Source organism: Schistocerca nitens, chromosome 5 (assembly GCF_023898315.1).
Source record: "Schistocerca nitens isolate TAMUIC-IGC-003100 chromosome 5, iqSchNite1.1, whole genome shotgun sequence".
NCBI classification, from domain to species: domain Eukaryota; kingdom Metazoa; phylum Arthropoda; class Insecta; order Orthoptera; family Acrididae; genus Schistocerca; species Schistocerca nitens.
Window position 1 is genome coordinate 846,501,809 of NC_064618.1, and position 254,916 is coordinate 846,756,724.

The 254,916-nt window shown below is 39.8% G+C and overlaps 2 protein-coding genes across 4 annotated transcripts in view; both read left to right on the forward strand.

The window, feature by feature from the left end:
• The window catches only part of LOC126260900 (FAS-associated factor 2), a 118,966-nt gene extending 90,462 nt beyond the window's left edge, over positions 1–28,504 (forward strand). The window contains exons 6-8 of the mRNA XM_049958354.1: positions 4,446–4,617; positions 13,171–13,314; positions 27,570–28,504. Coding sequence (XP_049814311.1) covers positions 4,446–4,617; positions 13,171–13,314; positions 27,570–27,749 — 496 coding nt within the window. The 3' untranslated portion in view covers positions 27,750–28,504. The remainder of the gene's footprint in view (positions 1–4,445; positions 4,618–13,170; positions 13,315–27,569) is intronic.
• Positions 28,505–115,225: 86,721 nt separating this feature from the next.
• Positions 115,226–239,568, forward strand: LOC126259511 (zinc finger protein 271-like). 3 transcript variants are annotated; one of them, XM_049956364.1, is made up of 4 exons: positions 115,226–115,476; positions 148,066–148,278; positions 154,258–154,580; positions 236,003–239,568. In XM_049956364.1, exons 1-4 carry the CDS (start codon positions 115,336–115,338, stop codon positions 237,516–237,518), a joined length of 2,193 nt encoding a protein of 730 aa, XP_049812321.1. In that variant the 5' UTR covers positions 115,226–115,335; the 3' UTR covers positions 237,519–239,568. The 3 variants fall into 3 exon arrangements, with proteins under 3 accessions (XP_049812321.1, XP_049812323.1, XP_049812322.1); XM_049956366.1 differs by lacking the exon at positions 115,226–115,476 and adding an exon at positions 117,115–117,163; XM_049956365.1 differs by lacking the exon at positions 115,226–115,476 and adding an exon at positions 137,009–137,124.
• The last annotated feature ends 15,348 nt before the right edge of the window (positions 239,569–254,916 follow it).

The window sequence follows — 254,916 nt, forward strand, 5'->3', positions numbered from 1 at the left end:
AATGCTGTCAGTTTTCTTTGAATTTGAAGGATTAGTTCATAATGAATTCATGCCACAGGGATAAACTGTTAATCGATGCTACTATGGGGACATGTTATGATGCCTGCAAGAAAAAACGAGAAGGAAATGGCATGAGGTTCGTGGCTCCTGCTTCACTATAATGCACCCACACATTCATCATTATCGATGCTTGACTACTGCACAAAATACGAAATCACTGTGATGCCTCATCCTCCTTACTCTCCAGACCTGGCCCCTGTGGACATTTTTTTTTATTTTCAAAGTTGTGGATCCCGTTGAAAGGACACAAATTTGCAATGATAGACAAGATAAAAGAGAATCCACAGCCAGCACTTCGTGCAATCCACAGAGAGGTGTACCGAGACTGCTTCCAGAAGTGGAAACAGCATTGGAATTGGTGTATCGATTGTGGAGGAGAGTATTTTGAAGGTAAATATAGAAAAATTTTATGGGCAAAGTTCTGGAATTTTTTGAACAGACCTCATATTTCACTTTTACTCATGTGAATCTTTTTATTGTACTTCTAAATGAAAGGATGACTAAATAATGAGACTTACATGAATTAATACTGCACAGTGATAGTCTCATATTGGTAGTGATAACAGCAACAATTGCATAAGAGCGTAAGAGAACGAGAGTGTAAGAGGGCAAGAGATCTTTCCACACTACTACATGGCTTTATATAGTACTTTAACATTATTGTCTTGTTTATTTTTTGTCTTGGTAATAGGTATAAAGTTCATGCATCACTACATATCTAGATGCTTGTACAAATAAAATTAAATATTATTTGACTCAATCATCCTAGATGTTGTCATTTAATTAGTATTACCATTTATATGGGGGTAAATTCTTTTAAATCTGACTGTGACACCACAAGAGCATATGACATAAGACTTCATGTAAACGTGTTTCTGGTGGTAAAACTTAGAATGTGTGTTTCACTATTTATTCAATATTATTGGTACAATTTTGTGTATTATGTATGTACTGAAAGTGTGATCTGCTATGTAGACTAGGGCCTATGTTGAAAGATGATCAGGTGCCATATTGAGTTACATGTTCCATGAACTGAATTGCAATATATAAATTATGTAGTTCAGTTGTTGCACCACATTAAAGATCTTTAAAAAAGATATATTTTTTTCTATGATAAGTTGTGCAAAAGTGTTAGGACATGTCATGTCTGTAATAAACTGCTACTGCAGTGGAGATCGTTGGAAGTAAGTATTTTTACTTGACGTCGTATCTAGAGCCGTCCCTTTTCCTTTCCCTTCAACCCTTCCGCCAGAAGAAGGAGTCACTGGCTCAAAAAGCTTGCACATTTCCTTAATTTATATATGTTTTTTCTCCTGCAATCGCTTTTTGAGTAGATTTTTTATCTACACAATAACATTATAATATCAACAATTGATTATTTTAGTTGGTCTCATTTTTTGGGTGTCTGTATTCTCGTCCACCTGTTTCATTTGGTTTCTATTTTCGTCTACAAAATTCAATATCTCCTGTTTTATATTGTTTCCCTATTTTATCTCTCATAGCTACCCCTTCATTTTCTATTGCATTCCTTTCCCCTGTTTGTCAATTGTTGCCTAATGCTCCCTCTGAAACTCTCAACAACCTCTGGTTCCTTCAATTTATCAAGGTCCCATACTTTTAATTTCCTATCTTTTTGCAATTTCCTCAGTTGTAATCTACAGTTCATAAACAATAAATTATGGCCAGATTCTACATGTGCTGTGAAAGCATTGTACAGTTTAAAATGTGGTTTCAAAATCTTTGTTCTATATAATCAGTCCCCAGTTCTCTTCCACACTTACAATCTTCTTTCAGGATTCTTAAACAGTTATTAAATTATGCTAGCAAAATTCTACCAGGTGGCTTCCTTTTTCATTCCTTTCCCCCACCCAGTGTTCTTTTACAATTTTTCTTTCTCTTCTTTTTCTTTCTACTGAAGTCCCGTCACAATCACAATTAAATTTTCATTTCCTGTAATAATCTGAATAATTTCCTTTATTTCATCATACATTTTTTCAATCTCCTCTTCATCTGCAGATCTAGTTTGCATATAAACTTGTGCTACTATGCTATGTGTTGACACAATGGTGTGTGTTGACGTTCTGTCGTCTTGGCTATGATAATTTGTTTACTGTGCTGTTCATAGTAGCTTACGTGCATTCCTGTTTCTTACTCATTATTAGATCTACTGCTGCATTACCCCTGTTTGATTTTGTATTTATAACCCTTTACTCACCTGATCACATGTTCTGTTCTGCTACCTCTGTAACATAACAGATGCTGAGGATGCAAGCACGAGTGCTCATTTTAAATGTGTGTGCCTGTCAGATGGGATGATTATAGTCCAGCCCATTAGGCAGAACTTAAGCACAGCTCCAGGCTGCCAGATAAATGGCAAGGGGTGAGAGACACAGTGAATTTCCCTGCTGCCTAAATACCTCACATCCACATGCTTTGAATGGAAGGGGTGTTGTGGCAAGAATGCTTGCTGAAATGAAATATGTCTATGAAAATATCTTGAATATTTAGCATCATAGAATCCAGTAACACTATATTAATTCCAAAGCTACCAAACTGAGCCCTGCTGGGCACGTTCCTTGCTGTTGAAACTGTATCCCAGACCGTATTTCACATTTGACGGGCCATTCAGTTGTCTTGGATACACTACTGGCCATTAAAATTGCTACACCACGAAGATGACGTTCTACAGACGCGAAATTTAACCGACAGGAAGAAGATGCTGTGATATGCAAATGATTAGTTTTTCAGAGCATTCACACAAGGTTGGCGCCGGTGGTGACACTTACAACGTGCTGACATGAGGAAAGTTTCCAACCTATTTCTCATACACAAACAGCAGTTGACCGGCGTTGCCTGGTGAAACGTTGTTGTGATGCCTCGTGTAAGGAGGTAAAATGCGTACCATCACGTTTCCGACTTTGATAAAGGTCGGATTGTAGCCTATCGCGATTGCGGTTTATCGTATGACAACATTGCTGCTCGCGTTGGTCAAGATCCAATGACTGTTAGCAGAATATGGAATCGGTGGGTTCAGGAGGGTAATACGCTGTGCTGGATCCCAACAGCCTCGTATCACTAGCACTTGAGATGACAGGCATCTTATCCGCATGGCTGTAACAGATCGTGCAGCCACATCTTGATCCCTGAGTCAACAAGTGGGTACGTTTGCAAGACAACAACCATCTGCACGAACAGTTCAACGACGTTTGCAGCCACATGGACTATCAGCTCGGAGACCATGGCTGCGGTTACCCTTGACGCTGTATCACAGACAGGAGCGCCTGCGATGGTGTACTCAACGACGAACCTGGGTGCACGAATGGCAAAACGTCATTTTTTTGGATAAAACCAGGTTCTGTTTACAGCATCACGATGGTCGCATCCGTGTTTGGCGACATCGCAGTGAACGCACATTGGAAGCGTGTATTCGTCATCGCCAGACTGGTGTATCACCCAGCGTGATGTTATCGGGTGCCACTGGTTACACGTCCGCGTCACCTCTTGTTCGCATTGATGGCACTTTGAACAGTGGACGTTACATTTCAGATGTGTTACGACCCGTGGCTCTACCCTTCATCCGGTCCCTGCAAAACCTACATTTCAGCAGGATAATGCATGACAGCATGTTGTAAGTCCTGTACGGGCCTCTCTGGATACAGAAAATGTTCAACTGCTGCCCTGGCCAGCACATTCTCCAGATCTCTCACCAATTGAAAACGTCTTGTCAATGGTAGCCGAGCAACTGGCTCGTCACAATACACCAGTCACTGCTCTTGATAAACTGTGGTATCGTGTTGAAGCTGCATGGGCAGCTGTACCTGTACATGTCATCCGAGCTCTGACTCAATGCCCAGGGGTATCAAGTCCGTTATTACGGCCAGAGGTGGTTGTTCTGGGTACTGATTTCTCAGGATCTATGCACCCAAATAACGTGAAAATGTAATTACATGTCAGTTCTAGTATAATATACCAATGAATACCCGTTTATCATCTGCATTTCTTCTTGGTGTAGCAATTTTAATGGCCAGTGGTATATTTTAAACATTAACAGTACAAAGGTAGGTGGTGATTGCTAATGGAGTCTGCTTGTACCAAGTCATTCTGGAAGGAATGTGCATTTTTACAGGTGAGTGAAATTCTTACAGCTGCAACTAATCAGCCCATAGCTTTTTAAAAAATACTCCTTGCATAATATCAAATCTCCTTTCCAGACTTGTTTAGTCATTTCTACTCTTAGTTTGATGTTTAAAATAACTTTCTGTGCATTTGTGTTTTGATTTTGGAATTCTTGGGTTTAATTATGAACTTAGTTGAAGTAGTATATGCAGAGCAGATAATTTTTTACCTGGACTGGGTCACTATATCAGTGTAACTTTACTTTTAAGGGTGGAGCGCAACTTCAATCAGACTCTGAGGCAGCAGCAGGACCAGGCATACTTGGAATCTCTGCGTGCAGATGAGGAGAAAGAGCGAAGGCGCTGTCAGGAACGTGAGAGATTGGCTGATGAAGAACGAAGCAGGCGAGAACAGGAACAGGCAGAACGTAATCGGCTAGAGGTGATAACAGTTTTCCAATTTCTCACTAACCCTGAAATGGCAAACAGTGAAACAAGCACTGATGTGCAGAAGTTTAGTACACTGTAATTAATTAGTTAACAACATGCCAAAGCTCCATACAAAGAGCCAAATTGCAATTGGTCGGTGATCTAGCTAAGGAAATAAGGAAGTAATTAACTGTGTCAAAAGTGAAAACTCTCATTGTGTTGATAATATCTCAATTAAATTACTCTGTTCTTTGCATATATGCAGTGTACTGGAACATATATGGAATAAGTCATTGTTGTTCAATATCACTGCTTACCTCTTCCTCGGAGTTACTGAGAAAGGTTCTGTATGCAAAAACAGTAACACAGACATCTTAAAATATGTCTCTCCATACAATGTTTCATTTTTTAATTCACAAAACATAATATAGAAAATTTAAATGACTAAATATTGCCACCTAATATACTTTGACACTTGTCCAAAGCATTTCATTGTGCAGATATCAGTATTCTCCTACAGAAGCTCAAATATTATAATATCAGAGACTTTGCTGGTAACTGGTTTTCATCTTATATAACTAAAAACAAGCAGAGTGTCGCGTCAAGAAACTGAGGGAGTGTACTCAGTGAAACAGCATCTTCGATCACGATGAGGAATAATCACTGTAGGTGTACACCGGGGATCAATGTTGGGCTGCTTTTTTATCGTTATATGTAAATGGTCTGCCATTGTACATCCGAGAAGATGAAATTGTTTCCTTTGCTGTCAGTGTAAGTATAAGGGGCAATCAAAAAGTTTCTGTGTAACGGCATTGCTGCAGCATATATGCAACCCAGCATGACTCCGATGTTGGTATATAGCCATCTACACGTAGGTAAGGGGTCAGTATGGTATTTGAATGGAAACATTTTGATTGTTACTTATATTACAATCAAGCCGAATGAAGGAACTTCAACTCTTGAACAAGTAAATAAACTTTCGTTGAAAATTATTGACTCTTTCACTAGACTTAGGTAAAACACAATACATGCAATTCTGTAATGCACAAGGCAATACTTGGTATGAGAGAAAATCAATAAATACAACAAAGTATTCTAAATTCATAAGTGTTTGTATTGATCATAATGTGAACAGGAAGCTGTATCCTTTGGTCAGCTAGAGTAGAATACACACTCACATACATCTACATTTACACTCTGCAAACCGCCCTGAGGTGCACGGCAGAGGATACATCCCATTGTACCAGCTGTTAGGGTCTCTTCCCGTTCCATTCGCGTATGGAGCACAGAAAGATGATTGTTTGAATGCCTCTATGCGTGCAGTAATTATTCTAATCTCATCCTCACAATCCTGATGTGAGCGATAAATGGGGGGTTGTAGTATATGTGCATACGCATGCCTATGCCCCTACATTGTGCTAGCTATATTAACACTGCCAATACCGTTTCTTGGCAGGTGGACTGTTTGTGGTGGGGTAGTGTTGGATGGGGAGTAGAGGGAGAGGGAGGCAGAGAGAGGGGTCGAGGTCGAGGGATGGACGGCCAATGCTCGGAGTGAGTCAGCCAGTTGCCAGCTAGGAATGCGGGAGGGAGGTTCGCCACATATATGAGCTGACATGATTGTAGCAGTCACGGCACACATTGAAGGCAACTGGGGGATGTGAATTGTGAGGGTATGACAGGACGGAGGAAAGGGAAACTGTTGGGTGAAGGATGCAAGGAGAGTGGGTTTACTGAGATTGAGGCCCGGCTGATTGTGGGAGCAGAGTACTTATTGTAAGGATAACATCCATCTGTGTAGTTCAGAGAAGCTGGTGGTGGAGATAATCATCAAAATGGCTCAGGATGTGAAGCAGCCATTGAAATTGAGCATGTTGTGCCACTGGGTGGTCAATTTTGTTCTTGACAAAATTTTGGCAATGTCCATTCATTCTGGTGGACAGATATTTTATAGTCATATTGATATAAAAGACTGTGAAGTTGTTTGCACCCGAGTTGTTATACGACAAGGCTGCTTCCACAGGTGGCCCAGTGTCTGACAGGGTAGGATAAGTCTCTTGACAGGACTGGAACAGGAGGTGCTGGGTGGGTGAATAGGGCTGGTCTTGGATATAGGTCTTCCACGGGAATATGATCCCTGTGGCAAGTGGTTGGGAATGGGAGTGGCATAGGGATGGTCTAGTATGTTGTGTATATTCTGTATACAAAGGAAGATTACTCATTGGGTTTCTCATTCAGGAATCTCATTTGAATGTTTGTTGTTTGTGAGATCACATTATGCCTCATAAAAGGAGGAGAAATATCTACATGAATGAATGTGTTGGAATTTGAGAGTAGCTGGATCATGGCATATACAAGGTATGATAATAAAGTAATATGAATTTTTAGTTGTGCTGGCTTTGTACATCAGATTTTCATTTTTTTTTTTTTATTTTGTTACTACACAAGTTCCTGAAGTATGTTTGCATTATCAGCAGTTTTGCAGATTTAGTCTGTTGTTGACAGCCCTAAAGGTTATACATGCTTTTGAGTGCTCAGCAAATTTTTATGTTAAAAAAAGATAGATAAATAAAATTCCATTATATTTTGTTTGAGAAATGGAATAAAGTGCAGTACTGCAGTCAAAATGTTGATTGTGGCTTTTGGCGAATCTACTATGAGTTTGTGAGTGACATAAACATTTCAAAGAGGGTTGAGAAGACATTGAAGACGACAACTGTTCTGTGCACCCTAGCACATCAGCTACAAACAACACTGTGGAAGAAGTAAAGGAAGTGATTCTGAAAATTGCTGAATCACCATCAGAGATGTTGCCGGTATGTCGGCATTCCTTTGGCTCATGTCAAGAAGCTTTTTCGGATGTTTCGGATATGAAACCTCCAGCAGCAAAGTTTGTTCTAAAATTATTAAATTTCAATTAAAAACGATGTTGTGTAGACATTAATCCGGAATTGCTGAATGAAGTCGACAACGACCAGAACTTCTAAAGAATGTTATAACAGGTGATCAAACATGGATATACGGGTATGATGTTGAAGCTGAGGCCCAATTGTCCTAGTGAAACCTGCCAGAAGATCCAAGACGGAAAAAAGTTAAAGTTTGATCACGTGTGAAGGTTCTCCCCACTGTTTTCTTCGATTACAAAGGGTTAGTGCATCACGAGTTCCTCGGTCGTATGGTCAATGAGGAATACTACCTAGATGTTATGCGCCATTCACATGAAGCATGCCAAGGAAAATGACCAGCAAAACCACTCGTAGAAATTGGATCACAATAATGCTCCTACTCTCACCTCAAAGCTTGTTTGTGTTTTTTGGCAGCAAACAAAACTGTTATGTTGCCTCAGCCACCATATTCACCAAACATGGCCCTCTGTGAATTGTTTCTTTTTCTGAAGCTGAAGAGAAGCATGAAAGGATTTTGTTTTGCCACCATTGATGAGACAAAATCAGAACCACTGAAGAAGCTGAACACCATAGCAAAAAGTGAATTTCAGAAGTGATTCCAAGATTGGAAAAAGCGCTGACACAGTGTATCATTTCTGAAGGGGATTGCTTTGGAGGGTACAGAGTTGATGTTGATGAATAAATAAAGGTTCCTTAAGGAAAAACCACACAACTAGTGTTCAAGAGGACAGACATATGGTTCACTCAGCTGTGCAGGGTTTTACAGCTGTGTTGCATACCTAAAATCAGGAATGGGCTTATGTGCAGCAAGATGAGTATCCACGGGGGCAGTGTAATGGCTTGTGGAGTGCCACAGACTGTCGACACACAGCAACCACTGTTGCAGCATCCCTTAAAAAGCAACAGACAAAGCAACATCTGCATCTATATCTATATCTATACTCCACAGGCCACCTTGCAGTATGTGATGGAGGGTACTTTGTGTATCATTGTCACTTTGTCCCATAATGTAAATACTTTATTTGGCTATGAAAATAAATACTTAGCTTTGCTTTCGATATTTGAATATTAGGTGTATTTCTTCACTGCAGATAGCTCCACTTGAAAACTGGATTCACCGTATTGTCAACTAATTTGCATTTTGTTAATGAAGTCTAGTGAAATAATGTTGCCAAAACACTTGATTTGCTTTACAACTTATTTATTCATGTCACAAATGACATCATGCTGAGCTTGGCAAAATCTTGATTAATACTGTGCTTTGGCTGTTGGCACCATTCCTTGTATACTGTACATTAATGGGTGTTTGAGAATAAGAATTGTTTAATGTGGTAATTTCATAATTTACAGTTAACAGTTTTTCAAAAAAAGTTACAGAAATTGGATTTATAAATAATGACAATTGTCTCGTGCCACTCACACGCCATTCGCCTAAAGGGATCAGCAATGCCTGAGACACTGAGGCACGACAGTGTTGCATACGTAAAAGGCATTGCCTCCATGTACTGGGCTGATCACAACAGGGATGTCAGACGGCAGGGCAAGTTCCACCAGAAGTCCTCCTTGCCAGGGACCTATTTCCTCCACCATGTCACATGTGTGGAACTGAGTCGGCACGCATTCGTCTGTGCCCAGGCTATATAGGGCAGCGCAAGCCAACACTTAGGTAGTTCGTTCCGCTGGAGCTCTGGACCAATTCATGCACTGCTTCTTAGCAGTCCTTCAGTCAGAGCCTGGTCAGAAGCCACCGCAGCGGGACCTATGACTTTCCAGTGATATATCAAGACCAACTATGCTGAACGCTCAACCTCCAATGTTAGGGATTATCAGTGGCATAGTCTTTACGTCCCACTACGTTTTTTTGCTGTGTTCCAGGCATATGCCTGTTAGCGTCTGAGAAGTAGTATTATTTTTTATTGAGAAGAGCTTTCCTTTGTTATTACAGCTCTCTACTGTGGTTGTAATAAACCCTTGTTCTTGTTTACCTGTGTCTTGTTATTTCTTGCCAAGCATCCCCCTATGGGAGGTATAGCTTTTCAGAATAATAAAAAAGTTGTATTAAAACATGCTTCCACAGTGATACTAGATTTATAAAATGTAATAACTTTTTAATAACAGATTGGATTTTGTTGCTAATGTATTTTCTCTTTCTATGTGTATTGCTGAATAATAACAACAATTATAATTCTTTGGGCAGTTTTTATAACTGTTAGGTTTAGTATTGTGTACAATCATTGAGCATGATTTTGAATAGAAGCTGTATGTCGTGACCATTTCATCGTAAATCGTCATAACTGTGCTCCAAGTACCATTATTTTATAAATTTAGTCAGTTAATAACATCACAATATGTGCTCATCAAGATTTGGTACATTGTGTATACATTGCAAGATGGTATTGAATGGTTCAGTTGGTCAGTAATCATGGTTTTTCATTAAGAGTCGACCTATTCTGTTACTTTACACCCCTTTCCATATCCAGTTGCGAATAATTTGTGGGAATAACAGTTGCCAGTAAGTCTCAGTGTGGGATCAAATCTCCAATGAGACATGCATAGAAGTATTTGTCGACTCTTTATGAATGCATGCTCTCTGAACTGTAACAGTAGACCATACTGTGATGCAGAATGCCTCCCTTACAGTGTCTGCCACTGGAGTTGGTTGATAATCTCTGTGACGCTTTCGTGCTTAAGTAAATAAACCTGTAACGAAATGTCTGCTCTTCTTTGGATCTTCTCGATTTCCTCCATCAGTCCTATCTGTTATGATTGGATCCATCAACACCAATGAGCAATACTCGAACGAGTGTTTTGTAAGCTATTTCCTTTGTTGAGGGACCACATTTCCTCAGGATTCATCCAATAAATGTCAGTCTTGCATCTGCCTTACTCACAATTAATTTACTGTGTTATTTCCATTTCAAATCGCTCCGTATGCACACTCCTAGATATTTTGGAAGTAACTGCTTCCAGTGATTGTTCTGCAGTCATGTAGCCATACAATTAAGTATCTTTCTGTCTATATTCACAATATGTTATATTTGTTCACGTGAGAGTCAGTTGTGACTCCGTCCTCCAAGTGCTGATCCTTTGCGAGCCTGCCTTCATTTCACTACAATTTTATATCATCAAGGCTTCTCTGTGTAGAACAGCATGATCTGCAAGCAGCCTCATAGAATTTCTGACATTATCTATTAGGTCATTTATATATATTGTGAAAATATTGGTCCTGTAACATTCCCCTGGGGCACACCCAAAGTTGCTTTTGTGTTTCTGAAGACATCTCTCCACTCAGAATGATGTGCTGTGTTCTGTTTCCTAGAGACTCTTCAGTCTAATCACACAGTTGGTTTGATATTATGTACATTCGTGTTTTGTTCATTAGGTGGCAGTGCTGAACTGTATTGCTTGCCTTTCGGAAGTCAAGGAACACAGAATCTACCTGGGTGCCTATCTCTACACTGGACACAGTTGTGACAACACATCGTGTTTTCAGACGTGTCCCAGTTCAGTGTTCAGTATCATGTCAGAGGTATCTATGTAGCTGAGGAGGATTGTCATTGATTGCTATACTGCATTCATCTTTTGTCATATGGTCCCGGCATCTGGTGTAATGGTATGGGGTGGCATTAGGTACACAGCAACGTCACTTGTATTTCACATAACAACTTGGGTATCAAGAGAAACAACTTGGGTATCAAGCATTATGTTTCTGGTGTGTTAAGATCGGTAGCTGTGCCCTATCTTTGAAGTTTCGCAGTGTTCTCTTTCAACAAGATAACACAAGATTGCATGTTGTCATGACCTATCTCAATACAAAGATAGTTCAACTGTTGCTCAGGCCAGCACTTCCTCCAGATCTCTCCCCCATGCAGTAAGAAAAATTTGGTTGTTTAGTATCCTTTCTGGTCGTACAATTTTAGTGACTATCAATGTAGCTTGAGTTCAGTTTCATATTTTCCATTACAATGCCACCAAAGTGCCATATTTGAACTTTTTATTCGTGTTACCTGATTGCCACATAACAAATTTACATATCTTTCTTTGTCTGTAACACACTTCCAGTCATTAAATTTGGCCTACTCTGAATATTTTACATTTTATTTTGGAACAGTTAAACCATATTGCTTTCAATAAAGCTGTACTACATCTTTCTTCACAACGCAAATCATCCCCAGTAACAAACATTTTTTACCATCACCACTGTCTGTTCTGGAAGGAGAATGTTTTTCGTGCATGAAACAGTAAATTTTGAGTCACTATTGAAACTATAAATATCACAAAGAATTTTGTGTTACAGCTCAGTGCTTAAGCTTCATCTTCTACAAGAGTTCACTTCTTGCTGAAAGATTCAGTAAAACTACTATGAGTGACTTAATTCATTGTGTTCACAATAAAAATAACAACAGAACACAACCAATCCATAGATCGTGGAATGCAAGTTATATGAATTTGCTACCATCACAGTGATTGCTCTCAGAACTGTCATTGAACATTTTTATTGATCACAGGCTCCACACGTGTTGGAGACTAGCTCCAGTCCAGAACATGTTTATAGTTTGATGATTTATATACCAGCTTGTGTGGTATGGTGAAATGCTGCATTTTCCAGACAAGTGTGCGGAAACTGTTGGAGACTGACAGCACGAAATATTTCTTACTGTCATTCAATTGTAACATTATTTTTTAACTATCATTAAGCCTTATTAAAAGTATGGACTTGGAAAGTCAGAAGATGTGATTTGATATTGCTTCAATCATATTTTCCAATTAGGCCATACATTTTTTTGTAGGCAACTGGTACTCCGGTCCAGAACATGTTTATAGTTTGATGATTTATATACCAGCTTGTGTAGCATGGTGAATGAACTAGGATAGGAAATTGATGGAAAAAGTAGTCTTTTGAAATACCACACAAATCTGTAGATAAATAATATGATAAATGAGAAGTATAGATGCTGAAACATGATGCGTTTCTGAATGAAGGCATAAGAAACCACAGTGCCTTGTGAAATGCATTAAGTTCATCATACTAGTTGACAGAACTAATATGGTTTTAAGTTCAATAAAATGAGTGTGAGAAACTATCAGATTCTACAAGGTACTTTGTTTCATATTCTGTACTAGCTCTGTTGAATACAAAAGTTTTCTGGGATTGACTGGGGAGGGGAAGTGGCTTGCAGGTTCACATTTACTAGCAATGGACATTTAATTCATTGACTTGTTGGTATGATAATTTTTCCATTTGTTCGTCCATCATCAGTTAAGTAATTTTATACTTATTTAACATTTTCATATGGACATATATAATAATATTTCTTCAAATGAAATGTGATTGATGGTTTATTTACAAGATATGTCAGACTCTTATTATCTGTGCATATTTCATGAGAGTATTGATGTAGCTGCATACATTGCTGTAATGTATTATTTTATTTAGTCACACTAAATTGGACCGCTTGTTAAATTTCATTGTCTTGATTGTGACACTGAAATTTTTTGTGGCATTTTGTCTTGGTTTCTCCATTACAAAATTTAAAAATATCCATAATATTTGATTGTCTAATTCTAATTTATGTCATCTTACACTGTGTGAAATAAAGCTATTACATGATGCGCTGTAATTTAATGTTACTGTAACAGGAAGAATCATTTTTTTATAGGAAATCCGAAGGCAGAAGGTAGAATTCATGAACAGGATACCAGATGAACCAGAAAAGAATCACCCAGATGCCGTCCATATTGTTATAAAGCTTCCAGATGGGACTCGCCTTGAACGACGGTTTCTGCGGAGTCACACATTGGATGTAAGGATCTTAAGTTGTTTGAATATTGACTATAAAAGCAAATTTTGCAGATCATCTATTTGTTGCTATTGATGTGAGGCCATGCAACTGAATGTTTAAAGAATTCAGTCAGTGACTGATTGAAACAAAAATGTCTCTGAAATAAAGTATTAGCCACGTGACGGTGAACTGTACTGACACATTATTTTTCTCCATAATTCACCTACTTGGTGTAGTGCAATGCCTAGAATTAATCCTTCAGTCTACAGCAGCATGTTCACTTTTATGAAACTTCTTGCTAAATTAAATCAGATGAAATCTGTGTGCTGGACTAGGGCTGAATCCATGTACGCAGTCATTAAAGAATATCTGTGATTTTCAGTAACTGCAAGTGCTCTCATCCGTCATCAGAAACCATAAGAAAAGTGTCAATGCCTTGTCATTTTGCTGTCCATTTCCAACTTGCACAGAAATTTACAAAAAATGGAAAGTAAGGTTGAACAATTGGAGTTAAGTATCTGTGGCATATTAAAGCTAGGACTTCTTGGGAAATCAGTGCTGTAATAACAGGAATATCCTGTACTTTTTGATCTTCAGAATTCACACTAAGTTTAAACAGCAGGAAGAGGAATGAAAGAGAGAATTGACTCCTAAACTGTTATCATCAGTCATAGAACAAAACAACCATATAGCGGAGATGCTGAGTTGCAATTAGGCACAAATAAAGACTATCGAACAAAGCTTTTGGCCAGGCAGGCCTTCATCAGACAAAATGCACGCGCACGCACACTCTCTCTCTCTCTCTCTCTCTCTCTCTCTCTCTCTCTCTCTCTCTCATATACACACACTCTCTCTCTCTCTCTCTCTCTCTCTCTCTCTCTCATATACACACACACACACACGAACGACCAAAGTCTATGACTGGCCTTGGAGATAACTTATTACAGCAATATTGCATTAAGTAGACAGTGAACCTGAAACTATTTAAAGGCATTAATTTACTTAATTTCAAAGACATAATTAAGTTGTCTGTTATTTATGTGACAAGAAGCTAAACATGGTTGCACACAAGGGCTTACAGGTTCATCTACATCCACATGCATACTCTGCAAGCCACCATATGGTGCCTGACAAGGGTACCTCTTACCAGTACTAGTAATTTTCTTTCCTGTTCCACTCTCCAGTAGAGCAAGGGAAAAAGACTATCTGTGTGCCTCTATATGAGCTCAAATTTCTCTTATCATCATATTCCTTACACGGAATGTACGTGGGTGATGGTAGAGTCATATTGCATTCGGCCTCAAATGCCAGTTCCTTTCAGGGATTTTGATACGAGTTCACAAAGCATTTCTGTGATACTTGCATGCTGATGAAACCTACCGGACCAGTACTCGAGAACGAATCACTTTAGTGTACTGTATGCCATCTTCTTTATAGACAAGCTGCATTTTCCCAAAGTTATCCCAATAATGCAAAGTCAACCATTCATCTTACCTGCTACCAATCTGATGTGCTCATTCCATTTCATATTGCTTTGCAATATTATGCATAAGTATGTATTTGATGTGACTGTGTCAGGCAGCAGACCACTGACGCTGTATTCGAACATTATAGGATTGTTTTCCCCTGCTCATCCACATTAACTTACGTTTTTCTACATTTAGAGCCAGCTGCCATTCATCAAACCAACCAGAAATTCTAAGGCATCTTGTATCCTTCTGCAATCATTCATCTTAGACACCTTCCCATACACCACACCATCATCAGCAAATAGCCAGAAATTTATGCTCATGCTGTGTGTTAGACCTATGTATATAGAGATTCAAAGTAGTCCTATCTTACTTCCCTGGGGCATTCCTCATATACCCTTGTCTCTGATGAACACTCACTGTCGAGGAAAACATGCTGGGTTTTATTATTTATGAATTCTTTGGGCCGCCCGCAAATCTGGGAACCTACTCCATATACTCATACGTTCGTTAACAATATGCAATAGGGAATCATGTCAAATGCTTTCTAAAAGTCTGGGAATTTGGAATCTGCCTGTCGCCCTTCATCCATGGTTCTCTCTTATATAATGTGAAAAATGGCAAGTTTCATGTTTTTCTGGCCATAACCTGAATCGACAGATACGCATGGTTATGATATAATATTTGAAAACATTGGATTAAGCACAGTTTTAAAAAATTGATATAACTACTTTATTGATAAAATTAATGCCAACAGACAAGAAACAATTGTGTCGGTTCATTATTGCTAAAAAATATGTTTTGCGGACATTGTTCCGCATCTAATTCTCTCACATGTTGAAATCTGCTGAGAGTGTGCTCTGATGGTGTAGTGTCAAATGGTTCTGCCTCATTATATTGGAGATTACTATGTACTTGATTGTATGATATTTCATCTTTTAACATGGCAATTTCATGGTGCAAACTGTTAACTTTACGATTCAGTGCATTGCTACATGAGTTCAGCTCATTAACAGCACGGTTTATAGATTGAAATTGTTTAGACTAAATGAAAGTAGAAGGCAGTGTTTCTTCAGATTTAGTATCAGTATTAATTTCTAAAATTTCTACTCTGTTTGAAAGGTCATCAAGTTTTTCTGTAAGTGATGGAATTTGAGCAGTATTGTTGGTGTCATTTTTGTCAATCTGTTTCTGCAGTTTCTTTGTACATTTGCTAAGTTTGCATATGTCAGATTTGACTACGGTAGAATCAGTATTGAGCTCTAATTGTTAAAGTTAATATGTCTTCGTGGTGTTTTTCATGTTGTTGACTCAAACGAGTTTCTACTTGTGTTTTATGCTCTGTAAAATCGTTTTGTAACTGTATGTTTGTTTATTGTACGGTTTTAAGATCACCAAAAACTTTACTGTAGAAATTGTCTCTGTATTTTTCTATGTGAGCTATTACATTTGTGCTGATTTCATGTTGCTTGTGAACGAGAGTTTTACATATCTGTTCGATCTTTTTGTTTTGTTGGTTAATAGTCTCGTTTTGCACTTGGACTGCAAGTGTAACTTGCTCTTGAAATCAATTACATGCTTCTATGTGCTGATTGAGACATTCATTAAGTTGCGTTTCTTGTTGTTCAAAACATTCGTTAATTTGTTATTCTATACAGAGTGTCAGTTCTTCTTGTTTTTGTGAGACTTTAGTAACTTCGTCACTGAGTTTTTGAGTCTGCTGGTTCATTGCATCACAGATTTCAGTGAAACATTAGTCTTATTTCTGCTGTGACTTATTATTGCTATCCATGATTTCTTTAAACATTGTCATAATAGCATTATTCGATAATTGACCATCCATGATTATAAAGTATTTTGCGTAAACTGTTCAACAGTGTCAGCATTTTACATGTCTGTTGAGGTTGTATGGGATCTGCAGTTTATAGTCAGTGTCATGTAAACAATCAGTCTGTGTTATTTTCATACAGTACTTTTTGCATGTAATGTACATCTTCTAAGAGCATAACCTTTGTTGTTGGAAGTAGATGCAGAGTGTCTTAACACAGTGGCTGTTTGAAATAGGTAACCATTTTGTACATGCACAGGGGTGTCACGGACTGCTCCTCCTCGATTTTCTTCGTACTGAACAGAATTTGAACTCAGTGCCTCAATATAAGTTCCCCGAACCACTGTATCACACTAATTGACAGTTGCAATGATTGTCTTCAAAGGTTTCTGAGTGCTGTTAAGTATAAAACATTTTGAATATTTAAACAAAGCCACCCTGCAGCTGAGAGTGTAGCTTTCTAGAATTGTAAGCACGTAGCCAGTGATTTGACTGTCACTAGCTACAATGTTTATCTTTTCTCTCTAATTTTATTGGACACTCATATTTATTATTGGATTGAAATCTCAACTTACAAATATTGATTTTATTAAATAAATGTACCATGTTTTTATTTTTAATTACTACTCACATGGAAATGTGGATGTTCACAATGAACTAAAACTTGATATAAAAATCTGAAACGTCAACTAAAAATTACTATACTATTTTATTTTTAGAGCTGTGAACAGTATTGTTGATACATATAATTTTTTCATTTAACAATAATACATTTCAAATTGTTGTTTATACTCATAATTTTATGTGAGTAATGATTGAAATAATACATTGGAAAATCTGGGATGGAATATAACAATATTGTGTAAAGGATAGTCGCTACTCACCATGTAGCGGAGATGCTGATTTGCAGATAGGCAGTTGACCTCGACAGCCAGAGACTGTGGTCGTGTGTGTGTGTGTGTGTGTGTGTGTGTGTGTGTGTGTGTGTGTGTGTGTGTGTGTGTGTGTGTGTGTGTGTGTTTTTCCGATGAAGGCTTTGTTGACTGAAAGAGCTCACTTTCTGACTATGCCTGTCTGTGACTCAGCATCTCCGCTATATGGTAAGTGGCAACTATTCTTTTCTTTGCACAGTATTGAAAATAATGCACATTATTTTTATTTTTAAAAATTTGATTCAATATTTGTTAATTAACATTTCAATTTGATAATAAATATGGAATTCAAATTTTAAAAAAAAGTTTCTTTTTGTGAGAATGAAGCCAATGACTCCCGGATTACAACACTCGATAGCTATCCATTCAGCTACTAAATGCTCTGTTAAAAAGCTCTAAATGAATAAGAATAAGAATCTTTATTAGCCGTTCAGTATTTTCTTATACAGTGGGCTTCGTCAATAAGTTCAATTACAGTATAAAGATGGTTATATTCTCATAACATTGTATATATAAATCATATGAATGTTAGTGTAGTACAATAGCAAACATTTGGAATTTTATAAAGTGTTAATTTCACAATAAAAATGAAAACATTATACAAATTTATATTAAGCGGGGAGTATTCATGTTGATGACACTATGTCATTAACATATACATGTTGATAACACTATGTCATTATCCTAAGATATTGATAACAAATACAGAGCATTCGAAATGGGTCTATGCCTATATGCCTATGCCTATGCCTATATGTTTTGTACTTAACAGATGTAAATAAAACAAAGGTGAGATTTAAATTCTGGGTGAAAGGTTGAAATAGTTACCATCAGTGAAAGTAAAGAAGCATTACAGGACCTTTTTATGCAATTCCAATATTGTGTTCTTGTAAGGATCAGCAACTGCATTTACTTTTAATTTATTTAGGTTTCTGTCACAGTTGCATATAATTGTTTTTATTGGTGTCAAGTTGTGAACCCTAGTTTAAAAGAACAAAAATTTTTGTGCATAAATTCAAACTGTTCAAACATCAATTTTTCTGGCTCCTGTATCTTCCATTTATGTATTTCTCATTCCTCAAGTATGTCCAATATCATTCCTTTAACAGAGGAATTTCCAAATTAAACTTACAAGGGACCTTCACCAATTTCCTTGCAGCAACAGATAAAGCGATTGAGCACATTGAAGCATTTGTAATTAAGTTTGGTAAATAACATATAAATGTACATATGAACTATGTCAACTTTACTGTTACATGAATGTGTAAGTATCACAATGAATGCCATATGATCCTTTAGCTGCTACTTGTAAAATTTTCATAGTATTTTCAATAATGCCTGCTGCTTGATTTTTGCTTCACAAATGATAGGCAAAAGCAGTCTTGTTGGTCTAAGTAGGTACATATCAGACTGAACAACAAGACTGCTTTTGGCCATCATTTGGGAAGCACAAAACACATAGCAGGTGGTACTGAAAATACTATGAAAATTTCACTTGTAGCACCTAAAGGAATGAAATTACATGTACTTGAGGAATGGGAAACATATAAATGGAAGATAAGGGAGTGGGCCAAATTTATGAATGAATAGCCCAAATTCAATAATTTCTTTTTAAAAGTGAAATATGATCCATTACAGCAATGGCCATGCAGATTAATATTTTATAAAATAATTTGACATCTGAGACCTTTCTCAATACAATATCTCAGTATTTTGTTTTAAATTTATAGAACTCACATGAATAATAATAAACAGCTAAAGACACCTGTCAAATTTTGAATGTGGCATTGGAATTATATTACAGTCAAATTGCACCTAATATATGAAAAAATCTTATGAATGTTTCATTGAAATTATATATAGCCAAACATTAGAGAAATAGATATTTCATAATTGATCTACTGTTATGTTGCTATGGCTGCCAGTCTTTCTAAGCCCATTACCCAAGAATGCAGTAAGATATTAGCTAACCCCTCACCTCCCCCTACTATCAGCATCATTGTCTAACTAAGCTTTAGAATGAAAAAGAATTTTCTTTGAAAATTTTAACTTTTGAAATGTTGAAAGATAAATGATATTTAGTATTGTAGGTGTTTTATTAATCCAAAGACTAATGAGACAGTGAGACACTTTGTACTGCTAATTGCTGCTAATAATAATAATAATAACAGTTATAATAAGAAATCACTGTCACTAATAACATAGATACAACAACACAACACTGCCATTAAACTGGAGTGCCTTTATGCAGCAGAATTTTTAGTCCTCAACAAGAAGGGAGAAACTGAAGAACTGGAGAAAAAGAAAAGGAAGGTACTATGGAAAATATTCAGTTGAAGAAAGGTTGGGAGTGTGTTAATGAGAAGAGGTAATGAAGAAACCCACACTAAAAGTGAAAAACTGTCATATGCTCTCAGGAAAAGTAGGATTTCATTTTATGGCCTCCTGACTCAAATGAACCCAGAAAGACTGACTGAAAAATATTTGACCATTTCAGCATAAATCAAAAAATATGAATCATTTGGTTCAGGGAAGTGAAACAGGACTTAGTTGAAATTAACATTACATAAGGAGAAATTCTTGACAGAGTTAGGAAGTTCTGGGGGTTTCAGGTAAAAGTCAGAAAGTGCATCACGGTATGGATAGATGAAAGAAGAGAAGAATGCATTGAGAGAATGAAGAAATTCTGGAAGACAGAAAAATCAGCAGAAAAGACAGAATCATGAAGTTTCTCCACGTGGTCCACAGATATGTGAAATCAAAGAAAGAAAGGAGAAGACTAAGTAGGTACTACAGCATTGTAGTAGCCATTACATAGTTACTGTTTTAACAATGTAGGAAACAGTAGATTGCTACTTGCTGTAAAGGTAACACACTAAGTTGCAGGCAGCACAACTAAAAAGATGCTTACACATAAGCTTTCAGCCTCAGCCTTCATCGGAAAAAGAGAAGTACTCACCATTCATTCACACAAGTAAGCACACCTCATGCGCACACGACTGCCAGATCCATCAGCTTGGGCCAGAATGCATTGTGGCCCGAGGTGGCAGAGTTGGCAGTCATGTGTGCGTGAGATGTGGCTACTTGTGGGAATGAATGCTGCGGTTTTCCCTTTTTCTGATGAAGGCTGAGGCTGGAAGCTTATGTGTAAGCATCTTTTTAACTGTGCTGTCTGCAACTGAGTGCGTTATCTTTACATTGTAAGTAGTAGTTTTATCTTCTACTACATTATTGATACTCCTACCTGTCGTTTCCATTGTTTGACAGTAACTGTTTTGTTGCACTGTCATTTAGTTCGTTTATTGTTGCAAAGTGAGTAATAAAACAATTTTTGGTCTATTGTGGGAACTACTTGCAACTCAGAGAAGAGATCTTCATGATATATGCAACATATATGTGTCAATTTTATCATCATGTATCCATGGTACAAAGTAGGTATGTAGTGTGTGGACTATGTGAGGAGGTCCATACATTCGTTTCACAAACTGTAACCACCACATCTGTCAGTGCTAGTATTTGAAATAAAAAATGTAATTACTGGTAATGACAGTTTGGTAATCACTCCCCTACTCTCCTACAAAATAATGAAAGCAGTAATGATCATTTAAAAATAATTTAGTTTTGTGGCCGAAAAATAATTGTACCTTTCTGTTTTACCCTTCATTTTATCCCTTGGTGAGGGAGGGAGGGAGGTTGGGAACCACTGGCCTAATAAAAGACATTTTGTAGAAATTGAGTCAGAAACTTTCTCAAGATTAATCAACCACATCCAGTGGGGTAGTGTCTATCATTGTTTAATTTTATTCCAAGTAATCCCATGTGCTACATTTGCTTCTAAAACCAGCTTGTTCCTTTACTTCATTCAAATCAATTGTTTCGTGTATGGTGTGCGATCATTTTAGTGAATACATTGTACATTATGGAAACTGATAGGTCTGACAGTTCTTTATGTCTTGCCTATGATCTTTATTGTGAAATAGAACAGTTACAGCATAGTTCACATTTGTGAAGTTGCCTTCCTCTACAGATGTTCTCCAAATAATTTTAAAAGTTCTATTTGTATTACTTTGCATTCAGTTTTAGTACTTTCTGTTGAAACATCCTCATCTGCTGTCCCATTGCCTTTCTTCATTCCTTGAACAGCATCATATATCTCATCTGTTGTTATTTCCAGAATGTCATTATTTTCATATGTGCAAGTACACGTGCTGTATTTACTTGCACTCCAATTTAGTCATTCATTGAAGAGTACAGTTATTTCTTGGTGAGTGATTGGATATGGAGAACAGTAATCTTTGGAATATAGAGCCAACAATATGAATGTTGTCTACTCTTTTGAAACCATTGAGATAATGTGAAGTCATCCTGACTTATACAGCAGTGTCCCATATTTCATCCTTTCATGTGGTAAGATAGATACTGCCGATGTTATTCAATCTGTATATTGAGCAAGCAGTAAAGGAAACAAAAGAAAAATTCGGAGTAGGTATTAAAATTCATGGAGAAGAAGTAAAAACTTTGAGGTTCGCCAATGACATTGTAATTCTGTCAGAGACAGCAAAAGACTTGGAATAGCAGTTGAACGGAATGGACAGTGTCTTGAAAGGAGGATATAAGATGAACATCAACAAAAGCAAAACGAGGATAATGGAATGTAGTCAAATTAAATCGGGTGATGCTGAGGGGATTAGATTAGGAAATGAGACACTTAAAGTAGTAAAGGAGTTTTGCTATTTGGGGAGCAAAATAACTGATGATGGTCGAAGTAGAGAGGATATAAAATGTAGACTGGCAATGGCAAGGAAATCGTTTCTGAAGAAGAGAAATTTGTTAACATCGAGTATAGGTTTAAGTGTCAGGAAGTCGTTTCTGAAAGTATTTGTATGGAGTGTAGCCATGTATGGATGTGAAACATGGACGATAACCAGTTTGGACAAGAAGAGAATAGAAGCCTTCGAAATGTGGTGCTACAGAAGAATGCTGAAGATAACGTGGGTAGATCACGTTAACTAATGAAGAGGTATTGAATAGGATTGGGGAGAAGAGAAGTTTGTGGCACAACTTGACTAGAAAAAGGGATCGGTTGGTAGGACAAGTTTTGAGGCATCAAGGGATCACAAATTTAGCATTGGAGGGCAGCGTGGAGGGTAAAAATCGTAGAGGGAGACCAAGAGATGAATACACTAAGCAGATTCAGAAGGATGTAGGTAGCAGTAGGTACTGGGAGATGAAGAAGCTTGCACAGGATAGAGTAGCATGGAGAGCTGCGTCAGACCAGTCTCAGGACTGAAGACCACAACAACAACAACATGTGGTGTCATTCTGGAAATATTTATACTGACAGAATTCTGGCCTGTTGTGATGTTTTTTTAAAAAAGTATGTGCTATAACCATATTTAATTCAATCTATTACTTCATGTTTCAGAATTGTACACATATAATATGTGTTACATGGCATACTTTTTTGTGCTGTGTGTGATTTTCAGTCCATCGTCTCTATAGAAGAATAGGAAGAGCTGAAAGAAGAACATTTTTGTGTAATGGTGAAGAAACAAACAGTCTTGGTTGCAGGGATATAATTATTATTTATTTACAAGTGACACATCTCACCTAATTCAAGCATCTTCAGATTGCCTGAATATTAGAATGTGTTAGGTACGTGGGATACAGAGCATGCAGAATGTCCCACCAAAAAATTGCCCTTGCCAAATATTCAGAAGCATTGCACAGTGTCGTTGTTGAGGCATGTGGCATAGTCCAATGAATCCAAAACAGAATCAGACCTACTTAGCTCTGCCACCATGCAAACAATGGGAGGCGTAGTTGCTCATATCTGACCTATACATATAGCTACTACACCGCTGACGTGTTTGCTTGGTGACAGATCTATTTAGGCCTGATCCTGTTTTGCATTCAGTTGACTATGTCGCATGCCTCGCAAAGGACACCATGCAAACTTCCCAAATATTTGACGAGGGAAATTATTGGGCGGACATTCTGTATGCTCTGCATCCCATGCATCTAACACTATATAATATTCAGCCCAACTGATTGTGCCTGAATCAGGCGAAATGCATCATTTGTAAATATATAATAATTACATCCCTGAACCAAAACTGTTTGTTTCTTCATTGTATATTACTGGTTGCTGTACCATTCCTGGCATGTACTGGGAAAAATATTTTTGTGTGATGTGCTACTGAGACTTAAGAGTGGGGTTGAGTATTCATTAGGGGAATTCAGTCACACAATAAATTCTGTTTAAAATCAAATTTGATTCAGACATCTACATCTACATCGATACTCTGCAAATCACACTTAAGGATACAGGATACTTATAAATGGTGGAAAAAATGAATTTTTTTATGACTTTATTAAATTCTATAGTCTTTCCTGATTACATTGATATATACGTTATAGGGGTTCAAATGAAAAATGATCTATATATACCAAATTTTAAAGTTACGGTGATGTATACCGCCACACCTTATTTATTTCTGTTACAGAAACCAGTATTATTTCTAAAAGAATTGTGAACTTTCTGTTCCAGTGATTATACGTATGATACATTGTATATGTTGGTAACAGTTCATGTTTCTAGTGACTGTAAATGATTATCTTTGCTAGTATTTACTTTTGTTTCACTGAAGCAGTTTGTTCATGTGTTACTGAATGTTTGTTGCCCAATTGCAAAATATATTTGTGGAGGTACATATACTTTAGTGTGCAATAAATACGAAATATGCCACACATCAAGAAATTCAATAAAGGAAATTCTGTGGTAACCAGTTCACAAACAAAGCAAGCCACACTGTTGAAAGTAACCTATGTATCAGTTCTTCAGGGAAGAACCTCCCACATGGCACGCCTCCTGGCGATTCATATTTTTGTGTTAACAATGATGCTGTTTGTAGCGGATTTTTTGTTGTTGATGTGGGCATCTTATCTTCTTTGATAAGTGGCAAAATGTAAACAGTGTGATGGTGTAGGCTGTCTGGAAATAACTGAACAACAAACTAGCAGGAAGGGTTTAGCGTCAAAATTAGTTGTTCTGTGTGGATCATGCAATAAATCTACCTCGAAAATGACTTCAAACATTGTGCATAATTTACATGATGTGAATTTGAAACTAGTGTATGCAATGCGTGCAATAGGAAAAGGAAAAAAGGCTGCTCAGATGCTTTGTGGTTTGATGGACCTTCCTCCTCCTCCTCCTCCTCCTCCTCCCAGTAGGTTCAGCAAGTACATAAAAATACTTTTAGGTGCCTTGATGGTTGTATCTAAAGCATCTATGAAACGTGCAGTAAATATTAGTGGAACCAGGGACATTGCTGTTGCACTTGGTGGGATATGGCAACGTCGAGGACATCATTCCTGGAATGGTGAAGTGCTACTTCTCTGGAGAATAGAAAAGTTGTTGATGTTGAGTGCTTATCTAGGTACTATCACACCTGCCATGGTAACACTGAGGAACATATTGAACATCAGTTTTCTAAGAATTATGATGGTTACAGTGGAGGAATAGAGTGTGATGGAGCTCTAAAAATATTTCAGAGATCGGTGCCTATTTATAACGTTAGATTTACGAAGTACCTAGGCGATGGGGACTCTAAAGATTTCAATAAAATTAATGAGTTCAATGTTTATGGTGATACCTTGCCAACAAAAGTGGTGTGTTGTGGACATGTGAAAAAGAGGATGGGTACTGCATTGAGAAAGCTACGAAGAGAAATGAAAGTAAAGTTGCTATCTGATGGAAAATCTCTTTGTGGCTGAGACAGATTGACAGAAGCAGAAATAGACCTTCTTCAGAGTTATTATGGATTGGCCATTAGACAAACTGCACCTCTAAATGATGTTACAGCAATGAGAAAGTCTGTCTGGGCCAACTACTTTCATGAGTTGTGTACAGATAACCACCCTGTTCATGGACTTTGCCCTAAAGGAGCAGATCCTTGGTGTGGTTACCAAAAAGAAAAAGATAGTGGTCAAATATACCATCATAAGCATTCTCTTCCTGAGCCTGTTATGAATTAAATAAAACCAATTTATAGAGGCCTGAGTGACCCTGTTTTGCTTAGTAAATTTCTTCATGGTGGCACTCAGAATACAAATAAAAGTTTCAACCATTGCATATGGGAAAGATTACCCAAGAATGTTTTTGTAGGACTAAATACATTAAAAGTTGGTGTACTTGATGCAGTGATATGTTTCAGTGATGGAGTGATAGGAAGACTGGAAGTCCTGAGAAATTTAAGCATAAAATGTGGCTCTAATATGGAAGATAAATTGCTTGCGTGTGACAGACAAAGGGTGCACGAAGCTGAAAGATTTGCTGTTCAAGTTACCAAAGAGGCATGAAGTGCTAAAAGGAATTCCAAGAGGAAGCTAGAAGATGAAGAAATGGTGCAGGATGAAGACTATGATTCAGGAATGTTCTGAGGCACAGTTTAATTGGACTCATACCTTCATTCGCAGTTTCCCGGAAGTTGTATTTTTTAGGTACAAATATTTCCTAAAGTTTATGAAGCATCTCCCTGATTTTTTTCTGTATCTTGCAATAACTACTACTAATTATTGCAGAATCAACTAAATTATATAAAAAATAACATTTTTATTAGGAAAAAATTATAAAAATTAAAATGTAAGATGTGATTTTTTTATCCTTGAAATGTACGTAATAGGTGGAATTAAATAGGTCTAGTACCTCAGCCATCATGTCATGCATATCTGGTAAAAATTTGGTCTCCTTAAAATGTATAACACTGGATTAAATGGTACCTCAATTTGGGGAAGCATTTTGGAAAAAAATTGCATCAATTTCTTTGTAATTTTTTGAATAACACTAAGCAGGTTCAAAAATATTCAAAATACTTCTAGTTTGTTTAGAAAGTGTGCTGCATTGCATGATATCAACAAAAAAATCTGTAAAACATATACATTATAAACAGTGCCTGAAAGAAACAGCTGTTGATTTTTACATAATATTGGGCCAGAAAAGTACCCTGTATCCTTAAGTGCCTGGCAGAAGGTTCATTGAACCACCTTTACAATAATTTTCTGTTGTTCCAATCTCAAGCAGCATGAAGAAAAAATGAACACCTATATCCTTCTGTGCGAGCTCTCATTTTCCTTATTTTATTTTGATGATTGTTTCTCTCAATGTAGGTCGGTGTCAACAAAATATTTTCGCATTCAGAGGAGAAAGTGAGTGATTGAAATTTTGTGAGGAGATCCCACTGGAATGAAAAACAACTTTGTTTTAGTGATGTCCACTCCAAATCCTGTATAATGTCAGTGACACTCTCTCTTCTGTTTCACGATAATGCAAAATGTGCTGCTTTTCTTTGAACTTTTTGAATGTACTCCCTTAATCCTATCTGGTAAGGATCCCAGATCACACAGCAGTACTCCAAAAGAGGACGGACATCAAAACAACTGCTACTGAAGAAAATATGTGTCAGAGCTGATTGAAGAGGATACTGCATACTGCACCATTGAAAGCTCTATAAATGTCACAAATGATATTTACCTCCAATGCTGTGAATATCAACTGTAAGAAAGAATAAAACAACACCCTTTTTTATATTATATATTGGTGTCTCTGGCATGTGTACATTGCTTAACAAGACGCAGCCCTTACATTTTATGACAACAAGATAAACGGTTGAGTTACACTAATGGGGTAGGAGGAGTAGTGGTACTATAAACCAAACTATGCGGTGTTTTCGAATAACTTAGAGAGAATTACAGATATTTTATGTTAATGCCAAAAAGACGTAAGTGTTGATACACACATTGTGCAAGTGCAAAGCAGTTTTTCCTCTTTTGTATGTGCCTCTCAGCTGCTCAGTCCCTCTCTTCTATGTTCAGTACCAATGTACTTGCTTTCAAAAATTATATTTTGTCCTGGAGTGTTTTCGTTAATCCATAACTTTATACTCAGAGTATTTACACATCTGTGCTATAATCTAATACTTTCCTTGAATTGCTACAATTTTGTAATATTCAAAGTCCGTATATTTATTTTTCACCTTTTTGTTTCAGGCTGTTTTCTATTATATATTTTGTCACCCATCATCACCAGTGAGTTTTGAAGTGGCAACAAATTTTCCAAAGCGTGTCCTACAATGCTCTCCTGGAGCAGAGGGAACAGCAAAGCAGACACTGGCAGAAGCTGGCCTCATTCGGAGAGAAGTGCTGTTTGTTTATGATTTGGATGCATAAATGTGATAATTTTTTACATTATACCCAGACAACCAGTTTCCTAGTGTCACCTTTTCTTCCACTGTCTACTTCCCATTTTAAGTCTGGCAAGCTAATTAAAGATTTAACAAAATACTGCTGCCCTAGCCCCCATAAACAAACATGAATGTTTTTCACTTCGTATGGTAAGGGAACAGAGTCATAATTTTGCAGTATGTAAGACACAAAATTGGATGAAAATTGCATGCATTACACAGCATGTACTTTTGGAGTGTCAACACATGTTATCTCTCTGTTTCAAGTGAGCAAGTATTTCCCATTCCTCACCTTTTTTATAAGCTGCTGTAATTGGAAATGCACATTCTCACATCAGTGAATCATTTGCATTATACTGACGTGTAAAGCACTTATAACCCACAGAGGCAAGTAAGGGTGACGTAACTGGTGAAGTCTCTTTGAGTTAACCACTCTTTATCACATTGAAAGCTGGTTCAGCAAAATTATTTATGAACAGAATGACTTTGGCAGGTCCACTGTTAAGTATTTTCTACTTTGCAAAGTATTTATTTTAAACTCTCAGTTTTGCATTTCTCTCTGTTATTTCATATATATTTTTTATGTTAATATAATATTGTACATTTTGTTGACAAGAAGTGTGTATAGTTACATATCATCTTATCTGTTCACCTTGTGTTTATGTAAGTCTATTTGTATCTTTTTTGTTGAGTGTAGTAAATATAAGGATGTAAACATATTATTTCATACTCTGTTAAAATTGTGTCATTCTGCTCAGATGAATTTCTATTTTAAATAAAACAATTGTGCAACTAAACAATTTTATTGAAGTTACTTTGGAATTACAGACAATTATTTGAAAAACTTGAGGAATGTTTTGCAACATAACTATTACAATCAATTTAAATGTAAAATAGTGGTTCAATTTTTGTAATTGTGAAATACTAATTTGTGGGTTTCTCATCAAATGGATTATACAACATACTGAAGGAAGGTGCACCTATAACAAGCATTAAATTTGGTATTAGGAAGGGTACTAATGACCCAGACACCATGCGCATAAGAGAAAGGAAATGTATATAAAAAATTTGTGTTTGGCACAGAGACCTCATTGGGACCAATGACAGTTTCTTATTCTTATGATGCTGCATGTACTTTAATGTTTCTTGTTCAGATGCTTCTACAGAAAAGTTTTTAATCCAGCTTTTAAAAGTAGCCATATTCTGTGTGTTTCATGTAAATGAATAACCTGAAATATAATGTAGTCATGAACATATTTGATTTAGAGTTGGTATTGCCAATAGAATTATATCCAAATCAGGTGACTGCTTATAAGTTGTATGTTGCATCATTTTGGCAATTAAGGCCCTTGGCGACTGAGTTCTACATCTGTGAACATACTCCACAAGCCACCGTATGATGCACGTTGGATGGTACCATGTACCACTGCCACACTTATATGGCCACCTGTCAAAAGCGTGAATAATCACCTTTTACAGCATGGACCAGTGTGAGGCATGCAAAAGAGTGTCAATCAGGTTCTGGAAGGTATCGATGCAGATTCGGAGCCATGCTGTTTCTGTGCCTTGGTAGATGCACTAGGTGCCTCAGTTGAGGACCCATGGTGCGAATGGCCTGATCGAGGTGGTCCCACTGATTCTTGATTGGGTTTAAATTCAGGGAGGATGGTAAACTCATCGTGGTGCTCTTCGAACCACGGACATACACTGGCCCCTAAGGATAGATGTAGCCTTGTGCTGATCCATTATGCCTTCCAACTGATGAGATAACCCAGGGAATGCCACGAACACATTACCCAGCCCATAACACGCTCGTGTCAGTCCTTTCAACAATTGTTGCAGGGTGTTTGCTATCAGATGTTTCACACTGTACACACCAACAGCCTGATGGAGCATAAAATATGATTCATCTGAAAAGCCGACTAGTCACCACTTGGTGGATGTCCAGTTATGGTATTGGCATCCAAATTCCAGCCTTCATCATCAATGATCAGCACTTGACACGGATGCGTAAACCAGGCAGCTGCTGCGGAGACCCATATGCAGCAATATTCACTGAACGGTCATTGAGGAGACATGTTGGTAGCCCCTTGTTTGTCTGGGCAGTCAGTTGCTCAACAGTTGCACGTTTGTGTGCCTGTACACATCTCCACAGACGTCATTTGCCCCTGTCATCTTTGGCCTTTGGTGTATCACAATTGACTCGGCATCAGTTTTGGATAGCACTATTTCGCCACATGCACTACACTTTAACAACGGTGACACATGAACAATTTAAAAACTTAACCACTTTGGAAATGCTTCCACCCTTCGCCTGAAAGCCAGTCATTTTCTTTTTGACATGAGATAAATCGCTCTGTTTCCATATTATGACAACCACTGCATTGCTTTCCACATTCCCCTGCCTCCTCCCCCCCCCTCCCCAACATGCTTTATATACACCCCTCTACTAGTGCTGCCATCTGTGAGTGGTTATCGCACATAGCTGTCGAATGTAGGAGGTGGTCACATTAATGTGACTGGACTGTATAGTTATTTCCTTTCCTGTTCCACTCTCAAATAGAGTGAGGGAAAAATGGCAGATTATAAGCCTCCATATGAGCTCTAATTTGTCTCGTCTTATCTTTGTGGTCCTTACACGAAATGCACGTTGGCAGCAGTTAGCCACAAATGCCGGTTCTCTAAATTTCCTCAGTTGTGTGTCACAAAAAGAGCATTGTCTTCCTCCAGGGATTCCCATTTGAGATCACGAAGAACTCTATAGAACTCTTATAAAGTGTGCAGATTGAACCTAACGGCAACAAATCCAGCAGTCCACCTCTGAATTGCTTCCTTGCTCTCCTTTAATCTGATCTGGTGGGAATCCAGAACTCTTGAGCATTACTCAAAAATGAATCACACTAGTGTACTATACACTGTCTCCTTTATAGATGAGCTACACTTCCCCAAAATTTGCTTTATTCTCCCAATAAAGCAAAGTCAACCACTCACATTCCCTATTACCAATCTGATGTGATCATTCCATTTCAAATCACTTTGAAAAGTTATGCCTGGATATTTAATTGATGTGACTGTGGCTAGCATCACATTACCTTTTTTTAGAGCAAGCTGTCATTCATCACACAAACTAGAAATTGTGTCTACTGTAGTTACTCGAATCTAAGACGCACTTTTTTTTCTGGTTTTTGTAATCCAAAAAACCGCCTGCGGCTTAGAATCGAGTGCAAAGTAAGCGGAAATTCTGATAAATGTTGGTAGGTGCTGCCACAACTAACTTCTGCCATCGAATATATGTAGCGCTACACAGGCATGCTTTGCAGGCACAAAGATAAATACTGGCGCCAAAACCTCTGCATCAGTAAATAAATTTAAAAAAAGGTGGAAGACGAGCTTTTTTCTCCGCCCCGAGTTTCGACCACTGCATTTTCATACATTATCCAACGAAGTAAATACAAATTCCATGTTGTTCATCTTCGAATGTAGCAGCATTTCCATATACTACGAAAATCCAACTGGCAAGACTGTTTGGGATGTTTGTCAATATGGCCAACTCTACATTCTGAATTTTTTCCTACCTGTGAGAAGAGGTGGTTGCTAATAGGAACTTTTATGAATTGTGAATCACATGCAGTATTCTCTCACCATAAGAATAATATGAGTATAAACATTTTTCCATGTATTCTTTCGTGTTTGCTGCTATCTCATTTAAATTCTGTCTGTGTAATAAACTACGAAACTAGAGTGAGACAACAGCAAATGCAGAAGAATATACATATCATGCCATGTTTATATTCATATTATTCTTATGCCTAATAGTGATACAGTCAGAAATGAAGCACGGCAATTGAGTAGATTTTTAAATCTAAGATGACTCTAATTTCTATGCAGAATGTAATGTACTAAAGAGGCGTCTGCAAAGATTTTCAAACGGAGAAAAATTTTCGCTGAGCTCTCATTCAGAACATCTATCATACGCAGTCTATTACCTGGTTCTTGTTGATCATTGTCAAAGAAAGCAGCAGTGTAAGTAACAACAAATAGCAGTCTCTTGCCATTGTTTCGCTAATGAGAGGATTCCTCTCTCTCTCTCTCTCTCTCTCTCTCTCTCTCTCTCTCTCTCTCTCTCTCTCTCTTTTTAATTGTAAGCGGCAATAGCACGCACAAAAGCAAGCCATGATGCGAGCGGCGACAATGCATTTTCAGCTTAGAGTGACGTAAACACCTATAACAAAGAGAACGGCACTTATCAGATCAAAGAAAAATAAGCAATCAATTCAAACCAGACCAAGCATGTGGAAAAGGAAGGGTACCGGTATAAATACGGACGGAGCACCTGACGCATAGCAATGGCTACCAGGTAAAGCTTAACTGCTAAGCTTACGACTCGAACCAAACTGCTGTAGCTGTATCGTCATTCATTCAACCTAAATTGTGTGTCATATTAAAATGAACAAACTTTGTTTTGATTTGGAGGTGCGGCCTAAAACTTTTCTCTCCCCTTGAATTTCAACTCTCAAATTTCAGGTGCGGCTTAAATTCAGGAATTTTTTTTTTCCTTGATTTTGACTCTCATTTTTCAGATGCTACTTAGATTCGAGTGCGGCTTAGATTCGAGTAAATACGGTAAGTTATCTCGTGTCATCCTACTGTCACTCAACGATAACACCTTCCTGCTGTACACCACAGCATCATCAGCAAACAGCTGTAAATTGCTGTTCACTGTGTCCATCACATGATTTACTTATACAGAAAATAAGAGTATTCCTGTCACACATCCCCAGGGCACTCTTGACAGTAGCCTTGTTTCTGATGAATAATTGCCTTGGCATGTAGTTGCACTTGCCTTACAAATTTTTGCATGAAATTCGTTTCATATCTACTGTCCAGGTCAAAAATGTTGATGGACTGTAAAATATCATATTAAACAAACCGTGAATAGTGTGAAATAGTTTACGTAGCAGGCATATTACAAAACAGAGAGAGACTGAGATCTTTTGCGTGAAGAACTATATCTGAGAATACTTTGAGGAAGGTGGGTTGCACATAGTCTTGAATACTGTTCAAAGCAAATGCAGAAGCAAATTTGTCAGCAAAGTCTGGACCATTTTGAGAAGAACCTATCATATTATATGCATTTTTCTATTTCTGTGAAAAAGACCTGGCTCTCCTGTAAATACTCAAAATACTTGGTCCCATGCAAAAGAAGCCAAAGTCAATTTTACTTCTTGAAGTGTGTTGGGCTCCTCCTTTCTTTTGTGCAATAACAAACCAACATGCCAAAGTGCCTAAGTTCACTAGATTTATTTGCAATATATAAATGTAACCTTATAGCTGATCACTGTTGCCTAACTAATATTACCTTCAGAATAAACAGGGGTAAACTGAAGGGACTTCTGTCCTGGTTATAAAATGTTGTGCCTTCTGGTTTCCTTCTTCATAGTTTTTAAAGTAAACGTAGAATCCTGAGGTAAATGTTTTTCTCTGTTTCTCCCTAGGAAAATATTAAAGTCTCATAACTGATGTATTCACGACTGGAAAATAAAATGTGGATACTTTAAATGCATATATACTAACACAATGTAATGGCTTAGATGTAAGCCATTGTAATATGCATTGTTATGTCAAAATGTTTATGTGAATTCTATGTGTATATTGAGCCATATGTAAAAGATGAACTTAAAACACTAACAGAAAGGGGAAAAACCTCAAGGACTAAAAACAATTCTCACTCCAAAGTGAACGACAAAATAGATGGTGGTATCCAAATGCGTGTGCAATACTGCAACGAATCAGTTATGGTAATGTCATGCTACGCAACGTCTGATATATTAATCAGCAAACTACAATTGTGCAAGCATCACCTACCTCACTGAAAATGTTGATACGATGGAGAAGATCCTTCCCAAGCCGTGTCAAAGGTGAATTATCTGCTGCAGCATCGGTTCTTGGAGAGTAAATGCACATGCACCGCACTCATAATGGAAGACCATGCTGCAGCAAATTATTCAACAGATAGTACTGCACTCAGTGTGAAAGTGACACTTAAAGTCGGAGAGGAAGTGCAAACAGCCGTACATAATAATCCGTGGAGCATTAATGGCTCTTGCACAGCCACAAGCATATTTTGTGCTCATGCACACAGAGACTGGCATCATGTAAATACTTAATGAACTATCATTCCATATGTAAGTTATGTATTTCCTATAAGATAATGTGTAAGCAAGACAAGCTGACATCTCCAACCCAAAATACAAAGAAAAATATGCCGACAAATAAAGGTCATTGTACTCCTTTTGGCAAAATTCAAATTTAAGCTGTACGAGTGTATACAAAACACTGTGCGCCTCCATTGCATGTGTGGGGGCAATTGTACAGGTACATAAGGAAAAGCCCCAAAAAGCTACGACAAAAATTTAAAACCAGTTGATAATAATCATTATCGTGGCCGCTGTAAGCGCCGTAAAAGATATAATTTGCTGCGCCGCAAGGCTAATGACAAATGATAAAAACTCCATTCAATTATTTTTTTTTCAGTTATTACATAGACATTGTGTTGTATTAATAATAATCCTATGAAAATATGAAGTCTGAGAGTTTGTTTTTGTGCAAAACCACAAAAGTTTTCTTTTCTTACGCGCTTTATTCCAATGTCATGTCAACATAGCTGCCTGCATCAGAAGAAGAAGTCTGATTAAGAATTAATATTGTACACACGGCCAAGAATGAGAAATACTTATGGAGGAAGAAGACGAATATAAACAAGGATACCAGATTTGATGTAAGTTTACCACACCACTGGCTCACAATTTACGAGATTTGTGAATTGAAAATAAAAGACAATTTATTCTCTGCAAAATTCACAAAAATCAAATATGTCAATAGAATAATTAATTTGTTTAATATATATAAATTTGCACACCATCTTCCTGCCCACATTAGGCAAAAACTCGTTACCATCCTGGAACACATCATCGAATACTTTCTATCTGTACTGGACTCAATAGATTCAATATATGAAAAGAGACCAGTACAACAGAAGTCTGTTAACACACCGATAGCAACACAGAGATTTAAGGACCAATAAGTAAACAACGGATTCGTAGTACCACATGGATGGCAGCCTTACCCCTCACAGACCTATGGTAATGGTAACAGTAATCACAATGGAAATGAAGAAAGCCATAAATACAAAGGTGGATATAAAAGAAATAGGCAAAAATTTAGTAAAAACAATTACAGTGGGCGAGTAGCATATGGCCAGCCTGTACAATATGTACAGACACAATATACTGGCAATAATCAGCTGATCGCTTGGCAGACGCAAAATAATAACAGACAACTGAATAACCCTCAGACAGCGGAATTCGGTCAGCAGAGTAACATACATATGCTGAATAACACGCAGAGACAAAGAGAATTTCAGTCGAGAGCCTCTCACGACAATAATTGGTGTATCCAAACACCAAGGGTCAACATAGTGGAAGTTACACCTAACCTAGAGATCGATGCCACCGCGACGCCGGAAAACTTGAATCAGTCACGGTAGGCCCCAGCTCTGAGACCTTGGAGGGGAGTGGGGGCACGAGCTTGATCGAGACTTGCTTTATCAGATATGATCATGGTAATGATATGAGAGATGATCTGTATCAAGGTAATGAGGGTATGCAGAAAAACTTGACAGAGAGCAAGGTACAAGCTACTATAAAAGCCAAAATATTTGTCCTTGATGTACCCATTGTGCTTGGCACAGGGGCTTTGATTAATTTGATGTCACAGCGATTCTTTCAAGAATTCAAGAAACGTGGACATATACCTACATTGCCAGTGCAAAATTGCATGGTACAAACTGCCACTGGCCAGAAATCGAAAGGAGTCAAGATACTAGCTTTAATTCCCATACAATTAGGACAGTTTTCTGTATGATGGAAGTTTTTGATAGTGGAGAAATTAATATTGGTTGTTTAATAGATATGGATAAATTTAGGACATACCATGTGCATATTGATGTAGGGAAAGGCCAATGTAATTTCACTGTAAATAATCAATTATTTGTAATAAACCAGATCAGGGGAAGTATTAATAGATGTAAAACTGAAGTTACTCACGACCTTGAAGTTCAATTGGTAAAACCCATAGTTATGTTTGTCAGCACATACAGTAACAAATAGTCATCAGCAGATGAAATAAACGTCGACACAATAAGCACAAAGGTAAGTGAATCAAAGTGCTTGTCTAAAGAACAGCAAGCGGAACTTAGGGAACTGATATTTGCTTATGTACATGTATTTGAAAATAGACCAGGTATTATTAAGGATTTCGTATACAAAATGGAAGTGTATCCTCACAAAACTTTTTGTTCTTCCTCATACCCTATACCATGCACAAAGAGGGAAGCAGTAAGAAAAGAGGTTAATAGGATGCTTGAATGAAATGTAACACAACCATCATTTTCCCTCATTGTACTCCTATCTTGGCTGTGAGTAAGCCAGATGGCAAGGTGCACTTGGTCCTTGCCGCATGTAACATTAATAAGATAATTGTATCAGTTCGAACACTTCCAGATAATTTAGAGAAACAGCGTGTGAAATTCCACAATGCTAAATTTCTTACTTTAATCAACCTCCAGTGTTCATATTGGCAAATAAAACTACATGAAAAAAGTAGGAAGTATACCAGTTTCATATGTGGGGCAGGAGCTTTGAATTTCGAGTATTGCTGTTTGCTTTGAAAGTAAGTTTTTGTTAACTTGTAAGTTGCTACACCGACGGATAGCCACGTGGTGTATGTATCTTCAAGAATTCTACTTTGAAATAGTATACATAAAAGGAAATCAAAACATAATAGCTGATGCTCTTTCCCGACTACCACAAGACTTAGAGGAATTCAATGATCTTTTAAAGCAGGAAGGTGAAATAAAAGCTATGTTGATAGAGGAGAAAACATTCTGACCGTACTATGTCCACATGTGTAAACATATGGAGCAATTACAGCAGGAAGACACACGCTGGAATGAGATAAGAGCAAAACTTATGCATAACAGTGATGAAAAATTAAAAAGGTTTTTTACTATTCACAAAGGTGTTGTGATACACAGGAACCCTCCCGAACTAGAAAATTGGCGCATGTGTTTGCCAGAGGAATATGTGAATGATTTAATCTTGTACACACAGAATACTTGGGGCCATTATGACACTGCTAAATGCACTGATAAAATAGCTAAATATTGGTATTTCCCCAACCTTAGACAAAGAGTACTACAGGTGGTAAGAAAGTGTATTGTTTGCTAGAAAGCAAACCATTTTAACATCTCCAAACAGATAGAACTGCATCCCATTGTGGCTAAGAAACCTCTAGAAAAGGTATCATTAGATGTGACTAGACCCTATCCCAGAGGTAAAATGGGAGTAAAATTTATAGTAGGACTGTAGGGTATTTCACTAAGTACATAAAATTGTATGCTATACAGAAAGTTACAGCCAGTCCAATTATAAGATGAATTAAAGAGGATTATTTTGCAAGAGTGGGAAAACCAGAAGTCATATTAACAGATAATGCCTCATATTTTGTGGGATGTAAATGGAAAGAGTTTGTAGAATCCAACCCACTCAAACACATTTTGGTATCCAAATTTCATCTCGAAGTGTCTCCCATAGAGAGGATGTTTAAGGAATTCAACATGTTTGTGAGGACCTATATACCTCATAAACATACCAAGTGGATTGACTATGTCACTCCTTTCTTACAAGTTGTTAACAACCTTCCCCACATATCAATTGGATTTACATCAAATGAGCTGATGTTCAATTGCAAACAGGTAGACGAATGGAAAAAATCTTTACCCAAGATACCAATAGTGGAATTATCACTGGATGATAAAATACGACAGGCAGTAATCAACCTTGAACTCTGGGCTAAATGTAGGAAATGAATTTATCACAGAAAGCTGAAACATACAACACAGTTTTGCATAGGACAAAAGGTGTTATTTTGAACACATCCAAATCGACAAAAATTGGAAAACTGAACTATAAGTGGCAATTACTATACACCAGACCACTCATAATTACCAAAATCCACTACCCGGGAGCATACAGATTGGCACACGCAAATGAGGGTAAAGACAAGAGCCTTTACCCACACAAAGACTTGAGAACGTTTATATATTGAAGAAGGGCTGTATACCCTCTAAGTTGTACATATGTATAACAGTATTAAATGTAGGATGCTGGAAAATCACATTCCAGAATTTATGTTGTTAGTTGATAAGGAAAATTTTTGTTTAGATTTTTTCTTATATGTCAAATGTATAAATGATGAGGTAAGTAGGTGTAACAACGAAGAATTTTACTTTTATGTGTCTAGAGATGACGATACTTTAATCACAACGCTTCTCCTTGTGCATAACCCAGTTGTAAATGAATAAACAAACTTGTGAAACACACAGTAGTGTGCACTGCAATACACAACTCACTGTGACATCATTAGTAACAGAGTGACACAGTGCTTGCACTTTGGGGAGAAAACTAGTCAAGAAACTGCAAGCGTATGCGTGCCAGACAGACACAGCTGAAAGTGTTGGAGCACCCAAAACAAACAAACCCTATGAGCCACAGCTTGCAGTAGCTTTTCTAGAGCCCATTGCATAAATGGGGGCATAGAAAATTAAGGGAGAGTCTATACTACAATACGACTATCGACACAATACACACAAACAAAGATAAGCTAAGGGATTATATATGCAGAAAGGGAATCCTAAACTACGAGATATTTACTGAAGTTACGCTACTATGTACATTATATATATATATATTTACAAATATAAGCATTGAAAGTACACACACTAATTATAATTATGTGATCAGAAAACCTTTGCTGCAGGTAAATAAGTGAGTACAATATGAGTAGCAACTGAAATAAGAGGTTGCATCATGCCTGTAACACACCTTATCTTTCAGATTTACAAAGTAAGTAGAGGTGCACACATGACATTAAATGAGTTTGTAGTAGCGCGACTACACACAGAAGTAAATGAATACGTGGTTGAACAAATGAAAGAGGTGTTAGTGACCATTGAGCCACTGTACACTTATCTATGAAAATTTAGTTTTAATTAGTATTAAGTTTTTTCTTCCAGAGAACGATGCATCAACACGTCCTAGAAGTGAAGAAAGATAAATGCTTGTCGAGTGTTAGGTGCCATATAAACACAAGAAAGGGGCCGCACTGCAAGTAAAAATAGTGTAAGTTTATGATATGTATGAATGTGATAATGTGAAAATATGTGTAGAAGAATACAGTTGTAGTAAACTGCATATCACGATGCTGAACTAAGGTGGAGCACTACCAAATAATCAAGAGGTCGAAACCTAACTACTGTGAGTGTCGACTACTCATGAAAGCGTCAAACACCTGATTTACAACGAACTTTTTTTGCACGTTTGTTACTTATGTAAACACTATTTTACCCTCATTGTACATGACATATAGTATTGATGATACAACTCTGTATACCTCGGCACATGAAATGGTTGTTCTTTATGTGATGAACGTAGCAAGTAAATATTGAGATACACTTTAAACACTGAATAAGTATTAGATACGATTGGTATCATCAGGTTTGCTTTATGTTTATAAACAACAAACTATTTTTGTTCTGGGAATCACAATTAAGTTTAGTAAAGAGGTGTAACCGAGCACATAAATGCCTTTCCGTGAAGTTTCCTCAACCCTGTAGTGTGTAGATCCTTCCTGGAGAATGCCAGAGAGGCGAGGCCACACAGTTATTTAAGCAGTACGTAGAATCTGTTGTAATGACTATTGTTTACTTATTTAATTCTTTGAACTTGATAAATATGCTCCGGTAGGAACCCACTGTAAATTTAAATGATATGTATGTCAATTTATACCATAAAGGAAAAACGAATTTATTATTGTATGAATGTTATGTAATGAATGTAAAATCAAATGAGAGCAAAAAGTGTACTCATATAATTTGAATTGAACAATGTAACAAAATTATAATTTAACAAAATGTTCTAAACAAAATGACAATCGGACTGTAAGGTATATAAGCAATGATAATGGCATGTCAGCAAATGAATAGGATAAGTCTTTTTTTTTTTTGTGCAAAAACATACGAAACCTGCTTAAAAAGTGTTAAGTGTGTGTGTGCATGATGAACTAAAAAAAAAGTCAATAATTCATAAAAACATGAATTTTCTGTGCTTGACAACATCATAAAAACATGGATTTTCTGTGCTCAACAACATCATAAAAACATGAATTTTCTGTGCTTGACAACGTTGTAGAAGCGACAAGAAACTGACCTTGCCAGCGGATATCGGATGTATGGCTGGTATCCCCACTGAATAAGTGTGAGTTAAGTGGTAAAATACTTTCCTCAGGCCACTGATATGGAAACCAGTTGTCACCGCATTGAAGATTTCACAAAGGAGCATGCCACTGAACACGAGCTTCACGAATTTGTGCAGTAAAGACTTTGTATTGAACACATGAACCCAAGCAGGAATGGTAGTGGATGTTGAGCTGCATGTGCGTGCTTCGCAAGCTAAACACTGGGCAGGTAATGATTGACAATAATGGGGCTATTTGCTTACAGCAAGCACTTTTGCTAGGAAGGAGAGCTTATGTAGGTATGTGTTAAGGGAGCTGACATACCTACATAAATTGGTAATAATAGAGGATAACTCAAATGGCTGAAAAATAAAGGCTATGCCCATATCAGCCAGGGTTATCAACCCATAAAAAGAAATAAACTCAGACACTGTGCACCTCCATATGATGTGCAGAGTTGGGGGCAATTATAATGTAACATATTATTATTATTTCTTTCTTTTCTTTTCTCCCTCATTCTTTTCTTTATAAATAATAATTTTGTACCATAGATGACACTGAGATAAAAACAAAAGAGGTAAAGAGATACCGAGTTAATATTGTTTCGCTGAGATGATATTTTGTTTAAAAATTTGTATTCCAATTGTACATTAAAAAGTGTTATCAAGATAACAGAGTTTATTCATATTTTCACAGCAATGATACCCATCTGTTCATCTCTCCGGGACACGCTGAGAATCCTGCATCAAGAGGATCGAAGCTAACAAGAAGAATTCGCGTGACCAGAGGAGGGGTGATCCGGAACCATTATTGTCATTCCAATCTCCATGCACAATAGCAGTAACAAGGAAAGGATGTACGTAAATTTACAAATGTTAAATGCTCTATGTATGTATTGAATATTGAAAGTCTGTTTATATTAGAGCCAGTTAAAGTTCACTCAGGATAGGTGTACCTTCCAATTTTTTTCAGTCATTCTTTCAAAATTTTCCTTTTAATTATTTAATCAGCAAATTTTTATTCAGTTTCCAATATAGATATAGCATTTTAGTCCCCCTGCCCCTATTCAGTAAGCATCAAGGAAGATGCTAATGCTACCTGTTTGAATTTTCAGGTATGTGTCAGGGACAGGATAGTTAGCTGATAAGTATCATCAGGAGGCTATGCTGGGGTGGGGGACAAAAAAGGAAAGGAGAGAAGTAGAGAAGACGGAATGACTGCAGGATCCTACAACTTCAATGTTTGAACTTATAACTTCAGTTGTGTCAAAACCAAGGAACATTGAACAACCACTCACATTAACTCTTCCTATTGCTTACTATCACCAATCTGGTTCTGTGCTACCTCACTGTTTGCTTTGATTTCACTTTCATTATTGGTTGTGTTGCTTAAATTCACAACATTGTCTACTACATGTTTCTGATTTTCTAATGGCACACTAACTTGCTTACTGTTATTCACTATCTTGATAAACAAACACAGTTCTAAACACTTTGAATGAAAATTTCAGTCCTCACATTAAAAGTCTATCCTCTACATAGAATTTCTAGCACACAGAAGAAAGAATAAATAATTAAAGTGCTTATCTCAGTTGTCCTCAACGATGTAGTTTCTTGCCACAAATATCTGTGCCCACTTTTTAGTTATCTCTTTAATCTTCATTTCTGCATTTACATGTATGGTCCATTTCCATTCCCCATGCTTTCTTTTAAATTTTCAATTGTAGCAGCGTCCATTATTGCATAAATCAACCGGAAACTCAAAATTCTGTCAGCAAAACCTCATTAGTAGTGCAGCTGTAATCCCAGGATCCTCTACCACAATTGAAATATAACAGGGCATGGCAGTTAATCAGTAAACTCTCATCTTCATTTCTTGGCAATCTCCGATGCTGCAGTAGCTGTAAAATAATTTTGCCAGTATCTGCTTCATCAAAATTTGCTGCAACTTGCTGAGTTCTTGACAGTGTAGCTATTGATTTAGTAGTGCTAAGCGAGATTTCAAGAAATTCAGGTTGATGTGATGTCCTCTTTCAAAATCACATGTTGCATAATAGTCTGACAAAACTGGCTCACAAATTGTTGGATGTGAGGTCCGCCAGTTATGCAAAACACCGTTTTTCTCTCTCCTCTCTTCCGCATAACTGGCAAACCTCACATTCAACAATTTCAACTGCAAACACGGCCAATACAAGGAGCTGCAAATCAAAATGCTGGCTCACAAAAACTGTCAGAAAACTTGACACCCCCATGTCTAATTGGCCACTTCTTATGCACATTTGTAACAGTTACTGCCTACATCATATATTATTAGAAACAGGAAAATTATGGATTACTATCAAAATCTTGCTAATGTACTCAGACTGTGGTCATTCAGTTACACTTTAATTTGTTCCTTTCACATTGCAGCTTAAAGTTTTATGTGGTTTTTAGCTTTTTGTATTGAAATTTGTAAATGATGTTCACTAACAATGTTTTTTTTTAAAAAGTTGCTAATATAATGGAGATTATCGGTTGGAAAATGTTCCTGTCATTTCTGTGAGGTTATTAAAACAAACGTAACACTAATTTCAGTCCTTACAAAAATAATCCTGCAATTATACAACGAAAATTGTTGATGTTTTATGTTCAAGACTGAATTAGTAACAGTCGAACCAGCACAGTGATATATGTACATTTGCTAAAGTCGGAATGAAATTAACGACAGAATATGAATAGATATAATAAACTGATTTCTAACTGTCCAAATAATTGAAATAAGTTCGTTACAAAATTTATATAAATCTGTAACTGTGGCAGCCTGACATCTGAGGTCAACACTTCATGTCATACTTATTGTAACAATCATGTATTGCTATGTTTCAACACATGAAAAATTGTGTAAAGACTTTAATGTTAGGTATCGGGTAATGGTCAATTATGTCAAGTTTAAGACTCTGTAATCACTCCAGATATGCCAAGTACCATATTTCTTAAGGACAAGTTTAATGGGTGATGGCAACTCACCACTCCTTATGTATATTTGAAACAGTTACCGCCTACATCATACATTACTAGACACAGGAAATTTATGGATTACAATCAAAATCTTGCTAATGTACTCAAACTGTTGAGGAGTGGACAATTCCTTCTTTTAATAGTTCCTCTACGGTGCCCTTTGTTGCATATACACTCCTGGAAATTGAAATAAGAACACCGTGAATTCATTGTCCCAGGAAGGGGAAACTTTATTGACACATTCCTGGGGTCAGATACATCACATGATCACACTGACAGAACCACAGGCATATAGACACAGGCAACAGAGCATGCACAATGTCGGCACTAGTACAGTGTATATCCACCTTTCGCAGCAATGCAGGCTGCTATTCTCCCATGGAGACGATCGTAGATATGCTGGATGTAGTCCTGTGGAACGGCTTGCCATGCCATTTCCACCTGGTGCCTCAGTTGGACCAGCGTTTGTGCTGGACGTGCAGACCGCGTGAGACGACGCTTCATCCAGTCCCAAACATGCTCAATGGGGGACAGATCCGGAGATCTTGCTGGCCAGGGTAGTTGACTTACACCTTCTAGAGCACGTTGGGTGGCACGGGATACATGCGGACGTGCATTGTCCTGTTGGAACAGCAAGTTCCCTTGCCGGTCTAGGAATGGTAGAACGATGGGTTCGATGACGGTTTGGATGTACCGTGCACTATTCAGTGTCCCCTCGACGATCACCAGTGGTGTACGGCCAGTGTAGGAGATCGCTCCCCACACCATGATGCCGGGTGTTGGCCCTGTGTGCCTCGGTCGTATGCAGTCCTGATTGTGGCGCTCACCTGCACGGCGCCAAACACGCATACGACCATCATTGGCACCAAGGCAGAAGCGACTCTCATCGCTGAAGACGACACGTCTCCATTCGTCCCTCCATTCACGCCTGTCGCGACACCACTTGAGGCGGGCTGCACGATGTTGGGGCGTGAGCGGAAGACGGCCTAATGGTGTGCGGGACCGTAGCCCAGCTTCATGGAGACGGTTGCGAATGGTCCTCGCCGATACCCCAGGAGCAACAGTGTCCCTAATTTGCTGGGAAGTGGCGGTGTGGTCCCCTACGGCACTGCGTAGGATCCTACGGTCTTGGCGTGCACCCGTGCGTCGCTGCGGTCCGGTCCCAGGTCGACGGGCACGTGCACCTTCCGCCGACCACTGGCGACAACATCGATGTACTGTGGAGACCTCACGCCCCATGTGTTGAGCAATTCGGCGGTACGTCCATCCGGCCTCCCGCATGCCCACTATACGCCCTCGCTCAAAGTCCGTCAACTGCACATACGGTTCACGTCCACGCTGTCGCGGCATGCTACCAGTGTTAAAGACTGCGATGGAGCTCCGTATGCCACGGCAAACTGGCTGACACTGACGGCGGCGGTGCACAAATGCTGCGCAGCTAGCGCCATTCGACGGCCAACACCGCGGTTCCTGGTGTGTCCGCTGTGCCGTGTGTGTGATCATTGCTTGTACAGCCCTCTCGCAGTGTCCGGAGCAAGTATGGTGGGTCTGACACACCGGTGTCAATGTGTTCTTTTTTCCATTTCCAGGAGTGTAGTTTGTGTGGAGCTAGGCGAAGCAGTCGACACTGAACAGGTGGACGTGAAGTTGTGATGACCTGGTGTACAGATCCATTATAGATAACACTGTAACAGGGGCATAGGGATCTACTACATCTACATCTACATTTATACTCCGCAAGCCACCCAGCGGTGTGTGGCGGAGGGCACTTTACGTGCCACTGTCATTACCTCCCTTTCCTGTTCCAGTCGCATACGGTTCGTGGGAAGAACGACTGCCGGAAAGCCTCTTTGCGCACTCGAATCTCTCTAATTTTACATTCATGATCTCCTCAGGAGGTATAAGTAGGGGGAAGCAATATATTCGATACCTCATCCAGAAACGCAAGCTCTCGTAACCTGGACAGAAAGCTACACCGCGATGCAGAGCGCCTCTCTTGCTGAGTCTGCCATTCGAGTTTACTAAACATCTCCGTAACACAATCACGCTTACCAAATAACCCTGTGCGAAAAGCGCCACTCTTCTTTGGATCTTCTCTATCTCCTCTGTCAACCCGACCTGGTACGGATTCCACACTGATGAGCAATACTCAAGTATAGGTCGAACGAGTGTTTTGTAAGCCACCTCCTTTGTTGATGGACTACATTTTCTAAGGACTCTCCCAATGAACCTCAGTCTGGCACCCGCCTTACCAACAATTAATTTTATATGATCTTTCCACTTCAAATTGTTCCGTACGCATACTCCCAGATATTTTACAGAAGTAACTGCTATCAGTGTTTGTTATGCTATCATATAATCATACAATAAAGGATCCTTCTTTCTATGTATTCGCAATACATTACATGAGCATGATGTATCAGTTGTGGCAGCAGGTTCACACACAAAATTTGGTAGTGTCACCTCACTAACCTCGAGTAAGATATCCAGTGAGCTGACTGAGTCAGTCTGTGAAGTGCACTATGGCTCTGTTGGGAGAGAGAGTGATGACACTGCCTCATAGGGTGAACTTGAAGTAGGTGGGGGCAGATGACATTGATGTAAATTGGTGAGATTGCACTGTGCATCCTGTAGTGCAATGGTGGCTGTAGCAACACAGCGATGAAGTCATCATTTTTGTCATGCTTATGGATGTTGGAGATGTGTTTGTTAAAATACTGAGTCTGAAATGATTCAGTCTCATTGAGGAGAGTGAGGCACTGGGAGAAGTGTCTGTGAGGATAAATGGTGAGAGGGCTAGCCAATACTGATACGGATCCTCAGCTGGCCGAGGGGAGTTTGTCGCTGATGATGTTGACAACGGCTCGAATGCTATCCTACCGAAGTAAAAAACCTTCAGCCAGTTCTGGTAGCAGCCAGTAGTGTCAAATGAAGTCTGCACCGAGGACGGGTTCTGCATCATCGGCAATAAGGAAGGCCTGTGGGAGTTGATGATAGCTGAGTCATATGCAGCAATTGTAGCACTGTTCACTGGATAAACTGAATGTGCAACACGCCTACTGTGAGGGGATGTGCCAATCGAGGGTACAGTTCTGACATTAGTGCCTTCATCAAAAAGTGGGTAGTTTTGTCATGTGAGGTCAGACACACAGATGCAAGAACTGGAAGATGGTGGCCACGGTGCTTGTATGTCACAAAAGTTCTGTGCATAGGGTTGGCTTGACTGATGAGACTGACCCAGTGTGCCTACTGTCTGCCACTGTCGAAATTTGGGTGGACAACAGTTGCATGCTGCTTCTCCAAACTGAGAGTGAAATGAGCAGTAGTGTGGGATGAGGCTGGAGTGGCAGGTGGGCTGTGTTGCCAGGTGGCCAGGGCTGTGTGCAACATGCTGAAGGTCACTGTCCCTCGTGGCAGCTGGCACTGGTAACCTGGATGCAGTCGGGTGGACCTCGGCAGTGTCTAGGTGGGTCGTGTTGCGAGGTGGCTGTGAATTAACCACTTGTGCTTTCTTGGCTGGATAACTGATGCTTTGTCAGTGCTGGCTGACAGTGTGTCCTCTATCTACAAGCCACGGTTTCACATTGAGGGGTTCCTGTTTATGCAAAATCATTGGATCCACAAAGTCCGCAGAGTCCTATTAGGCATTACATTTGTATCCACCAGGGTTAGGAAGCAGTGTCATAGCTGTGAAAGAGCACCATCACTAGTGTCTTCCTTGTAAATAACCTGTCTGAGCTGTTGTTTTACTGTCTGCAACAGACGATGGAGCAGCAGTGGCTCAGCCAAATCGTACTATTCGCTGTGGGTGGCATGAAAAACAAGTCACTAATCAAATCTGCCTGTTTACCGAGGTGACTCAGGAGAGTGAAAGATTTAACACTGTCATCTATTATTCCCTGTGTGGCCTTGGTGCACTCACTGACAGCTAACCACACGATCGCACGATCAGCACAGAACGGTAAAAGCTTGAATGTTGAACAAAAAGTAGACGATTAGTCTCAAGGTTGTAGGCACAGTGTAGGCTGGAGTGCAAGTGGAGCCAGTGTACCAAAACCAGCACAGTAGGCACAACAGCAGTGTCATTAGCTAAAGGTTCACTTGGCTGTGCCAATTGTTGCAACATGGGCAATGGAATTGTGGACATACGCGATGCAGTGGACGTGACGTACATGGGTGAGGAAAATTAATTAGAGTGTCACACAGTCTGTTACACAGAAAACACTGAAAAAATTGTGGACAATGTACACAGTGGACAAAACCTCTGTCTGATCCTGTTGTTCAGGCAGAAGTATAGACACTTGTGATGTGGTAGGCAAGACATTGTCAAGTGCGATAAATGGATCGGAATGTTAAGTGGTCCAAGTGTTGGGAAATGCCTAATTTGTCAGGGGTGTGGAAGATACACTGTGCACACTTGACAAAGTGTGAGATTGATGCCACTGTTCATGCAGGAGGTCAACATCGTTCATTGTCAGCCCATGACACTGTCATCACATCATCGATTTTAGGCACGTTCTGATGAGATGCACTCAGTTGCATGGTTTTGCAGCACAGACACATAACACAAAGTAGTGGGAAGTTGCTGTTCTGTTCATGGTAACTACAGGACTCCAGAATCTGAAAATGGGTGCATTGTTACTGTGTAGTTACCAGAGTGGTTGTATGGCCAGAAAATGCAGCCAGACATGCTCATCATTAGTCTCCTACGTGCTTCGTAGCCAAAGTGGTGGGTAAGAAACTTAATTAATACACATATGACTGGTATAGATGATGATTTTCATAGAGCATAAAAGCATACACAAAATGTGATTGGCATGTTACAAATCGTAGAGCAGACTGTTAAACTAAAGAAAGTCCACACTATACACTGCTGTCAGGAACCAGAGAGGTATTTTTCCCTCATGGCAGCCGTACTATTAGTCAAGTCCCCACAACCTCCTCCTCTGTGATGGCTCTATTCACATCTCTGTCCACATTAAACACAGCAACCACCAACGCTAACTACATTTCAACAGCTGCCAGATAGTGCTGTGTCTTTTGCATTTATCACTCAGAACAGGGTGGTTGCGAGTTTGAATGGCCTGGAGGCAACCCCAGTACCAGTGGTGAGATAAACATAGAAGCACACCTCTGAAGAGAACATTGTTTTTTTCTTAAGACCATGTGGGTCACACATTTTAGAAGGACCCTGTGTTGAACTGCTTGTTGTGTTATTCATTTCAGACACTGACACTGGCAGCTACTGAACACCTGTTTTAAAATGTAATACAAAATGGTGTCATCTCTTTCTATAGACAGGTGATGGTTGCACTGTTTTGAACACAGTGGACTGTGAAATTGGCATATTTGTTAGATGCAGAAGATTGGCCATGTGCCTCCAAATTGTGTGTTGTAAAAGGTTTTCTCAAAAGGGCTTTGTCTCCTCAAATGCTTGAAATGAATGCATGCATGCTTTCACCAAAGTACAGGTAGCAGGCATTGTGTGGTAGTCACCTGAAATGTTGTATGCTGTTCGTTAATTGCCATATAAAGGTCAAGTGCCAGAGAGGTGATCCATCTTGCAATGCTTTCAGAAGGTATTGTTAGCTCTGCTTGAGGCTGACCACCCATGTAAGGTTAAGTAATACAGGGTCACAGAGCATTAGGGTGGCTGTTTCCCTTTTTGTCTTTAACCAACAGCCTGATTATATCAGAACATGAGTATCAGTGACTATCAGTAAAATTGGAAAACACATCTGTATTTGTTATATACTGTTATCTAATAGTTCAAGATAACTTGAGTTTTATTAGAGATGAGACGTACTAAACTTATAGTGATTGGTATCTGAGCTGTTACTGTAACAGTTGCAACTGTTAATCTCAAAAAGATCTTGCAGTTAGTGCTGAGATCAACAAGCAGCATCTTGTCCAACAGCTAAGTAAGCCCCACTGAGCTGGAGGGGCAGTGAACAGAGAGCCAACAAGAAAGCAAGACTGCAAAGTGAGAAGACAGGCAGCTATTGTGTACTGATTGACACACAGTAGCACTTGCTGTCCTCCCCCCCCCCTTTTTCTCTCTCTCTCTCTCTCTCTCTCTCTCTCTCTCTGTCAGTCTGTCCAGTTTCTAGGACAGTATGCTGCTGCGGGCTATCTTGGTGACTTCCGATAATGTTCCGTGTGGAAGTGGGGGTTATGGCTAGCTGGAGAGGCAGATAATTTAAGAAGACATAGTCACAAGCAGAGGCATGTGTAAATGGCTCTGTGGACTCTAAATTTTGGTAAATGTCATTCTAGATTGCTTCCTTTCGGTGTCATTGAAGCAGTATTTGGACAGCGTTGTTCTAGGGAAATTTTGGTGCAATCACAAAGTTGAGTTTAGTAGTGGTGGTTCTGGTCTGCATACCTTGTTAATGCATATAGTAGGAGGTTTTGTCCTAGAACAGAGTATTACATTTGGTCCTTTTTGTTAATTGCATCAGAAAACAGTGTGGTGGAGTATGAGAAAAGGGTGGAAGAGTTGCTTAATAAGGCGGGTGTCATACAGATGAGCAATGTGAACATGGATATGCATGCCTGTGAGTTGTCTGTAACTGGAAAACTGAGAAGGAAACAAGCACTGTTGCTTCTCATTAGTTGTTTCGTGAAGTTATTTGATCTGCTGTTGCCTATCCTTCAGAGAGTGGGGGAGTTGTTGGTAGAACCTGTCTAACAGACAGAAAAGCCACTGTGATTTCTAGTTGAAACTCAGGGCCAAGTAAGCTTATTTCAGATGGAAGTTAGGGAACTGTCAGAGTTATTGTACCCAGTCACCAAAGAGCAGTTAAGTCGGCAGATAGAGGTGATTGTATGAGGAATTATTTAGGTCAACTTCATAAAAACTTTTGTGATCATTTTCTGTGGGATAGGGTTATTCATAAACTAATAAACAGATATTATTCATCAGTACAAGGGGAGAATTAATCCTTTTCCCATTATCTAACTGAAATTTTAACAAGCGTTAAAGCCCTGTGGATAAAGGTACACGAAATAGATTTTTCAGAATGTAATAGGAGCATCAAAATCAGGGGATCAGTCTATGTTAATATTTTTACTGCATCCTGAGTTTTAATGTATTAGAGAAGGTGAGTTTGCAAATTGAAAGTATTTGATCGGGTGATATCAGGTGAAGCTGTGAAGGTCTGGATCCGGGGATAGAACATAGGAATTTTCACACTGAGAAACAGGGGTCCGAACCCATAACATGTTACCACTGTAACAAGTCTGTCCATTTTGTGAGGCAGTGTAAAGAAAGAAAGAAAGAAAGGTAAAGTGACATAATGATTAGGTGGTGTGAAGTAGTCCACAGCGCAACTGTGTGACAGTGCCTACTTGTGACTGCCTACTGTTTGTTGGTATGCACGTCACTGAGAAACCAGTGCGCACATTAAGAGATTTTGGAAGTGCTGTGTAATTATGGATAGAAGATGATACAAGCAATACAAGGTAGTATGCTAATTGCCCATGTCAGTCCCTAGGAATCAGTCTTGTCAAATGTCAGGAGTCAGGTTTGTCACGTCTACAATTTAAGAGAACTTTACAAATGAAGATTCATATTCAAGGATTTACTTAGCAGATTCAGATTTTAGTGACCGATGTTTTAGCCATGCTGGTAATCCTAGGGTGTGATTTTGTGCAGAAGGTAGAAATGGTGTTAGACTGGAGGGTTGGGTTGTAAGTTTGCTTCTAAGTTCCACCTTGGTTGGTGTTTGCCTCTTGCCAACATCAAGCACAAGGGAGGATTATCAGTATTGTGGATGGAACAGCTGAGGAAACTGAGGAAATCTTACTGAAACATCTGTTGGCAAGGATGTCACCAGGATTTTGTCAAGGGAGATCCAATTTGCTAAAGACTACTGGTTTTTATTTATTCGGAAAATTTCCATAAAGAATAATAAATCCTTTTATTTGAAAATGATCCATGAGTTTTCATGAAGTGAAGATACAAACTTGTTATTTATGATGTAACAGTACATGTATTTAGTAAAGCTAATCTGCCACCCAGTACTGGTACGAGGAAAGATGAATTTGTTGTATGGTTCAATGTTAGTGGGCCCAGGGAACAAGATGTGCCACAGCAGATCTGGCTAGGTGACTGATACAGGCCAGCCAGGTACAAAGACGAGCACTTATCACTGGAAATGGGTAAACCTCAAAGCTAGGAAACTGTATGGCTGTTGTTCGCATGGCCTTAGTGAAGAAGACATTGCCCCAAAAATAGTGGAGTGTCATGCTATATGAAAGATGGCTTGTTACAGCTCTTTGCAAGTCTATAAAAATTTACAATCAAATATTAATGCAAATCTGAGCTAATCAGCGATCTCAGGAAAATGAGGCACGTCCAATAATGCAACAATAATTTCAATATCTTTAAAACAAAAAATGTTAATAATTTACAGTGACTAAATATTTTCACAATGAACCTCAGAATTAACAACTTTTGAGTATTTCATGTTATTTTAATGTATGATATCTCAGATAAGAGCATTGCACTATAGCTATCATTGCTGAAAGGTGCATATCTGTATCTATCTTAGTTCTTGATTTATTATGCTTTTATATCTTTTCGTTATGCAAATGTTGTTAGAACATCAAATTCCCATATTCCCCACAATAACACAGTGCAAATGAATGCAACTTGAATACCTCACATTTTGCCTAACTTGTGTATTTATTTAATAAACAGACAGTTTTATTTTGGCAATAACTTTATTTAAATGTTGGTTGCAACTGCTGTTGGAAGACTGTGCTAATTTAAAAGTGATCAGTCACATGTGTTAGTAAACAGCACCATTGAAAAGAGAACCAAAAGATGCTTCTGTCAAAAGGTATAAATAATTGTTTAAAAATATTAAATGACAATCTCTTCTCATTTACCATGAGCACACTTGCATAAGAATACTGGCTTATTTATTTATGAACCAACTGTTAATTTTCTGTATTGACACAGATGGAAGGAGCTCCTTCCAACTGTTATTTTTATTTATTGTTAATGATCTGAGTGTAATCAAATGTTTATGACATTTTGTTATTTAAGCAAACAGTAGCAGAATACTATGGGAGTCTAGCGGAGACTGGGACTTCATGAGTGAAGTGCTCAAAGGAGTGATTCTGAAACTTGATGTCGAGCACTGGAAGGAGGCAGCCCTGCCTATTGTAATGTGCACGATTCAGTCATATAGGTGATTGATTCTGGGCAATGAACAACCACTAAAATATTCTAACTTCCAAAAGGACATTGGATGAATTTGCCCAAGAGCAGGACTCGTAATTTTTTCCACTTGTATTATGATATTATGGATCTGAGGGTAAAAAGAGTATGAGTTACTATTCTTTGTATCACATGTGATAATCTGTAAATCATCATGTTGAAGTTTGAACTGTTTTGAGATTGTGAATATTGCATGTATTGTGATTACAAAATTGACTTATTTTTCACATGTATTTGATGACTATTTAGTTTGGGAATTTTGCTGCCATTCTTGTAATGCTCTCAATGCAACTTTATTGCATTTGATAAGGGTATTCATTGTCTGTATTTTAACTGAATATCATAGGACCACTTCACATTTATTTGAGATGTCCTTTCTTGAATAAACATTATTCAACATAATTCTCTGTCATCTAGATCAGTTACAGTCATTAGAGTAGAATCTTTGTTATTAAATTATTCATTTAACTATTATTTTGCATTTCTGTACATTTTATTAACTTTCAATTCTAGCCAATTCATAGGCTATTTGACTGCAGGATCACAGCTACTAGTTTTTATTTGCAGTGAATTAGCTGCAGGACATGTCAGCCCTATGACTGCATCAAGCTACTCTTTTTAAACAGTACTGTGCATATCCCAAGTACCGAAAGTGTGAGTAACCACAGGTAAAGATGCAAGTGGTTTGCTCATATGAATTGCTGTTTAGAAGAGCAACTCAGCAGCAGTAACCATTAGGTGTCTTCACAAGGAGTGCCATATTTTGGCAGTCTCCCTTCACCCTCCAAGGTTGTTTTATACTCTTTTCTTTCAGTCTGGATCTCAGACAAGGAAGTGATCAAGAGTGCATTAGCACTAATTTTTTGAGACACCATGATTATTACTGACAGGGCTTTTGGAATAAAGAGATCTCTTTTTGACAGAGAACCTGAATAATTTTTGATTGCAGAACTGCAAAGTATCTGGAATTATTCAAACTTACACTTGCCCAAAATTTTCCTCATTTAGGTATGCATCTGCTACTTCTTGTGATGTAAGAAAGATCATTTTCTGCTTTAAAGAATGTCCTGGCCATCAAATGCATGACCTAAATGAGGAGGAGCTGAATTTTTATATCATCCTGATTTTAGTGATGGGAGTATTCAAAGAGATGACTGGTTTGCCTTCTATGCACCTCTTTTCATTTAAGCAGTGGGACTGCATATTTAAGTGAATTGAGATCTGTCAGGAAAGAAAGGTATCTAGAAGTATCTGGCTGTGGCCTGTACTAAGAGACCAACCCCAGTCCTCAATTGAAAATGGGAAACCACATAGAACCATTTTCAAGGTTGCTCGCAGATAGATTCAAACCACCTTGCCTCCCAAATTCGGATTGCTAGCTTAGTGACTACCCCAAAGTAGTGATGAATTTGGAAAAACTGGTTGTTGTTTACCATTTTAAAATAAAATAAAATGCATCACAACAAAAGACTGAATTCTGATGTTACATATTTTTTTCCTTTAATTGTGGATGTTTCATCATTCGATAGTGCGCGAATATATGCATACTTTAAGATTTAATTGTGCATTGAACTGTTGGCATCAGTTATTGTAGTATTACAAGATTTTGGATGAAAGAGTGAGGGAGGGTTGCAGAGCATAGTTGGCTCAGATGAATTCAAGCAGCTTGCTGAAAATATCTTATAGAAATGAACGAACTATAGATTGTACTCTCATCACATAACTCTTCCGCTTTCCTCAAATCCCTCCCCAACATTCCACATTGGGTGGTTTTCATAACTGACAACTATCTGGGTGACCAGATTGGCAAATATTTTGCCATTTGGACTACTAATGGCAGAATGTTGAGCAATTTTTTCAGTGAAATGCACCCACCTCCATTCAGGCAATATTTTTGTTGATCAGCATGATTTTTGGGTGACATAGACAAATCCAGGTACATTTTTATACACTGATTTTAATTTAATGGTATTTGTAATGATATTTATTGCTCCACCGTCTTTCAAAATACTGAAGCATTGGAACCAGCCTCCAATAATGACTTCAGTGCTAACATTAAACTCCTATAGACAGCTATTAAAGCAGCACATACATATTGTGGCGTCAATAGTTCGTATCGACCACGAAACTTAATATCTGTGAACTCTAAGTGCTCTGTCGAGCCTCCATCTTAACTTTACTTTAGTCAATTCTTTGTTATACTTCATTCTGTATGCACACAGTGTCAAGTGTAAATATATACGAGCTACAACATATATGGGAATTAAGTTTTCTATGTCCCGGTTACCGATCCCGTTCCCATAGTGGTGACCATGCAGTTCATTCACGTTAGGCATCTTCCGCACCAGTGTTCATGCAACAGGTTATATGCACTAAGCAATGACTATGCCAAACAATGCCTTGTTCGAAGATGTGGAAGCACAACTCCGCTCACCGAGTTTCGTCGTTTCTTCGCCAGTGGCGTATTCATCATTTACACACAGTGATTCGCGTTCTCAACCTACACTGTGTGCTAACGTCATTAGTTTTCAATGGTTGACAACTACGCCGTTAGAGCAAACAATTGACTCAGGCTTCATGTCACCAGATTATGCCCACCTGGCAGTGAAATGTGAACTGAACAATATTTCGAATTGTGTCTCTTCAAATCGAGTGTTTCAAGAACAAAGTGATCTCCATTCAAACACGTGTTTAGCCACCCACCGGCACGCTACATCAGTTCCTGTCAGGCTGTGTGCAACGCCGCCATTACTATAAACCATACCAGATCTGTTCCGCACATGTGGTGTTCCAGTTGTGTCTAATTTACATGCACAATTCAGTGTTTTGCTTAACATGGACCCCCTACCTCGCCTCAGTGGCCTGCTACATGCACTACAGGCATGATATGCATCAGATTGTTTCCACGCAGGTGGCGTTCTCAACCTCCCCCTTGCCCCCCACCCCCCCTCCCGCACTTGCGGGGATCCCCGAGTCCGGTTGCTCAACCACCTGCCACACCCACAGCACCGCCTGCGTCTGCCACGCTGGTCTCTCGCCCTGTTCCGGAAACGGGTCGTTTCCATCCAGCACTCGTCCTTCACGGTCCAGTTTCCGGGCCCCCCTTATGTGTCATCCATCCGCCCATTTCCACAGTACCATCTGTGCCTGCCACGCCGTGTTTTCATGACACACAGTCAAATATGCAAGCTGCTGCTACTACAGATTCGCTCGCCTGGTGTAAATGTGGGCATACCGCACTGGCCTCTGACTTAATCTCAGTTCAGCCGCTACCCCAGAAGACACTGAAGCCGCCGTTGTCAACCCCTCCTGGCCACCTGCCAAAGCTACTGCCCTTATAAAAGGACAACCTGGCATTGTGATTTGCGTTTGTCGAGCATCTGTTCGAGTTACATCATGTGTCTGACGACAACTCAAAGTTTTTCTGCATCGTCACACACCTCCACGACCATTCGGATTTGATTTGTGACCTGCTCCTTTAGCCGCCGCCTGCACCAAAATATGAGTTTGCAAAGAAGACTATAATGGAACGACTTGCCAGCTTGCCACAAGAGTTAATAATCAAGATTCTCTACAAGGAGCACCTGGGGGAACGCACCCCCTCACAACTCTGGCACTGCCTTCAATTGCTCGTGAACAAGCATACCATCACTGACGCCATGCTATGTGCTGTGTGGTCTGGCATACTACCTGCCAATCTACAGATCCATCTGTCGCCACACTCGTTCGAGTCCATCAGCTCCCGCCTACGCATTGCTGACCAGTTGTATTCACTGCTGTGGCAACATCAGCCGGTTCATTCCACACTGTCCTTCGGCACAGCCACCCCCGCATACTGACTTTTGGCCGGCAGAGGCAAGGCTCACTCCGCTGTCACCTCATCTACTTCTCTCCGCTGTCCGAGCACTCCAGGATCACCCACACACCTTACGTACCGGTCTATTTACCGGAACAAATCATCGAGGACAAGCCGCCCCCACTGTCGCAGTCTCCAACTCCTGCTCAACATGCTCACCCTTTCTGCTGGTACCACAAAGTGTTCGGCGACAATGCCAAGAAGTTCAGGTTGCCATGCCAACAACCAAATGTTGGCCACAGGAACTAAGAGACGCCGAGCCCTGCGGGGAACCTTTACAGGCGTTCTCTTACATTACACTCTGTTCACTCATCCACCCGGCCGAGTGGTCCTCTCTATGTGACTGACATTTCATCAGGTCTAGTTTTTCTGGTCAACACTGGTGCTGACGTGTCAATTATACCTACTTCAATGGCTCCACCTGCTTCTTCACAGACGAAGTTACTTCTACGAGCTGTCAATGCATTGACGATACCTAACTCAGGCTCAGTAGAGGTTACGGTGAGCCCATCTCCTTCTCTACATTTTCCGTGGACGTTCCAACATCGATGAAATGATCCTCAGTATGGATTTTTTGTCTTATTACGAACATCGTACAGAGTTCAGTGCTCCACCATCCTAAGAACACTCACATACTGTGCACCGCACCTATGTCCAATGCTCTGTTTCCACCACAACATACGATATGATACGCGAGTGCTCCACCCTCACGAACAACATTGTGACCTGTGTTACTGACCTACTGTCAGAACACGACTCGGCGACGCAACTCCGCCTGGACAACGCATCGCATCCAATTACAGCAAGCTCATCGTGGCTCGTACGTCGCTTCTGCAACTGCAGTTCATGGCGCCACCACCTACACAAGATTGCTCAGCCGAGCCTAGCTCAAACTCTCAACAGGTTAATCCACAAACGTTACTTGCGTGTGACGTTTCAACCCCCCCACCCCCACCCCCTCCCCCCCCCCCCCCCCCCCCCCCCCCCGTCGCGCTCTCCTCATCCAGTGCTGTGTGTTTCAAACAGTGCTGCTAATGACAGTCGCGCGCGCGCGCGTTGCGACCACCCCCACCTCTCGGACAGCTACCACGTGTGTTGATAAACATTCCCCCTTTCTCACTCACTGGCCACATGACACAGTGGCCATTGTAGTGCCATGTGCGATGCCAGCGCTGCTCTCACCCGCGCCGGTTGTCCAGTGCAAGGTTAACAGCGGTCAGTCACCACCCGTTCCCCTACGCGTGGCACTGCACGCGCACCCACCCCCTCCACACAAGTGCACACTGTGCTCCCGTAAGAAACATGCGACTTTCATGCTACCTTTCCCCACTCGCACTAATGGCTACACCTCGTCACACCCTACTAGTCCAAAGACTCGGCACAAGGACGTTAACCAATCTCATGTGCAGTTCTCAGTTTCTTCCGTCACTGATGGAACAACACACAAGATAGTTACCATTGCCAGCCCTCCTATTAGGCATAAGGTCTGACGCCTCAACCCTATCAAGTTGTGCACGGCCCGGCAGCAGATTAATGAACTTTTGGTGGCAGATGTTCTGCAACATTCAGACAGCAACTGGTCTTCACCAATCCACCTCGTTCCCAAACAAGACAGATCTTTTCGAATATGTGGTGATTACAGACGGTTAAACACTCGTACCGTCATGGACAATTACCCAGTGCCGAACATCAATGACTTCACTGGTATGTTATTAGGCGCCACAATTTTCAGTATTATTGACTGTAAACACGCCTACCACCAGATTCCCATGGTGCCGGAAGACATTCCTGAGACTGCTATTATCACGCCTCTCAGTTTATTCCAATACCACTTCATGCTGTTCAGCCTAAAGAACGCAGCACAAATGTAGCAACGTTTCATTGACTCTATCTTGCTTTCCTTATCTGGAAAACAGTCTCGTTTTCAGCAGCTCAGTAGAGGAACACAAAAATCATATGTCTATGGTCCTCCAGACCTTGAACTCCAACGGTGTCAAGGTGAACAAAGACAAGTTTCAGGTGCACCAGGCGTCAGTCTCCTTACCTAGGTTGCACCGTCTCCGCTGACGGAATACAGCCTCCCAAATCTCGTGTGCAGGCTATCACGTCTCTGCTGCCCTGGCTACTTACAAAGAGCTACGCCATTTCCTTGGCACCATCAATTACTATCATCACCATCTGCCTTCCACCGCCGCTGTTCAGGCACCCCTGACAGACGCACTATCAGGCAAGCAAACTTCCGGTATCAAACCCGTCTCTTGGACTGCTCCGATGCTAGAGGCCTTCAAGGCTCTGAAGACTTCTTTAGCTCACACTGTGACACTCGCCCACCCCGACCCCTTGCCCTAGTTATTCATCACTACGGACGCCAGCAACATCGCGGTGGGGGCAGTGTTGCAACAACACAAGGGTGACACAGTTTCTCCCCATCATTTCTTCTCCAAGAACTATCTACGGCTCAGAAAATATTCCGCATCCTTGCTGTTTACAAGACAATCAAACATTTCTGGCCCGACGTCGAGGGACGTTTGTTTTTTGTCCTCACCGATGACAAACCACTGGCAGAAGTGTTCTGCAACCCACCTGAGGACCCATCCCCTCAATGTTACCGCTACTTTGACCTTGTTTCTCAATTCACAATGGATGTCCATTACATCAAGGGTGCAGATAATGTCATTGCGGATTTCTTCTCGCGGATCAGTGCTGTTTCCCGCATCGTTGATATTTCCGATCTGGCCTCCCTCCAAGCTTCTGATGAAGAGTCTCAGGCCCTCCTACAAGACCCACAAACGTCACTTGTTTTCACAAAGGCTAAATTTCCTGGCGTTTCCTACGAGGTGTGGTGTGATTCTTTGACCGGCACCCTACACCCTTTGCTCCCACCTGAGCTGCGCAGACAGGCTTTCGATGCCCTGCATAACCTAGCGCACCCGGGCGTTCAACCCAGCACACGTCTTGTGTCACAACGTTTTGTTTGGAAGAATATCAAATGGGAGTGTAAAACCTGGGCACGCAGCTGCATCGCTTGCCAGCACAACAAGATCATCCGCCACACCTCCCGGTCTCTGGGCAAGTTCGACATTCCCGGAGGACAATTCCGTCACGTACATATTGATCTGATTGGGCCTCTTCCTCCTTTGGAGGGCCATAGATATATATTATCAACTATTGACTGTTTGTCTCGTTGGGTCAAGGTTGTAGCCAAGGCTTTCATTGGCTCGTGGATTGCTCGTTTCGGGTGCCCGACCACTATCACCACCGATCAGGGTCGACAGTTCGAGTCCTCCCTTTTCACAATCCCCTGCAATATCTGCAGTATTAAAAAAATACACACTACTGCCTATCACCCACAAAGCAATGGGTTGGTGGAAAGATGGCACTGCGCCCTCAAGATGGCCCTGCGAAGCCATGATTGTCTCTGGTCGGAAGCTCTCCTGTGGGTGCTACTTGGTCTACGCTTGACCTATAAACCTAACCTACAGGGGACTATATCCGAATTTGTTTTTGGTGAGAATCCAGTCCTACTGGGGGAACTTATTCTTCCCCAGGTTAGCGAGGATCTTCCCCCCTTGCCAGATTTCATTAGCCAGATGCGCACGCATTTTCAAAAAATGTGTAGCACCCGCCCATCAGTCACTCAGCATCCGAGATTTATGTTCCCACCACACTCTCCGACTTCACCCACATCATGCTTCATGATGATGCGGTTAGGCAGCCTCTTCCACCTCCTTATCTTGGCCCCTACAAGGTCCTGTGGCAGGGGACGTAATTTTGATATAATGATTAAAGACCGCACACAGACAGTTTCTCTGCATCGCTTGAAACCGGATTTTGTTGACCCTGATGGTCTCATACTGTTGCGGTCGGACTCTGCAGACGTCTGGTATCCTTAGTTATGTTCATCTTCTTCCACCATATGTATTTTTCATTCTTGGCCGTGTGTGCAATATTAATTCTTCTGATGCAGGCAGCTATGTTGACATGACACTGAGGTAATGCATGGAAGAAAAGAAAACTTTCATGGTTTTGCACAAAAATGAACTCTCAGACTTCATATTTTCAAAGGATTATTATTCAGACAACACATTGTATCACAAGAAACACATCTTCCTGCCACGAGGACTAAAGATAGAGTCTATGTAGTAACTGACAAAAAAAATTTAATGGAGTTTTTGTCATTTGTCATTCGCCTTCTGGCGTAACAAATTACATCCTTTCCGGTGCTTACAGCAGCCGCGGTAATGATTATTATAATTGGTTTTAAATTTTTGTCGTAGCTTGTTGGGGCTTTTCCTTATGTACATATACAATTGCCTCCACATTGTGCGGTGACATACAATGGAGGTGCACAGTGTTTTGTATACACTCATTCAGCTTAAATTTAAATTTTGCCGAGAGGGGTACAATGACCTATATTTGTCGGCGTATTTTTCTTTGTATTTTGGGTTGGAGATGTCAGCTTGTCTTGCTTACACATTATCTTACAGGAAATACATAACTTACATACAGAATGATAGTTCATCAAGTATTTACGTGAGAGCACTGCTAGAGCGGTTACTTGTCCTTTTGGCAACATTGCCAGTCTCTGTGCACATGCACACAAAATATGTTTGTTGGCTGTGCAAGAGCCGTTAATGCTCCACGCATTATTGTGTATGGCCGTTCGCGCTTCCACTCCCACTTTAGTGTCACTTTCACACTGAGTGCTGTACTATCCATCGAATAATTTGTTGTGACGTGGTCTTCCATTGAGAGTGCGGTGCATGTGCATTTACTCTCCAATATCTGATGCTGCAGCAGATAATTCACCTTTGATACGGCTTGGGAAGGATCTTCTCTGTTGTATCCACATTTTCAGTGGTGTGAATACTGCACATCAACATCCGATGTCAAGGTAAGTGATGCTTGCACAATTGTAGTTTGCTGATTAATTTATCAGATATTGCATAGCATGACGTTACCATAATTGATTCATTGCACTATTGCACACATGTTTGGATACCACATCTATTTCGTCATTCACTTTGGCATGAGAATTGTTTTTAGTCCTTGAGGTTTTTTCTCTTTCTGTTATTTTTTCAAGTTCATCTTTTACATATGGCTCGATATACACATAAAATTCACATAAACATTTTGACATAACTATGCACATTACAATGGCTTACATCTAAGGCTGACATTTCACCCATTATTTGTATCAAATGTAGAAAATTCTTAAATACTAAAACATTACAAATTCCTTTGTACATAAATACAAGTAACTTATTTACATTCCATTACATTGTGTTACTATATATGTATTTAATTCATGTACATTTTATTTTCCAGTCATGCATTCATCAGTTATGAGAGTTTAATATTTTTCTAGGGAGAAACAGAGAAAAACATTTACATCAGGATTCTACATTATGTGTTGCTGGCTTATCTACACTTTAACGCCACATCCTGCATTGGGGAGGGAATAAGGAATACTATTCTACTGGTTTATGGATTACTAAGGAAATGCTATTCATCCTTTCTTAAATCACTTATCAGGGAACTCCCTTTTCATGGAACTGAAACGTATTAACGAGTCATGTACTATATACCATTGTGTTACTTATAATTGTTTACGTGTAGCTTTGTGTTTGTAACACAAAAGTTTTTGCGTTATGTCATGCTTATCTCTTTACGATTATGTGTAAATGTCGTCGTTTATATTCACACGTGATGCGATATCAATTGACTAGTTTTATTTGAGGTCACATGTCTTCGTGTTTATGTGCACTTTCTAGTCAGTAGGTACAGGTAAATGTTTTGTAGTTGCACTGCGACGATATATATTCTTATTCTTCATTTGCTTGATGACCAAAATATACACATAGACATACTAATAACTAAATCAATTCTTTGGGGCACAGCCTGTTTTTTCATTTGGTACCTATAACACTCGTCGTAAATCTCTTCTTCTGCACCACGTCAATGCACTGGTCGCTGCAATATAAAAAACTTATAACTAATTTAAAAACTAATTGTGTTTCGTACCTCATAGGCCACACGTATACTCGGTCATTACCTTCGTTCGCAGACGTTTTTCATATTTCATTCTTATTTGTTTATATATTTATTTACTTGCATTTGTATTCCTTTTATTCATTTACCCTGCAAAGAAAGTTACTTTGACATCTCTTACAGTACCTTATCCTTTTGTCAGATAACACGTCCTGTATGTTTCGTTGTAATGATTTCTTTAATTCTAGTTACAATGTATATATTTTAGTATTAATGCAATTTCGCATGTTGATATAAATGTAATATTATATTCTTTCATTCCCTGATAGTAAACATAGTTGTTACGTGTTATTATTTATTTTGAAATTTTGCTTTATACTCGTGCAGCTTTGCGTTTCTATTTGGTTGCACTGTTGAGTTAGCCTGTTGTGCTTGCACAAGGTCAATGTCTCTTCCCTAGTACTGATGTAAGTACGTATTGTTGAGCACACACAGCTGAGTCATATGCTGCACCAGTTTGTATTTCACTTTGTGTGAAGCTGTGTTATTACACTTTCTTCTAGTCAAATGTTTGTCTTTGCTTACAAAACAAGAAAATTACTTAAGTCCATACATATTTCATTCAAAAAATACACATAGTAATTTTTTTTTACTTATAAAACTGTGACATTACTTATAAATATTCTCCAATGTGAACAAAATGGCCAACGCCTCACACTCGTAGATGGAGTACTTAAGTTCGGCACCAGTTAACCAACGAAACGTGTAAGCCAATGGCTGCCTCTGCTCTTCGAACTCCTGGAGGAGAACAGCTGAAATACCAGTATTAGATGCATCAGTTTTGACAATAAACCTTTTATTACAGTCTGGTACTCTGAGAACCGGAGGATTGGATATGGCTGCCTTAATGTGCTCGAACGCAGCCTCCTGGCTGGGTCCCCATTCAAAACGCATGCCCTTCCGGCGCATTTCGTTCAAGGGTGTCGCCAGCTGAGCAAAATTTGGGACAAAATGCCTAAAATAGTTTGACATAACTCTGCACTTATCAGTAAGCGGAGGCAAAGCCCGTAAGGCCTTAGTTTGCTCTTGGTCAATGCGAATACTCTGACCCGACACTATGTGACCTAAGAAGGACACCTGCTACCTGGCTAATGTCATCTTACTAGGTTTAACAGTCAACCCCCTGTAATCTCAAAAGAACTTGCTGGATATGGTCCAAATGGTCTTGAAACGCACAGCTATAGATAACTAAGTCATCCAAATAATTATACACACTGACTAACTTCCAGTCGCCAAGGCTATTATCCAGCAAACAAGTGAGAACAGCTGCACCGGTCGCTATAACAAAGGGAACTCTGTTAAACTCAAACAAATTCCAATCAGTACAAATTGCGGTAACATGTGTACACTCTTCAGCTAATGGAATCTGATAATAGTCTTGGTTCAAATCAAGAACAGTAATCCAATTAGCGCCGGCATTCCAAGTGAAAGAATTATACAGATCAGGCAGGGGCACCGGTTTGAGGACAACCATAGCGTTCAAACGACGGTAGTCAACCACAGTGAAATGCCCTGCTAAACCTGCATGACAGGACAGGTAGTTGGAATTGTGGAAAGGTGCCACAATGAGTGGCTGTCAGTTCCACTCTAACACATATAACTTTATTTATATTACAGTACAAATTCTTGAACTTAGTTATCGGGTGAATACGCCACACTATCTTATGCCTTAAGGGCACAACCACTTTAATTTTAAAAACATGGCTAAAAGCCATGAACTCAAAATTCAGACCAAAAAAGAATATTTAGAAGGCAGAAGACCTCACGTTAAGTTCTATAATTTGGCTGAAGGCCCAAAAAGCAACAACCTTAATTTAAAGACAGCTGAAGGTCGATGATTCAAGACAAAAGGTAAAATTAAATTAAAAAAAAAAAAAAAAAACACAAGGCAGAAGGCCTTATCTTCAATTAGGCTGAAGGTCCCAAACAGTCTGATTCTCGAAAGACAAAGATCCTTAATTAAAAATGGCTGAAGGCCCCATGATTTAAAACTCAAGGTAAAATAAATTTAAACAACAAAGCCTTATCTTAAATTAGCCATTAACAACAATCTAACAAACAATCTAACACTTGACAAGCAAGGAACTTTAATTTTAAAACGGTTGAAGGCCCATGACTTAAAACACAACTAAAATAATTTTTAGTAGGCAGAAGGCCCAAGGCTTTACCTTTAAACAATGTTTTAATAAGGCTGAAGGCCCAAACAATCTAACACTTGAAAAGCAAGGAACTTTAATTTTAAAGTAGCTGAAGGCCCATGACTTAAAACACCACTAAAAACAATTCAACTTTAATTCAAAACCATCGGCTATGAGCCATATAAATACACACAACAGAAAATAAGAAAAGGCAGTACAGCTAACGGCCCTCAGAAGTTTCGGGGGTCGGCCAGCACTTGAAATACTAACGTTCACTTAGGTGAGACAGGCAGTCGGTCTAACCATTCTTGATCTGACAACAACCCAACCAACAGACAGTCAACGGACCCACCAACAAGGTATCTTGCGCTCCACTTGACCAGCACACAACCGGGAGTTCAATGCAAAATGTAAAAAGGCATGGATGACCACAACCAAGAATACATTAAGCTGTCAAACTATACACCATGCTGGACAGCGACAACATGGGGGAAAAAGGACATTGGCAGGGCCTGTAACCGGAATGTTAATGGCCACAAGGCAGAAAATTCCACTGGTGCACTTCAATTGCAAATAATCAAATACAGTTAGACTCCACCAGATGGTGGCTAAACCTTCACTATCTCAAACACACAAGTTGTTGCTCGTGGGAATGTCCCAACAGCCAACAACAAAACCCAGATGGCACAATGTGAACAGTCTTGATTTGCTGATAAATTAAATCCAAACTCAACTTTCGTGTCCAGGGTCGGTGAGCCACAGACCTTGTAGCAATGGGAACAGCCCCACACACTCCAGCACTGCGTAGGGACCGCCAGCGGACCCGACCAAACTATACCCAGCTGAGATTTCCTCGCTGCTCCATGCCAATTGACCAACTGCCCACACACAGCACAGCTGGAAACTATAAACACCAGACCAAAGGTAGTACAAGGTGTGAATATCTATACACACTGCTGCTGCCTCTCACGGAGAGGGTGAACAACAGCATAATAGCAATAACCACGGGAAATCAAACACAGAATAGGAACCAAGGTTTAAACCAACACAACATGAGCCTAACATGGTTCACACAGGTCTGAAATTGCACCCTTGATTCTCAGGAACAAGGAATATGGGGGACGCATAAGCGGATGTAGAAGGTCTAATCACTCCTTGTTGGAGCATTAGCGATATTTTAGCCTTGAGTATCTTCACCTTAGGGGGTGAGAGGTGATATGGAGGCTGCCTGACCAGAATATCATCGGATAGATGGATATGATAATTAAGAACATTAGTAACCCCCAAGTTATCACTAAGAACCTGTGGAAAGCTGTGTAACAAATCCTGTAATTGAGAAGCCTGATGCGGCGAGAGATGGGTAAGATCAAACTCATTAGCCACCACCTCAATGGCCAATGCACCAACATTTTGATGCACAATACATTTAGCACACTCACAGAAACCAAACTTCTCTACAGAAGTGAACTTAAAGAAAAAGCTGTGCCCAGAATAATCCAAGACTATCCCAAACTTACTGATGAAATCACACCCCAAAATTAGATCAACCAGCAGTTCCTTAACCAAAGCTAATGACATAGGTCAGGAAAAATCCCCTACCAATATATTCCCTTGGACCCAACCATGCAGAGGCAACACTTGGCCATTGGCCACCCGACATCTCTACACCGGAGAAGGGACCGACCAAAGTTTCGTAAGATGTCCAAATTCCAAAAACCACTCGAAGCTCAATAATGAAAAGGAGCTACCAGAATCCAAAAGAGCACAAATCGGTTTGCCACCTACTCCAAACAAACATAAGACAAGGGTGGTGATGAGGGAGCAACAATATAGCTATGCCGGGGTCTAAAGGCTCGATCCCGAGGTTGCTGCCCAGCCCGCCATCATTTACTGGCTCTGGGTGCGAGAGACTGAATGCAAGAGCGCACCAAATGAGCCGTACTGCCACACCTGAAACAGTGCCAGGATTCCCTTCTAATGACTCCAGCAGATGTAGAGACTTGGGGGCGAGCACCGACGACCTGCCCCTTAACCTCGTGACATACATCGTTTCCAAGTGGCAATGCCGATACTGCTACAACCACGTCACGGAGCTCTTCCCAGGTTGAAAGCTGCTTATGGAAGACAAAACGCGACTTATCCGCCATGCGCATTCCCCTAAGAACACCAATTCTTGATCAGGCAAATCAATTAACAAGGCCAAGGAGGCCGTCTGAACTCTATCAACATACTGATGTAACTGCTCCTTATCGCACTGCACTTCCCAAATGTAACAACACTCAAGATGTTTTCGAACTCAGGTGGTCAACCTGTGCATAATCACGAGCTCCCTCAATTGCTGTAAGGAGAACCCTTCAGCCATGGCTTGCGAGAGGAGGTTCTGCAACTCACCTCTAGCCAGCGGGTACAACAGTGACAAAATTACTTGGTGTGGAACGCGAAAGGTAGCCACGTGTTGTTCAAGGCGAACCATCAACCATAACAATTTCTCAACCTGTTCAAGTCACTCCACAACTAATTCAGTAATATCTCAGAAGAAATAGCCAGAGGATTTGGCAACTTGGTAAATATTGCGTCTAACTTGACAGAGGATGTAACCTTCAATCTTCTTCCCATCCAACTCTAAACACATAAACTTAAACTGTAATGTGCTAACCAAAGCTCCCAATTCAACTGTTAGTTTTTTATGACGATCTTCCAAGGCTAACATGCCCAAATCCACTATCCTATTAGTTAAATGCATTAACTGCGCTCGCACCCTGTCCAGCTGGCTGTCACTAGGTTGGGTTCCTTCCAAAACAAAAATAGTGTTCTCAAGGCCTCTAACAGTCTTAAACAAAAATTCAATGGCCCCTCCTGTCTCACCCACCACCGCCAGCATGACGTCAACAGGATGAAGAACGGCGGTGCGCAAACGGGCCACTAAATCCGGAACACTGCCCTCAATAGGTTGGCGCCTTATTGCCAATTCATAAACAAGATGGCCTTCCTGAGCAGGCCAATCCGGGGACACTGTCTGACCGCCATTAGAATACACCTGAAACAATCAACAACCAAAACAATATGGTGCCACAGAACAGAAAGAAGGGTGAGGCTGACAGTAACTGGAATGGCAAGCACAAACGTAACCACGCTCTGCTACCAGTGAAATGCCTGGGCTAGCAGGACAGAGCTGATTAGGTTGTGGAAAGGGGCCAAAATAAATTGCTGTCAGTTGCACTCAACAAACAAACTTTATTCATCAACACACAATATTACAACAAGGATGCAACAGACTCAAAACTTTAATCGTCCTCCCATGATTAACTTTAGATCGGCTAAAGGTCACACTCAAAATCCTAGACATAAGGCCTAAGCAAGAAATTGAAATACAAGGTTCTTCTGGAGGTTTCACCCAAGAATATTTTCTAAATATTCAATCTAAACAGGCTAAAGGCCTTAGCAATTTAATTTTAATGGAGCTTGGCTGGAGGCCGCATTAAGAAGAGTTTCAATCAAAAGGCAGAAAGCCTTATCTTGAAACAGTTCATTCAAAATTCAACTGAAGACCCCATACAAAAGCATAACAATCTTATGCCTTAAGGGCAAGACAAGAACATTAATTTAAGAGATATTGATACTTGGCTGAAGCCCACTCATCAACCAAATAACTAAAACCCAAACAGGGAAATTATACTTTAACACACAAGGAACGGCACTCAGAAGTTTCCAAGGGTCAGCCTGGGATTGTAACAGTAATGCCCGTTTAGGTGAGACAGGCCACCTGTCCAACAACTTCTTAATCTGAAGGCAACCCAACCAACATACAGCCGACCAACCAATCAACAAAATCAGTTCCACTCCACGCAACAAGCAAAATGACCACAAGATTTCAATACAACACACACAGAATATTGGCACCCACAATGACCAACAACACCTCAGCTGTCTAACTACACGCCACGCTGGGCAGCAACAACACAACAAGGAAAATACACTGCCGAAAATTATGTCAATGATCGGGGCAGGTAACCGGAACGTCAATGGCCACAAGGCAGAAGATACCGCTGGTTAACTTCGATAACAGGGAATAAATTAAGTTGAGTTAAACTCCACAGGAAGACGGCAGGAATCTTAACCGACTTGAAAACACACATGTTGTTGCTCGTGGGAATGTCCCAAAAGCGACAACCGGGATCAAATGAAGAAATGTAAACAGATGAGGCTCGATAGTAGGTTAAGTGAGGACTCAACTTTCATGTCCGAGATCAGTGGGCGACGAACTTCGTAGCACTTGCAAGCAGCACCTCACACTCCGACCTCGCATGCACACCTCCAGTCGCCCCAGCCAGAGTATGTGCGACAGAGACTTCCTTGCTGCTCCAAGCCAACCGACCGACTGGTCACACACCAACCAGCTGGAAACTATATCCACCACACCAAAGATAGTACAGCAGTACTAGTATTGATACACACTGCTGCTGCCACTGATGAAGAGGACAGCAACATTATCATGATAACAGCAGGAGAAATAAAACCACAGGACTACAACGAAGGTTTAACCCGAGACAAGCATGACTCGAGCCAGCCACGGCTCAGTATGAGTCTTGTACCTCAGTACCACACTGTCTCATGTCATCCAAAAAACGTTAGAACGTGGCGACCTGAGTGATAGGACCCGAAGAAAATGGGAATTTCAAGACAGAAACAGAAAGAAGATATTAGGTGTTGCCATATCAACCAGGCCTAACAAGATACAAGAACTGTTTCCAGTAATCGTATTGAGTCCAATAAACCAATAGAAGAAAGTTGCAAGTGCAACACAGTAAAAGATGTGAGAAAGTAGTAGTGGTGAAAACTGGAGAGAAGACAACAACTTTTCAACTAAGAAGATTGGGTGTGGAGAGTAAGCAGTCTTCACACACGTACATCACGCCAACACTGACGAAGTAACCAGCCACCGATGCCAACTGCACCAGCTGCTGTTCACCAGTGCTGATTCCACATACGCTCACCAATGCTGACGCTGAAACCGACATTCGACGCCGCCAGTGCCAGTGCTGTTCACTGGCGCTTATTATGCATCCACTCACCGACACTGCTAGAATACTACACCAAGTGAGTGTGAAATATAAACTTTATTACTCTAGTGTTACAAAATACTTTGGGGTGAACTTTTACAGTGTAATTGGTATAATTGAAATTAGTATTAAATGCTCACAAGAGCTAAAGTCTATAGAAGCATGGACAGTATACAACAAGTTGGGGAAATATTAGAACCAGCCATGGCCATGACAGTGAATTGGGGCATACGAGGCTGGATTGAGGTAGCAAATTTAATTAAAGCACTAAGTCTTAAATTAGACATAATAATAAACTCAATGAATTCTAAATTAGATACTCAAAATGAAATTCTAAAAAGTTGAGTGTCAAATATAGGTTTGTCGAACATCACAGTAGACGCTCAAAGCAAAGAGTCTAGTAATCGATGCAAAGGCATGATTGCTTTGGAAACTGAATTTGACACCAAATGTAATAATAAAGAGCCTGATCTGAATGAAAAATTAGAATCTTGTGAAAATGTATATAATGTTAAATTTAATTCTGTAAGACAGGAAATGAATGCTTTGGAAGAGAGCACAGACCAGCCTAAAGAATTAATGTCAATTATTCAATAGAAAATTCCAGGTGTTAGTACACAGTCGATTATTCAATCAAAAATGCTGGGGGTTAATACATGAGTTGTTAATGCACGAGCTGTCAGTTCACAAGTAGTTACTGTAGGACAGAATTTCAAAGAAAAAGTAGCCAACTTTGACATAATAAATGTAAGTAGTTTGGCAGAACCATTTGAACTAATTATCGATCGAAAAGTTGCCGTGAGGATAATCTCTGGAAATGTTTTGACTGTTGCTTTTTCCAAAGTTAATGATAATAGCAATGTTATAGATGACTTGTGTGAAGAATTCAAACTTGTCCATGACAGAGTAGAAAATAGGATAACTTAATGTAATGTTGTGTTTCCTAGTAAAATGGTAATTGTTTTGCTGTGGGGAGACTTTCACACAAAATTTAATGAGAAGTATTGGTCCGTAAGTAATCGAGTGAGGTTAATGTCAGATCCATGGGATCCGGTCAGAGTCACATCTGTCCCACAGGGACGTTAACGTTCAATGTTAATGGGCAGAGTGACGACCGTCGGGTCCTTGTTGTTTTCGGTATTGCTTCAAACTTAGTTTTCCTTAACCAAATTCCCTTCAATTCTTCAACAGTTCTGCAATCTATTTCTGAATTCTTAAACTATCCTATAATTTTAGTACGTAGGAAACCGGATGTGACTACAAGATTGAGACAAATTTAAGAGAATCACGGATGAACAGTGATCTCTAGACATGAAGTGAAACGAATAGAATGTTAGTTAGTAGAAAGTAGAATATGATGGTACCATTGAAACCGAGTGATGTTGAGACAACATAAACTGAATAGAGGATTTTATGTGTGTATAAAAGTACAGTATAAACTGTATGACTAAACAGCTATGTTATCGTAGTGTATAATTTTCTATTTTTGTAGAATATTTTATACCTCTTGTGAGATGTAATGTAAATGGGAGGGTTTGTATCACTTTTGGAAGGGGTCGGTAGTGTAAGTACAAGCATGTCTAACACTAAACACACACCACACCTTTCAGACACTCCTCGCAGACAAGTGTAACTGATTCTTCATCATCTGCCATTACATGGGTGTGGCTAAGATTTTTCTTTGCGGGCTTCAAAGGTGAAGGTGAGAATGTCCATTCTTTAGGAGACGTTTAACATCATACCTCCTCCGGCTTCTCACTCAAGTACTGGTGAAGCAGGAATCCTTGGGAAGGGGGGTGGGAAGGGTTTTCCTGTCTTTGGGGATATCTTCTTTCACTTCTTGTATCTTAGGAACCAGTTCTACTTTTTCCTTTATTACTTCTCATTTGAGTACCAGTCTATCTTTCCCTCTTTCCATATGCATATACTTCTATCGCTGAAGTCCTTCTTATTTTCCGTGGTTTCCAATAACCCTCAACATATTTGATATAAGTAGGCCAAAGAATCAGGATACACACACACACATCTACATAGTACATACATGCAAAGATACACTTAAACACAAACAAGAGAATTACAAATTAGAAACCTGAAGTGAGGTCAGAACCGCCAAGGGCTGTAGGGGAAGAAAAGATATATGTACATCTGAGTAGATGCTCATATTACATTGTTGATATGTGATGGTTCTGCATCGTGGTTTGTTTGTGTTTTTTTTTTTTTTTTTTTTTGGTCGCACTCTCAAATATGTATTTACATATTTACATGTATATAAATACAGGAGAATAACAATCAACTCATGCACCAGAGAGACAGGAGCAGAAGAATGGGTACAATAATTATAAAACAGTGATAAGCTAAATTGGAGTTAATTGTGATAGTCATTTGTGTAGTAAGAACTGATCCACACATGTAAGCATAGCATCTACTGAGGGTCGGTAAATACAGGTAGACACAGCATCTACTATGTGCAGGCATGATATCTGTTTATATAGTAGGAGTAAGGACTGAAAGAGGTCTCTAGGGCATTAAATGGAGTATTGGAAAGTGGAGTTGAGATGTAAAGTAGATTTGTAATTTTACCAGAGAATGTTTAAGAATAGTATACATAACGATGTATGCTAGGGCAATGAACCAGGAGGCCCTTTCAAGAAGGATACGGAGGGTGCACTCGACATTTATTGGATGAGAAAAAGGGTGGATAGGCAGACCAATGAATGGCTGATCTATACTGCATGGACAGGGGCACCAAGAAGAGGATTGACCTGTACCATAGGAGGATAGGAATAAGGAAGGGGTGTACCTACCAAAACGGAAGGAGAAAGGGTGCTCCTAGGATTAACCCACATAAGATATAGGTACTGTTCCTATAGGGGAAAAGAGCGGCATCATGACAAAAGTCACACATTTAAAGTGATGAGTCTGGTAGGTTTGAATTCTATGCAGCACTAGGATTTTTACGTTTTAGATTTACAAGTGTCGGAAGAAGAGAACACTTTTATTCTACCTCCTCCAGATTACAATAAGTAATGAATAAGTACATACTTAGGAAAAGTAGTATGGGAAGTAAGAACAAAGCAGTAGAGTATTCATGAGTTATGTACACCTGGAATTTACGACTGGAAGAGGAATGGAAAACAAAAATTAGGTACTCATGAAATTTTTGGAGATTGAAAAGAGCTAACTCCAACATGGATTGAAAGGTTCCGTTTTTATAATTTAGTAAAATATGCAAAGTTATTAGTAGAAAGAGATGTACTGTTAAAAGATGAAGAATTACTTTGTGCTATATTATTGTACATAATGAATGTGTATAAAATATCACGTGTTCGAGCTAAGGGGAGGAATATTTAGTGTCTCAAGAATTTAAAGTGTAAATTCTAGAAACACTCGGCCTTCCGCCATATCGAACATCTGATATTTTAAGTACAAGTGTGGGAGAGTGAGAATGTTTCTACTGATCCACCTTTTTCTATGTGCAGTTTGGAAGTTTGTTATCAGAAGACTGTAAGAGGGGCGAGTCACTGATGATGACAAGTGTTTGCCACCAGTGCCACAGAAGTCATGATGAAAACTCAAGGAATAATTATGTAGTATTCTTTGATGTGTTAGTGAAAGTGATTACTGTAAAAAAAGAGAAGAAAACTGTTTTGGTTGGCAGGAGAGCCAACACCGTGTTACTAGAAGGAGGCCAAAAGGCACGCGTTTTAGCTCACGCAGGCTGGCGTGAGGTCTGGAACAGGACAAGGAAATTAGAATTTAGAAAAACGGACGTAGCTGGTGGAATACTTAACTTTAATCCGTTAATGAAGAACGTCGGTCTTGACGGTACATGAATCAATATCAATAGTAACTGATAATGGCGCCTTGCTAGGTCATAGCAAATGACGTAGCTGAAGGCTATGCTAAACTATCGTCTCGGCAAATGAGAGCGTATTTTGTCAGTGAACCAGCGCTAGCAAAGTCCGTTGTACAACTGGGGTGAGTGCTAGGAAGTCTCTCTAGACCTGCCGTGTGGCGGCGCTCGGTCTGCAATCACTGATAGTGGCGACACGCGGGTTCCGACGTATACTAACGGACCGCGGCCGATTTAAAGGCTACCACCTAGCAAGTGTGGTGTCTGGCGGTGACACCACATTCCTCCCCCGCAAATCGGCGTACGGTGGTGGCATAAGGCTTCCGCCCGCCGTGGGAAGGACCCCATGTTGACGTATGCGACGAGATGGGGAGCCGAACAACAGGCGAGGCTGTGCCACCCGCACCCTGCCATTCGGACCGCGGGGAGCTAGGAAACGCCTGAAAACCTGCTCTAGGGTGCACGCCAACATGTGGTGTATGCGCCCGCAGAGAGACAGGAGGGGCCGAAGGGTCGACCTCCATCGGGCCGGGGCACCCGACGGAGCGGACAAAAGTTCCATGTCGGAGGACAACTGGTCCCGGGAAGCGATCGGCGGCGCGTGACCCAGGGAGGCGCCCGGCAGCTGCAGCGAAGCATCCACTGCGGGCGTCGCCGGCGGGAGAACAGGTGGCGGCGGCGGTGGCGGCGTCGCGTTGCCATGGGGCAAATTGGAAGGCAGTGTCAGTAACATCTGGGGCTGAGGCGAACCAGTAGATGGGTCCCCAGGGCGCTGACCGGACGGCACCGTCGCTGAAAGCAGACGGCGAGCGGCAGATCCTATGCGATGACAGAGGCGCAGCTGGTTGAGATGCCGGCGCACCTCACCAGAGGCCCACAAAACCAGATACATAGTGCGTCCGAGGTAGCGAAGAATGCGCCCTTTGAGCCAACACTGTGAACCTCGGTAGTGACGATAGTAGACAACGTCGCCTGGAGCAAAAGCAGGTGTCTGCCGCTGCACAGGAACCTGATGCGGCGGATGTAGCAAAGACATCAATATTCGGTGATGGCGACTGTGGAGCAACTCAGCCGGCGAGCGACCATCTCGGGGTGAGGGCGATACGAGGACAAAAAGAGCAATAACGCGTCCTCCCGAGAATGCGACTCTTTCAACTTCAACATCTGTGACTTGAAAGTCCTAACCAATTGTTCAGCGGCACCATTTGACTGTGGCGAAAACGGCGCGGACGTCAGATGTTGAATACCATTGGCCTTGCAGAATGACTGAAATTCTGCGGACATGAATTGTGGGCCATTGTCGGAAACTATAGTCTGTGGAAGACCTTCAATGCAAAAGATAGCAGATAACGCTTGGATGGTGGCAGATGACGTCGTGGAAGACATCCGGACAACAAAAGGAAAATTACTGAATGAATCTACCACAACCAACTATCGAGCATTCCAGAATGGACCAGCAAAATCGATGTGTAAGTGTTGCCAAGGGGAAGTGGCTTTTGGCCATGCAAAGAATTTCCGCGGTGGTGCTGATTATTGTTCGGCACACACCATGCAAGAAGAGTACATATTTGTAATCGCGGCATCGATTCCGAACCAAGTACAGTGCTGACGAGCAAGTTGTTTCGTTCTCACTATACCCCAATGTCCTTGGTTGTGAAGCTGTAAAACAGAGGACTGTAACGAACATGGGACCACGACCCTGGACTGATCATTATCAGAACGGAACAGCAAAACACCACATCGAACAAAAAGTCTCTCCTTGTGAGCAAAAAATCGGCGAACCAATGGATCCGCGATCCGTGACTTTGACAAGGGCCATTGCATAGCAACAAAATGCAGAACGGTAGCAAGGACAGGGTCGGCAGCTGTGGCAGTAGCTACATGACGAAAATCAATCAGAAAGGATTCGACCACATCATTGGTTGCCGAATCAATGAACATGCAAGCAAGGAATCGAATGCTCTATCCTCAGCAACAGCCAAACGGGACAAGGCATCAGCGTTTCCGTGCTTAGCAGTGGACCAATACAATATATCGTAGCGGTACTGCGAGAGGAAAATAGACCAGCGAATGAATTTCTGCACTGTACGTGGAGGTACAGGCTTGGTCGGATGAAAAAGCGATGTCAAAGGTTTGTGGTCTGTGAGGATGGTAAAGTGACGACCATAGAAGAAATCATGACACTTTGTAACACCAAATACGAGAGCCAATGCTTCTCTCTCGATCTGTGAATAATTTCTTTGCGCAGACGAGAGCAATTTGGACGCAAATGCAATAGGGCGATTGTGCGATCCATCTTTGTGCGCAAGCACAGCACCGATCCCGAAATCCAATGCACCCACCATCAATAAAAGGGGCTTCTGGGGATCAAATGGCGTAAGGCAAGTATTGGAAAGCAACGCCAATTTCAACTGGCGAAAGGCGCGTTCGCATTCCGTCATCCAGACGAACGGAACACCGTTACGGCGTAAGCGATGAAGCGGAGCTGAAATGGAAGAGGCATGCGGCACATATCTGTGATAATAGATAACTTGGCAAAACCATTGACACGAAGTGGCAATTTATTTGCTGCTCAAAGAAACAGTTTGGCTGGTGTTGTGTCTGTTACAGTAACTGAGGAATGTATGATGCTAATGTCTGCTCTGGTGTCGACAAAATATTGCCCCGAGCCTAAAGCCAAGGTGTACAGACGACCTGGTGAGGTAGAGGATCTGACAGAATGCAATGTCCCTGGGTACCATTCCACATACCTGAGAGCCCTGGCGCCTATTGCGACCCACAACCGGCATTTGGGAATGCGCAGGGTGGGCAGCATTTGCAAGTGTCCCCGTAAGGGGAGTGGAACCAGAATATGCGAGGGTCCATTTTACTCGTTCCAGGTGAGGGGAAGGCGGGGAGGGTGGGTGCTAGCCTGGTTGTGGTGGGGAGAGGCTGGGACTGAACTGCTGGCAATTCCCAGTATTTGCCACTAGGTGGCTGCTGTTCCGTGTGCTGTCTGCGATACGCATGCGCTCGGCAGTGGAAGTAGTATAGTCGCAGGATTACCAACCTCAGCAATATTAGGTGCTGTGCTACATGAAGGGAGGTGGCAGTGCGGAATAATGTCATAAGCCTGGTCTGCCAGCTGTTGTTTATCCTTGAGTGATGCTGCAGTATGGGGAAGTAAACGTAGTTCTTGTGGCAGCTTCACCAACCACAATGCCCAGAGCACTAAGTTCAGCACGATCTCGGTACTGACCTGTGTACTCAAGCATCAGCACAGCTGGGAGGGCGTTCTGTCACCTAAAGTCTCCTCATAAATAGTGTTGTGAGTCATACCGGCTGGCAGATAAGAAAGGCCTTCGATGAGCAGAGCATGTGCAGAGGTGTCTTTGTTGCTCTTGGGCGTGTTAGGCAACAACTCATTGGTGAGATCAGGGTGGTCATGAAGGTGGTTCACTAAACACACAAAACAAGTCCCATCATCCACAATGCCATGTATGTCCAATACGTTGTAAACCAAGGTAAACTATGTCACTTGGTTGTCCTGTTGTAATGGCGAAAGCTTCAGAAAGTGACTGTGCCTGTGCCTGTGCCTCAGTGATGGGCAATGCGGTTTGTTGAACATCCAGTAGCTGTGCAGGCAGGATGTGGTATCCAGTCCTTGTGGGGAGGAAATTTGTATGGCCACACGAGGAACATGGCGTGGCAGGCACGGAAGGATCAATGGCCGATGCAGACAAAATCTTGATCAGAGACACAAAATCACAATTGAGCACTGAGTGACAGGGTGGAACCATGGCCCAAGGTGTGCACAGGGAGGCAGGTTGGATAGCGCGGTTGATGTGAGTGTCGCTTTGACCAGTACAGAGTGGGACCCATTAAATGACAGACCACTCTGTGGACCCTGAAAGTGGACAGCTGCACAGTCCGTGTTGCAGTGCGGTAGAAACTCGGGCCAGGGGAATCTGGAATCTCGGGGTCACCAGTGTGGGTTTTCTAGCTATAATGACTGACCGCATACAGAAAACTCCAGTGGATTACGATCGGGTGATTTTATTAAGGCTCAAATAATTACACCAGACACAGGAGAAACAATACAGAAAATCACAACTCAAACATCATTGCCAGAGTTCCAAAACACACTCCTAAGATCTTTGAGTGAAAAAACCATTTACTCTGCATCTGGCAGGCGGCAGTTATTGGTCGTCTTTGGTTGCGACAGTTGTGTCAGAAGGGAATAAAGACTAACATTCACTTCAGAGCTTGGGAAATTATTTGAGAAAGTGATATTAAATCCATTTGAGGCATATTTCATCAAACATAATCTATTTAACACTCTATAACATGGTTTTAGAGAAGGAAGATCTATTGTAACAGCAGTAGCAATTTTTATACATGAAATATTAAAGAAGCTAGATGAAGGAGACAAGGTAACAGACACTTTCCTGGATATGAGTAAAGCTTCCGATACTGTGAGACATGCAATTCTATTGCATAAATTTAGAAGCATATGGGATGAGAGGGGTAGCCTTACAATTACTTACCCCCTATTTGAAAGAAAGGAAATGTGTCTGCACACTCACCCACCATTGTTGTGACTGCACTGATATTGCTTTGATGTTACCCCCCTTCGGCAGCGGAGCTGATCTCAGAAATTTTTATATACCGTATATATTTTCCCGTGTGGGTCAGGCATAAAACATCTTTAAATCATGTAGTGAATGTAATTGTGTGAACTAGCAGTTGAAAATTCATCTTGTTTTCTATTTACAGATACATCTCATACACTTTCAACCACGATGGATACAAAGACAGCGATTTTATTTATTACTCTGGAATATCATAGCTGTCAGGTTAGTCTATTGTTTCTAATTTTTGTTCCCCAAATAATTTGATTTAGTTACTTCGTAGTCAATGTGCCCTTGTTAAATCCTACCATCTGTTTGTATCAGGTTGATAAGTTTTTCTCAATAACCCTTGAATGTTCACGTATATAATTGTCTATGTACTAGCTGATTTTTTGGGATTTAGAAAACACAGAGAAAGTCTCGTATATATTCCGTTTTATTGACACAATTCACTTCTTAAATTAATGAGAGATGGCATTGGCAAATAAATGAAGAAGGAGTTGATCCTAGTGTGTATCGTTTCGGTATAATAACAGTCAGTCCGTACCACATTCCTTCGCATTCCTATTACCAAAGATATGATTTCCTGTGAAACTGTCCTTTACCATTAATGTCTGATAAATCATAAATATGTCTCTAGCCTTACAATGTCTAAGCTTCTTAATTCTCATGACACAATATTAATTACAAGTTCGAGTTCTTTCAATGTCTGTTCAGGACAAATTTAGTCTTTTCATGGGCACTGTATCTCATGTTTTGTTTATTAGCAGAATCACCTTGACAATGATCGGCAAAGATATTAATATGATAAAGTCCAACTATTTTCTGTCCCAATATAATCTATTATCCACCACTCCAATGTCTAATCCAGTTATCAGAATGATATTTAATTAGGCTTATAATCCCTAACTTCTGTCTACCACGGAAGACTGTGAACATGCTCCATTGAAAACAGAGGCTCAAGACAGCTAACAATGCTGTGCATTGGTTTATATATTATATTCAAAATAAAATGCAGCTCTGTTATGTCTTCCTTGGATTCCATTTGTACTACTTTGTGTTACTCTATTTCAAATATGTACTCTTTGTAAAATTTTAACTAACTATTACTTCAAAATACAACTACTGTTTTTGGCTCTTGGGTCATTTCGTATTACAGAATTTTATATGATATTCATTTCTGTATAACTACTCTCTAAAGAGTGGTTACATGTGTCAAGGTAACTTAAAAAGGAATGAGCAGTTGGCAACAGCCAAATCAACCCACAACATACGTCAATGTGGTGTGTCCTAAGGAAGTATATTGGGGCCTTTTCTGTTTCTTGTGTACATAAATGATTTAATTGAACATCAAAACTGCGAGGTTGTCAGCTGTGCTGATGTCACATCTTTTATCGGCTGCGCCCGTGCCATGCAAACTACCACAGACACTAGTGAAATCAATTATAATTTTCTGTTAAGTTATTTTAATGGAAATAAGTTACTTGTAAATAAAGAGAAGACAGTGACAATGCAATTTATGCTTAGCTTTAGTCAGAACATAATTAGAACTCAATCTACATGTCCACTGGCCGTTACCTGCACAAACAAACACAAATTTTTGGGCGTAATTGTTGACAAACACCTGTCATGGAAAGAACACAAAACAGTACAAATTTGTATCCACTGAAAAGGGTCTCAGCCTTCCTGGCACATAACAGCTTGAGACAAATGTACTTCGGATTGATACATCCACATCTTCAGTATGGTACTGGAATATGGGGTGGGGCAACTGCTATCTGTACACCAGACCTTAAAAAAATGGTTTGGGGGGGGGGGGGCAGTATAAATGATAGCCAAGGTAAACAGGAGAGAGCCAGAGCCTTGTAGAGAAATCTTCAATATAATGTAACAAACAGTAATGTACATATGTATAACACACGGAGAAGGCAAAATTTTCACAGAATTAATTACAAGTAAAAAAAGAAAAAAAGGCTGTAGACAGTAGTCCACATACGATAGGAAACATCTATTATAACAGACTTCAATCTCACCTGAAGACAGCTAATTTAACACTTTAACGAATACACTTAAGCATTTATTAATAGAGAAAAGCTGTTATTTAGTAGAAGATTTCAAGCTGTAATCTCTGTTTTTAAAACAGTGTATATCACATAAGTATGTTTTTGCAACACAAAGAGTAATAATTTCTGATCTTCACACCCTAAGTCAATGTATGCATTTATATTTCAAATGGTGAAGTCTCTCTGTAAAATAGTGTATGTAGCATAAGTTTGTTTTTGCAACAAAGAAATGATAATTTCTGATCTTTACCATTTATATCAATGTGTGCACTTATGTATGTTAACTAAACCTTTGTATCCATGAACTAAAATCTGTGACAAGGTCTGAGAATTGAATTTATATGGACAGCAAACAAAGAAATAAACAAAACTTTTCTTTACGCCATCTGTCTGTAATTTTGGAATAGCTTCACGAAATGCTTGAATAGGTACAACAGAGTGAATAGACTTCTTGTCTAGTAAAAATGTTTGGATTTGTCAATGGCATATCAAATTCTCCTCTAATAACATTGTAACATAAAGCGGCACAGTTGCTACATTGCAGTAACGTATTTGCTGGTTCAGTTTGTATTTGCTATGTTCTTATCAGTGTCACTTCAGTAATGAAATTATTTTTGGAACTATGTGCTATCAATTGATCATCTTGTGCAATACCCTTTAATTCTGCTAGCTGCCTTTTTACATTTTCTATTTGGTCCTTCACAGTAAATCTTGTCATAATTTTTTCAGTTACATTATACAATTCACTTTTAACTTCACTCTTAGAATGGTCATGTTCTTCCATCACTTCACTTGAATTTTCCTGATACCTCTGCATTTTAGTATCTAAAAACTGTACAGTCTGGTTGGCCTTCTCAGAAGCCCAAGCTATAAGATGTAGCACAAACTGACCACCTTGTGTTTCAAATTGTTTGTGCAAACTTTTAGCCTGCTTTACAGTAATAGTGTCCATTCTAATGGAAAGCTGGAAAACATCTCCATAGAGTGCAGAATGCGCTTGTTTAATCTTCTGTTAGTTTTTGTACCACCTCCAGTATACTAGTAAGTGCTGTTTTCATCTAAAATATTTCAGTGGCTAACAGCTTCACTAACTTATATAGTTTTTCCGAAAGTTTGCTAAGTTCGGACATGACTACATCCTGCTTTTCTACAATTTCTGAAATTTTGGTAGACATCCCTAAAATATTGGCTAACATAGCATGCTTCTTTTTCTAAATTTTGGTCATCACTGAAATCATCAATTCAAATTCCTTAAAAAGTTCGTTATAGGATCTTTCGGTCACACTTCCTGAGTAGTAGATTTGTATTGACTCAGTGAATGACTTATTAGTCATGGGAAATGAAACATAATTAGTGTGTGATATTTTTAAGGTCTCTTGTTTGTGGTCTAGCTGCTTGACATGTACTTCTACAATGTGACACATTTTAGTAGATGTTAAATTATATGTTAAGTTTGATTCAGTTAGCATTGGTGTCTACTTATCTTACAAACAAAAATCTTACTGTGATGATCCCATAAAGTGAATGCAAGAGCATTCGGAAAAGCTACATCAATGGCTAACTTTAAAGCTGTCAAAGATGAGTTAACACTGCAAAAGTTTGCCATTCATATAGCAGTCCAAGGAAGTTCAGAAAGACTGGAATTATGACTCTTGCAAGCAGAGAGCATGTCTGAACAGCACAGCATCAGGGATCACAAGATTCGATTTCATTGCATTATGGCCACATTAAATGAAATGCAGATATTTCAAGTGGAAGAAGTGTTGCAACTCAATGTTACACTGATTAAAAAACTGTCCCATCAAAAATTTCTCATTGGTGTTGGAGATATGGTTCCAGAGATTATTTGGAGACAAGCAATTTGGAGACAAGTCACCCAGACAGTTACTGAAGAACTTAAATCACTGGTGGGGACAGATTTGTTACCTGAAAATTCCACACACATGTTGTGGCTCAAACAAGTTCCATCTAACATTCAGATCATTTTAGCAGCTAATACAAAAATGCCTCTCAGTGTTTTGGTGGATAAAATGGAAGCCATAGCTAACAGCTTGCAATACAGGGTGGAAAAAAATTGTGTCACAAAATTTTAACCCTGGATAGCTGATGCCAGCAGGAACCAAAATTATTAATATCGTGTAGGTCGACAACGCACCATTTTTAAGCTATGAAAACTTGGCACCACGTGCTCTGATTGTACGTGGTGTTTCCATGTTGCTGGACACTCTGGACAAAGCATGACCGTAAATGCTTTGCCTGCCAGAGATTGCGTTGTATCCAAGGCATGCTCGGAGGTAGTGGACCAGCCTTCCATTCTGGGGGCCTGGTGGAAAATCCACTGGGGTCCCGACACATCCATTGTAGTATCATGATAATATGTACTGGGAACAAACCAATCAAGAGCTGTTAGTTTGCACACAGGAAGTCTTTTACAAATTGTGTCATCCCTGAAATGGACCTTTTTTGTAGCTAGGACATGTTTACTTAAAGCAGGTTCTTGAACTGGTGACCCTCTGATGTGACACAAGCTTGGTAACATCAAACAGTATTTTGTCGAACTCTTTCAAAGATTCCTGGCATTGCCCTGATGTGATTGGCAGCATGCTGAATGCGATCTATTAATTCCTCTTCATTTCTAGGTGGTTCGCGTCTGGGTGGCTGAGCTAGAACCTTAAAGAATCCCCTCAGGAAAAAGGCTGGTGGTGTGAGGTCTAGTGATCACTGGGGCCATGTCCTGTGAGCACCTCTGCCAATTACCCAGCCATTGAAGAGTTCATTTAAATATCTGTGCACAGCATGACTGTTATGTGTGGGTGCCTCATCATGCTGCAACCACATGCTAAGCCGTATTTCCAGGGGAACACCTTCCAGCAGGCCGGGTAGAGTTTCTTGCAAAAAGTGAAGGTAATTAGCCCCGGTAAGTCAAGGAGGTAGACGGACCAGCCCAATCAAATGGTCACCCACAATGTCTGCCCAAATGTTGAGCGAAAATCGTTTCTGGTGTCTGTGGATGTATGTGATGTGACAATTTCCCCTTGTCCAACAATGAACATTTCAAGTGTTGTAAAGGCCATTCCAATGGAAGGTACACTTGTCAGTAAACAACACAATGGTGGGGAAGTCGGGATCTTATGCAACACGTCGCAGAGACCACTGGCAAAACCCTAGGCTGTGTTCGTAGTCCACCACAGGATTTAGGTCTTGGACAGAGTGGAAACTAAATGGATGCTGCCCATCATCCCTCAAAACCTCCCAGATTACCCGGTGAGTGACTCCCATGTCATGTCCAACTGCTCGAGTACTTGTCATAGGTGCTTCCTTCAAGCGTTTGAGAACAGTCTCTTCAAATCCAGCATTCTGTCGTGCTCACCACGATATCCTGCTAACGAGCCTGTTTCGCCAAGTTGCCAGTGAATTGCTGTAAACTGCTACACTAGTGTTAGTCTTAGTCGTAGAAAAGGGGAATTTTTTTAAATTCAGTAAAGTTGCAGTTGGGCGATGAAGTCCGGGGCCACTGGCAGTGTGTGGTAATAATCGGCAGCCAGTAGGCCAGAAAGGGCAGAGCTGTGGCAGTGTATTGCACGTATGATTTGTTTGGAATGAAGCAACAGTGAGGTAGGGCACTGCAGCATTGCTTTAAGTTATTGCGATGTGTGAGGCGAGGCAGTAGGCCAGAGCCGGGAGTGGCGATGTGTAAATGGCTGACGTATGGGAATTTACCCCTGCCATAGTTTCTGTCTCTCTCTCTGACACTACGTCAGAGCTGAGGGAAAAAGCAGTATAAATAGTCAGGCACTATTAGCTTGAGAGGGGTGTGACAGGTCAGTCGAGAGTCGGGTCGGACCTGCCCTGGTCTACACTTATAGGGGCCAGTTTGGCAGCGATGTTGTAAATATTCTGTGTAACCTGTTCTAAACAAAGAACAGGTTACACAGAATATTTACAACATCGCTGCCCCTATGTACTTCTTCAGGCTGTATTCCACCTCTGGGGTTGCAACACTGGGGCGGGACAGAACGGCGGCTGCATACTTGGAGACTGCACGGTCTGCCTGAAGGGCAGTGACAGTGGTCTGTAGCGGGTCCATGACAGGCCACATTTGCTTCCCACCTGGCGTGCCAGGGTCTGGACAAGGCGTATGCTGCAGGAGGTGCAGCAGCGCTGAGACAACGTTAGGGACATTAGCGGGTGTTGCCATCTGGCAAGAACCACTAGCGGCGAGCTACGGCACAGCATCCAGGAGGGCACGGGTTCGAGTCTGGTCCTGTCCTGGGAGCAGCGGTGGCCTGAGGGCCACGGGTAACCAGTACATCCATCTTTGTCCCACGGTCAGAGAGAGCAGGCCAAACGGGGTGGAGGGCGGCGGGGACCAGGGACTGTAACAGTCTCCGGAATCACAGGCAGTAGAGCAGCGCCTGTCACTACGCCTCGGCGAGGCGGCAACCGGGCACAGTGCGACCGACTCCCAGCTGAGCAGCCTTGATGACGGAGCAGTGGCGTCAGCATACCAGGAGTTGCTGAGCTGGCTGGGCTTGCGGGACAACGCTGCGGGCGGCACACTGTCACTACGCGGTACCCATCATAGTACTGTAAATTATGTGATTAAAGGAATACTTCTGAATACCGCTGTATCACTCTGCACTGCCCTTTGACGCTATCGAACTTGCTCAGCCTCCTGACGAGGAACAGCATGGTGGGTCCCGGCTTCAGGTAAGCCATCTGGAGTCTGGTTTGACCATCGACGCCGTGCAACAGTGGTGTCAGAAGTGGTGCCGGTTACAACGCTGGTACCGGATTTCCACTCCCACACCTTATGTCGAGCAAGTAGCATTGAGGTGTGCCTGTGTAGAGGGGTAGTTGAAGTGTTTGGTGGCGTTTGTGATGGGTGGTTGTATACTTCTTGTTACATCTTGATGTTCGGGAAGTGTTCATCCATACCAGTATAGGGAGGAAAGCAAGACTGTCACCTGTGCTTGAGTAAGATGTGAATGGGTGAGTGATGTTTCATTTATTGTTTATGTATCATTCTTTTGTGTTTTAAGGGGTTAAGTGTCAATTATTATGGACTTTTTGAAGGTGTCTTTTGGAAGGCCAGAGCAGGCTGAATATTTATCTGAATTCAGGGGAAATGGGGGACATGACGACATAGCACCTAAGCAATGTAATTTTTGTAACCTTTCAGGTCATCGATTACCATGCACAAAGTGGGTGCAAAAGAGTTGTTTTATTTGTAACAGATTTGGACTTTTGGCACACAATTGTTCAGAATGTAGATGGGCAATGATTCGCTGCAAGAACTAAGTTTTAGGAGTAGCAGAGTGGAATTAATACTAACAGTAGAGCTATAAGCAAGAATGGTGAAAACACAGCAAGCAGTGGAGACTTTGGCAGTGACTACAGCGGAAGTTGTAGCCACTCTAACTGAGCAAATTTGGGTATTGTCAGTGGCAATGATAAGGGACAAAGAAAAATATGAAGAATTAGTGGGGAGATTTGAGGCATTGCAAGTAGGGGAAGGGATGTTGGGTGAAAGTAAATTGCATGTCAGGGAGTGTCACAGACCGTTTGACCCAGCAATCGTGGCATTGATCAACCCTTTTTCGGGTAAAACAACAGAGGATGTGTCGGTTTTCCTTAATGACATTATCACAATGGCTGAGGCCAATGGGTGGTCGGATGTTGTAATGTTGAGAGTGGCAAAGTTACGCCTGATAGCAGATGCCAAGTTGTACATACTGTACCGTGAAACATTGAACAATGTGGGGACATTTGCAGAGCTTGAGGCTGGATTATGTCAGAGGTACCAAAAACAGAATAGTACCAGGTTTTTTTGGGAAAAATTAAGTGCATTAGTTATGAGAAGAAATGAGACTGTGGAGGTTTTCTCAGACAGGATTTGAAAGCTGAATGCACAAACGTTCGAACTGTCACCGAGTGGGGAGACAAATAGTGCTGTTACAGGAGGCCGAGAACAGGGCATTAGATGTGTTTTTGTGGGGAGTACCACCGGAGTTGTCGTGTTGGGTGAGAATGGAGAATCCCAGTGATCTGGCGGTGGCTGTAAGGATTGCCACATACTTAGAGGAGGTAGATTATGCAATGAAGCAAAGGGTGGAGCGTACAGTTCTGGCAGTAGAAATTAAGTGTTGTGGTTGTGGCCAGGCAGGGCATATTAGGAGGCAGTGTCAGCGTCAGTTGTGGTGTTACTCATGTGGGAAAATGGGTCACCGGGCAGTGAACTGCAGGAGTAAAAGTAGGGGGGAACATCGGAGACAACAGCTGTTAAACGAGAACGGGACTGCTTCAACCGTCGGAGGGTGGTGCCAGTGAAATTAGGTAATGCGCTTGTAGGTGCACAGACGGAATGCTGCTTATTAGGCTTGGTGAATGGAAGGGAACAGAGGTTTCTGGTTGACATGGGGCACACGTGTCTGTTACTGGTCTAGGCCTGGTTAGCAGGAGAAGGCTTGAGCCACCACGTTATAGGTTACGTGGGTTGGGGGATAATAAAGTGGAGTCATTGGGTATGGCAGTACTTCAATTTGTGATCACAGGAACTAAGTTCAGTGAGCAGGTAGAAGTGTTACCACGTGTGGGTGAGGGGTATTTGGTGATTCTCGGACTGGACTTCCTCGACAAACATCGCACAAAGGTAGATCTTTGGCAACAAACAGTGGAACTCAGTGCAACGATGTTTTGCATGGGGGAAATGGTTGCAAATGGATGAAAGTCACAAGGCGCACTTAACACGAAGGTGACACCAGATAAACTGCGAACGGATTCATTAAAGGTCGATCAGCAGGATAACGTACCGGCAGGTACAGGGAAGGTAGTCTGGGTTTTGATAAATATGGACTTACCAAAGGAGACGTTGTACATGGTGGAGCCACTCTCAAGCAATGAGGAATTCGATAATGCGCACTGTTTTGTGCGGAGGAGTTTAGCTCACGCAAGTTATGTGGAAGGAGATTATAGGGTTCCTGTAAGTATAGATAACTTCGGCAGAGTGGATTTTAACTTGTTAAAAGGGTTGTTATTGGCCACATTGGGGTTTTTTGTTGAAGATGACCTCAATAGGGAGGATTTAGTGGTGAGCCATAAGCAAAACGTAGATGCAATGCAATTGAGGGGAAAATTACAGCATTTGCAGGCAGATGACAGGGTCGCATTGGAGGAATTGTTATTGACATTTAGCGATTTATTCGGAACAGAGGGTAGGTTACCAGCAACACCGATTGTGAAGCATCATATACCAACAGAGGATAATACACCAGTGTTTAAGAAATCATATAGGGTAGCACGTCATATGCAACTGCTACTAGAGGAGTTTATAGAACAACTACAGGATGGAATCAGAGCATAGCAATAGTCCATATTCAAGCAATGTAGTTCTCGTACCTAAGAAGTCGGTGGATGGTACAAAGAAATATAGGTTTTGTTGTGATTATACATTTCTGAATGCGAAAACCATTTCGGACGCATATCTGATTCCGAATATCACGGACACATTGTATAATCTGGGACAATGTAATTATGATGGATTTACAGAGTGGATACCACCAGTTGGAAGCAACACCAGAGAATAGGGCAAAGACAGCTTCTACTATTCCTGGGGACACTATCAGTATATACTTATGCTGTTCGGGTTGAAGAATGCACTGGCCACTTTTCAGCAATTATCAGATGGAATTTTAAGAGGACTGAATCCAAAGACATGTATGGTTTACCTAGATGACATTATAGTATTTTTGAAGGATATACCAAAATATGTATCATGTTTAAGAGAAGTCCTTAGAAGACTGCGGTCAGCATGGTTAACATTAAGTTTAGAAAAATGTAATTTTGCACAGATGCAGGTCAAATATTAAGGTCATGTAATCAGTGCACAAGGGGTTCAAACTGATCCTTGGTTAACAGAGGCAGTTCAAAATTTTCTGGCACCATGTACAAAGAAGCAATTACAATTGAATATTGGATTATGTTCATATTATCATAAATTTGTAAAGGATTTTGCTAAAATAGCTGAGCCATTAACAAAGCTTTTAAAGAAAGGGGATAAATTTCAATGGTCAGAGGAATGCCAGCAAGCTTTTGATGAATTAAAAATGAGATTAGTTTCTGGCCTGGTGTTGGTGTTTCCGAATTCTGAAGAAGACTTCATCTTATCATGTGATGCTTCAAATGGCACAGTAGGATGTAGTCTGGGGCAAATGGTAAAGCAACAGGAGCATCCGGTGGCGTATGCTTCCAGAAAGTTAAATAGAGCAGAGCGGAATTATTCCGCAATGCATACGGAGATGTTGGCTGTAATATATGGAGTAACGTATTTTTGTTGTTACCTTTATGGTTGGAAGTTTAAGGTCATGACAGATCATGCGGCGTTGAGATAGTTACTGGGACTCCAGGATCCTTCTAGTCAGTTAACACGATGGGCTCTAAAATTAAGTGAGTTTGACTTTGAAGTAATTCATAAGCCAGGGAAGAAACACAGGAATGCAAATGCATTAAGTCGCAAGTCAGACACATTAGAAGTAACGGGTAAGAGTGTCGCAGAATGGCAAAGGGCACAAGCACTTGGAGAAGGGATGTGGAACAATATATTTCATCTGCAGGCGAATGGGAGAACGGAGTGAGTACATAAGACAATTTCAAAAATGCTAAGTTATTATGTGAGTGGAAACCATGATAACTGGGTCATTTATCTTCCATACATGGTATCAAGTTATAACACCAAAATACATTCAGGGGTCAGAATGTCACCATTCGATGTGGTCTATGGAAGAAAGATGCAATCACCGTTTGATGTTCTATTTCCGAAATCGGGAGCTAAAGGGGAAGTAGTGAGGAAATTTGCACGGACAATACGGGAAGTCTGGAAGAGGGTACAGAAGGCCAATACGAAAGCATTGGAAAGGCAGGAAGAACAGAACAAGCCATTGGGACCTTTACCACAATACACGGTAGGTCAATGGGTACTGATCATGAATCCATATACACCTCTAAGAGAAAGACGAAAAATTTTTTGAAGAAGTACTACGGACCATACCAGGTCGTGGAGATGACTTTGCCTGTAAATGTTAAAGTGCAGCTGCCAACAAAAACATCCATTATCTATGTAAGTAGAGTAAAGCCTTTTAAAGGAATGGCAGATGGATTACCTCAATTACAAGGAAGTGACCCAATTGCAGAGGCTAGGTAAAGCAAATGGAGGAAGGTCGTGGCGGAGGGAAAACAGCGCATAATGTTCCGTATGCGTTACGGTCACAGAGGGAGTAATTTATTATATGTGTAATATTGTATGGCATGTTTACTTTTTTTTTATCAAGGGATAATTTGCATTTTTTTTTGGTTGGTCAGACAACAGTAGTTGTGTTTTTCTTGTTTGTTGTTGTAGTTCTGTCATTGTTTGGGGGAGACTAAGTTCAGGGAATTCAATAGGGGCAGAGTGAACTATTGGGAATTTTTGAGGATGTCGTAAGATGTTTTAGTGACTTGTAGTGGGAAGGGTTTTGGAGATATTACCAATGCAGAACTCCAAGTTAAACCCAGAGTTTTTGGAAATGTTGCATTTCTTTATGAATGCACAGGAAGGATCTATCATGGTTAATAAAGTATTGGAACAAGTTCAAACGTTACAACAGCATCACACCAACAGAATAATGACAGGGTGTACCGTTTTTCTATTTTTCTTGAGTATAGCTTTGTGGAGAGTGTGGAAACGTGCACCTGTCCTGGGAGCAGCGGTGGCCCAAGTACCACGGGTGACCAGTACATTCACCTTCATCCCATTTTCAGATGCAAGTCAGCGACCGGGCAGAGTGCGGTTGACTCCCAGCTGAACGGCCTTGATGACAGAGCAGCGGTGTCGGCATACCAGGAGTTGCTGAGCCAGCTGGACTTGCAGGACAACACTGCAGGCGGCACGCTGCCACTATGCTGCACCCATTGTAGTACTGTAAACTATGTGAATAAAGGAATACTTACGAGTACTGCTGTATCACTCTGCATTGCTCCTTGACGCTATTGAACTTGCTTGGTCTCCTGATGAGAAACTGCGTGGTGGGTCCCAGCTTCAGGTCGGCCATCTGGAGACCCAGGTTCGACCATCAACATTTGTGGGTGAGGGTGACGTCTTGCTGGGTACCGTTTCTCATACAACCGTTAAGCTTCATGCGCATTACCATTGGCTAGTCCAGTAACAAAAAACATATCTTGTTGTTCTTCAAACAAATACTGTGCTGCCATACTTACCGCATGACTAAATTGCGAGTGACTTGTGTGTGCTCTGAAGTGAAGCTTACGCGTGAATGCCTCTGATGAGAGGTGGAGACAAACAGCGAGACCTAATCAACACGTGTGCGTACCATGTTGGGGCAGTGACAGGGCGAAGGATGTTTGTATGTGTGAACTGACAACCACAGCACTGCCCATCAACCAATGAACGGCAAGATGGCAATCCCACCCCAAGTTTCCGTAGTTTAAAAATGGTGCTGTGTTGACCTACACAACATAAGTAATTTTGGTTCCTTCTGGCATCAGCTATACAGGGTTAAAATTTCTTGACACAATTTTTCTCCACCCTGTATAATGTTTTCAGTGCAGAAGCAAATGATAACATGGTGGACGGTTCTGAACCGCACATGCTAGGGGTGGGACCACACAGTAGCCCTGAACTGCACATTGCCTCCCACACACACAAAGCAACAACTGATCAGGTGGCAGCCAACACGGGAGAGATGAGCACCCAAACAGCAGTGCTTAACCGTGTGCAACACACAGATGCCAGACTACAGCCCTAGTGGTGTACCAGAACTTTTCTTTCAGAAAAGGATGACAAGGAACAGGTTGGTAGTAGTAACTGGTGTTGGTATCTTCAAAGATGTAGTAGCAAGACTCAAAAATGTGTTGCACCCTGCAGTCATGCAAATGCATCAGGTGACCACTAAGGGGCACCAGTGGCCATCCAAATCATTGAATTAGTTGCATTCCCTCCTACACTCCCACTGTGGCTGCCAGTCAGGTTTTCAGGACGTGTATGTTTCTACTCATGATCACAGAACACAACTGGTTACACCTCATAAGAAGACCACTGAGAACAATTTGTCACAACAGGACCCCATCTGTGCTCATGTCAAGGTGCCAGAAGGCAGGAGGGCTACAGTTTCGACTGTTTCACGCAAGATTCGAGAATCGTATGTTGGTGGCACTGGTTCATCAATAAACACTGCCAGAAAGGCATTGATCTGACATTCTCAACATGGTAATATTTCACAAAATTCAAATCGGAATGAACCAACCTTTTGTTTGAGCTTAGGCAGTTCTGCTACTTGTAATGGATCTTCCAATGTTAAGTCCACAAATGTCACAGGTTCTAATACCACTGTAAAGGAAGGGTTATCCAAAATGATCAACATAAGATGCCATTGTCTCACATTTATGAGCAGATCTGAGAACATAAACTTTGAGGAAATTGATTTTGAAGATATAAAGAGTTCAGTAAGCCTCCGGCTCAAGTCAGTATGGTTTTACTCGTACTGCTGGGGGGAAGACAGCAAGAACAGAAGTGGGGATTTTAAATAGCCATAGTTAGTTTTATATTTTTCAGCAACCAACAAGTCAATCAGCAAATGACAGAGATCCATACTCTGCACTTCAGCCTCTCATACAAGGCTATGTAAGCTGTCTATACAAGGCTACATTCTCTCTGGAAAAGATTAAATATGTGTGTTAGTCATAGTACAGGCTGGTGTTTATCACTACCTTAAACAAAGAAATGCAAGACTCAGATCACACTAGTCTCTCTCTCTGCACAGTCCAAAGATAATTCTCTTCTCATGGCAGAGGGTCTCTGGAGACTGCATCCAGACCAATAATCCCACAAAGCTCCTGTCGGGAATGCAGAGCAATACGGGTTGTTGCACAGACATGTGTTGGTCGTGAAGCTGGGTTTGACCAGCCGTGTCACGGCTGGCATGTGAGTGGACACGGCCGGATGGCTGGATCGTTGCTCATCGGCGCTACATCCTGCATATGCTGATGTTCCGGAGCTGCCCGAGTGCAGTGGTAGATGAGATGAAGATGCAGGTTCACCTGACCATCCGTGTTGTGGCTGGTGGATGTGCGGATATGGCTGGACCATTTCTTGAGTGATTGTGTTAACTGATGCATAGATTGTAGATGAGGAACGGCATGAGGTGCTGTGGAGGATGTCATGGGCTGCTGTAGCATCACCTGGATGGCAAAGCTGGGGTGATGGTGGTGACCGCAGATCAGCAGGAGATTAGTATTCAGAGATGACTCTGCTGGTGGGAAAGGAAGCTGCAACATGCTTTGGTTGACAGTAGTGTCAACTGAGGTGTCACCCTCTGGATGTGATGTATCCAGAGAATTTTGTAGGACCCAAGTAGGCTTGAGGCAGGAGAGGGAGACTGTTATGGGCTTGCTGCAGACCAAATGTCTGAGGCCTCCATAAGAGCATCCAATATGGGCCAGTGTACAATGGCTTCAGGGCTACCTGAACCATATCATCCCTCACCGTGACAATTTCTCATGTGGAGAGGTCCTCGGTTTGAATACTTTGGGGGTTTTATGGGGTATCTGAATGTGCTGACAGACGCACTGTATGAGTGCCAGTACGTCCTGTTATTGTCCATTAGTCATAGGTTATGCAAAGTCAACTGGTAGGGCTAGTGGTTCCTGATACACTGCCTCTGCTAGTAAGGCACTTAGGTATTGTTTATATGAGAAGTGGATGCTGAGGAGAATCCAGAGCAGTGCTACCGTCCACAGACCAGCGTGGCACGTTAGGGCCACCTTCATGGTCCTGTGCCACCTCTCTATGAGGTCATTACTCTGTGGGTAATATGCTGTTCCATGCCTGGGTAATTCCACAGAGACACCACTGGACACTGAACAGACTTGACTTGAGCTGGTAGCTCTGACCAGCTTGGGCATGCCAAAATGAGTGATCCAGGTTTCAACAAATGTGCGTACAATCAATTTGGCAGTGATGTCATGTAGGCATGTTGCTTCAACCCGATAAGATGTTCAATCAATGACGGATGAGCAGTCCACCGATGCCTAAGTGGATGTGGTGAAATCTTGTCTTGGGAACTGGGAACCAGCCAAGTTGTGTTTGGGTATGGTATTCGTTTTTTAATGCTGGCATGCAAGGCAACTCTATGCCCAGAGACGGCAGTTGCATTTGACGTTGGGCCAAAAAAACCTGTCTGTCACTAATCATACTGACTCTTTGATGCCTGAGTGGCTAGGGTTGTGTAGTCTGTCAGAAATTTTTCCGCACATGGTGAGTGGAACTATTGGCTGTGGTCTGTCTTGAGAAACATCACAGAACAGCGTCATATTAGCAGAGGACAGATTGCAACGTTCAGTTTGCAGGTTTGAATCCATATGATTGAGAAGATCTGTAATAATGCAGTCTTTCACTTGCTTGGCTGTCATAAGCTCATAATCGTACTGCAGGGATACTGTACAGATTCAGAACAGATAACCAGTAATGATTTTATTTGTGCCACGAAGGTCGTGCACGTAAGCAGTATACTGCATGATGAAGTTTAAGTGTCTTTACTGCTGAGAGCTGGTATCTCGGGAGGAATTTCTGATAGCATTGACCGGTGGCTTGTGGTCGGTAGTCACAGGGTCTCTCGATGTTTTTTCGAAAATGTTTGACAGTCGCGTACACCGCAAAAAGGTCAAGGTCAACAGCCAACTGTTTAGATGGAGACTGTGGAAGTTTCTTTGAGAAGAATTGTAATGGCTGAGGTAGTCCATCAGAAGCCTGCTGAAGTAGTGCACCCATTGCACAGTCGCTTGCATCAGTGGTGAGTGTGAGGTGAGACTCCGGGCTGAGGAGGGAAAGAGAGTGATGGCTCGCACCGAGCTGCTCTTTACTTTGCGGAGTGCCTCATACATCTCCACTGTCCAGTCAATTTTCCTCTTACCTCGCTTGCTATTGCCTGATTAGGTGCCTGCAAGGGCGCCTGAAGCTCAGCAGCATGTGGGAGATGTCTGCAATCAAAATTGAGAATCCCAAGGAATTCGTGTAAGTTGTGGTATGTTTTGGGAAGAGGCCAATTTTTAACCATGTCCGTCCATTTGGTGGTTGTATTTATGGCAGACGCATTACATGTGTGACTGACGTAGCTGTGACTTGTCATCACCAATGATAACACCACCCTACTGCAATACAGCTAGAACTTGTTTTAGGTGAAGTTTGTGCTCCTCTGAGGAAACCGAAATATTGTCAAGATACGTGTAACAAAATGGAAAGTGGAGGTGGAGGCCATCAGTGAACCGCTCTCACATTCGCACACCATTCTATAAGTCATACAGCACAAACTGGTAATTTTAGTGTACGAATGGTGTTACGATGGCAGTCTTTTGTATATCGTCACGGTGCATCGGAATCTGTAGATACGTACACTTACAGTCAATGACACCAAAAACTGTTGTGCCTGTGAGGGCAGGCATAAACTCTTGGATATTCAGACAGGGTAGCTGTGAAGGATTCTTCTAAAGTTCATTACAAAGACTTGTTGTACCATGGTTCTTGGGAACAAGTTTATTCCACAATGTCTAGGGGCTGTCCATGGACAGACAACACCTGCCGGTAAGAGTTCACGAATAGCGTTAACTGTCTGTAAATCTGCAGGACACAGGTGATAAGGTTTATGTCTGGTAGGAGGACCCTCTGTTATGTTGAGCTCTGCACTGATATTGGAGTGCAGGCAGGTGACAAGGAACACCGTGGCACCTTGTCTGAGGTGGCCGGTTTGAGGTGATTGTCGATGTCTGGCATTTGGGTGCGGCGCAGTGGAATGCCTGCGTAGTCTGGGCCGTGAGGTCAACGGGTGTGCACGATGTCGTGTGCCGTGCTGTTTGTCGCAGCTGGCTGTTGTGAAGTGAGTTCGTGTATATGTGTGCACGCTGTTGCAAGTTTTGCTTCTGACGTGTCGATAGTGTGGCAGAGGCTGGAATTTTCGTTGTGGAGTACTCTCATACTTTCAAGAAGCAATCAGAGTATTTCTGCTGAGTGGAGAGAATGCTTTGAATTGTAGAAATGCTCTGGTAAATTGTTTCTGTCAAAACCGTGTGAGTAGGAAAGCATCCAGTGGAATGAGATGTAGTGGGCATAGTATTAGAGAATCATCCTTGAAGCTGGGGCCCTGTAGTGAGGTGCGTTAATGCCACATGCACCACATCAGGCAAAAGTTTGTGGTAGCCTAGGAAGTCCATGCTGAAGATAGGTTGACGTAAAGTGTCCAGATGCACTGTAAACTGAATGGTGCGCAACACGGTGCCACGGATAGAGATTTCTGAGTCATATGCCGAGTGTAGACTAATAGTCGACATAATGATTGAAGCAGAAGAGCCGGCCGCGGTGGTCTAGCGGTTCTAGGCGCCCAGTCCGGAACCGCGTGACTGCTACGGTCGCAGGTTCGAATCCTGCCTCGGGCATGGATGTGTTTGATGTCCTTACGTTAGTTAGGTTTAAGTAGTTCTAAGTTCTAGGGGACTGATGACCACAGCTGTTAAGTCCCATAGTGCTGAGAGCCATTTTTGAAGCAGAAGAAATGGATTAAAATTTGTGCTGCAGCTGGGACTTGAACCACGGTCTTCTTGCTTGCTGCGCAGAAATGCTAACCATTACACCACCACAGCACTATCGTTAACATTGCTGCAAGATCTACCCAGATTGAGTGCCCTCCCCAACACAAACTTCAATTCATATCTTCTGCTTATTTCCCCTAACATTGTCACTACTGCCAGGGCTCTCCGACATTGGAATAGCACCCAGTGTTGGACATAATGGGAAAGTCCTCTACCGTAGATGATCTTACAGATCTTATAATTATATATTTCCCTGAGACATTTAAGTCTCTTCTTTATCTGCGATAATGATAGCTCGAAAGTGGGCAAGCCACTGTAGGGCAGGGAACTGATGTCAGAACCTGTATCCACAAGGAAGAGTTGCTAGAACTGTTTTGTAGCTAGGTCTCGAATGAAGAGGCGTCGATCCTTGGGCATCATCATCCCACTGACTACATTTGGGAACTCAAATGCTTTTCGACTGTCTGCCTGAAGGTAGTATGAAACTAGCAGAACGACGGTTGTGAAGAGAATGCATCACCGGGATGTCCTTGCCCCGTGGCGAAAGAAGAGTGTCCTTGCTGTGGCCCGATGGAGCCGAACGGTGAGGTCTGACATCACTCACAGGTTACATCCACCTAGCTTGTCTGGCAGTACTTAGCATTGAAGTTAAAAACGCCTATGTGCTGTCCAGTGTGTCATCATCCTGACTGTTTATTAATTGATGGTGGCAGATGATGAAGAACACACGGTCGGCTAGCAAGAGTCATTTGTCGAAAGTTTCAGACTCATCCGTAATCACTGCTAGTTGTAGTTCTGTCAGTAGTTTGACCATCCATAGTGTCCATAGAACTGTGTCTGGCATGAGAGCCTGGTCGGTGGTTGCACAGAGGTGTCACCAGAGGTGAGATGGAGTGTTGTTATGAAGCTGCTGATTGTACATAGCCTCCTACACTTGTTGTTCCAGGGTTACACGAGAGGCATTGCGAGAGTGCAGACTTTGCTGCGTCATACTTGTTCGTTTGAGGTGGTGACGGTATGACATCACTGATGACATCCACTTGGCCCGCTAGGTGGCAGAGTAAACTGTCATTTCTGGCATCATCATCGAGGATTTCTGTTGCTGTAAAAATATTGTCAGTCAGTGCAAACTACAAGGTGGTGTTGGCGACATCAAATGGTGGCAATCTGAGTTGAGTACTAAGCTTCAGACATGTCAGACATGGAGTGAAGGCCAAATTTGTAGCATTGTCTCTTGTGACACGTGAGGTGGCTGCCGACTGTGCATACAGCCCGGTCTGTGGTGGCAAAGTGGTAAAATGACTAGATGTTTGCATTTCGCAACATGAAAGACGCGTAGGCACGCAATTTGTGTCACACGTATGTTGCAGTCGGTTTTGAAAAGGAGCGTTGCCCGTGAAGGCCCTGTCCTCCAAAGCTAAAAGCAGGTCCATAGTGAGACGCAAGATGGTGGGCGGTTGTTCGTGAACATGAATAGTTGTTGCGGGGCGGTATGCGAATGTACATTTCGCACATGCAATGCGGACGGCGCGGATGACGTGAAAATGTTCCTATAAACACTCTCGGATCGTTCTACATTGATATCACTACTATGATCATCGTACCACATGTTACGAGTTTCTTGCCGTTACAATCGCTTTTGAAGTGTGTGAAGTATGACTGTTTTGGCTCTGTGTGCACTGTAATTAGTATATAGGTGTGTCCACACGATGCCTCTTTTGTCATGCGCAACCACAGATGCATGGGAATAAAAGGGCACGCACAAAAAATTGTGGTTGGTTGGTTGTTTCGGGCAAGGAGACCAGACAGCAAGGTCATCGGTCTCATCGGATTAGGGAAGTATGGGGAAGGAAGTCGGCCGTGCCCTTTGAAAGGAACCATCCCGGCATTTGCCTGGAGCGATTTAGGGAAATCACAGAAAACCTAAATCAGGATGGCCGGACGCGGGATTGAACCGTCGTCCTCCCGAATGCGAGTCCAGTGTCTAACCACTGCGCCACCTCGCTCGGTAAAAAACTGTGGAAAGGACGCATGTACTTAAGGGTGTTCTCATGTCCATACATTGCATCATTGCACAAGCAGTCTGCTTTGAATCCCTTTCTTTGCTTTGGGGCTTGTGTTGCTTTTATTGTGATGAAAAGGCCACAGAAAAAGAAAACTCAAAACCGGCACTATGCAAAGAAGTACATAAACAACAGAGGTACAAGAACTACAAAGTGATGACAATATTTTGTGCGCAACGAGATTTACAATTTTCTATTTGGGAAACTGAAGCAATAAACTTGAACATAAAATACCGTTAGCTACTAACTGGCAACTTATATACTCTTTTGAATTATTTATTCCTCATTTCAAAACAAAGCAATCGAATTCTACTATATTTTTAACTTGTGATGTGGAATAATTGTAATTTATTATTTGATTGTTTTATCCCTCTGTTCACTGTAGAAAATGTGTAAGCTTGTAACTATTAGCGTGTTTCTACCTATGCACATATTACAATTTTTATCTGTCAGCATCTGTAAGTACTGTTCTCATTTACAATTATGACATGTTCCATAATTATGCACCTCTCTTTGTACCGTATACTGGATCAAAGGAACACGAATAAATAAATAAAAATGAAAGTGATCATTTCTAAAACTGAGAAATACGTAAGTGCGGTTCTTAGGCATTATGTGAAAGTTAATTAACTTTCAATGGATCATTCACATTTAATCATGAAATATGATAGATAGATAAACCTCCCGGGACTCTTCAAATTTGGGAAGTTCATGGACGCCAGAATCCATCAGAACGAAGTCTGTGTTTGAGAATCTCGTCACCGCACTTCTTTTGATCTGATGTCGGGCTCCTTTTAAGTCGCCATAGCATGAATATTCGCCCACAGTTTCCGTAAACACTTTTAATTAATTTTTAGCTTATTCTTTTCTGTTTTCCTACTTCGAGACTTATGGTAACTTGTTCTTTACAGACATAATCGGAGACCTTTTACCCAATACGTGATGCTCAGTGCAACACAGCTTGAATTTTTATTCAAATAATCTTAAGAAGCAGTATTCCATACGAGTTTTTTCTTTGTCTGTAACCATCTATAAACTTTAGCGTGTTTCCTTAGGAATCAATAGACATTATTACACATAAATCGGTTCACAGTATAGCCCCAAAACACACGAACATGTACGACGTGCCTTTATCTGCATATACATCATTAGAGGTAAAGTGCCTGGCCAAGGGCTGCGCTCCTTTCAAAGATGTATTTTGGTTTTCTCGAACGCATTGATAGATGTGCTTTCAATTGGATAGGGTGACCTCTGTGAACTACGTCACTTTCCATGTTTCGCTGTCGCTAAGGTCTTGTCATCGTGACTGCGGCAAGCATTCTAGCAGACAAATTAAAGGAGAAGCTCTTTATATGTTCAGCTGGTTTATTCATTGCAGATCTGGGAACTACTGCTGACTTTTCTTTCTTTGAAAGTGATTTTCTACCAGGAGCGGCTTCTGAGGTAGTGCCGCTGTGCCATGGCACCACTTGTATAAAAAAGGAAGAAAGAAAAATCTATGCAACTGAGCATAAAACATTGTTTTGGAGTATGTATTTTCTGAGTTGAAGAGGTGCGTTTCACCGCACGCGCTCTCGTGGTAGTTTTCTGAATCTTGGAGCCAACTGCAGATTGGCACTTTTTTTTTCAAGTTTTTTTGTGTGTGTGTGATACTAAAAGGTATCAGATAGATTATATAATGTTAAGACAGAGATTTAGGAACCAGGTTTTAAATTGTAAGACATTTCCAGGGGCAGATGTAGACTCTGACCACAATCTATTGGTTATGAAGTGTAGATTAAAACCGAAGAAACTGCAAAAAGGTGGGAATTTAAGGAGATGGGACCTGGATAAACTGAAAGACCCAGAGGTTGTACAGAGTTTCAGGGAGAGTATAATGGAAAAATTGACAGGAATGGGGGAAAGAAATACAGCAGAAGAAGAATGGCTAGCTTTAAGGGATGAAGTAGTGAAGGCAGCAGAGGATCAAGTAGGTAAAAAGACGAGGGCTAGTAGAAACCCTTGGGTAACAGAAGAAATAGTGAATTTAATTGATGAAAGGAGAAAATATAAAAATGCAGTAAATGAAGCAGGCAAAAAGGAATACAAACATCTCAAAAATGATATCGACAGGAAGTGTAAAATGGCTAAGCAGGGATGGCTAGAGGACAAATGTAAGGATGTAGATGCTTATCTCACTAGGGGTAAGATAGATACTGCCTACAGGAAAATTAAAGGGACCTTTGGAGAAAGGAGAACCACTTGCATGAGTATCAAGAGCTTTAATGGAAACCCAGTTCTAAGCAAAGAAGGGAAAGCAGAAAGGTGGAAAGAGTATATAGAGGGTCTATACAAAAGCGATGTACTTGAGGACAATATTATGGAAATGGAAGAGGACGTAGATGAAGATGAAATGGGAGATATGATACTGTGTGAAGAGTTTGACAGAGCACTGTAAGACCTGAGTCGAAACAAGGCCCCCGGAGTAGACAACATTCCATTAGAACTACTGACAGCCTTGGGAGAGCCAGTCATGACAAAACTCTACCATCTGGTGAGCAAGATGTATGAGACAGGCGAAATACCCTCAGACTTCAAGAAGAATATAATAATTCCAATCCCAAAGAAAGCAGGTGTTGACAGATGTGAAAATTACCGAACTATCAGTTTAATAAGTCACAGCTGCAAAGTACTAACGTGAATTCTCTACAGATGAATGGAAAAACTGATAGAAGCCGACCTCAGGGAAGATCAGTTTCGATTCCGTAGAAGTGTTGGAACATGTGAGGCAATACTGACCTTACGACTTATCTTAGAAGAAAGTTTAATGGAAGGCAAACCTACGTTTCTAGCATTTGTAACATTAGAGAAAGCTTTTGACAATGTTGATTGGAATACTCTCTTTCAAATTCTGAAGGTGGCAGGGGTAAAATACAGGGAGCGAAAGGCTATTTATAATGTACAGAAAGCAGATGGCAGTTATATGAGTCGAGGGGTATGAAAGGGTAGCAGTGGCTGGGAAGGGAGTGAGACAGGGTTATTCAATCTGTATATTGAGCAAGCAATAAAGGAAACAAAAGAAAAGTTTGGAGTAGGTATTAAAATCCATGGAGAAGAAATAAAAACTTTGAGGTTCGCCAATGACATTGCAATTCTGTCAGTGACAGCAAAGGACTTGGAAGAGCAGTTGAATGGAATGGACAGTGTCTTGAAAGGAGGGTATAAGATGAACATCAACAAAAGCAAAACGAGGATAATGGAATGTAGTCGAATTAAGTCGGGTGATGCTGAGGGAATTAGATTAGGAAATGAGACACTTAAAGTAGTAAAGGAGTTTTGTTATTTGGGGAGTAAAATAACTGATGATGGTCGAAGTAGAAAGGATATAAAATGTAGACTGTCAATGGCAAGGAAAGCGTTTGTCAAGAAGAAAAATTTGTTAACATCGAGTATAGATTTAAATGTCAGGAAGTCGTTTATGAAAGTCTTTGTATGGAGTGTAGCCAACAATGGAAGTGAAACGTGGACAATAAATAGTTTAGACAAGAAGAGAATAGAAGCTTTCAAATGTGGTGCTACAGAAGAATGCTGAAGATTAGATGGGTAGATCACATAACTAATGAGGAGGTATTGAATAGAATTGGGGAGAAGAGGAGTTTGTGGCACAACTTGACTAGAAGAAGGGATCGGTTGGTAGGACATGTTCTGAGGCATCAAGGGATCACCAATTTAGTACTGGAGGGCAGCATGGAGGGTAAAAATCGTAGAGGTAGAGCAAGAGATGAATACACTAAACAGATTCAGAAGGCTGTAGGCTGCAGTAGGTACTGGGAGATGAAGAAGCTTGCACAGGATAGAGTAGCATGGAGAGCTGCATCAAACCAGTCTCTGGACTGAAGACCACAACAACAACAACATGTGCGAATAGTGTGCGCTGAAGAGATAATCCTTGATGACTTATTCTTCTAGGATGGGATGTAAGGATAAAAGGAAAACACTTTATTTATTACACATTCAGTTAGGCTTGGGCACTCAATGGGTCCTTTAGCCTATGGTGATGTCTATCTCCTGTGGAGGGTGAGATGTGCCTAGGCTGTTATGTGTGACTGCTTCCTCGTGTTATGACAGATCGCCTATGGGGGGTGAAATGTTATTGACTTCGGTGCTCGATACTTGCGCCATCTTGCAGGGTTCACCGTTCCTAACGATTCTAATTGTCGAAATTTGTCCCTAAGGGCATCGATTTTGTAAAAAAACTCGTAGAGCCTAGTCATGGACCTTGTCTTTTATAGTGGTCTCATGGAGTGCAGTGCGGATGTCGACGTTCCTTGTCCACCAAAGAGCTCCTGTTTTCCATCGATAGCAAATGTTTTGCAGCGCTTGGAGTTTGTTGTAGTTAGAGACGCGCGTAGTTTCCCACGAGGTGGAGCCATATAATATTGTGGGTTCCACCGCTGCCTTATACAATTGGAGTTTAGTCTTAGGGTTGAGATCCTTACTCTTCAGGAATGTAATCAATGACCTGGCCATCTTCTGGGCTGCCGTTTTCTTGTCGTCAATATGCTTCATAAAGAGCAATATTTTGTCAAGGTAGACACCGAGGTACTTGACTCCCGGCGACCATGGGATATATTGGTCAGCCATTTGGAGTCTGTCGTTCCGGCACCATCTGCCCTCATAAGGGCTGTGTGAAATGCTCAGATGTTGATTTCTACACGCTTCCTATGGTGGCGATAGAGCCACAGCTAGTCCGGCTCAAAGCTTCACGTTCTTTCCGCCAGAGAGTAGTAGAGTGTAGGACCTGTAGAAGCAGGGTCTGCCATCTAGCGATCATGTTCGAATACTCCGGGGCGCAGATTTCTTGCAATCCAGTTTTACAGTCATTCTGTAAATCAATCAATGCTAATGCATTCCTAAACGCTAATTCATGCTTAATTAAATCGAATACATGAATAATTCACTTAAATATGGTTATAAACAGGTATATGTAATTTGAATATAATTATGCCCTTAGATTTTGAAACTAAGAGGCATTATTTCAATATTGGTATATTTCACAGCAGCAGGGCTATTGCTACAAAACAAAAAAACAAAAAAAAAAAGAAACCCAACCTATATACCACCGGTTGAGCATCTGTTTTACAAACAGAGGTGCAGTATTTCTGTTTATACTCGTTACGCTCGTGTATTACAGTTCTGTACAAACATGTTGATGTTGTTGCGAGGTCAGGTAATTGACTGTATATAGCTGTCTGCACAGAGTTATCTGCAAGGGAAAATTCAGCTGAATGCGAGAATAGCAAACACGAACAAAGTAAATGAGTTATTAAAAACGCCATTTAGCGACAAGACTCTCAGATAAAAAACACTAGGTAGCCCACTCCCGAATCTGAATCTGTAGCAGCAAACAAAAAGTTGATGCCTTAAGTTCAGTCCAGAAATTTCCCAAAAGAAGAAATAGAATTGTAGTTGTGAAGAAAGCAATGCTGTCTTTTGCTTGTCTTGTGTGTTATTTGGGGGGAGATGTTAATTGGTGTAAGAAAGGAATAAATGATATTGGGCTTATATGGTCTAAAGCGAACGCTCTTGAAATGTCAAAGCGACACATGAATAATGTGCTTAGACTTTCATTTCTATACAAAACCAACATTCAGCAGAAATTAGATTCGCAATATAGACAAACAATTGACAGCTACAACACACATATAGAAAAGATGTGTTTTGAATGTAATTATAAACTTTACTCTGTTCTGTGGTGCTTTGGAACTGGCTCTCAGGGGCCATGATGAATCTGATGCCTCTCAAAATAAGGTGGTTGTTCGCGAGCTAATTCAGTTCAGCACTGACCTGGATAAAGATGTTCAAGTTCATCTCATTCAAGCATCAATGTTCGAAGACATGTCTAAGACTGTGCAGTAAGACTACTGCAATGCACGTTGGAAGTGTACCATGATGAAGTTTAGAAAAATTGGAAATTTGTGGTAAGGTCTTACAGGACCAAACTACTTAGGTCACCGGTCCCTAGGCCTACACACTACTTAACTTAAACTGAGTTACACTATGGACAACACACACACCCATGCCTGAGGGGGGACTCAAACCTCTGACAGTTGGGAGAAGCACGGACTGTGACAAGGTGCCTGCGACCGCGCGGCTACCCCATGCAGCGATGAAGTTTGTAAAGAAATAAAATGTGCCGATTATGTTGCAATAATCGTGGATGAAAGCACAGGTGTGTCATGCGAATTTCAATTGGTTATTGTTTTGTGTTATGTTGTTGAGGGAAAACCTGTTGAAAGATTTTGGAACTTTTTTAATCCAGAAAGTCGGCATGCTCATTCTATAGCTGAGAGTATTCTCAAAGAAACTGAACCATTAATTGGCGATGGTGAAGAAATAAATGACCCAAAAGAAGTGTGCAAGAAATTTATACAAAAGTTCAGTACAGTTGGTACAAAGGAAGTTCATGTCAAGCCACAAAATTTTAGTCTTGGAAAATCTAGCCAGTCCTTTTATATCCACGGCATTACTGAGAGGGACGTCCTAACAATCATATCAGCACTTCAACCAAAAGTGCCTTGTGGTTGGGATGACATCTCACCTAAACTGCTAAAGGAATGCAGAGATGAATTAATGAAATCCCTGACTCACTTGATAAATACCTCCCTTAGTAATGGTGTATTCCCTGACCTTTTGAAAATTATTGAAATTATACCAGTGCATAAAAATGGGATTAAAAACTGACATTAAAAACTGCAGGCCAATATCAGTAACCTCAGAACTAGGCAAAGTGTTAGAGAGAGTAATACTAAATCAAGTTGGATCATATTTCACCAAACACAATCTGTTAAACAACCTACAACATGGATTTAGAAAAGAGAGATCTACTACAACAGCAGTAGCATCTTTTATACATGAAATATTAAATAAGCTGGACAAAAGTGACAAGGTAATAGGCACTTTCCTTGATATGAGTGAAGCCTTTGATACTGTGAATCATACCATTCTTCTGTGTAAGCTAGAAGAGTACGGGTTGAGAGGACTAGCCTTGAAACTACTTACCTCCTATTTGAAAGACAGGAAACAGTGTGTAAAGCTAAGTTATAAAAATAATGAGCAGCTCCTAACAACCAGATCAACCTTCAGGACACTTCAATGTGGTGTGCCTCAAGGAAGCGTACTACGGCCTTTTCTATTCCTTGTATATGTAAATAACTTATTTGAACCCCAGAATTGCATGGTTGTAAGCTATGCCGATGACATATCCTTCATCAGCTGTGGCAGTGATATGCAGTCTGCAGCTAACAGTACCGAGATCAGTTTCAATACTTTGTCCGCATACCTTACAGCAAACAAGCTTCTTGTAAATAAAGACAAAACGATAATAATGAACTTCATCCTCAGTTATAATGCTGCCATAAATGATACTGTATTTACATCCCCATTGGGTCTTGCATATGCAAATTCACATAAATTTTTGGGCATTGTTGTTGATGAACACTTATCATGGAAAGAACATGTAGATAACATTTGCAAGAAAATCAGTAGAAATGTGTATCTACTGAAACGGGTCTCATCCTTCTTGGACCATGATACTTTAAGGAAAATATATTTTGAGTTGATTCATCCACACATTCAGTTTGGTATGGAGATATGAGGTGGGGCATCAGCAGTTCATATAGATAGACTTTTTAGATTACAAAAGAAGGCAGTAAGAATGGTAGCCAAGGTAAAGAAGAGAGAGCCTTGCAGAGACATCTTTAGAAAATATAAAATTCTTACGGTGTACTCCACGTATATACTGCAGACAGTCATGTTCGTGAAACAAAATCCTGAATTTAATATGACAAACAGTAATGTACACAACTATGATGCACAGGGAAGGGAATGATTTCATAGAATTTTGACCAATAAAAAGGCAATGAACCACAGCCCACATAGAATGGGAGCAATTTTCTACAATGCACTACCCAGTAAACTCAAGAAAGTAAATCTAAATATGCTAAAGAGAAGTGTTGTTACTCTATAGAGGACTTTAAGTTGTAGTGCCATCTTCGAAAACAGTGTGTATAGACAATGTCTCTGATCTATCAGTGGTACGAAAGAATGTAATTATACACTGTATTATGTGTACTGTACTATTATAAATATAAGCTAAATTTTGTTACACTATAGAGGAATCTACTTGTAGTGCCCTTTTGAAAAATAGTGTGTACAGACATGTGTCTGATCCATATGATGTTATGAAAGAATGTAAATATCTTACTGTATCTGTGTAATGTAAGCTAAATTTTACTGAAAATGCCCGAAAACCTTTTGTAATATGGACAGAAAATAAAAAAAAACGACTGTGCATAACTAATAGCTCAGAGTTACGATGGTGCAAACGTTATGAGTGGCAACTCGAGCGGGTTTGATAAATTAAAGATAAATATCCAAATGCAAATTACATCCATTGTTATGCACATCAGTTCAACCTTATGTCTACGGCAGCCTCTATTAATCGCAAAGCCCGCATCATTTTTGCACACCTTTCTGATAATTCTTCTTTCTTTTCTAACTCGCCACAGAGATCAAAAGTGTTGCAAGCATTATTCAAAAAAGCTTGCCCCGTTTGTGTGATGAGATTGAATTACCATTCACGAGTAGTAAAAGGTTTTTTTTGAAATCAGAAAAAATTGTATTACTGTTATGGAAGTCACTGAAACAAGCGAGAGCATAAAACTACCTCCTACTACTGAAAAAGCTGGTTCATACAAACGATATAAGATAATGCCTCATGCAGACGTTCTTTTTAATCAGCCTCAGAAGAAGATAACCGAACCGACCACAGCAATGCAAGACAACCAGAACATTGTAGCAGTAATGCAAAACATCATACATGACATAGATTCAATCCTTAACGAGATTAGTTTCGAAAATGATGAAAGGATCCCTGCCAAGAACCCATGGATTCTTGATGGGCATAAAAAAAGAGATGGTTTGGAAGTGTGCGATGCCGTACTTTCTGAAATAAAATTACGTTTCCAGTTCACTGGGCACCTCACTGCAGCCACCTTATTTTATGTAAATCAGTTTGACAAATACTTCACAGATTTTCATGACAAATACCTTGAAATTAAAGACACAAATACATTCCTGGAAAGAAAAAGAAAGTTGAAGGGTGAGCTTCAAGTCCTCTACGCCAGGCCTGAGTTGAGAGCAGTTTCATTTCTTTCGCTGTTTCTAGAGTATGAATTTCATGACACATTCGACGAAGAGACTGTTAAAGTTTTGAAACCGCTAATCACGACGTATATCTCGACATCAGAAGCTGAGCAGTGTTTTTCAATGCTCAAGAGAATGGAAATGTTCCTACGAAACACCATGAAAGAAGAATGACTCAGTGCCTTAGGAATGGTAACCTACCGGTCGCGGTGGCCGAGAGGTTCTAGGCGCTTCAATCTGAAACCACGCTGCTGCAACGGTCACAGGTTCGAATCCTGCCTCGGGCATGGATGTGAGTGCTGTCCTTAGGTTAAGTTAGGTTTAAGTAGTTCTAAGTCTAGGGGACTGATGACCACAGATGTTAAGTCCCATAGTTAGAGTCATTTGAACACTTCAGTCTGAGATGACAGATTTATTGCCAACAAGAAGGAGCGACGAATCGATTTACAATATCATTCCTGCTAATTATTTTGAAGCTGTCTTCCCAAAGTCATCGAGACGCTGCTTTTGGTGGGTACAATGTTGTAGCGGACACTTTTTGGTAGTAGGCCGTGAACGTAAAACAAACGATGAGTTCTGGCTGTCGAGCTGAGAAGAGTGGAGTGGACGGACAAGCCACGCCTCCCTCTCACAGGACTGCCAGCCTGCGTCCGTGTTCTGTGCTCCTGGTAGGCAGAACCGATGTAATAATGTACATATGGATTGCTGATTCCATCTGGTGCTGTGAGAGTCATATTCGAATCCTGTGACAGGGCAAGAACTAATTGCAAAATAAGAAAAGGAAACAACCAGAAAGCACAACTCAAAGCAACGCGGGGCACATAAATCATTTGGTAACGGCTAGAGCGCAGTTGTTAGCTGAAGTTGGTGGTGTCATTACGTGGTGGTTCAGGCCCGATCTCCACCGGCATCTTAAACAACTATACATCAGAACACCCCCTGCTTGCGACAGCCACGTTAAAGTGACCAAACATGCCCTGTGAGGAGTATGTGCATTGGTGCGTGCGAGAGAGGTTTTTGGAGTTAGTATTATATTCTATATCTCATGCAGAAATGCGAATAAGATAGCTAAAGCAACTTCTTCTTTCTCTCTCTCTCTGTCTCTCTTTCACAAGCACTTGCTTCCATGTTCTACAGGAATGTACCAATCTCCTACTGTGCATCTGAAGGGCGCTGTTGTAAGTGTTCATTTCTGTTGCTGTATACGTTTGTTTGATACAATATCTTGTGAAATATATGAATTATCTACAAAATTCCGTAATACGTTCGATGTTACCAAACTAAGTTTTTTTGGTCCCATCAATGGAATGCCTCAGCGGCCTAAATACGAGTGCTGGTTGTGTGAAGTGTGTTCTAATTTGCGCAAAAATTACAGGTGTTGCTGTATTTTCTTTTTCTGAAAGCGAGAACCTGTCAAATGCATACTAGTTATTTATGTACTGATACACTATGCAATCAAACGTATCCAGACACGTGGCTGAAAATTACTTAACAAGTTCGTGGCGCCCTCCATCGGTAATGCTGGAATTCAGTATGGTGTTGCCCCACCCTTAGCCTTGATGACAGCTTCCACTCTCGCAGGCATACGTCCAATCAAGTGCTGGGAGGGAGGTTTCATGGGGAATGGCAGCCCATTCTTCACGGAGTGCTGCACTGAGGAGAGGTATCGATGTTGGTCGATGAGGCCTGTCACGAAGTCGGCATTCCAAAACATCCCAAAGGTGTTCTATAGGATTCAGGTCAGGACTCTGTGCAGGCCAGACCATTACAGGGATGTTATTGTCCTGTTACCACTCCGCCACAGTCTGCGCATTATGAACAGGTGCTCGTTCGTGCTGAAAGATGTAACTGCCATCCCCGAATTGCTCTTCAACAGTGGAAAGCAAGAAGGTACATAAAACATCTATGCAGGCCTGTGCTGTGATAGTGCCACGCAAAACAACAAGGGCTGCAAGTCCCCTCCATGGAGAACACGACCACACCGTAACACCACCGCCTCTGAATTTTACTGTTGGCACTACACACGCTGGCAGGTGACGTCCACCGGGCATTCGCCATACCCACAACCTCCCATCGGATTGCCACACTGTGTATTGTGATTCGTCACTCCACACAACTTTTTTCCACTGTTCAATCTTCCAATGTTTGCTTACGCTCCTTACACCAAGTGAGGCATTGTTTGGCATTTACCGGCGTGATGTGTGCCTTATGAGCAGCCATTCGACAGTGAAATCAAAGTTTTTTCACCTCCCGCCAAACTGTCATAGTACTTGCAGTGGATACTGATGCGGCTTGGAATTCCTGTATGATGGTCTGGATAGCTGTCTACCTATTACACATTACGACCCTCTTCAACTGTCAGCGGTCTCTTGTCAGTCAACAGAGGAGGTCGTCCTGTATGCTTTTGTGCTGTGTCCCTTCATGTTTCCACTTCACTATCACATCGGGAACAATGGACCTAGGGATTTTCAGGAGTGTGGAAATCTCGCGTTACAGACGTATGACACAAGTGACACACAGTCACCTGACCACGTTCGAAGTCCGTGAGTTTCGTGGAACGCCCCATTTGCTCTCTCACGATGTCTAATGACTACTGAGGTCGCTGATATGTAGTATCTGGCAGTAGGTGGTAACACAGTGCACCTAATATGAAAAACGTATGTTTTCGAGGTGTCCGGATACCTTTGATCACATAGTGTATGTATTACAAAAATTACTTAAGGAGAACCTCCCCCACTGCTAAAAAAATGCGCTGGTCGTGTGACGAATGTTCTAATATGCACGAAAAATTACAATTCATTGCCAGGAAAGTAAACTTCCTCCTTTCATCTTGAAAGTAACTGAATCAACTAGAAAACATCATCAGAAATATGCCTACACCATTCCTAGAATATATTTTGTACACATATGTACTTAATTTAAAGACGTTCTTGTTTAGAAGCAAAGTGTCCTAAAGTAGCTAGTTAGTAAATTTTCTTTTATTCTTTATAGTGAGAGTAAGTCGCTTTCTAATTTTTTCTCACGTGTCAGTCTGGTCTATGATTTTTGTTCTGATGATGACTGGTGGTTTGTTTCTACCAGATAATCAACGTGTTTTGAATATTCACTCTCACTTCTGTATTTCATGCTTAATTTATTTGATTCACAATGAAAATCACAGAAGCTGTCAGAAACGATGAAGATGAATATTAAAAATTTTACAGGTGGCAAAACGCCAACTCGATATTCCGTACAAGTTTTTTGTCATAAGGCTACTGAAACCTTCAACAGTGATAACTCATTATTTGACATTCAGTATCAATAAATTGTACCTTTTCGAGAGATCCTCGATGTGCTAGTATTTTGGAACAGCATTTATTTACAGGACGTAATTTATAAATTGGTTATAATATAAAACACACCAAATATGAGCTTGACGAAATCCAATATGGCCTTATCCAGGTGCTTAAGCCAAAGTATATCTTTGAAAGGAGCGCAGCCACATTTCCTCCTGTGATGTATATACAAATAACAGCACGTCAGAAATGGGCCCCAGCTGTCTGTCGTCTGGTAAAAAGCGCAAATATTCTCACTGAAAGCGGATAGCAATGAGCATTAAGCATGGCCTCCATTTCCAGAAAAAAATCTTAATTTTGTTCATTATTGCTCATTACATTTGTCCAGGGTGGAAGTCCCATGATATCCTTTCAAGTTCGTTGATCCATTCACTCAGTTCTTTTTTTTTTCCCATTGCAGAGGGTATCTGCCCTCTGACAGAACACGCTGAGCTGCCGCTCTGGCATAGTTGTGCTGTTGGAAATCTATGCACATTGGCAAAGTTGCACACAGAAGAGGAATCGTGTGGACGCACCTTAATCTTTTCTTCACGTTCTTGCAGTAGCAGTCATCTACATCTACATCCATACTTTGCAATCCACCGTGAGCTACGTGACAGAGGGTAGGTCACATTGTACCATTTATTAGCGTTTCTTCCTGTTCCTGTAACCTATGGAGTGTGGGAAGAATGATTGTTTGAATGCCTCTGTGCATACAGTAATTATTCTAATTTATTCTCACGACCCCTATGTGAGCGATATGTAGTGGGTTGTAGTATGTCTCTAGAGAAATCATTTAAAGCTGGTTCGTGAAACTTTGTTAATAGACTTTCTCGGGGTAGTTTATGTCTGTCTTGAAGAGCCTGCCAGTTCTGTTCGTTCAATATTTGTGACACTCTCCCATGGATTAAACAAGCCTGTGACCATTTGTGCTGCCCTTCTCTACATATGTTGAATATGCCCTGTTAGTCCTATTTGTTAGGGTTCCCACACACTTGAGCAATATTCTAGGATTGGTGGCGTGAGTGACTTGTAAGCAATCTGTTTTGTAAACTGATGGCACTTTTCCAGTATTATACCAATATACCGTTTGCATGAGTGTGTATGTTTGTGTTTGTTGTGTAATTTAGACAAAGGCCTTACTGGCCGAAAGCTATAATGTGACAGTCTTTTTTTTTTGCGCCTATCTGCGACTCGGCATCTCTCCTATATGGTGAGTAGCAACTTTCCTTTTCACCATATTGTTACATTCCATCCTGGGTTATCCATTGTTTGATTTTACTGTTAATTTTGTCTGCAAGGTCATTAATGAACATAATGAACAGCAAAGGTCCCATCACACTTCCGTGGGCATATCCAAAGTTACTTCTACATCTGACAATGATTCTCCATCCAAAATAACCAGGTGTGTCCTCCCTACTAAAAAGTCTTCAATCCAATCATAGATTTCTCTTGATACCCCATTTGATCGTACTTTTGACAATGAGTGTACGTGTGATACTGAGTCAAAGGCCTTTCGCAAATCAAGAAACACTGCATCTACCTGGTTGCCTTGATCCAAAGCTTTCAGTATGTCATGTGAGAAAAATACGAGTTTGGTGTCACATGATCGATGTTTTTGAAGTCCATGCTGGTCGACACTCAGGGAGGAGGTCATTCTGTTCAAGATACCTCATTATGTTCTAGTGATGGGCTAAACTGCGATTTTCCGATATCAGTGATTTCTGTGAATGCTACTTTCCAGTATCTGTTATTCTTAACTGCGATTTGTCGCAGTTAAGAGTCGCAGTTAAGGAACATGGGTCGTGTATCCCTCCGCCACTGCTATTTCTGCGATTTCTGCTACTTCCGCGATTTCTGTGACTTCTGCTACTTCTGCGATTTCTGCTACTTCTGTGACTTCTGCGATTTCTGCTACTTCTGCGATTTCTGCGACTTCTGCGATTTCTGTGACTCCTGCGATTTACCACTGTATGAAAAAGTTACATCTGTCAACACAGAAAATTGCATCGCAACAAACCTGTCATTGGCAAGTATGTTTTACGTTTTTTCTTCCGTTGGCTTTAATTTTGTATTAAAGAAACAACTGTGAAAATATTAATAGTGTAATTAATATGTAAGTAGCCGTACAGTACCGTAATAGTTCGTATTTAGAAAATGAATTCTAACATATTGTTATGTTCACAGGTACCTGAACTACATTTCAGTCACTCAGTAAAGTGATAACTCAAAATATCATTGTCAACAGATCTGAAGAAATTGCCACTGCGTCTTTAGACCGTTTTCGTCAGACGAGAGGTTAGTTTCTAAGCGTTTCGATGGACTTAATTACTTCAGTGAGATCGTTCTTGCAAATGTGATATTCATTATAGCAAATATTAGCAATCTACTCTGTCAATTATATTGCTAGTAATTAATGACAGTAAAAATTGTTTAATAATCCTTGTGTTTTTTTCAGACACAGTTCTGACTCAGATTACTGGTTGCTGTACGTATCTATCCACATCAAGGCTGTTGGGAGAGACTCGTGAAGATTCAAGACAGCTCTTAGAGGATTTGCAGTTTAAAAGTGAAATAATTGTGAAATAAGTGTGTGAATGATTAAACTGTGTTTTATTGAAGTTGTTGTGCGATTTTAAAGGAATAATAAATGTCAAATACAGTGAGTGAATAATAAAAATCTCATTTTCCACATGTTTAAGCCGTCCTATACCCATAATTTTCCGCCACTTACTTATTGGTAAACACTTGTTGGAGAGCGACATGCCGCCCCCCCCCCCCCCTCCCTTTCTCCACAATCTTGGTGTGACACTGACCTGTAACATATCCGAAGTTGCCATGTAGAACACCAGGTGTAAAACTTTTCTCCCGAGTCTTGAACTGTGTCGGAACAAAAGTGAGGCATTCATATGACTGTTTTCATTTCTCTACACTTATACAGATGTCTGAGTTCTGCTGTGTTAACATTGCAAAGTCCTGTAGGCATGTGGAGTATTAACCAAAACTGTCATATTGGAAGTAGAATCAAACACATTTGTTACATTACTTGATATTTTCAGGAGAAAAGAGTAATGTTGCTTCTTATTAATATAATACATTCAGAGTCACAGCAGTATTTGACCAACCATAACTGATGCTGAATGTGCATGTCGTCATATAATATGAAAGGCTTATTTCAATAGTTAAAGATTCAAGAATCAAGATTCTTTATTAGCCATTGATCATGCAAGATGAAATAGGCTTCGTGGTACAAGTCGTGGTACAAGTCCATTACTTCCACTTTTCTGTCTATAATGCTTCTGAAATTAGTGATCGAAACAAACATAAATAAAGGTTCATCTCTAGCAAGAAGCCATATGCTTGAATGTTTATGGTATCTCAACTGCAGATTTTTCAGCGCTCATTTAACTTTACGACTCTGTATCTCAAAATGAACAAAAATGGACTTGTACCACTATTGAAATAAGCCCTTCATATGCACACACAGCACATCGATCTCGTGAGGCACAAGGCTCTCATAACGAAGTACGTACGTCGGTCAACAGATGACACTAGGAAAAGTATGTAAACTGCGCTTTTTAGTTGCTACTTGCGACTCTTAGTTGCGATTTGTCACAGAAATCGCAGTTTGACTCGGTAGCGAATAGCGTAGTATGAACTTTGCTCAACAGATGGGAGTGCTAACTGCGCTTTTTAGTTGCTACTTACGACTCTTAGTTGCGATTTGTCACGGAAATCGCAGTTGGAATCAATAGTGTATCGCAGAGATGGGCGTAGTACGAACTTTGACCCACAGATGGCACTGTTAACCGCGCTTTCTAGTTGCTACTTGCGACTCTTAGTTGCGACTTGTCACGGAAATCGCAGTTAGACTCGATACCGTATCGCAGAGATGGACGTAGTACGAACTTTGGCCAACAGATGGCACTGTTAACTGCGCTTTTTAGTTGCTACTTGCGACTCTTAGTTGCGACTTGTCACGGAAATCGCAGTTGGACTCCATAGCGTACCGCAGAGATGGACGTAGTACGAACTTTGGCCAACAGATGCCACTGTTAACCGCGCTTGTTAGATGCTACTTGCGACTCTTAGTTGCGACTTGTCACTGAAATCGCAGAAAGCAGTGCTAAATTCGACCAATAGATGGCTCACGTCTTTGAATGTGAAATACTTATTGCGACTGCTAACTGTGACTGAAATCGCAGTTAGATTCTGTAAAGTTGCTACTGTGATATCTGTGACTTCTCAGTCACTGTGATTTCTAACAGATACGCGATTTCCTGCCCACCACTATTATGTTCCATTCACATATTGAGCGTGGGAAGAATGATTGTTTGATTCTCTTTGTGCATGCAGTGCTTATTCTAATCTTGTCTCCACAATCCCTATGTGAGCGAGACATAGGGGGTTGTAGTATATTCCTAATGTAATCATTTAAAGCCGATTCTTGAAACTTTGTTAATAGACTATCATGGGATAGTTTACGTCTATCGTCAAGAGTCTTCCAGTTCAGTTGCTTCAGTATCTCTATAACACTCTGTCACGGATTAAACAAACCCGAGACTATTCGTATTGCTCTTCTCTGTGTACGTTCAATATCCTCTGTTAGTCATTTCTGGCATAATACCAGACCGGTACGTTCAATATCCTTCGTTAGTCTATCACTAGGTGTCCTCTGTCGGTAGGCGCTACTATCTGGGCTAAAAAAAAATTGAAATCACCTCAAATTATGAATCGAACAGGAAATGCGTCCTCATAAATTGACCAAATTGGATCTCTGTAAATACACATACCATAAACTCTATGTAGCAACCTTGCCATAAACTTTCTACACCTCAGTTTGTAGCTGATGACATGTCAGTAGTTACGTTCCCAATAATGCATTTGGTAATTACTTTTGGTTAATCTAGTTACGTTCCCAATAATGCATTTGGTAATTACTTTTGGTTAATCTAGTATTTTCGTGAAGCGGTCTTCGTGTGCATTACCTGATTTTATTTTTCCCGCCAAGGCCGTGTTTTAAAGTTAAGAAAGCGCGCTTTTACAGCTGACTGTTCTCCATAGCCAGTAGCTAGTATTTATTGCTGTTGTTGTTCGTGCAACTTGAATCTGCGTTGATTGGAGAAAGATATTTGTTTATGTGACGTGCGAAACATTAACTGTGAAACAATGGAATTGTTAGATTATGAAAATATAAAAAAGACATGCAGGTTATGCTTGAAACCTGATGGAATTAAGTTGCCGATTTTTGGAGAAGTGGGCATGCAGCGAAATGTGGTTCACAAAATTAACATATGCTTTGCAATTGTGGTATGTATGTTTTGTCAGTTGCTACGAAATATTGTAACTGAAGAATTGTTTTCTCAGTTTGTAGGTGTTAGATTTCGTTTTTGTCCTCTGTGCAAGTTACATTGAACACTGTTTTATTATGTGTCCAATGTTATTTAGTGACATTGCGTCGTATCGACCGGCACTGAGATTCATCAGTATGGGATCGGGAGTTATTCCATAGCTACAAATGCATTTATCGTTACGAGAAGTACTCCACTAATAATGAATATAGACATACATATGCCAAATTAAAAAAGCTTTACACAAAAGTTAACATTTCTGCAAAGAAAAAAGCAAATGACAACTATATTTCTCAGGCCAGTAACAAATGTAAAGCAGCATGGAAAATAAAGCAGAAACTGGATTAACTACAGAAAATTTATCTGTCCCTCTAATTGCAGATGAACTAAATAATAGTTTCTTAAATTCTGGGGAATTAGCTATAACAAATGAAATAAATTTAGAGGACAATGCAGATAGACTTCCCAGTTTGTGGGAAACAGACTTGCCAGTAGACCTGCCAAAATTTGGATGGAAAACTATTTATGCTAAGGGTATACTGATTGTAGTCAAATCAATTAGCAACTCCAGAACTGAGGACATCTATGGTTTATGTAATTTTATCATAAAAAGATAATACACACCATATGCAATAGACTATCTTACCTAATTAATTGTATGTTTACAGAAGGGACATTTCCAGACTGCCTTAAACTGACAATTGGCTTGCCCATGTTCAAAAAAGGAGACAGAAATTCACCCCAAAATTACAGACCTATTGCAGTAGTACCTATATTATCCAAAATTATGGAAACATTAATGAAAGATCAGTTACATGGATTCCGAAGGGGATTATCAACAATAAAAGCAGTTCAGGAAGTTTTATTATCAATATTACATGGTTTTGAAAATAGGGAACACACCTATGCATTTTTAGTAGATTTAACCAAGGCATTTGACACTGTCCCACACAGCATTTTAATAAAAAAAACTTGAAAAATATGGAATAACTGATGTAGAACTATTATTGTTGAAAGCATATTTGACAAACAGAAAATATGGAGTCCCACAAGGATCTGTACTGGCACATTTCTTATTTATTGTGTATGTGATTGACCTGCCCAGCTAATTACTATATAAATCTGTAATGTATGCCGATGACACAACTTTTATCACGTCACGTAGTGACGCGAATGTAGTCAAACAAATGATCAACTCCATAATGGAAAAAGCAGCTCGGTGATTCCAAGAAAATAGACTGTCATTAAATAAAATAAAAAATGAACGCATCTTATTTTCCCTTAGAGATATTAACAAGGGACCAAGTGAACCAAGACATTCAGTAAAATTGTTAGGCATATATCTAGATACTAAATTATGCTGGAATACCCACCGTTTTCTTTGTTTTAGACATGCAAGGCATTGGCATTATGTTCTGAGGCATCAAGGGATCGCCAATTTAGTATTGGAGAGCAGTGTGGAGGGTAAAAATCGTAGAGGGAGACCAAGAGATAAATACACTAAGCAGATTCAGAAGGATGTAGGTTGCAGTAGGTACTGGGAGATGATGAAGCTTGCACAGGATATAGTAGCATGGAGAGCTGCATCAAACCAGTCTCAGGACTGAAGAACACAACAACAACAACCCACACAGAAGAGCTCTGCAGTAAGTTGGCAAGAGTTTTATATCGCCTTAGGAAATGTAAGGATTGTGTCACTAAGGAGTGCATGCTTATGGCATAATATGCCCTTTTCCATACACATCTGCATTATGGAATACTTCTTTGGGGAAACTCTGCTGGGGCAAAAGATATCTTCCTCTGGCATAAGAAAGCCATTAGATGTATTTTTGGTTTGAGCAAATTAACTTCTTGCAGACAGTACTTTGTTGAGCACGGAATACTTACAGTCCCCAGTCTATACATACTCAAAGCACTTATGCAAGCCAAACAGAATGCCCACATGTATGAAAGCAGGTCAGATGTGCACTCATATGAAACCAGAAACAGGAGCTTATTAGACATTCCTTGGGCACGTTTGAGTAAAGTTCAAAATAATTTTGTACATGAAGGCAAAACATTTTTTAACACACTTTCACATGGCACAAGGGAGTTGCATGAAAATAAATTTAAAATGGTGGTAGAGGTATGGCTGAAAGAGAAAGCATTCTACAGTACAAGTCAATTCATATGTAATAACAAAATTTGATGCTCTTTTATACAATGTAAAATATGATAACTTACTCATTTATATGAAAAATGTGATGCTCTTTTCTATAACAAAAAACAAATGTGATTTTGAACTAACAAAATTGTAACTTATGACATACAACAAAATTTGTCTGTGCAACCGGTGTAACTAATTATGGATGAGTAGGAGATATGCAATATTTATGTAATAGTATCTATGTATGTTAACCTCTTGTATAATCATTTGTATAACCATATGTAGAATTTTGTATCTACCCTTTGTATAATTTGTGTAACCAACTGTATAATTATGTAACAAATGACGATGCCTTATACAACACAACATTTGTCTACAGGCAAATAAATCCAATTCAATTCAGTAGGACAGATTAAGCAGTGGGATTTCAGCAGACCTTTCCATTCAGTTTTCGTTCCATAGACCCACAGAATGAGGTGATTCCGTGGGTGAGATTCATTCGGAAATGAATGATATAATGTGCCCCTCAGGTTTATTAAAAATGATATTCTTTACACTGATAACAATTAGCTTGTGACCACGGACTGCCATCTCGTTCAGTGCTTCCTGTTTGTGGACGAATTTTATATTTTCTGTACTTGTTCTAAGCTTGCAATTACGATATGTTCTTAACAACTGGCAAATGAAGAATTAGTAGTATCTAATAGGATTTGTTTATAGGTGTACCTATTTTTTTATGTGCGTAGTGGTACCTGAAATAGATCCGATAATACCTCTAGATATGTCTAGAGACAACGTCCGCAATGACAGACCTCAGATGCCTTCGTTTCATGCTGTGGTATAATTTTACCATCCGCATTCATCTTCTATGTTTAAAATCTTCAAAGAACTCTCTTGCACAGATGGTTGTGACAAACTTTAATACTCAGTTAGCTCTACCGAACGCTTAATGCCTTAGGAGACTGTTTGCAGTTTTGATCCTCTGGTATTTAGACAAGCACCCAACTCTAACCAAACTCTGAAATCTTATTTTTGTTTATATTTTAATGAAACACTACATTTTAGAGTCACCATCATCACCACCACTTCATGTCCACTGCTGGACTCATGTATTCTGTCTCCAGCCACAAGTGTACATGCTGCTCTTGCATGCCTTCTAATAGCACTTTCTCTGTTTCCATTAGGTCATTGTGTGATCTTTTTGTACTTTGGGACCCATTTAAGAACTTTCTTGGTCCATCAATCATCTAGTTGCCTGGCTAAATGTTCATTGCATCTTCATTTTATTTGAGTTGTTGTCATAATTTCTTCTCCTGCTTTAGGCTGGCCTTTGAGCAATCCCCCTCCCCCCCCCCCCCCCCGTCCTTCCCCCCCCCCTCCTAGTACTCTGTTTTTCCTTTAATTTTTGAATGGTTTTGACACCAAAATGGCTGCATCATAAGTCAAAACTGGTACAGTGAAACAAAATTATTGTCAGCTTTCCTTTTCAAGCACATAAGCAGCTCAGTTTTGAAAATTGTATTTATTTTCCCAACAACAGCCCAGGCCGTACATTTATTTCTTTTGCTGTCAGTTCAGTAGTCTTCAGCTGCTCTAAATTTAAAAACACCAACAGAATCTGTGGTTTCAGTGGACAGTGATTACTTTATTTATGACAAATTGAGGTAACATTATTTTAGATGCTGTGTTGTGTTCTTCCATTCATAGTTGAAGCTGGAGACAAACAGCACCATGTTATACACAAAAGGAAGCACGGGGTAACTGGGCCTTTTTTGCTTCAAAGCCAACTGTTTCTTATGTTTTATTATGATAATCTTTAATCTTTTATTATAGAATAAGACTTTTTCATCAAAATGCTCTAGTTGAAAAGCTTTAATATCAGGGAAATGAGTGTTATATTCAAATGTTCTATGTTTTTATGTTATACTTTCTGATATATTCCACACCCATGAGAACCATCTCATTTTTGGGTCTATGGAATGAAAATTGAATCTGATGCAATTTTGCATGGGCCTAGTTTCCTCAAGATATTGGAATAACTGGACCCAGCCCACCTGTCTGTGTCTCTTCAGGCACATTAAAGTTGCACAGAAAAATCACACTAAAATAGTTCCAATTATTACCAGTTCAAGGGATTTGTAATACAGGCAAGTGTTTATAGCAGTAAATCATTGTAGGTTTGTAAATCATGGATAGTGCTTCAAATTGTGTTTCTGAGCTATCATGATCGTTTTACTTGAAGTGTGGGTGGTGTATCTATATAGATTAATAATGCTGGCATGTGTGAGTGAATACTTTTGAAAAAGACATCTGAACCAGTTGAAAAACAGTGTGATCTCCATCCGACCTCATTCATGTGCTGACATTGCAGTCTGTGTAGGCACCTCTCTGCCAGTCCAGTTTTCCATTACATACTTTTCTTTAGTCATGCAAGGCGTTGGCCTCATGTTATCATCAGCTGTCAGACACAGTAAGAGCAATATTTTCTTCCTCAAAACTACCTATATCTTTTCTTTTTATGCCAACTGCTCCAACAGCTTCAGTTTTAGAAGGATCATGAGAAAATGACATTTTATCACAGTTATATACGAGGGTTGCTATTATTTATTCAGAACCGATACAAAAGAGTTAGATGTTTGCATGTGTTACTGTTCTTCAAAGTAGTCACCACTGTTGTGTAGAACCTATTGCCAGCGATGTGGAAGGCGTAGTATACTGTTATCAGAGCCTGTTCTGTTGATGGTGCGAATGGAGCAGTCTACTGCCTGTCGAATCTCTGGAACAGTTCTGAAGCGAATACCACGAAGTGGTTCGTTCATCTTTGGAATCAAATCAAAGTCACAAGGACTTAAGTCTGGGGGGTATGGTGGGTGGTACAGCACTTCCTAGTCCCATCGACTGAACAGGGCAGCCACAGCTTGCGCTGTATGCACCCAAGCATTGTCGTGCAAAATAATTGGTTGGTTGCACAGAAAGTGTTGCCGCTTCTTTCGCATAGCTGGTCGCAGGTGATGCTCAAAAACAAACAGTAATACTGAGCATTGACGGTCTGCCGTGGAGGATCATAATGCATTAGAATAACACCATCACAGTCGTACTCGCGAATCACCTTAACTTTAGACCGCTCCATTCACACCATCAACAGAACAGGCTCTGCTAATGGTATACTACACCTTCCACATCACTTGCAACGAGTTCTACACAATGTTGGTGACTACTTTAAAGGACAGTAACAGATGCAAACATGCAAATCTTTTGTATCGGTTGTGAATAAATAGTTGCGACTATTCAAGTTCCAAACCTCGTTGGTTTGTCCTGGCTTTTCCCATACATTTAGTTCTGTAGTGAACTTCAGAAAAATCATAAGTTGACCTGATAACAATGTTCAGTATTTTGAGATTTCTTTGTGTAGAAAGTGTACGCCTTTTTGTTAATGAGGGAGGAGAGTGGGGGAAAAAAGAAATCATGCTTGATCATTGATGTGACACTCCATAATATCCAGCACAGCTTCTGACAGCAGCCCAAATCCATTGTTGTCTAATGTTCAGATTCAAGTTGCCAGTTCTTCATCTTTTGGAGCTAGATGACTCCACTATCTTTTCATGCTATTTCCATCATGTACAATCAACTGTGGAAGGAGGGATATTGTAGAAAACTGTCACACCGTGTGTGTCTTATTTCCATCTTCCATATGATCACAAGATTTAGGGCTTTTTTGGGCCTTAAGCACTGCTAGTAAATTCACTCCCTTTCTACTGTTTCTCCTTGTGTTTACACCATGACTTAAAGTTGTGTAAATTTTATAGTGAAGAATACCTTCAATTTTTTAATCCCCATTTAATAATTGCAATAGAGCTATAAAAAATATTTTAAAAAAAGTGGGGTAATTGTACCCTTTATGGGGCTAGTGGTCCCTGAGTATATGACCCAGATAACAACTGGGCCACCCATACTAAAACTCAAGCGAAGTCTGTCCAAACAGGTCTTGAAGTCCCAATGGTACCGACCAACTGCTCTGTTATTCTTAGCCCACAGGTGTCAGGTTACATGGAGGCTCATGTGGTCAGCACACCACTCTCCCAGTCATTGTTAGTTTTCATGGCCAGAACCCATGCTAGAAGTGAAACATTAGCTGAAGAATCAGAAATGAACACTCACGTGAAATCTAGTACGGTTTAGTACAAATGTAAAAACAGCCAATAAAAAATAGCACTTATTCAGTTGTTGTGGGAATCAATCAAGTGTGCCACTGCACCATATTGCTGTGGAGGGAGAAAGTTCAAAACTTTATGGCCTTATGTCTGACAAATACTTTTGAATGAGATTCAGTGTGTCTTACTCAGATAAACACTTAATTCAGTTCTGTCAACAGTATAAGAATTAACTATCCCACCATTCCTTGAGGAAGACTCCGTGGCTAATTTGCCAACTGGGCCCAGTTATCCTGTGCTTCCTTATATGTTCCTTTACTTTATATTGCTGATTTGTTTTCCCAGTTCCTTTAGAAATGCCGAGAGTAGTTTTGGTGATATGGAATGACCTAGGCTGACTCATTTCTCAGTTTTGAGTTTGTCACTATCCTGGTGAAGCTTGATTTTTATTAACTTTTTTAAAAAATTTTTGTTAATACAGAACATTTGCTCACAAGATATTTGTTTGGGGAGGACATCTCAAATGGCACTCTTATCAATTGCATATGCACTGCAACAGAGGATGATTCCTTTACAAGATTGAAACCAGTTTTCTGTATAGAATATTGAAGATACGTTCAACAAAGTAGATGCCCAGGAAATAAAGTGGAATTGATCTTTATTGATAAAAGCAACGACTGAAACAATCTCAAGCATTTTGAACCTGTACTAACCTAGGAGATACCTCTGTCACTATTACTCCACATAAAACATTAATATTACTCAGGGCATTATCTTTCATGTAGATCTAATCTTGCAGTCTGATGAAGCACACACAGAGTAAACCTGGTATGTTGTGATGTCCGTTTTCTGTGATGCAAACAGAAAGTGTCAAAACAAGTGGACACAAATCTGTCATATTGTCCTTTGAATGAAACATGTTACCAGAAAAAGTTAAAAATAACATGATATATAGACATGAAATTAAGCCATACCCTCCCTTCCATGAGCTGCTTCCGATTTTTCTGTTTTAGTCACATATCATCCTGCTGTACTTCATCACCTTTCTACGGAAACTGTCATAGAATTCGTTACGATGTCACCCTTGTGAACATTCTCTACTGTATATAAACCGCCCATGCCGTCACCCTCCCTTGTTGAGTGTGTGGCAGATTTTGGAAAAGAAAAAGAAGGCACAGGAGTGCAAGATCTTCGATCAGCTATTCATACTTCATACTCGTAAAAAGATATGAATGGCTCCATCCAGTGGACATGTCCACAAATTTCACAGAAGGGTCATTCCATGTCAATTCAGTCAGAAAAAAAAAAGCATTTTCTTACCCACCATCTCAGATTTGATTAAACTTGGCTTATTTGTTCTCCCTATGGCAATCATTATGACTGGGTGCATGGCTAAAATGACTAAATTAGCATCTGGAGTAAGTTCCTCGAGTGGGTCTCCAAGAGGAACAGTTATGAGTACGAACATGAAAGAAATCATATGGAAAGAAGAAATGATAGTGGCAGTCTGGAATGTAAAATCAGTTAGTCAAGGAGGGAAAATACATAATACAATTCAATAAATGGGTAGGATGGGAATAGAGATACTTGAAGTTCATGAGATGCAATGGCCAAACATAGGAGGTATTTACATAGATGAACATAAAGTGCTATACTTGGGAAGAGCAGACAGGAAGCATGGGCATGGAGTCTGTGTAATACTATCGCAAAACTATCGAAATGTCTCAAAAGTTTCGTACCAGTCTCGGCATGCGTAATGTTATCGCAGCTGAGTGGTAGCACTAGTGATATAAATATAATACAAATGTATGCCCCCCCTACAACGGACAAGGAAGATGAATCCGATGGACGAAAGGAGATTAAATAAGGAAACCCAACGGAATATACGAAGATAAATGTGGACATCAGATGGAGGGGGGGGGGGGGATGCGTAGCATTGTGAGGAAATAGAGTTTTAACAAAGTAAATATTATAATTTCGGTGTACTAACATGGGACAGGAAGGGCATCAATGGAAAACTAGTGGATGGAGCAGGAAACTTGATGGTGGAATTAGAAGACAAGAAAAATGCATGGAAAAATACAGAGAGAATTTATTTCATGGCACTAGATGTGCTTTTAAGTCGAGTGCAGATGAAATAAAGTGGTACAGATATACTAGAAGTAGACGTTCAAACCGCCATCAGTCAGATGAAGGACGGAAGATAAAGTAAAAGTGAGTTCTTAAAACTGTTGGATAAAAATCATGTAAAATGGTTAACTCAAATTTTCAATCGAATGTGTGTATCTGGAAACATTCCATAAGAGTGGCTGAAATCAGCGCTCGTTACTCCGGCCAAAAAGCCAAATGCAAAACAAAGCAGAGATTATCGTACGATAAGCTTAATGAGCCATATCTTGAAATTGTTTTTGAGGGTGATACTATGTATGGAACAGATAGCCCCCAGTCAGTTTTTTGTTAATGCCTTGGGTTCGAGGGAAGCAGTTTTCAGTGTACAGTATTGTTTCAGAGATGTAAATAAAATGTATTTGCTTGCCTAATAGATAACCAGAAGGCTTTTGATAGAGTAAAATGTGGCAAATTGATGGAGACATTGAGAAATATTGGAATGGAGGAAAGAGATCTGTGAATCATCAAGAACCTGTACTGGAATTAAACAGCGGGGTTGCGTATTGATGGGGAACACACTGAAGCAGTCAAAATTCTTAAGGGAGTAAAGCAGCGATGTATCTTGTCACCCATACTGTTTAATATATACTCAAATTCATATTTAGCGAAGCTCTGTAAGAGCTAGAAGAAGGAATTTTGGTAGATGGATTAAGATTAAACAACATTCGATATGCTGATGATGCTATTGTATTTGCGGACACTATTCAAGCATTACAATTGTTAATGGATAGAATTGTAAGAGTCGGCAGTTAGTATGGGCTTGAAATAAACAACACAAAGATAAAACTCGAGGTCGTACGTAAGGAAAATATTGCAGGAGTAAACTTAGTCATAGACCAGAGAACTATAGAAATGGTAAAACAATATATATACCTTGGAACCATAATAAATGAAAATTGGTGTAACTTGCAAGAAATCGAGATTCGCATTTGGAAAGCAAGAAGTGTGTTTCAGAAAATGAGTGCTGTCTTCAAAAGCCATAACCTAACTGTAAGAACAAAAATCAGAGTTTTGCACTGCTATGTATATTCTGTCTCCCATATGGGGTAGAGACATGGGCCTTAAATAAAAACACGGAGAAGAAGCTGGAGGCCTTTAAATTGTGGCTCTATAGGCAGATCCTAAGAATACCTTGGACCCAGAGAGTGGCAAATGTAGAAGTTTTGAAAAGAATGAACACAACACCTAAATTAATCATGATAGTGAAATACTGGAAGTTGCAATATCTAGGACATATCACGCATAATACAAATAGTGAAAAGTCCACTGAAATGTAACAGTATTATGAGAAGGAAAGTAGCAACTTTCCTTCTCATAATAATATAAATATGATTTATATGAAGAAAGTATGTGTTCTCTAAAGAACAGATACCATTGATGACCGTGCAGCTTCTCTAGAATAAATGATAATTAATTGAAACCCTCAGCTGCCGACAGGTGTTGTTGATAAGGGATAAGTGCCTGCAGTTGCTCTATTCATCTGTGCCCTCGGTGGCTCAGGTGGATAGAGCGTCTGCCATGTAAGCAGAAGATCCCGGGTTTGAGTTCTGGTCGGGGCACACATTTTCAGCTGTCCCCATCGAGATATGTCAACAACGCCTGTCGGCAGCTGAGAGTTTCAACTAATTATCATTTAGTCTAGAGAAGCTGCATGGTCATCAGTGATATGTTCTTTCAAGAACAGGTACTATCTTCATATATAGTTAAATGGCTACCCAGCCTTTGACCTTCATCTGTGCGAATGCGCACAGGTTGCCCGAACTCTTAAGGGAACATTACGTATGTAGATTCTGGACAGTTGGGAATGTGGGTCTCATGTGTAGCGTGCAAGTGATAAGTCCCTGCAGTCGCGCTATTCATCTGTGCCCTCGATGGCTCAGATGGATAGAGCGTGTGCCATGTAAGCAGAAGATCCCGGGTTTGAGTTCTGGCCGGGGCACACGTTTTCAGCTGTCCCTCATCAAGGTATGACAACAACACCTGTTGTGAGCTGAGGGTTTCAATTAATTATCGTTTACAAATATGATTTGCTACAAAAAATACTTCAAGGGAAAATCAACAACAAAAGAGGTCCTGGCAGAAGATGAATATTTTGTTTTGACAATCTTAGACGCTGGTTCAGTATGTCTTCAAGAGACCTATTCCTTGTTGCTGCCAACAAGAGAAAAGTAGCCATCATGATCACTAACATCCGAATTTAATAGGCACCAAAAGGGGAGACTGACAATGAGAATCCTGCAAAATTTGGCGTTTTCTCTCTCCCTTGTTCTACTTTATGACTCTTCAAAGTTTGGAAGTTCACACATTTTTGACATAGTGATATCTCAAAACAACATTTGTTAACATTTTCAGAATAAATCACCATTTTTTAAAATTCATCATCCAAAATGTGATGTTTGCAGGGTATATACATCTTAGTATAAGGTCTAAAAACAAAAATGATGTGACTTACCAAATGAAAGTGCTGGCAGGTCGACAGACACACAAACAAACACAAACATACACACAAAATTCAAGCTTTCGCAACAAACTGTTGCCTCATCAGGAAAGAGGGAAGGAGAAGGAAAGACAAAAGGATGTGGGTTTTAGGGGAGAGGGTAAGGAGTCATTCCAATCCCGGGAGCGGAAAGACTTACCTTAGGGGGAAAAAAGGACGGGTATACACTCGCACACACACACATATCCATCCACACATATAGAAAATAACAACTCACACCATTAAGTAAAACCGTCAAGACAGGAAAAAGAATGTGCATTTCTGTTTTTATGTTTTATTTTGCAAAAAGTGTGCCTCACCATTACGTCATATATCATATGAGGCAGAAAGGGTAATATACCAAAAAAATTTGTGCAAAATAATCCTTAAAACATGAGCTATCACTTAGGAAAATAAAGTTAATGGAGTTTTTCTTCCTTCATACATTTTTGCTCATGTAGTAATTTTTAATTTTTTCCATGAGAACTTAAAATAAACTACTGAAATTTCAAATATGCTGATTAATATACTTCTGAAACACCTGAAATTTGAAATCATGTGTCTATGTGTGTTTAAATTAAATAATTATTGTGACCTTTTTTGAACAGTTGTGGTAGAACCTGTACCTTTAACAACTTTACTTACTTAAATTTCAATTTGATGAAGGGTATGTTTCTCAGGATCCTTGAAGTTTTGATTGTTTATTTTAAGTTCATGAAAATAAAAACTATTATTGTGCCAAAAAATTACAGGCTCTGAATGAAAACCCCATTAATTTTATCTTCATAAGTTATAGTGTGGGCTTTGAGGATTAATGTGGAGGGGCGGAGGAATTATGGATTATCCAGGCTTTCCTTTGTATGATATTTGTTGCACTGGTGCACTATGTTTTTCGCAAAATAAAAAACAAAAATGTAAGTATATATTTTTCCTCTCTTGATAGTTTACTTAGAGGTATGATATATTTACTACAATCTGTATACTGTAGAGTAGGTAATCTTAAAATTTTACATTGTTTGTATGATAGATAAAAGAAATGGTAATTTGTTTTCTAAATGTTAAGAAGTGTGAAGTGCCATCAAATTGATAAACACAACAAAACTTCCAAATTTTGAAATGTTGTAAAATTGTAACAGAGAAAGATAAAACACTTAAATTTTGTATGGTTCTTTATCTCCACAAAGAGAACAAATAATCCAAGTTTTGTTGACATGACCTATATGACTCTTCTCTTCAAAGTGAGCCATTTGAGGGAGAAGTTACCACCAACCTTCAGCATACCTTTACCACTCTGCTGGCAGAGCCGGGGGTCCTCTGTCATTCTCAGGTGTCACAGGAGTCAAGGTCATCCCCTAGAGCATACTTGTCTTTTATTTTAACTGACCCTCACACAAATAGCAGCAGTAGGAGTTAGAGCATCGCACCATAGAATTGCTGCAGTTGAATTGTCAATAGTATGTGCAACATGATAACCCTCCACAAGAATGAAAATCTTCAAAAAAAGAAAAGAAAGAGAGAAAGAAAGAATGATAAGGAAAAGTCTTTGTAGCAAAGTTCTGATAGGATGTGGATACAGGGTGAGCCATATTAAACTTTCCAGTTTCATCAGGTCATTGCTCAAATGTGGGAAGGGGTAGAGTGATGGGGATGATGTCGTAAGGCACTCTGTAGCGTGGTTTTCAGGGCACATAATGGCTTCGTCAGGTTAACATCAATGCATTCATGATGGAAGAATTTATTCAAAGTGGCAGATCTGTTATCATAACACACTGTGTTTAGTATATATTTTGGCCTTGGTGATCGTGATCCCATTCCCACTGGACCAACAATTAGAAATTGTCCATCTGATTTTAGAGCAACATCATCTGCAGTGGAAAGAAAAACACCAGGCTGGATTAAGATGTCAATATCAATGAGAAATGTGGATAGAATGCGGGTTTCAATTCAACAATCCCACAGTACTCTCTTTGCGAGCACAGCACGTCATTTGGATTATTTGCAAATAGTGTTGGAAAAATCCTCCATAGTGACCTTAAATTGCACACATAAAAGATGCAGGTACTACTAGAGTTACATTAAAGAGAGACTTGGAAACACAAACAAATTTGTGCCACGACATTCTGCAGAGATTCTCTTGTATTGCTGTTTACACAAAATTTATGATATTGGGGTGACAATGGCCCCTGGAATCTTCACAAACAAAGGGAGCAGGCAGGGAGAGGGCTGGGGGTGGGTGGCTCAAAGGAGGCAGCATTTTGCTGGCTACGAATGTGGGAGGAAGAGGTGGCAAATGCACTGTTTGGGCATGTGATGCATGGTTGTCAGAACTGGTAGGGAGTGGCACATTCTGAAGGTTATGTGGGAACATGAATTGGGAGGGTTTACAGGATGTAGGGAGGGGAAACTGTTGGATGGAGGATGTGGGGACAGTGGGTTACTAGAGATAGAGGCCATGAGGATTACAAGAGCGAATGATGTGTTCTAACGACTTACAGTGTGAGTGTGAGTCTGGGTTATACTGATTTATTTCCTCAAACCACATTCCACTTCTTAATGAGACAACTTACTTGGGAGTTTGCAGCCACTCTTCTTTACTGGATAACCGGCTGCTGAAAACTCTCTTGACTTCTTCTCCGTCGAATAACACTAGGTACAGGAACTTCCAAGCCTCTTCCTACTCGTGAAATAAGTAGCCATACAAACTTTACTTTTCGTCAGTCAACGATGTATTTGACTTTCAAGCACAATAAAAAATTCTCACTTTCAACAATATATGTAACTTTCAGCAAGTGTCTCGTACAGTCATATGTTAGAAACAAATTGTTTTACATTCAAAAGAAAGTCTGCTTAGACACCATGACTTTCAGAAAAAGAGTCTGAAAATACGTCTTGCCTCTAACAAGGCTGAGTCAGGAGTCTAGAAGAGTACTTTTTCAACTGTTCTTGTTTTACATAACAATAGCCAATGACACAATAAGCACAGAGCTGCATATAGATTCCATGATTCTTCCTTACACAAACACTAACGCATCAATGGATTGTCCGACAGGTACTTGTCGGTGCCATTTGACCGCCATGTCTACTTTCTTCCCGCGACTGATTTTAAACCTGCTCACACAAACATGTGACGCGCAGTAGGTAGGATTTTACCATCCCACACTCATATCTAGAATATTGTGTGTTCAAGATGGTAGAAGGCTGAGTGGTTCTAGAATTTACACAGAAATTCTCGAATCACTACAGTCTGTCAAAGATAACTCTTACCTGTGTAGTTCAGAGAAGCTGGTGTTGGAGGTGAGGACCAGGTTGTGAAGCAGCCATTGAAATTGAGCACGCTTGCTGAGCTGCATATTGTGTCACCGTCTGGTTAACTTTGTCCTTGGTAACCTGTTTGATAGTGGCCATTCAACCACATGGTAGTCATACCTACATAAAAAATTCAGCAGTGTTTGCAGCAGACTTGGTACACGACGTGGTTGCTTTCACAAGTCGCCCAGACTTGGGTGGGGTCACAGGCTGGAGTAGAAAGTGCTGGGTGAGTGGATTGGGCTGTGTTGTGCCTTGGATCTTCCACAGGGATATGATCCCTGTGATAAGGTATAGGACGTAAGAGTGGCAGAGGGATATGATCCCTGTGATAAGGTATAGGGCGTGAGAGTGGCATAGGGATGGAGGAGGATGTTATGTAGGTTGAGTGGGTGGCAGAACACCACTTCAGGAGGGGTGGGAAGGACCTTGGGTAGGATGTCCTTCATTTCAGGGCAGGAGGACAGATAATTGAAGCCCTGATGGAGAATGTGCTTCAGTTCCAGTTAAGGGTGACATTTGCTGACTAGGAAGGGGTTGGATGTATGAGGATATGGCACAGACAATCTGTTTATGGACTAGGATTGAGGGGGGGAGGGTAGTGCCTTTCTGTGAAGGCCTTTGTGAGACCTTCATCACACTGGGCAAGGTAGTTCTCACTGCAAATACGTGGTATGTGCGTGGAAAGTTTGTATGGGAGGGATTTTTTGGTGTGGAAGAGATGGCAGCTGTCGAAATGCAAGTTAATGTATACAGAGGTGGGGATGGGGCCTTCAGGGAAGTGGAGGTCAACGGTTTGGATGGTGGCACGTTGTGTTGAGGTGGGTGGGGGAGAAGGAGTGAGGTTGTGAAGGGATGAGGATAGGTGTCCTAGCTATGACTCCAGATCATGAAGATATCATCAAAGCATGTGAGCCAGACTATGGGGTTGGGAGTTTTGGGAGGATAGGAAGGCTTCCTCTGACAGGTTGGCATATGAGGGTGCCCTGCAGGTGCTCATGGCTGTGATGTGGATTTGTTTGTATGCCTTCCCTTCAAAGGAGAAGTAGTAGTGTGTCAGGATGTAGTTTCTAAGGTGTATAATGAATGAGATAATAGATTTGGAGTCTCAAGGACATTGGGAGAGATAGCACTTGCTAGCAGCAAGACCTTGGGCATGAGGGATGTTCACATATAGGGAGATGACATCAACAGTGGCAATTAGGGATCCAGGTGCTAAAGGGTTGGGGATGTTGGAAAATTGGTGAAGGAACTGGTTAGTATCTTTGAAATGGGAGGCTAGGTTTTGTGGAGCTGGTTGGAGGTGTTGGTCAACAAGAGCAGAAATTCTTTCAGTGGGAGCATAATGACCAGCTCTAGTAACCCACTGTTCCCACATCTCCACCCAACATTTTCCCCTCCCTCCACCCTGTCACCTTCTGCCATTTCACGTCTCCACATCACCTTTGGCATGTGCCGCTCCCCACCAGTTCCAACAACTGTGCATGATGTGCCTAGCTTGCTCACCTGCCACCCATCCCTCCCCACATCTCCAGTTTGTAAACCAGCTGCCTCAGTCCCTGCTGCTAACCACCCCCCCCCCCCCCCAACCCCTCTCCCTGCCTCCTGCATCTCTTTCCCTCTAACCACCCCACCCCACCCAATAAAACCCCACCCCAGACCATCTGATGAAATGCAGCACTGGTGTTGTGTATCCAGTCAGTGCTGTGTGTGTGTGTGTGTGTGTGTGTGTGTGTGTGTCATCTATTTTTGACAAATGCATTGATGACCAAAAGCTTATATTGTGACAGTCTTTTTGTTGTGCCTATCTGTGACTCAGCGTCTCCGCTGTATGGTGAGAAGCAACCTTCCTTTTCGTAATATTTTTACGTTCCATCGTATAATGTTTGGTTACCTAAGAACCAGTGTCCCTTCTAGATGCTAGTCAGTTCTTTCCTGAAAATGGACTAATAAGCTGAAAACTAATTCGAAGTAAACAAAAATCAGTAGAACAAAAACACTCTACTTGTTATTCAATCTTAAATACAGAATTGATTGAACAAGAAGTAATGGAAGAATCCATAAATAACTCTTCAACATATATGTTTTTTGCTTTTATTGACAAAGCATTAGAAGTGGTAATATTCTAATCATTACGAGTAGGTCTGGCCAGTATTTGCAGACTGAATGATAGTTCTCTTAAGGATGACTTATTCTAGACATTACTGTCAGCATTCTGTGTTCCTTGTTCCACTTTCTGGTGACAACTGCTTTCATTTCTTGTTAGCTGGTTTAATTTTGTCCACTACCTTCTAGCCTTGTTTCTCAGTCATGGCGCGTGGTTTCCACACACTGTAGACTTTCTTTGATTTGGAACATGTTATTTGTAGCTTATGAAGTCTCTCTGGGGATGTTCACATTTTGTAATCAGTGTTGTGTTGTCATCTTTTCATTTGTGTTCCACTGTTTGGGGATTGTACCAATAACAGCATTCTTAAGAAAAATGTTTTCAAAGTCTGTAATGGCCAAATAGTATGTGGCCTAAGGATAATGTTTACACTATAACCACTGGAATGCACCAGAAATGTGAGCCCCATGTGATAGATGGCATTTTAAGTTCTCATTACACTTAAGACAGAAAAACAAAAGTAATAGTTGCAGTTGTCGATTTATTTTACTTATTTTGCAGTCGGCACATCTGAATATTGTTATTAATTGCACTGTAGTTCCTAATCTTATTTGCAGAAACGGGAATAATATACAGTGACACATACTTTTGGTATTCTGACCCTTGGTAGCTGCGTCTTTGAAACACGTGCTGTACTCATTTTTGAGTCTGCTCAAGAAACACATCAGGTAGTATTCTTGCTGCAGGTAGTAGGCTATAACTGAATCTTGACAACAACACAGAAAAGTATGGCAACTCTGTGATCAACGAGTTACTTCCTGGATGGCACTGTATTGTCCTGCTAAATTCACTTGATTTCTCATGTAATTTTGATTGAATAATTTTTATGACTTTCACTTGAAGCGTGACATTAACTTATAAATTTAGGGATTTGAGCACAGGAAAGTCGTTCTTGGAGGAAGTTGCATCTAATCTACAAATATGGCAATTCTTTGTTAGCCCCGTAATAACATGATCATCTGTACAAGATTATACTCAGAGCCAGACAACAAACAAAAGGAATTTTTGTAGAGGCTAACTTTGTATTTAGTTAGCCTTGACATAAGCAATATAGAGATAATATTAATCATCCAGTGAGAATATATAGTTTTAGTGCGAACATTGTACCTACATTTCCACCTTGTGCATCCTTTTCCATAGTCTCAATTAAGCTTTGTCATTGTTACGAGATCACGGTTTTTAAAGTGAAAGCTGCTTTTGCTTGCAGTTTCAGTCTCACTGGAGGCTAGGTTGTTAGCCATTCTGTTACAGAGCTACAAACACCCACATAGAAAATCAGTAAGGTAATCGTAAGGAAACTTCTCCATCAAAAGACTTCTTACTACTTCCAGTATCTCATAGTGTAAGGATGATAAACTTATGATACTGCACTATTAATAGCACTTCTTTCCACTTTTGCTGATTAATTTCTGTTTTTTGTTAATAAACAGTTTTATTTATGAAATGCCCCATTTCCATATTTCTTGAGCATGGTACAGGATGGTAAGTAAATACAGACTGTTTTGAATCCAAAGTGAGTAATATGAAAAGGATAGTTGCTACTCTCCATATAGCGGAGATGCTGGGACGCAAATAGGCAGAGACCGTTGAACAAAGCTTTCGGCCAAACAGGCTGTCATCAGAAGGCCTGTTTGACAAACTCTTTGTTGTGTCTATCTGCGACTCAGCATCGCTGCTATGTGGTGACTAGCAATTATCCTTTTCATAATTTTATTTTATTAAGATATACTTCTGTCGTAAGGGTATCATGGCAAGTTGTATTTTGTTTGTATTGGTATAGTTGATATTTTAATAGCATTTTCTATTAAGTTATTGATCACAGCAGGAAACATCAGAGAGAAATTAAACATTAACAATATATTCTCTCATATTATCTAAAACAATCTGACAGTGTCTGATAGTTTACCAATTCCACACCTGCAGAAACCCAGTTATGAGTTAAAGATGTCATCAAACCAGGTTTTGAAGTGCATTTTTATCTGAAAACGTATTTTCTTGACTAGTGTTTGATAAGGAGCGGGAGTGATAAAAATTTGACAGCATAAGATCAGAATAACAAGTGAGTAAGGGATGACTTCCCAAACAACCCTCTAGATAATTTTGTTTTTGAAATCAGCATGTGATGCAGTTTTGTTGGTTGTTTTCCTTACACTGCTACCGGAAGTAACTCAGTTGTTGCCAACAAATACCAGCTGCGAAGGACACACCTGTGGGTAGGAATTCGAAGAGTAAAACTTCCTTTTTGTCCACTAAATGCAAAACATTATGTTCACATTGACCTGTGCTTGAGTATATGCCTTTTGTTAGTGCTCAGCCATTAATTTCATCTTAAGAAGTTCAAGTAAAGTCATCATAACTAATCATCAGTAACAGTACTGTATAGGAAAGTTCGATGAGGGAACTGATGATGTACAAGCAAAAATGTATTAATAGTTACGCCTTTGATTTTCGTTGCTTTGAATTAGAGTATGTAGTACTCCTACACCCAACTTCTGAACCTTGCCTGTTGAATACAAATGTTGCACGACTGTTACATGATCACAGTTCAGCGCAGTGTCACTTATCGAGACTTCCTGAATATTGGAAAATCATTCCATCCGGAGCACTCTTTCTTCAAAGAAGAAAATCTTTTTGTGATAAGTTTAGCACAAAAGCACTTGTCCCACACACAGCACAAAGGTTTTGAGATGCCTCTGCTTCCTTCAGTCTTGTGTTAAACCCAAAACGAACAATATTTTGCAAATATTAGATCTTTCTCAATTTGTGACTCCTATTTTGTAATGCCTAAACAACTTTTTTAAATTTCAAATATGCAATCTCCAATACATAACTACAAGGTACTAACTACAAATAAGAAAATGACAGTTGATAAATTCATTCGTAGTGCCGTGGTCACCTGGTTGGCCAGCACTTGACGTCCTGTGGTGAGTGGTTGTTAGCCAGTGGCTGCTGCAGGGAGAGTAAACTCTCGAATGTGAGATGTTCTGACCTTGACACAGTCCTGAGTCCTGTTTTGTAATTGTTTCTGGAAGTTTTTGCTGTTATTGGTGGGTTAGAAAGTGAAGTGCATTATCTTTGAAGTTCCAGGAGAATGATAACTTTAGCAGAGAGGCAAAATATGGTTTAAAAAATAGAGGAACAAATGGATTCCAATTTGTGACTTTGTGTCTACATTGCTTGATGCTCAGCAATGGACTGTGAGCACATACAGCACTGTAACAACTCGAGAAGAAGACATCACTTCCTCCAGATACTTCCTCATCGTACAATGTTCCCAAATTGTGCATACGACGAGTGACTCGAGCGTAGTCTCTGTGGCGGCTGGGCGGTGGGCAGGTTTTATGTCTAAGACTGTACGTGTCTACAGTTCTGATACATACATAAATCCCCAGGCCACAGTACCATAATGTGCCACTAGTGCAGGCTAAGTGAAGTGACACAGGCCATTAATTAAGTGAAGTAGTACACAATACGTAATTTTCTGCAATTTAAGGTGATGGCTGCTGGAACAGTCCGTGCTGAGTTGGTGAAAATGTGAGGCAACAATGCACCATCATATGACATAGTGGTTAGGTGGTGCAGATGCTTTGACAAGTCGAAATGCCCGTGAATGAAGTTGGTGACATCTCTCCCTGCAGAACCAGGAATCACAAGAGAAGTGGAGGCCCTGGTGCTCTAAGAACAGCATATCACAATTGAGGCAATAGTGGAAAATTCGAAAATCAGTTACAGATCTGTCTTCAACATCTGGAATGACATTTTGGACATGACCAAGATCACCACCCTGTGGCTTTCATGTTGGATCATGTCCATTTGAAAAGCCCGCTGAACCAAGGCAGCAGGAGAAATGTTTCAGATGTCAGGCTAATCCAGACCACTTGTTCTAAACACCAAGTGCTGGGTGAGTCAGTACGACCCCAAAACAAAGGAGCAAAGTGTGACATGAAAATACGTGAATTTGAAAATACGTGGATTCACCACTGCTGAAAAAGGCAAAGACCCAACCATCATATGGCAATGTAATGCTGAAAGGTTTTTTGAACTGCCATAGTTTAGTGCTAACAACCGCAGGAGCATGCTACCAAAATCTCCTGAAAATGTTATGGCAGGCTGTCAAGAGAAAGCATCATTGGAAGCTGTCTGTGGGGCTATTTTTACTCCGCGACAACATCCCTGCTCAACTAACATAGGACATAGACACTTGTGCTGCTTCTTTGGGCTGCCAAATTTTGCGTCACTCCCTGTATTGCCCTGTAGTGAAACCTAATGACTACTACTTCTTTCTTCATATGAAAAAAGTACTGTGTGACAGGCATTCCAGAATGACAATGAGTTGATTTTTGATGTGGAACGTTTACTGAACAGCACACACACACACACACACACACACACACACACACACACACACACACACACACACACACACACCTTTTGAGGCAATAATTAAAAGCTTATGGATACCCTTATATTATATTGTCCACCTAATCTTCATCTGTTTGCTTTCTGTTCTCCATAGTATTGTATTCAAGTTTCTTCTGCATGAAGTGCAAAATTGTACCAGGCAACTACCCCTTGTATTGCTTTTACCCCAACCAATGTTCTCCTACTATTGAATTTCAGTCCCCCATTAAATATAAATTTTTTTCTCCCTTAACATAATAAATAATTTCTTTTATGTCATGCCTTCTATCAATCTTTTTGTCATCTGAAGAGCTAGTAGGAGTATACTGAAATGGAGTGATCACTTATGCTCAGTAGTATAAAAAGCAGGTGGCAGACATTTGTCCGTTGGCAGGATACTGGGAGAACAGTGTTAGGCTACAGTCGAGACCGTGTACATATCACTTGCATGTCCCATCTTAAAATACTGCACAGCTGTGTTGGCCCCATACCACATAGTACTAAGAGTAGATACTGAACGTATTAAAAGAAGGGGAGCATGGTCACAGGTTTGTTTGACTCATGGGGCAGCACGATGGAAATGCTGAAAGACATGAACTGGCTGCTATTTGAATTATTGCTCCCTGTCTTACTTAGACAGTTTCAAGAATAAGTATTAACTGAAGAAACTCAAAGTATATTTCAGCCTCCTTTGTATTACTGTGAAGGTGAGATTAAATGAATTACAGAGTACGCAGAGGCATTTAAGAAGTCCAGCACTCCATGTGCAAATGGACTAGAAAGAAATGCTGGTAAGTACCTTCTGCTGTGCACTTTACTGTGGTTTACAGAGTATGTATGTAAATGTAGATATCCTTGTACCACTGCGGTGTGCCTTGGCTGTGTATCTATCTTGTCTGCTGCAAAGCTGTTCATCCGTATTTGATTTTGTGTTGATAACCGCATAATGTGTTCTTTCTGGGACATTGAACAGTCACTTCAGCAATACTCCCCATTTCCGAGACTGTGACACACCACAGCCAGTGACTCACACTATCCTGTCATCTCTGATAGTGTGTACTGCTGTACAGATCCTGGATGTATGACATTCTCTGATCTCTTGCAGCAACCAACAAAATGTACTGATGAGTACTTTACATTAACAGATACCTTATATGTGTACATTATAAATTGGTAATAGTACGAGGGTAATCCCAAAAGTAAGGTCTCCTATTTTTTTATAAGTACAGCACTCTGTTTGTGTGGCAGTTGGTCACACTGTTATGAAGAGTGCTTATCGTGCTGTGTGTAAACATGCGCACGCTGCGCTGAGGCTTGGCAGCCATTGAGAATGGAGCTTCCGTTGGATGTTACCGCCAAGTGAGAATTGCGTGCAGTTATTCAGTTTTTGAATGCAACGGGCACTGCACCAATTGAAATCCATCGCCAATTGACGGAAGTGTATGGTGAGTCGTGCATGGATGTCAAAAATGTTCGTAAGTGGTGTAGAGAGTTTGCAGCTGGTCGGACCGAAATTCATGACGAACAAAGGAGTGGGAGACCGTCAGTTTCTGAGGAGACAGTGTTGAAGGTTGAGCAAAGCATGCGTGAAGATCAGCAGATGCCCTGGATGATCTCTGCACGTTGGTTGCTGAGGTTACCCTAAGCACCGCTCACAGAATTTTAACGGGAACATTGAACTACCGGAAGGTGTGCGCAAGATGGGTGCCACGCATGCAGACTGAGGACCACATGCGGCAACGAGTTGATGCTTCCTGTGCATTTCTTCACCGCCTTGCAGTCGAACAGGACAACCTTCTGGACTCAACTGTCACGGGTGACGAAACCTGGGCGTATCACTTTACACCTGAGACCAAGCAACAATCATGTCAGTTCATAACTTTCTGAACAGCTTGGTGGCGAGCTGGTATGACATGGGCATACAAAAACTGTCACAGCATCTACAAAAATTCATCGACAGAAATGGTGATTATGTCAAAAAATAGCTAAATGCTCAAGCTGTAAACTGATGTAAACCATTGTAGAAATAAACAGGTCTATGTACTTATAAAAAAATAGGAGACCTTACTTTTGGGATTACCCTCATATTATTGGTATTAACAGTTTTTCCATGTATAATTAGTTTTTGAAATATCTACATCCACTCAAATTACTAAAAACGTAATGGAATGTTCGTAGAACATCCTTTCTGATATACTTGGTCAAACCACAACGCAATATGGTTGTTCAGCCCTCTGTAGAAATTGTGGACACACAGATTACTGTGAATGAGAAAGCTACCAGTGGTCTTCAAGTGAGAAAGATGGAAGGACACAAGGTGGGTTTCACTCAATCTTCCTGTAGAAAAGGGTACTTGACAGCCGCTGCATGGCATTCCGTGTAAATGCAAAAATGAGAAATCAATGTATGGAAACATGGCTGGCAGGCCAAAGCTTCAGTGCGAGACGTCCCCAATGACTGACATGCAGAAGCTTCTGTATATTACGGTGTAAAGAAGTGGGAATCACAACCCGGGGAGCAGCACCCTCTGTAGCTAACGAAAGAGCCCTGTCAAACACAGAAAGACAGTGCTGGAGGGAGAAGTAATTACACAAGTGATCTGAGGCACGGCCTGGGTTTTTCCAGCCAACTGTGCTGCACAAAAGAGAGGGCCAGACATAAGTACAGGATCCATGACAACGGCATGCTATCACGGCACTAGTAATGGGAAAACCATCGACCATGTTCTGGTTCTCAGTATCTAAATAAAAACAAAGCAACTCATCCTGATTGGATGCCGGATCCGGCCCAATTGGAAGGCGAGGTGAGGTGTTGGCGTTGGCATGTTGTGCCGTCCGCCAATAATAGATCTGATAATGACAACGGGAGAGGAAGAGAGCCGACCATAGCAAACAATGTGCTAACTTGTCCAGTGTGGAAGCCGAATGATTAAAAAGAGTGACTAATGGCTTGTGACCTGTGGTTAAATGGAACTTAGAACCATACAAGAAGACATGAAACTTCTTGAGGGCAAACACAAGCGCTAAACTAAAGCCTCCCTTTCAATAATGAGAATATCGCTGCTGAGCAGGAGTTAAAGTCTTAGAAGTGTAAGCAGTGGGTCATTCAGACCTGTCCGTGTATTTGTGCCCGACACTGCACCAAGGTTGTGCTGAGAGGCATATGTAGTTAACATGAGATGTTGACCCGGCTAAAAAGTGGCCTGACATGGGTCAGATTGAAGCTTACATTTAAGTGAGATGAACACTCGGTCACAAGCTGGAGGCCAGAAAAAAGGCACATTTTTATGCAAAATCGCATGCAGGGACTGAGCAACTGTGGACGTGTCGGGTAAAAATTTATGTTAGCACACAACTTTACCTAGAAACGGATGCAGTTCCTTAATGAAGGGTGGCTGCGGCGAAGCCACAGTTGCACCAACATGGCGACACAATGGCTTGACCCCTGTCCAAGAAACCTCAAAACCTAGGTACTCAGTTGACGGCTGAAAAAATTGAGGTCTGGCAAGATGGCACTTGGGGACCTGCAGGCTGCAAAACAGAGAATGGCAATCTGAGATTTCTAAGGTGGCCTCCAGTGGAAGAACACAAAACAATAATATCACTGATGCAGCTGGGTACAGAGGCTGTCAGCTGCTCCAAAAGAATACCTGAAATATTGTGTGTGCACTAGCGACACCAAAAGGCAAGCATTGATATTGGTATACTCCGAAAGGGGTATTGACAATGAGAAGGCGCCGAGTGGCCTCATCCGAGAAGAGCTGGAAGTATGCTTCCGACAAATCAGTCTTGGAAAAGCAATTTATTAAACACACGTAAGTCCATAAACAGTTTGTTCGAGGAGACAGTCATTGTAGAGAGGCATTTTATGTCTGTCGGTACTACTTTGTCTGACACATTTGAAGAGGAGTTGCCCACTGATGTAATGCGGTCTTTCTTTTGACACCTGCCGCAAACAGCCCAAATGCTGAGGGTGTGTAGCACACTAGTGTGCATGGTGTACAACAGGGTCTAGATACCGGCTCCCATGTTGGTGCCATATTCCTCGAGTTTCGAAAGGCGTTCGACTCAGTTCAGCACTGCCGCTTGCTCCAAAAAGTGCATGCTTACAGTCTATCTTATGACATATGCTGTTGGGTAGAATGTTTTCTAAAAGACACAAAGCAGTATGTCGTCCTGAATGGGAAGACCTCAACAGAAACAAGAATAACATCAGCTGTGCCCCAGGGCAATGTAATAGCTCCACTGCTTTTTACGATTTGCATAAATGATCTGGTTGATGGCATTGACAGCAGCATTAGTCTGTTTGCCGATGATGCTGTAGTCTACAGGAAAGTAGTATCGCACGAAAGTTGTGAACAAATCAGTGAGGATTTGCAGAAAATAAATGTGTGGTGTAATGACTGGCAGTTATCTCTCAATATTACGAAGTGTAACCTACTGCGTATAACAAAGTGAAAATCCCCATTAATGTACGAGTACAAAATAAATGCCCAGTCTTTGGAAGGGGTAATGCCGGCCGCGGTGGCCTTGCGGTTCTGGCGCTGCAGTCCGGAACCGCGGGGCTGCTACGGTCGCAGGTTCGAATCCTGCCTCGGGCATGGTTGTATGTGATGTCCTTAGGTTAGTTAGGTTTAAGTAGTTCTAAGTTCTAGGGGACTTATGACCTAAGATGTTGAGTCCCATAGTGCTCAGAGCCATTTGAACCATTTTTTTGAAGGGGTAACATATCCAGTATCAATTTGTGACTCTTCGAAATGATCTCAATGGAGCGATCAGATTACGTAAGTAACGGGTAAGGTGAACTCTAGATTGTAGTTTATTGGTAGAATCCTGAAGCGATGCAGTCCTTCAACGAAGGAAATTGCTTACAATACATTAGTTCGTCCGGTCTTAGAATATTGTTCGTCTGTATGGGACCCTTACCAGTTGGGTCTGATTCAAGAGATTGAGAAGGTCCAAAGAAGAGTGGCAAGATTTGTGACCGGTACATTTTGCCATCGCGAGAGCATTACAAATCTCATAGAAAGTTTGAAGTGGGACACACTTACAGATAGACGATGCGCTAAATGGAAGGGGCTACTCACTAAATTCCAATATCCGATCTTTGCAGAGGATGTAGAGCATATATTATTACCACCAACTTTTATATCGCACAATGATCACCATTCAAAGATAAGGGAAATTAGAGCTCGTACTGAGGCATTCAGACAGTCTTGTTTCCCTCACCCGATCTGTGAGTGGAACAGGGAGAGGGGGGGGGGGAATATGGCTTTGGCGCGAATAGTTCCTTCCGCCATACACTGCTTGGTGGCTAACAGAGTATATATGTAGATGTAATGTCGGTTGAAGCAGTATGGGCAAGATGGGAGGGAAGCATGTGACTATCATTGTAACACGGCCTATTGCTGCTGTGGCCGTAATCAATGCTGCCCTGTGCGATGCTGAGTCAAAGACCGTACTGCTGCAGCAGCTTCCCCGTCATCCTGAACACCTACAGTGTGAATGACAGGGTTGACTGAGCAACTTCTGATACCTGCCCCTACACAGCCATCTAATTGCCTGCGGCCCGTGACACTTCAAAGGACTCTGCTATATTGAGCACATCTGTAAGTGTCGGATTCTCACACTGAAGTGTTCTTCACAGACTTCCGTATCCAGGGTCAGGTGAATAATAACATCACACACCATGTGATCAGCATAGGATTCGTGTTGGGTATGTGACAAATTTACAACAATTGTTCAACCCGCATAATTCTGCAGCCCAGGCTTTGTAAGATTGGTTTGGGCATTTCTGATAACGGTAAAATTCTACGTGCATCGCAATGACATGCATTGTGTCACAGTAATAAGTTGAGAATAGCTTGGACGTTTCATCAAATGATAAGCAAAGACACAAGTTGACTCAACTACTGATAAATGCGCGTCAAAAGCCAGGAAAGAAAGAAAGCCCTACACAGGTTTGCATCGCCCGTGGAAGAAGACTGGAAATGTTGGCGTAACTGTGTCTTTTAGGAGTCCCAATCTTCAGACAATTCATCATAATCTGGAAGGGGCAATGGTTGCACTGTCAGTAGAGTAACCAGCACAAATACACAGGTGCCACCTGATTGAGGTTGGTGGTGAGATCCTGCTGTTGTTCTGTGAAAGCTTTCTGCTGGACAGTGATACGTTGGAATATTTCTTCTATTGAGATGTTCGTCGGGTGTCGTAGCAGTGGCACTAACGTGCAGAGAAAACATAACCGTCACTCGTCTCCAAGTTTGCTGTAGCAGGAACGAACACGATTTATGGAACATAGTACTTTACAGAGCAACATGAAAGATACAATGAAGTACTGATTGTGTGTAACACTAAACAAATTCACTGGGCAACAGTAATACAGGTTACAGAATAACCCAAGCAGTCCTTTGCGATTGCTCAAATAACACAGTTTCTTTGGCGGCTCACCAAAGCGTGCGAGGAGGCTGACCCATGTGGCCTCTATAAGTGGGCCTGTGAACTTTAATGGACATGTGGTTTCTGACATCACACGCATCATGGTTGAAGGTGTGTCAGTTCTAAATTCTGTACTGAGATCTTGATGATCAGGTTTTTGACCTTCCTTGACAGTTTAAACAGTCTTTTTTTTCCCACTCAGCCTTATAATTACCTCTCTTGTACAATAATAGCTTTGCAATCACTGACTTTTATCCTTTCTGTGATTAACCTTAACAGCAGTAAATGCTGTGACCATTTCTTCAGTCTGCAACAAATGTTGCTCCTCTTTCAGTAACCTTGCTGTTAAATTATCGATTGTCACATGAGTCCTAAGCAATAACGAACGAATCCTATTTTGCTTGAAGTCAACCAAAAACTTTGGCAATCTTGTCTGTATCTCCCATTGGTTAACAAGTCTGCAAGAGACTGTGCTAATGCTTCGACTTTACTCTTATTGTTGTCCCATGGTATAACAGTGCAGTTTTTTTATAATTGGGAAACTGCTGTTTCAATGTACAGTAACTTTACTTATTGCAGAACACTGTTTATTGATTATTGTAAGACAGTTTTACAAATCATTTCCTGTGGTACACGACGTAACAGTTTGCATAAATAAATAAACAAACAAACTGTGTCAGGACAACAACTTTTTATTTGTTTACTGCCAGTTTCAGTATGTGTTGCAGGTTATTTTCAGGCCCAGTGCTGGAAAGTGCAATTTGTCAACAGTTGTGTAAAACTAATACTTTGCAACACTGGACCTGAAGACAATCTGCAACACAGACTGAAACCAGCAGTCAGTAAAAAAAACTGTAATACAGACACTGTTTGTTTGTTTCTTGTATTAAAAGGGGTCCCTTTCCTTGCACATGCTGTCATTTGTGAAGGATAACAGTTTGCAGCTGGTCAACCTCTGTACTAGGTGAGATACAAAGCATTGCTTTTACTTTAAGCTCATCCCACAAATTCTGTATATCTGTGCCTTCAGCTGGTTTACTGTACATTCATCAACAATGTCCAGCAGTTTCTCAGCACAAAACATAATTTCCATTTTATATTTCTATAATTGAAAATTAGCTCCACCAAATTTATGGATAACTTCAGAGACTTGACTGATGCAAGGAAAATAAAATTTTATCTCCGTTAGTAAATATGTTTTGCTGGGGTCTTAACCTGATGGGCAGACTGTAATTAAGTTATTACAGTTTAGGGCAAATAAGTTATATTACTGGAATAAAGCAGAAGGCACTTTAAATACAGACTAGATTCCACAGACAATGATACCAAAACAAATTAGTATGTCAGTTGGAAGTGGCAAAGATATAAGAACATCATATGCATTATTGTCGACCTGCACACAGGCATCACGAGATAATCAGCACAATAAGCCATACTGCAGAACAGGTAGTTATTTATATGTGTAGTAGTGAAGTATACATTATTTTCTTTTGCATTGATGCAAGCCACAAAAAATGTAATGTCAGTTGCAAGAATTTTTTGTTGTCACTGTAGGCTATTGCCATTTTATTCTCAAGAGTTTGGGTTATGAGAAGTATTGAAAACAATTTCATGTGGTAAATGGAATACATTGCTATTTGTGTAGTCATAAGGAACAGTTTCTACCTGGCTTTTCTTGATGTAGTTGAACATGATCGCCTGGTACAGTGTTGTTAATTATTTCTTGTCCTGTAGCATGTTGTACAAAGAATGAAAATGCACTTCGGCAGTGGTGAGATTAGTTGAGAAGCTAGAATTTTTCATCCTAGCACAGTGCTTCATCTGTTCTCGATGTGATGTGCAATTCATTATGTACAACATTGTATTTGTGAGATGATAATCTTCCCAGAGGCTCTTGTTTCTAAACTGTAAAACTATGTGTCATGTAATCTGATGTCCTGTCATGATCACTTTGAATGAGGCAGACTGTTGGGTCTTCAATAACCCATCACTATTCAGGTGGCTCTGAACATTGAAAACACTCAGCTCAACTCAGCAGTGTTATTCTCAGGTGGAAAAAGAAGCTCTTGTTATTGTCTTTGTCCTTAAAAAAATCACATATTCTTGTATGGTGCAAATTTTTATTTAATTACTGACCATAAGCCCTTGATTTCCAGGTTTAGCCCATCAGCATCCTAGTCAGACAAAGCCACTTATTTTCTTCAGCGGTGGGGTCTGTTCTTGCCCTGGTACAATTATGAGATCCATTTTCATCCCATGTCACAATGTGCAAGTGCAAATGCTGTGTCCTGGTTCCCCATGGGTCCTGGCCACTCATTTGACCCGAAGGAACTGCTTCTTTTCTATTGGATACATAGGCGAGGCATCTCCTCATCAGTTACTGTATTGTCTCCGTCTTTGTGTGCCGCACACTGTTTTTTCGTCATGGCCGTCCCCTAAACATCCTTAGGAAAGAGCCCACATTGATTTCGCTGGTCCTTTTCTAGACACTATTGGGTTATTGGCCATTGCTGCTTTCACTCATTTTCCTTATGTTATTCGTTGTCTGTTTGCGACGGCAGACATAACTATCAAGGTCCTGTTGAAAATATTCTCCGTAGTACGCATGTCTTGTATGTTGGTTGCAGACACTGGTTGGTTGGTTAGTAAGTTACATGTTCCATAGATCATTTGAAAGATTTTTTATCAAAATGATGTGGAACAAGTGAGTATACATAATATGTATACCTGATTGGTGTTAACATTAATGAACACATTATCATTTTATTGCTACTCTTGCAACTACACTTAAAAAACAAGTGTTTTTTATTTATTTATTTATTTTTTATTTTTTATTTTACTGGCTACTGGTTAGAAATTTGTCCGTGGAATAAGAGTTGTCCAGGTGAAATGACTTTAAATTAGATTTAAAACTTGCTTCGCTACCTGTCAGACATTCTATGACATTAGGCAAATGATCAAAAATTTTTATTTCTGCATATTGAACTCCTCTCTGAGCCACTGACAGCTTTAACAATGCGTAATATAGGTGATTTTTCCCCCTCAAGTGTTATAAGTATGTAGATCGCTGTTCTTCTCAAATTGTGATGGACTATTTATTACAAATTTCATTAGCGAACATACGTATTGTGACGGCACAATAAAAATGCCTATCTCCTTGAAGATGTGTCTACATGACATACGTGGGTGAACACTACATATTATTTTTACTGCTCACTTCTGTGCCATCAATTGTTTGAAGGCAGAACACCTTGTCTGAATGTTTAAGGTACAGATGTGCAAGTATGTTGAAGACTTTTGTGAGCCACAGATGCTGGGTGGACATTTCCCAGCGGGTGCCAGTTTTGTAGGAATTCACACCTGGCTTGCCAGTCTTGGCCGGAGGTTTTGGACGATGCCCTCACTGGGTTCCGGCCGTTGTTCACAGCCGGTGCAGTCGCTGCTTCTTCATGGTTCACACCGAAGGTAGACTTGTGGGATGCCATCAGAAGCAGTTGCACCGCTGAATGGGCCCCGGGCCCCTCTTCGGGCCTCGGGCTCGACATTTCATTCTGTGCTGGCTCTGACCACTTTCGGGGTCAGGCAGGCCTAGCAATTGGGATTTCGTCATCACTGATAGTGGGTTTGCTTCCTGTGATCAGTGCTGCACTTCCCACTGCACTGAGCTGGCACCGCTGCCAGCAGGGATGGAAGCCAGGTCTCTCGTCACAAGAGCCTCTACTCTCCAGTCCACTGTTGTTCCTGCCTGTGTTGACAGCCATCGTTGTGGACTCCAATGCCTAGATGGCTTGTGCCCCCCTCCCTGTCACTGGTCCTGTCCACTGTCGAACCCAGGGTCCACAGGTGGCAAGGGAACCCTTCTTGTGACTTTGTCTGCTGTCCCCAATGCTCTGTGGACACCTTCGACATCTCTGAATCACAGTATTGTGGATGGAGACACTTGGTCCTTCCACCCACAAGGAAGGAGGAGAGTAGTAACCTGTCAGTTGCTGCACCTACTGCCCACAGCGGACGTAAGTTGAACCACTGCAGCAAGCTTGCTCCATGCGTTTATGAAGATGAGAAGGAATATAATTTTAAATGTTAGGAAGCTTTTTTGAAAGGCATTTGTGTGAATTGTAGCCTTGTACAGAAGTGAAACATGGATGATAAGCAGTTCAGACAAGGAAAGAATAGAAACTTTTGAAATGTGGTACTTTCAAAGAATGCTGATGTTTAGATGGGTAAGTTGTTTAACTCATGATTAGATTCTGAACAGAACTGGGGAAAAAAGAAATTTGTAACATAACTTGACTAAAAGAAGGTGTCAGTTGATAGGACACATTCTGAGACATCAAGGAATCATCAGTTTAGTATTTGAGGGAAGTATGGAGTTAAAAAAGTGAAAAGGGAGACTGAGAGACAAGTACAGTAAACAGGTTCAAATGGACATCTTTTGCAGTAGTTATGTGGAAATGAAGAGGCTTGCTCAGGATAGAGTAGCATAGAGAGCTGCAGTCTACAACAGCTATAAAAATAATAATGTGCTTTAATAAATATGCGCTCTCTGAAACATTGGCAGTAAAACTGAAAGTAATGTCGAACAGTGGGACTCTGGGTTGGAATACCAACAGTATTAGGAAAAGGATAGATTGTAACTCAGCATAAAGATGATTCGGTCATGTGTGCATGAGGTGTGTGTGTGGTTTCTTTCTTTGCGAAGAAGCCTTTCGCTGAAAGCTATGATGTGTAACAGTCTCTTTTGTAACTCAGTGGGTCATCCTTCCATTATGTAGCAGTCTATCTTTGTCCTGATATTGTTGAAAGTGATGTCATCATCAAATGAATCTGGCTGTAACAAACCCGAATACTACGTGTGTACATTGTGTGTATAATCTAGATTATCAGCTATCCTACCAGTGAGAACAACAACTGAGAAGAACAACAGTTGAGAAGAACAACAGTTGAAATGTATTTTACTAGACCATGTCTCAGCAGGCACTCGTAATTGGCATGTATCCCATTACTTTTCAGTGTGCTTTTTCTTTTTTAGTATTCCACATGTAGTCATTACTGCTAAGGTGCTGTTAAGTCAAGTAACAAACAATAGTAGTTCACAAGATTGACTCTGATTAAAGAGCCTATATTGGTTTCCTTTCTTGCAGAGCTTTTCTCAGTCCTTCTGAATATATGGTGTACATTTTATTTTCATAAAGGAAACAGTTGTCATCTGAACTGGCTACGGAAATTGGTGTAGCATCATATGCAAATTGAGGTCAGAAGTCTTACTGTTAAGAATTTTTTTTCCTTTTACAGATTTATGAGACAGATCCTCTGTCCAAACTTATTTGTCACAGATGCCTATACAAGCTCGAACAGAGCTATGAATTCCGTTGTGATGTGTTCAGTGCATTTCAACAGTTGAAGAAGGCTATGAACCAGAAGAGGAGTGACCCAGTAATAGATAAATATCTGTCTATAGTTGAAGACGAAGTAATTGTAATTGGTGGGAAAGAAACATGTCATCCTGTAAGTACATGTCCATAATACAAATATCTTTGTCTTATAGCCTTATCTTCCAGTAGTAACTATATTTACCTGAGAGTAACCTGCTGTGTCTTAGTATTGATTATATACTTATTCTGAGAATTCATCATATAGAACTACAGGGGACAGCTTCCTCCCCCAATTTTAGTAGTAACAGCACTGCGTGATAACCCAATGTTGTGTTTGTACTGAAGCAAAATAATAATCAGGAAATTTACAGTTCTTATACGAGAAGTATCTAAGGGCATGGTCATGTGGGGGAGAGGATAACATACTTCTGAAAGAATTAAACTTGAGCCACAGTTCTTCTACACACTCCCGGCCAGAACTAAATGTTTCTAGTTTCTCATTGTGCTGCCTCTTTATTTAGTTTTAGCGATTATGTAAAGTTTTGTACTTGTAGTTGCCCTGTCTACTTTGATAATCACTGTTGTTACAACTGCCTAATGATCACTGATGCCAGCTTCAATGTGGACATGCTTTGTTATCATTAGATCTAACGTATATCCATCATGAGTGGGCTTCCGAATTATCTGTTCTGGGTGGCTTTCAGAGAAGTCAGTCAGTATGGTACAAGTCTTACCATGCCCACCACTTACACAAATGTAATTGTTACAATTAATTGCTTGATGATTAATGTGTCCTCCAATGATGACACTGTGACAGGGACATTTATATTAGTAAGCTAAGGTTTTCACTAAAGTCTTTGGCTACATTTGGGAAGCGAGTCTGGTGGTCAGTTGAAAGATGCAGTTACAAGTTTGTGCCCAGCCTTGTTACTGACTATTGCCAATGCTTCAACGTCTGTCTCAGTGGGTTTGAGCTTCTTGTCTCCTGTGACGAATACATCATCTCCATTTCCCATAAGCCTATTCTTTTGATGTTAAGTTAGATTTTCCCCATAAATCTCACTGTTATCAGTTTTGAATTTTAACTAGCTTTCTGTCCCTAGTGTTATGAGAGATGTATTGCTTTGTTGGAACACTTCAAACTTGGAACTTTGTTGTGAATACATTGATAGCTGATCACGGTGATTTTAATACTTTCACTTGTAAAAAGGGGAGGAGGCATAATACTTTGGAGTCTCCTACACCTATTGTTATCTGGACTGCATGGGGAGTCACCTAATCTTAAGAAACACCTTCTCTACAACCCACACTCAGATGCCTCTCAGTCCTACGGTCAAAGTGTAGAAACTCTAAACCTAACTTGTCACAGAATCATTGAGTCTTTGGTGCAGGCCTTCCACTTGACTCAAAACCAGGTCATAATTAGCTCTGATGACCTTACATAACTGGTTCAGTTTGATCTTAATTAAATTGAATGAGGTGTTGCAGTTGAGGGTACTGAATTCATATTAATGAGGAACGAGGTTCAAGTCTGTGTCTGGCCATCGTAATGTTGGCTTTCCATCACTTTCCTGAATCACCTAAGGCAAACATTTATGAAACTCCTAAATTTCCTTCCATCCTTTTAACTAAATAAAACTCTTATTAACTCTGCCACAGAACATACACAAGATATGTAGCTTCCACTGAACTTTAGTAGGGTGTTAATAACTTCATTATCAGAGTCTGAGAGCTACACACTGCTTTGAGTCACAGTATTTAGTTAACAGCTTTCAACAGAAGCTATTCTTGTAGAATGTATATGGTGCATAGCAATATCTTGCTCATTACTGTTCCTTCTGTGACATTGTGGCGCATTTCATATGTTCAATAAAACAAAATTATTTGTTCCTGCTTGGTGGAAAAGTGACACTTTCAGTCCTGGCTGAAATCTTTGTCTGTTTTTGAACTGAAGAAAATGCAATAGACAAATAGTCATTAATGTTAGTTGTTTGACTTTTGTTGAACACAGGGACCAGGTAATAGGAATTTTTTCTTCAGTGTGCAGTATTTAGTTAGAATATCCTCATACCACTTCCCCTCTGCGATCTTTAATGGTGCCTAGATAAGAGAAATTATCTTGAATTTTGAAAGGGTGGTGGAGAGTTAAGGGAAGGGGGCTGTATGTATGCCATGTGACATACTAAGATAAATCTGTTTACCTCAGTTGTAAACTGGTGTGAGCAAAATTGAGATATTCAGATTTGTTTATGCTGTCTGCTACAGGTACTTATATTCACCAAAAATGGTAATAACTATTCAAGGGGAATAATTCTTGCCTTATCTGTGGCTCCTGATAAGCTACACCTGCCTCCTAGGTTGTGCCATATGGCGAGCAACTTGGGGAGCTGTGCCACCATTGGTGAGCCTGGTGTTTGTGAGCTGGGGAATGGTGAGTTGCCAGTCTTCTGTAACCATAAGCTCTGTACATGCTTCAGTGGCCACTGTGTGCCACACAGGTGGACTGGCATGTGTCACTGCCCAGATTGCAAAAATGGTGTATATTAAAACTTAATGAGGCATGCTGCGTGCTGATGGGGCGGGTAGCTGTAGTGGTGGTGTAGTCATGAGCAGGCAACCTCCAGTGAACCTGCTACACCTCAGTTGTATCAGGCTTACCCAGGCATGCTGAGCACTATCTGGGTGAATCTTTATTTTCCTAGCTGCTTGTGGAACTGAAGTGGCTGGTGGTTCAAACTTTACAAAGTCCTCCAATGTGTCAGGTGATCCACCACACGACCACCAAAAAGAGATAGAGAGGCTAATCCTCCAGAGCATTCGACAATCTCTTTAACAAATAGTAACAGGGTCTAGCTGTATCAAAATGTATTTACAATTGTTAAGAGGGGAAAAGGTCATTCAAAAAAGGAATCCTCTTATTTGGAAAGCACTAGAATGTATCATTATACTGAAAAATGAATAAAACTGTGTAGAAGTGTGTTTTTGAAAAAAATCAGTTACCTTAACTCCAACAGAGGTGTGATCTGTTGCCATGTTATGAATCACAATGAAGAAATTGCTGATGGAATTTTCTAATGAAAGAGTAACAGGTGTGTGTAATATAATGAATCTCGTCAATAACAGGATACAAAAAAAAAAAAAAAAAAAAAAAAAAAAAAAAAAAAAAAAAAAAGCCTTTATTGTAACCTTCGACCTACCAAAACTTTCACTGTATGTTAAGGCAGGATTCCTGTGGCTGAAAGTGCAGCCGTATCATCTTCCAAACCTTCTGTGACATTTCAGGTGGCAGTGATATGATCATACACCTGTTGTCTGCACTTTGCAAGCAGTGTGTGGCAGACACGGTGAAGTAGCTCATGAAACAAGAACAACTTCCTTCCTTCTAGAACTCTACATAAATTACTCTGGCATCACACAGCACAGAATGAAAGCTGCAAAAAATTCAGAAGGAAAATAAGGTAATGCTACTGCCTACATTCACGAGACACAGGGCAGACCCCTTCTCTTTAAGAAAACTTGCATTTAGGAGTTACAGTCTCCACAGAAAGATGAACTCAGGGGGAGAGAGCTAAAGTCGGTGTGGCCATATTTGTTAGTGACAAGTACTACTCCATGCCTCTCCTCCTCAACACCATCTTGCCAACAGATTCTACACTAGTGTGTGTTGAAAGTACAACATGCTCCTTATACTTTCCCCAAGTGACAACTTTGTTCCTGAGGCTCTCAGTGATCTTATTGAACAGTTTTTCCATGTGTTCATCCTTTGTGGGAAATTTATTGCCCTTATGTATTGTGGGGATCTATGACCACGTGTCTCCAGAATCGAGCTGTTGAGAACCTAATTTCTTCAGAAGAATTATGCCCACTGAACATGGGCATAGCACACATTGCATCACTGCTACGGGGTCATTCTCTGCCATAGGCATCACAACATATTTTCCTGCTCTCACAAATACTACTCAGGGGTGTGTAGTCAGTGCTTTGAACTCCAGAACCTACGTCCTCATGTGATACGTCTCTTGAATCAAAGAATAGCAGGAAGTAAGGCACTAAAGTGTGTGCTCAGAAAGCCTAAGTGCATACCGTACAGTTTTGAGTTTGGGACAGTATCCAGGAATGGATGGATCACATTGTGATGGTGATCCACCAGGCCATTGATGCAGCGATTTCAAAGTCTGCAGGCCATATACAAACACTGCTTGTGTCTCAGTGGAGGGAAGAGTGCTGCTCTGCAATCAGGGTCATGTGGGCGGCACTGTGCATGTTTAGATACCGATCAACTGCAGAGAATGCCGTAACTTCTTGATTAGTGAGGGCCAAATATCACTATTATTAAGAATAAGAAGGGATCATAGCAGGATTTTCTGAACTCATTAAACAGTTCCACCATCTTAGCAGAAGCTATCAGAAGGCAAAGTGGGCCACCTATGACCTCCGTACTGAAATGGGGTGCCTCCAAACGCCACCCAGAGACATTTCCAAACAATGGTAAAGCAATATGCCAAGACTGCTTATACCACCACCTAGATCCAGCATCCCATTGCCACCATGCAAGTGAGGTATACAGTTTTAAATTTCAAAGATTGGGGGCAGTATTTGGGCATCATATTTGGTTTTAAGTTGTGTGTCACTTGTCATCTGGTGGCAGCTCCTTATTGTGCATTGTGCTTATGGGTTCTCTGTTATTACAGATTCAGTGACATACCAGACTGTTGCAGGCCCTCCCATGAAAGCAATTTTTACAGATCATCTGCAAGTTGTATGGGATTTTGGGATCTGTGGCAAGCATGATTTTGTGGCACTTGGTGTTAGTCAAATACTAGCACTGTCCTAGGGTTGGCACCAGCTGCCACCTTGGCTGCTGAAGAGGCTCAGAATAATTTTAGGCTTAGTAGGGTACATGAGATACTGAACTGTGACAAGAGCCTGAAAAACGGATGTACACATATTAGGGCACGTATAACAATTCAGAAATACTGCATTGATAATGGCTAGTTACTAGACGAAATCTGGATATGCTCTAATAAAGATGGAATGGAAATGATACTGATTGCTGCTAACGACTACTGATTGCTGCTCTCTATCATTTTGAAAGTTATTTCACAGTTGTCGTGCGCATTCCACTTTCCTTATGGAAGCTAATTTGATACTGCATTCCAGCATATGTTTTTAATTCTAGTTTTAATTAAATTTTAAATGAGTGCCACAACTATGTAGCTGTATTTACAGACAAATCTAAGCATGACATTTTCTTGCCTGCTCAATGGTGTACTCTGAGCAAGTTCCCGAGATCTGTATACCAAATGAATTTGTTGTGTATGATATGGAGTTACATGCAGCTGTGAGGCAGCTGGAGCATACGGGATATACCTGTGCTAAGAAATGTATCATTTGTTCCAACACTCTAGGTGCCTAGAAACCTTTTGAACAAATTTATGCAGCAGACAAATGTATCCAGGACTCCCTTCTCTACCTGCAAACCAATTATTCGGTCATGGCATACTTCCTCCCAGTCATTGAGTCAACGTGAAATACTTCTCATTATCCTTCGAATAGGGTACAGTCAGATGATGCGTGGCTGCTGCTCTGGTGGGAGGACCCTCCAGACGTGGGAGGACCCTCCAGTGTCTGTTGCTTATGCTGTACAAATTACAGGCTACAACATTTTAAATGAATGTATATTTCATTTTCAGACAAGAGAGTAAAGATTAATATATCAACTGATACCTGCTCTATTTTACTTGACTGTGAGATGAATTTAGTATGACTTTGAAAACTTTATCAGGTGTCAGTCTTGCTCCCTAACTGGCAAGGGAGAAGGTTTTAATGTATTACCAGCATGGCTCGTTAATCCTTGTTTTTTGTAAGTGATCAGCCACACTCATGAACATTTACATACCCACTCTTTTGGTCCAACTTATTCCTGTATGAATGACAATAAAAATTGTAAGTTCACTGAAAAAACCCTAAAAATTGCATTTTTTTTACCCTGCGCATATTTCTCAGTAATATTAAGTTCTCAGTTTTACTTTTCTTGTATATTTGGAGTGGAATACATGGTCTCACTACCTCTTGCAAATTGTGTTACAATGTTTTGTAAAATGTTCTGCAGGACAAGAAACACGGATCTGAATCGATGGACAATCCTGTGCAGTCGTATGGTGGGTGCATTACATTATCAGGACATTGGCCAGGAGACCAAAATGAGCAGATGGAGATTGTCAAGCATTCACCATTTGATGAAACCCATGCTGTGGATGTTCATGATGTTGCACCAGACGTACAGGCAAGAAATAGCAGTAGTGAAGGAGATAATACATTCAGACATGGTGAAAATGAAATAACTTGCATAAGTAGTGAACTAAACAATCAGGCATTTAGTGACAACAGAATAGAAGCTGACAAACAGGAAGTAGTGCAGAATGGGCTTGTTGGGTAAGTGAGATGTGTTTTATGTTTGGGAGATGGATACACATTTGAACTACTGTTTTGTTTTGATAACTCAGATCTGATGCTTGGTGCAGTGTGGTCTTAGTGCAGGTACCCTTGTGTACTGTTTTCTGTACCCCATAGATCTCGACTGCTGCTTTAGCCTGAGTAGCCCTGTAGGTTATATTATGAGAGATAGAATATGTTGAATGATTTTAAAAAATGGCAGAAATCACCACATGCCAGATGAGCGTTATGAGTGGGAGGTGGAAGTGACTAAGAAGAATGCTTGCATTCTTTTCCTAGGGCTGACTGGTTGGAAGGCCTCCAGAATAGAATAGAATAGAAGAGAAAAAACAAACTAAAATCTCTTTAAATAAATAAGTTTAACAGTCTTGCAGTTTAATAGTCTCTTATTTTAAAAACAAAAAATTATATTTCTGACTGGAGGAAAATAGAAAATGGAAGGATGACGTGTTTTTCATAAGAAAGAAAGCAAAACATAGTGGAAAATGTGTCAACTGACCTTCATTGTTAGATTTCACAATTTAATTTTTGTCCTTTTTGTTGGATGTTTATGTGCTGAAGAATACTAGGCAGTTGCTATATACCTGAGCAGCAAGTATAAGTGAAGAGAAAGGAGCTTGTGAACAGGCTTTGAAATCAAGCCAGTTAATTTCATGCTGTCCTGATCCATTTCTGTGAAGTATAAAATCTTGATTAGTATTGATACCTTAGCTTTCCTTTTCTTTGTTATATATTTTCAGGATTTCCCCTGAAGTACATTACTTTTTCCCACACTGAAATAATCTTTCAAATTGATATTTTTCATACATTTGCCCTGATGAATTAACACTGCAGTACCTCACACCATCTAATGTTCATTCATTATGCCTGTTGAGAGTTGGTAATGGTGGTGGTGATGGTGGTGGTGGTGGTAGTGGTAGCGGTCGTCAAGGACAAGATTCTTTCTCACTGGAGCTAAAACCATGGGCATGTGCAAAAAATTATCCAAAAGGGGCAAATTTCTAAAAATGACCATTTTTTTATAATACTGATTCTGTGAAATTGAAAATGTGCCATTCTGCAAGAACTAAACCTTGCAAAAGGAACAGAAAATTCATTGTATCTCACAGGAGTAATAGTTGTCTGCTTGTGATACCTAAAAGGTAAGCATATTCCATTCTAACATGCGAAATAAATCTTTTCATATTACTGATACTATTACAGATTATGTGTTTCTTGAGTTAACAATTTGAATTACATCCTGTATAATAAAATGCACCACATACATTGAGTTAGTAAACAAAGTCAAAAAATGTTCATAAAGGTATTTTTAATCATGATAATAAGTTGAGGTCGAAAATGAAAATTAAAAACCTGAAATTGAGAAAAGATTAGAATGGCTGAGGAAGTCCAGTTGGATATCACTAAAGGCAGCTAGAACTAGAAATATACATTGCTGTTGAGAAGAAGGGGAAGGGGGGGGGGGGGACTAGACACCTGGACCTGCAAAGATGACATCAATTTTGAACCGAGGGATAGTAGATGTACTGATAATGGTTTCAACATTGTCTGCCAACAGATAATGTAACGGCATAGCTATCAGAATGCCATCTTTGTCTACCCTTTTGCAGAGAATGCTCACAGTCAGAAGGCTCATTGTAGTGTGAACATCCAAAGCAAGTAGGCAACCGTGCTATTGAGATGCACTCATGTTTCCTACAGCCAATTGAGTGAGTCTGAATAGGGTCTAATTGTGACCTTCCCTGTGGTCGGTCGGTCCTTTCGCAGGATTGCCATACAATTTGGATGTGCTACGTCAGTCGTGCAATGATGCTGGTATAAGTGGTCACGTGAACGTTTTCACGACGGTAGATGAGGTTCTGGATGTCCGTGCAGCACAGACACCTGCCAGGATCATCTTATTGTAAGGGCAACATTTGCAGGTCATGCAGCTACAACAGCAGAGATGAGAGAGCTGTGGGCCCATATGTGTAAATACAGACTGTAGCGAACTGGTTATTGGCAGTGGGTCTACCGGCAAGTACACGTCTAGCCCATCTTTGACTCGTGCCACAGCATCGACTCGCACGGCTCGACTGGTGACATCGGAGGACCACTTAGAAGATGGAATGGTGCACTGTGGTCTTCAGCAATGAAAGCAGATTCTGCTCGTGTGCAAATGATGATCACTTGCACATACAACGTAGACCTGGTGAGTCCTGTCTCGTAGTGTGTCTCAATTCGAGACACGCTGGCCCCACCCCGGGCCTTACGGTGTGGGGTGCGATAAGCTATTAACTCTTGTACACCTTTGTTGTTTCTGGAGGGTGTGCTAACCAGCACTCGGTATGTGCAGAATGTTGTTAGACTCGTTCTTCTGCCGTTCTTGCAACAGGAAGGTGATGTATTGTTCCAGCAGGATGATGCTCGCTCACACACTGCCCGTGAAACTTGATATACTCTGCAAGATGTACAGCAGCTTTCCTGGCCAGCACGATCTCCAGACTTCTCTCAAATTGAGCACGTGTGGGATGATATGGGACGAGAAGTCACTTACGTGACTTGTCAGCTGACTACTCTTACAGAACTACATGCACAGCAGGCAAGACGTAACATATCCCAGGACAGTACTCGCCATCTGTAAGATTGACTGGATGCCAGAGTGAGCACCTGCATTGCAACCCATGGAGGCTACACCGTATACTAACTGGGTGTTTCAGCATGGGTTGCTACCTGGTCCCTCAAACCGTTTGTGCTATTGATCTGTAAATGTAATACGTTCATGTATTCCAAATGCACTGTTGCAGCAATAAATCTTGAGTGAATTGGAAACCTCTAGAAGAGTGTACCAATTTTTTCCCAGTCATCTATATCATTAATACTCCTCAAAGAAACAAGAAATTACCTTTAAAATACACTTTTTCATCATTGGCCCTTTTTTTCCTTGCGAAGCTCCGTATCTGATCATGTTAATGATTTTATTGAGTTGTTTTCATATTCCATCAGCTGGCATGATTAAAGTTTTAACATCTGTGTTTTGGAAGATATACTTTTTGGATAGTTTGCATAATTTGTGTCCCAGTCCCAACCATTGACAAGATAAAAATGGTAAATTTTCAAAAACCACCCTCACATTGACCTGTAGAACTTTACATGCTATGACTGTCCTAGTCTTCCCAGTTTGACACATTATGCAGTAATGTCAAATCGGTGACAGAATTCATAATTCTGTTGCTGTATGTTGTGATATATTGCTCCCTGTAGAGATCAAGAAGATGCCAGCTTTGTAGAACATTTCTCTGAGCTTCAGATTTCAGTCTTTTTCTCTTGTCTTGCACAGAAAATAGAACTATTCTTATTCTGACTGTTGCATTTGTATTAACATATGAAGTATAGATAATTACACTTACAATATAAAAGTTCATTTGCTTTAGGGTCTGCTACAATTGTTGTGTCATGTGAAACTGATTGTAGTCTCTGTCATGTGAAACTGATTGTAGTCTCTGCAGGCAATCATTGTTCACTAACGGACAAGAGATAAACTACTATTGCACATGTGGGAATTGCGGTTGGATGCCAGCCATAGACACAACCACCACCTCCATATTCATGTACCACTGGTGTCCTGGTGGTTGACATGACTCCATGTTATGTCTTAAACTGGTGTTTTTCTGCAGCTCTATAAAAGCTGTATGAGCAAGTGACAGAGGAAAGTTTGAGGATTCCTTCATATGTGGTCCGTATAAGTTTAATTCCTTTTGACTGCAGGACATTATAGAAACTGCTTTTGTACCAATCAAACTGCATAATTTCTCATCAACAGTGTAGTAAGCAACCAATGACAAATTATATAGTGATTCTAAAGTCACAGTATTTCCTGTTGTGCGTGACTATGCTAGATTTGCAGCTTTTTAGAAGCCCAATCGTTCCTAGAAATGTGCCAGAATTCTAAAATGAATAAAAAGTCTATTCTCCTGATTCCAGGAGGGAGACCTTCCCCCCTCCCTTTGTGTTGTATGGATGCCTATGCTAGCTGTAACTAAAACTTTTAGTCCAGTTAGTTGATAGCCATGCATTGGTTGTGCAAGAATCTCTGCAGACATCACAGTGTAACCTTCTGTTAGTAATTCTTCTCAACTGGGCCGACTCAAGACCATTAAATGTACAGGGTCTGGTAGGGAGATGTTACGTTTTAGAATTTGCCATAACTTAAGTGGTGGGAGAACTAGCACATGTGTAGTAGTTGATATATATTTGTTATTAGTTGACATTTCAGTAGCCATGGGACCTTGGTCAATTGAACAACGGGTCATTGTGTATGTGACACTTTTGTTGCAACCATTCATTCAGTAGTGCAGATGCAGCGAAGATTTCACAGTCAGCTCAGTGTTGGTCGACATGGTGCTGTCCCATCTTGCACAACAGTAATAAAGTGGTTCAACATCAGAATGAGAGGAATGGTGAGACCTGGAACAGCATGGGGTGGCATTCAAACAGTTAGAACAGCAGAAAACATAGACAGAGCTCAACGATCTATGTCAATTCACTGCATTTTGCAATTTGACCTCCACTTTCATCCTTTTAAAATCATGGTGGTTCAACAACTGAAGCAAAATGTCTATGCATGGCAGCATATGTTTGCCGAAAGGACGCTGGAAACTTGGGATTATCCTGATTTAGCATCATTAGTCCTTACTTTTTCTGAGAAAGTGGACACACTGACTGTCAAGTTGCAATGTTATCTCACAATGTTGCGAGAAATTTTTATGCCAGAACTGAGAAGATATCTGATTGACCTCAATAATTAAAGGAACATTTTCCAGGTCGCCTCATTTCTTTGCGTGGGGAGGTGGAGTGGTGTTCTCGATCTCCAGATCTTTCTCCATGTGATTATTTCTTATGGGGCTACCTAAAATTTGGGGTTTACATTGAAAAACACATGGTCTTGAAGCTCTTTCAGGAGTCATTACTGGAGAAATTCTCCTTGCTATCCATGAAAGGTGTATGCACTGTTTTGCCAGTCACCTGCAACAATGGCTGGCAAGAACAGCTGCCACTTGCATGACGTTGTTTTTGCAGCTGAATGACAATGCATTCTTGTTTGTGCTTTATGTTTATTAAGTCACAACATATTTATAATCTTTGGAAAATGTAAAAATTGAAATTTATTTAAAAAATAAATGTGTTAGAATGTTTTGAAAAAATTTCTACAGCTACATACATACGTACTCCACAAAAGCACTGTATGATGCATGATGGAAAGTACATTGTATCACTACTTGTCATTTCCTTTTCTGTTCCATTCACAAATAGAACAAGGGAAAAATGAGTATATGCTTCTGAACGAGCCCTAATTTGTCTTATCTTGTCTTCGAGACACTTACGTGAAATTTATCTCAGCAGCAGTAGAATCATTCTGCAGCCAGTTGCTCTGCAGTTTGCTGCAAATGCCGGTTCCTTAAATTTTCTCAGTAGTGTTTTGTGAAAAGAATGTCAGCTTTCTTCCAGGGATTTCCATTTGAGTTCATGAAGCATCTCGCTAATACTAGTACATTGATTAGATGTATTGGTAACAAATCTAGCAGCATGCCTTTGAGTTGCTTCAATGTTTTCCTTTAGCCCAGCATGTTGGGATTCCAAAGACCGGAGGAGTAGGACCCTCCTCAAGACCAAATCACACTACTGTTCTATATACTGCCTCCTGTATAGATGAGCTACACTTTTCCGAAGTTCTCCCTGCGATCCGAAGTTGGCCATATGACTTTCTGCTACTTCCCTTACGTGCTCATCCATTTCATATTGCTTTCCAGTGTTACACCCAGATATTTAGTCAGTGTGGCTGTTTCAAGCGGCACACCATTAATCCCGTATTTGAATATCAGAGGACTGTTTTTCCTAATCATCTGCATTATCTTAAATTTTTCTCCCTTTATGGCAAGTTATTAATCAACGGACCAAATAGAAATTTTGAGCAGTCTTATCGAACTCCCTGTGGCACTACTGGCAATACCCTTGTTACTTATGAGCACTCACCATCAAGGACAACATATTACTTAAGAAGTCTTTCAGCCAGTCACATAGCTGAAAACCTATTCCATATACTCATACCCTAGTTAGCAGTGAGCAGTGGGGCACCACCTCAGGTGTTTTCTGAAACCTAGTAATATGGTGTCCTTCATCCATGGTTTGCAGGATATTGTGAGAAAAGGGAAAGCTGAGTTTCAGATGAGCAGTGGTTTTAAATCCATGTGGATTTGTGGACATCAGCTTTTCTGTCTCAAGGAAATTAATATATTCAAACTCAGAGTACATTCAAGAATTATACAGCAAACCAGTGTTAAGAATATTGATGTGTAAGTTAGCAGGTCCAGTCTTTTACCTTTCTTATATACAGGACTCACATGTGCTGTTTTCCAGTCGTAGAGTACTCACTGTAAAACGAAGTTGAGATTTCATTCTGTCTACACTTTTGAGGCTAAGTTCTACTTTTGACGCAATATGCAAGAAAAGAATAGGCATATCAACTGCCTATGGAGAAAACCGTTTCTACTTACATGTCAGAGACGAAATAAATTAACTACTATGAATATTAGCCATTTCACATGTCCAACACCATGTGTTGCTGGTGCGACATGTGACAATTTCAGTCTTACACCATCCTGAAAATGTATGTTTGTATTTAATCCACGTAACCCATGTGGGTAATCTCGTGCCACATGTTATACCTCATATTTATTTAAGTAGAGTGCATTTGTGTTGTGAAGCATTTATGTACTATAGGCGATCACATTCGAAAGTGTGTTCATTCACTCATTTTACTATCTTTAGTTCTAATTACACTTGAAAGAGGGTGATAACTCAAGGTCTTAACTCTGAGCTTATAACTGTTTTGAGATGTGAGCATACACTACATGGTTTGTATTTATTATTGTTACAGAACTATAAAAGCGTCAGCTTTTAACCCCCGTGACATTGGCTATGATTGGGTGTCATACTTCTATGTGATTTATTACAACTGTATTATTTTCTCACTCACGCACACACACTCACTCAACATGACACAGTTTGGCCCCTTTGTCGGTACCAACCATCATATTTCTTATATAAATCTTACTACCATTTGGGATGTGCTCTTGTATCATTTCTCATATATATTCTGAATTACTTAAAAACTAAGATTTCCCATGGGACAATCATACCACAGACACAACCTGGAATAGGATTTGTGAAACACCATGTTACATCAAATGTCATGCCTCATGAAGTATGGCTCTCACTTACCATCATTTTCTTTTGCTGACACAATATTTAGACTCAATTTTCAGACATGTCCCTTTATGGTTCGAAGTAGTACTCTCTTTTGTCTTCTCTCATACCCATAGAGTTTTCCCTAAAACATGACATGTAGGCCAATCTATATTCCTTCTCTGTAGTTTTGTATTTTGTACACACACCTATTTGTGTTTATGTAGATTTAGGTTTGTACATGCTTGCTGTGTGTATCTTTGTGTATATATTATTTTTGCAATTATATGTATGTATTCCTATAGCTTAGTGTAGATGCTTGAAAATAATTGACATAAATATTCATAGTTTGTAAGTAGTTTTCAATAAATGTTGTTGTTGTTGTGGTCTTCAGTCCTGAGACTGGTTTGATGCAGCTCTCCATGCTACTCTATCCTGTGCAAGCTTCTTCATCTCCCAGTACCTACTGCAACCTACATCCTTCTGAATCTGCTTAGTGTATTCATCTCTTGGTCTCCCTCTACGATTTTTACCCTCCACGCTGCCCTCCAATGCTAAATTTGTGATCCCTTGATGCCTCAAAACATGTCCTACCAATCGATCCCTTCTTCTAGTCAAGTTGTGCCACAAACTTCTCTTCTCCCCAATCCTATTCAATACCTCCTCATTAGTTACGTGATCTACCCACCTTATCTTCAGCATTCTTCTGTAGCACCACATTTCGAAAGCTTCTATTCTCTTCTTGTCCAAACTAGTTATGGTCCACGTCTCACTTCCATACATGGCTACACTCCATACAAATACTTTCAGAAACAACTTCCTGACACCTAAATCTATACTCGATGTTAACAAATTTCTCTTCTTGAGAAACGCGTTCCTTGCCATTGCCAGTCTACATTTTATATCCTCTCTACTTCGACCATCATCGGTTATTTTACTCCCTAAATAGCAAAACTCCTTTACTACTTTAAGTGTCTCATTTCCTAATCTAATTCCCTCAGCATCACCCGACTTAATTTGACTACATTCCATTATCCTCGTTTTGCTTTTGTTGATGTTCATCTTATATCCTCCTTTCAAGACACTGTCCATTCCGTTCAACTGCTCTTCCAAGTCCTTTGCTGTCTCTGACAGAATTACAATGTCATCGGCGAACCTCAAAGTTTTTACTGCTTCTCCATGAATTTTAATACCTACTCCGAATTTTTCTTTTGTTTCCTTTACTGCTTGCTCAATATACAGATTGAATAACATCGGGGAGAGGCTACAACCCTGTCTCACTCCTTTCCCAACCACTGCTTCCCTTTCATGTCCCTCGACTCTTATAACTGCCATCTGGTTTCTGTACAAATTGTAAATAGCCTTTCGCTCCCTGTATTTTACCCCTGCCACCTTCAGAATTTGAAAGAGAGTATTCCAGTCAACATTGTCAAAAGCTTTCTCTAAGTCTACAAATGCTAGAAACGTAGGTTTGCCTTTTCTTAATCTTTCTTCTAAGATCAGTCGTAAGGTTAGTATCGCCTCTCGTGTTCCAACATTTCTACGGAATCCAAACTGATCTTCCCCGAGGTCCGCTTCTACCAGTTTTTCCATTCGTCTGTAAAGAATTCGCGTTAGTATTTTGCAGCTGTGACTTATTAAACTGATAGTTCGGTAATTTTCACATCTGTCAACACCTGCCTTCTTTGGGATTGGAATTATTATATTCTTCTTGAAGTCTGTGGGTATTTCGCCTGTCTCATACATCTTGCTCACCAGATGGTAGAGTTTTGTCATGACTGGCTCTCCCGAGGCCATCAGTAGCTCTAATGGAATGTTGTCTAACTCCCGGGGCCTTGTTTCGACTCAGGTCTTTCAGTGCTCTGTCAAACTCTTCACGCAGTATCTTATCTCCTATTTCGTCTTCATCTACATCCTCTTCCATTTCCATAATATTGTCCTCAAGTACATCGCCCTTGTATAAACCCTCTATATACTCCTTCCACCTTTCTGCCTTCCCTTCTTTGCTTAGAACTGGGTTGCCATCTGAGCTCTTGATATTCATACAAGTGGTTCTCTTATCTCCAAAGATCTCTTTAATTTTCCTGTGGGCAGTATCTATCTTACCCCTAGTGAGACAAGCCTCTACATCCTTACATTTGTCCTCTAGCCATCCCTGCTTAGCCATTTTGCACTTCCTGTCGATTTCACTTTTGAGACGTTTGTATTCCTTTTTGCCTGCTTCATTTACTGCATTTTTATATTTTCTCCTTTCATCAATTAAATTCAGTATTTCTTCTGTTACCCAAGGAGTTCTATTAGCCCTCGTCTTTTTACCTACTTGATCCTCTGCTGCCTTCACTACTTCATCCCTCAGAGCTACCCATTCTTCTTCTACTGTATTTCTTTCCCCCATTCCTGTCAATTGTTCCCTTATGCTCTCCCTGAAACTCTCTACAACCTCTGGTTCTTTCAGTTTATCCAGGTCCCATCTTCTTAATTTCCCACCTTTTTGCAGTTTCTTCAGTTTCAATCTGCAGTTCATAACCAATAGATTGTGGTCAGAATCCACATCTGCCCCAGGAAATGTCTTACAATTTAAAACCTGGTTCCTAAATCTCTGTCTTACCATTATGTAGTTTGTTTAATTTTTACACTTAATGGACGTGTCTAGTTGTTTTTCTTTTGTAAATTAGTTTCTTTGTATTCATTTTATTCTGTAGTGTAGCTAGCTCACATTATTGGATTTGATATTGGATCTCACTCCCATCTCGTCCTCGAACAACAGCTGAGGGACTTAACATGGCCGATTTTAGTTTTCTGTCTGTTGGAGGGGAATGGCAATGTTGCTAAGTGCAACGTCAGTTATATTTACTGCATGCCCCCAGTTACGCCAGTTTGTGTCCATATTGGGAGGATGGGGATGTTTCCAGTCATCCATTTCTCAGCACACAGTTATCATTCATATTATTGTTAACCCATGTACCACCTGGGGCACAGTTCGCCAACTATTATAATTGTGATTGCTTTTGTTGTTATGACCTGCCCTATTCTGATATCCATGGCTGTACCCTTGTTCTTTCTTACCCCCATAATTATTATTATTCAGGAGGTAACTTGCATTTCCTTGATTATTACTGTTGTTGTTGTTGTTGTTGTCTATCTGGGGAGGAAGGTGTCAACCGTTAGAGTTGTGATTACTGTTATTACCATTGCTATGTTTCTCATTACCTCTTGCATTTGCTTGCACCTTCAAGTTGTTAGTTTGTGCTTTTGTGTCTTCATGGATAAGATCAGTGAAACCTAAGACTGACAAAAGTACTGCAAATCTGACTCGGGCACTGTGACAAGTTTTTAATGAATGCTCGATATTAATTTTCCTTTAAGTATTTGTAATACGAGGGCTGTTCAGTAAAGAATGATCATAATTTTTTTTATGGTCATAACTGCACTAAAATTTAATCTTTGGTATTCAGTTAGCTTAATGTGCGACAAACACGCCGTAGTAGTTTCATCGTTGGGACTCCTGGTTCCTGCCTGTGAGAGACAGACAAGGTCAGAGATGTTCAGTATCGCCTACCGCTGCAATGGAGGTAACACTCGAGGAACAATATGTGGCTTTGAAATTCTACTTTCGTCTCAACAAATCTTCAACTGAGCCCTATACAATTTTACAGGAGGCCTATGGAGAGTCAGTTCTTCCCTACAGCACAGTTCAAAAGTGGTTTAAAATGTTTAAAGAGGGGAAACAATCAATTTCAAAGGAAGGTGGACCCAGTGCTCCAGTTACTGCTCGGAAGAAAACATCAGCACTGCTGCTGTCATTGTGAGAGAGGATTGACGAATTACCTTAAGATCACTTTCTGAAATGCTGAACATTTCATTGGGTGCCACCCTCATATTGGTGATAGAAAAATTACACGACACATGTTTGTGCGCGATGGGTTCCAAGATTGTTGATTCCCAAACAAAAGTACATCTGCGTGCAGCTCTGCATGCAGTTAAAGTTGATGTTAGAGGAAGATCTGGAGTTTCTTTCAAATGTAATCACTACTGATGAAACTTGGCTACATCATTTTGATCCTGAGAGCAAACAGCAAAGCTCGAAATCTCCTTCATCACCAACCCCCAAAAAAGTAAAAGTGGTTGCTTCTGCTGGGAAAGTTATGGTCATCCCATTCTATGATATTGATGGAATGGTTTGTCAGCATGTTGTTCCTGCACACACATCAGTAACTGGACAGTACTACAGGTATGTCCGGAAAACATTGCAAGTCCATATCAGGTGCAGAAGACCGCATTTCCGTGAAGCAGGCTGGATGCTACACCACAATAATGCGCGGCCACATATTGCCAATGTTCTTGCTTGAATATCTTGCAAAAATCAACGTGAAGTGCATAGTCTGGGTTTAGTCCCATGTGACTTTTTTCTGTTCCGTAACATGAAGAAACGCCTTCGTCGGAGGCATTATCAATCATCATAAGCGGTGCTGAAGGCTGTGGAGGCAATTTTGAAGGACATCTCAAAAAATGATTTCCAGCTTATATTTGAAGACTGGCAGAAATGCTGGGACAAGTGCATCGCATTCATGGGAGACTGCTTTGAGGAGGACCATCAAAATTATGAGTATGAGTAAAGGTATGTTGTCATCATTCTTTATTGAATAGCCCTCATATACCTACATGGGAAATTGGTTTGCTTAGGTATCTGGTTTTATTAATATGCTTTTCAAAATACTTCTGTAAACCCCCTTGTTTAATATGATAGGGTTCTGTATTGAACACTTCATGTCTCAACCTCTCCTGCACCAAATTTGACCAAAATTTATCAAGGAAAGCTTGCTTGGACAGAGCATACATTTGACACTTTTCAGCTATATCAGCTGCCCACAACAAGATATCACCTTGAAAGAAACCTACCACATAGTGAATCTTTTGACTCTCAGTCCAGTCACATAGTAACACATGTCGAAAAGCTTTTATAAACACCATTGGGTGCACTTGCTTTGATTCTGCCAAAATTACTTGGAACTGATGATGTTTTAACAAGCTTTCATCCAGTAGTAAAAAAAAGCATTTGATTATTAGTTGAAACTAGTAGTTGAGTGCCTGTATTATAATCTATCTCCGTGGCATTGTGCGTGGGAAAAGGAGAATACACAGTTTCACACCGATGAGGCAATCTCTGGAATGTGTTACTGAATTCGGTTGTGGCAGAAACAGAAGTGGCATAGAACATCTTCAAGTATGCTGGGATTCCATACCATGGAATATAACATACCTTCTGCCGTACATTTTACTGAACCTTGACCGAATGCATCTTATTTCGTATCATGTCATAGAATGATATGAACATGAGAACAACAGTGTATTAGCAAGTCAAGGGTGTACTAGATATTTTATGCCTGACTTGCTGATATACTGTTTTTCTCATGTTCATGGAATATCGTTCTATGATATGATACAGTACATGATGCATTGATCAAGATTCAGTGAAATATCCTGTAGAAGGTCTGTTACATTTCATGGTATGGTCCATGTTTATGTTAAATTGTATTACACTCTTCACATATGATCACAGTGTACTTGAAGATGTGGTTCTATGCTTTACAGATCTGATGATATCAACATAGTTTGCTGAAACTGCTCATCACAATAAATGCTGTACAATAGTGATCATGACTGTTTGAAGTCGTAATTCTGTTTCTGCATTAATCTAGATTACTCCTTAACTTGACAGTGTCAAGCGTATATGGCATTTGGTTGCATTTTTGTCAAATGCATCAGTCTTGCCCGATACTAATTTTGTTTGCGTCTGCTGCACTGCAGCTTTGATGCTCCTGTCTACTTTTAGAATAATTTTGGTTTCTTTGTCCAATGTCAATTTTTCTGTTTCTCAGAAACAAGTTCCATGTTACTGTACTACTTTCTGTGCTAGGGTGGCATCACTATCAAGTGCACCTAGGTCTGCACGCTCCTTTAATGTTCTCCTGCCAGCATTTACTTGACTTTGCTCTAACCTGATAAAAGCCACTTCCTCAGACAGCTTTCGCATTCGATCTGGAAGTTCATTACAGATTGCCTGCAAGTCCAGTACTTACGTGTGAACAAAACATACATTTTTCTCTAATTAATTATGTGCTACTTGCAAGGCATCTTGTTGAGTTGTGAACTCATCTAACCTGTCTGTTACTTTCTGTTGTTCCAACAGTCGCTCTGAAAATTGATTAGAAAATTTTGTGTCAATTTGTCCAAATTTTTCATCCATTTCATTATTTATGTGACTATTGATTTGGATAAGATTTGTTCACATGCATTGCTAGTGCACCCACACTTTTCGCATCATTTAATGCCGTATCATTTGTTATTGGTGACGTGAAATATCTATTGGAGACCATATGGCTTCTCAATAAGGGACTTGAAGGGATATCTAGTCTTATAGCTATTTCACTTTCCAAATGTTTCTGCAAAACTGAGATGGCATCTTGTTGCTCGATCACTATGTCATATGCTAAACCAACAGAGATTTCCGATATGTTGTAGTTTTTTGCGCTGAATTCGGCTCCACATTTATATACAAGATATTATCTCACTGGAGCATTTATTTCACATTTTCACTTATTACATTGTTCTCTCCCATTACGGGATTTTCTGGACTTGATTGCACATTTTCATCTACAATGCTGTTCACTTTTCTATTGGCTTCCGCCATTTTGGTTTATGATTTATTTAGATAATTGGCCGACAAAAGTAAATAAATTCCATTTAATACTTCACTCACAATTACTATTACTAATCTACTTTTGTTTGGAGTTACCAAAAAAAGTTCTACCTTCAACAATAATAAAGCTAGTATTATTGAATGTTCTGGCAGTGAATGTTTGGCTACTATTGAAAAACTATTGTGTGCAAGAGAAAAATTAATGCTTTTTCAAACTTCTGCAAAATTACCTGACAAATCAGTCCTTTTATTTGACAAATTATATTAATGATCAATCTCACTTACCTTACTTGGCAATTTTTTTTTTTTTTTCCATCAGTCTACTGACTGGTTTGATGCGGCCCACCACGAATTCCTTTCCTGTGCTAACCTCTTCATCTCAGAGTAGCACTTGCAACCTACATCCTCAATTATTTGCTTGACGTATTCCAATCTCTGTCTTCCTCTACAGTTTTTGCCCTCGACAGCTCCCTCTAGTACCATGGAAGTCATTCCCTCATGTCTTAACAGATGTCCTATCATCCTGTCCCTTCTCCTTATCAGTGTTTTCCACATATTCCTTTCCTCTCCGATTCTGCGTAGAACCTCCTCATTCCTTACCTTATTAATCCACCTAATTTTCAACATTCGTCTATAGCGCCACATCTCAAATGCTTCGATTCTCTTCTTTTCCGGTTTTCCCACAGTCCATGTTTCACTACCATACAATGCTGTACTCCAGACGTACATCCTCAGAAATTTCTTCCTCAAATTAAGGCCGGTATTTGATATTAGTAGACTTCTCTTGGCCAGAAATGCCTTTTTTGCCATAGCGAGTCTGCTTTTGATGTCCTCCTTGCTCCGTCCGTCATTGGTTATTTTACTGCCTAGGTAGCAGAATTCCTTAACTACATTGACTTCGTGACCATCAATCCTGATGTTAAGTTTCTTGCTGTTCTCATTTCTACTACTACATCTCATTACCTTCGTCTTTCTCTGATTTACTCTCAAACCATACTGTGTACTCATTAGACTGTTCATTCTGTTCAGCGGATCATTTAATTCTTCTTCACTTTCACTCAGGATAGCAATGTCATCAGCGAATCGTATCATTGATATCCTTTCACCTTGAATTTTAATTCCACTCCTGAACCTTTCTTTTATTTCCATCATTGCTTCCTCGACGTACAGATTGAAGAGTAGGGGCGAAAGGCTCCAGCCTTGTCTTACACCCTTCTTAATACGAGCACTTCGTTCTTGATCGTCCACTCTTATTATTCCCTCTTGGTTGTTGTACATATTGTATATGACCTGTCTCTCCCTATAGCTTACCCCTACTTTTTTCAGAATCTCGAACAGCTTGCACCATTTTATATTGTCGAACGCTTTTTCCAGGTCGACAAATCCTATGAAAGTGTCTTGATTTTTCTTTAGCCTTGCTTCCATTGTTAGCCGTAACGTCAGAATTGCCTCTCTCGTCCCTTTACTTTTCCTAAAGCCAAACTGATCGTCACCTAATGCTTTCTCAATTTTCTTTTCCATTCTTCTGTATATTATTCTTCTAAGCAGCTTCGATGCATGAGCTGTTAAGCTGATTGTGCGATAATTCTCGCACTTGTCAGCTCTTGCCGTCTTCGGAATTGTGTGGATGATGCTTTTCCGAAAGTCAGATGGTATGTCGCCAGACTCATATATTCTACACACCAACGTGAGTAGTTCTTTTCTTGCCACTTCCCCCAATGATTTTAGAAATTCTGATGGAATTCTGCCTTATTTGACCGTAAGTCCTCCAAAGCTCTTTTAAATTCCGATTCTAATACTGGATCCCCTATCTCTTCTAAATCGACTCCTGTTTCTTCTTCTATCACATCAGACAAATCTTCACCCTCATAGAGGCTTTCAATGTATTCTTTCCACCTATCTGCTCTCTCCTCTGCATTTAACAGTGGAATTCCCGTTGCACTCTTAATGTTACCTCCGTTGCTTTTAATGTCACCAAAGGTTGTTTTGACTTTCCTGTATGCTGAGTCTGTCCTTCCGACAATCATATCTTTTTCGATATCTTCACATTTTTCCTGCAGCCATTTCGTCTTAGCTTCCCTGCACTTCCTATTTATTTCATTCCTCAGCGACTTGTATTTCTGTATTCCTGATTTTCCCGGAACATGTTTGTACTTCCTCCTTTCATCAATCAACTGAAGTATTCCTTCTGTTACCCATGGTTTCTTTGCAGCTACCTTCTTTGTACCTATGTTTTCCTTCCCAACTGCTGTGATGGCCCTTTTTAGAGATGTCCATTCCTCTTCAACTGTACTGACAACTGCGCTATTCCTTATTGCTGTATCTATAGCGTTAGAGAACTTCCGTATCCCACTTCTTTGCATATTGATTCTTCCTGACTAATGTCTTGAACTTCAGCCTGCTCTTCATCACTACTATATTGTGATCTGAGTCTGTATCTGCTCCTGGGTACGCCTTACAATCCAGTATCTGATTTCGGAATCTCTGTCTGACCATGATGTAATCTAATTGAAATCTTCCCGTATATCCCGGCCTTTTCCAAGTATACCTCCTCCTCTTGTGATTCTTGAACAGGGTATTCGCTATTACTAGCTGAAACTTGTTACAGAACTCAATTAGTCTTTCTCCTCTTTCATTCCTTGTCCCAAGCCCATATTCTCCTGTAACCTTTTCTTCTACTCCTTCCCCTACAACTGCATTCCAGTCGCCCATGACTATTAGATTTTCATCCCCCTTTACATACTGCATTACCCTTTCAATATCCTCATGCACTTTTTCTATCTGTTCATCTTCAGCTTGCGACGTCGGCATGTATACCTTAACTATCGTTGTCGGTGTTGGTCTGCTGTCGATTCTGATTAGAACAATCCGGTCATTGAACTGTTCACAGTAACACACCCTCTGCCCTACCTTCCTATTCATAACGAATCCTACACCTGTTATACCATTTTCTGCTTCTGTTGATATTACCTGATACTCATCTGACCAGAAATCCTTGTCTTCCTTCCACTTCACTTCACTGACCCCTACTATATCTAGATTGAGCCTTTGCATTTCCCTTTTCAGATTTTCTAGTTTCCCTACCACGTTCAAGCTTCTGACATTCCACGCCCTGACTCGTAGAACGTTATCCTTTCGTTGATTATTCAATCTTTTTCTCATGGTAACCTCCCCCTTGGCAGTCCCCTCCTGGAGATCCGAATGGGGGACTATTCCGGAATCTTCAATTACAGGCCACATGTCCTGTGGATACACATTACGTGTCTTTAATGCAGTGGTTTCCATTGCCTTCTGCATCCTCATGTCGTTGATCATTGCTGATTCTTCTGCCTTTAGGGGCAATTTCCCACCCCTAGGACAAGAGAGTGCCCTGAACCTCTATCTGCTCCTCCGCCCTCTTTGACAAGGCCGTTGGAAGAATGAGGCTGACTTCTTATGCCGGAAGTCTTCGGCCGCCAATGCTGATTATTTATCAAAATTTAGGCAGTGGCGGGGATCAAACCCGGGACCGAAGACGTTTTGATTATGAATCAAAGATGCTACCCCTAGACCAGGGTGCCCTTGTGTACTAACTTTCAAACTTTTTTCATTTTTATTTTTGTTGTTTTATATTTTCAAACCTTGTGCGTGTCTCGTGATCTTAGTAGGTTCTTTTGTTCATTATTGTGTTGTGCTGATTTGGTGTCCCATTAATTTATGTATTGCACACATGGAAAGGAAAATATTGTGTAGTTAAATCGCGATGTCTACTAGTAATATTTTCGATTACTATTCTTGAAAACAAATCCAGTCAGGGTCACCAATTGTAGTATGCTTTGTGGGATAATTTAGAGTTGAAAGTTATTCTTTCATTTAGTGATGCATTTTGTGCAAAGAATTGTGGACCGTAATTGTTTCAAGTCCACAAATGGAACCATACCACAATAGATGACTGCAAACATATCCGATATGCTCAATGTAATTTAGAGAATGCACACGGAACATTATATATTTTTCAATGCATATGAGTCAGAACACTGTTGCGGAAACAACTAAGAAAACATGCCAAATTTAAATGGACACAAAATCTCCAAGACTGGCTATCTTTTTCAGAAGCTTGAAATTTAGCAAGGACTTCAATGCGAGATGCTTGCAATAGTTTCCACAACGAAACTTTGTCTCGAAACCTGGCAGAAAATCCAAAGAGATTCTGGTCATATGTGAAGTATGGTAGGGGCAAGACACCATCAATGCCTTCTCTACACCATAGCAATGGAAAGACTGTTGATGACAGTGCTGCTAAAGCAGAGTTACTAAACACAGCCTTCCAAATTCCTTCGCCTAAGAAGCTTAAGTAAATATTCCAGAATTCAAATCAAAAACAGCTGTCAACATGAGTAACGTAGAAGTTGGTATCCTCAGAGTAGTGAAGCAACTTAAATCACTTACCAAAAGCAAGGCTTCCAGTCCAGACTGTGTACCAGTTAGGTTCCTTTCAGAGTATAACAACTCCATACTTAATAATCATATACAACCATTCACTTGATGAAAGATCCGTACCCAAATATTTGAAGTTGCACAGATTACACCAATATTCAAGGAAGGTATTAGGAGTAATCCACTAAATTACAAGCCCATATCATTAACGTCAATATGCAGCAGGATTTTGGAACATATAATGTGTTCGAACATTTTGAATTACCTCAAAGAGAATGGTCTATTGACACACAGTCAACATAGATTTAGAGAACATCGTTTTTGTGAAACATTATTAGCTCTTTACTCACATGAAGTGTTAGTGCTATTGACAAGGGATTTGAAATTGATTCCATATTTCTAGGTTTCCAGACGGCTTTTGACACTGTACCACACAAGCAGCTTGTAGTGAAATTGCATGCTTATTGAACTTTGTCTCAGTTATATGACTGGATTCGTGATTTCCTGTCAAAGATGTCACAGTTCTTTTATAATTGACAGGAAGCCATCGAGTAAAACAGATGTGATTTCTGGCGTTCCCCGAGGTAGTGTTATAGGCTCTTTGGTGTTCCTTCTCAATATAAATGATTTACTAGACAATCAAGCAGCCGTCTTAGGTTGTTTGCAGATGACACTGTCGTTTATCGACCAGTAAAGTCACCAGAAGATCAAAACAAATTGCCAAAATGATTTAGGAAAGATATCTGTATTGTGCAAAAATTGGCAGTTGACCCTAAATTTCGAAAAGTGTCAGGTCGTCCTCATGAGTGGTAAAAGGAGTATATTAAACTTCAGTTACACGATAAATCTAAGGGCCATAAATTCAACTAAATACCTAGGAATTGCAATTATGGACAATTTAAATTGGAGAAAACGCATGGAAAATGTTGTGGGCAAGGCAAACTAAAGACTATGTTTTATTGGCAGTGCCTATACTATGTTCGTATGGCCTGTTTTAGAATACTACTGCACAGTGTGGGATCCTTACCAGATAGGATTGATGGAGTACGTAGAGAAAGTTCAAAGAAGGGCAACACATTTTGTATTATCACGAAATAAAGGTGAGTGTGTCACTAAAATGATACAGGATTTGGGGTGGACATAAATAAAACAAAGGCGTTTTTCATTGCGGTAGAATCTTCTCACAAAATTGCGATCACCAGTTTTCTCTTCTAAACGCGAAAATATTTTGTTGATGCCGACCAACATAGGGAGGAATGATCATCATAACATAATAAGGGAAATCAGAGCCCACACAGAAAGATAGAGGTGTTCGTTTTTTCCACGTACTGTACAAGATTGGAATAATAGAGAATTATTGTGAATGTTCCTCAATAAACCCTCTGCCAGGCGCTTAAATGTGATTTGCAGAGTACCCATATAGATGTGGATGTAGATTCGCGAGCCACGTAATTTGGAGACCTCATTCTCTGTTATTGTAGTATTTCGTGCACAATCAGCTGTCCATATGGTCTCTCATTGCTTTTTCTTTTCTTTCTCGCCATGTGGAGACTTGTATCTGAAGCAGTAGCACCAATCATGAAATAAGTAATCCGGAATTCCTTTTGAATCTCAGTTCACTATATTTTAAAATATTGCTCACAACATACATTCACAAGAGCAACACTGTTATTTCTCCCTCATTAAAAAACATGAAAGTGTCAGTTTCAGTTGATTGCGTTAACGAGTGTCTCTTTTTCCATTTCAAGGCATTCATCATGAATAAACTTGTCTGTGAGATTATACAGAGAGAAAAACATTATGGCCTGTTTAGTATAAAGAATAATGACCAGTAAAATTCTTCCATGAGGGAGAAAAAGATTTTTTCTTTCCTTATTTGACTGCTTTCTTATTATACAACACCCTGCACTGCCAAGCTAAATAGTATAGTGCTTAAGACACTGGACACATGTGGGAGAAGCGAGATGAAAATTTCAATCCAGTAGTCCAGAGTTAGGTCTTACATGGTTTGTCTTATTTAAGTGATAAGAGTAGCAGAATGGTACTTTCGAAAATAACATGACCAGCTTTCTGCATTGTTCTTGTCATGCTATAGTTATGGAGCCTTTCTGGTCTTCTTCTCACTGATAGAATATAAAACCCAAGTCTCCTTTCATCTATTGTATATGCTTCCTGCTTATGGCAGTGGTATTTTAAAAGTGTTCACCAGTACATGTAATTCAAACACAGCCACCTAGAAAATGAATTTTGTTATCATCTTCTCTTTAAATTGTCTCTTTAAGTGTCCCTGGTTCTTGACTTATCAACAGAACAGTTCACTTATTCTCTATTCCTATATTAATATGGCCATGCCCATTTTTACTTAAGATGTCCTTAGCATAATATTCTGGGCACTCCAAGCTTCTAGGCTGCTGTTCACTTTCAGGCTGATTATGGTGGTGCCATTCTTATTTTCAACATATTCTTCTGCAATGCATGTCCAGTATACCCTAGAAAGCCAATTGATATCTTTTCTGATGCTGTATTCTTCAAAGGATGAAATACTATACCAGTTCCCATTGTTATCTGCAACTTCATATCTGTGACTTCAACAGTAGTTGCCCTTCTCAGACTTAAAATACCGAAAAAGCAATATAAAGACTGGATATTTCCTCATCTGGCTACAAAATGGGTATTATCTGTTCTTTGTGATTAACTTTGGTTTTGGGAATTAATTACTGTCTTATCATTTGATTATTTGTGTATTTAAAGACCCTTCTAACTTCATTCCAGAACAGACCCCATCTGGAACTTCTTCGTTCTGCTATTCAGTATGCTGTTTCTGTATTCCCAGGATGAAATTTCCTAGTAGCACTTCATATTGACTGACCTCACAGTAAGTATTTAATGCTTCTGAGAAATATTTATCTCAGTTCATATTAGTCCTGACTGTTATTGCCTCAGTGTCATTTGGGATAGCAATCAGTGAATGTCTTTTTCCTGCTTTGGTTTGTCCTTGCCAGATTTTTTGTTCCTGTTTCAGGGTGTTAAGTCACTCTGCTTTGATTTGTCCTAACAGTTCTAGAACCAGATACATTGTGACTATTTTATCAATTACAATGCCATCCACTTGTTTGTTGGCTAACACTCAGTTCCAGTAAACAGTGCTTTTATTTTCAAGGTTTGCAAAAATAGTTTCCTGTTTACTAACTGCTCCTAATATTTGCTGTTTCAAATTTTGGGCAATCACCACCACCACCATCATCAACTTCATCTCCTCCTCCTCCTCTTCCTTCATTTCAGATTTTATCCTGGGCAATGTACATGGTCACATGAATGTGACCACTGCCTATATTCAACATCAGCGTGCAACGACCACTCACAGATGGCAGGTGACAGTACTAGCAATGGAAGGTATAGAAACAGTGTCAGGGGATGGAGGAAACAGTGCAGTCTTTGCCGTAATGTGAGACTGGAGCAATTTATCTGACATCCAGAAGGGCATGACCATAGGATCTCAGGCCAAGGGTGGAAGCATTTTTGAAATGGCTAAGTTTGTAAACTGTTCCATTCTGCCATGGTTAAAATATATGGTGCTATCAAAAACCAGTGCCGAGGCATCAGTGGTACACCACGGGCTGTAGAAGATGACAAGGTTGAACGGTGGAATAGACGTGCATCTGTTGTGCAACTGACCACCCAAATGAACCAAGGGGCTTCCAACAGGGTCTTCTCAGTGACCATTCAGTGAACGTTGCTGCATACAGACCTCCACAGTAGGTGCCTGGTTCATGCACCCACTATGACCGCTGTTCATCGACAATGAAAGTTGGAATTTGCCACGCCAGTACCGAAAGTGGATGTTCACTGTCGACAGGGATGCTTTTCAGACGAATCACGTTTTATGCTGCATCAGACAATGCCTGTTGTTGTGTAAGGCTTGAAACATCTGAAAGCAAAGGGGCTGGAGGAGGGAGCCTTATGATCTGCTAGTGATGAAAATAACCAGATGAAAACAATAGATTCAGTCGGTTGCTGGAAAACAGTCATTTCATGATGTTGTAGCTTTACATGTTGGTTGAATTGTTCATTCATTCTTTTAAGTGAAACAGTCTATGGGAGCAGCCAAATGGAAACAATTGGCACAGTCGGATGTAGTTTTACCTATGAGCTGGATTATTATTCATTCATTTCTTTTGCATGAAACAAGTCTCTGTTAGCATCCGAATGAAAACAGTCGACACAATCAATCCGGTGATGTTTTGCGTACTGACTGAGTCATTCCGTCTTTCTTTTCAAGTGAAACCAGTCTTTAATTTTTTTGTCAGCTGAAGCTTGTATTGATTCGTTCATTCAACTGAAAGTACTGTTTAGTAATTTAGTTGACACAGTTATCCTGTTATTCTTATGAGAGGAACCAGTCTGTAGTACTTTGATCAGGTGAAATAAAGCAGCAGTATACGATACAAACTTGGTACACATACCCCCCCCCCCCCCCCACACCCACCTAGAGGGTTGCCCCATGGTGTATGCGTGGACATTTAAGTGGCTTTGCCAAAATTAAAATAAGCAGTATGTGTATTCATTTAATAATGTACTGAAACACTAATTATTCTTTTTACCATTTAAAAATAGGTTGCTGTGCATTAAATTGTTCCAGGTGCAAATACTGTGTAACTAAGCTGAACAAGCATAGAAGTGCTCTTAGGGGTACATGAAGAAGAAAGGAACATGGCCAGATTTTTGTGACTGTTCTGTTTTACTGAAAAACTGTGATGATGTCCATTAATTAAAAAATCATTTTAATCTAGTCTCCACACACTCCACGTCAGCATCCTACCATCCTGTTGCTGCCAGAGCCAGGGCCAGGGCAACGGTGGGAGGAGGTAGCCAGCCATCGATAGCACAGATGCCGGCAGTGCTGTGCTCGGTCAGGGCACCGCACCGCCTCCTCGCACCAGCTGCGACCCTGGCCCTGGCAGCAGCTGGGATAGACTACGTACGGCGACATCACCTTGCACGCACCCCAACGGTGGCTGTTGCTGTCGCTGTCCCCCTACCCCCAAGGAAGGTAAAGGGTGAAAAAATATATAAGTGAAATCACTCAAACCCAGAGACTGAGTGAAAACGTCATCTCATATTAGGTGAAACCACTCAAACCTGGAGATTGACATGGCTGCAGATTAGTTTCATTCGACTGAATGAAAAAACAATTGACTGGCCAATTGATTGTTGAAAGCAGTTGGTTGTCCCATCACTATTGCATGGGAAATGTTCTCATAGTGTTCCCTGGGTGATCCCGTCATTCTGGAAGTCACAGTGGATCGACACAAGAACACATCTGTCCTCGGGGACCACGTCCACACGTACATGCAATTTGTTTTTTTCCTATGCCCAGTGGCATAGCAGAGTGTCACACAGACTGCAGTGTACGTCTGCGGTTTGAAGAGCACCATGATGAGTTTACCGTGCTCCCCTGGCCATCAAACTCCCCATATTAAAATCGAGTCAAGAATTTGTGGGACCACCTCGTTCGCACTGTTCATGCCGTGGATCCTCAACCGAGAAACTTCACTGACTCTCTTCCCGCACATCTTGCGGTCTACACTGCAAAAGACTTTAATATGACTGCACATTGTATTATGAATAATTCTAAGATGTTCATACAGTCAGGGTGTATACGCTCTGGGAAATTCGGGAAAAACACTGGAATTTTTTCATCCGGGAGAAAACTGGGGAAAACCTGGCAATTTTTAAGAATTCTGGGAATTTTTCGTTGTTTTAGTTTTCAGTTAAATTTTTGTAGTTTTGACCGGTAAAAACTGATACTCTAACAAAGAATTTTACTTTAGCCCATTACAGCAGTATAATACTGCAGCAATAAAACGTAAACGAGGAAAAAAATAAATAAAACTTAAGTTGCAAAGGTGGTGCGCCATTTACAGCAACAAGATACGCCGCACACACAAACGCATGCCATCAGCAAAATGTGTCGAAGGCTTTAGAATGAAGACTATGCAATAATTCATGACAACAAACTGCTTCCGATGGACGTGATGTCACAACAGTTAACATTAGGTTCGTTTGAGAAGTTGTCAGCGGGCTTATGCACATGCGCAGTTGAGTCGCGTATGAGCAGTACCTTCTCATGCTTCTGGCCACTTGAAGTGCAGCTGTTAGCTGTATCCAAGGTGACTAGACACAAGCTGTATCAGCAGTAGCAACAAGCAACCAGATGCTACCAGGAAACATTTTTCTGGTGCACCCAAGCTGCCAGATTCACGCATGCACAGATCAGTCTGAGTTGTCTCCGCATGAACCGTGTTTGCATTTAGTTTGCTGTTTCCTCTTGGTTTACAGATTTAAAAAACAAAACGGATTTGTGTGGCCAGTAGCTATAAAGTGAATTAAAATATTAACATAGTTATGGAAAGCTAAAATATGATATTAGTCTCAGTTTTCTGATTTGATTTGATTTCCAGGTTTTTGGCAATCGGGTATTAATTGCCTTGCAGAACAATTAAGTTATTTTTGTCGATTTGCTAAAAAAAATATCTAATTTTTTCTGCAGAGGCTGTCAATTTATTTGAAACACTAATGGCTAGTGTCAACTGTTTGCAGACTTTCAAGTGCACATTGTTATCTTTTGTGACGTAGGGCATTATGCCATAGAACTGAACATAGATAATACAGTACTGGTACTTCAAAAAAATTTGCATCTCGAAAACCACACTGAAAAGTTTAATAACAGCTTGGGGCCTACTTCTTTTGAATCCAGACATACGAATGTGCTCTTTAAGCTGAATTACAGATTTTAGTATGGTATACGAAATTCCTATCCTCTAGGAGAATCCTCTGATCTGCTCTTTCGTTTATGACGTAATGTAAGATCTCTTAATGCCATATGTGTACGAACATACGGGCTACCTACGTCATCGTGGCTTTGCAGTAACGGTAGCACCATTTTCTGGTGCTCTCTGACAACTGCTGAAACGAATTCTAACAGGTCGCGGGAAAATAATGCAGTTGGTCATTTGAAAAGTGTTACGTTCAAAGTACATTTAATTATACACAATATGAGTTATGTTACATGTGCAAACATGCTTTGATTTTTTTTAAATCACAGAGCATTTGGTTTTCATTTACAGCTAAACACTTTGAGGGCCAGCCTCTTAGAAGAGTTTTGAGTCCAGAGGAACAGATATTTACGTCGTTACTTAAAATTTTACTGGCACATTTGTGTGATACATCGAAGTGTAACACTCGCAAAAAAGACAAATATTATATGTGACAAGTTGTCACATATAATATAGTTACACTATGTACATTAATTTAAACCATTAACTCTTCCTATTTGTGTGTTTACGCTGCTTAACATTGATGTTGCTATAAGCTGACTACATCACGTGTGCTATGCTGTGAATCAGTACTTTTACGTGCGACACATCTTCCGAAAGACGAAAACTGAATTTCGGAAACCGTTTTTCGCTGTTGTGTTTACATGTTAAGGTGTGAAGCGGATATACTAGCCCAGCTAAATACGGCTCCTGGAAAACAGCAGATGTAGCTTATGATTTAGTCTGCACAATTGCTATTTATCTTCAGTTTTTTTTATAGACGAGGTGTAAACACCTTCAGTTTAATATTTCCACTTATCCTTCACCGTACAAAAAGCCACTCCATCAATGTTAGCCGAAAATTTTAAAAACAAGATTAAACCTGACAGACCAAGTATGTTTCAATACCGGCTGCGTTTACATGGCAGCGAAAATTGATTGCGGCACTGGAAAACTGGCAAACAGAAGCGGATTTCCAGAATCGATTTTGAAGTGTTTACATGACCACCCAGGAGTGGTATTTGGAGACCAATTTATGAAATCAGGTTTCGGGAGCCCCATGTAAACACGATTAATATCTGCTATCATCGGCTGGTGAGATCATGTGACATGAGCTATGATTGGCTTACAAAAGCTCGTGGCTATCTCGATTTCAATGCTTCGGAAACTAATGGTCTGTGTTTGGCGGAAACTGACTGTATTCTTTCGTAATACAAAAATATGCTGCGTACATGGTGCTGTAAATCAAATATCTTTCCAGAACGCATTTTCTGGGGTTTGTTTCCTAAAGTGGCAGGATGTTCTACGCCGGTGTATAAAACCTTAACAATTCAAAGGATCGATAAGTTTTAAGATCCCGAGGGAAAGTATACCGTCACTTAATACTGGAAAAGTGTATTTTCATCTGGGTGAAAGTTTATTTTTTAACTAGGAAATCCAGGAAAAACCCAGGAATTTTTTTCCTTGCCCGCATATACACTTTGTACAGTTTTTGACGGACAGAAACCATTCCATTATGAACTGTTACTTCCCCTTTTTTATATTTTTATTTCTCTGCACTATAACAGTTTCCAGCACTTGTTCAATCATTTTCCCGTTCTTTTCACCACATTTGTGTTGCCCATTACTCATACTATATTCCAGTTTCATTTCAAGCTGCTTAACAGTATAACGTTTTTTCTTATCATCGCTCTCATGCGATTTGAAACATTCCTTACATCTCACCATCAGGGCCTCACAGCATCACTCAGTCTTGCTTACATCCACAGCCAGAACCCGTGCACTCTTAGTAATGTGCAGGACAAATTACGTGAAGGAGATGTTTTTTGGTGGACCAAGATTAACCCTCAGTACTGATATGGTTAAAAAACTGTACTAATGGAGGTCTCAGTTTAGCATTGAACTGCTAGACTGTCACTATTCCAGTACCACTGATAAATGCCCTGTAGTGATTAAACTACTTTCCAGAAAGTTCCCAGATCTGACCGTGCGACTAGAAAGTGCACACTGCTCCCACTGGTTGCTTTCAACGCCTGCAGATATTCCCCATAAAGATAAGAACAGGATATCAGTTCAAATCCAAGAAGTCAAAAGCCATGCCAAAATTCTTCAGTTATGTGGAAGAAATTCAACTTATAAGCTTCAATTAGATATTGGCAAATCTGCCTGTCTTGTGTTCTTCTTCTTCTTCTTCAACTTTTTCTGTTTCTGTATCAAGTCGGCATTTTATATGGGTTTTGATATTGTTAGTGACGGTTAATGGCCACATATCCTTCCTGACACCACTATTTCCCCTGGGGCAGAATCCGTGTGCCCCATGTGTCTTTGTCTAGGGTAAATTGCCTGTTCAAGTGTGAGAATGTTTTATAAATGTTTGCGTTGCACTTATCTGGAGCAGAATGTGGGTAACAGCCTGGTATTTACCTAGTTGAATGTGGGAAGCCACCTAAAAAACATATCCAGATTGGCCACACACCAGCCCTCTTCATTAATCCACGAGGCAAATTCTTCTGTCTGGGTCTGAGTCACCTCCTTGAACCCTTGAAGTGGCATATTAGTGTGCTTGGCTGTCAAGGGGTGATATTGACAAGTCTGTATCTGATATATGAAAATTAATATTTGTTTGTTCACCTTCAATGCTTTCCTATACCATTTATTGATTACAATGCAACTTCGGGGTGGTGTTGTGCTCACGCTTACAAAAGTTTCTGTGGAGGTAAGAATCAACTACCAGACATAGAAGTGGGGATGAAAATGGATGACATAGAATCTTAAATCAAGAATTTATTGAGCAGTTTCAATCAAATTTTGTATAAAAGTGACTCATTATGTATATAAAAATACTGTGTGGTAATATACACCAACCACTACTAGGGTCCAGGTGTAACAAGATGCGACATTCTGGAGCATCATTTAAAATCGCATTATGTCCCTCAACAGACAAAATTAAGCTTGATACATTTTCATGTAGTTTCTGCAGTGGTCTTACATGCTGTGACCCCTGGGGTTTCTGAGCTGGGGCTGGTAACAGCTGCCAGTTCGCTGTCACCATAAGCTCTGGGCGTGCTTCAGCAACCAGTGTACAGCGTGGTAGTGGTACATTGTGTGTCACAGGAAACAGGTATCTTGACTTGTCCGCCTGGATCACGAGGGTGATAAAACCCTCTATAAAAAATAAAAATAAAAAACCCTCAATCTCAAAGTGTGTTGTGCACTAATGAGATGCATGGCTTTTGACCTGCCACATCTCAGTTACGTAAGGCACTTCTGTTTCCCTAGCTGCTCGTAGGACCGAGATGGAACACTCGAAATTTTCTCATCCTCCTCCCAGTGGAATGGGTGGGCTGCTGGTAAGTACCACACCCAGTCCTTACAAGATGGCCCGAGTAGCCACTCCTCCAGACTCAGTTAATAGTAACAGAATGCTTGCTGGTTGTCAGAATGTGTTTATAATAGTTAAACAGAAAGAGGACAGCTTGTATAAAGTGTCACCATTCTACATACAAAAACGTTTAGAGGGCATTGCCAGAATCTTAAAATCTGTTAACTGGTTGAAAAATGGGACCCAGTTGTTCGAAATGTCAAGGTCCCAACAAGTGGCAGAAAACTGTGAACTGCACAACACCTTGAACTAAATCAAAGGTGTAACTTGCAGGGATCTGGCTGGCATTCCCCAAGAAGAACAGAAAGCTCAGTGGTCCCTGGAAGGCATTGCTGACGTTCAAAACACCATAAAAAATGTGGATGGCAATCTTGTCAGATCAGACTATTTTATACTTTATATTTACATTTAATAATGTTAAGGCAGATTTCCTTTGTCTGAGTGTCTGGCCATATTTCTCCAGCCAAATTCATCATTTTAAATGCCAGAAATTCTGGCACACTACTCTTGGTTTCAAGAGAGAAGACACTTGTAGCGAATGTGGTAAAGCTGCCCATGATGGACTTTGTTGTTTATCTTCTCCAAAGTGTGTAAACTGCTCTAGGGTTCACTTCAAAATATGCCCCTCCTCCAGAACTTCAGAAAAGGCCATGATTGCTGACTTTGTGGAACTCCCTGCCCCTCCAGAGATCCAGTCTTGACCACTGTCCAGTGCTGCCCATACAACTCTTACAGTTGTGGCACCAAAGCCTCCCCAGACCATAAAAATCAAAGTGAAAGTAAAAAATTGTCCATTGACAGAGACAAGAAGAACACAGTCTTATTATGTCAAAGTTATCCTCTTGGACGTCTCTCTCGAATCTTCTTTGTAGGTGATGGTCCTTTATGTCTGACTGGGGCAATCATCTTGCTCCAAGATTGAGTCTTCATGCATTGCAGGTTCCCCTCCCCGACAGAAAGTCAGGATGAAAGTGCTACCCCCATGGTACATGGCTCCCACCCTACACGGGAATATTATTGGGTGCAGGACACATGTGGAGGAACTAAAACGCCTAACATAATGCCGTCTGTGCTTGTATTTGCAGGAGGCTCATTTTAAAGCATCCCCTGTACTACAGAGCTATACGCTGTATAATAAGGATTACCTGACAGAAGAAAGAGCAAAGAGAATGGTTGCTGTGTTTGTCAATTATCCACACCACTCCTGTGATCTTCCCCTGGCTACTGACCTGCAAGCAGTTGCACTTGAAAAATTCACATGTGTCTGAGGATCACTATTTGCTTGCTGTATTTATCTCCGCAAGATACAATAGACTTGAGGCTCTTGCAGATCTTAGGGAACTATTCTCCTGGACCATTTCTCCTACAGGGAGACTTCAATGCCCATCATGTCTTGTGGGGCTCAAAATCTCCTTGCCCTCTGGATCGGGTTCTGGAGAGCCTCGTGATGTCTCGCGAGCTGTGCATCCTCGACACAGGTGCTGCCACTCATTTCTGTGCTGCTATTAGGTCATTCTCAGCCACTGACTGCTCTTTCTGCTCTCCAGCCCTTGCGAACTCTGTTCAGTGGGAAGTCACTGACAACCACTTCCTATTCCGCAATCACCTATTGGATGGAACATTACCTGAACAGAAGCCACCTGAATGGGTGGTCAGCAATGCTAACTGGACATTTTTAAGTCAGCTGGCTGTGTTTGAACAGTGCAAAAGTAGCCAGGAATGGGTGAACCACATTACATGAGTGATTCATCATGCCGGTGACTGACACACACCAAAGTCTCTAGGTCATCTTTGTGATCCGGTGCATGCCGATCAGCAATCCAGGACACGCACGCAGATCTTCGATGGTTTAAGTACTACCCAACAGCAGACAATCTCACAGCCTTTCAGATCACGAGAGCCAAGGCTGGATGTGTGATTAAGGAGAGCATGAAAAGGTCATGGCAAGTGTTCCTGGACACCATCAGTCGTTCCACTTATTCTACAAAAGTACGGGAAGCCATCAGGAGGATATCCAGTAAACACAGTCATTTACAAATAGCAGCAGTGCTGAGACAGGGGTACTTCCAAACAATACCCAGAGACATGGCTCAGATGAGGGCAGAATATTATGCAGTGACTACTTCCAATACCAGACAGGATCTTGCATTTTGCTGCTACCATGCGACTGCAGAGAGGAGCAAGTTAGACTTCTGAGCCCAAAATTCTTAGTCTTACAACTGCCCTTTCTCCATGTAGGAGCTAGAGTCGGCACTGTCTGAGACTTGTGATACTGCACCTGGTCATGAGCAAATCCAATACTGCATGCTTTGACATTTGCCAGCAGTGTCAAAGGAAATCCTCCTTGAATGTTTTAATTTGCTATGGCACACAGGTCACTGTCCCAACTTATCGAGAGAGCAACTTTGATACCTCTCCTCAAACCAAACAAGGGCCACAGTCACAGTAGTTACCGGAGTGTCGTCTTAACGAACTGTGTTCGAGAGTGTGTAGTGAATGGTTAACCATTGTCTCGTCTGGTTGTTGGAGACCAGGCAACTCCTTTGTCGCTCTGAGCGTGGATTCTGAAGATTTTGGTCCACTGTTGACAACCTTACCGCACTAGAGGAAGCTATTCAATAAGCTTTCCTATGTAAACATTACAGTCACTGCAAATTCTTTGTTATCAGTAGGGTGTATGACACTACTTGGAGACACAATATTCTCCTGCAATGCCATCAATGGGGCTTTTGTGGCCCCATCCTCATCATCATACTGTCCTCCCTATAAGAGTTTTTTAGATCCCGAGTTGATAACGTGCTGTCAAATTGTTTTCAGCAGAAGAATGGTGTTCCTCAAGGTAATGTTTAAAGTGTTACCCTCTTTGCCATGGTCATAAACAGTATCACATCTACAGTAAGGAGACCTGTACAGTGCTCCTTGTTTCCTGTTCCTCTTCCATTGTTGCAATAGTGACGCATCTGTTGCAACTTACAGTGTGCCAGTTAGAGGAGCGGGCTACAACCACAGGTTTTCAGTTTTCTGCAGATAAGTGTGTGTTTGTGTGTGTGTGTGTGTGAGAGAGAGAGAGAGAGAGAGAGAGAGAGAGAGAGAGAGTACCCATTTTAATCGTTCTCACGATTTTTTAAATTTATCTGGCTTGCATATGAGGGACACCATCCTACATTTTAAAGAATCAGTGGGGTTTGTGGGCTTCATTTTTTACTCCAAACTGTTGTGGGTACCACATCTGAGAGACCTGAAGGCCAGAGGCCAAGAGGCACTGAGTATCATAAAATGTCTTAGCTATAGGTCTTGGGCAGCAGACAAGGCTTATCTGCTCTGGTTTTATAGGGCCTTCATGCATCCACAGCTAGACTATGGATGCACAGTGTATGGGTCAGCAAGGCTCTCTTACCTGAAGATTACTGACACTGTCCACCATGACCCCTCAAAGTGGACGGCGTCAATAATCTTCAGATAAGGTATCACCATAAACATTGAACTCATTAATTTTACTGAAAGCTTTACAGAGCCCATCACCTAGGTACTTCATATATCGAGCGTTATAAAAGGGCACCAACCTCTGAAACAGTTTTAGAGCTCCATCACACTCCATACCTCCATTGTAAGCATCATCATTTGTAGAACACTGATATTCAATATGTCCTTCAGTGGTACCATGGCAGGTCTGGCAGTACATAGATAAGCACTCAACATCAACAACTTTTCCATTCTCCACAGAAGTAGCACTTTACAACACCATTCAAGGAATGATGTCCTTGATGTTCCATCAAATGCAACAGCAATGTCCCAGGTTCCACTAATATTTACAGTTTCTTCTACTGCATGTTTCATAAATGCTTTAGACACAACCGTCAAGGCACCTAAAAGTATTTTTGTGTACTTGCTGAGCACACTGGGAGGAGGAGGAAAGTCCATCAAACCACAAAATGTTTGAGCAGCCTTTTTTCCTTTTCCTATTACACGCATTGCATACACTAACTTCAAATTCACATCATACGAATTATGCACAGTGTTCGAAGTCATTTTCGAGGCAGATAAGATGCCCACATCAACAACAACAAATCCACTACTAACAACGTCATTCTTAACACAAAAATTTGAATCACCAGGAGTTGTGCCATGTGGGAGTTTCTTCTCTGAAAAAATGATACATAGGTTACTTTCAACAGTGTGGCTTGCATTGTTTGTGAACTGGTTACCACGGAATTTCCTTTTATTGAATTTCTTGGTGCCTGGCATAGTTCGTATTTATTGCACACTAAAGGATATGTGCTTCCACAAATATATATAGCACTTGGGCGACACACATGCAGTAACATGTGAAACAACTGCTTCAGCGAAACAAAAGTAAATACTAGCAAAGATAATTATTTACAGACACCAGAAACATGCACTGTTACCATCATATGCAATGTATCACACGTATAATCACTGGAAACAGAAAGTTCACAGTTCTTTTCGAAATAATACTGGTTTCTGTAACAGCAATAAAGGGGGCATGGCAGCATACATGACCGTAACTTTAAAATTTGGTATGTATGGTTCATTTTTCATTAATGTATATATAAATGTAATCAGGAAAGACTACAGAATTTAAGAAAATCATTTTAAAAAATTTCGATTTTTTCCACAATTTATAAGTATCCTGTATCCTTAAGCTGCCAAGGAGATTTTTTTTAAGAAGAAAGAAAATCTTGTTTGTACCACATGGGCATTCTTATTTTGCCTTCCACAGCCATCTGCAAAAAGTCTCAAGCTATCATTCTCAATAGAGAACTCAAAATATTATAGAAAATCACACAAGGCTGAAGACACCTCAACGGAACCTCTGCCACCTTGATTTACTGTCCAGGCACAGAAGGGTAGATATTTATTGTGTGTGTGTGTGTGTGTGTGTGTGTGTGTGTGTGTGTGTGTGTCTTACACAGATAGTGTTATGGTTTATTTGAAGTGAATAATATGCCTCACTGGGAGAACATGTATTGTTGTATATCAAAGAACATGGTTGTTGAATTATGGGGCTTCACCCTTGTAAACTAATGACAAGTTTTTGCCCTTACTGCATGAGCACCCAACTTAGTAAGTTGGGCTTCTTAATTTTGAGCAACTGTAGCCAATCTATGAGAAATTTTAAGGCAGTAAATAGAAGTGTCTGAGGCAGTTGTTAGAAACCTAAGTTAAATTTTGAACTGAATATTTGCTGGGAGAACCATTTTTTTTTTACTTGTAATTCACTTCACACACTTGTATTCTACATTTCAAACAACTTACTGATGCTCAGCTCTGAAGAAATGTACAATTGCTGTCTCCTTGTTCCTAGAATATGGCTCTCCCTACTCTTTAGGCTTGCAATGAAAGTAATAACCTTCTCTCCCTTGGATGCATACTTTGCTTTCTTGTGGTCTCCCCTCTGCTTTATTTACATCCTCCACCACCAATAACTGATTAGCAATTTTACTTCGATAACTGACGCAGGTTTCCTGGTACCAGCTCTTTGGCGCAGGTACATGAATCTTTAATGGAACATTCAGATCCTGTTCACTTTTGTTTAGAGCTGCAAATACATTATTTTTGTCCTTTAGTAGAAAATGTGCGGGTACATTACAGCAATGAAAATATCCTTCTGTTTCACTAGAATGGTAATGTGAACAGGGTTATATCAGGATCTTTGTCGGAGTCTGTACAAAAAATAAAGGGAACGAGTCATAAAGCTGAATGTCGACTTGGTAGTGTATTAAATTAGAGGATAACACCATTCATTAAAATTTTGGCAGCAGCAAATTAGTGTTTGTAGGAAGATCTACAATCCCAGTATTATTTTTGAAGTTTATTTTTTTGTACCTTTTCTCACATTTAAGTTGATGAGCATGATTGGTTTACTTTTTCCTCTTTCAGCTTCATCTTGAATCATCACCTACAGCAATTTCTTGCTCCACATTTGAAGAAACTGTCCCCTTACACACGATTCAGAAATAAAAGACAACTGTAATTGCTGAACACACAGGACTGTTGAGAAAAGGGTGCTAGTCGTCAATATAACCAACTGATCAAAAGTAACTAATAAGCTTCACGCAGTATTAATGTTGGAGACAATACAATTTGAAACACATACTACAGAGAACTGAATACGATTGAAACAACAGCTACTTTTCAGGAGCCACTTACACTGTCAGTGAATACGATTTGTTAAAATTTGACTCCACAGCAATAAAGTGCTCAACAGTGAGGTTATCAGCACCCTTACAAGTATTAAAAGAAACAAATATGGGTAAAGAGCTGAAAAGACACTCACTCAACAACTCCTACTCACTCGCATTGATCCACACAACACTCCATATCACATGCTGTCAAACAAATGACAAGTAGTGAAAGGTGCTACATCTGGGATGAAAACAGAAGACAAATGACAGAGGAGCTAAAACAACAGCACAGGGATATATGACCAGCTGCCTACATATAAAAACATGGGGAGCCTATCACCCCAGTAACACATTAAGAACACCTCCCGAAAATTTTTGGAAAAAGTTGGAAAAATCACAATACCTACAAAATCTTAAACGTCTCATCACATTCGTTTGCGCGTCCCTTAAAATTGAGGGCAAATCTGCCACTACCCTCTGATCCAAAAATAATACAGTCTAGTGAAATGTGGCACACAGTAATCTGTATGATACAAGCACCACACACTGGAGGCTCATCGCACCAGAGCAAGGCTGTGGCCTCCCCGAAGGCAAGGAAGGAGGGCCTCATTCTGACTTTGTAGTTGAAATGAGATATGCCACAGCCATGTAGTGGGCTTTACTAGAAACAGCTTATTATCTGTCACTTGTAGCCGCTTATCTTCCCATCGACACACAACTCTGTACCTCAACAGCTATGCGATAGTATGCAGGGGGTTGGCACATTGAAATAACTGAGGATCACAACATACCTTCTTGGCTGCTACATCTGTCCTTTCATGCCTGCAATACCCATGTTCCTGGTACCCAGCAGAAAGACACCACCTTCACCAGCCATTGTATATGGAGGATGGTGTCCTGGATATTCTCGAAATGCTTCATCTGCTGGGTACAAGTGTTGCAGAGAGTGAAGGACACTCAGAGAATTGGAATACACAAGGAAGTTAGCTCTTGACGCACTCTGTGCATCCAAGTAGTCTTGCGGGCACTCTGAAATGTTGAGTTGCAGAGTGTGTGTGTGTGTGTGTGTGTGTGTGTGTTCATTGTCTAATTCAGAAGAAGGCCTTTTATCCAAAAACTTTCGTGTTCAGTGGTCTTTTTGTTTTACCTCTTTGCGACTCAACACCTCCACTACATGCAATCTACCCTTTTCATAATATTGTCATTATCCTTTTCTTAATATTATTAATGTTCCAACCTCGAGTTTCTATTGTTTGATAATTGTGTGTAAGTCATTTTTGATATTTTTCTGTCAGCATACGTAGGGTAATCAAAACAAATGAAGTTGTAACAAAATGGTAACGTTTTGAAGCAAATGTCATCTTCTCTGCCCACAAAACTGAGACAAATGTATGCACCGAATATAGAAATTGAAGGGTACTGAAAAAGGCTGTACACACTGATAGAGAATTCAATTAAGAATTCTGGCATCAAAATCGTACATACTATTATCAGCTTCTGTTTACCACCAATTTGAAAAATATGGTTTCAAGAAAATTATATTTAAAGTTTTTGGCTACATTTTTTGTAGTTAGTCCTCTGACCTCTAGTCAGTGATCCCTGGACTGTATAGTAATCCTTCCAGATCCAAAAGGAGGTCCTCTACCCACCTTTTTCGTGGCCGAGGTAGTCCTGTGAGCTTCTTCGTCAGTTTCTGTTATCTCCTGCTCTGCTAGATTGACACGCCTTTTGTGCAGAAGTTGGTCTGATCTGAAGTTTGAGCACGTTCATAATTTCCGTAATGCCTGTTGGGCAATCATTGAAATTACTTGCTGCCGCGATGTCGACTACTTGTTTTCTAACTATTAACAGTCTTTAGAGACACTTTGTCACAAATCACCTCAACAATGGAGTTTCTGGTGAATTTGGGATGAACTCTAAAATAAGGAAGACATTCCAGAGAACATTTTAAGCTAAAAACTCAATTTTTTGACATTTTCAAAGAGAACTATCCCATTAAAAACTCATACTTATTTTCCAATAAGGGGCCACTCATATCTTTCTGCTGACATCGTCTTTGGAATTTTGGGAAAACATCTTCGAAAGATGAGATACTGACACCCAAAGATTACCATAATGTTTATAAATCTCTGCGTTCAGTTCATGTCTTAGGTGAGGATTAGCGTGTGAGGAACAATAAAGCACTCTGTGCTTATTTTAAAAAGACGGACAGTATCAGTAACATGAAACAAATTATGTTACAGAGTTGAATCAAAGATGAAAATGTTATGCAAAATAAAAATGCAGTAGACTTGTCCCTGTTATGATCCAGCCAAGATTTTCAGCCCCACTGTAAGAAAAATAAATAAAAAATAAAATAAAAGGGGGAAAACAGTGTGCCTTGTTGCTGAACCATCTGTAGTTTCACCATGCATCACGAGTGGTAAGCAGTCACTGCAAAGAAACTTCTAAAGAAACAGTCACTACTGCATAGGCACCAAAGTTAGTGTCCAGTCCCTAGCAAGTCAGATGTGAACTCAAATTGAGGGTCAACTCAAAAGCTGAAATGCTTAACTCCGTTTTCCAATGTTCCTTTAGAAAGGAAAACCCAAGAGAATTGCTCCATTTTAATCCTCCTACCATTGAAAAGATGAGTGGAATAAATATCAGTGTTCAAGGTGTTTAGAAACAGATGAAGTTGTTAAAATTGAACAAAGCTCCAGGATCCAATGGAATCCCGATCAGGTTCTACACTGAATTTGGAGTTAGCCCCTCTTGCAACAATAATCTATTGCAGACCCATTGAACAGAAAACCGTTTATGAGAAGGCTGCTAGAAGTGATCCACAAAACTACCATCCAATATCCTTGTCATCAATATGTTATAGAACCTTAGAGCATATTAAGAGTTCAAACATAATGGGATATCTCGGACAGAATGATCTCCAGCATGGATTCCAAAAACATCAGTCATATGAAACCCAACTCATACTTTTTTCACATGACATAATGAAAGCTTTGGATCAAGGCAGTTGGGTAGATGCAATATTTTTTGATTTCTGAAAAATATTTGATTCTGTACCAGCTCTACACTTACTGTTGAAAGTATGATTTTATGGGGTATCAAGTGAAATTTGTGACTGGATTGAGAATCTTTTGTTAGGGAAGATGCAGCATGTTATCATGAATGGAGACTCATCACCAGGTGTAGAAGTAACTTCGGGTGTGCCACAGGGAAATGTGTTTGGACCCTTGCTGTTCATTCTTGTGTATTAATGATCTTGCAGACAATATTAATAGTAAATTACTCTCTGAAAGAAGCTGCATAAATATTTAGTGAGATCTTGACAATATTTCAAAGAGGTGCAAAGATCGGACACTCGCTATAAATGTTTAGGAATGTAAAATGGTGCACTTCACAAAACTTAGTATCCTGTGGGTATAATATCAATGAGTTGCAGTTGGAATTGGCCATCTCCTACAAATACCTGGGTGTAACAGTTCGTAGGGATATTAAATGGAATAATCACATAGGCTCCGTCATGGGTAAAGCAGGTGGTAGACTTCAGTTTATTGATAGAATAGTGGGAGAATGTAATCAGTCCACAAAGGAGGTTGCTTACAAATTACTCGTGTGACCCATACTAGATTATTGCTTAAGTCTATGGGACCCATACCAGATAAGACTAACAGGTTATATTGAATGTATACAGAGAAGGACAGCACGAATGGTCACAGGTTTGTTTGGGCTGTGGGAGACTGTCACAAAGATACTGAAGAAAGTGAACTGGCAGACTCTTGAAGATGGGTTTAAGCTATCCCGAGAAAGCCTAGGAATACACTGCAAACCTCTGCACATGGCTCACATGGGGTTCCTGAGGACAAAATTGTATTAATTACAACACACACAGAGGCATTTAAACAATCATTGTTCCATTGCTTAATATGTGAATGGAATGAAAATAAACCCTTATAATTGGTACAATGGGGTGTACCATCTGCCGTGCATTCACAGTGGTTTGCGGAGATAGATGTAGGTGAGTGAAGCGAAGGAGACTGAGAGAGTAATTTATTCTGTAAACGTTTTGGAGATGACTGGAGGAGCATAGGAGGTATAGATTTCTATGCTGACATCATTGATGCAGCTGCCTTGGTAATTAGGAATGAAGAAGTTTGTATATCAGCTTTTGGTTGCTTGGAAGGAGGAGGATTCAACCAGATTTGAAGAGAAACCAACAGGATGGCCATTCTGAACACCCTATAAATCAAGATGTTTAACCAGAAGATTTATATTTTGGGATAAAAGTTTTGTTCAATAATTACACAAATAAGTATTGAAATAGTAAGTATATTATTATAAATCAAAATGTTTAACCAGAAGATTTAGATTTTGGAATAACAGTTTTGTTTAATAATAACACAAACAAGTATTTAAATAGTAAGTATATTATTAAAGACTCATAGCAGAAAGACATTTTAAATTTTATATCAAAATTATGGTTAATGTGAATATTTGTATTGTGTAATAACATGGTTTTCAATAATAACATGTAAGTTTGATATAAATGCTATTAAAGTCAATCGGCAGCCAGAAGGACATTATGAACAAGCTATACATTAAAGTGTTAATTGTAAAGAAATTAATTTTCTGTTAAAAGGTAATGTTCTTCTATAATAAAAATAGAAATAATTGTTTAGTGATGTACTTAGTTCATTAATCATTTTTTATTTGTGTATTTTACAAATCTTTGGATCAAAACATATGAAGTCCAAATAAATTTTCCTTAAATTTGAAGAACACGGTTGCAAACTGATTTCACTTTTTTCATGTTTCCAGAAATATGCCTTAAACACAATTAACTTCCCATTTTACAATTTGTGAAAAGTTTTGCATGTTAGGGGTAGTCAATTTTTTGTTTCTTCTATAAAATTTTGCTCTCTAGGTGTAACATAATTTGAAATCATGCTCCTCACATGTAAAAATATTTGATAAGATCTGATATTACTATCAGATTTGTAGTTTTTGTGGACAACACTTATTAGTTACAGTCCATGATAACATATAACGCCTAGAGTTGGGGTTGGCCTGGAGATACAAAGACAGTGACATAACATATCTCTATGTTTCATGTATTAATATATGACATATCAGTATATAATTTGTCATGCTGTTTGGAAAAATTTACTCCGACAGTGAGACAACCCTAGCACCCCACGGCTGAGAGGGTGATGTGAAAAGGACTGGCATAAATCATAAATATTAAACACGTCATAACTCTGAAATGCCTGGAGCCATTTCAACCAAATTTAGTATATGCATGTTTCATTATGTGAATAAAAATAGTGAGGGAGTAAGATACCTCTACTGCTGCTAGGGGTGGGGGTTATAATGAGAAAGTGTGACATGTAGAAATCTGTGTGTATTTCTTTCCTGTAAATAATTGACTCAAAATACTGTACTTTAAAAGTACAAACTACAAACACTCTCTCATTTATGTAGTTTAATTGCATCAACCACATTGTTTTTGGGATCAACTTTATATATGCATTTAATGTCCTCTCTAGAGCTGCATGGTGTAAAACAGTAGAGAATCTGACAGTTGCCAGAGACACCTTTTTCTTGAAACAATAATCAGTTGTTTTTGGGATCAACGTCATAGATGCATTTAATGTCCTCTATAGACCTGCATGGTGTAAAACAGTAGAGAATCTGACAGTTGCCAGAGACACCTATTTCTCAAAACAATAATCAGTTACCTTCATAATTACAAGTTTCTTCAGAATTCAGATGACCTGCAGGCTGAAACTCACTAGAGATATGAATGAAACGTATGTGCTGAAGTGTTACCATTAGCCATCAAATCAGTGACAGTTCTTATAATAATTTTTGAGTTGTTTATGATCATTTACATTCTTGTCTGTGCCCTTTTGTTGCTTGATCTCCAAGGCATTACAGGTAGTTTCAGGTAAAGCATGGTTTAAACAGAGTTTGAAAGACTTTTGATTGGCAGCTCCTAAACTTTATCGATGAATATCTTGACAGTGACAGTTAGATCAGTTTCAGTAAAAATGTTTGTTAGATTTCAGTTTACACAGCACTTGGTCACAACAGTGTATGATAAATTTATTAAAAGTGCATAACCATGTGTCATTCTGATTTAGTATTAATTCTGTAAATATTAGCAATTCCAGTTTACTCTAATGTATTCACCTATTTTGACAATCTCCTGACAAATGATCAGCATAGTGAGTATTGTATTCAAATGTTTTGTGTTATACTTTCTGACACATTCCACACCCAGGAGAACCATCTCATTTTTTGGTCTTGCCACAGCTAGTGGCCTTTGCACACGATCTGTACATACAATAATATCTCCAACAGTGGGATATCCCAACAGTTAAAAACTACCTAAACTACATTCTCAGTTACCATGAGAATCTTTCGTCAGCCTAAGAGGATAAAGATGGGACATGCTATTCCAAAAAAATCTCATGTTACACCACAGATTCCCCCACTTTAATGAAAGATGTGTAACGCAACATACTTCACTAATTACAACATTGCATAATGATAAAATAGTCTTTAAAAGTAATCATTCCTCCCAAGGTACTTTTCTTGTCATTTTTCTTCGTAGCAATGCTGCAAGCTGACACAAAGCGTGGCGTACACATCACTAAAATAAATCTTAACACTTGTAATATACATTTAATGTTCAGTTCTAACAAAGTGAATATTGGCTCCAACACACAGCAAAGCCATATGTAGTGTTCAATTCTAATAAAGGGAACACTGGGTTTAATATGCAGCAACACCTTATTGCCTGCAAAAAATGTATTCACCTTAGAGATTTTGCTTTGTTGCTGAACCAGTGATTACATTTAACATTAAACATTTTACTACAGCAGGCAGAAACAAATGCACACCTAATACCATTCCTTAGGTTCTGTACATATGTAAACTTTAGCATTTCTTTTCACTTAAGAATCGATAAATAATAAAATAAGGGTAACTTCACCCCAGGTAAGTAATTAGAATAATGAAAACATATAAATCTCAATAATCAAGTTAAAAAATAAACAAAAGCCTTTTCTGCTCTCTTTTATTTCTGCTCTTCTGTTAAATGGTAACACTTCCTATAAGTAATACTTCTCTTCTCCATATTGTGGAATGCATCTCATTACACAGCATCTGCTTCTAATAAATATCTTTCTCTCACCTGATAGTAGTTCATCCAAGAACTTAAAAGATTCACATCCATAACTTAAAGCTTCCTTTAAACACTCCTATTACCATTCAAGTTAAACCTAATATGCACATGAATAACATTACTAGTAAGTCTTCTCCCAAACATGTAGAAAAATAAAAAAATCAGTTCGTCATTCTATTCACTACAGCCTAAATATTTTTTATGCCTAGGTTTACGATAATCGCGTACCATAGTGTACTCACTATGATACAGAAAATCTGAATTCCTAAGTATCACCTAAAGAATTAGGTGTAGCAGTAGCAGATCCAACATTCCTTTGTACTTTTGGTTCAGATAGTTCCTGTAGGTGCTCCTCCAAACTGTCCTAAGTGTTTGGGGCACTAACTACTTCGCCAAAAATGCGTATCTGACATTTGACTATGAATATCTTCAAACTCCTGGTTGGATAGTTCTTCTATAAATTTCATCTTATCATTCACCTGTTTAAACTGTTCTACAGTCTCCTTCCAGACTAAATCACACTGTTTTTCTATTTCAAGCTTTAAATCTATACGTAATTTTACTCAAGTCATGATTCCTCCTTTCCTTGTGTTTTTAAATCTGTAATACTATTTGACAACTCTTCTTTATTGGATTACATACCATACGATAACTCTTGTTTATTGAATTTCATACAATTGGATATCTCTTGTTAAGTGTCTTTAAGACTATTTGATAGTTTTTTTATTTTCTCCCTGCACTTCCATGAGAGTTATTAACCCTTCCACTTTGTGTGTGGTAACGGACATCCAATGTAGGCAACAATATATTCACTTATTGTTAGCAGCACTTCTATAATATTATGCTGTTTGAACACCACTGTTCCCAGTTATTGAAATGTGTTTCAAGAACTTTTTTACACGATACACTACTAAACAAAATTCTCAACTTGGTACTGTTTGCAGCTCATCTAATTAGACATACAGGTAGCTGTGCAGTCATGTAGTCAGCTGATTAGCCACTGCACAGCGAATCGAAGCTGTGCTGTTGTCATGTCAGTTGACTGCTGCTGAGATGCCAGTGGGAGCCACTGCAACACTCATAGCCCCGAAATCAACAAACAAAATTCTTCCGTGTTGTTGTACGAAATCTCCCATGCCGAAGGTTACTTAACCATGTAGATATATTTTGTGTTGACCTCATTGGTACTGTCAACTGATCTTCTTTATCTAATCTTTTAGTGACAATTCACACTTATTTGGTTTTAACAAATCACAATTACCTCTTCGTAAGTATTTGCATTATTTTATGTGACACAAAAGACTGTCCCAACTTATATATTCGGTGCACTGTTTACTAAGGTTATTGATCTAGATTGCTCTGGGAACGTCATATTTTCTTCTCTTATTTTGGTAAGAAATTCTTGAAATTTCACAACTGCTCTCTTCTTTTCGCACAAGTAATTCGTTTCACGCACTAGCATGCCGCAGTGAAGTGTTACCATTGATGGGTGGTTGTGTAGTTCCACTCCGTGTACGATCTGTCACCCATTTCACAAATGCTCTCTTCTTTTCGCACAAGTAATTCGTTTCGTGCACTAGCACGCCGAAATGAAGTGTTACCATAGATGGGTGGTTGTGTAGTTACACTCCATGTACGATCTGTCACCCTGATACCTCATTAACAATTTTTGGAAGCTGTTCTCGAAGTTAATTATTTTTGTGGTCGTGTTGTGCAATACCGTGGAGCTGTGCCATTGGACTACTTCACCTTGTTGTGGTGTGCGGGTGTTGGAAGAGGGCTCGTCTGTCCGAGCTACTAAATAAGGAAAACAGTTTTGCATTGACTCTTTTTTTATGCACAATGTTTTCCATGTGCAGCTTCAGTTACAACACCTGGTGAACAGATCTTTATACTATATGTGTATTGCTTTTACAGTAACCATCGAATCAGTGACAGTTCCTATAATGATTTTTCAGATGTTTATGATCATTAACATTCTTGCATACATCTTGCTCCTTGACCTTCGAGACACTGCCAAGCTGCAACGTCCAAAGAACAAGTGAGCCTCCACAGCAGGTGGAGATGCACAATTACTGTTGTGCTTTGCCAATGTCCAGTGCAGGCAGCTTTTGCACCCCATCTGTACGCATGTTAATAATATCGCCCACAGTGGGATGTCCAGAAACTTGCAAACTACCTAGACTGCATTTTCAGTTTTCATGAAAATCTTTCATCAGCCTAGGAGGGTAAAGGTGGCACTTGTTGTTATGAAAAATCCCATGTTACACCACACTATAAATATGTATGAAATGTGTTAAATATATGCAAATATTTGTGAAATACATGTACACAGGCAGAGTTGCGGCAAAATGCTAGTTTTCCTTAAGATATCACCTCGGGTCAGGTAATGAGTCCACAGTGTGGTATAGGCCTCTTCGAATGTGTTTTAATGCACACGTTGGAATTTATTAGATAAGATGTTAATTTTTAGAAACTACGACTGTGTACACATTGGAATACTACAGTGTTATAATGAAATTTCAGTATGCACGGTAATAATATTCCACTTTTGTGTTCACGTACTTGACAATGGACGTATGGAAGGTCGACATGGAACAGATAACAAGTTTTGTTGCATCACTGAATCACATAATAATTTAGTAACATAATAATAACAACAACAATAATTCACACCATTATACATGCACATTAAAATACTATTTGTTTTCTAAACAGTATAACTATTTAAACAGATAATGCAGTGCAGTTATTAAACTGAATACTTTACTGCAATGGCAGAGACAGCATGCTCATAATGAAACTTTTTACTAGAGTGCCACAAACTTTTATTATGAAAGGTTGTGAAACTAGTTAATGCAAGAAATCAGTTGTCTACAATGTCTTTAATTCTTGAGTTTCAGAATGTGAATGCAAACTGTTATTGGGAAACTGCACTTTACAGGCACATATCACTTAGGTGGGTTGTTACTGTGACATTGATGTTCAGTGGCAATAAATAATTTCTGTATCCTTCCTCATTCCTTTTATTGCCAAGTTATATTAATTATTACATAGTGGCACACCTTTTCTCATAGTATCTCCATATAAAGCCATGTTATAAATATTCCTCCCTATGCATTTCATCTATCATCACAGAATGCTCACAGTCGCACACATGGCACTTGCCATTATCACTACAAATGAACTGCCACATACCACTACTCTCAGAGTTGTTATGCTAAAGAAAGTATTTGCCTAACTAGTGCAGTTCTGATACAAGGACAATAAATGTTTTACATACTTTCTTTCTTTTTAAAACACATTTTACTTTATCATTGTAGTTTAACTTTGGAAATAACTGAGTTCACAAATAATGTTATCTGCAAATACTGTTGTGCTCAGACAGAAATGATGATATTTATGCAAATAATTCCTTGCACTGCTAACAAATGGCATTATTGGTTACAGTCTGAGAACACTGGTGCACACTTAGAAACATTCCAGATTGCATTATGAATTTAAATTAATAATCTCACAAGTAAAATTTATGCTCTGCTTTTATGTTTTGCAGGTGAGTGACTTTAAGTAATATTACTGTCTTGACATAACTGTGTAGTTGCAGCGTGCTCACTCGAAGCTGCACACGTATCTAAAAAAGGTGGTAAAACCTACTCAGTACTCTTGCACTATTGCACAGGAAGTGCACTTGCAAATTCTTGTAAGTTTTCCATTCTCAGAGAAATACTCAGTGCCCCTCAGTGAATCACCAACCTCCAAATTCAGAACTCAGTAATATATTGTGGGGGGGGGGGGGGGGAACCTCTGCTCCTGAGTGACCTCAGTTCCTACTGCTAGAAGAGCTACTAGCTGCCCCCTAGGTTTCATGAGGTCCTATTGACTGCTCAAACTCGTGTAAACACTTGGGCTTTTCAACGGAGCAGTCTCAGGAGCAGAATACAGGCAGGCTTTCTTGTTGGTCACTTCCTTCTCGCACTGCCAGCACTACTCCTTCCTGCCAGGACTTTCTACGTGTTTAAATGCAACAGACACTGTAAAGCATCTTTTGTCAAGTAAAGCCACTTGCTCACAAGCCTGCCCACCGAGCTTTAGGTGCGACCTACGTAGGCAGATAATAATAATAATACTTCATTCAACATTAAATGATTCACTGCATATGTATAAAAACAGCTCACAATTCTTAGTACATAGTACAATTATACAGTCTTCAAAATGATTAAATATCAAATAAAATGGGCTGCTTAACACTATTACATATCTTCCCAAAGCACTTCTTAGGCTGCATGTAAGGATGGTGTTCATCTAATGTGTAAAAGGGATTTTGTAACAGCAATTACTTTAGTTGAAATTTAAGCTTCATTGCATGTAGGGTCATAACATTACTGGGCAATGCATTGGCTAACTTTTAACTTGCATATTGTGGACTTTTTTTTTCATAGAGTGTTGTTCTATGGCTGCTGATCCAAAATTTTTCTTTATTTATAGTGTTTTACTGATGCAAATCAGAACAGATGTCGGGCTGAAATCTTTTAACAAGTAGTATGGCTTTTAGAAGGTGCATGTTTACTATGGGTAGCACACCAGTTTTTGGAAACTAGCCACAGCACAATTTGTTATATTTTTCTCCACAGATGATTCTTACAGCTTTTTTTTTGAAGTAGCAGTTGCTTAAACAGCAGTGTCTCTGCAGAACTTGCTAATCATATTAATTGCAAATATATTCTTAGGCAACTTACATGCTATAGTGTCAACATGTGTGGCCCATGTTAGATTGCTTTGAATTGTTAAACTGAGGAATTTTTCACTAAATTTTTTACTAATTCATTGCCTATGTGTAGTTTAATTTCATCATTAAACTACTGTTGTTAAACTCCATGAGACATGTTTTACTTCTGCTTACGTTTAAGTGGCTTTAATATAAAGCACTGAATGATTCCATCTGTCACATTATTACAGTGGTCTCTAGCTCATTAAATGATTCCTTTTTACACATGGTGGATGTGTCATCTGCATACAGAACAATTTTGGAACTCTGAGTGCAATATCTTCTAACATTTACATAAATCAAAAATAGAAGAGGACCCAATACTGAGTTCTGGGACACTCTATATTTTGTGAACACCACTTTCAGTTTTAAGCAGTACAAACTGTTTTCGGTTACTCGTGTAAGACTTTATTAGGTCATGAGCAGTGCCTCTAATGCCAGTGTTCCATAGCTTATCTAATAGGATAGTGGTGTTCACACAGTCAAAAGCTTTCTCAAGGTCAAGTTATGTACCTGCAACATGTTGCTTGTTCTCAGTGCCACTTATTGTCTCTTCAGTTATCTCAGCATCTTCTATGCTTGTTGATTTATATTTTAAGAAGCCATTTTGATTTTCAAACATTAGGTTGTGCATCTGGAGAAAGTTTATAATTCAGTTATATATGACTTTTTCAGGTATTTTGGAAAAGACAAGAAGTATTGAAATTGGTTTGTAGTTTTGGATTTTGTGTTTGTCACATTGTCAAAGATTGGTGCTATCTGTGCTGTTTTTAGTCTGTCTGGGAAGGTGCCAGGTTCTATTATATTATTTACTGCTACAGACAGATGTAGATACACATTTTGTCTATACACTTTTAATACTAAGGCCATCATTCCCTGCAGAACTGGTAGATTTTAGAGAGCTGTTAATTATTTATTTGCAATTTGTGGGGGCTAGATCTATGATGTGCTCAAATGGATTGCCTTTAAAATTATACTGCGGTTTATTATGTTTGCCATTGATAGCGTTCCCTGCTCAAGAAAAATATTCATTAAATATATTAGCAATTTCAAGTTGATATTTTACAACCATTTCACTGTGGTCAATAATAAAGTCGATACAGAATTTGTCTCTGCCTATTTCAAAACTGTTTGTCACTCCACAGACACCAGTACTAATATTGTGTGAAGCCTGAAGCTTGTTTGCAACATAGTTGCTCCTGGTCTGTATTAATAAATCTTTATAATATTCTTGATAAATTTTGAAGGCCTTGTATAGCTTGAGATTTTGTCTATTCTTCACCATTGCACTATGGAATAATTTTAATTTTTCCCTTGCTTCAGTGACATCATCATTTATCGAAATACTTTTGTTTGTATTTTTCGTTTGTTTAACTTTGTGTGCATGTGGCATCAGAACAGTAGTAGAAGTCAGCAGCAAAGCTATCATAGGAAAAGTCATCATTCTCAAACCATGGTATGTGTGCTAACATGCAGTTCAGTTTGTTGATGTTGTCATTATACATAATTCCTTTGCTTACATATAGTTTCTTTTTAGTGACAAGAGGAATCACATTTGCCTCCAATCGAAACTGTACTGTATGGTGATCAGAGATGGTTAGTTTTAGAATAGATGTAGTGTAGGAAAAATGGGTCATGTTTGTTATTATGCTATCCAGACATATTTTTCTGTTTCCAGTTTCTCTAACTGGCTCATGGATAAGGGGTCAGTTTGAATTTGTTATGTAGGAGGTGTAGCTTTTTGGAGTTTGCATCATTGGTTAATAAGTCTATATTTATATCCCCTGTTATTATAGTATTTACATGGCCATTTAAACCTTTACATAGCCATTTAACCCTTTACATGGCCATTTATGGAAAGACCGACCTGTCAGATCCTTGCTGGACAAAGTTCAATTAGTTCAATTCTACTAGGTGCCGGGAGCTGGCTCTCACTGCCAAGAGGATGACACTACATTGTGGTTGGAAATAATACGCAACAAATAGAACCTCTGGCCTTTTCTCATTCCTCCTTGTCAGTTTGTGCCATAATAGTTTTGGCTACACTCAGCTCACTTGTACCCACTGCTATGGAACATAGAAATTTAGTGGAGGGGCAGTGCACCTTTCGCTTTCACACAAGAGGGTGTCTTTTTCAAAACCAGTTTTTTTTTTTTTTTTTTTACTCTTGAAGTGTTTTCATTCTTTGGTTGTTCTTATCTCCTCCACAATTCACTATACATTTGATATGTGAAAAGTGAACATTCAGATTATGAAAATATAATCATAACAAATGGCACTCTCACCAATCTATAATGACATAGTCCAAAAAAGCAATTTACTGTAGTGTGCTGGGCATGCTGGGGGATGAATGAATGGCTGTGACAGACCATGGGTCGCAGGGTGAACACTGTTAACAGTTAAAAACAACTTCGTTTATTTCAGTGCATAGCATAGCGAAGCAGGCAAGCCTCTCCTCACTGACCCTGACCGAGGCTGTTGTACGGGCAATGGCTTCCACTGGATACTCTTGTCGGGCTGGCTGTGGACCAGCCGGCTGTAGACCGTGGGTGTAGACGTTACTGGTGTGTCATGTTGTGCTACATTGGCACTCCATTTGGGAGACAGTACCTTGGCTCCACAAATGGCTGTGGCGGCAGCATGGGGAGTCTGCTGTGTGTCTTCGGACAGAAATTGGCTAGTGGCTGGCGTTGTGGTGCCAAGTCCCACCACGAACTCAATGTGAGAGTCTGCAGGCACAGGCGGCACATTGGCAGGGCTGAGTCACCGAGTCTTGGGAGGAACTTAGTGCAGATGGCAGGCACAGCCCTGTTTCGGACCCACAACTGCTGCTGACAGGGCCCAGTCATCTCGCTGTCCAGTGTCATTCAGGCATCATTGTGGTACTGCTAGCATCCAGATCCCTGCCTTAAAATTCAGATTTATGTATCTGCCCTCGATGCCCGTTTGCTTCACTAGAGCCCAGCACCTCGTCCATTGCCAAACAGAGAGATTTGCCACGATGTTGTGACACCACCCTACCTGCTATACAGTTGCGGCTGTGCAACACCGTTTTCTGAGCTTAGCTATCCTTGCTTGCAATCCACTAGCATGTCTGTTACTGTAAGTCATATGTCACTACTTTGGTGGTTACCAACCCGTAACTATTAACATTGCGCTCTGTGGTGCTCCCATTCTACTTCTCCTATTATTGTTAGTCACTAATAACTGACCAAAGATTGGGTTGTGGCACTACATCACACAGTGCACTATTGCTGCCCTTGGACATAAATATTAATAAACACTACCATATTAAGACAAGTTGTTGTTTAAGTTGTTACCAAAAATCTTGAAAAGTTCTTCCATTTACTCCAGATTTTTACATGATACTCTAATGAGCATCCAAATGGACATAAGCTCTATATTTTAATGTATGTAATCTATAAATATATGTGTAATACATAAACAGGAAACATAGCTATCTAAAGTCTCAAAATGTTCTTGAGAATTTACTTGAAGTTTCAACATAATACCTAATAAACATTCAGATGAACGCAGGCTACATATGTTTTAAATGAATATGTGCAGGTTTTCTGTCAGAATGGCTTGTGAGAAGTAAAATACAGTGCTTTGCTGTGAAAATGTGTGATTTCATATTCTTTCCTGGAGTCACTTTCAACTATGGTTGGAAGGCATGTAAACCATTAGACAAATTGTTTCCCACTTATGTATTCATTCTCCTTATATATTATTTCAAACCATTGTTTATATGTGCTGCTTTGTTTTCTTCCTTGCTGTCAGTTGTGTAGAAAACAGGAAACATGTAATTATGACTTTTTTGTTTGTGATTAGATTGCTATTACAATTTTGTCATCCCTACTCTCTTTCAAATTCTAAAGGTGGCAGGGGTAAAATACAGGGAGCGAAAGGCTATTTACAATTTGTACAGAAACCAGATGGCAGTTATAAGAGTCGAGGGGCATGAAAGGGAAGCAGTGGTTGGGAAGGGAGTGAGACAGGGTTGTAGCCTCTCCCCGATGTTATTCAATCTGTATATTGAGCAAGCAGTAAAGGAAACAAAAGAAAAATTCGGATTAGGTATTAAAGTCCATGGAGAAGAAATAAAAATGTTGAGGTTCGCTGCTGACATTGTAATTCTGTCAGAGACAGCAAAGGACTTGGAAGAGCAGTTGAACGGAAGGGACAGTGTCTTAAAAGGAGGATGTAAGATGAACATCAACAAAAACAAACCGAGGATAATGGAATGTAGTCGAATTAAGTCGGGTGATGCTGAGGGAATTAGGTTAGGAAATGAGACACTTAAAGTAGTAAAGGAGTTTTGCTATTTGTGGAGTAAAATAATAACTGATGATGGTCGAAGTAGAAAGGATATAAAATGTAGACTGGCAATGGCAAGGAAAGCGTTTCTGAAGAAGAGAAATTTGTTAACATCGAGTGTAGATTTAAGTGTCAGGAAGTCATTTCTGAAAGTATTTGTATGGAGTGTAGCCATGTATGGAAGTGAAACATGGACGATAAATAGTTTGGACAAGAAGAGAATAGAAGCTTTCGAAATGTGGTGCTACAGAAGAATGCTGAAGATTAGATGGGTAGATCACATAACTAATGAGGAGGTATTGAATAGAATTGGGGAGAAGAGGAGTTTGTGGCACAACTTGACAAGAAGAAGGGACCGGTTGGTAGGACATGTTCTGAGGCATCAAGGGATCACAAATTTAGCATTGGAGGGCAGCGTGGAGGATAAAAATCGTAGAGGGAGACCAAGAGATGAATACACTAAGCAGATTCAGAAGGATGTAGGTTGCAGTAAGTACTGGGAGATGAAGAAGCTTGCACAGGATAGAGTAGCATGGAGAGATGCATCAAACCAGTTTCAGGACTGAAGACAACAACAACAACCCATTTGCAGATTGAAACTATGTGAAATAGTGTCATTCAAGATATTTCCTCACAGATCCAGCAATTGAAGAGGTCTCTCTCGTACTCTGCATACCAATGGTCCCAACCGACCATGTTAAACAACTTCAGTACCAGTGTTTAGTGGAATCAAAGGTAGTGTGCAGTCATTTGTGTATGGGACAAGAAATGAAGCTGAGGCTAGCAAAGCTAAAGCTAAAAAGCTTAACTCCATTTTCAAATGTTTCCTTACAAAGGAAAACCCAGAAGAATCTCTGCAATTTAATCCTCATACCACCGAAAAGATGAGTGAAATAAGTATTAGTGTCAGTGGTGTTGAGAAACAACTGAAATTGTTAAAACTGAACAAAGCTCCAGGCCCCGATCGAGTCCACATCAAATTCTGTACAGAATTTGCGTATGAGTTAGCCCCTCTCCGAACTATAAACTATTCTAGATCCCTCAAACAAAAAACTGTGTCCAGTAGTGGGAAGAAATCATAGGTCACACCTGTTCACAAGAAGAGTAATAGAGGTGATCCACAAAACTACCATCCAACATCCTTGACATCAGTTTCTTGTAGATTCGTAAAACACATTCTGTCGTCAAACATAATGAGGTATCTTGAACAGAATGACCTCCTCCATGCCAACCATCATGGATTCTGGAAATCAATGATGCAAAACCCAACTCACACTTTCCTCAAATGACATACTGAAAGCTTTGGGTCTAGGCAGTCGGGTAGATGCAGTGTTACATGATTTCCAGAAAGCATTTGACTCAGTACCACAAGTACACTTATTGTCAAAAGTATAATCATATGGAGTATCAAGTGAAATTTGTGACTTGATTGAGGATTTTGTGGTGGGATGGACTCAGGGTGTTAACTTGAATGGAGAGGCATCATCAGATGTAGAAGTTCATATTGTATATTAATGAGCTTGTAGACACTATTAATAGTGTTGGAATTGGGTGAACAATATGTTTCGTGTGAAACGGCGGCAAAGTGCATCATGTGGAATATAGTAGACCTCTCTGGTACTATTGTATGCTCTGAGTTTTACGTATGTAATTAAATGTCCTTGGTTGTTGTGTTCAATGTATTTTACCTGGAAGCGCAAATATAGTTATTGGCACTAAATGTGTTTGACTCACTATTAGTTATTCACCTAACAGGTTATGGGACCAGTGATGCATGTGGAATAAGTATACATAATATAATAGTGAGAAAGTAGTGGAAAAGTTTCAAGTAGTGCACTTGCATGAAGTACGAGTTATCCTTACAAGACGAACGCAGCTCTTTTGTATTATTCTTCGGTATTATTCTTTTTGTCAGGAAAGATCAAAACTACCATTAAAATGAGCGCGGCACAAATGAAGTGCATTTGAGGATGGAGGTCTTACAAGGAAAGTAGGAATATTACGTGAGTTAATTACCACTCAGCTGGACAAATGCAAGAGTGTAGACAAATACGTCAACAAAATAATAGCCACGTCGAACCGACTGAGAAACATTGTGTTTGAGATCGCTGACGAATGGATATGGACACTACTGAATGAGATTTTCACTCTGCAGCAGAGTGTGCGCTGATATGAAACTTCCTGGCAGATTAAAACTGTGTGCCCAACCGAGACTCGAACTCGGGACCTTTGCCTTTCGCGGGCAAGTGCTCTACCCCTGAGCTACCGAAGCACGACTCACGCTCGGTCCTCACAACTTTACTTCTGCCAGTATCTCGTCTCCTACCTTCCAAACTTTACAGAAGCTCTCCTGGGAACCTTGCAGAACTAGCACTCCTGAAAGAAAGGATACTGTAGAGACATGGCTTAGCCACAGCCTGGGGGATGTTTCCAGAATGAGATTTTCACTCTGCAGCAGAGTGTGCGCTGATATGAAACTTCCTGGCAGATTAAAACTGTGTGCCCGACCGAGACTCGAACTCGGGACCTTTGCATTTCGCGGGCAAGTGCTCTACCCCTGAGCTACCAAAGCACGACTCACACCCGGTCCTCACAACTTTACTTTTGCCAGTATCTCGTCTCCTACCTTCCAAACTTTACAGAAGCTCTCCTGCGAACCTTGCAGAACTAGCACTCCTGAAAGAAAGGATACTGCAGAGACATGGCTTAGCCACAGCCTGGGGGATGTTTCCAGAATGAGATTTTCACTCTGCAGCGGAGTGTGGGCTGATAGGTAACGTCCTAGCAGGTTAAAACTATGTGCCCGACCGAGACTCGAACTCGGGACCTTTGCCTTTCGCGGGTAAGTGCTCTATCCTCTGAGCTACTGAAGCATGACTCACGCTCAGTCCTCACAACTTTACTTTTGCCAGTATCTCGTCTCCTACCTTCCAAACTTTACCTTTGCCCGCAAAAGGCAAAGGTCCCAAGTTCGAGTCTCGGTCGGGCACACAGTTTTAATCTGCCAGGAAGTTTCATATCAGTACACACTCCGCTGCAGAGTGAAAATCTCATTCTGGAAACATCCCCCAGGCTGTGGCTAAGCCATGTCTCCGCAGTATCATTTCTTTCAGGAGTGCTAGTTCTGCAAGGTTCGCAGGAGAGCTTGTGTAAAGTTTAGAAAGTAGGAGACAAGATACTGGCAGAAGTAAAGTTGTGAGGACCGGGCGTGAGTCGTGCTTTGGTAGCTCAGAGGGTAGAGCACTTGCCCGCGAAAGGCAAAGGTCCCGAGTTCGAGTCTCGGTCGGGCACACAGTTTTAATCTGCCAGGAAGTTTCAGGGACACTACTGTTGGCAGGACTGCCTGAAAGGTAAGCGCCTTTGATTATGGGGCTGGATAGCTCAGGTACATCGATCACGGGTGACAGTGTTAAAGTGAAAATCCTACGGGATGTAAAGACTACTTAAAGGTGTCATGTATTGGAGAAAGAAACTGCATCTGCTCTTTATTCAAAAAACAAAAAGAAGAAATCAGGTAAACATAGAAATGTTAGTCATTCAGGATACTCAGTGGAAAGTTTTTTAAGGCACCACAGACTTGGTTACCTAAATAGAAAGAGCAGAGGATCACATAGGTAAAAAGACGAGGGCTAATAGAAATCCTTGGGTAACAGAAGAGATATTGAATTTAATTGATGAAAGGAGAAAATACAAAAATGCAGTAAATGAAGCAAGATACTACCTACATGAAAATTAAAGAGACCTTTGGAGAAAAGAGAACCACTTGCCTGAATATCAAAAGCTCAGATGGAAACCCAGTTCTAAGCAAAGAAGGGAAAGCAGAAAGGTGGAAGGAGTATATAGAGGGTCTATACAAGGGCGATGTTTTTGAGGACAATAGTATGGAAATGGAAGAGACTGTAGATGAAGATGAAATAGGAGATATGATACTGCGTGAAGAGTTTGACACAGCAGTGAAAGACCTAAGTCGAAACAAGGCCCTGGGAGTAGACAACATTCCATTAGAACTACTGAAAGCCTTGGGAGAGCCAGGCCTAACAGAACTCTACCACCTATTGAGCAAGATGTATGAGACAGGTGAAATACCCTCAGACTTCAAGAAGAATATAGTAAGTCCAATCCCAAAGAAAGCAGGCGTTGAGAAATGTGAAAATTAACAAACTATCTGTTTAATAAGTCACGGCTGCAAAATTCTAACATGAATTCTTTGCAGACGAATGGAAAAACTGGTAGAAGCCAACCTCGGGGATGATTGGTTTGGATTCCATAGAAATGTTGGAACATGTGAGGCAATACTGACCCTACAACTTATCTTAGAAGAAAGATTAAGGAAAGGCAAACCTACGTTCCTAGCATTTGTAGACTTAGAGAAAGCTTTTGACAATGTTGACTGGAATATTCTCTTTCAAATACTGAAGGTGGCAGGGGTAAAATACAGGGAGCGAAAGGCTATTTACGATTTGAACAGAAACCAGAAGACAGTTATAAGAGTCGAGGGGCATGAAAGGGAAGCAGTAGTTGGGAAGGGAGTAGTGAGACAGGGTTGTAGCCTGTCCCCGATGTTATTCAATCTGTATAGTGAGCAAGCAGTAAAGGAAACAAAAGAAAAATTTGGAGTAGATATTAAAATCCACGGAGAAGAAATAAAAACTTTGAAGTTCGCCGATGACATTGTAATTCTGTCAGAGACAGCAAAGGACCTGGAAGAGCAGTTGAATGGAATGGACAGTGTCTTGAAAGGAGGATATAAGATGAACATCAACAAAAGCAAAACGAGGATAATGGAATGTAGTCGAATTAAATCTGGTGATGCTGAGGGAATTAGATTAGGAAATGAGGCACTGAAAGTAGTAAATGAGTTTTGCTGTTAGGGAGCAAAATAACGATGGTCGAAGTAGAGAGGATATAAAATTTAGACTGGCAATGGCAAGAAAAGCGTTTCTGAAGAAGAGGAGTTTGTTAACATCGAGTATAGATTTAAATGTCAGGAAGTCATTTCTGAAAGAATTTGTATGGAATGTTGCCATGTATGGAAGTGAAATGTGGACGATAAATAGTTTAGACAAGAAGAGAATAGAAGCTTTCGAAATGTGGTGCTACAGAAGAATGCTGAAGATTAGATGGGTAGATCACATAACTAATGAGGAAGTATTGAATAGAATTGGAGAGAAGAGAAATTTGTGGCACAACTTGACTAGAAGAAGGGATCAGTTGGTAGGTCATATTCTGAGGCATCAAGGGATCACCAATTTGGTATTGGAGGGCAGCATGGAGGGTAAAAACCATAGAGGGAGACCAAGAGATGAATACACTAAACATATTCAGAAGGATGTAGGTTGCAGTAGGTACTGGGAGATGAAGAAGCTTGCACAGGATAGAGTAGCATGGAGAGCTGCATCAAACCAGTCTCAGGACTGAAGACCACAACAACAACAACAGCAACATGTCTTTGATGAGGTATATGGTAAAGGGAATACAGAATTATAGTGTAACCAAGGACCCTTGTGAGATATGCATAAAAGGAAAACAAGTGAGACTACCTTTTAAGACTAGTAAAAGTAAATCTACAGATGTCTTACTGTTAATCCATACAGATGTATGTGGCCCGATGGAGTGTGAATCCATTGGTGGGAGCCATTATTTTCTTACATTTATTGATGATCATTCACGATATACTCATGTTTATTTTCTTAGTTCCAAAGATGAAGTGAGTGACATTTTTGAGGAATATTATAATATGGTCGAGAGGTGGACAGGAAAGAAGATTAAGACCATCAGGTCTGATAACGGGAGAGTATATGTTAACCAGAAATTGAAGACACTTCTGGAAAAAATGGGAACCAGGCATTAAACTACCGTTGCAGATGATGCTGTGGTGTATCGAGAGGTTGTAACAATGGAAAATTGTACTGAAATGCAGGAGGATCTGCAGCGAATTGACGCATGGTGCAGGGAATGGCAATTGAATCTCAATGTAGACAAGTGTAATGTGCTGCGAATACATAGAAAGGTAGATCCATTATCATTTAGCTACAAAATAGCAGGTCAGCAACTGGAAGCAGTTAATTCCATAAATTATCTGGGAGTACGCATTAGGAGTGATTTAAAATGGAATGATCTTATAAAGTTGATCGTTGGTAAAGCAGATGCCAGACTGCGATTCATGGGGAAAATCCTAAGGAAATGCAATCCGAAAAGAAAGGAAGTAGGTTACAGTACACTTGTTCGCCCACTGCTTGAATACTGCTCAGCACTGTGGGATCCGTACCAGATAGGGTTGATAGAAGAGATAGAGAAGATCCAACGGAGAGCAGCGCGCTTCGTTACAGGATCATTTAGCAATCGCGAAAGTGTTACGGAGATGATAGATAAACTCCAGTGGAAGACTCTACAGGAAAGACGCTCAGTAGCTCGGTACGGGCTTTTGTTGAAGTTTCGAGAACATACCTTCACCGATGAGTCAAGCAGTATATTGCTCCCTCCTACGTATATCTCGCGAAGAGACCATGAGGATAAAATCAGAGAGATTAGAGCCCACACAGAAGCATACCGACAATCCTTCTTTCCACGAACAATATGAGACTGGAATAGAAGGGAGAACCGATAAAGGTACTCCAGGGTACCCTCTGCCACACACCGTCAGGTGGCTTGCGGAGTATGGATGTAGATGTAGATGTAGATGTAGAAGGTACAGCTCATCTCAAAGTGGGGTTACTGAGAGGGCTAATGGGACCGTTGTTGAAAAAGCAAGGAGCATGATAACTGATGCTGGATTATCAAAAGATTTTTGGGCAGAGGTGGTATCGACAGCCGTATATTCGTACAATAGATCACCTACAAAAGCATTAAGGAATAAAACCCCATATGAGATATGGGTAGGAAGGAAAATTGACCTAAGCAATATAAAGGTTTTTGGGTGTGATGCAATGACGCAAATTCCAAAACAGCTAAGAGGAAAATGGGACCCGAAAGCTGAAAAGTACATTTTTGTAGGCTATTGTGAGAATTCAAAGGGCCACTGATTAATGGATCCATTGAATAAAAGGATAGTTACAAGAAGAGATGTAATGTTCTTTGAAAATAGAAGGGACTCTGAAGAGGGCAAGACTACTAAGTTAAGTTCCGAGAGTGAAACCTTATGTGACGACAGAGAAAGTGAAGAACAGGAAGAGGACAGTCAAAGGCAAATGGAGACTATTTATGATGACAATCAGTTTGAGGACAAACAAAATGAAGAGAATAATGTAAGGTGTTCTTCTCGTGTACCAAAACGGAAAGAATATCCGGATTTTGAAATGTATGCAGCCCAGTCTTTTAATGATGAGCCAGCAGCAGCAGAAGAACCAATGAGGGGACTGAACTCTCAAGAATGGAAAGAAGCGACAGAGAGAGAATTGGAATCTTTATCTCAGAACGAAACCTTTGAATGGGTAAATACGCCAGCAGATAAGAAGCCATTACTGGCAAGATGGGTATTCACTTTGAAGAGCTCTGAAATTCATCACCAAGATATAAAGCACGACTTGTAATAAAAGGATATTCGCAAAACAGGGGATATATTACAAAGAAACTTTTTCACCCATATTCAAGTATGCCTCATTGAGATATCTTTTAGCCTTTGCAGCAAAACGAAATTTAACAATTCATCATATGAGTGTAAAAACAGCGTATTTAAATGGGAAATTGGAGGAGGAGATATATGTCATTCAACCAAGAGAACCTATGAAAACCAAATCGGAAAGAGAAAAGATTTGGCGTTTGCAAAAAAGTATTTATGGACTTAAACAGAGTGGATATTGCTGGAATTGATGTCTACATAAAAGTCTAAGAATGCAGATCCCAGTATATACTATAAAAGGGAAAGAGAAGGGATAATAATAATGGCAATATGGGTGGATGACTTCTTTATCCTGGCTGAAAACGAAAGTCAGATGAGAATTTTTAAGAAACAGCTACAAACCAAGTTTAAGGTGCATGATTCGGGAGAAGTTAAACATTACTTAGGTATGCAGATTACTAAGGATGAAGAGAGACTAGAATTGAGAATGAATCAATCATCATATACAGAAAAAACCTTAAAGAAATTTGGCATGAGTGATTGTAAACCCATAACTACTCCAGTGGAAGTAGGAGCGAAGTTGAATATAATTGGGACAGATGTGGAATGTGATAAGAATGTTCCATATTTAGAAGCAGTAGGGAGTCTGTTATATTTGTCTCAGACATCACATCCTGACTTGCTTTTGCTACTAATGCAGTGAGCAGATATTGCAGAGACCCAAAGGAAAAACACTGGAGAGCTGTGAAAAGGATATTCCGATACCTAAGAGGAACTTCAAACAACGAATTAAGATACCACAGAGAAGGTAATGAAAAACTAGAAGGCTACAGCGATGCAGACTGGGGCAGTGGATTGGGAGATAGGCACTCCAATACTGGCTGTTGTGTTAAATTAATGGGGGGCCTCATTTCATGGTCCTGTCAAAAGCAAAAAACTGTTGCATTGAGTACCGTAGAGGCCGAGTATATGGCACTGTCTTACACAGGAAGCATTGTGGCTAAGAACGTTAATATGTGAAATAGAATCCTATTTAATAGTGGAACCCATAATGATCTTCTGTGACAATAAAGGAGCCATTAACCTAGCTAAAAATGATGTCACTAGTGCTAGAATAAAACATATTGATATAATCCACCATTTTATTCAGGACCACATACAGCGACAGAACATTGCCGTGGAATACCTGTGCACAGAAGAAATGTTGGCTGACCTTCTGATAAAACGCTTGGACAAAGAGAAGTTTGAAAAGATTGTGGGACTATTTGGTTTATCTTGTGAAGGCAAGCCACAAAATTTATGTTCAGAGGGGGATGTTGGAATTGTGTGAACAATATATTTCATGTGAAATAGTGGCAAATTGCATCATGTGGAATATAATAGACTTCTCTGGTGCTATTGTACACTCTGAGTCTTACATATGTAATTAAATGTTCCTTGGTTGTTGTGTTCAATGTATTTTACCTGGCCATAAAAGTGTTTTACTCACTATTACTTATTCACCTGTGTCGACTCTAACAAATAGTATCTCTGACTTTTTGCAGATGATGCTAGTATCCGTAACGGAGTACTGTCCAAAAGAAGCTGTGTAAACATTCAAGTCAGCGCTTGATAAGATTTCAAAGTGGGGCAGAGACTGGCAACTTGCTTTAAATGTCCAGAAATGTAAAATTGTGCACTTTACAAAATGAATAACATAGTATCCTATGACTATAATATCAAAGAGTCACAGTAAGAATCGTCAAACTTGTACAAATACCTGGGCGTAACACTTTGTGGGAATATGAAATGGAATGATCACATAGACTCAGTTGTGGCTAAAGCATGTAGCAGACTTCTATTTATTGATAGAATACTGGGGAAGTGCAATCAGTTGACAAAGGAGATTGCTTAAAGATCACTTGTGTGACCCATTCAGGAATATTGCTCAAGTGGGTGGGATCTTACTCAGAAAGAACGAACGGATTATTGAACGTATAAGAGAAGGGCAGCACAAATGGTCACAGGCTTGTTTGGCTCGTGGAAGAGTGCCACAAAGACACTGAAGAAATTGAACTGGCAGATCTTGAAGGCTGATGTAAACTATTCTGAGAAAGCCTGCGTACAAAATTTGAAGAACTGGCTTTAAATAATGTCTGACTGTAGGAATATACTACAACACTCTACATGCTGCTCACATAGGGATTATGAGGACAAGGTTGGATTGACTACAACACGCACAGAGCCATTAAAAAAAAAAAAAAAAAAAATCGTTCTTCCCACACTCCATATACGAATGGAATGGGAAGAAATCGTAATAAGTAGTACAATAGGACGTAACCTCTGTGAAGCACTTCACAGTGGTTTGCAGAGTATAAGCGTAGAAGGTTTCATTCGAAATAATAATAAACAGCCTCAATATCAGAGAGGGGCCAAGAGAATGGCAGGCTTGGGCAGGGGGGATATGGTCAGAAGGAGGTGACACACAAAGAGGATAGGTGGAGGAGGATGAGCTTGGCAGGGGGGGGGGGGGGGGGGGGCAGTTTAGGGTATATACCTAATTCCCACTCATATTTAGCATTTGCTGTGTTTGCTAGTTTGTGTGTGTGTGTGTGTGTGTGTGTGTGTGTGTGTGTGTGTGTGTTGTGATGCAGCAATTGGCCTGGCTAATAGGACCTTGTACAGATCTGTTGCCAGGGTCATAGTGAAGACTACAACAAATTAGCTGCATCCACATTCTGAAAACCACTGGAAAGTGCATGGTATGGAGAGCTTCCTGTAATACCACATATTAGGGCTTCTTCCCATTCCTGCATTAAGTGCAGGGAGAATGACTGCTTAAATTCCTATATGTGCGCTGTGATTACTTTAATCTTGCCTTTGTAGTTCGTACAGAGGCAACATACATTACTAAATTCCTCATTTAAACTGGTTCTTAATAATTGTTAAGTAGGATTTTCGAGGTAGTTGACACTGACCGTCAAGGATCTGGCAGTTCTTGCTTTTCAACATTCCTGTGACACTTTGTTGTGAGCTTTCATGTAGCCTTCTTTGTGTTTCTTTGATATTTCCTGTTAGATGTATTTGGTACAGGTCCTACAATCTTGAACAAGATTCTAGGATGGATCACACAATCGTTTTGTAAGCAACCTCCTGGTATTATACCAAAGAATCAAATTAAACTACTTTACTTACTCCTAAGCGTAAGTGAGAATTCCATTCCATTTCTCCACCAGTTCCTGCAGCCAAGTATTTCATTGATATGACTGATTTCAATTGTGGCTCACTGATATTGTAGTCATAAACTTTGTTGTTACATTTTGTGAAATGCACAGTATTACAGTTCTCATAATTTAAAGCAGTTTTCCAGTCTTTACAAACCGCTTTGTAATTTTATTAAAACCTGACAGGATATTTGTTCAGTCAGTCAGTGCTTCATTATAGACAGCTACATCATTTGCAAAAAGTTTAAAGTTACTGTTATCATTCTCTGCCATTTCAGCTGATTCTCAACAGCACTAACACTAATAGTTGTATGAGTTCTCTTTGTAGTAGTGCAAGAATTAAAGCAAGACAGTACTCCTGGATGTTTCTTTGCATAGACATATTTAAAAATAGAGATTAACATTTCTGGTTTTCCTTTGCTAACCTCAATTTCAGTTCCTGTGTCATCCTCAAGTATCTGCACATAGTTTTGGAACCATTTTTTACATGTGATCATAATTTCTTTGGGTTTTGTGGGAGGTCTTTCCACAAGATTCTGCTGGTAGTTGTTGCATTGCCCTTCTGATGGTGAAACATGTTTCATTTTGCATCCCTATGCCTGTAGCCCTATAAATTGTTTTAGACCTATTGTACAGTAGTCATTGCTTCCTTACATTGTCCGTATACCATATAGGTTCCTTCCTACAAAACACACACACACACACACAAAACTACGTGCATGCAATGCTTAATCAACATTCCTGTCCAGAGCTAAATGTTTTGACTTCTCCATGGGATATGACACCACTGCCTATTTATCTAGTTTACTGAACATAACAAGCATGGTAAGGAAAGTCCTGGCAGAATGTAAATTATTTAGGAGTAAAGGAGACCATTCACCAAACAGTAGAAGTGTTGAGTCATCAACAGGCACACAAAGAAGAATGAAAACTTTGCTAACTTTTGGAAGCACAATGATGATAATGTGGAGGCAAGAATTGGGAGAGGGTGACAGGACAGAGGAAGGGGATATTGTTGGGTAGAAGATATAGGGGCAGTGGGTTAGCAGGGGCTCAGGCCAGGAGGATTATAAGGAGAGGAGATGTGTTGTGAGGATAATTCCCATGTGTGTAGTTCAGGAAAGCTGGTGCTGGAAGGAAGGATCCAGATGGGTACGGGTTGTGAAGCGTGGATTGAACTCGAGGATATTGTGCTTAGTTGCATTTTCTCATGTTCCACCACTGGACGGTCATTTGTGTTCTTGCCCATTTTGGCGGTGTTATGGTGGACAGTTAGTCATACCTGTATAAAATGCTGTGCTGCAGTATAGCTGGTATGTGTAATGGCCTCTTTGCCGCACCACTCCTAATCTCAACTTGTTGTCACTGGGTTCATATCCCTGTTGAAGACCCAGGTGCAAGAATTCCCTACTCAACCACCCTCCACATCCTACTGTAATCCTGTCACAGGCTTACCCTGCCCCATCAGAGGAAGGGCCACCTACTTTGTGTCTACCACAAAAAATTAAAAAAACAAACAAATTTCATCAAAAAGTTTTGATCAATAACTTAAAATGCCTGGCAGTAGGCAGCAAGCCAAGTTTTAAATCTAATTTAAAATCATTTCCGTTGGACAGCGCCTTCTGTTCCATTGACAAATTTCTATTTAAAATCTGGCAATCAGGAAAGGGAGGAAAAAAGGGTTGTCCCATTAGTAGGACTAAAAATACTAATTTGTTCATTAAAGTTAACACTAATCATGTATACATATTGTGTAAACTGACTTGTTCCACATCATTTCCATAAAAGAATCGTTCAAATGATTATGGAACATGTAACTAACTGGTGTAGTAAATGCAGCAGCATAGTTACTAGGATTGAAAAATGCAGAAAAGAGGTGGCCATGAACAGCATAATGCATTCATAAAGAAATGAAGAAAATGTTTAAAATCAGCAGAACAATATACCTCACTTAGAAATAAATTAACTGAAAATGTGAAAAACTAAAGGGGAAGAGATGGAATACAGATGCCACGAGACAATAGAAACAGAATAATGTAGATAGTGCACACAATCTCTTTAGGGGTAGTACTTACAGGTAAAAAAATTTAATGGAAGCTGGAAATAAGATGGAAGTAGTAGTAGTAACTTTATTCATCTGTAGATCTCTTTGTACAAGGCTATAGGACATGTCAAAGTATTTACAAGTTTAGACCAATTTAAAATAAGGTAATTCATATACACATTCATTTACAGACTTCTAGTTAGAGACAGTCATTAGATTTACTCCTGGTATACAATATGTTTTTACAAGTAACTTATTAAATAATGTAATGCCACACTGTTCACACATATCACTATTAGTCACTGCACACACTATACACACATTGTGTCATAACACTTCACTCACCACACACACACACACACACACACACACACACTGGTGATCTCTGGGCCATTTTCTGTTCCGCAACTTCCCATTTGCTATCCTGAAAAATTGAGTCAGCATCCCTCTATAATGAGTGAGATGTTGAGCTTAGGAAGAAGAGGTGTTGGTATCGTGCTAAGTGTAGCTTGGGGGTAAGTTTTTCTAGAAAAGGAAAAAAGAAGGAAAACACAGCGTGAAGGTGTTATGTGGGATGTCAGATGTTTTATAATCATTTTTATTATTCATTTGCATATTTTTTTTTACCAAACCCCTACTCTGTTTTATCTAAGTAATCCTTCGATGTATAAGATGTATTGCATAACAGGTACCTTTTAGGCGCCCTTTTAAATAAGTGTATTTTTGCAATTTCTTAAATCTCTTTTGGTAATTTATTGTACAGTTTTACTCCTTGCTGTTTTGAGTTTTATGTTTATTTTTTCTTGGCAAATGTAAGTTGAGTCTAGCTCTTGTTCCATGGTCATGGACAGAACTGCTTGTGCAGTAGTTACCAATGTTATTTTTGATGTGTACAACTGACTGGTAAATGTGTTCACACGAAGCAGTTAAAATCCCCAGTGTTTTGAACAGATCTTTACAATGAGCTTGAGTACCATTTTTGGTTATTATTCTTACGGCTCTTTTCTGGAGTTTGAAAATTGTGTTCATATTTTGTGCATTTGTTCCCCCAAAAAGAATGCCATAGCTAAGAATTGAGTGTACACATGAATAGTATGTAACTAAAAGACACTGCATGTTACACACTGATGATAGGATTCTAAGGGCGTAATGTGCTGATGACATTCTGTTTGCAACTACCTTTGCATGTTCATACCACTTCAGCTGCGAATCAGTATTCATTCCTAGAAATTTTGCATTTGTTACACAGTCTATAGAGGTGCCATCTACATTTAATTTAACATTGCCGTTTTCCCCTCTTCAAACTGTAATTCATGGCATTAATTTTCTTTATGCTCAGTGTCACTTTATTGCTTTTTGACCAATCATAAACTTCCTTGAGAGTTTCATTTGCCTCCTCTGCAAGGAGTTATCTTTTTTTCTCAGTGACTATGATATTGCTGTCATCAGCGAAGAGAATTTTTCCACCATGAGTAACACTACTGGGAAAGTCATTGATGTATATCAGGAATAGTATTTGTCCTAATATGCTACCTTGCGGAACCCCTATATTAACGTATTTTGGTTCTGATAAGAGTTTTACTAGATGTTTAGATCTATTCGAAGTGTGTGTTATCTCTACTCCTTGCGCCCTATATGCTAGGTATAATCGAAACCTGTCATTAGCTACCCCTCTTATTCCTAATGCTTCTAATTTATTTAATGGGATCTTATGGTCAACTCTATCAAAGGCCTTAAAAAGATCCAAGAACATGCCTGTGATACACTCATCTTTGTCAAGAGCATCAAGTACAACTTTTGTGAATTCTACTATGGCTGATTCCGTATTCTTGCCACTTCGGAAACCAAACTGTGATTCGTTTAAAAGATTGTATTAATTCAGGTGATTCATTAATCTTTCTTTCATAATTGCTTCTATTATTTTTGGGGATGGTGACAGCAGGGAAATGGGCCAGTAATTTTCTATGTCTTCTGCATTACCTTTCTTAAGCAAAGGTACAACTCTTGCCTGTTTTAACTGCTCTGGATAAGTCATTTATTATATTTGTTAAGGGTCCTTGTATAATCTCTATACATTGTTTCACTACACACATTGGTACTTCATCTAAGCCTACTGACTTTTTATTTTTTTTTGTTTTTGAACAGTTTTATTGACTTCAGTCCCTGTGGTTGGAAGTAACATAATTGTGTTTAGTGCAACATTATTTACAAGTGTATTATTTGTTATGGGGAATTTGTGCTGTAACTTCTCTGCAATACTTGAAAAATGCTCTTTTACATAGTTTGCTAAATGTTGTGGATCATTTATTACCTTATCCCCCTCCCTTAAGAGTATGTTATTCTGCGTTTGTATGCCTCTCCCCGTTTCCTTTTTTATAACATCCCAGACTGCTTTGCTTTTATTCTCTGCATTATATATTATTTTGTTGTTAAATGAATTTTTTGCAGCAATCAGCACCTTCCTATAGATCTTTTCATGTCTGTGATAGAAGTTTAAAAATACTGGATCATTGTGACTCTTTTTCATGGAAATAGGTATTTAAGTGTTTGGGAGGACTTCTTAATACCTGCTGCTATCCATCTGTTTTGTGAGATGTTGATACAGACGTGCTTACTTTTGGAAATGCCTTTTCAAAGTTCAATTTAAAAAATGTGGAGAATTTAGAGAATTTCATATTCACATTGGTTTCCTTATACACTTCATCCAAGCTTCATTATGCTAGTTCTTTTGAAAAATCTTTTATTTTGATTTCTGAAAGGTGTTGTTTGTAGGCTTGTAGTTTAGGGAATGATTTGATGCCTGATTTTACTGTTGATAGTCCCAACAGGCACCAGAGAAACATGAGCAAAGACATTGATTCACCTCACAGTTCCATCAAGGTTTGGTCGATGATGACGCCATAACAGCTCAACAAAGTCAGGGAAGCTATCTTGTCCAGGTCACCACCTATGTCATATGCCCCATCTCTGTCCAAACTGTTTCCCGCCTAATCCACTATCACTACATGATCCTGTTTTGTAAAGTCCTTACATAAAGACCCTAAGTACTCTGTCACATGACTTAGCCCTGCATTTGGCTTGAAGATCCTGGTGGCCTGGTATGCTGCCCCTAAGCTTTCCTGTAACTGAGGGCCTACACCTCACCCATGGCTACTACCTAGCAGCAGCACTTTTTCTTCCTAACACGTTGTACATTCCTAGGCTTTTTGGCCTCGGTTGAAGTGTGTTGCACGTTTCCTGCTCATCGTTCTTCCTGAGACTCTTCTCCACTTAACTCTGGCAGTGGTAGATACCTGTTTTTGGTGTTGATAATAAAACTATCAGATTGCATTCTCTTAATTCCTATCCTCCTATCTGCTGCCAGTTCCCATGCACCCTCCTCCTCCTTATTTCTCTTAGTTGCTTCCTCCAACTGTGCCTGAAGGACATAGATTTTCCTTTCCTGTTCTCCAGTCAAAATGTTCCTATTGCATATTCTGCAGTTCCAGGAGAGAGCTTCTTCTGTTCTCCCAACTTTCTCCCCACTGAACCCCCCGCCCCCTACCCCCAGTGAAAATGTTTCCTACAAGATTGGCAATAAATCCCTCTACTCACTACCCTATACTATCTCCCACATTTCTCACTCATGGTCAGTTTCAAAAGAATAAATAAGTTTAAAGAATGTTTAAAATTTGTCAAGGACGCGAGATTAGCTGTATGTAACAAAAAATGACACAAAGCTTTTATGTGCAGTTGTTGTTTTTATACCGATTTAGAGATGCAATGACAGGAGAATGAATTATTAATTACTTTGCTTTTAGAGAATTTACATTATCAAGTGTGTTTGATCAGGTTTTTAAATGTTTATAACTCGGAAAATTTAGGCCTAGATCGTGTGTATCTAACTAGTAGACAATGCGAAATGTGTTAGTTAATATGATTTAGAAACGTATAATTACTCTAATTAAATGTCTGCTTGTGTCTGTGTATGTGCGGATGGATATGTGTGTGTGTGTGTGTGTGTGTGTGCGAGTGTATACCTGTCCTTTTTTCCCCCAAGGTAAGTCTTTCCGCTCCCGGGATTGGAATGACTCCTTACCCTCTCCCTTAAAACCCACATCCTTTCATCTTTCCCTCTCCTTCCCTCTTTCCTGACGAAGCAACCGTTGGTTGCAAAAGCTTGAATTTTGTGTGTATGTTTGTGTTTGTTTGTGTGTCTATCGACCTGCCAGCACTTTTGTTTGGTAAGTCACATCATCTTTATTTTTAGATATATTTTTCCCACGTGGAATGTTTCCCTCTATTATATTCATATAATTACACTTTTATTGTGACAATAGACACTGAAAACTAGTAGCTGTCTTTTTTAACGAATTTTGCGCTATCAAGAAAACTTGAATAGAATTTTTTGTGTTTATGTCACAAAATTTTGGGTTAAGCCGCGATTATCGGGACTTCAGATAACACGAAGTTTTTTAAAGAACAATCTCTGCTGGGATGCTAATATTCAGTTGTGTGACAAGAAAGGACACTACAGCAAGTATGCGAAACAAAGAAAATTTAAATTTAACACTATTTCCTCTTAAATACGTTTTTCTAGTGGACGAAGAAAATACCTGTGATCTCACTCGGCAGCCATTGTGAAAAAGATGGAAACAATACTTGTAGTAGCCTTACACTTTTCATTCTCTATCTTGTATTCCTTCAGTGTCTCTTTTTCTGTTTAAAATGAGGGTCTTGGTCCAATAAAGACACTTTAGTTTGATGACATTGTTGTAGCATCTCAGTTTGGTGTATTTTGTGCTGCTTTAAAGCTGTTTCCATTTTTGACAACAAATTTCATAATTTATGTTTTCCAGTCCATTTTCCTGAATAGTCTCACTAAGTATTTGAGCTGAGAAACCCTCTCAATTTTTTCATATTTAGTTTTCAGAATTTTTGGTGCCATGTTGTTTCTGGATATGTATTTCATTTTCTTTTTTTCTCCAAATGACATTTGGAGCCCTACTGTTTCTGCTGTTTCCTTAAGAATTTCTCTTTGATTTTGTTGTAGTAAAATAAAACTGTTGTATCATACACATTATATCTATTGAAAGAAAAACTGCATTCACCAACAAAACAGTAACTGAGCAACACTATAACAACACTTCGATTATCTCTTTAAATAAATCCAATCATTTCATACAAATAAAATGAACAGAATGAACAAAGGAGCTCTTGTCCACTTGTTTGTCTCTTAACAGTTTTCATGCTGCTTGAATGTCCTGATAGAGAATTGTGAGGTCTTCTGCAACCTATGGAAGATGTTTTCTTCCTAAGACTTAATTTTGTCAATAAATAACAAGGCAAATATAGTGATGTTTGCTTATGATACAAGTATCTTAATCAAGTGCGTCAAATGCTCATTGCAGTTTACAACTGAAACATTAACCCAACAAGTATACAAATGGGTCACAGCAAGTAATCTTATCATTAAACCGTTCAAAACAAATTTAATGCTGTTCCATGCTCCAAATAAAAAGTTAAAAGTTTTTGAAATAGATATCAATGGTCATAAAATAAATGAAACTTCACATATAAAATTTCTAAGCATACAAATGGCTAATAAATTAAGATCAAATTAACATATTAATTAATCACCTGCTGAAGAAACTAAGCCCAGCATGCTTTGCAGTAATATCTGTTTTGCCCTATGTCAACAGGTAAACTATAATGTTATATTTCAGAATACAATTCAGTTATCAGTTGCAAATATATTTTTATTTTACTTTAGTACAAACTAAACTCCGAACAGGCCATGAAGGGTCAATGATACCGACTGGTGGCAGTGGGCCTATGATACTGACTGGCAGCCATGTCATCCTCAGCCCACAGGCATCACCAGATGCAGATATGGAGGGGCATGTGGTCAGCACACTGCTCTCCCGGGTGTATGTCAGTTTACAAGACCGGAACTGCTGCTTCACAATCAAGTAGCTACTCTGTTTGCCTTACAAGGGCTGAGTGGACCCCACATGCTGACAGCACTCAGCGGACTGGATGGTCACCCATCCAAGTGCTAGTTCAGCCCGAAGCGGTTAACTTCGGTGATCTGATGGGAACTGGTGTTACCATTGCAGCAAGGGCATTGGCATTTCACTTTACTAGTTTTGGAAAATTAATTTATCATCTTCAAAAGCCTACAAAATTAGGCATAATATAAATCTTTACACTTTGGCCATACATTTAAGTAAAGTATAAGAAGTAAAATACATAAAATTACTTAGTATTGATTTAGCAGATGTAAGTATCTTCTTAGTAGAAGCATAGTTGCATGATATTTCCAAAAATCTACATACTGTATGTGGATATTGTAAACACAGGTTGACAGTTTATGTCAAAATTTGCAAAATTTCCATGTCAAGCAAGGATGGAGGAGGAAGAATGTGTTTTCCTGTTTTTAGATGCTCTGCAAAAGTTGACTTAAATGAATTCTTGATGATAAGACTCACGCAACTGGGTCTTATCACGAAAGTGGGTCTTAAATGCACTCCCTCTTTGTCCTTATAAAAAAAACTTGGACATTTATTACATTGTATTTTGTATATTCCTGATTTGAGAAATTTGTCACATGTTTCCACTCTCTGATCTTGTGTGGTATAATATTATCGGTAAATGCCACAAATGTGGAAAAAGTTTTTAAAAAACAATCTTTGAGGTCGAGCTGTGGTGTTACAAATTGGTCGTCCTGTATGTATTTGTTCAGTATCCTTAGTATACTGATATTCACAAGTCAGTACATCTACTTATTGATGATATTTGTAATCAACAACAAAAAACTTTTCCAAACTAATAGTAATATTAATAATCATGACATGAACAGAAGCAATTCCTTCACAATGTCTCAGTAACTCTCAGTATAGTATAAAAAAAGATTTATCCAGCCTGGAATAAGGATTTACTATGACCTCCCATTGAATGTAGAAAAGAACAATAACAACCATAATGAATTCAAGAAGAAACAGAAAGTGTTCCCCCTGTACCATAGGCCTACTGTATATGTAAATGAATCTCTAGATCTATAGGTTTTGTGAAAGGTGTTTTATATTGTAAATGGTATTGTAATATTGCGTGCTAATGTATGTTATATTGTATACCATTTATGTGTATTGTTTATAGCATTGTTTGTTTTTCTCCATGCAGTAGAGTATTATGTAGGGAAACATTGCAGTGCGACCTTTATATAGAATTTAATTTAAGGACCCGAATAAAAATCAAATCACCCAGTTTTGGCATTAGCTATCTTCATATTTGACACAGGTTGTATAAAATGAAATCTTCAATTAGTAATTGCGTCACAGCAAATATAATAAACTACAATTCACATTTGTGTAATCCCTGCTCAATACAAAATGTACCCTGTTGTAAGTTTTTCTGTGAGGCATGTTTAGATTAGATTAGATTAATACTAGTTCCATGGATCATGAATACGATATTTCGTAATGATGTGGAACGAGTCAAATTTTCCAATACATGACATAATTAAGTTAATTTAACAACATAATTAAGTTAATATAACAACTTTTTTATTTAATTTTTTTTTATTTTTTTATTTTTCTATTTTTTAAAATTTATATCTAAAAATTCCTCTATGGAGTAGAAGGAGTTGTCATTCAGAAATTCTTTTAATTTCTTCTTAAATATTTGTTGGTTATCTGTCAGACTTTTGATACTATTTGGTAAGTGACCAAAGACTTTAGTGGCAGTATAATTCACCCCTTTCTGTGCCAAAGTTAGATTTCATCTTGAATAGTGAAGATCATCCTTTCTCCTAGTATTGTAGTTATGCACACTGCTATTACTTTTGAATTGGGTTTGGTTGTTAATAACAAAGTTCATAAGAGAGTATATATACTGAGAAGCTACTGTGAATATCCTTAAATAAATGTCTGCAGGATGATCTTGGGTGGACTCCAGGTATTATTGTGATTACACACTTTTGTGCAATAAATACTTTATTCCTCAGTGATGAATTACCCCAAAATATGATGCCATATGCAAGCAATGAGTGAAAATAGGCGTAGTAAGCTAATTTACTAAGATGTTTATCACCAAAATTTGCAATGACCCTTATTGCATAAGTAGCTGAACTCAAACGTTTCAGCAGATCATCAATGTGTTTCTTCCAATTTAATCTCTCATCAATGGACACACCTAAAAATTTTGAATATTCTACCTTAGCTATATGCTTCTGATTAAGGTCTATATTTATTAATGGCGTCATACCATTTACTGTACGGAACTGTATGTACTGTGTCTTATCAAAATTCAGTGAGAGTCCGTTTACAAGGAACCACTTAGTAATTTTCTGAAAGACATTATTGACAATTTCATCAGTTAATTCTTGTTTGTCAGGTGTGATTACTAGTATCATCAGCAAAGAGAACTAACTTTGCCTCTTCATGAATATAGAATGGCAAGTCATTAATATATATTAAGAACAACAAAGGACCCAAGACCGACCCTTGTGGAACCCCATTCTTGATAGTTCTCCAGTTTGAGGAATGTGCTGATCGTTGCATATTATGAGAACTGCTTATTTCAACTTTCTGCTTCCAGTTAGGTACGAATTAAACCATTTGTGCACTGTCCCACTCATGCCACAATACTTGAGCTTGTCTAGCAGAATTTCATGATTTACACAATCAAAAGCCTTTGAGAGATCACAAAAAATCGCAATGGGTGGTGTTCGGTTATTCAGATCATTCAAAATTTGATTGGTGAAAGCATATATGGCATTTTCTGTTGAAAAACCTTTCTGGAAACCAAACTGACATTTTGTTAGTACTTCATTGTTACAGATATGTGAAGCTACTCTTGAATACATAACTTTCTCAAAAAGTTTGGATAAAGCTGTTAGAAGGGAGATTGGACAGTAATTGTTGACATCAGATCTATCCCCTTTTTTATGCAAAGGTATAAAAATAGTATATTACAGTCTATAAGGGAAAAAGCCCTGTTCCAAAGAGCTATTACACAGGTGGCTGAGAATCTTACTTATCTGTTGGGAACAAGCTTTTAGTATTTTGCTGGAAATGCCATCAATGCCATGTGAGTTTTTGCTTTTAAGCAAGTTTGTTATTTTCCTAATTTCAGAGGGAGAAGTGGATGAGATTTCAGTTGTATCAAATTGAATAGGTATGGCCTCTTCCATTAACAGTCTAGCATCTTCTAATGAACACCTGGATCCTACTATATCCACAACATTTAGAAAATGATTATTAAAAATATTTTCAACTTCTGACTTTTTGTTCGTAAAGTTTTCATTCAATTTGATGGTAATACTGTCTTCCTGTGCTCTTGATTGACCTGTTTCTCTTTTAATAATATTCCAAATTGTTTTAATTTTATTATCAGAGTTGCCGATTTCAGGCATGATACACATACTTCTGGATTTTTTAATAACTTTTCTTAATATAGCACAGTAGTTTTTATAATGTTTGATAGTTTCTGGATCACTACTCTTTCTTGCTGTCAGATACATTTCCCTTTTCTGGTTTCAAGATATTTTTATACCCTTAGTAAGCCATGGTTTGTTACATGGTTTCTTACAAGTATATTTAACTATTTTCTTGGGGAAGCAGTTTTCAAATGCATTTACAAAAGTTTCATGAAATAAATTATATTTTAAATTGGCATCAGGTTCACGGTACACCTCATCCCAGTCTAACTGCTGTAGGCTTTCCCTGAAATTTACAATTGTTAAATCGTTGACTGAACGTACTACTTTGGAGGACTGTTTAGTACTGCTGAATGGAGCTATGTCATATATTGTAACTAGCTGTGCACCATGATCAGAAAGACCATTCTCAACAGGCTGAGCATTTATCTGGTTAAACTTATCTTGCTCTGTTGTTGTTGTGGTCTTCAGTCCTGAGACTGGTTTGATGCAGCTCTCCACGCTACTCTATCCTGTGCAAGCTTCTTCATCTCCCAGTACGTACTGCAGCCTACATCCTTCTGAATCTGCTTATTGTATTCATCACTTGGTCTCCCTCTACGATTTTTACCCTCCACACTGCCCTCCAATACTAAATTTGTGATCCCTTGATGCCTCAGAACATGTCCTACCAACCGGTCCCTTCTTCTAGTCAAGTTGTGCCACAAACTCCTCTTCTCCCCAATCCTATTCAGTACCTCCTCATTAGTTATGTGATCTACCCATCTAATCTTCAGCATTCTTCTGTAGCCCCACATTTCGAGAGCTTCTGTTCTCTTCTTGTCCAAACTAGTTATCGTCCATGTTTCACTTCCATACATGGCTACATTCCATACATATACTTTCAGAAGCGACTTCCTGACACTTAAATCTATACTCGATGTTAACAAATTTCTCTTCTTCAGAAACGCTTTCCTTGCCATTGCCAGTCTACATTTTATATCCTCTCTACTTCGACCATCATCAGCTATTTTGCTCCCCAAATAGCAAAAGTCCTTTACTACCTTAAGTGTCTAATTTCCTAATCTAATTCCCTCAGCATCACCCGACTTAATTCAACTACATTCCATTATCCTCGTTTTGCTTTTTTTTATGTTCATCTTATATCCGCCTTTTAAGACACTGTCCATTCCGTTCAACTGCTCTTCCAAGTCCTTTGCTGTCTCTGACAGAATTACAATGTCATCGGCGAACCTTAAAGTTTTTATTTCTTCTCCATGGACTTTAATACCTAATCTGAATTTTTCTTTTGTTTCCTTTACTGCTTGCTCAATATACAGATTGAATAACATCGGGGAGAGGCTACAACCCTGTCTCACTCCCTTCCCAACCACTGCTTCCCTTTCATGTCCGTCGACTCTTATAACTGCCATCTGGTTTCTGTACAAATTAGAAATAGCCTTTCGCTCCCTGTATTTTACCCATGCCACCTTCAGAATTTGAAAGAGAGTATTCCAGTCAACACTGTCAAAAGCTTTCTCTAAGTCTACAAATGCTAGAAACGTAGGTTTGCCCTTTCTTAATCTAGCTTCTAAAATAAGTCATAGGGTCAGTATTGCCTCACGTTTTCTCATATTTCTACGGAATCCAAACCGATCTTCCCCAAGGTCGGCTTCTACCAGTTTTTCCATTCGTCTGTAAAGAATTCGCTTCAGTATTTTGCAGACGTGCCTTATTAAACTGATAGTTCGGTAATTTTCACATCTGTCAACACCTGCTTTCTTTGGGATTAGAATTATTATATTCTTCTTGAAGTCTGAGGGTATTTCACCTGTCTCATACATTTTGCTCTCCAGATGGTAGAGTTTTGTCAGGACTGGCTCTCCCAAGGCTGTCAGTAGTTCTAATGGAATGTGTCTACTCCCGGGGCCTTGTTTCGACTCAGGTCTTTCAGTGCTCTGTCAAACTCTTCTCACAGTATCATATCTCCCATTTCATCTTCATCTACATCCTCTTCCATTTCCATAATATTGTCCTCAAGTATATCGCCCTTGTATAGACCCTCTATATACTCCTTCCACCTTTCTGCTTTCTCTTCTTTGCTTAGAACTGGGTTTCCATCTGAGCTCTTGATATTCATACAAGTCGTTCTCTTTTCTCCAAAGGTCTCTTTAATTTTCCTGTAGGCAGTATCTATCTTATCTCTAGTGAGATAAGCCTCTACATCCTTACATTTGTCCTCTAGCCATGCCTGCTTAGCCATTTTGCACTTCCTGTTGCTCTCATTTTTGAGACGTTTGTATTCCTTTTTGCCTGCTTCATTTACTGCATTTTTATATTTTCTCCTTTCGTCAATTAAATTCAATATTTCTTCTGTCACCCAAGGATTTCTATTAGGCCTCGTCTTTTTACCTACTTGATCCTCTGCTGCCTTCACTACTTCATCCCTCAAAGCTACCCATTCTTCTTCTACTGTATTTCTTTCCCCCATTCCTGTCAATTTTTCCATTATACTCTCCCTGAAACTCTGTACAACCTTTGGTTTAGTCAGTTTATCCAGGTCCCATCTCCTTAAATTTCCCACCTTTTTGCAGTTTCTTCAGTTTTAATCTACAGTTCATAACAAATAGATTGTGGTCAGAGTCCACATCTGCCCCTCCCATGTATACAACCTTCTTTTATGATTCTTGAACCAAGTGTTAGCTATGATTAAGTTGTGCTCTGTGCTAAATTCCACCAGGCGGCTTCCTCTTTCATTTCTTACCCCCAATCCATATTCACCTACTACGTTTCCTTCTCTCCCTTTTCCTACTACCGAATTACAGTCACCCACCACTATTAAATTTTTGTCTCCCTTCACTATCTGAATAATTTCTTTTATTTCATCATACATTTCTTCAGTTTTTTCGTCATCTGCTGAGCTAGTTGGCATATAGATTTGTACTACTGTCGTAGGCGTGGGCTTCGTGTCTATCTTGGCCACAACGATGCGTTCGCTGTGCTGTTTGTAGTAGCTTACCCGCATTCCTATTGTTTTATTCATTATTAAACCTACTCCTTCATTACCCCTATTTGATTTTGTATTTATCCCCTGTATTCACCTGACCAAAAGTCTTGTTCCTCCTGCCACCGAACTTCACTAATTCGCACTATATCCAACTTTAACCTATCCATTTCCATTTCTAAATTTTCTAACCGACCTGACAGATTAAGGGATCTGACATTCCATGCTTCGATCCGTAGAGCGCCAGTTTTCTTTTTCCTAATACTGATGTCCTCCTGAGTAGTCCCCGCCCGGAGATCTGAATGGGGGACTATTTTACCTCCGGAATATTTTACCCAAGAGGACGCCATCATCATTTATCCATACAGTAAAGCTGCATGCACTCGGGAAAAATTACGGCCGTAGTTTCCCCTTGCTTTCAGCCGTTCGCAGTACCAGCACAGCAAGGCCGTTTTGGTTAGTGTTACACGGCCAGATCAGTCAATCATCCAGACTGTTGCCCCTGCAACTACTGAAAAGGCTGCTGCCCCTCTTCAGGAACCATACGTTTGTCTGGCCTCTCAACAGATACCCCTCCGTTGTGGTTGCACCTACAGTACGGCTATCTGTATCGCTGAGGCACGCAAGCCTCCCAACCAACGGCAAGGTCTATGGTTCATGGGGGGGTCTATAAAGAAGTTATCTATCAGTGAGCTGCTATCCTTTACCACCCGAGTAGGAAAATCAATAACGGGTGTCAAACTGAAAGAACCGAGTAATACTTCAAGGTCGTTTTTCCTATTACCCTCTTTCAGAGAATCTACATTGAAGTCCCCACAAATAATAATTTGCTTCCCCCTGTCTGACAGATAGCACAACAAGGAGTCCAAATTTTTCAGAAATAGATGAAAATTTCCCGATGGGGACCTATATACAGTTACAATTATAAATGTGCCTTTATTTAATTTAAGCTCACAGGCACATGCTTCTATATGTTTCTCTACGCAAAACTTTTTTGTTTCTATACTTTTTGCACAATGATAACTTTTGACATATATGGCAACTCCTCCTTTCTCCATATTTTCTCTAATTTCATGTGCAGAGAGCTTACATTCACTTAAATTTACCTTATCCATATCAGTAACAATGCGATGCTCAGACAGGCATAGTATATCTATTTCATCCTCAGCTTCTAAATCTTCTAAACAAACCAGAAGCTCATCTATTTTATTGTTTAAACTCCCAATATTTTGATGAAATATACTTACATTATTTTTGATTATAATTTTATGAGAACCTTTCCTTATTCTAACATTTGCAGTACTCTCCTGTCTGAGCTCCTCATTGTGCTTAGGCCTAGTTCCTATACCAGTGGTCACATGGTGTTCAGAGAGGCAGATTATGTCAACTGGGTTGGGTGACTTTAATGCATCAATGCAATTACCTAGGACTGAGATACAACTTGGTGGAGATAAAATTTCTGGTGATCGGTGAAAATTTATAATTGACAGCTGTGATTGGTGATCCAATGTGCTAGAATTGTGCTGTTTAATTTCTTTCCTAAACTGAAGATTTGTTTCAATCCTGACCTCTCGTAGAACTTGACATCTTTCTGTCTTACCTATCCTAAAAAAGGTGCTGCTCCAACACCTGTAACCACTGGTATTTTACCATTCATGGCAGTGCCTCCCCCCATTAAATTTCCTGCTATTACCCCAGCCAGTTTACCCTTCCCTTTCCTGTTGAGATGTAGGCCATGCCTGGTATAGTCCCACCTACTGAGAGAATCAACATAAACCACACCAATATAAGCCCCTGCACCCGACCTAAGCAGCTGTTCCAACTCCAAATTAACTCTCCCAACAGAAGAGTTCAAATGAGGCCGGTCATGGTGTCTCAGGACAGATACAAATTCAACATTGGTGTGTCTCGATGCCGACGCAATCTTTATCAGGTCACGCTCTATACTGTACCCAGGATCTCTGGCCCCCCCACAATAACCATGGTGTCTTCCCTGGTAAATCCTTTACAGAGTGAACCTAAATCCTCTGTCACCTTATCCAGACTAGCACTTGGTTTGAAAAAATTTGTGACCTGGTATTCTGGTCCTAATTCCTCCTGCAGAAGTTGGCCTACACCTCTGGCATGAGAACTGCCTAACAACAAAACTTTCTTCCTTTTCGATGACTTTCCTACATTCTTTTTCAATTTCCTATTGAAAGTTTGTACATTTAACAATTTAAAAGTGTGCAAATGGATAGTATTTTCATCTTTATATAATCCTACATAAACACTGATGCATGCTTCATATTGTCTGGTGGACTGAGTAATATACATATAAGACAAACAATTGTTTAAAAAACACATGAGTTTGCAGAAAAAGTTGCCCTGAATTTTTATTTAGGTTTTACAGCTATAATATGCAAAATAAAATAAAATTTCAATAGTGACAATTATGTATTCCATCTTGTTCCTACTAAAACAACAAAAACGCTAGCTGAGAGAAGATCTCCAGAATTAATTTAGGCATTTACAGTGACACAAATTTTCCTTCTTGTGTACTATTAACTATTTAGTTTAACAATAATGGAAATTCCTGGATGGAGCAATACTTAAAATATGGGAAAGGTAGCCACTCATCTATAAGGAATCGATGCATGAATGACAGAAACGCATTAACAGAAAACAGCATTTACACTAGCCTTTGAGTGCTAGCTCTTTTTGTAGCAAAAATACACACCTTTGCACACACAGACACCCAAATGCGCACTGCCATGGCTATGGCAAGAGCTAACGTGAATGCTGTTTTAACTATTTAGTTTTATTTCCTGCACTTCTCTGTAACTCGAGCACCATCACGTAGTGCTTGGGAAGCTTGTTTTCCTCAAACATCAGCCACACCATCTTCTTCATTTCTGTGTAGTCTGCTGACAAAACTGCAAGTCCACAACCATCCACCAATCCTCTTGCTCTGTGTATATGCTTTGTCAGTTTGCCCTGTGTATATGCTTTGTCAGTCACGTTTGTGTGAGTATTTCAAAGTAAGCATTTCAAAGTAGGAGCTATGATTGAATTCACTCTGCTGATTGAGCAGTATTTCACAAGTCCTTTTCCTATGACAAAAAATTGCTAACTTTTCCAACAAGTTAAGTAGATGGCCTTTAGGAAATTTAAGCAATATGTCCAGGTTTTCTGAATGTTTCTGTCTGCATATTTGTTAGTTGGCAGATGTGTACCGAAGACAGTTTTGTTATTTTGATATTTATGTTCTTTAAATGAGGTTTAAACACTTCTGCCAGTTTATATATTTCCATTCGAATTTTTGCTATCATACTTTATACGGTCCTGAACTTGGTAATTTACTTTTACTGTTTTTTATTTTACGCTAGGTTAAAATGTGATTAAGTGCTTCATCTGAAAACTGACCCTGTTGTTAGTATCCCTGAAACGCCTGACAATTTGGTCTGAAACTGTCCAATTATAGGTCATCATGAGGTATTTTTCATTTTTGCCAGCTGCTTCATATACAATGTCTCTTGCTTTTTGTGAATAGTCCACTTTTTGTTTGAGGTTAATATTCCTTTTTATAATGTCGTCTTCTGTATACCAAATGCTACTGCCACTTTTTTTACAATATTAAACCCTTTTTTAATTTTGTCATCATCAGTGCCAATTTCATCATCCTTTTCAGCATAGCCTGAAAATATGCCTGGTTGTATCCCTTTAAGTGACACGAGTGTTCTTAATAATGGTATCCGTAGTAAGCCTCCGAAAAATTCCAGATTTACCTGTCATTGTGCATGGAAACAGTTAAATCTAGGAAGTTAATTCTGTTACATTTGCTGCAATAAATCTGAAGATAGCTAACACTGAAACCAGTAATCGTAATAAAATGCAAGAGGGCTACCCACCTTTTTAACTTGGAACTAGAAGAGTACCTGATGCTAATTCGATTGATGTTCTGTCATGTTTAACTTGTCAGATAAGTTGTCTTTTAGGGAAAGGTGTTTACCTGACACTAATTCAGTTGATGTGCTGTCATGTTTAAATTCTCAGATAAGTAGTCCTTTAGTGAAAGGTGTTTTGTCACAAATATTATTAATAATAATAATAGATTTATTGTAGCCAAACTGGCCATTTAGTTTGTGAAGTACAGGAATTATTCTCTCTTTACTATTATTATTCTTAGTCTCTACAGAATTTCACCAGCAATTCTGTTCTCATCCTACAGATTAACACATGATATCTCTCACACTGGTCACTGCACCTCGCACATATACAGCTCGTGCTGGGCTCGTGAAAACTCGGTGTTGCACGGTTTGTGGTAACCGTGCACGGAGAGTCTTGTCACTTCGTGGTGGAGTTCGTATCCTCCCTGTGTCCATTCACAGTTTGTCATGGCATCTGTAACATAGAAATCATTCCGTATCTTGCATTTCGTCAATAAGTCCTGGTAGGCTGTTGTCACTGGTAGTAATTGCTTCAGTCGCAGTTCTTCTATGAAGAAGGGCTCTCTGGCCAATTCATACACAAGGCTCGAGAATGTGTACTTGGAGAGACATAGTACCCTTTTTAAGTAAGTAGCCTTCAGCTTCTCTATTTTTTCAAGATCTGTCTTCTTAAGATGAATCTATATGTTTTCCAATTCGTAAATTGCAACAGGTTCAACTTTGAGTTCAAACAGTCGTAGGGCTGTTTCCAGGAAGAGTTTGCCTGTTGACTTGACATCATTTATGGCTCTTGTTGCGCCTCTGGCTCTGTAGTTTATGTGGCATGTGAATACTGTTCCCTGTGACTCTCAGAAATGATCATTTTACGTTCCATTCTCTCTTTTTCTCAGAGAAACTCAAATAAGTGCGCCAAAGCCCCACAGTTTAGGTAAGAGATTTGTGAGCAACACATGCTACATGATATTAGATTAGTGTACAATGATAGGTAAAACCATAAGAGATACATTAGAAAATGTTGAGGTGCAAGATGCTATAGATCTTGAGATACTACTCTTTTGTCTCAACCAAGTGAGGTGGTGCAGTGATTAGCTCACTGGACTCACATTCAGGACGACGACAGTTCAAATATGCTTCTGACCATCCTGATTTATTGGTTTTGTTTGCTTCTAATTTTCTGACTGAAATTGTCATGTTATGTATAATATCATCAAATTGTTACCATGTCATATACTCTCAGTTGATATTTCCCTTTAATTTATGTTTTCTAGCTATTGAAATTTGACGTGATATTTATAGTTTTCAAAATTTTACACAGGCCACAAAATACGTTGAAGACACTCGCCCAACCACAGCCAGATGGCAAGTCTGGGAAGAGACAAAAACATGATGGATTGATGAAAACAAGAGCAGCACCTTTAGCAGGAAATTTAGACTTACAGTGGTGTAACTTTTGCCAGAAGTATCTTAAAACTAAGAAAATATTTAGGAAGCACAATGCCATAGTCCACAATATGGTAAGGTCACCAACATATAAATGCAAATGCAAAAGGAAATTTCATTCACTGTTGGAAATGCTTACACATCAACAGACTCATTTAAAAGTAAAAGTTAATATCACAGAAGATATGTTGCTGAAATGTAATTTATGTGACAAGAAATTCGCCGATAATTCAATTTTAAAATTACATATAACCACACACAGTGAAAAAGTTAACAAGAAATCTTCATTCAAATCCTACACTGATAAATTAGATATTATAAAACAGTTCAAAATAGGACAAAAAGAGAAGAGTATTACTAATCTGACTACTTCACCACCTGAGCTATTTGTTTGTGATCATTGCCGGCAAATCTTTGAAACTGCTTCATCCCTTTCACTGCATTTAAATTCCAAGCGTTGTTTCATTTTGTGTAATTGTGTTTCTGGTGAGAACAGTTCCAAAAATAACAGAGTTCATCAAATAAAAGAAATTATGCAGTCAACTGTAGAAAATGTTTCAGTGGACAATACAGAGATGTCTTCTAAAGTCTCGTACAATATGGATAGTCCATTAGACAACACAGCATCTGCAACATCCCTGGAAACTTCAACTGTTCATAGTAGTACTCAGCCCTCAGATAACACAGTAACTGAAATAAATGAGAAAGCTTCAACAGATCATAATAACTCATTATGTGCATCCCAGGTCAACCAATGTACACTTTGTGCTAAGGTATATAGCTCTAAAAAATTGCTGAAAAGACACCAGAAAATTCACACTGCAGCAGAAGCAACAGATTTGTCCTGCACATTTTGCAATAGAAAATTCGTGAATCGTGCAGGTTTAATATCTCATCTTCATACACATTCAGGTGATGAATCTTATCACTGTAAATATTGCACCAAAATATACTCAAACAAGCAAGTATTTCTCAGCCACAAGTGCCTCAATAACAAAGTATACCCATTTTGTGATGTACAGTTGTCTCAGTATGCAATAGAATACGCACCCCAGCCACATCGAAACAATGATGGATATGTAAATTTACTACATGAAAATGATCTTCTAAAAGCAAAACAAATAAACGTACCTAGCAGCAGTCTGGGACAGTCAGAGGAGACAGAGACAGACTACGCTCATTGTGCACAATTTACAAACAAAAATAAGAATTATAATCGAAGTAACAATCGTAAACACTTAAAGAAAAGTACTAGTGAACACAGTCGTGCATCCAACATTAGCAGAAACGAGAATTGCATGAAATGTCCTTTTTGTCACCATTTAGTAAACCCAGAATCTATGTATCAACACATTTATGAAAATCATCCTGATTCAAGTAACAACGTATAATAAAACAATTTTACATTTCTTAAACAAAAAATGCAGATTTTGTAAGAGGGATTAAAACTGTGGCAAAACAGATGAATCACTCATGAACACAAGATCAACTGATCAGTGTTCTCAATGTTTACCACCTTAAGAATGTATACATCATATTGAACTTCCAAATTTTGATAAAATTTAAGTTAATATGTACATCAACTTCATGCAAATGATTTCATCTATTAATTAATGCAACATTTTTTGAGAATGAATTAAAGTCATAGAAAATGCAGTCTACATTAAAATTAGTGGTACAGCAACAATATTTTAGAAATTATAGTATAATTTTATTTAAGCATTTATCATCCAAATAACAACTGCTACATAGACATATTATGTATGTTACATGATTTGAAACATACGTAATTTTAGGGTGTTATTAATATGCAAATAATGCAATGGAACATATAGCAATGTATACAGAACAGAAGAGGATAGTAAGGTTGTATAATTTGTCTTGCATTTTATATTAAAATGCTTTTACTGTACAGTGTAAGAACTTCTTATTTATTTTCTGTATTGTGAGAGACTGTAAATGCAAAAGGTTGTAATTTTTAAGTCGAATTTTTTAAAATGGAAAAATGCTTTGGTATGCTGAAATTCTGAATCTTTGGTTATTTTACTACTTAATGTTATAATTTTTAATTCTTTAAGTGCTGCAAACATATTTAAACCCACAGGCCTGCCTTTCTGACAGTGCTGTAAACGTAATAACTTATCCCCCCTAGTTGACCACTGGGCAAGAAGAATATGTGTACAAGAGTTATGCTTGTTTGCCAGCGTTGTTTGGACATGTTAACATGCAGAGACATATTTTCATGCCTGAATAACTCAACAGCTGATTGAAGTTCAGGTTGTTTAGTTGGACTGATTATGTGCTAACTATTTTTCAGTATTGACGTTGTACTGTTCTCATTTTTGCTTGGTGGTTTGACACAGGGAGAGTGTGATTCAGGTTTTCTAAAGAAAAAAGAAATAATGTATTATCATAATTTCAAAGTCGAAGAAAACATAAAAATAGTAGGACTGCCAGTGAAATTTTTTATACCAACAATCATGATGACTTCTACAGAACCTCAGAATAACCATCTCCACCTATGTAATTTGGCATATAGCTATAACACCTCAGTCTGTATTTCATATAAAAGGTGCAGTTGATTGTTATCCGGCATCTGAAGGGATTTGATTGAGAAACAGAAGTGATTCTACATGTGTATTTGAATATTTAGATTCATCTACTTAGTACTGAAAAGATTACATCACCCATCATAATATAACAGAAGACTTGCTGATATTTATAGTAAATGAAATCAAATCAATCTATTTTATTCACACAACAATACTCAAGAATGTGTTCCTTCTTGGTTGATGTAGAGAGATTTTGCAGTTCATGAACGTTGTTACTTCATTTCTATTTGTCATCTCATGGCCTGGTTAAAAAAAAAGACTGAAAAGGCTCCAGAGATGGTACTGTACCGACACTGGTACCAGTAGCCTTTGAGGTGCTTTGGTTCTTCCAGCAGAGAAGCCAGACTGATGTTTGTGGAGGTTCCCTGTCATAAGTGGGATGGAAGGAGCAGATGCCCATCATCTGTGTCACGCTGTTGGAGGGCCTGATGCAGGTGGCTGTCACTGTTGTGGTGGGCATCTGGATACTGGAGATGCAGTATCTTGCCTGCAGTCCCAGCTGTCTTCCCTGTTGTGCTGCATTGGATCCCTGAATCCAACCTCAGGTCCACATAAGAGTGCGAACTCACACCGGGATGCTCGTGTGAAATGGCATCACTTGCTCTTCAGCACACTCAGGTGGTGGAAAGAGAAGATCAAGCAGTGCCTCATGAAGACACCCGTATAGTAATTCTGCTGTGTTATGACCATGGGTCATATTAAAATGCTTTTACTGTACAGTGTAAGAACTTCTTATTTATTTTCTGTATTGTGAGAGACTGTAAATGCAAAAGGTTGTAATTTTTAAGTCTCATTTTTTAAAATGGAAAAATGCTTTGGTATGCTGAAATTCTGAATCTTTGGTTATTTTACTACTTAATGTTAATTAATGGGTTAGAAGATAAAAGGTATTAAGAACTGAATCTGATTTAGCTGCCCCACGGCTTTGGCCATTCACATTTTAAAAGTGTAAATGAATCATTTTGCCGAGCGATTAGAAGGTGGACTAAAGGGTGGAATGTCATGTGCTTAATCCCATTGCAAGCGTAGGATCACATGAACTTGGATGCCGTGAACTGAGATCTGTTGTCCATAACCGAGGTGGGGGAGGGGAGGAGGTGCTACTTTGATAGTCCCTTACTATTGCTGATGTTGTCTGCTGCTGCCTGACAACATAAGGAAAATGAGGGAAGGAGTCCACCACAATAAATCACACTATTCCATGGAAGAGGCAAGTGAAATCCACATGGCTGTGGTCCCATAGCTGAGTAGGTCCTGACTGTGGACAATAAGACAGTGGGGGTGGCAGGGGAGGGCGCTGATTGAATGCTTGGCAAGCTGTACAGTGACATATTAGCTGTGTAACTATGTCATTCATACGTGGCCAGTAGACAAAGTGCTGGGCCAGATGCTTCATCCTGATGGTCCCCCAATTCAAATGGTGTAGTAGCTCAACACTGATTGCTGCAGGGATGTCACACCATCAACCAGAAATTGTCGTCTTCTTGGATTAGTAGCAGAATGACATGACAAATTTGAAGTTGATATTCTCGGATGACAAAGCATTAGTGGGACAACGGTACTGTGGCCAACAGCTTGCTTGTTCTTCCTGTGAAGACATGGTGGAGAAGTGAGATCAAGCATGGATGCTGCTGCAACATTTTTAGATCTGATTGGAAAATCTTCCAAGGATTGCTGTGTTTGGGTGTTTATCTGTAAATAGACCATTGCATACTTTTCCAAATCTGGGCCTGTATGAAGCTGAGGGAAAGCATTTGCTTTTGATTGTTGGCTGGACAGTTGGTACTGTATAGAGTACTGATAGTTTGATTACTACAAAGCCCACCAATGCAGGTGATAAGCAGTGCATTCTTGCAGCTTAACCTTGTGTCCAAACTGTGATAATAATGGTTTGTGCTCCGTAATTAAATGGAACTTCTGGCAGTACAAAAAAGGTGAAATTTCTGCACACCAAAAATGATAGCTGATGTCTCTCTTTCAGTTTGGGAGTAATGCTTCTGGGCCTGATTTAATGTTTTCAACATAAATGCTTTAGGTTTTTCAGGGCCATTGACAAGCTTGTGAGACAGCATGGCCTCTATGCCATGGCAATGAGGTATCTGTAGGCAGAATTAACAGTAAGTGAAGCTGGTACTTTGTTCCAAACTGAAGCCTTGATTTCAAGGTCTGAAATGCCTTCTCAGAAACATTCAACCAATGAAAGGGAACCCAACTGCAACGTAAATGATTCAATGGGCAGGTGATAAAAGCCACCAGGCATAATAGTTAACCTTGCCTGAAAATACTTGGAGATCTTTTAGTCACTTGGGGACCAGCATTTTGTGTATTTCCGTGACATACTCTTGTGTGGGTCGTAGGCCCTATTTACTGAGAATGTTGTTGAGGTGAGTAACACAAGTCTGGAAAAAGGAGCGTTTTGAACAATTAAGCTTGAGTGCTGCAAAAACAGGATGCAAATTGTGTTCGTGTTCTTTGTTATTACATCCTGTTACCAAATGTCATCAAGATAGTTTACACTGTAGGGAATGCATATAATGACCTGTTCCAAAAATCTTTGAAATATGGCTGCTGTGCTAGTGACTCCAAATGGTAATGAATTGTGTTGATAGAAGCCAAAGGGGATGTTCAACATCAAAATTTTCCTGGGCTTATCATCTAATGGAAGCTGAAAATAAACTGCTGTGAGATGGATTTGGGAATAATGTTGAAACCCAGGCAATTTAGAAAAAAGCTCGTTGGTGCACAGTGAGGGGTTTGAATCTTCTTCTGCTTGCTCATTCACTATAAGTTTAAAATTGAAGGGAGCCACCTGGCTTTTGACTACCAGTAAAGGGTGGGCCCATTGGCTACAAGATAAAAGGGAAAGCACATTTTGCTGTTCCAGTCTGTCCATTTCTAGCTTCACTTCATGTATGAGTGCTTGCAGAATTTTATGCACTCTATATCTGTCATATGGTAAGTTGAGGGAGTGGCATTCACTAAGAACAGCTTTTTTGATTTAGGTGAAAAGCATACCATAATTCAATACTGGGGATACAGAGACTGCACCTGAAGAAGGTGAGCAAGCCACCAACTAGGAGGAGTGACCACAGATAAGGTACAGCAGACCAAAGTACAAAAAACAGGAGGGGAGAGCAAGGGAAGTACGTGCTGTCGCATCACTAGTTGATAACAAAGAGCCAAGCCTGGGATCCCAAGTTCTGCGTGCAGCTTCTGGAGCCACACATGATGTTCCTCCCATATTGTATATTGTTTATTGTAGTCTGTGTTTGTAAATCATCCCAAGCTAGCAGTTTCTAACCCGTATGAATTACTCTAGGCCTGCAACATCAGCCTGTTCCAGTGCTAGGTCATAGAAAATGTACCGTGAGTGTGAACATACACCAACTCTGAATGTGATAAAAATGAAATTTAGTAACTCAAAAACTCCTCCAAGCAGGTGGCGACCTACAATTTTTGAAAGAACTGGAGCCTTACCAAAGATTTCAAAGCTATGTGAGCATGAAAGTTCAAAGCCTTCACTAACTGCCCCTCAAACAACAGTGCAAACTGAGAGCAAGTAGTATCCATAGCTTCACATGGCACCAAGGGTTGAATAGAGAACCCAATTGCTAAGTATGCATCCAGTCCAAAAATGTTTGCCACAGGTAAGACAGTATCTGACTAACTTAGTTGTATTTGACAGAGAGCTGCATTTGGTCCAACAGTGAAATCTCACGATATTCGCATGTGCGTAATTCTGATTGCACATTGTCCAGTGGTGGAGCTCCAATACTAAAATATGTGGACTGATTTGTCATCGAAACCAATGAAATAGTATCAGAGAGAAGCATCACAGGCACTTCCTGTAACATTATATTCGTAGATGCTATTACACCTTTTACTTGATTTGCTTGGTCTTCTTGAAAACATACACAGGAGGAAGCAGTATATTGGTTGGCTGGAACTTTTAACAGTTGACCATACTGTGATGTGCAACTCCTCTCTTGCAGTGACTGCCACTGGAGTTGGCTGAGAATCTCCGTGACATTTTCATGCTTACCTGTAATACAATGTGCTGCTCTTCTTTAAATCTTCTGTATTCAGTCCTATCTGGTACGGATCCCATACTGACGAACAATATTCAAGTACTGGTCGAACGAGTGTTCAGTGATGTATTTCCTTTGTTACAGACTACATTTCGTGAGGATTTTTCCAACGATTGTCAGTCTGGCATCTGCATTACTTGCGATTAATTGTATGTGGTTGTGCAATTTCTGATCGCTCCATACTCATGCTCCTCGATATTGTATGGAAGTAATTACTTCCAGTAATTGGTCTGCAATTGTGTTGCCATACAATAACTGTCTTTCTGTTTATGTATTCACAATATGTTACATTTTTTATGTTGAGTGTCAATTGCCACTCCCTGCACTGAGCTTCGATCCTTTTCAGGCTTCCTGCATTTCGCTACAATTTTCTTGTATTGCAATTTCTCTGTGTATAACAGCATCATCTGCAAAAAATGTAATGCTCCTACAACACTACCCTGGGTTGTGCTTGAAGATACTTCTACATCTGAAGAATTCTCTCTTTTCAGAATGACATTCTGTGTTCTGTTTGCTAGGAACTCTTCAATCCAATCACACAGCTGGTCTGATATTACATACACTCATATTTTGTTCATCAGGCGGCAGTGCAGAATTGTATCAAATGCCTTCCGGGAGTTGAGGAACGCGGCATCTACCGGGGTGCCTGTATCTCCTGCTTTCTGAGTCTTGTGGGTGAACAGAGTAAGCTGGGTTTCACATAGCTGTTGTTTTTGGTTCCTTCAGATCAGATTTTTGGTCTCCAGAAATGTTGTAATGCATGAGCAGAAAATATGTTCCAAAATTCTACAACAGACCAATGTCAGATATAAAGGCCTATAGTTTTTTGCATCTTTTTGATGACCGTTCTGGAAAAACGGGAATGGCGTGTGCTTTATCCCAATCATAAGGACATTTTGCTCCTCTAGAAACCTATGGTACACTGTTAATAGAAGAGGGACAGGTACTTATGCTTCCTCTTTGTGGAGTGAAATTGGCGTCCAGCCAGGTCCAGTAGGAGGCACTACAGTGTGATCTTCCTACGTTAAACAGTTTTTTAAACAGATGTTTAGTATTACGACCTTTTCTGTTGAGGTGTAACAGATCACTTTAGCTTAAAGCGATGTGTTGTACCTTATCCTTTCATTCTTATGAATGATGTCAGTGACTTGTAAAAAGGAATTTTCTTTTTCAGTTTATTAGATAGATGTTTGTGACCCACCTTCTGTGCACGGAATTTTTGTTTTGTTTGTATGTGTGTCATGTGCTGGGGTGAACTCAGTGTAGGTACAAAACAGGGCAGTGGGCAGTGATATTACCACGTGTTGCAGCACTTGTTGCAGTGTGTGATTATTCCAAGCCGCTTACATCCTGCCTAAGAGATACACTCTGGTCTGAGGAACCCACGGGGAGTTGTCTCTAGGAAGATAAGTCTGCCATTTGTCAACTGTACAAGGCTAACTTTTTGTAACTTGGAGTGTAACCAACTGTAAAAATGCAATGTATTCTTTGTAATGGAAAGTGAATACACATATTCCAAAGAAGAAGATTCCGAAATCATTCTACATTAGCTGGTCTCTTAAGTAACTCTCTGGCCTGACACTTGCATCACAACGGAGGAAAATGGGTCTGAAGCCAGGATATCTGGGCCATGGTACTTTTGCAACTACTTCCAAGTGCAAGAAGGTAAAATTTGTAATCTATGGTGACTCTAAAATATAAGCATGAATGGACCATTGCAGACGTGTGATACATTACACTGTGTTGTCCCCCATTTCAGTGTTATTATGGTCACAGAGTATCAGTATAGATGACTTCGGTCTGCTTACTGATTTAACGTGAGACCAGAACTTCTTAGGATTTCTTGTTAAGTTGGTAAATAGAATTTTACTTTGGAATTCACACATGGGTCTCCTTACTCCAATTTTGGCTTTTTTCAGTTTTTATTTTGTCTGTAAGGCTTTGGCTATGTTTAAATTTACAGTGAAGCTCTCTCTGCTTTCATAGCAACTTTCTGACAAGCCATCAAACCAAGGTGGATCTTTCCCATACATCATAATTTTGCTTGACACATACCTGTCTAAGATGTATTGTACAATACTCTTGAACTTTGTCCATTGGTGGTCAACTTTGTCAGTGCTGAAGATGAAGTTTTCATGTTAACCATTCAAGTCATCTGAAATCTGTTTCCTTTCATTCTTCCTAAGCAGTAATATCTTCCCACGTTTATTTATATTTACAACCTTATTCAGTGAGGCTGTAGCAACCTTATGATCACTGAACCCCTGTTCTATGCTGAGTTGAAAAGTTTGTCCTGGGGGTCTATAAAAGCATCCAATGACCGTGTTTGATCCATATTTAACACTTATTTTCACAAAAATTATTTCAGATTTGGAATTTGTACTAACCTCACTAGAAATTATAATACTTTTTCGTGATAATTTATTACTGACAACAGGAGTGTGCCATTTTTTGACAGTTTATCATTTAATATAGTAAGTTTGCATGGATGATTTCTGGTAGCATTTTGGATAATATGCCCTAAATTCTCAGTTTATGGGTACTTCTTTTGTTCAGCTTCACAAACGTGATATGAGGTATAAAACTGATTTACATATGGTTAACAGAAAATTAACATTGCCATAAAATTTATTTATTGCAATACGTATTCCGTAGATTCAGTTCTGTGTTAACACATGGATGTGGAACGAGTCAAAAACATTTAGTTCATTATTACATTAGTTTCCATAAGGACAATTTTTCCCGAGGACATGCAGCTTTACTGTATGATTAAATGATGATGGCGTCCTCTTGGGTAAAATATTCCGGAGGTAAAATAGTCCCCCATTCGGATCTCCGGGCGGGGACTACTCAAGAGGACGTCGTTATCAGGAGAAAGAAAACTGGCATTCTACGGATCGGAGCGTGGAATGTCAGATCCCTTAATCGGGCAGGTAGGTTAGAAAATTTAAAAAGGGAAATGGATAGGTTAAAGTTAGATATAGTGGGAATTAGTGAAGTTCGGTGGCAGGAGGGACAAGACTTTTGGTCAGGTGATTACAGGGTTATAAATACAAAATCAAATAGAGGTAATGCAGGAGTAGGTTTAATAATGAATAAAAAAATAGGAGTGCGGGTTAGCTACTACAAACAGCATAGTGAACGCATTATTGTGGCCAAGATAGACACAAAGCCCATGCCTACTACAGTAGTACAAGTTTATATGCCAACTAGCTCTGCAGATGATGAAGAAATTGATGAAATGTATGACGAGATAAAAGAAATTATTCAGGTAGTGAAGGGAGACGAAAATTTAATAGTCATGGGTGACTGGAATTCGTCAGTAGGAAAAGGGAGAGAAGGAAACGTAGTAGGTGAATATGGATTGGGGGGAAGCAATGAAAGAGGAAGCCGCCTTGTAGAATTTTGCACAGAGCATAACTTAATCATAGCTAACACTTGGTTCAAGAATCATAAAAGAAGGTTGTATACCTGGAAGAATCCTGGAGATACTAATAGGTATCAGATAGATTATATAATGGTAAGACAGAGATTTAGGAACCAGGTTTTAAATTGTAAGACATTTCCAGGGGCAGATGTGGATTCTGACCACAATCTATTGGTTATGAACTGCAGATTGAAACTGAAGAAACTGCAAAAAGGTGGGAATTTAAGGAGATGGGACCTGGATAAACTGAAAGAACCAGAGGTTGTAGAGAGTTTCAGGGAGAGCATAAGGGAACAATTGACAGGAATGGGGGAAAGAAATACAGTAGAAGAAGAATGGGTAGCTCTGAGGGATGTAGTAGTGAAGGCAGCAGAGGATCAAGTAGGTAAAAAGACGAGGTCTAATAGAAATCCTTGGGTAACAGAAGAAATATTGAATTTAATTGATGAAAGGAGAAAATACAAAAATGCAGTAAATGAAGCAGGCAAAAGGGAATACAAACGTCTCAAAAATGAGATCGACAGGAAGTGCAAAATGGCTAAGCAGGGATGGCTAGAGGACAAATGTAAGGATGTAGAGGCTTGTCTCACTAGGGGTAAGATAGATACTGCCTACAGGAAAATTAAAGAGACCTTTGGAGAGAAGAGAACCACCTGTATGAATATCAAGAGCTCAGATGGCAACCCAGTTCTAAGCAAAGAAGGGAAGGCAGAAAGGTGGAAGGAGTATATAGAGGGTTTATACAAGGGTGATGTACTTGAGGACAATATTATGGAAATGGAAGAGGATGTAGATGAAGATGAAATGGGAGATAAGATACTGCGTGAAGAGTTTGACAGAGCACTGAAAGACCTGAGTCGAAACAAGGCCCCGGGAGTAGACAACATTCCATTAGAACTACTGATGGCCTTGGGAGAGCCAGTCATGACAAAACTCTACCATCTGGTGAGCAAGATGTATGAGACAGGCGAAATACCCACAGACTTCAAGAAGAATATAATAATTCCAATCCCAAAGAAGGCAGGTGTTGACAGATGTGAAAATTACCGAACTATCAGTTTAATAAGTCACAGCTGCAAAATACTAACGCGAATTCTTTACAGACGAATGGAAAAACTGGTAGAAGCGGACCTCGGGGAAGATCAGTTTGGATTCCGTAGAAATGTTGGAACACGAGAGGCGATACTAACCTTACGACTGATCTTAGAAGAAAGATTAAGAAAAGGCAAACCTACATTTCTAGCGTTTGTAGACTTAGAGAAAGCTTTTGACAACGTTAACTGGAATACTCTCTTTCAAATTCTGAAGGTGGCAGGGGTAAAATACAGGGAGCGAAAGGCTATTTACAATTTGTACAGAAACCAGATGGCAGTTATAAGAGTCGAGGGGCATGAAAGGGAAGCAGTGGTTGGGAAAGGAGTGAGACAGGGTTGTAGCCTCTCCCCGATGTTATTCAATCTGTATATTGAGCAAGCAGTAAAGGAAACAAAAGAAAAATTCGGAGTAGGTATTAAAATTCATGGAGAAGAAATAAAAACTTTGAGGTTCGCCGATGACATTGTAATTCTGTCAGAGACAGCAAAGGATTTGGAAGAGCAGTTGAACGGAATGGACAGTGTCTTGAAAGGAGGATATAAGATGAATATCAACAAAAGCAAAACGAGGATAATGGAATGTAGTCAAATTAAATCGGGTGATGCTGAGGGGATTAGATTAGGAAATGAGACACTTAAAGTAGTAAAGGAGTTTTGCTATTTAGGGAGTAAAATAACTGATGATGGTCGAAGTAGAGAGGATGGCAAGGAAATCGTTTCTGAAGAAGAGACATTTGTTAACATCGAGTATAGATTTAAGTGTCAGGAAGTCGTTTCTGAAAGTATTTGTATGGAGTGTAGCCATGTATGGAAGTGAAACATGGACGATAACCAGTTTGGACAAGAAGAGAATAGAAGCTTTCGAAATGTGGTGCTACAGAAGAATGCTGAAGATAAGGTGGGTAGATCACGTAACTAATGAGGAGGTATTGAATAGGATTGGGGAGAAGAGAAGTTTGTGGCACAACTTGACTAGAAGAAGGGATCGGTTGGTAGGACATGTTTTAAGGCATCAAGGGATCACAAATTTAGCATTGGAGGGCAGCGTGGAGGGTAAAAATCGTAGAGGGAGACCAAGAGATCAATACACTAAGCAGATTCAGAAGGATGTAGGTTGCAGTAGGTACTGGGAGATGAAGAAGCTTGCACAGGATAGAGTAACATGGAGAGCTGCATCAAACCAGTCTCAGGACTGAAGACCACAACAACAACAACAAGGACAATAAACAAAGATTAATAATACAAGTCGGAAAAACAATCGGTAGTATAAAATTACACTCACAAGCAGAATTCCAGATACCACATTCTGATTGCGTCCAAATAGGTTTTTACAGATCACATTTAATTCATTATTAGATTAGTTTCCATAAGGACAATAAACAAAAATTAATAATACAAGCTGTAAACACAATCGGTACGATAAAATTACACTCACAAACAGATACAACATTCTGATTTTGTCCAAACAATTTTCTACAGATCACCAATTAATCTGATTAACACAGTAAGATATATTGAGGCAGGAATATACAACAGTATTTGGGAAATAAAATTATCTACCTCTGCTATAGAATTCTTCTAGAGACTAGAAACTTTTTTCGAGCAAGAACTCCTTTAGCTTTTCTGTAAACAGTACTTTTTTTTATCTCGTAGCACTTTATATCACTTGGAAGTGCATTGAAGATTTTTGTGCTTGTGTATTTCACACCAAGGACAGATTTTTCAGGTCACAGTGTATGTCACATTTCCTCCTTCTGTAATGGTGATGGTACATTTCATTTGTTTTATATTGAGGAGGTTTGTGAAGCATGAATGTCATGATTGAAAAGATATATTGTGAAGTAGTGGTTAGGATCCCTATTTGCTTAAAAAGATTGCGACATGAGATTCTTTGAGGCAATCCACACAAAATTCGGATAACCTTTTTCTGACTTGTAAAAACTTTTTTCGATAGTGGTGAATTGCCCCAGAAGATTATTCCATAACACATATGTGAATGAAAGCAACCAAAGTAAGCAGATTTTGAGACATTGATGTCTCCGATTTTGGTGATTATCCGAATGGCAAATGTTGCTGAGCTGAGCCTTTTCAGGGTTTGGTGGATGTACTGTTCCCAGTTAAGCCCGCTATCTATATATTTGTGCCCAAGAATTTCAAACATTCTGCTCTTTCTATCTGCTGGCTCTCATGTGTAATGTTTATTTCCTAGTTCTAGATCAGAGGGTATCTTACTGTCTATCACAATACTTGTGTCATCTGCAAACATTGTAAAATTGTTTGCTTTGTTTGAAGACAATGGTAGGTCATTGATATATATGAGGAATAGCCGGGGACCAAGGACAGAACCTTGTGGAACTATGGAGTTTTACTTTTCCCCAGTCGGACTCTACCCCTCCTATGTAACTGTTGTTACCATCTAGCACTGTTTTCCATTGTCTGCTCTGTAGGTAGGATTTGATCCAGTTGCCCATTTGTCCTCGAAGTCGATAGTGGCGTGCCTTCTCTATAAGTATTATATGACTAACACAGACAAAGTCTTGAGACAGATTGCAAAATATGACCACAGGCAATGTCTTTTTGTTGAGGCATCCCAAAACATTATTCGTAAACGAAAATATTACTTCGGTTGTGGAGATATCTTCTCTGAATCCAAACTGGTTTCTGCTAATTATTGCATTTTTTCCCTAGGTGACTGACTTTTCTGGCATATATTAGCTTTTTGAGAACTTTAGAAAATGTAGTTAAAAGATAGATGGGCCAATAGTTTGTAACATCTGAGGCATTGCCACTTTTGTAGAGGGGCTTTACAATAGCACATTTCATCCTTTCAGGGAAGATACCTTATGTGAGAGAGGCATTGAATATATGAGCTAGGACTTCACTGAACTCATTGCAGCAGGCTTTTAGCAATTTGATAGAGATGTTGTCAACACCAGTTGAATTTTTTGCTTTTAAATTAATAATGGTTTTTCCTTACTTCCCATACTGTTATAGGGGATATACCTATCTGCTCTACGGAGTTTGGGAAATGACCTTTCAGTATTTTTAATGCTTCTTCTAAGGAGCCATTTTCTCCTGTTTTGTAAGCAATACTTAGAAAATGCTCATTGAAAATTTTTGCCACAGTATTTTGATTTTGTACCTGTCTATCTTCATTATTGAGAACAATGTTTTGGTACCTACTGGGACAATTTGCACCAGTCTAACTCTTTATCACTTCCCATACGGTTTTGATTGTTACTAGATTTATTAATTTTGTAGCACAGATACAAACTTTTTGACTTCTGAATAATTTTACTTAGTACTTTGCATTATTTTTTATAGTGATTTAGCTGGGTGTGGTTGTCTCAATTTTTTGTGGCAGTGTACAGTTCTCGTTTCCTTTTGCATGAAATCTTAATACCAGTGGTTATCCAGAGCATATTGTTTTGTGGTTTGGATCTTGTATATCCTTTTTTGGGAAGGCTCTTTCAAATTTCAGTGTCACTTCATTACTGAAACTTCATTACTAAAACATAAAACATGGGCATAATCTATATCTTGTGGCTCATGTATATTGATTATAAGCTCATTGATCTTACTACTTAGGCCTCTAACGTTCTTGTGATAAACTGCAAGTTATTGTTTAGCAGAAGCAGTTACACTCTTCTCTCTAAAAAAGAAGTTTCGATTGAAGGTCTTTTGACAGAACAAGATGGCGTCACGTATTGGTGTAGTGGTGAATCACTCGAGTTCAAATTACGAAAATAATGGTGTTAAGTGTTATGTATGTGGAGAAAATGTAACGCAGGGACTCCGTATGTGTGAAGAAGCCCAACAGTGGGTTCATTCAAATTGTGTTGTCACACTCAGTTTAAATTACACTGCAATCAATAAAACGTGTTTGTGTAGTGATCAGTTCAAATGGTTCAAATGGCTCTGAGCACTATGGGACTCAACTGCTGAGGTCATTAGTCCCCTAGAACTTAGAACTAATTAAACCTAACTAACCTAAGGACATCACACACATCCATGCCCGAGGCAGGATTCGAACCTGCGACCGTAGCGTTCTCGCGGTTCCAGACTGCAGCGCCTATAACCGCACGGCCACTTCGGCCGGCTAGTGATCAGTGCAACGCCATTAACGAACTTTTCGTGGCATATGATGCAGGCATTTAACAATGTGTTGTTATACAACATTAATAAATGATGTGTGCCGGCTAAAAGCTGAAGTAAACAAACTAAAAAATGCCTTTTCAGTAGAAAAATCCAAGTGCGCAAACGTAAAAGCTGCGGACACTCACTTTGACCTGCTTTGTAACATGTCCTACACACCTAAAAAGGCTCATCAGGTGAAAGTTTCTACAAATAATGTTCATATCAAATTAAGTAGTAGATATCAGGTATTATCAGACAGTACTGTAGTACAAAAACAGAAAGTCATTACAAATTCTCGTGAATACCTTACGGCAAAAGGTCTCAATGAGAAACTTGTTCTGGCAGCAAAAAAAGTACTACTAGATTATATATTAGAAACAAATGTGATGATAAGGTGAACACTTCATCGCTGGGGAAAAATGACAGGGCTGGAAATCGGATAGTAAATCAAGAAAATATTTACTTATTCTCAGTCATGGAAGAGGGCTAGCTGAAATACTGAAAGAAAAAATGGAAAAGGTAAATGTTATGGGTCTTGTGAAACCAGGTGCGCCTCTGCATGTTGTTACGAAAGATATCCACAAATACAAAGACTCGGGTTCAAATAACTCGTTTACAATAATAGCTGGAGCCAATGATGTTTACAAAAACGAAGAAAACATGCAATAAGAGATCTGAAGAAAATGCTAGAGTGTGTGCCAGCACTCAAAATAACTATTGTTAGTATTCCTAAGCGACGATGAGCTAACAAAAACATCTTGTGTAAATAAAGAAATTACAAATCGTAAAATTGAGAAAATGTGCGAACTGTTCTGCAGCGTGAACTTTCTTAAAGCTGCCAATCTAAGAGAAGACTTCACAACGCATGGTATACACACGAACAGCAGTGGCAAATCTAGATTGTGTGACTTAATACTGGGAAACCTAAATCAATTCAATGAACCACAGTGTCCACTAATAGCAGTAAGTATGGTGGAGCCTAATCTAGGATCACAGAGTAGTACAAATGCAGTGACTTCGGATAAATTGAGAAACAAATCGACATAGATGATTTGTCAAGCTCCGTTTCTATTACATCAACTGTCCAGTCATCAGTGGAAGTGTCATTAACTCCAACTACAGCACGGGAAACATTAACTGCAGCAGGATCAACAATTAGATCACAGTGCTCCATCAAAGCTACTGTAGTGTCACCAAGGCCTGCAGCATGCTACAATCAAAAGAGGAGCTTGAGGCCTAGGAAACCTGCTCTACTAAATCAAGATTTTTTATGGTTTCGCAACAAAAAGGGGAAAACCATGACTTAGGTAAGTCAGTCAGAAATGACACTCAGTAAAAGATCAATTATCTAACGAGCGTGTGCAAAAACTCACCCATCTTGAAACCTAGCAACTCACCTCCTAAAAAATGTGATAAACTATGTATTTTCCATCAAAATATAAGGGGGCTAAGTAGTAAACTAGAACTGTTGACAATGAATATTAGTGACAGTAATACTATTAATAATGCCGATATCCTTTGTTTTACCGAACACCATGTAAAGGAGGGTATCAATATGCTGAATCTAGATGGCTATCATATTGCCTCTCACTTTCGTAGAAACAGTGTGCAGAAGGGTGGTGTAATTATATATGTAAAAAAGAATATAATGTATAGATTTCTAGAGCTCACAATATACTGTTTTGATCAGCATTTTGAAGCTTGTGTGTAGAAATTAGCACCAAGACCCTGTCGCTCATTGTAGTAAGTTCCCCATCAGGGAAGCAATGTATGTTCTTTAAGCAACTCGAATCTCTTCTATCCCATATATATTCAAAAAATAAAAATACTGTACTCTTAGGAGACTTTAACATTAACTTTCTAGATTATGATAGTAGTAGAGCTGACCAGCTACATATAATGAACACATACAACCTCACACCCATGGTAGACTTCCCCACAAGGGTTATGAACTACTGTTCAAGTCGTATAGATAATATTTTCATTGATGAGAATAGAAACACCAATGCAACAGGACAAGTCCTAAATGGTCTTTCAGACCGTGATGGCCAATTGCTAACTATCAATGATATATGCCCACACAAGAAGGACAAAGTCTGTAAAAGGTCATTTAGGGTAATTAATAATTAAAATCTCATGATCTTCAACAGTTATCTTCAAGTCATTGACTATAGAGCACTGAAAGTCAATGATAAATTTAACCTATTTATAAATGAATTTATGTGCCACTTTGAAGCTGTCTTCCCTCTAAGAACTGCAAAGAACAAGTACCAGAGCCATACCAGCAAACAGTGTCTCACAAAAGGAATAAAAACATCATGTAGGACTAAAAGACTGCTTTATGTTTCTCTCAGAAATACAAATGATCCTGAAATAAGAGCTCATTGTAAAAGGTACTGCAAGATCTTAAATGAAGTTCTGATAAAAGGCAAAAAGGATGTTCATCAAATCAGAAATAGATAATTCTGGCAACAAAATAAAAACCATCTGGGGTATTATTAAAAGAGAAACTGGTAGTTACTCAAAACGATGCAGAAAATATTGAAATTAGACATAATGGGAATATCATTGATAAAGGTCAAAATGTTGCAAAAACTTTCAACAAGCATTTTTTGACTGCAGCAGATAAAAATAGGGTGTAATGGTTATATAAATGACGCTACGAGTCTTTTACAAAGAAGTGGACTTAATGCAACCCCCCAGATTAGCATGCCTCCTGTCACTAATGAGGAAATTAAGAATATAAAAGGACCATGAAAAACAAAAACTCAACTGGTATTGATGGTATTTCCATCAAAGTGTAGAAACACACGTACATTTTCATTTGTGAAGCCTGTGCCACATCTTTAATGAATCACGGAGACCAGGAATTGTCCCTGATAGACTTAAATATGCAGTGGTGAAACCATTGTACAAGAAAGGTGACAGAAACAAAGTAACCAATTATTGTCCTATTTCACTCGTAACTTGTTTCTCCAAGATTCTCGAGAAACTTGTACCAAGAAGGATTCTTGAACATCTTAGTAAATGCAATATTCTCAATAAAAGTCAATTCGGTTTCCAGAGAAACATCTCAACAGAAGAATGTAATATATTCTTTCACCAATGCAATTCTTGAATCAGTCAATAATAAAATGTCTCCAACTGGAATTTTTTGTGACTTTTCTAAGGCATTCGATTGGGTGAACCATGAGATTTTTCTGAGAAAGGCAGAATTTTATGGGTTAACTGAAGAAGCAGGGATGTGGCTTGCCTCCTATTTAAAGGAGAAAGTCATGGTAAACGACACTAACGGGGAACCAGTGTCCTCTTCTTGGGGCACAATAAACTGTGGAGTCCACAGGGCTCTATTCTGGGTCCTCTACTTTTCCTTGTTTTCATAAATGACCTTCCAATGCGTACAAGAGCTAAGATAAAATTTACATTGTTTG

Bases quoted from the DNA above. Each gene is read 5' to 3' on its own strand.
- LOC126259511 (XM_049956364.1), top strand. From the start codon at position 115,336: ATGGAATTGTTAGATTATGAAAATATAAAAAAGACATGCAGGTTATGC. The intron at 148,279-154,257 runs GTAAGTACATGT...AATGTTCTGCAG, and splicing joins GGAAAGAAACATGTCATCCT to GACAAGAAACACGGATCTGA. The intron at 154,581-236,002 runs GTAAGTGAGATG...AATTTTACACAG, and splicing joins GTGCAGAATGGGCTTGTTGG to GCCACAAAATACGTTGAAGA.